The sequence below is a fragment of the Mytilus trossulus genome, chromosome 4 (genome assembly GCF_036588685.1).
Source record: "Mytilus trossulus isolate FHL-02 chromosome 4, PNRI_Mtr1.1.1.hap1, whole genome shotgun sequence".
NCBI classification, from domain to species: domain Eukaryota; kingdom Metazoa; phylum Mollusca; class Bivalvia; order Mytilida; family Mytilidae; genus Mytilus; species Mytilus trossulus.
The window spans coordinates 65,278,707-65,513,225 of NC_086376.1; the positions used below are offsets into that span (position 1 = coordinate 65,278,707).

A 234,519-nucleotide genomic window follows, 5' to 3' on the forward strand; every position below is an offset into this window, starting at 1 on the left:
ATAGACCGTGAAAATGGGGTCAAGGTCAAATAAAACATGCGTAACCGACATATAGATCATAAAATATTTCCATACACCAAATATAGTTGACCTAATGCATAAAGTATTAGAAAAATAGACCAAAACTAAAATACTTAACTTTGACCACTGAACCATGAAAATGAGGTCAAGGTCAGATGGCACCTGTCAGCTAGACATGTACACCTTACAATAATTCCATACACCAATTATAGAAGACCTATTGCATATAGTATAAGAAAAACAGACCAAAACACAAAAATTTAACTATAACCACTGAACCATGAAAATGAGGTCAAGGTAAGATGACACCTGCCAGTTGGACATGTACACCTTACAGTCCTTCCATACACTGAATATACTAGACCTATTGCTTATAGTATCTGAGATATGGACTTGACCACGAAAACTTAACCTTGTTCACTGATCCATGAAATGAGGTCGAGGTCAAATGAAAACTGTCTGACAGACATGAGGACCTTGCAAGGTACGCACATACCAAATATGGGTATCAAATTACTTATAATAAGAGAGAATTTAACATTACAACCAGATGCTCCCCAGGGCGTAGCTTTATACGACCGCAGAGGTTGAACCCTGAATGGTTGGGGCAAGTTCAAGCCGGATTCAGCTTTAAATTTGGATTGTGATTAAATAGTTGACACAGCATAGGTTTCTGAAACAGAATGAATGTGTTCTAATGAACTTACAATTTTGGTTTTCTCTTACAGCAATTCACTATGCTGTTGAATATTAATCCTCTCAAAAAAATGTTTGAAGAAATTTTCTTTTTATTTATGAAATTTCAAATGAGAAAATTGAACCCAATTTTTTTTAATCACATCCCCCTTTCCCTTATTCCAAAACTAATCTCAATTAAAATTTCTAATGGAGTTTGCAACAATAACTACTCATTTAAATACATCATAAAATATTAAGATTACTTACTTACTTATAGTTACTTATAGTTGATTTCCAGTACAGGATCCCTCAAGGTTCCTCTTCACCAGACTCATAGTTTAATGTGTTTCTTATACTATTTTGACCGTGACTTCCGGATATTTCTGCTCTGTAGTCATTATAGTATAATTCTTCGTCTGACCAATATTTGTCTAGTCGATTTTTTAATGCATTTATCGATGGTGACTTTGTTATTTTATCTGGTAGTTTGTTCCAGGTTTTAGCAATTCTAACAGAGAAAGAGTGTTTACGGATATTAGATTGGAATCTTTGATGAACTACTTTATTACTGTTGGTCCTACTACTACATCTTTGTTGAGAATCGTCTGCCTTTCTTAAAAATGAGTTAACTTCTTTGTCGTAGTATCCGTTCATTGTTTTAAAGGTTTCGATCATGTCTCCTCTTATTCTCCTATAGGATAATGTAGGTAAGCCTAGTTTTTTTAGTCTCTCTGGGTAGCTCATGTCTTTTAGCCCTGGTAGTTGTTTTGTTACCCTTCTTTGGACACCTTCTATTTTGTCTATATCTTTCTTTTTGTATGGGGACCATACTGAGCTGGCATAGTCTAGGTGTGTTCTAACCATGGTTTTGTATAGTGGCATGAATGTCTCTATTCCCAGGTATTTAAATGTTCTTCTAAGAACTGCGAATATGGAGTTTGCTTTGTTCACTTTTTCACTAATGTGGTTTTCGAATGTGAGTTCTGCATCAATGAGAACTCCAATATCTTTTTCCTCTTTAACTTGTGCTATAGGATGATTTAGTAGGCTATATATATAGATTGGTGGATGGTCAGTGCTATTAGATTTCTTACTTATTTTCATATATTTGCATTTTTCTGGGTGAAATTTTAGTAGCCATTTGTCACTCCAGGATTCCATCTTATTTAGATCTTCTTGTAAAATATGTCTGTCATTTTGTGATTTGATTATTCTGAAGATCTTAGTGTCATCTGCAAATAGGTATGCATCAGAATCTACTTGGTCTGGGAGATCATTTATATATAAAACAAATAGGAGTGGTCCTAATACTGATCTTTGGGGTATCCCAGATGTAACGTTAGCCCAGTCTGACTCTTCACCATTCACTGCGACCTTTTGTTTCCTATCTTCTAAAAAGCTCGTTATCCACCCTACTATATCTTCATGAACACCTAGATTTTTGATTTTGGCTATTAATCTTTTATGTGGTACCTTATCAAAGGCCTTCATAAAGTCTGTATAAATGCAGTCTATGTCTAATCCTTGATCTAGTGCCTCTGTCCATTTATCAATCACTTCTAATAATTGGAGACCAGTTGACCTTCCTGCAATAAATCCATATTGCTTTTTAGAGAATAGGTTGTTCTTTTTCATATGCTCTATTATAAATTCACGTAATATTTTCTCCATTATTTTACATACTACTGATGTCAAACTGACTGGTCTATAGTTTTTGGCTAGTGACTTATTACCCTTTTTAAATATTGCACTTATCATAGCATTCTTCCAATCGTTAGGTACAGTCTTACTTTCAAGTGATTGATTATAAATGATACATAGAGGTTTTGCCAATGATTCAGCGATCTCTTTTAACAGTCTGGGGTGTAGTTTATCCATCCCTGGAGATTTGTCTATTTTTAATGCATTTAAATGCTTCAGCACTACTTCTTCCTTAATTTTTTGATATGGCATATCATTAATTACTAATACAGGCGTTGGTGATGGTACCTCGCCATCAGGTTCCTTTGTGAAGACACTGGAAAAGTATTCTACTAGTAATTTGGCCTTTTTGCTGTTATCTTCTGTTTTATCTGATTTTGTGTCTTCTGTATCCAAATGTAAGTCCCCAATTCCTTCTTTGGTTTTTATACGACCGCAAATTTTGAAAAAATTTTCGTCGTATATTGCTATCACGTTGGCGTCGTCGTCGTCGTCGTTGTCGTCGTCGTCGTCGTCGTCCGAATACTTTTAGTTTTCGCACTCTAACTTTAGTAAAAGTGAATAGAAATCTATGAAATTTTAACACAAGGTTTATGACCATAAAAGGAAGGCTGGTATTGATTTTGGGAGTTTTGGTCCCAACATTTTAGGAATTAGGGGCCAAAAAGGGCCCAAATAAGCATTTTCTTGGTTTTCGCACTATAACTTTAGTTTAAGTTAATAGAAATCTATGAAATTTTGACACAAGGTTTATGACCACAAAAGAAAGGTTGGGATTGATTTTGGGAGTTTTGGTTTCAACAGTTTAGGAATTAGGGGCCAAAAAAGGGCCCAAATAAGCATTATTCTTGGTTTTCGCACAATAACTTTAGTTAAAGTAAATAGAAATCAATGAAATTTAAACACAATGTTTATGACCACAAAAGGAAGGTTGGTATTGATTTTGGGAGTTTCGGTCCCAACAGTTTAGGAATTAGGGGCCAAAAAGGGACCCAAATAAGCATTTTTCTTGGTTTTCGCACCATAGGGTTAGTATAAGTAAATAGAAATCTATGAAATTTAAACACAAGGTTTATGACTATTAAAGGAAGGTTGGTATTGATTTTGGTAGTTTTGGTCCCAACAGTTAAGGAAAAAGGGGCCCAAAGGGTCCAAAATTAAATTTTATTTGATTTCATCAAAATTGAATAAATGGAGTTCTTTAATATGCCGAAACTAACTGTGTATGTAGATTCTTAATTTTTGGTCCCGTTTTCAAATTGGTCTACATTAAGGTCCAAAGGGTCCAAAATTAAACTTAGTTTGATTTTAACAAAAATTGAAACCTTTGGGTTCTTTGATATGCTGAATCTAAAAATGTACTTAGATTTTTGATTATTGGCCCAGTTTTCAAGTTGGCCCAAATCGGGGTCCAAAATTAAACATTGTTTGATTTTATCAAAAATTGAATAATTGGGGTTCTTTGATATGCCAAATCTAACTGTGTATGTAGATTCTTAATTTTTGGTCCAGTTTTAAAATTGGTCTAAATTAAAGTGCAAAGGGTCCAAAATTAAACTAAGTTTGATTTTAACAAAAATTAAATTCTTGGGCCTCTTTGATATGCTGAATCTAAACATGTACTTAGATTTTTGATTATGGGCCCAGTTTTCAAGTTGGTCCAAATCAGGATCTAAAATCATTATGTTAAGTATTGTGCAATAGCAAGTCTTTTCAATTGCACAGTATTGTGCAATGGCAAGAAATATCTAATTTCACAATATTGTGAAATAGCAATTTTTTTTTTAATTAAGAGTTATCTTTCTTTGTCCAGTATAGTAAGCAAGAAATATCTGCAAGAATTTTTTTTAATTGGAGTTATCTTTCTTTGTCCAGAATCAACTTAAATCTTTGTTATATACAATATACAATGTATATTCACTTTTTACTACCAACTGATAAATTTAAATAATCTTTACCATTCAGTGATAACAAGCAGTTTTTTTACATCTTAATATTTTATGATGTATTTAAAAGAGAAGTAATTGTTGCAAACTCCATTAGAATATTTTAATTGAAATTAGTTTTGGAATAAGGGAAAGGGGGATGTGATTAAAAAATTGGGTCCAATTTTTCTCATTTGAAATTTCATAAATAAAAAGAAAATTTCTTCAAACATTTTTTTGAGAGGATTAATATTCAACAGCATAGTGAATTGCTCTAAGAGAAAACAAAAATTTTAAGTTCATTTGAATACATTCATTCTGTGTCAGAAACCTATGCTGTGTCAACTATTTAATCACAATCCAAATTTAGAGCGGAATCCAGCTTGAATGTTGTGTCCATACTTGCCCCAACCGTTCAGGGTTCAACCTCTGCGGTCGTATAAAGCTACGCCCTGCGGAGCATCTGGTTGTTTTTGACTTGATATAGCTCCAGATAGCTTTAGGGTTTTCTTTAGCTTTTTGTGATAGATTTTTCTCATATTCCCTCTTTAACTTATTTACCCTACTTTTTACTTGATTCCTTATCTTATTGTATTCCTTCCTCACTTCTGGGTCGTTATTATGGGTAATCTTTTTTGACAGGATGTTTTTCCTTTTTATTTTATCTATGGTGTTCTTATCCATTGGGAAATTATTTTTCCCTCTACCGATTTGTTTCCTTTCTTTTGTTGGTATATACTTTTTGTCCATATCTTGAATTATACTTAAAACTGATTTCCAGTTTTCATTTATATCATTTTCTTTCTGTAGTAATTCTGGCCATTTAATTTTATTTAATTCTTCTTTTATTTTTATGTAGTTTCCTTTACTGAATAATTTAATTAATTTAGGTTTACTATTAATATTTGTATAGCAATTGAAGTCAAATTTCATGGTACAGTGATCACTTTTTCCTAGTGGACTTTGGTATTCTAAATTTGAGACCATATTCTCCTCATTGGTTAAAATCAGGTCCAGGGTATGTGGTGTATTGGTGCCTCTCCATCTTGTTGGTCTTGTAACATGTTGAAATAAGAAATTTTCCTATCTATAGAGACAATATTTCACTACGGTATCTGCAGAACAGAGCTTCCCTATTCTGTATTACCTCCCTTATATTAACTGTACCTAGACAAGGCTTCCCTGTCTAGTATTATTAATATATATCTGTATAATAACTGTTATCTTATGCAACTAAAAACAGGGCTTCCCTATTTTGTTGATACTTCTTTAACAGGTTTCAGACACTTCTAGGGACAGTTCCACCATTTTATAAACCCATAATTTAGCTATTGTTCTATTTGGATGTATGCCGTCTGACAGTAGTTTATAATTTTTCCTATATCTCACCCTGGTTTTGTTTTTGGGTTTATTAGATATTATCTGATCTTGTGAGAATCTAGGTGCTCTATACTTCTTATTTAGTAATATTAGCTGTCTATTGTAGTAATCTACTTGATAGCACAGTTCTTTATCCAGGCTACTTGCTTGCGTTACTGATCTATAAGCTTTTGTCTTGTCGATTACCAGTGCCGGATAGTGCCTTTTGTTTTTGTCCTTTTTTGTAACAATTCTGGTACCCTTATACTTTTTCACTGCTAGGGAGAAGTTTGTTGATTTTGTTTGGTTGTTATTTTGATCTAGTTTGTCTTTGTTTTTCTTCCCTTCTCTATCTCTGATTTTTTTTGTTAAAGATTGTTATCGAGTAGTAAGGGCAATCCAGAAAGATTATAGTGACATATTTGTATTTTGCCAATATTTTGTCTCTTAAATCTCTGTATCCTGTGAGTATTGTCTCTATATTTTGATAAGGGTAGTTCCTTAAGTATATGTATTTCCCCTTTGTTGTTATTTCACAAGTTCCGAACCAGATTAAAATGATTGGATCTTTAGTTTTCAACTCTTCTAGTTTTGCAAAAAGGGTTTTTAGATGTTCATCATTGGAAGCTGTAGCTCCACTCTTTGCTACTATGTGAAACTTGTCACTGATGCTGTCTGGAACTATTCTATCTAGACTGAACCCCTTGCTATCCGTAAATAGTACGGTATCTCGTGAAAGGCCCTGCCTTTTAAATAGGTTATAAACCCTTTTATATTCCTTTATAATCTTATTCACTGACATGAATTACAGTTAATTAATCAATGTCAATTACGGATATATATATATATTCAAGATTCAGTTTCAAATTTCCCGGAAAAAAAAAAGAAAAAAAAATCCAAAATGGCGGCAACGAGCCTAGTGTCAATGCACAATTTCAGAGGAGATTTTTCACTTTTCTTCGCTGATTAATCCATATTTACATTTATATACAGTTATTTATGACATATATACTGAAAATGTTTGACTTGTTTGACAACTAACTGACAAAAACACACAGAAAACTTATCTTTTCTTGACTTTTTGTAGCAGCAGAAAAAGCTTGACCATGCCGACTGGAAGTCACGTCATAGATTAAAAAAACCTGCTTGTTATCACTGAATGGTAAAGATTATTTTAATTTATCAGTTGGTAGTAAAAAGTGAATATACATTGTATATTGTATATAACAAAGATTTAAGTTGATTCTGGACAAAGAAAGATAACTCCAATTAAAAAAAATTCTTGCAATTAAATATTTCTTGCTTACTATTCTGGACAAAGAAAGATAACTCTAATTAAAAAAAAAATGCTATTTCACAATATTGTGTAATTAGATATTTCTTGCCATTGTGCAATACTGTGCAATTGAAAAGACTTGCTATTGCACAATACTTAATATAATAATTTTAGATCCTGATTTGGACCAACTTGAAAACTGGGCCCATAATCAAAAATCTAAGTACATGTTTGGATTCAGCATATTAAAGAACCCCAAGATTTCAATTTTTGTTAAAATCAAACTAAGTTTAATTTTGGACCCTTTGGACTTTAATGTGGACCAATTTGAAAACAAGACCAAAAATGAAGAATCTACATACAAAGTTAGATCTGGCATATCATAGAACCCCATTTATTTAATTTTTGATGAAACCAAACAAAGTTTAATTTTGGACCCAGAATTGGACCAACTTGAAAACTGGGCCAATAATCAAGAATCTAAGTACATTTTTAGATTCAGCATATCAAAGAACCCAACCAATTCATTTTTTGTCAAAATCAAAGTAAGTTTAATTTTGGACCCTTTGGACCTTAATGTAGACCAATTTGAAAACGGGGCCAAAAGTTAAGAATCTACATACACAGTTAGATTCGGCATATCAAAGAACCCTAATTATTCAATTTTGATGAAATCAAACAAAGTTTAATTTTGGACCCTTTGGGCCCCTTATTCCTAAACTGTTGGGACCAAAACTCCAAAAAATCAATACCAACCTTCCTTTTATGGTCATAAACCTTGTGTTTAAATTTCATAGATTTCTATTTACTTATACTAACGTTATGGTGCGAAAACAAAGAAAAATGCTTTTTTGGGTCCCTTTTTGGCCCCTAATTCCTAAACTGTTGGGACCTCAACTCCAAAAAATCAATACCAACCTTCCTTTTGTGGTCATAAACATTGTGTTTAAATTTCATTGATTTCTATTTACTTAAACTAAAGTTATTGTGCGAAAACCAAGAATAATGCTTATTTGGGCCCTTTTTTGGCCCCTAATTCCTAATATGATGAAACCACAACTCCCAAAATCAATCCCAACTTTTCTTTTGTCTTCATAAACCTTGTTTCAAAATTTCATAGATTTCTATTAACTTTAACTACAGTGATAGTGCGAAAACCAAGAAAATGCTAATTTGGGCCCTTTTTGGCCCCTAATTCCTAAAATGTTGGGACCAAAACTCCCAAAATCAATACCAACCTTTCTTTTGTGGTCATAAACCTTGTGTTAAAATTTCATAGATTTCTATTCACTTTTACTTAAGTTAGAGTGCGAAAACTAAAAGTATTCGGACACCGACGACGACGCCAACGTGATAGCAATATACAACGAAAATTTTTTCAAATTTTGCGGTCGTATAAAAAATCTTAACTTTTTTTTCAAGTAGTCACTGAACCATGAAAATGAGGTCAAGGACATTGGACATGTGACTGACGGAAAGTTCGTAACATGAGGCATCTATAAACAAAGTATCAAGCATCCAGGTCTTCTATCTTCTAAAAAATAAAGCTTTTAAGAAGTGAGCTAACACCGCCGCCGTAGCCGCTGCCGCCGAATCACTATCCCTATGTCGAGCTTTCTTCAACAAAAGTTGCAGACTCAACAAAAATGTGAATGTTCAAATTCGAACGCTAAAATCATCTCTTTTGTAGTAAAATTTTGTTCTCAACCAACAATCACTGCCAATTTCTACAAATAAGTAAAGATATGATGCATTCAACATGGTGGCCAAACTAAAATTATTAAGTGAGAGGACATCATTTATAAACTGAAAGTGAGGCTTAAGGAAAATTGTCATCATAGTGTGGGAATATTCCATTCTCTTATTTGTGTTGGAATAACAAATCTTGGTTTAGATACCAAAATAATGGGGCATCTGCATTGACATGTATTGCTTTAAAAGGTTTCATATTTTTTTTACCAATGCTCATAGTATTTTTCTACTTTTTATGTTTTTAAAAAGACTGATTCAATGACAAACAAAAATATGGGTAAAGATATTTATTTATCAACAAATTAAATGGTAACATGCATGTACAGAGACACTATAAAAGTGACAAATAGGAAAGACTTTGATTAATCTCTAAACCAATCAGAATAGACTTTGATTAATCGCTAAACCAATCATATTGCAATTATTTAAAATTCATGAGGGTATAGAGGTAATAGTGGTCTCAAAATTTAAAAGAAAAAAAATTAATTCAGTTATATGAAATTTACACTATATTGATATCATTTAACCTAGACATAATATAATCTAATTAAAAAACTAATTTAGAAATATTTCAGGAAGACCTAAGTCGGTGATACCAAAATTTTGATTAATTTTTGCCATTTCTAATCTGTGAAAATGTAAACATTGTGCATATGAAAAGAGACAAGTATTGCACATTTTTATGCTTATAAATAACAATTAAGAAACAGAAATAAAATATTGCCACGGAAATAAGATTATATACAAATACAAGACATTCAAATAAGAAAATTAGATGGCATTGATAAATTAATCAAATCTGAATGCAATATAATATGAATAATGTACAATATAAAAATGTAAATTTGGACGGTTCAAAGGTCAATAAAGTAATGGAATGTACATTTCAAAATATACAGCATAATAAAGAGTAATCTCAGATAGTAATGTAAAAAATATGATCAGTAAAATGCTAAAAAATTTATAATTTTCAAATTCATGCTTTGTTAGCATTTTTATCTGAAAATTGAACATGCCCTATCTATAATTTCTCATCAAAAAGAGACAAACAATAATAATTTAATTTAATTGAAAGCTTACATACAACTTACTTAAAAACCAAGGAATCTTGTCTATAGCCTATGTGAAATTTTTTTCTTATAACAATTCAAAATTATGCAAATGATTTCATATGACAACAAAAGCCACATCTTTATTCAGTGATAACTTGCATAATTAAAAGATATGTAAAGTAACTTTTAAATTGTTTAAGAATATATAACTAATCTTGACTAATTAACTTAACAAAATATACCTTAATACGACTGCATTACATTGGAATGCTGACAAAAAAATATTTGAAAGATAAGGCACTCTTTTTTATGATTGTCAGAATTCTGGACGGAAATCAAGATTACTCTTATATCATGCAAGACAACAGATATAAATATTAAAAAAATGGATGGAATTAACTACAATTTTATCACAGCTTTGCTTATTAGTATCTACTAAATTACGATAAATAACTCTAAATAAATATTTTTTAAAAATGTCATTTTCTTCTCATTATAAATAATGTCGTCACGATAATTGTTAATTAGAGCTTTCCAGATGATAAAACTACAAGCATATTATATAATAAATTTATAAAGGCTGAGAAATTGTTAAATCCATGATAAATTGATAAAAAATATGTAAATTAACGTCATGTCTCACTGCTGATTAATCATCAATTTTAATCGTTATATTCTGAATCATTCAATGTCATGATCTTGATTTTTAAATTACAAAACAGTGAAATGTTAAAGAAGTGAAATCTTTAAAAAAAATCACATCTCTGTTCCATGGATATACATTATAACAAAACTTGTATTTGTATCACAAACATAATGCATAGTTCGATGTCAATTCACATGATGAAGAGTTTATTTCTTGGACTTCTTCCCAGATTTTGGTATTTTATCTTCATATCTTTCTGGTTCTATAGTCGATACAGTTTTCTGTTCCATTTTCTTCAAACATTCATCAATTTTTTCAGCGGTTTGTTTCTTTTGGATTTCAAGTTTGGATATTCTTTCTTTGTAAGTAGCCATCTTTTCAGTGGAATCACTAGATTGTTTGCCTGACTTTCCATCAGAGCCAGCTGACAGTTCTTCTAGTGCTTTGGAACTATCCTGCAGTTCTACAAGTTCTTTGTTTATTGTGGTGAAATCTTCACACAGATTGTCATAGGCATCTTGTAATGATTCCTAAAAGGCAAATTTTTTTGTTTTTTTAATGATAGTTTTTTCGAATTTTATATCCTTACAGAAGTATAATTAAATTTTGTTGGAAATTATATTTACATGTATAAATAAACTAGAGGCATAATCTCATGATCACTGAGTATTTATTGAGACTTTTATTGAGTACTTTTAAATACATAAATGCCAAAAACATAAAATGATGTATATTATAACAAACATAAAACATCCTTCTCTCTTAACATGAATACAAAAGCAGAACATCTGCATACCCTTCATTTTTTAATCTCATGCTGGCACAAGGAGAGCTTCCATTCTTACAGCATTATTTTCAATCATAAAAAATACCTCTTTTTTCAAGAAATTTATAATAAATCCTGTTTTTAATACAGTGACTTCTCTAAAATACTTATAATATTGAAGTTCTCCAAGACCTAGATATCAGTACTAACCTGAGTATCTATTGGTTGTACTGGTGTTTCTGGTTCCTGGTCAGGGTCTTGTCTGTTGACAAATGTCTGCCACAAGGCATGTCCTGTCATATTAGCTGTTACAAAATTCATAGGTGGCTGTGGTACTGATGAAGCAGTATCTGAATAATAAATTTGTATCATAAAATAATTAAATTGAGAATGGAAATGGAGAACGTGTCAATTTAGAGACATCAACTTGACCATAGAGCAGACAACAGCCGAAAGCCACAAATGTGTCTTAAATGCACCGAGAAACTCCTGCACCTGTAGTCGTGTTAAACTTCAATTTGTTAAAGATGGAACTTTTCATTGGCATCTACTTATTTTACAAATCTTTAAAAAATTCATTTGGTAAAGACTATTGAGGCAATTAGAAGATATGGTAATACAACACAGACTTACTAGCGACAAAATGTTCTTAAAAGAATTTCTACTATCACAGAAAAAGTGTCTACAATCACAAATATACCATTTCCCTCAAAAACAGAAAATCAGCTGGTTATTCTTAGACAGTAATTGTTATACCAATGAGCAGGAATAGAGATTTTCATGCTTTCATGCTGTTAAAAATTTAAACTAAAGTTTTTGTCTGGAAACTAAATGCGTCTTCGGACGAAGCAGATGACAACATCATACGACGCAAATTTTTTTTTGTGGTCATATAAAAATCAAATTGTTCAATCGAAGTGGGGTGTGGGGCTGAATCTGCTACTGGCTTTGAAAACCTTGAACTAAGACACAAACAGCTAAATAACAAAAGGTTAACATGTCAAAAGTTAGTGTCTACCAACATGTTTGATCTATGCTATCATTGGCAGATCCAGAGGGAGGGTTGGGGTTGAACACATTTGAATGGCGATATATCATAAAGTTGGAAGCCCCTTCCTCCTGGGTTGGGAACCCTCCTTAAAACATTGCTGGCTAATATGACATACCTGTAGTAGAGTATTTGTGACTGAGTTCTCCAAGACTGGCGTCTACTGACGGTGCAACTCCTTGAGACTTAGACTGTTTTAATTTGTCTTCTTCTTCACCCAACATGGATACAAGCTTACTGGATGCTGAGAAACTTGAGAATTTGGCTAATCTATAAATAAAAGATATATCAGATTTAGAAAAAGTCAAGAATAAGCATATATATAACAAATACATTAAAAAATTTATAAAAAATTCAATATACAAATGAGCTTTAAGTCAGGTTTCTTCAAGAATCAAAATGGAAAAAAGGAACAAAAGTATGTCTATAAACTCTGCAGCAGAGTAATGCACAAGAAACAAAAAAATATGATGGAATCTGAATTTTTAATTGAATTAATACAGTTTTTTTTATCTTCCTAAAGAATGACTAAATATTTGTTCAGTCAATCTTAAAATGCCTATGAGCTATAGTAGTTTTCTGATTTTATTTGTAAAACAAACTTTATTTGTGTTTTTTTGTGATAATTTTCTTATCATTTCAAATAATTTTTTTTATTATCCTATGGTTATTTAACATTTATCTAAATGAATTAACTCATTCAAGATTATGCCCAATCCTTTCCAACAACAGCACAATATCATTATCAAACAGGACATGCAGAACTTTAACATTTTTTTTTATCAATGAAACATTGTTTTCTATTACTGTGGATTCATTATTATTCATTGGATACCAATTTTTCATGGATTTCATGGGTACTGGGAAACCATGGATTTAAGTGTACAACAAATTACAAATGTTCCATATAAATGTGTGCTGACTAATAGTAAACCACAAAATCTAATATCCTTGAAAATGGAAGTTTTACTAAATCCATGAAAATTGATACCCAAAATAAATGAATCCAAAGTTATAGGAATAAAGTCTATTTTAAAATATTTATGCTTTCTTGATGGCTGACTTTCCCGTCTGCTGGTAAGAACTATGTAGTTACCTCTGTTGCATTCTTTCCTTGTTGAAGTGGACTCCTTCTGTATCTGTACCAGGAAGTAATTTAACATCCAACAAGTCTTCCACTACTTTCATTTTCTCATCTTCTGTGCGACAGTCTCCAAACATTGCCTGCAACAATTGGAGAGCTGCATGCTCTACACTTACTCCTGGATTCTTTTTGGCGAGAGTCTTAGAGATTCCAGATGATTGACGATATCGGGCAAAGAACAAGTCATCACAGACAACGGCCAGCGCTCTGTGATACTCTCTTAAGAAATCTGGATTGCTATCATCCCTCAAATCACCTGCAAACAAAATTCATAAAAAAAGTTACATTGTATTTTGGCAGAGTATAAGATTTGTGATATAAGTTCTAAGCCTGAATAAAAGGTTTAATTTTCTATATTACTGCTGATCAACATTAATTATTCTTATTGCAAAAATTAATCAAACAGATAGGCACTTTATCAAAATGTCCAACCTTACAGTGTTTAATGATAATGTGAAGTAACCATGAATAGTACTCTTATTGATGTTCTTCATCTAGACAGTTGCACGAAAGTCTTCCTTGATAAATAAAGATGTATGTGCATATAAATTAAAAGATATCAAATTCACTCTACTTAAGATGTAGTTGTCATAGGCGGATCCAGGGAATGCCCTGGGGGGCACAGGCCCCCCCTTTCGTGGGAAAAATTTGGTTGATTACATAGGGAATCATTCAAGCATGACTGGAGCGGCCCCCCCCCTTAGGTCAGTCAGCGGGCCCCCCTTAGGAAAAGTTCTGGATCCGCCACTGGTTGTTCTAGTGACAATTTGATCAACAATTCATGGCTACTTAAGTGCATTCTCTGTAGTTTGTTCAATAGCCCTAATACTCCTCCAATTGAGGAAAACAAAAGTTGTGTGTGAACAAATAGTCTATGTGTTGTGATATTGGATATGTTTACATTTTAAACAAGTGACTGAGCTTAACCATTTGTGTTGATTTGGAAAGTAAAGGACCAAAGAATGAATGTGTAAAAACTATGGAGTTATCAAATAAATTTAACCACATATGTGAAAATGACTCAGCTTCGAAAACGGGCCATCACACATATCCAAGTTTACGATACGGACAGAGCTAAAGAAGAAAATGTTACCACTACCACCTATGGAGAAACAATTGCCATATTGCCCCAGTTCTTTTATAGATTCACTTACCTGCTTTAATGTGAGCCATAGTGTGGACCAGCACAACTATGAAATCACCAACAGTATCCAGTCTAGCTGTCCTGATGTACAGGATCCTGTTGTTGGCATCAAAATGGAAGGAGTTCCTATACTGGTTTCTAGCCAGTTCACTACTTGGTGGAATTTTATTGGCAAGTAAGATAGTAACTGGTGCATGTCGACATCTTGAAGCAACAAGATCGGCTACGAAAGAACCAAATTTATACACTACAAATGTTCGAGCATTAAGTTGATTCAAATCGACCGGCTGCAGCACATCATCGCTACCCCATTCTGCATCCTTATCTTCCTGGAAACCTTTACCTGCAAATATGCAAATATAATTTTTTCTTTAATTTAAAGTTAAAATTTAGAATAATGTACCACAAGAAAATAACAGAAATATTGATAAGCCCTTCAACAAAATAACTCATATTACAGTGTCTGATGAATGCAAAAAGGGACATTTATGATTAAAAAACCTGGCATATTACTAATTTGACAAAACTTCCCAGTAATATACCTGCTTCACTTTGCAGAACATTTAAAACATTTGATTGAATTGTTTTACATTTGTCTTTTCAGAGCCTTTTAAAGCTGGCTGTGTGGTATGGGTTTTGCTAATTTTGGCAGGCCATATAGTGACCTATAGTTGTTAACTTCTTTTTTTATTTGGCTTTTGTGGAGAGTTGTCTCATTGATAATCATACCACATCTTCTTATTTTTACATTTATCTATACGATATTGTCCATGGTATTTTTGCTTGTAGTAAACTACTGGTTGACCATCTAATTCCTATAGTTTTCGTATAATTTATAACCTTTTATGAAATTTCTAGCAATTTATATTATCTGTAGAAATTTCAAAAACTTTTAACCATTGATAGATAAATCTGGATCCTTTAAACATCGGATTTAACTATAAAAAGAAACTTTCATTTCTTGATACATTACACACGAAGTCACATGACTTACCTGGTTCCATTGGATGTTTACCAGATGGTTGTGTGTGAGCTCCATTTGCCATTGATTTTTTGATGTCTTCCAATTTCTGGTACATTGGTGAAGCCATCAGCAATGCCATCAGCTCAGCCTCATTCAATGGAGCTGCCATTGAGTAGGACTGGGGAAGGTCTGGTTGTCCTGATGATGAAGGGCCAGTAGTTTTGGTAGTGTCGTCTGCTGCTTGACCTTGAGGTGAAGGTCGTGTAGGCATAGGTACATAACCACTGTTTATCTTCTGTTGCAATGCAATTGCCTGGAAACAAATTACAATATATAAATTTTATAGAAAAGGGATTAAAGAAACATTAGTTTTGTATATGTTTGAAAAATTACACATTATCACTATGGTAAATTTTCAAAGAGTTTAAATTTGTTGATATCTAGGACAAAACTGGTTTAAGAGATATTATTTTAGTTTTTCTTGTGTCTATTCTAATGTGCTTACACCAGTATACATATTTACAAGAAGTTATATAATCAATTAATCAAAGAAGCTTATTGGAAAAATTCCCACATCTACAGAACTGTGGATTCATTAAATATTTGTTAGTTACTAATTTTTGTAGATTTCGTTAGCACAGGGGAACCACAAATTAAAATGTTCAACGAATTACAAATTTTCTGAAGGAATGCATGCAGACTTTGCCAAAACCACTAATGTAAATATCCACAAAAATGTAAGTTTTGGTCAATCCACGAAAATTGGTAACAAGGAAAATAAATGAATCCACAGTATGCTATTCAATTTGTAAAAATACTAATTTTTAATATAATTACCTCTTCATTTTTCAGTCTGTTAGATTCTGCCTTCTGTCTCATGTCCATCTCATGTTTCTGATCTTCACTATTCTCCTTCATTTCTACTTTCTTTGACCTCATTCTCTCCTCTCTTTTCTTCTTCAATCTCTCCTGTAGATTGCTCTGCATTCTGATCTTGTCAGCCTCCATTTTATTAAGTATGCTTTGTAGATCTTTTTCATACTGCTCAATCAGTCTCTTTTGATCATCTTCACTGGCTCCTGACTGCTTCAATTTGTCTAGTTCTTCCTATAAATTGTTTAATATTGTTATCTTAGTAAACATGATATTTAGTTTAAGAATTATATTGAACACAATGTTATGATTTCCATTTGTGCACTGATAACATACAGTTTCACAAAGTATAAATTTTAAATCTAATTAGTTATGTTATCATATAATACCTTTTAATGCTTTTTGATGTCTTTTTTTTTATTTTGACATCATCTTTCTTATCCCCAATAATACATGAAAGGTTACCTTTACAAAGATAAATGAATACACAGTATTTGTATTTTTACAAGAATTAAATACTTATTTACCTTCATCTTCAGTTTTCTTTCCTTTATGAGATCTTCTTTACGTTTGTTCAACGAGTCAACATTTTTATCATGTTTTTCTTTTTCTTTCTGTGTTTCTTGTTCAAGTTGCTTCTCATAGGCCTTCAATTCTTCATCTAGTCTCTTCTTTTCATTCTTCTCAAAATCTGTAATCATCAAATAAAATGTATCTTTTTGTCTTCTCACATTTAAAACAGAAATTCGCAAGTTTGAAATATTAAAAAAAAAATATCTTAGAAGTTTTCTGATTGGTCTCTTGCCATATATAATTATGATTTTTAATTAATTCATTTTCCAAGAAAAAAGCAAATGTCGTCACATCAGACTGTCCTATGTCAACCCAATGACCCTAGGTCAACCTATCGTAGAGTGTTGTATTGGACCCAAATTGAGGCTTAGAAATAAGAACGTCTGCTAGCAATGATACTTGTATTGGAACTCTGAATAGATAATATCACAACAACACTGACATCGTGTACATAGAGAGTGGTAGCGGGAACACCTCATGTGCAATCCTTAACACAACCATTCATTCATAAAAGAAAAAAATTAAAATCTCTTTTGTTAATTAAGGGAAACAATTAATCTTTTAATTAAAAATAATTGTCCCAAAATCTTATCATTTAGTACTCATCAGGCATGGTCTATCTTACCATCTTGTTCTTTCTTTAGTTTGGCTTCTTCTTCTTTGCGTTTCTTCTCCAGATCATGTTTTAATGAAGCCAGTTCTTCAGCATTATTCTCAGCCTCCTTTACTCCATCATGTCCTGGTGAGAATTCCTTCAGAGCAGCAGCAAACTCCTACACAACAAGAAAAAAAAAACATTCGATAAGCATTATTTATATCCATATAAAATCAGATCAAAATAGACTTTGTTGACATTCATAGTTTCCTTCCAAGTAGTGTTTACATTTAGCCATCCATATTGCACTGTGATAAAAAAAAATATGGGAATCAAAGAAACAAGATCATGGTGAGGACTTTGGTAAGATTTTGAAATTTCAAATCTCGAAAATAAAAATGTTTATGCTTCATTCAAGTAAAATACCAAAATACCAAAGTCCAAGGAAAACTTGAAACAGAAAGTCCTTTCACAAATGGCAAAGTTAAAAGCTCAACCACATCAAACGAATTAAAAAAAAATGTCAAATTCCTGACTTGGTACAGACATTTCATTACATAGAAAATGGAAGATTAAACCTGGTTTTATAGCTAGCCAAACCTCTCACTTGTATGACTTATATTTTTCACCTCCTATCTAACTGGTACCCATTATTTACCCTATAATGTTTTTCCTTGAGGTTCAGTTTAGCTTTGGCATATTCCACTTCCCAATCTGCCAAGGCTCCTTTCTCTATATCTTGTTCTTCAGAAGACAATTTCTTATCAAGGGAGGATAACTCTAATTGATGCTGGTTCAACAACTGGTTCCTCTGGTGTTGTAGTTCTTCTGGACTAAGACCTTTTTTCTATAATTTAAAGTTAGCCATATGTATATAAAAAGGAACGAAAAATGGAAACTACAGCAATCCAACAATTAAAAAAAAAAGTCATCTATTTGTAGTATAATTTTGTTGGTGTTAATTTGCATTCAAAAAAGGTTGAAGAAATATAGATGTTTTAAAATTCCAAAATTCAAATAGCTTTCTTTACATTTGTTACAATATGGTATAAATGTAACCTTTGCTTGAGTAACTAAGTCAATTCTCATTTTGTCTTTTGCCTTAGATATCTGATTTCTTTCAATTACCGTATAGCTAGTTATTTTCACAGATAGAACAGAATCGCCAAAATAAATGCTGCCAATTCAAAACGGCACTTGGAAAAGTATTGATAAAAATTTTGAATCCACCAAAGTAATGACCGCCAATATATTTCGTATACCATATTTAATGAAAATCCCCAAATTTTACACCGCGAAAATAACGATATCGTTTTCTCAAATAAAAATCATCAATGTCAAATTACAAAGGAGAAGATTAATTACTTGACATACATTTAATGCAGCTAATTCCTCCTGGTGCCTCTTCAGCGTCTGATCTCTTAGTTTATCATATTTATCGTGAAGTTTACTTAGAGCATCATCAACCATGATCTTTTTCTTGGCAGCAAACTCTTTGTCCAAATCACTCAACTCCTGTAATTATAGCATATTATATTAAAGCACCATTACAACCTTTAAATCAACAATTGGGACCTTGGCTTGGGTATTTCAAGCCTTATCAAAGGAAGAGATATGACACTATGTTGATTTTTTTCTCAAAATTTCAAGAAGATAATACTCAGTTTATAAAATGTATTGAAATGATTAAAAAAAATAGATTAGGAAACATTACCTTTCTTCTTTAAAAAATTAATAAGAAATCCCTACATTTAATATTTCTGAGTGTGTTTTTTTTGTAAATATTTGTTGACATTTAAAGATTATTAAAAAAAAATGTGCCATATGATCTTACTTGAGCTTGTCTGTTAGCTAGGACAGCTTTGATGACCTTGTCACTATCCTCTTCACCATTCTGTTTAATGCCTTCAGCTATAGCTTGTTTTTCTGCACCCTTTGCCTATAAATAAAAATTACTGTAAAATTATGTTGTACATGAAACTGTCACATTATGGAAATATAGAAAACCAACTGTGATAGATAGACACAGATTGACATACATAGTTTTACTATAAATTAAGAAGTTGTTGTGAGGACTTAATTGTAAAAATTATGAACAAGGAGATCACCATTATAATAACATGCATTCTTATATCTGATAAAAAAAAAATTGCAGTTGGAATTTTAATGAAATCAAAATTATCAAATTCATATTTTTGTCCATTCTTAAAAATCCTAATACTAAATGCATGCAATAAGTTTTGTATATATTTTCTCAAATAAATATGTTTTAAAAAAACACAATGTGACAGATTACTGATTTCACATAACACAATTTTCAACAAATTAAGACAATAAGTCTTAATATTACAGCCGATTTCAATGAGTGTGTAGGCGAAGGTAATTTCTTTGGTTAGCTTGCTGGCTAGCTGAACTGTGAAGTCATTATAGGGTAGGGTATACTATCCTCCTTCCAAAGAAGCGTAGTCCTACAGACAGATACATAGGTTATCTGTTGGACTAGTCTACTCTTACAGGAGGGTAGTTTACCTAAGATAATAATGACTTCACAGTTCGACTTCGGCTAACAAGCAAGCTAAACAAAGATATAACCTTTGCCTACACACTCAATGCAACCAGATACAAGATATACATACAGTAACATACTTGATCGATAACTTTATAAGCAGTTTACTCAATGAATTAAATTTTTTTACAACATACCTGTTTCATTCTGATTCCATCCATTTCTTTCTTCTGTTCTATCATTTCCTTGGTAAGATCAACATCTTGTTTACGTCTGAGTTCTTCCATCTTTTGTTTCCTCTTCTTGGCTAGTTTATCTCTCAGGTTAAGGTATTGACGGTCTCTATCTGATTCAAGACGTTCAGCTAAGTCATCCAGCTCCTGTTCATGACTGGCCATTAGCTAAAAAACATTTATACATATTAAAGGGGCGTAAAGTGGGGATATTTGCATGGAAGAACGCATAATAAAATTTGCCATTTCATGATGAATATTGAAACTATCTTACACATTAATCTTTTTACTGATTTCACGAAACACAGAGTATAACAAACATTTTTAGGCTGCACATAAAAAAAAATGACAAAGAAACATGTTGCACGAAAATAACCCTTTACCACCCTAATAATAGTATTCCAGCTGTGATAGAAGAGGGGCATTTTATTACCTGGCCTGTTCTTCCTTCCCATATCAGATTCAATGCAGTTTAATCATTCACTTACATAAATGTTCTAATCTTTTCAACATATAAAAGTTACAATTGTAATTATATTTCATGATGGCATTAACAATGTTAAAGTTGTAACATATGTTTTGATTAAGGTTAAACTAATAGCAAATCTTTATAATTAGTAACTGGAGTTGTCTCCCATGTTACTTCTTTCTTCCTTTTTTCATGGATTCAGCATCACCAAAAGATAACACAGCTTAATAAATATTATATATCTTGAATATGAAGTTTGACTTCTATACAGCTAGCTAACCCAATAAGATTTGTTGTGTTATTGAATTATAATGGCTTCATGATTATGGTTCAAAGCCTTTTTCCATTTATTTAACTTCTATTACAAAATGCATTTTTAAAAATCTTTTCAAGAAACTTACTGCTTTCAATTGGTCATCAGACAGGTCTTTTCTAGAAGCCATTTCAGCAGCTTGTCTATTTCTTTTTTCTCTCAGCTGTTTTTCTTTCTCTGACTCATGTTCTCTACGTAATTCTTGTTCTTGTTTTTGAGCCTCATTGTCCAACTTCTCTGCCATCTGATCTCTATTATGTTTGTGTTGTTTGCGTAATTCCTCTCGGGTACGTTCCTGCAAGTTAATGTCAATAACTACAGTAAAATCAAAAACCACTATGAAAGGTTCAACTAATACATAATAATGCTTCTAATTTCCCAAAAAGTATTATAACCAAAAGTCAACCTATTCTAAATATTTAAATAAGAAAAGAATTGTCGAATTTACAGCAAAACAGTCAACACCAACCTGAACTCCATTTGGTTATCAGTAACAACATAATAAACTTTGAAAAGCATTGGTTAAATAGTTCACAGTTATTGAAGGAAAAAAAAGATAAAGTGCCAATGGCAATCAATTAAAGAGTAAAAGTGAAAATTGTCAATATCAAATTTGACTACCATTTTATCATCCTTAACAACATATTAAAGTTAATTTGTAAAGCATTGGTCGAAAAGTTTAAAAATTGTTGCAAAAATATGTTCAGAAAAGATAACACCAAGGTATGAAATTGTTACTTTGCACTAGTTCATCAGGTCCAAACTCTGGCAACCTAAGACAGTATTTCTATACAAAATAAGTGGAAAAGATCTTATTAAAAGCGAACTGTCTCTCATATTTTTTAATACATTCTTGCTAACCAATAATATGCAGTGCAAAAAAAGTGACAAATCACTAAAAAGTTACAATATGATGTTCTCTGAAACTTACATGCTGGTTTTTCAAAGCTTTGCCTTCAGCAGACTCTACATATTTGACCTCTGGCACATGTGAAAGGTCAGAATCTGGTGGCACATCTGAGGAGGTCACACCACCTGATCTCAGTTGTTTATTTTGTTCAGCCATTAATCTCTGAGCCTCATTTTCATCTGTTCTTCTCTGATTTTCCTGTAATCTTCTTGCTCTTCTTGCTGCAAGTTTAGCCTAGAATAAAAGATAGATTCATATTTAGGTGATTTTGTCAAGCAATATCAATTTAGATCAGTGCAGATTAAAAGAACAAATAATTTTCAAGTTCCTTGCTTTCAAATTGTTTCATTTCTTTTTATTATGATGTATTAGAGTAGGCAAATCTCAAGGCTGCAAACACCATTGTCTACCACAAAATGGACGCAAACACTATAACCTACTGTTAAATCCCAATTTATTAGAGAATCAGGACATATCTTATAAACAAAAATGTCAAATATTTCAAACAAGATTTTATCTGTATTGCATGCTTAATCATGCTGCATAAAAATATGTTCAGCATTTGGTAAAGCCTTACTATTAACATATGAAAATACATTGTGATGGAAGACTAACACTAAGAGTTGGAATAACAAAATATTACAACACTGCAAGCTAATCCTTATATTTTATATAACACAAGCTGTAAATCATTCAACTCTTATTCAAATAGACCAATGGAATAAACTGTTGACTATTTTAAATGCTTACGTCTGTTTCACTAAGTTGTCTGTTCCTTTCAAGGCTGAGGTCTTGGTTGAGTACCTCCATATCTTTTCTATAATCGTCCATCAGTCTCTGCATAGTGACCTTTTGTACTTCAGGGCAGTTATCAACAAGCTATAAAACAAGGATGTTAGAGGTCAAAATATTTTGTACATTGTAAATTCTAACCAAACTACTTTTTTCGTTCTGTACATTTGTTGATTTTAAAATATTCCAGCCATCACATAAAAAAGGAAATTTGACACATTATTTTGTTATCGTATTTGTATAATGGTTCCCTATGTTATGTGAGATCTTTAAGTTTTTATCTTGTAAAAATCTGTCCTTATTCTAATGCATAAAACTGTGTTTATCCCTGTGTCTTTAAGATCAGATATTACTTATCTAATGTATTTCAAAATATCTGTTTTCATACATTTGTGAGATATTCCCTATCTTTCTGTAGAAAAAATGGCTTCTATTTAAAAGAAATATCATAGTATTACAGAAAAAACAACTTACATTTTTGAGAACATCCCTGTGTTTCTGTTTAAGAGCACCAGTGTGTTCATCATCAATAGATTTACTGATTGTTTTGAGATGTTCATTTTCTTCTGCATTCATGTCTGCCTCAGCAGCTTCCATCTCCTGTTGGTGTAGTTTCTTTAAGTATTCAAGTTCTTTTTCTAAATCATCTGTGTTTCCACTCTCAATCATCTTGGATGACAGCTGTAATGTACATTAAATATGGATTTAACTGTCTCAAGTGGAAACAAGAATGTGTCCTCAGTACACGAATGCCCCCCTCATACTTTCATATGTTCAGTGGACCGTGACAATGAGATAAAAACTCTAATTTGGCATTAAAATTAGAAAGATCATATCATAGGGAACATGTGTACTAAGTTTGAAGTTGATTGGACTTCAACTTCATCAAAAACTACCTTGACAAAAAACTTTAACCTGAAGCGGGACAGACAGACGGACGAATGGATGGACGAACGGACGCACAGACCAGAAAACATAATGCCCCTCTACTATCGTAGGTGGGGCATAAAAAGCGTATTGCAAGAGGTTTAGTGTGAACACGTGTTTCTTCCATGATTTTTAGATACTGCAATTTCAGAAATTATTGTGTGCATTTATTTTTGCAATAATATCATTTAATTAAGACTTAAATGCGATTTTAATTTTTTTATGATTTTGTGAAAAATCCTATTTAATTGCAATTTTCAATAAAAACCTCACAATAATTTCTGAATTTACAGTAATATGGAGACAGGCTTAATTCTTTTTGTATCAAGGATATGCAAAAAGAATTGTATGTGACTTCATAAGTAATGATCACCTTTTTTTCTGTGATGATACAATAGGCAATTCAGAGGAAAGAAAGAATAGTTGATGTCATAATTGGATTTTACTGAAACAAATACGTTTGACCTAAAAATCAGCTGAAGTTGTAATAATTCTTTTTTGTAGGCCAAAAAGATCTCTTCAATATTGTCCAATTTCAATATAAATATTATTTTATAAATATCAAAAAAGAACTTTGCAGCATAAATTACCTCACTCATCTCAGCATCATGTTGGTTTTGCAGTTTTCTTAGTTTTTTCTTCTTTCTTTCTGCCATCTTTTCTCTCATGTGAGCCAACTGTTGTTCACGTCTTTGTTTATGTAATTTGTCTAGATTCATCTCATGTTCCATGTGTTTCTGTAACACTTCTGTCTTCTGCTTGTCTGTGATAATTCCTTGTTGTTGAAGTCGATCCTATAAATAGGTTTGATAAAACTTATATAAATTTTTTTTATCATTTCAATTTGGTAAACTGTTATACCAATTTGTAAATTGTTAGAAACAGAATATGTAACAAAATGAAAAATTATTCTGCATCAATTTGTCAGGATGTTAAATTTTTTTCTACCTTTCGTTTAATTTTTTCCCCTTGTTATGCAAGAATAAAAATTAGGATTACTTAGAAATGAGAATGTTTGAATTGTCTTTTTTTAAAAGATACATAAAAAGTATGTTAAACAAGCAAACCTCAAACAGAAATAAAGTATCCGCTAATATTAGATTCAACTTAAATCAAAACATTTCCAGAAACTAACCAGATGATCTTTGAGTTTTTCTGACATTTGTTTCCTTTCTTCATCGGAGAGATTGTGCTCCATGTCCATTTCTCCTTTAGCCGTTCCAGCGGTATTCTCTGCCTGCAGAGTGTCGAATGTGGATTGAGTCATTCTGATCTTAACATCAGCATGGTTGTCTCCTTCTCCTTCAGGTAATGGCGGAAGTCCATTGTCTTCAGCCTATAATGGAAAAAAATTAATTGAAAAGTAGTTATAATATGTATAACACAGATGTGATATGTAATATTTCGATGCTTTTGTAAACGTTTAATTCAATCATCTATTAGTCAACAGAAAATCGAAAGTCTCGAAAAACTAGTTATTCTGTCAGTCACAATCACCAAAAATAGTGATAGTCCTAATGACCACCAGGTTAACAAATATTTTGAGAACTCTGGAATATTATATGCTTCACCAAGTAAAGATCTAGATGGAATAACATAGGTATATATGATTATTATTAGATCTGCTGTTATTTCTAAAAAATAAATAAATATAAAAGTTAAAAGTTTTTTAGCTTGCTATAAAACTTTCAAAATTTTACCTCTCTATTATGCTTCTCTCTGAGTTGAGCTTCTCTTCTCTTCCTCTTCTCAGCAAGTTTACGTCTCAGCTCAGCACCTTGACGATCTTTTTCAGATTCAAATTTAGACATGTTGGACTCGAAATTCTTCTCATAATTTGACATGATGTCTTTGACTTTAGCGTCATTAAGATCACCTGAAAAATGAGGTCAGATTATACTTTATTTTTCTAAAAATGGATATTTCAACAAAATCCATTTGAGTCACATTAATAAATTTCGCATATAAGTTTTGATGGTATGCAATATCAATTGGATTTATTTATTCTGATTGAGAAATTATTGCTTTTAACTTTCTAATTCAGCTGAAATAGTTCCTTACCATTTGAAATCTTTTTTCAGTATTTTATCTAAATATTATAAAGCTAAACTGATAATTTAAAAACAAAGACCTGATATTCATGTCAAATCCTTCACAACTCCATTGAATCTATTTGTTTTTTTTTAATATCAGCAATTTTTGTCAATTAGTTGCAATTCTCCATTATTTTATGGAAAATACATTTAACCATGTCTTACCCTGAAGCTTGCCAGCAAGTTCAGTTGTCATTGGTCCCATTTTTTCAAGTTTCTTTCCCTCTTCAGTCTGTATAAATCTTTCCATTGCTTCACGTTCTTCTCTGTCTAGTTCCTTCTCTAATTGCATCTTCTCATTATTCTGTTTTCTCAAAAGATCACCCTGAAATAAAAAATCTTGATTGTCAAAATATCTGAAACTGCAAATAACCGTTTAATATATAAAATCAGGATATGTAGCATATACAAGTGAGACATAATTTATACTCCTAAACACAAAACCAAATATTGTGAATTTGTCAAAAATGATTAAAATTCTTGTCAAACAGAAAAAAATAATCAGTCTGTACTCCTATTTCAGGTGGTTTTATTAATTTATTTGCCTGTCTTGAGTCAATACCTTTATTCCATTAGTGTCAGCCTTAAATTCATTTGTCAGACTGGTCTCCTGTTCCAACCTACTTGTTTTCCACAAGAATCAGTAAATAGGTAAGTTTTATCTATGTATATGCTGCCTAACTCCCTATTTTTCTACCATTTTACTAGCCTTATAATATCTTATTCAATAAGACTTTTTCACATTTCTTACACTAACCTGTTTCCCCCCAGTACCAGCTGGTAGGTTAGTTATATTAGTTGTATAGGTATCAGGATGTTTGATATCTCCACCTTTCTGAAGTTGGTCTATTACAGATTGATTGACAGGAATATTTCCAGTGTTTAGTCTTTCTAGTAGGAGTTGTAAGGCAGACATCAATTCTCCCTCTCTATTACTGCCTCCTATAAATAGATTTAAAGATTAGATTTAGACATGTATTTTGGAGAAAAAAACAAGTGAACCAACATCTTGTGGTGGTACAAGCTGGTTGAGTAATCATGATGGATACTTAAGTATGCTGTGGTTGTCTTTTGATAGTTTGGCATCAATTTGTTAGTCAAATTCAATGTTTACTTTCCCTATTATTCTAAATTGACAGTTTTTTTATTAGAAATTGTGAGCCTCCTCAATATTAAATGAACTACTATTATACATAACTGCATGTAACAGTTACAAAGACATGTGCAAATTACATACAAATTTAATTGTAGCAAATATCAAAACAGCAGAAAATTATGTGTGAACTGATACAAAATTATTATAATTCTTTGTCAAACAAAAAGAAATCTTTTCACAGAAATTCAGTCCCTACCAGCAAATTTCAATTTTCCAGCAGCTCCCATATTTAGGTTGGCATTGACAGATGTTGGTCCAGAGGCACCCTGTAATCCGTCTCTCTGTCTCTCTCTATCCTCCATTCTCTTCTGAAGCTCGTCCAGTTTGGCGGGGTCTAAGCTCTGCAGAAGTTTCTTCAGTTCATCGTTCTGTTCACAGATCTTCTTATAGAACTGGCTTAGATCTTCTTGTTGACGAGCCAGTTGTGATGCCATATGTAAGTTCTGGTCTTCAAGTTTATCGTAGAATACACGGACATTGAAATTTTCCAAGTCATCTTCACCCTTGACAGCTGTTAACAAAAAGAAAGGTTATTAGTAAGAGTGGAAAATAAAACAAAATGTGTTGTATAATCAAGCTATAGGAATCAGTGAAATAAAAATATAGATGCTGAATGATAATTTCCATTCTAAAATAGCATGGTTTGACAAGAACCTCAGTGTGAAATCTGTTATAAGCATTGTCTAATGCATAAGCATTGTCTAATGCATAAGCATTGTCTAATGCAACACATACTTTTACTTCCTTTTTGCTGTTAAGGTAATTAAAATTCTGTCTCCAGGGATGTCAATTATGAAATAAACAAGATAATTAGATAAATAACGATTTAATATGTACTCATACCTGAAATGATGATTTATCCACATACAAAAAGCTTTGATAAAATATTTAGGATATTTCAGCACTAATTGGTGTTTCTGAGGTGAAGTGCATTTATTACACAATTATGATATACATTAACTTACCCATTGATGCCAGTACATCAGATTCAGCTCCGTCACCTTTATCTCTTACTCCTAGATCTCCATACAGTCTGAAAAAGTAGCAAATGTCTTTTATAGATCAGAATTATTCTTAACAAAATACAAACTGAAGATTAATACAATTCATTCTATATTCATCAGACTTAATGTGTCTGAGTAGATTTATATTTCAATAATATTAACATGCTACAGAACTGCACAGACTCATGTGTTCATCACAATATCTAAGTTTTTTAGTAAGCCCCAGGTGGTGGTGCTCCTAATCATCATGTACTTACCCTTCTGAATGTTCAGGCCAGTGTTGATCATCATATCGGAGATATTTGGGTACAGGTGGTGGTGCTCCCAGACTGCGATATTGTGGTTTCCAGTGTTTCATTGGATAGATACCAGCATTTCTTGGTCTCCAAACAATTACTGCTACTACTAACAGTAATACCAAGGCCCCAAAGAATGCAATCATTCCTATAAAGCAGAAAAAGGAAGTTATCACAGAAACTATTCACAGAAGAGTCTGATATCAACAATTATCTATCTTTTTGTAATGAAAATTTTTCTTAACTAATATTTAAATGTGAATATTACTACATATTTTTTTCAATGTGTTTCATAAATTCATAAACTTGCAAGTGTTAAATTCAAAACAATTTAAAATTGGAGCCTTAATTATAACTGTAAAATTTAAGAATCTAGAAGTTTATTGGTATAAGTATATAATATACATGTACCTATAATAAGTCCCCAGTCTGGTTCTACGTTAGATGGATCTGACTTGTAGAATCCTAGATTGTTAAGATTAGCTGAGGTTGCTGGTTGTACTGTAGATGACCCAGGTGGACAGACAGTACCAGATGGCTGAACGCTGACATATACTACCCTGTAAAACATTATAATGTAAATACATTGTAGTTTTAAAATATAATATTGATTTTTAAAACATGAATAAGTATACAGCCTGCATAACTTAAAACATTAAAGTATACTTAAGAAGGACAGGGGCAAATTTCTTTTTTTGAAATGCCTTTTCATAACTGTAATTTTTATCGTTTTATAATACATCAAGTGATTGGCCTTTAAAAAATTATATCTATTTCAAAGATAATGTGTATCAAATTGATATCAACTGAACTAATCAAAGATAGTCATAAACCTATAACTTTTCAACAATATTAGATTAAATTATCATTACAAAAGTGCAGTTTGAGTATAAAAATCTATAACTTTTCAAATAAATAACGATAACTTACAAGCTACTGTCAGCATTATCGTAGAACACAAAGTTTCCTGATTCTGAGAAGACAAATGCAAAGGTGGAGATATTGGCATTAGTATTCTCAATCTGTGATCCCAGATCTGTAAATGGTCCAAAATCAAATGATGGATTGGTACTGAAAAGATGGTCTTTGTCATATACAGGGTAATTACTCTGGGTTCTATCTGTTGTATTAATCCTAATCTTGAAAAAGATCATATCATTCAGTTCTAGACACAATACTACATTAGAGATCTGATTGTCTGGGACAGTTGTGGCTGCTAAGAGACGACGTCTGCCAAATCCTCCTTGACTGTTTGTGATTCCATTTTGTATCATCTCCTCAATGGACACTTAAAAAAAATAATATAAAATATAGTTTTGATAACAGATATGATTTTTTCAAACAGTTCAAGAATTTTTTTTCAAAATTCATTTACTTTGATCAAGTTTTTTGGAAACATTTTCACACGAGCCTATAGAGAATTACTACTTCACCGAACACATAAAATTGTGGTTCACCTACCCCAATGAAATCCATAAAAATTGGTATTTAAATGTAATGAATCCACAGAAATATCATTACTCGTGTTAAAAGCACTAATAAAACCATTGACATTGAGAAAGCTTTGAAATATTATTTTTTATAATTTGAAGATGTACTTTAAGTAAATGACAAACAGCTGTGTTACATATAGTATTACTTACAAAAGATATCTTGTGCCTCATCTTCATCTCTGTATAAACTTCCAGTAATTCTGTCTCCCCAGAAGCTAACAACAACTACATCTAACTCTCCAACAGTAGCTTCAATAGGTCCATATACATTTGGTATTGTCTACAAAATAAAATTGTATATCTAAACTTATGATATTACGATTAAAATTTGAATATTATGATTCTTAATTTTTTTTATTATTTAACAGATTTTAATAGTTTCTGTATGGTTAATTCATCAGAGCTATATAATATCTGAATTATATAAACAGACTTATCTCCCTTTTACATTTAAAATAACGGAATGACAAAATATACAAATATTAATGAAAGGCAGGAACTTTCAGTTCAATAGACAACCTTCGAGTTCGATTCATTTCCCTCAAAAACTTTGGTTTTAGTGAACATCATTTGTGAGTTTAGGGGCATCGTTACTCACGGTCCAATGTTGAGTGATTTGTTGGAAAACTATGATGCTATATTGCACAAATTATTCAACCAGCACTGCTGTAATTAGAGAATTGTGATTAATTACCTACAGAACAAACACTCTATCAAGTTTATCCTGCACAATTAAGATTACTAAGACACTTGATGAATGTTTACAGTGAAGGGATACAGACGATCCCCTCTATCTGGTTAATGAAGTCATAAAGGCATGCATAAATGATTATTTTTTTTACGGTGGAGGAAAAACTCAAATGTGGTCTTTTATGATTTAACACAAAGAAATTATTGTCAAAGTGTACACTGAACAAATCTCTTTAAAGTTTTTAATGGCAAAATAGACATAACACATCACAAAGGACAGTAGTATCATAAAGACTCTACAAATCGTAGACTGGACTGAAAATTTTGCTCAGTTTTACTTACATTAACAGTAACATTTCCAGAGACTGGATCAGTGGTTGTCACTGCAACAGTTCCATCTGCCTGAAGAGATGATGTCACAGTAGGTGATGTGGTTGCTAGACATGTGGAATCACAGATGGTATCTGGGTCAGTATAAGTAGAACACATACATCTACAATTAAATATTAAAAATTATGACATTTATTTTGTAATTTTTGTTTTTATAGATCTTTCTGTCTTATAGATAATGGTTGCATCAATGAAATGCCAAAATCGCATAATCACAATTACTTACAGTGTAACTACCTAATCTGAATATTTTAAAAGATTCAGTTGTGAAATTGGACCATTTCAAACATTTTTTTGGTCTAATGAAAAACTTATGAGATAGTTTTGACTGCTATTGAATATTTCTCAGTTCTTCAGACAAGTGTGAATATTCATATAACCATTCACACCTCAAAATACAGTATTTTTACTTCTTCATCTGAATTCATTGGTCAATAAATAAAAAACGTGTACTTACACTCCTAATTCAGTGTCCAGATATCCTGAAGAATCTGGACAGGCTGGGTCACAATTAACAGTCTCTGATAAGACACAGGTTCTACTTGATGCCAATCTGACTTCATATTCTGAACATCTCACATCAACGATTTGTTGACAATCCATGTCGCTATTATCCACACTCTTTTGTGTATCAACCTCGTCGTAATAAATATATCCTGACAAACAAATACAGGCGCCATTTGATTCCTGGAAACTTCTATACTGACCAAGACATGTGCAGACTGATGCATTTCCATTAGAGTATGATGAACTACCACACGGTCGACACTTTGTCGCACCTTCCAAGTCATTGAAAGTATTTGTTGGACATGGATAACATTCTCCAAAACCTTCAGCTCGTACTTTTTGGCCAAACATACCGGCAGGGCATGGTGTGGCGTGATCAGAACCTACTGGGCAATAATATCCAATTGGGCAAGGATTTGAATCTCCATGGCCTGTTCCTTCAGGGCAATAGTACCCAGCTGGGCAAGTTTCACACACTGTACGATTTGTATGGTTACCATAGGTACCTGGAGGACATATATCACACGAGACATTAACATTATATCGAATACCAGCATGATCTAATGCTCTATAACCAAGGTCACATTTTAAAGTCATATTACTGCCTTCAGGACAATAGTCAGGATATTCACAAGGAATGGGCGTATCTGTAGCATTCGGGCAATAATATCCTGCCCAACATATTGGAGGTGAACCAGTTGTTCCATTACAGAAAAAACCTGGTGTACAATCTATTTCAATTGAGGCTCCTTCAGGGCATTCAAATGTTTCTCTACATGGGATACCATATGTGTTGATAGTATCATTTGGACAGTAGTATCCAGGTCGACAGTCTGGACAATCTTCTGGTTTAGCTGCTCCTGTCTCGTTCCTCATGGTTCCAGCTGGACATAATGCTGGTTCACTTCTTTCCAAACAGTAGTGACCAATTGGACATGGATAAAGAGTAGGATCAACAATGGCTGAAATCAAAACAACAGAAGTCAGAAAATAAATCAATCAAAATTTCTTATAAATTTTAAAAGTTAAAAAATCTAAAATACATGTTTGTACCTTTTAAAACATTGTTTCCATTTCACACTTGTTCAGGAGTAAAAGTGCAGCAGCATTATCAAGGTAGAGTCATAGCAATTTACTGTCATCCTATATTTTTTTGTTAATTAATTAAGTTTCATTGTATGCTATAGTTATGTTTATGACAACATTTTTAAAATCATGAAATCAAGGTAAGACTTCAGTGAACCCTTTTCACAATTCAAGGATAATTGTTTATACTTTTTGAAAAGAATTCCATCATCATCCTTGTTGAATAGTCCTGTTGTTTGTTACATTAGCCATTACCTTTGTATTCACAGTAGTATCCTGCAGTACAACCATGACAATCATCTAACAAGGCTGCTCCTGGAGTGTCACGGTATGTCAGGATGGGACAATCGGTTGTACCGTTACCCTCCAAACAATAGTAACCAGCAGGGCAAGCAATACCATTCTCTACACCTATTCAATTAAAAGATTTCTCAACATCAAAAAATTCTTTCAGATAAAATGTTTTTTTCCCAGCTGTTATGTTAGTTTCGAAACTATTTTCAACTTAAGTTCAGAGATACGTGAAATATACAAGATCTATATACTGTCATATGAAAGTGTAACATAATTTATTCAAACTTTAAATAATTTCATTTTTTTCATTAACAACAAAATTCATATTATTTCAGAAACCTAGCAATATACCCACTCTAAATGATGAAGAAAATTTCAAACATCAGACACCTTTAGGCTTTTTCACCTTTTTTTCTACTATAATTACCTAAAGCACAATACAATCCAGCAGGACAAGGGTCACAATCTATTTCCTGTGTTGCTCCAACTGTAGCCCTGTATGTATGTTCTGGACAGTCTATTGGAAGTTCTGTTCCCTGTGGACAATAATGACCAACAGGACATTGCCCAGCACACTCATCATTGGCTACACAAGTTGTAAAGTTAGTTGTTACTGTTGGTATATCATCCCGTGCACCAGATTTACAATAGTAGCCTGCCTGGCAATCATCTGCTATCTCACCCGACCTAAAATAAAGAAAACAAAAACTGTTTTCATTGGGAATAAAAAGTTGTAGTATTGCAAAGTAACTACAAACATCATGTAATCTCACAAACCTAGCTATAGAACTACTAGTGTAGTTGTTAAAACATACCCTCAAGTTTGCATTAGATAGAGTATCTTGTATTTATATATCAACTAAACAACAAAATTGCAAAAATACTCTTATAACCCTTACAAATTTTAAAGTACCCAAGAAAGTTTGCAATTTTTTCAATGTGAAAATTGTGATTGGATCAGAAAACAAAAACATGAATTCAAATTTGTTTTTATTAATGCATTGCAGTGGGCATTTTAGAAATTGCAATAATCAATTTTGCCTTTATACCCTTTCTGCAACAATCCATCAATAAATCAATGCAGAAAAAAAATATATATTATCTTCAACTCTCTACATTGAATGAATCCAATAAATATTCGTATAATGTCTATTAGTTCTAAGGTAAACAAAGCTGACAAGCATGTTTTATAATAGCCTGTAAAGCATATAAATAGAAAGAAGTTATAAGAAAATAAGTGTTCACTTACCTACAATACTTTCCAGGTAGACATGACAGACATTCATTTGCTTGTTCTAGTCTTGACATGTTGGCATAAGTAAATGTACCATTGGAACACATAATTGGATTGATGGTTCCTGTAAATATATACAAGATTTTTTTTTATATACATGTATAGAATTTAATGATAACAGATAACTACAACAATTACAAAGAACATAGTACACTTAAAATGATGTTAACTCATAACCAAACCAAAAACATATTTTTGTCGCTCTGAGATATGGTAATTGTTCAACGGTACATGGTACAAACAAACAGACAAAATAGACAATTAACAGTTTGTCAAAGGCCTAACTTATAAACTATCAGAATGAGAATTCAGATATCAAAACAAGCACTGCTTTCTGTAAAAAATATCAAATGAACAGGCATTGATTAACTTTTTCATCTACTACAAATACATTTTAATTATATATCATAGTCATATGATCCTCTTTTTAACAGTAATAAACCCATTTCCAAATATAACTGGTCCCCTGGTAGTACAAACCTGAAGGACAGTAGTGATAAGCTGGACAGTCAATCAGTGATGGTACTGATGTCACTGGGTTAACAGTACAGTAAGATCCTGCTGGACAAGGGATACATGATGACTGTCCGACATTGCTCTGATATTCCCCTGGTGGACAAGGGATAGCCTCAGCTGATCCTTGAGGACAATAATATCCTACTGGACACATCAATCCACTGGGTGTTGGTGAGATGGTGGTGTCATTAGCAGGACAGTAGTATCCAGCATCACAAAGTCCAGTAGGTCCCGTCTGTGCTTCTTGGTCACAATAATATCCTCCAGGACAGGGGAGACAATCTTCTACTGCCCCTGCACCTAAAAATTTAAATAATTTTTCAAAGTAACTGATGATTAAACGTACTACCAAAAAATGTAATTGAATATCATTTAAATTACCATAAGTTGTTCCCCTTAACCTCATCTTATCATAAACTTAACAATTTATTGACTGTGAACCCCGTAACAGCAAGTTGTATTACCTCTGCTTTGTCCTAGAGGCAAAATAAAACTTAAAAGACAAATGCATTTTACATATACATATCTGTGACTAAAAGAAAATGTGATAAAAATAACAACTTCAAAGTCAGTGCAAGAATATTGATTTCGCTTTTGAGCCATTCTGAAACACTTCTTTACAGTTGTAAACGATTCCATTCAATAATCACAAGTTTTAACAAAAGTTTCACTTATGAAATGACAATCTTTACCTGTAGAGTTCCTGAATGTTCCGGCAGGACATTTGACCTGAATTGTTGTTCCAGCCGGACAATAGTGTCCAGGTGGACAGAGGCCATTGTTTGGATATGTTCCTGTAGGTGAGGGGGCAGCACTGGCCGCACCACCTTCACAGAAATAGCCTGCATCACAGCCACCTGAAAATGAATAAAAAAAATCCTGTAAAGGACACCATTTTAACAGATCAATATAGGAATAAAGTGGAGTTGTGAAAAAGGGTTGAAACATATGCTTGAAATATTTTTGATTCATGTTCTTATGACTTGAAACCTGCGAAATCCTGAAACAAAATTTATTCACCTTCTAATATCCAAAATGTATCTTTCTAATGAGGTAAATACTATTCTTTTTTAACAATGACTGCTCTCAAATTTTCACATTATCATTGAGCCTTCTTGAGTGATAGCTCTTCCAAACACTAAATCACATTTTGAATAGCCGTTGCTTTCTTCTTTACAATATTTGTGAATACAAACAACCAGTTATTTGAAATATTTGCTTACAAAACCATTATATATTACCTGTAGGATAGCTGTTGCCTAATCCTTCACAATATTTGCCTACAGAACAATCAACACAATGAGATTCCATACTCATTCCGGTAAGGTTGTTGTATGTACCATTTGGACAAGGAATAACATCACCAGTTGGACAATAATATCCTGCAAAATATCAATTTTATAAACTTTTTATTAACATTCATAGATACAGATATCATTGCCACCACTTTTAAAAACTGTGCTCTATTAATTTGGTTTGGTTATCGCTTCTTTATGTATAGGAAATAATCCAACAATACAATACAATAAAATATTTATGTAAACATATAAAACAAGAAAACCAGCTTCCAACTGGTCAACTAACATGCCAATTGTCTTCCAAGGTTTGAATTCGCAAGTTCTCTTCTTTTATACATTCAGTGCAAGCTACAAGACACTGCATCATGATAATTTTTTTCAATCATAAGTTCTGGTATAATTGTCATTATTTTATTACTGTTGGATATATTCATACAGTTGTCAATTTACTTATTACATGTAGTAATGAATGTTACATATCCAAATATAAGTCAAAATTATCAAAATATATTTTCAATTCAGGGCCTTTTACAGCTGACTATGTGGTATGGGCTTTGCTCATTATTGAAGGCCATACAGTGACTTATAATTGTTAATATCTGTGTCAATTTGGACTATTGTGGAGAGTTGTCTCATTGGCAATCATACCACATCTTCTTTTTTGTGTTTGAAAAAGTGTGGACATAACCTACCAGACTGGCAGTCCACTGGATTGGTCATGTTAGATTCTGGACACATTTTTCCTGCTGGACAGATTTTACAGCTAGCTTGTCCCTGGCTGTCTTGGTAGTATCCTATGTCACATCCTAACTCAAACAATGATCCTTCTATACAGTAATGTCCAGTGGGACAGATGTAACCTTCTGCAGGCATGATGGGAACAGCCTGTGTGGCTCCTCCAGTACATACATATCTGTAACAAAATAATGACCTCTGATTCACTGATATTTCTAAAACAACTCAAATAAAGGAATCTATATCTTCTTCATCAGAACAAAATTTTAATGTGAATAATACAGTGCAATGAGGAATTTTATTCATCATGCATTTTCAGGTCAGAGAGTTGGATTTATCATGTTTTCAGAAGAAAATATGCTCACAAAAAATTAAATTTGTTAACATGTGAAAATTAGTAGTGTAATATCATGTTATTTACAATAGAAAAACAATACTACTTTTTAATTTATTTTATTATTTTACAATTCATTTTATTATTTCATTTTTTATTAGTTTTATTTCTTTTAATTATTACTTTCTTTTGGGGGGAGGGGACAAAACTTACCCCTCTGTACAATTTGGAGGAGATGGGTTTTTGGTGTAAGCATCCACATTACAGTATTTGCCTCTTGGACATGGTTGACAGTCACTTTCTTGTGAGACTTGTAGATTGATTGAGAATGTTCCGATTGGACAAGGTGTTGGGTAGGCTGTTCCATTGGTACAGTAATATCCCATTGGACAGAAATCATTCCCACTGTATGTACTGTTGTTGGAATGATCCACCTGAAATAGGTAGTAAAAAGTGTATGTCTTAGCAAGACATGTCTTTAATTGGATAAAACTGAACATTTAGCAACCAAGAATTAATCAATTGCTTAAAACTCCAGTGTTAAATTTAATAGAAGACTATACATAATTTCAACCAGAAGAAGCATGTAAGATATACTTATCCAATAAATATTTTAATATTTTTTTCGAAAGACTTATTTTTGTAAACAAAAAGTAAAACAATTTCAAATTAGTCCGAACACTGTGCAATATAACTAAATCATGTAATTTCCAGCAAAGATAATATATTTATTTATAAATACAAGAGCACAGAACATAAGAGTATCAATCAATCTTTGACAGGATGAAAAATAGATTAGTACAACTTTTCATAGGAACAAAAAATGTTTTGAAATAACAAAGATTTATAATTTTAGCTTACAAGGTGATTAACAGGTGTTGGTAATTCAGCGCCACCTGTACAATAATATCCTCCATAACACTCTCCAGCAGGGGTTGATAATCCTGCCACATCACAATAATATCCAGCTGTACATAGGGTACAGTTGTCCATGGATGGATAGTAAAGATCTGGTCCAAATGTTCCTACTGGACATGGGTTGCTCTGTCCAGAGATAGTACCTTCAGGGCACCAGTATCCAGCTGGACATGGAGTTGGGTTCACAATAGGCACACCTGTATAAGTAAATGGTTATAAATTGTAATTTTTTTATATGTGAATCTTTAGATAATATATCTGAGACACTGTTACATGGTTTGATTAAGTTTTTAAGACGCAACTACCTGTGAAAAGTAAACAATCATTCCTTAGAAGAAATAATGTAAAAATGTAAAACCAATTTATTGGAAAATAAAGTTATTTAATAGATTTTTATTTCGGTAGTGTAAACTAGAAATAGCTCGGTTCATTTGTTGAACATTAAAATGTAATAACCATTCTCTTAATTGTGGCCCGTTGTATATTTAAAAAAATAATTTTCTTATCACAGACTTCAGAGTGGGAAACGAAAATATGTGTTACTTTGATAAGGTAATGAACCAATATTGCCACATTTTGATTTGCTATTTGTCAGGTCATTGATAACTTTCAGAGGTCTAATCGATGTATATTTTCTTCATGGCAAAGGAGATATGTGATTTCTTTAAAACAATCACAATTTTGACCTGAAATTCATAATTTTGTCAAATTTGAATACATTTTAGAATGTACAAAACAGTTTTTAAATATCTGATGCTAAATGTTTGATGCTGGAATAAAAATATGATGTCAGTCGGTGCAAAAGACTAGATAAAGGAGTCAGACTTTTCAATTTAACGTACAGAAAATGTTCACCATGAGAGAAATAAGTTAAACAATTCATAAGAAACTCATAGTAAGTATTTATATCAGATTCTCATTTTATGTGAAAAATGTTATCATCCTACTAGATCACTAGAATCAGCCTACTTGCTACAAATTTATTATATTCCTTCATTTTTTTTTTCAAATATACCACACTGATGTGTGTCCACACTTATCTAAATATAAGCTATTTGTTAAAGTAGATTCATAACTTAATAATTAAACCTTAAATAGGTGAACAATGAACAAGATATTGAAGCATTAATGATGCAACACAATAAATAAGATACATTGTACTACATTAGAATAAACATCTATTAAAACACACAAGTTAAAACAAAACATGGAGAATATACAACCCTTTTGAACTTGAATAAAAGGAGATTTGGGGTATATATTGATGGGAGAGTAACCAAATAACAGGTGCAATACAACATTAGTCAGATCTCCATGCAACATGCCATGCTCTGGTGGGATACAACATACAGTAATTTACTAAAGACAGGTTTCCTTGCAACATGCCATGCTCTGGTGGGATACAACATACAGTAATTTACTAAAGACAGGTTTCCATGCAACATTTCGTGCCCTAAATCATCCCTGGTTTAGAAAGCTAGTGAACAAATTCAACTTATCAGTAAAAATTCAAAATCTGCCAAAATATCCAATTCTCTTTTAAAAGGTTTGTTTATTAATGAAAAAATAATACATTTCTCTTTCAACTTTTTAAACTGCAACAAATTACTATTGAAATCTGAGTGATTATTTTTAATACCAAATATAGGTCAGTTGAATATAAACAGTGAAGATTATCTTTATTCAATAAAAATATAAGAGTATATAAATAAATATTCATAGCCCAAAATGTACACAGGACAAGTTTGTATGCTAAGAATGGGCAAGGGGTCTACAAATCATAAGATTTCAGATAAAAGAAAAGTTGTTTGGTTTATATAAAAGATACAAGTTTTGTTAGTGGAAAAGTAAGTTCAGGTCACATAATATTGAGAAACAGTGAGATGTTAAAATGTGCTATCATTAATTAAAACAATTCATATCATATTATACATTTTTCTACAAAAAACATGCAATTTACCGTTTACATAGGACACATTTCCTGAAAATCAAATAATGTATTAACATAATGCAACAAAATTTTAGGAAATAGAATTAATGTATTTGCCACTAATACCATTACAATGAAAATAGTTCATGAAAGAAAGTAAGTGCACCAGAAAGTAATGTCTTTTTCTGATAGAATTTAAATATTGTGGATTCATTTAATTTTGTGGGTACCAATTTTTGTGTATTAAGGAAAGCTTACATGCACATGGATATTCAACTTCTTTGTTTTGCTGAAGTCTGTATACAAACCTAAAGGTAATTTGCCATTCATTGAATATTCAATTTCATTGCTCATCTATCACCCACAAAATTTGGTATCCAATAAACAATAATGAATCCACAGTAATACAAAATCACTAGCAACATTTTTCAACTTTTAACCTTTCAAAAAGAGTTCACTTTAAACTTTGACCTCTCACCTGATATTGCATCACAATAGTACCCAGCAGGACATATGTCACAGTAGTCTTTTCCATCGTTGAATTGGTAGGTTCCATTAGGACATATGGTTGAGGAGACTGAGCCTTGGAGACAATAATGACCTTTCCAGCATAGTAGGTCAGATGGTGTGGTAGTATCTTGACCTCCTGGACAGTAGTAACCAGCTGTGCATTGTCCAGTTGGGGCATCATTTCCTAATCCTGTAAAGACATTTATAACAATATTATTAATGATGTATATCAGTTACAGCATGTATCACTACTTGCACCAATATGAAATCAAAAACATGTCGTAGGATTGCCATTAAAAATTATGTGATTAATTAAAGGCTGCTATACAGCATTTAACAATGAACAAAAACGGTATTATTTAGTAAGCCATTTTATAAAAGTCTACAGGATGACAAATTGTAAAACAATTAATAAAAGAAAAGACATCACTGCAGACAGCAACCAATGATCAAAATGGATTCAATATTTACTATTACTTATTACTACTTCATATTTACAAACATATCATTTCAGGGGCAGATAAGTGAATATATAAAATTCTAGACAAAAATATATCAAACAAAATACATCGAATAACCTTACCTTGACAGTAATGGCCAGCAGTACAGTTCAAGCAGTCAGACTCAGCAGCATTGTTCTCGAAAGCAGCAAAGGTACCAGCAGGACAGGGAACAGGTATAGCTGTTCCTGTGGGACAATAGTGTCCAGTAGGACATATATACTGGATTGATGTTGCACTGGTTCCATTACAGTACCACCCAGCAGTACAATCACCTAAAAGCATAGAATTTATGTGTTGGTTTAAAAAAAAATAAAAAATTATCATATGACAAGAACGAACTGTTGTTATGCTTATCTTATATGATAGATGGTTGGCATGAACTAAAACCATAGGTTTAATGGTTAACATATTTGTGACTTTTAAAACAGAGTAAATTGGAAATTTATAATTTGACAGTGTTTTTTTTATTTGTTTTATTCTTACAGTTGGTAATACACAGAAGAATACACAATATGTCTAGATAACAATAGCTTGCTACATACATGTACCATTCAGTAATTCACATTTAACCTATGCACCAACAGATATACTATTTGGATTTAAGAAGCTTTAAAATTATTCAATTATGTCAACTGAATCCAATACATCTATAAAATTCTGATAAAACAAAACTATAAAAGTTTTTTCATTCAAGTTTCTACTTTCATATGACAGTATTAGCATCTTTTCTCTATATTTTTTTGACACATGTTCAAAACTCTGAAAGAATAAATTATTATTATGATTCCTACCTGTGGGAGTTTGTAATCCTGGTGTTTCACAATATTTTCCTCCATCACATGACACTGGTTTAAATGATCCCTGGGGACAGTAATATCCCATGGGACAGATTCCTCCTGATGTCAAGGCATATGATGGACACACACAGTCCCAAAGAGGAGCACATGTGTCATTTCCATAAAGACTACTGTAACAAAAAAAAACATACAACTTTAGAAATATGGTTATTAAGAAAAAACCTAATTTCAAAAGCACATTTACTTTAGCATAATTGAGGGTTTCAATGGAGGATCCATCTTTTCTTTCTTTCTTTATATATTTTTAGATCATTTTTCTTTGTATTCTTTATTTATTTCAGCAAGTATTCTCTATTCTGTATAATTTACCACCCCATTAATTCTTTTTTCACCTTTTTCTCTCTATTTTAATTTTTAGTCCTTTATTCAACACTTTTTGCTAATTGTTTTCCATTATGTAAACCTGACCGAGACCTTCATAACTGTCAGTCTGCTGACCATTACATTGCTTTTTTAAATATCCTCTTCAAAGCTTATAATAAAATTAACGGTACCAATTTTCCTGCACCAGATGCGCATTTCGACAATACATGTCTCATCAGTGATGATCCTGGCCAAAATATTTGAAATCCAAAGCTTATATAAAAGATGAAGAGCTATAATCCAAAAAAAACATGCATCAAAATAGAACTATTATAGTATATTTAAAATAAACATTTATATATAACAGTTAATATGAAATTGAGAATGGAAATGGGGAATGTGTCAAAGAGACAACAACCTGACCATAGAAAAAAACAACAGCAGAAGGTCACCAACAGGTCTTCAATGTAGTGAGAAATTCCCGCACCCAGAATGGTCTTTAATGTAATGTTCTCAAGAGTTTTGGGGAAAGGAGTTGTTGACTTTTAAAGGAAAGCCAATCTACAAATGTAAAAACCAACCTATTAGTTCCGTTGACACTGACAAGATTTCCCGTATCAAATGGTCGTATTTGGTATGATTTACCACCACAGTAAAATCCTGGGTCACAAAGGCCATCTGTGAGTGTATTTCCTAAGCCTTCACAATATTCTCCTGGGGGACAGTCCATACAGTCAGTCATAGATTCACCACCTACAAATATAGAAATTTGTCACTATTAAAGCATAATTAGGTATCTGTGTTATTGTGGCACTTTTATGTTTGAAGTTTGAACAATTTGACAAAATATATTTCTATTTTCTTGTTTTAAATATTGATATTTTTAAATTAAATTTTTCCAAATTTATCAAATTATCTACCCTTTATTTGCACAGACCTTAAATTAAACTGGAAATTTATTTAATACTGTTAACTAAATGCACATAAAAAGTATTACCTGTATTGTTGTAGTATGTTCCAGCTGGGCACGGGTACTGCATATCAAATTCTGTTCCTATTGGGCAGTAGTGACCAGTTGGACAATCTATAGGTGTTATTGTTGCATTCACACAATATTTTCCTGCAAGGTCAAAAATTAAACATACTTTGAAAACTACCCTTTTTCAACATCATAAGTATTCAAATTTTGTTCTCCCCTCACTTTTTTAAAAAGAGAAGAAAACACTTGAAAACGATATGAATATTACAATGATATAACGTCTGCAAGTAAGATTATTAAAAAACATATCTACATATCTACATCAAATCATGCAATATTATGGCTATATAAATTCACAGAATCAAGTATTTATTTCTCTTCCAAGTTAAATTTTGACCTCAGTTCAGGTATGCTTAACATAATTTAAAAATATATTGCATTGCTAAAAATATCTCTTACCTGCTGGACAATCCAGACATTGGTCTTCTCCGTCTGTGGGAGCATACTTTCCAGGTGAGCAAGCTGCTGGGTAAGTGGAGTTGGAAGGACATTCATAACCTGCTGGACATATGTCACCTGTGCCCAGGTATGCCACCATGGAATTTGGTGTGGCAATGTTGACACCTGAAATTGTTGCATAATAATTTCTTAGTTTCTTTAATTTTCCATGCTTGGTCTGTCAGTTATGCAGTAAATATTCATAAAAACAGCCAGATGACCCTTATTTAGAGGTAAGGATTAGGGGGGAAATAAATTGATTTCAACAGTTGTTTTGCTTAGACAGGTTAAACTAATTATATATAGAATATAAACTTTCACCAGGTCCAATAATTTCCTTTAAAAAAATGAAATAGCAAATATTTTTTATATACCCAAAGAAAAACATGTAATATGAATCTGAACCACAATCTTAATAGAAAATAGTCTCTAATATTTAAATGACTGTTCAATCTGGTAAGGATACATTATAGAAGGAGATCTAATGCATTTAAATTTACCTGATACACAATAATATCCTGCATGACAGACATCAGCCGGCTGAGATAATCCTGGAACATCACAGTAATGGCCGCCAGAACATTGTGTACACTCTGTTTCATTGGTAAGTCTGTCACTTGCTCCAAATGTTCCTAAAAAGTAAAATATATTTTCTATAAAATGCATTACAAAAAGTAACTTATAATTTATTTGACAAATAAATAATCAAAAGTGTTTATCACATATTCATACAAATCATTATTTTAAATCTTCTGAATAAAACTTGCATTGTCCAGATCCAAATTTGAGTGGACAAAACGGACTTTAAAAGACTTACCTATAGGACATGGAAGGTATCCCGATCCAGTTCCTGGTGGGCAGTAGTTTCCTTGTGGACAAGGGTCAGCATGTGATCCTGCTGTACAATAGTAACCCTGTGGACAGCTCAGACAAGCTGCGGCTCCTTCATTCTCCATGTATGTAGAATCTGGACAAGCTGTAGGGGAGCTTGATCCATTGGGACAGAAATTACCAATTGGACATATGTCTCCTGTTGTACTGTCTGTAAGTGAAAAATAAAAAGATAAAAACAGGAACAATAAAAAAAAAAGACAAATATGATAATTCTTAATAAAAATTTTAATAATCAGAATAAGAGTAATCCAATATTTGCTAATATACTAAGCATTTCTGTAATACATTCTTTCTTATGCTATCAAATAATATACTAAAAACAAACTTTGGAAAAGAAAATCTATACAAATTGGTTTTATATAAAAATACATTTGATTTCTTTCTTTTCTTAAACAATTTAAGTGTCTCCACCCCCAAAAAAAAATTAAATAATATATGAACTGTACATACTTGTTGGATTTGGAACACTGGCTCCACCTATACAGTAATATCCCTCCATACATTCTCCTGTTACAGTGTCGTTTCCTGCCTGCTCACAATAGAAGCCTGGTGTACAGGACAAACATTGGGCTAAAGAAGATGTTCCTAAAATAAATATGAAAATTTGCTTAAATAAAATTACGGTTCAGTAAATTTAGTAACCAAATTTTTTTTTTATAAAAATTATTCAAAAAACAATTTTCTCTATTAGTCCTTCAGAAAAATGCTTATCAACATCAACATTCAGTACCGGTATATACAAACAGGGATAACCTGCAACAATAATGTCCAGTTTTTTTACAAAAAACTAAAATCCAAATCACTGTAAAAAAAAATAAATGCTTTTCTCTAATTCTCGTTTGCCATAAAGCCCTACCTTCAGATGGTTGGTATGTTCCTTTTGGACATTCAATAGGAGTTGGTGTTCCTTGTGGACAATAGTGCCCAACAGGGCATCTGTAACCATAGGACTGTGCCACTGGACTGGCCTCAGTAGATGCAAGCTCACAGTAATGACCAGCATTACATTCTCCAATAGGTTCCACCAGTCCAGCGGATGGGCAATAATAACCAGGGGTGCAAGGGATACATTCATTTGCATACCGTAAACCAGTTCCATTGTTGAATGTTCCAAGTGGACAGGAATTTCCTAAATTTAACAGAACATAAAATTACGATTGAAACAAAAATGAAATGTCTATACAAAAACATTTTTTTCTTTTGAAAATAATATTGAAAGCAGTCTAAAATTTCAATTAGTTCCTGTAGTATACTTTAAATCAGAAGTCTATCAACACTTTTTTGAATTTGAACCCTGATAGTGGAATGGTGCGTTTTACTTCAATCTTAAATAAATAGAATTGCCTGTTCTTTTGCTGAAGATTGGTTGTTGTTTAATTTCCATGGGTTCTTTGGTTTCATAGGTACTCTATTTGAACAGGCTGTCATGAAATAGCCAAGAGAGCTGAAAGTACTGTCAAAACATCAACAGTCAATCATCCTGTGTACTGTCAAACAGAGTATTTTCATTTTTTTTTTTTTTTTTTTTTTTTACAGAAGATGAAAAAGTCCATATCTTTTATAAAACGTATATTTTTTTCGGAGTTAAAAGTTCAGTCTTACCAACAGATAATCCGCCATCACAATACATGCCCTTGAGGCAAGGTTCACCAGTGACTCCATCTGTAGGTTGTGAAGTATTGGCTCCATTGTAACACAGGTATCCAGGATCACAATCACCTTGTACAGCAGATAGTCCTGGGTCTTCACAATATTTACCTGCGTCACAAGATCGGCATTCACCTGTTAATGAGAATCAATTTTTTGTTTAAGGAACACAGAGTAAGGGACATTTTTATAATAAAATGGAATATTTATTGGATTTTTCAAAGACTATTTCTATAAATAAAATTTAGAAAATAGTGCATTTTTTTCATTTAAGTTCCCACCAAATCAACTTTTTTTTCTTCTTGAAAGTATCTTTGTAAAAAATAAAGCATAGGCAATGGTATCTAAAAAAAACATGTATAAACAAGTGAAACTGCGAGCTACTGCTCACTGATGATACCCCCGCCGCAAGTGGATAATATTAATAGTGTAAAAATATGCAAGTGTTCGGTAAACAGGAAGTTGTCGAGTGATGAATCTGAAAACGCATCACACGGTATAGCTGACTTATATAAATCCTGAAACCAAATTTCAGAAATCCTTGTATTGTAGTTCCTGAGAAAAATGTGACGAAATTTTTCAACTTGGCTATCATGTGTAAAATCATACAAGTGTTCGGTAAACAGGAAGTTGTCAAGTGATCAATCTGAAAACGCATCACACGGTATAGCTGACTTAGATAAACACTGAAACCAAATTTCAGAAATCCTTGTATTGTAGTTCCTGAGAAAAATGCGACGAAAAATATTCATTGGACGGACGGACTGACTGACTGAAGGACAGACAGAGGTAAAACAGTATACCCTCCCTTTTTTAAAGCGGGGGGTATTATTACATAAACAAACAACAACTACTGTACATCAGATTCCTGACAAAGGACAGGTGCAAATAGTTTGTTTCAGTTTGTATTACTATGTTGATCTTACAAATCTTCCGACAAGATAGTTTTAAATTTCATGAATGAAAAATTCTTACTAGCAGAAGCCAACATCTGGATATCTCCATATCTTCCTGAAGGACAAGGATTCTGATTGGCATATTCTGTTCCTGCAGGACAATAATGTCCAACCGGACATAACTGTGTAAGGCTGGTGATGCCAGTGATATTTCCTGTCTCCCATGGATCACAGTAGAACCTTACGTCACATGTTAAACAAGTAGGTCGTGTTGTAGCCCAGTTGTAGAATCCTAAAAAATAATATTCAAATGATAATCTTCTTGATCATTACAGGTAAACATAAATTACAACTAAATCTGGATGCATCATCTTAATCTGTCTATTATACTTTCAATCAAGTTATATTTATTAATAAATTTTCAATTGCTTTTCTTTTACAGATTTAGTTTTCTCTGCAAAAATAAAATTAGTACAGATAAAAAAGTACTGTTTACCTCTCCCACAAATAATCGGTTGCGGACTTCCTTGAGGACAATATGATCCAGCTGGACATTCATATGATGTTGGACTGGCTGTAGTTTGTCCCTCTGGACAGTAGTAGCCACCACTACATTCTCCTTGTTCTTTTGTCATACTCAGGGCATCACAGTAGTAACCTATAATGTTAAGTATGGCAAATAAAAAAATCTTTGAAAGGAGGTACATCTTTGTTTAAAATTAAATTCTGAAAAAGTCTTTCATTTACTAAAGTAGATCTTTTTATCATTTTTTCAAAAAGTCAAAAGTGAATATCATTTGAAAATTTGCATTTCAAGAAAGAATGAAATAAAACTCATTTATATAAATATTTTATATATAGCCATACTATTGTTTACATATTAAACCTTAGATTTCCAAATAACAAGTAAAGGTTTTAATTTCTATTAATTCAGAACTGGCCTTGTGATCATAAAATTTCAAGCACAACTTTTGTCCTCAGACCCACAAATCAACCAACAAAATCACTGAATTTGGTGATTCAAGCATAAATTTTGTACTGCCATTACTGAGTCAAGGTTTCTGACAGATAGTTCAGATAATTTTAATTCTGGCAGTTCATACCTGGTGTACATGGTTTACAATCTGTTACATTTGTATTTCCTGTAGAGTTGGAGAAAGTTCCGATTGGACAGGCCGTAAATGTTGCTGATCCTTCTGGACAGTAATAACCTGCCGGACACTCGAAAGCTGAAGGATTGGCCTCAGTCTGACCAGGTGGACAATAGTAGCCAGCATCACATAAACCTGTTAAATCATAAAAATATTTGTTATTATTCATTTCAACTCTTTTATGATATGGAAAATATACTGATGAATCAAACAGACCTTTTTCTTTTTCCAAATTTTATTGTTTATCACATTCTAGTAAAAAATAAATTCTATCCTTGTTTTTTTCAATCAAATTTGAGTACTGGCCAATTTAATGTAATTAATTTTAGCTATTGGAAAATAAAAACTCTCTAAGGAAAACAATTAAAACAAAAATAGAAAACAAATCAATAAGAATTTAGAATGAATAATTTACCTTTAGGTGTAGAAAGTTCATAATCATCACAATACCATCCTGATGTACAATCAATGGGTGCAGCTGATCCTTCTGGGCAGAAGCTTCCTGGTTGACATTTGCCTCCAGTGTAATTAAAGGCTGGACAGGTACAAACATCTATATGTGTATAATTACCTGAAAATAAAATCACAAATAATTTACATCACAATATTCAGCTATAAACATCTATAGATTGATTAAGTAACATAATGAATGTGTGGCACTTTAAGGAACTCCTTTTCATATAAAAAGAAGTTTAAGAGACTCAAAAATTTTCAAAAAATTTCTTAACGTCAACAAGAGAAATATTATTGACTTACCAAGAACAATGGGTTGAGCTTGTGAAGCGCCACCTGTACAGAACCATCCTGCACTACAATTAGCAGTTGGTTGACTGTTACCCTGATTCTCACAATACATTCCTGGTGTACACAGCAGACATGAGGATACAGACTGTTGGGTAGTCAATGGGTTGTATGTTCCTGCCAGACATGGGTACTCAGTACTGTACTGGGTCCCTGCTGGACAATAGTAACCAACAGGGCAAGGGTAGCTGTAGGCATCTGTTGTATTTTCTACACAATAATAACCACTTGGACATTGGTCACATGAAGCTTTACCTAAAATAAAAGGTTTTAAATGGCTATATTTATAAACTTATCATAGGCACAAGGCTTAATCCTCTTCTTTTTTTAAGACCGATGCACCTTCAGTGTACTAAAGACTCATCAGTGAATCCAAAATAATAATTTCTGTGTAAATATTTAAAGTTAACAAACACATATAAAATAAACATTTTATCTCAAATTAAAACTAGCTTGAATCACAATAAAGTAAGATAGTGGGGGGAAAATGTCATTTTGTTGATTTCTGAGTGTCGTGTAATATTTTAAAAACTCTTTTAAAAAAATAAAAAAGCAACACTAATAGGTCATCAATAAAATACTTGGGGATTGGCTGATTGCAAATACAAAAATATTTAAAAATTGAATATCTTACTAGTAGTAAGTGCATATGTTCCAGCAGTACATGGCAGTGGTATGGCAGATCCTTTGGGACAGTAATGGCCTGTTGGACACTCCGCTCCTGTTCCTTTGTTGGGTGAACTATCAGTGGGTGTCGATGTATCCACACCTGATGTACAATAGTGTCCGGCCAAACATTCACCATCCACATTTGGTGAGCCAGGGGTTCCACAGAAATTACCACCTATACAAGGTAAAATATATTATAGAAAATGTATCTTATTTTTCAAATCTATTTTTAGAAAGGTTGGTATTTGTTTACTTACATTAACTTTTATATTGTATGCATAACTTACACTTGATATGACTGTCTTCTAACTGATTACTATCTTATATATTTGAAGCAAAGACAAATTTCTGATATTTTAACAATTTATTCATATAAAAATTTATGATTCCTTTACATTCTACAGAGAGTCCTTTATTATGTAACCTTTATAATAATCCCTGCCCATTGCCATGCAAAACTTTCTGGCAGAAATTGCAACTTATCAAGTCATATACAATTTTATTTGAATATATAATTTTTACCTGTACAAGGTGTACATTCACTCTCCTGTATCAATCCAGTCGTGTTACCAAAAGATCCAGTAGGACAGGGTTGTAGGTCCGCTCCTGTTCCTGTAGGACAATAATAGCCCTGGGTACAGATATCAGCCCTATCACGATTCACACAATAATACCCAGCAGGGCAGGTATAACATGCTGACGCTCCTGTATGGTTCATGTATGTTCCGTTACCACATGGGGTTGGCATGGAGGAACCTACTTCACAGTAGTAACCTTCTGGACATATATCTCCTACAATATACATCAAAAGAGGTAAACATTATAATTATTGAGCATGGAAGTTTTTTTAAAGTTGTTATATTTTTGCTGTCTCTGAAAATGTCAATCAAAATTATTCAAAGAGACGTATTGAAGAATTAAACAATATGAACCAATAATTTTATACCTGGTTTCAAATTTAACATTAATAATCATGATTTTGTGAAAATCAAAGTTCTGTTCAGAGTTTTTATAATATATTTTATTCAGTCACATACCAGTTGTACCATCAGTTGGTGCTGAGATGTTGGCTCTGAGTGTACAATAATATCCAGCATCACACATATTTGTAACAACAGTCTTCCCAGTTGTCTCACAATAATACCCAGGACTGCAATGGATACAGTCATCTTCCATCCCCATACCAGTCTCGTTGAGGAAGGTACCAGAAGGACAGGGAACAGGAGTGGATGTTCCCTCTGGACAGTAGTTTCCAGCTGGACAATAATCTCCAAAGGTCTTATTCACTGGTGCTATTTCCTCTGATCCTAATGTGCAGTAATGTCCTGAAAAAAACAAAATAAATTTGCAGTGTGTTAGAATAAAATGGAAGGTATGATCTGCACAATTTTATGTAACTAGGCCATGTAATTTTCACTATGTTCTTACTATCATTTTAGTAACATGCTATTGATAAAATGTTCAACTTTGTACATATGGATAGATATTTTGACTCAACTTATTGTTTACGGATGGTCCTTTCTTTTAAAATGAATGTGTACATTACAATTTACCTTTTTGTCTGAAATAAAAGACATGTGTCATGAAAAAACACTACATCAAAACACTTGCAGCTGGTCTTGAAAGAATAAATTACACTCAAGGATGTTTTGAAGTTTAAATTCATCTATCCAGGAAATTGTAAACATCTGCCATTAACATTTTTATTATGTCCCATGGACCAGCAATTTGAATTTTCATTAATTGATTCTTTGGGAGTATGGATGATTTGGTAAAGCAAAAATTTAAATGATTTATATACATTGATAAATAAATTTTATTGCAACTGGTTACCTGCTGAGCAAAGTCCACTTTCTGCTGTAAGTCCTGTTGTTCCACAATAATAGGCTGGTGTACAGTCAGTACATGTAGTGCTGTTTGTCAGTCCTTGTGTGTTACTGAACGTTCCCCTTGGACATCCCACACCTGTGATACTACCTGCCTCGCAGTACCGGCCTGCAGGACAGATATTACCTGTAGTACCATCAGTGGGCGTGGCCAACTCTGCTGACAAGGTACAGAAATAGCCTGGGGCACAGACATCAGTTGGTTGGGTGTTACCTGAAAGTAGAATGGAATAAAATCATGTTTAACTTTCTTCAAAGATGAAAATTTATTTAAAAATAATCAGTTATAAAATTTAAAATCAGTGTCCAAATATCTCCTTTCCAGTACAACTGACTTAAATAAACGATTACTTTTAAAACTGATTTTCATTTTTTTTAGTTTTTTATGCACTATAATTGTTTAAAACTTTACTCTAGAACTTGAATTACTTTTTAGAAAACATTTTAATACATGAACTAAATTGTTCCTACTTCAAAATATATCTCCATATGATCAACATGTTAATCAATGACTTTAAAATAATCTATATTTTTTGCATCACCCTTCAACCCAAGAGTATCGCATGATAACCACATGATAACAACTGTACCTTCTCCACTGCAGTAATATCCAGGGTCACAAGGAGTACACTGTGTGTAGTTGTTTAGACTGGTCTTGTTACTGTAGGTACCAGCTGGACACAAGAACTCCTTCTCTTCCTTGGTACCCTCAGGACAATATGATCCTCCTGGACAGGGGGTGGGGACAGACACACCTCTATAACTCCTATGTCTGTTTGTGTAGTTTCCACTTGTTGTTACATTGGCAGCATCTAACACTTCATAATCACCTGTAAAAATCAATTATACATTACACCCAGATCTCCAGAAGTGTCATAACATAAAACTGCAAACTCACAAACAACAAAAAATACACAGCTACTGTTTAGCTTTGAATATCATCTTGTCTGCATGTTAGTCTACTGCTTGGGATTTCCAAGAAAAAATACTGGTGGGTAGGTTTGGTGGAAGTCAAATGGTACTTTCACTACCCTTATCATATATTATTTTAACTGGAAACCAAAATGAGTTGTTATTTATTGCATTGTGAAGTCCTAACCCTATCACTCATGTATCATTATCAAACTATAAATGGTATACAATCCCCCTACTACTCTTCCTGAAAAGTCTTAATTTCTAAATAAAATGAATTTTTTGATATCCTGTTTTAAAAGGTAAACTGTTTACATTCAACAAGTACAAATTGTTATCATAGATGTGTTCATACTAACCGAATGCTTTACAGTAAGATCCAGCTGGACAAATATCACATGTACTCTGTTTCCAATGTGGCTGATAATATCCAGATGGACAGCCAGTTTCGTTGTGGCTTCCTATTTCACAGAAATGACCTGGACTACATCCATATGTGGTAGGCTGAGGAGATTCTTGACCCTCTGGACAGTAATATCCAGCATGACAATCACCTGTGGGAGTGGGTAGTCCATATTGTTGACAGTATTGACCAGCTGTGCATGGTAAACAGTCCGAAATATTCACATTTCCTAAGCGATCTGAAAAATATCAAGCAAAATATTTTGGTAAAAACTTAAATTTGTAATAGAATATATTTTTAACATATTTACCAAATTTTAAGTTGATGTGATCACATGTTCACTGTAAACTACATTGTACTTTGAACCAGAAGTTTAACATACTATGTGAACGAAAGATAGACCAAAGGATGAATATAGACAGGAAAACATATTGACCATAACATTGTAGATTGGTTATAAAAATATGCTTTATTTTTATTCATTGAATACATGTATAATTATAACATCCAAGCATTTTTCAAACCATAAAAGCTATTGGTAAATTTTTCAATACTCTTTACACCTTCAAAATCATTGTTTTCTAAACTCTCTTCTGGGTAAAATTACCTGAATATGTTCCTGGAGCACATGCTTCCTGTACAGTGGTGCCCTCTGGACAATAATATCCCATGTCACATTGTGCTGGGTTAGGTATACTAGCAGTACCATTACAGAAATATCCAGCTGTACATAAACCTGTGGGTGTGTCTAATCCTGATGTCTCACAATACTGTCCTAATGTACAGGTCAGTGGCTTGTCTGTTCCAGCTGGACAATAATATCCTGAGAAAAAACATTTCAAATTTTTTTTGACAGTTGATTCTTTAGAAGAGGAATGATGGCCAATGAAGAGAACAGTACCATAAATTTATCCTTTTCTCAATAATGGTTTAATAATCATCTCTTTCAAACTTGCTATTATTAGTAAGTCCAAACATTTAACAAAATAAAATATTCAAATTGTGTAATCTAAAATGAAGCAGGACATTTTTTTTCTTTTAAGTAATATAACTGTAGCTAAGAAGTTTTTTCTCTTGCTTCATTTCAGCAATCAAAAGTTTTTGAAGCTACCTTTTTTAGGCATCACATTATTTTGTTTTAAAGAACATCCACTAGACATAGTATTTTAAAACAGCTTGATATTAAAAGCCTTTCAAGCTGTTCTGTTTAAATTGGCAAAAGAGAATGGTTATAAATAATACTGTTCTAACCTGGATCACAGACACCTCCTGTTTCATTCAATGAGTAGATAGGACATGACAGGGCACTAGTAGAGTTGACATATGTTGTGGGTTTGTCACTGTAAGCTCCTCCAGAACAGTACCAACCAGCGGCACATGTTCCTGTTGGTACAGCCAAAGCATCTCCAGCACAGTACATACCAGCTAAAAATAAACACAATCAGGATTATGAGCAATACCTTTCAAAAATTTAAGTGCATACATTTTGGAACTGATTTTCAATTTAATGCTATCAAAAAGAAATTGTTACTAAATCAGCATGATTGGTGAAAAAAAATGAAAATCAAATAAAAAAAATGTTTTAAACTAAAATGAAACATTTTTCTTTATATCATAATCTATATTATACAAAAACCTTGCATTGTGTTTTCAAGATATATACCATACCATTTATAATTTAGATTTCTGATTTTTATTTTTTTACAGTCTGCTATAAATTGACTAAATGCAATGTTTATACATACCTGTACAGGGGAGACAATCAAACTGGTCATCTGCTCCAGTCCTGTTATTGTAAGTTCCTGCTGGACACTCATATTGTAGTGACCATTCTGTGCCAGATGGACAATAGGCACCTAAAGAAAGAATATTTGTATAATTTAATATACAATCCTTATGTGAAAATCTTTCAACTTCATAGTTGCATTCAATACATATAACTGAATCTGATATCCTTAAAAATCCTTTTTCTATTCTTTTTTTTAAGTTCTTCACTTACTTCTTTAAATCACAACATGCCTTTCTAAAAGATTACTTCAAATAAAAATGCCCCTGAAAGATCAGCAATTTGTGTGCATATTGATAATAATTTTTTTATAAGAAATTATATTTCACCTTTTGGTAATTATACTTTGAAGTTGAAAAATGTAGTGTAATTTAACTGATATTGAAACAATTATTTGTATTTTCCTCATTTCCACATTTGAAACAATTTGTAAGATCTCACATGCCAAAAAATCTGACCATAACAAGATTATCTCCCTTACCTGTAGGGCATGGTGTTGACAGATAGGTTGTTGAATTAGCTAGACAATAGTATCCTTGTACACATGTCTTACAAGAGGACTGATGAGTCAGATCTTGGTAAGTTCCAGCAGCACAACCAATGGGATCAGTTGTATTCTGTGGGCAGTAATGACCTTCAGGACAACCTCCTGTAAACATTACAAGAACGAACAATTACTATCTAATATTTCTATGTATGAAGATGCTTAAACATTTTTATAAAAAACAATTCCATGCTGAATAAATGACTGAATTTCTATATTTTTGAACTGGCATATAGTTATCATTGGACAAGAACATTATAAAGCACGAAATCTTTACTTTTTTAATGAAGTTAGCTATAACAAGATTTGTTCTAACAATTTTTTAGTTAAGAGACCTTAAAACAACCTTTTTGGTGATTCTCTCTGATTTTTTTGCTCGAATCACATCAAGAAAAGATCTCAAATTTCCAAATTATTATCTTTCACTATGCAGGAAGAAAAAAAATTGACAATCCATTCACTGTTTTTCAAATTAGTACATTACCTCCAAATCCAGTATTGTTATTATTAGGAGCAGCTGTGTTTACTCCATTTTGACAGTAGTAACCTGGTGCACATGGACCCGCCACTGCATATAGTCCAGGTATATCACAGTAATATCCACCATCACATTGTGTACATTCAGAATCGGCTAACAACATTTCTGTCGGATTGTATGTTCCTGATGGACACAGCTGCTGATTAAATCCAGTACCACCAGGGCAGTATCGACCAACTGGACATGGGTCAGCTCTCACTTTGTTGACACAGTAATATCTTGCAGGACAAGTGTCACAAACACTAGCCTGTGTATGGTTCATGTAGGTTCCTAAAATCAAATAACAATTTTAACCTTTTTTCACAGCTGAAGTAAAGCAGCAAATAAGAAAGTACAACTATCTAAAATAATATTTTTTAAACCTTAGATACTGCAATATCCCATCACAATTTCATTGTATTTGAATCATATCATTAAACTTAATCCTAAAGTCAAATGCTAAACAGAAAACAAGCAAATAAGAGTTCTGGTTTGACCAAGCAAGAGATCAAACCTACAACTTCCAACACTAAAAGAGGCTCTCGATGAAAATTAAATTCAAAACTTGAAATTTGTATATTATTTAAGTATTATCTAATTCAATTTAACTTACTTTTAATTGGGATAAATATCCGAACATCAAAACATAAGTTATGAATAATTTCAGGATAAATTTCTGATAGTTCTTCTTATCATGCAAAAATTACAGGTTTCAAATAAAAAACCAATCAATTGTAGAAAATGCTATTGATATTAAATTCTAGAGAAGTCTTACCATCTGGACAATCTTTAGGATAATCTGTTCCTACTGGACAGTATGTTCCAGACGGACATACATCTCCTGTAATTCCATCAGTGGGAGCACTTGTGTTGGCAGCTCCAGAACAATAAAATCCTTGGTCACAATCAGCTATAAAATAATAAAAAAAAAATTAGCTAGTTATTAGATCTTAGATGATTAATGATAATTTAATGCATGTTTTCAAAATTCCATTAGGGATCATACTTTATATAATTGTATCAATAAACCAATTTTTTGAGACGTTTCGGCCATTGGCCTTCTTCAGTTCTTTATTTTTCCTCACAACTACATGGCTGACATTACATTTGTATTTCCCTTTTCAATCAATGAAAAGCTGTTAATTTGATAATTTAATAATTAACAAATCAAATTAAAATGCAATAATTCATTACAATATCAAGCTAAATTAGTTTTAAACCTTTCACAACCTCTACTTTAAATTTTCATAATTTCCTTGTTTTTCTTTCTATTTTTCAAATAGCAAAGTAATTCCATGTCTTTCAATTTGTCTATAGATATAAACTTTTAAACTTGAGGTTTTCATAGAAACTTTATAGAGAAACACATGCATATCTTTCTATTTTCAGCTTTTGCGTCTGAAAAAATATTTAGTATGCTGTTTTAATAATGAAATAAAATTGATAAATACCTGTAACATTTGTTAATCCTTCTGTTTCACAATATTTCCCTGGAGAGCAGTCAATACAATCACCCACTGCTGATCTGCCTGTGTCTGCAAGGAATGTTCCTCTGGGGCAGGGGACGGGATCCCCTGTGCCTGTTGGACAGTAGTGACCAGCAGTACAATAATCTCCATAAGTCTGACTGATAGGGCTCTGGTCAATCGTTCCCTCAAGACAATAATGACCAGCATTACAATCTCCAGCAGGGGAAGTCAAACCTACAAGACAAAAATATACATTTTGATTTCTAAGTCTTAAAATGGGAAAATTTTCAAACTCTTATCAAAAATGGTTAATATGAATATAGTCATTAGAGGCAGTGGCCCCCATCATCCAATAATATAAATTACAGGAGTTTTACTAGGGCTGTTCCCTCTTATTGACCAATATAAAACTTATATATGTATGTATCTCATCAAATCAGTAAGAATTTTTTCTTGTTTTCATTTTCATTCTACAGCTATTGTAAAACTAAAACATTACCTTCAACATTGCAATATTTCCCTGGGGTACATTTCTCACATGAGGAGCTGTTGTGTAGACCCTCTGTGTGGCTGAATGTTCCTAATGGACATTTGGTGCCTTGTCCTGAACCTGCAGGACAGTAATGACCAACTGGACATATAAAACCAGTCACACCATCTACTGGTGATGAGCTGTTAGACCTGCTAACACATACATAACCAGCATCACATACATCAGTTGGCTCGGTCAATCCTGGAAGATATAAAATGATTATTTTAGTTTTACAGTATTAAATAATTTCTTTCATCATACTAATGTATGACAAATTAGGTTCAGATAACACAAGAATTAATGCTAATTTTGAAACAAGTAGTGCAAGATTAGATTGAAATGTGGTAGATTGTTTGCTTGCTACCAACAGAGTACAGAAAAAATGGTTCAGTCATTGTATTATATTCAAGACAATCTCTGATTTTATGATACACCGGAACTACAAATTACAAATTTGCTAAACCATGATTATATATAGATTCCATAACTGCAACAAGTGTGTTACGATATTTCTCCTCTCGAGACAGTAAAATTTTAATATTTAAAGCGCGAGGCATTGCTGAGCTTTTTCAATAGTTAAAATTTATCTGTTGAGAGTGGAGAAATATCATAATACACGAGTTATAGTGTATGGAATCTGTTTCTCTAATGATTTTTATCCTTCTTTTTTCAAAGATTTGAAGAAAGCTGTGTACTTTTTATGTGACGTCATCAGACATGGTCGCCTTTTTTCATGACATCATAATAGGAAAATTCAGAAGAAACAAAGAAAATTTAATGTCACAATAAAATTTCGACCAATCATTTGCTGAGAACAAAATTTTCACTAGAGATTAGAAATATTTTTCTCACACCAGTCAGGAAATGTGAAAATAGCATGAAAATTAGATAAATCATAATCAACTATGGAATCCTTTATATTCATTGTCACCAATTGTTCGTGAATTGAGGAAAAACTCTTTTTTGATAGAGATTTGGTTTTGTGGTTTTGTTAAAAGTTTGTATACCAGCCTATAGAAAATTTGTATTTTGTTGAGTATTTAAATTCCTGATTAACCTACACATAAGAAATCAACAAAATCGGTAACATAAAACCTACCATAACTAGCACAATAATACCCTGCAGTACAGGCCAAACATTGGTTTTCCTTTTCAAGATTTGTGATATTGTTAAATGTTCCAGGTGGGCATGAGTAGCTATATTGACTGGTAGTGTTGACTGGGCAATAGTATCCCTTGGGGCAGTCTGTTGGTGTTATTACCCCTGTACTGTTCACACCTAGGTCAGCAGCTGCTTCAACAGGGTCACAGTATCTAAAAATAAAATATTAACAAATCATAAACAAAATTCAAATAAATTATTCAAAAGACAGTTACATATTTCATATCTTCTCCCCTATTCAAATGCAAAGAAAGAAAGAAAAAATAAACTGATGATAATTTGCATGCATGTCCATTGGTCTTCGTGAATATATAGTTGTCTCATTGGCAATCAAACTAAATCTCTTTTTTTTTTAATATTTTCTATATTTTACAGTTCAAATAAGTCTCCAGTGAAATATTATCCAAGTTATAAAAAGCTTAGTAAAGAATTTCCATCAGGACCATACACAATACTGTCCAACATTTCAGATTCTCATTATTCTTTATAGAAATAAAAAGTATTTGAAAAAGTGAATATCAATTACATGAATAACTAACCTTCCAGCAGGACATCCTTTACAATCTGACATGGTCTGTTCATCTTGATATGATCCAGCATTACAAGGAACAGGTTGACCAGTACCTCCAGGACAATAATGACCCATGGTGCAGTTATATGTTGCTGGCGTTGCTGTCTGTTGACCAGCTGGACAGTAGAATCCTGCAGCACATGGTCCTGTATAAATAATGTTTCCTGTTCCTTCACAGTAAAATCCTGGTGGACAGTCATTACAATCACTCAATAAAGTATTCTTCACAGCATTAGAACTGGTTCCAGATGGACAAGGTGTGGGAGTGGGGGAACCAGATTGACAGTAATGGCCGACTGGACATTCTTTATCTGAAGGATCCCGTTGGATGTCACTTCCATTACAGTAGTAACCTGGATCACAATCACCTTCTGGTTGTGTCAGTCCGTACAGACTACAGTACTTTCCTCCGTCACAGGGTACTGGGTAGTTAGATCCTGATGGACAGTAGGTTCCTGGCCAACATCTTCCTCCAGTATAATTCATAGCAGGACAGGTACAGTCAGACAGGTTAGTACCATTACTGATGACAGATGGTGCAGCCATATCAGAGCCACTGGTACAGTACCATCCAGCAGTACAATTACCAGTAGGTTCAGCAAGGCCATCAGCTACAAAATAGAAATAAAGGTTATAATCAATATTATAAATATGAAAGATTTAAAGGTTTGCAAATGGTTGCACTTACAACAGCTGAAATAAGTTCTGGATTTTTGAGAGAATACCTTTAACTTCAATATATTTATTTTATAATTTTATTATGTTTTATATCTTGAGATTCAATGCCTCCTTTACACAGAATCTTAAACAAACAAAAATTTGTAAGGGTTCCGCGGAACCCAGTGTCTCGCCTACTTTTGCTGTAAATCGCAGGCTCAACAAAAATGAGGAAAAAATCAATAAAAATATTCTTCTTGATACTATCTTATGATTGTAAGAAGCTTCTGTCCAAGTTTGGTAAAAATCTATGATAGTTTAATGAATATAATAAATGTTTTAAAAACTATAACTGCAGACTGTATGTAATGTTACCCCGCAGAAAAACTAAGTCCATTTAAAAGTAAAATACGGAAAATATGGATTTATTTTTTGACAAAATTTACCTCTTGATACTATCTAATGATCATAACCAAGCCTCTGTCCAAGTTTGGTACAAACCAAGCATAGTTTAAGAAAGTTATTAAAATTCTAAAAACTTTAATCACAGAGTGAATGTAATGTTACCCCGCAGAAAAACTAAGTTCATTTAAAAGTAAAATACAGAAAAAACAGATTTATTTTTTTACTAAATTTACCTCTTGATACTATCTTAAGATCATAACCAAGCTTCTGTCCAAGTTTGGTACAAACCAAGCATAGTTTAAGAAAGTTATTAAAATTCTAAAAACTTTAACCACAGAGTGAATGTTATGTTTCCCCGCAGAAAAAACTAAGTAAAATACAGAAAAAACGGATTTATTTTTTTACTAAATTTACCTCTGGATACTATCTTAAGATCATAACCAAGCTTCTGTCCAAGTTTGGTACAAACCAAGCATAGTTTAAGAAAGTTATTAAAATTCTAAAAACTTTAACCACAGAGTGAATGTTATGTTTCCCCGCAGAAAAAACTAAGTCCATTTATGAGTAAAATACGGAAAAAATGGAATTTTATTTTTACAAAATTTACTTCTGGATACTATCTTATGATCATAAACAAGCTTCTGTCCAAGTTTGGTAGAAATACAGTACAGTATAAGAAAGTTATTAAAATTTCAAAAACTTTAACCACAGAGTGAATATTTGTGGACGCCGCCAACGACGACGACGACGGAATGTAGGATCGCTTAGTCTCGCTTTTTCGACTAAAGTCGAAGGCTCGACAAAAATCTTGCTTTATATTGAAATAAATATGTTACTGTACAAAAGAGAAAACAGAGTTATCGCAAAGTTGTAGTGAGAAGGTTTTGACCATAAGAATTTTGCATAGGACTGGCACAATTTTAGTATTTTGAATAGAAATAATAGTGAGGACAAGCAGATTTTCAGCAAGGATTACTTGGAGGGAAAAAAATTTGAGAACTCTGTAACATTATGTAAGCAGACTTACTTTGGCAGTATTGTCCTGGTGGACAGTCCAGACAATCTTCTGCTCCATCACTCTGGTTAACTGGGTTGTATGTTCCTTTTGGACATGGGTTTTCATATGGGTCAGTGGTTCCAGCTGGACAGTAGTATCCCATTGGACAAACTTGTTGTGAAAAGTCTGTGGAATTCTCTACACAATAGTAGCCTGCTGGACATGGTGTACATGTAAATTGACCTGGGCTGTCACTGTAAACAAATAAAATATGTTTCTTGTATTTTTTTTTATATACTGGTAGCTTGTTAGAAAAGAAAAAAAATTGTTATTTTCATAAACAAGAAAATGAGGTTAAGGTCAGTTGACTCCTGTTGAACAGGCATATATGATATACCTGTATATGATACAACAAAACTAGGATTATCTAGCTCTTGAACCACCTAGACTCATACCTGTCAACCTGTGATGATGAAAATGCAGGTCATGACCTGCATTGAAGAATCAAATCTCAGGTCATAACGCGTACGAACTTTTTCGAGCAGAATTTCAGTATTAATGGTATATTTTCTTAAAATGTAAATCAAAGATACCAAAACATCAATGCATGTTCACTTGGTTAAGTCATTTTAAATTCTATTAATTATTATTTTATTGCACTTTTAAAGATTTTTTTTTAAATTTGAGTAACACAGTCTTATGTTGTTTGCTTTGTGATGAAACACTATGTAAGTGTAAGAGGATAGACACTACTGGCTATGTAGCTTTTATCCTTAGAAAGTTAGTGTTTACAAGGAAATTAGACTATGATAAAATATAGTAATACAGTCAAAGGAAGTATAAATGTAAAATATAATTTGCAACTATTTTTTAAAAATTGTATAAAGGTATAAAAATAATGAAAAGTTATTTTTCAATATGTATTTGAATTTTATATTTTGATTATTAAATCTTTTTTACCCATAAAACGTAAATATAAGGAATAATTTTGAATGGTGACAAATAAGGGGAAGTAAATCTTGGTTGAAATATTTTTTTAAACCGATAGTGCAATTTATTTACGACCTAAAGCCAGGGTAATTGGTGTTAATTAACAGTGTGTTTGACACCAAAGCTGTCAAGTGAAGCCATGCACTTAATGGGTCACTTAATTTGACAGTTTACATAGCTAGATGAACTTTCTGTTCACGGAAGAATTACGAATTTGCCGGTATTTCAATTGAATATAACTTATGAAATCAATCTCAAGGCTAAGAAATACGGGTGAAATCGGGTCATTTTCGGAATTCCCGGGTTATTTCAATGACCCGGCGGGTGATCCGGGTGATCCCTCAGAATTGTGAAAATCTCGGGTCACACCTGCAGAATACGGGTCAGTTGACAGCTATGTAGACTGTTAAATTTTACCATTACTAATTAATGGTGTCGCATTAGGTTAAAACATTGTTTCTGCCTAACTGCACTTTTATATTTTTCATATAAAGCTTAATTTTAAGAGTGAAAACAGTCCTCAAAGAATTTATCAACAGGAGAATTTGACTTCTTCATGAAATCCCTTGTTGTTCGAACAATTTTAAGAAACAAACCAATCATATAAAACTTACCTGTATGTGCCTGGTGAACATTTAGTAGGTAGTGTAGATCCAGCTACACAGAAATGTCCAACAGGACAAATGCCACCAATACCAGTATGTGTACCTGTTGGTGTGGACATATCAACACCTGAAAAACAAATAGGGATATGAAATGTACAGATTTACAACTAAAGTTAATATAATTATGAATAACAAACAGCTTCCTTAAACAAAAATTATAGGTTTTATTTTAGTATAGTGTACACATCAATCTTGAGTAATCATAATAATGAGTCAATTTTTATAACCCCAAATAACTTTGTATTGACAAAAGTTAAATTATTGAAAAATGTGATGGGGATTTATATGTCGAACTAAAGTTTGTATAAAATTTGGGAAAGATTAGTCAGAATTTCAATCTGCAAAAAAGATAAAACTGAAAAAGTTAAGTGGCTGTCATACTGTAAGATGGTCTTTACATTGTAATAATGCATAGGAAGTTTTTTTCCAAGGTTTTTTTCTTTTTCAAGTATTGAACATAAAGATAAGTAAAATTGTTGAGGGGAAATGATGTTTTTTCCAGTTTAGAACTTAATTCATACCTGATGTACAGTAATATCCTTGATCACATTGTCCACTGACAGTAGAAAGTCCTGGTGTTTGGCAGTATCTTCCACCATCACATTGTGTACAATCGGTAACATTTCCTAGTCCTGTCGTAGCACTGTATGTTCCTGCTGGACATGGCTGAATGTCAATACCCGTACCAGCCGGGCAATAATTTCCAGCAGGACACAATTCAGCACGATCACGGAAGTTACAATAGTATCCTTCTGGGCACTCATAACATTGTGATGCTCCAGTGTGATTGGTGTATGTTCCATTTGGACAGAAGATATGAGTATGGGAACCTTCAGGACAGTATGAACCAGCTGGACAAATGTTTCCAGTTATTCCATCTACTGGTGCCTTGTTACTAGCCCCTAGCTCACAGTAAAAACCAGCAGTACAATCTCCAGTCACGGCAGATAATCCAGTATCATTACAATAACTTCCTGGCTCACATTGCAAGCAGGCTGATTCATTGGTCATTCTAGTGTTTGGTTGGTACGTTCCAGCTGAGCATGCTGTTGGTTGGTAACTATGTTGTGGACAATAGTGACCTGCTGGACACTCGTCTCCGTAAGTCTGTCCGACAGGATTGGAAGCCTCTGATCCATTACTGCAATAGTATCCAGCAAGACAAAACCCATCTGGTGCTGATAGACTTGATGATGCACAATATTCACCTGGTGGACAAATGGTGCAGTCTGCTAATGATGGTAACAAATTCCTGTCTCCATAGGTACCTTTAGGACAAGGTATTGGGACTGAGGCTCCAGCCTCACAATAAGTTCCTTGGTGACATGGTCCACCTGTGACAGTCACACTTCCTGGAGAGGGTGTTGTGGACTTCAGTACACAGTAATATCCAGGGGTACATTCTCCTGTTGGTGTTGTAATGTTCTCAGCCTCACAGTAAAATCCAGCAGGACAATCCCTACATTCAGCTAGACTTTCTAGACCAGTTGTGTTACTGTATGTTCCAATTGGACATGGATTCTCTCTTGCAGTCATGGTCCCATTTGGACAATAGAAACCAGCAGGGCACACTAAAATCACATAAGAATACTAGTTTTTGAATGACTATAATAATATACCTGATACAATACAACATGATTTAATAACAACAAAAGACAGCATATTACAAAGTTCTCAGTTCATTCCAAGTTTTGTCAATCAGTGGATATACCATTTGTTTAGCTTGTTTACCTCGCTTTAACTTTTTTCTAAAATAATTTATCAGTCATTCTGATCATTCATCTACCAATCCTTTTTTTTTTCTGAGGTCAATATATCAGGTAAAATGCAAGTTATGTTAAGTAAATTTTGTTTACATTTTAAATTACAAATCTAACAACATACAGTGTACATGTTTATAAAACACTTTAGAGCTTCAATTTTATTTATTTCTGATACAGAATAATATTTAAATTGACTTACCTTTAGGAGTAACAACTCCATGAGAAGGTGCACCTACTCCACTTTGTTGTTCACTTATAGCCTCATTCTGATCACAGTACATTCCTCCAGAACACATGGTACATTGACCTTGACCTGCCAATGGTTGGTAGTAGCCTGAAGAGCAGGGTGTCTGGTCAGGACTTCCTTTGGGACATTCATGACCAGCAAGACATTCATTTCCTGGTGGTTGAGGAACAATGCTGCCCTCTGGACAGAACCATCCAACATCACATTGATCATTAGGAAGGGCTCTTCCTGGTCCCTGGCAGTACATTCCTGCTGTACAAGGTAGACAACTCGAAATATTGTGTTGAGCAAACACATCGCTGTATTCTCCTTCAGCACATGGTATGGCATAAGAACTTGCTACAGGACAGTAGTGTCCCTTTGGACAAATATCACCGAAAGTTTCATTGACAGGGTTTTGAAGAGTGGAGCTTCCATTACAGTAGTATCCAGCCAGACATTGTCCAGTCTCAGCACTTAGTCCATCTAAATCACAATAGTATCCACCCGTACATGGTGTTGGAGAATCTGACCCTGGTGGACAGAAGGTTCCAGCTTTACATTTATCTCCAATCGTCTGGTTGGGACAAGAACAGTCTGTCATAGTATCATTACCAAGTGGTGAAGGTTGATTTGACCATGATCCTAGAATACAATAGTAACCACCATCACACTGTCCAGCTGGTTCTGCTAGCCCAGGGGTGGGACAGTAATACCCTGGTGTACAGAGCTCACATAAACTATCATCATGAGCTCCTGTAATGTTGTTAAATGTTCCATTGTTGCATGGATATTGGTTGGAAAATTCTGTGGCAGCCAAACAATAGTGACCTAAAATAATATGAATGCATAATAATATTTTTTTTATAATAAATTTGTCAAAATATTACTTCCTATTTGATTTTCATTCATATAAAAACTGATGCTTTTGTTATTTGTATTATTATATTATCAGTGTATAAATTTATATTACTGGACGCAGCCTGCCAAGTCTATAGTATCTTATTTTGATATCTAATTCAAATGATTGAACATAGTTTTAAAAAAAATCCATTTTCATTAAATAAAAGAATCTCTTTACATTTTCATACTAGCCAGCCTTAATTATCATCATTCTTAAGATTTCTGTATATTATCAAAAAACTCAACTCATATTTTCTATGAGAATATGAATTCTCTTCATTTTTAAAACCTACTTTCCCTGTTTAAATTTACAGGCAAATAAAAAAATAATAACAAACTGAGAATATTTTTTTCCAATCCTTACCTTTTGGACAGATGACTGGTGAGGAACTGCCTTGTGTACAGTAATACCCAGTTGGACATGTTGTACAATTAGATTGTTGTTCAATATTAGTATAAGTTCCTGCTACACATTGCATTGGTAAACTGGATCCTACTGGACAATAGGAACCAGCAGGACAGGGACCACCTGTAGCATCAGTAGCTGGAGGGTTGGAAGAGTTACTTCCACCTGAACAATAAAATCCTGCCTCACACATTCCTGTTGGATACTCTAAACCTATGAAAAAAATGTATTCATTAATTGCAAAGTTTAAGTTTGTCAAAGTGAACTCATGCTTCAAATTGAAATAACCACCAATAAGTTACCATAATTTATATCAACCATAAAAATCATCTGAAATTTCCATAGTGCATCAAAATGTGTATACAAATTTGCTTTGAACACAAAAATTATTTCAATTTCTATCCTAAACTACTGGTGAATTTAACTATAGATATAAAGATTAATTATGCTAATTTGAAACATTATGGTGGAATAATTTCATGCTTTTTGTAAATGTATGTGACAGAGTAAGTAAGTAATCAATCATCATACCTGGTATGTCGCAATAATATCCTGGTAAACATTGCTGGCATGATGATTCTGCAGTCAGCATGGTCTCATTGTTAAATGTTCCTGCTGGACACTGAATAGGATCTTGTGTCTGTTGTGGACAGTAGTGACCTACTGGACAAGGACCAGCATCACCTGCAGTCAAACCACTTGGCTGTTGGTCATCAGATCCACTACGACAGAAATAGCCTGCATCACATGGACCACTTTCTGCAGTCAGATTTTTTACATCACAGTAGAAACCGCCTGTACACTGTGTACATTGTGTTTCATTGGCTAACACAGTGGATGGGTTGAAGGTACCTGCTGGGCAAGATTGCCATACATGTCCAGTACTTTCTGGACAATAATAACCTGATGGACAAGGCTGTGGGTTGCTTCCTTGGGTGCAATAGTAACCTGAAAATACAATTTATCATCAATGTTATTTTTGGTTTAGTCTTTTGCCCATAAATCAAACTAATTCATTTAAGATTCAAGGCAATGCAGAGTTCAATATTATGTTTAAATAGGGTTTGCTGACCGTTAAATGTCATTTATTCCTTCAATTTTCATGTGGTTGATATTTAATTGATATTTGATACATCCATATCTCTTTTTATTAATTTTCAGCAAAATTTGCACATTACAAATAATCATAATTTGAATTTTCACTACCTTTTAGTTTGTGTTAAAGAAAAAGGTAAATGGTGTGGAAAGATACTATACCTTATATTATGACATATTTTGTGCATCTTGTTTTTCTTAAGACATTTTGGCAAAATAAACCATATTGAACATTTCACCTTTTTTTTTTAAACGCATTGTACATGGCCATCAAAAATGAATAATGAACACAGAAAAGATTTAATTACCCCAATTTATAAATATGGTCAGAAAGTTTTAATGTTGATGCTTCTATTATCTGTAGGCTAAATAACATGTAATCTGATCAGAAAAAAATAATTAATTTATAAATTCAACCGACCTGGTGTACATTGTAGACATTCATAGTTCTGTTTGGTATCTGTGTATGTTCCTGGATCACACTGTTTGGGTGTGGCTGTTCCCTCTGGACAGTAGCTTCCTATGGGGCATTCATCACCTGTAGTACCATCAGTGGGTGTGGCTGTGGAGGCTGCAGAGGAGCAGTAATATCCAGCAGTACAGTTCCCAGCAGGAGCCGTCATACCACTGTTTGGACAATACTTGCCACCATCACAATCTGTACACTGTGTTTCTGCGGTCAAACCTGTGAAATTAAGTATTATATAAATTAGTTAGAGTGAAAATATAATAATTTATAAAAAAACATCTAAAAAAAATGAATATCCCATATCAAAGTTCTGTCTAACAAATACAGTAGTTGCTTCCACCATTGGGTATAACATTAACATAATAAAAACAAGGGTAAAACTATATGGCACCGACAACTTTGTTGCGGGATATTTTACCTCTAGTTGGATTGTAGGTTCCTGGTGGACACAGAGTTGTAGCATTTGATCCTTGAGGACAATAACCTCCCATCTGGCACTGGTCTCCAGTAACACCATCAATAGGTGTAGACACTGATGCTCCCTGTGTACAATAATACCCAGCTGTACATTCAGCGGTGGGAGTGGATAATCCCATGGATTCACAGTACATTCCTCCACTACAAGGAGTACACTCTGAGGCAGCCTTAAGGTAGTACTGGTCACTGAATGTACCATTTGGACAGCCAAATTCAGTAGAAAATTTGGTACCAGTTGGGCAATAGTTACCAGGTTGACAGGGAACTGGATTCTGGGATCCATGAGAACAGAAGGTATTATTTTGTATAGTTCCATCACAGTAGTATCCCTCCAAACAAGTCTTACATGTTGCCTGAAAAGTAACCATGTGATATCAATAGCCAATCAAATCCTCTCGCCATAAAAGAAGCTTTTCACATAATTTCATAACAAAGAGTTCAATTATGCACATACCTGCCAACTTTTGAAAATGCCCATGGGGGTTTTAGTGCGCGACAACAATTTCAAAGGTTACAATTCTTTGCGACGACTATTTTGCGCGTGCTGATTTGTAGTCTAGAAAAAGTGTCATATTTGTAAGATGAGCTTACATGCCTTTTTCTTAAGTTTATTTGCATGATTCTAGTTATTATATCAGCAGAAAATATGCCGGGACATGTAGCTGTAAGACCAGGAATTATTTTCATGTGTAAGGATACTAAATAGTTGTTGACTTTTCCAATTTAAAATTATACACAAAGAAGGACCTTTATCAGGTTAGGAACATCACCTAGGGATCCCCCCTCAATGTTAGGACATTCAAAACCACTTTTTAAGTACAAATGAGCACACATTCATATTATTTGAAGAAACTTTTCCCAAAGAACTATACATCTTATGATCTATCTGGTATTATATGATCAACACATGTCCAATAATTTTGATATGTTCTTGGCCTTATATTTTCTTTATTATTCAAAATAATATACTCTTCATTTAGAAAAGCTGTTCAAAATATAATGTCAGAATTTCCCATTTTTAAGTTAATAAATCAACATTTTTTTATTTTATTTTTTACAAGAGTGACCCCTTGACTAGGGGTAGTCCCTCATTTAAGGGATTCCTCATGTTGATGGGGGTGGGGGGGAGGGTCCATGTGAACAATAATGAATAGTACATTATACTTTAAATGATTGAATACATAAATAAAATTATGTTACAGCAAGTGTACATGTTATGTCAATAAATTAGTGAATAAACTACTATTTATTATCTTCATAGTAGTACTGCATCATTGAAGTTTATCAATCAGCAATGCTTTTATTCTTATTCTGTGTAAGAACCTCCTTGCAGTTGTAAAATCATTTGCCATGTTCACGTTTTTACAATTTTGACCAACAAACAGCGAACAAACAGAGGAATACAACACCAACAAGTTCAATATCTAGCATGTTAAAATAATCTTGAGAGAAAACGTTTTTGATTGGCTGATTAATTTGATCATGAGAAACACACAATTTGATTGGCTGAACACGATTTTCCTCCATTGGACACAGTTCAAAATCGGGAACAACAATATTTTTCGTGTAGATTTTCACCAAATCGTGTTTTAGAGGGTTTTTCAGGAACACGATCGTGCAATCGTGACAAAGGGTCAAAATCGTGTAGTACACGCCTAAATCGTGAAAGTTGGCAGGTATGTATGCATAATTACGATTGTTTCTATTTTCAGTTTGCTACAATTATTTACAATATACAAACTGACAAATTTATTAAAACAAAAACACTGCCAAGATGTTATCAAGTCATGTAATATAGAGGAATATAACTTTTTTTGTTACTATAGAAAGTAGGCATTGGTTCTGTTTGAATTTGTTGCCTATTATGAACCCATTTAATGGAAATCAATTCACTTCTTCAACCAAATTATTGATCCTTTAGATTCAATACCCAGCCATGAAAAAGTTAAATGCAGTTATAGTGTCTTTTTATTTGTTTTATTGTTTTCTATGTGTTTTCATTTTATTTCAACTTTTATCTAAAGGTTGATCTAAAAAGGTGCCATTTTGCCTAATAAATTATCTTTCTTTGTGAGCAAATTCTATTTATTAAAGATTATTACTTTTTTTTTTTCAATTTTTATTCCATAAATAAGTAAAAAAACATTTTCGCAGCCATACCTGTCCATATTGATCTTGATAAGTTCCTGATGAACAGGAAGTTTGTGTGGGACTTCCTATTGGACAGTTATGTCCTGGTGTACAGACATAAGCAGCTGGTGCACTAACATTCTGTCCTTCTGGGCAATAATAACCTCCATCACAGGGTCCTGTTGGTGTACTAAGACCTGCACTGTCACAGTAGGAGCCTGTGAAAATAGTTTGTGAAAATAAATGATTGAAAGTCCAACTGGCTATTTACTCTAATTTGCTAATTATTTTTTTGAAAGTTAATTAGTAAATAAGTTTGAATTAGACATGAACTAACAATGTATGTATGAATTCATAGCTTGGTCTATCACATAACATTTATTGTTGACTCTTTACTTTAGCTATAGCAGCAAAGTACAAATCACATCCTTTCCTCAAAACTTTTTCAATAAGAATGCAGACCTTTTAAATTTTCTCTTTTATAATAAATCCGTCTTTAATGTGGTATCAAATAGGTTTATATCTTTAGATGAAGAAATAAAGAACTAATTTTGGAATTAATGTCAAAAGATGAACTGTATATTTTTATTACAAGCTATATTTACTAACCTTCAGTACAAAGTTTACAACCAGTAAAGTCAGTGTTTCCTGTGGCATTTGTAAAGTAACCTGGTGGACAAGCCTCAGGGACATCAGTGCCCTGTGGACAATAGTGGCCTACAGTACAATCACCACCAGTGGCATCATTCTGTGGGTCTGGACGTGTTGCACCAAGTGTACAATAGAACCCAGCATCACATGGTCCAGTGACCGTCGCAAGGCCAACAATACCACAATAACTTCCTGTAATATGAAATCATACTATTTATTAGATTAAAAAATGTAACAACAAATTGTTTGCATCTTTACTTTGATATAAATTCATTCACTCATTAGTGCCTATCAACCATCAAGATCTCTTAGATCGGAAAATGCCATGCAGCTTATACAACCTCGTGTACGCACCAAAATCTATGGGGAAAGACGTTTCGACAAAGCTACTGCGAGCCTCTGGAACAATCTTCCTAGCCATCTAAGACATGAACACTCAATCGAACTTTTTAAGAAAAATTTGAAAACCCATTATTTTAGACTCGCATTCAGTGATTATATGTAACTTTTTATACTGACTTTTTTTTAACTTTGTTCTTTTAGTTGTAGTATAAATGCCTTTTAATTTTGATAATTTATTTTTTTTAATTTTCTGTTCCTTTTGTTTTTATTTTTTATATGTGTTTCAAAATTTTATTTCATTCTTATTGCATTGATTGTTTTAATGTTTAACACCTTATTTTTTTAACTGCATTGATTGTTTTATGTTAAGCGCTTAGAGTAATTTTAAATTAGATAATGCGCTATATAAATATTGTAAATAATAATAAATATTAGATATGAAGTTCTGCTTTCACCAATAAGCTATATTGTAGAGTCACTATTGTAAATCAATTATTCTTGCACAACTAGTTTGGTGGCTTTGTTAATTTATCAATTGTTGTCTGCTTAACATTCAGCGGCAAAGTCACATGCTTGTTCAGGATGAGATGTGGCTTTGTTGAAAGAGGTGCCCAAAAATGTGGATTTGTTGAAAGAAGCGCCCTAAAATGTGGATTTGTTGAAAGAAGTGCCCCAAATTGTGGATTTGTTGAAAGAAGTGCCCAAAATGTGGATTTGTTGAAAGAAGTGTAAAAAAAAATGTGGATTTGTTGAAAATAATGACCCAAAAAGTACAAAAGTCAAGTCAATTTTTTTCTTTAACCCAAAAAAAGTGTTATCACAATATTGAGTTTTTGAATTGTTTTAACCACACTATTGTGTAATTGAACTGACCTGGTGTACAGTCTATTGGAGCATTAGATCCCAAGGGACAATAGTATCCTATCTGACATTGACCACCAGTCTGGTTAACTGGACAGAAACAGTCTGGTGCTGTGTAGTTTCCTATCTCTGTTGGTTGTGCTGACCATGCACCTCTAGTACAATACCAACCAGCATCACAATCATTGGTGGGAGTAGAAAGTCCTGGAGTTGCACAGTATTTACCAGCGTCACATGGTAAACAATCAGACACACTTTGTTTAGTGGTGTATGGATTGTAATAGCCTTTGTCACATGGGTACTCTGTTGAGAATGCAGTGCCCTCTGGACAGTAATGACCTGTTGGACAATCATTTCCAGTGACTGAGGTAGAATTTTCTGGACAGTAGTAGCCTGCATCACAAGGTTGACAGGTAGATTGTCCAGTCAGTGGGTTGTATGTTCCTGCAGGACATCCCAGAGGATATGATGTTCCATTTGGACAAAAGTTTCCCATGGGACATGGTCCACCTGTAGAATCTAGAGTTGGATTATTTGGTGACTGAGCTCCAAGTAAGCAATAGAATCCAGCCCAGCAGTCTCCTGTCGGTTCTGTCAATCCAGTGCTTCCACAATATTTACCATAGGAACAGTCCTCACATTGAGCTTGAGCTGTTAACTTTGTCTGGTTACTAAATGTTCCAACCGGACATGGAGAAGCAGTCACAGTCTTCTGTAGACAGAAATGACCAGCAGGACATGGACCAGCCACACCTGTATTTCCTGTATCAGGTGACTGCATGTCAGATCCAGATGTACAGTAGTATCCAGCATTACATTCTCCTGTCTCAACAGTAGCATTAGTAACATCACAATAGTAACCTCCCGTACATTGTGTACACTCTCCCACAGCTGATAAACCTGTTGATGCACTAAACGTACCACCTGGGCATGGCTTCCATACCTGACCTGTGCTTTCAGGACAATAAAACCCTGCAGGACAATCTTCTGGTGTGAGTCCTGTGATACAATAATGTCCTGCAGTACAATTCCAACATTCAGCAGCTTGTGTGTTTGTCATGTAGGAACCATCAGCACAAGATATTGGGACAGCAGTGCCTGATGGACAGTAGTGGCCTATGGTACAGGGATCTCCAGTGGCACCACCATCAGTAGGAGTAGGAGTTGAAGCTTTTCCAGAACAGTAGTATCTGAAATAAATACCCAGCAAATTAACATTTAGCTTCAATTTACAAAATTAACCATAAGATCTCAATGCTTTTGGTAATTTACAAATGTTTTGATAATATTATATGCATTGTTTATGAATATATTCTATATAAAAGCAGGTGCAGTGTTATATACAGTAATTTCAGAAATTATTGCATGATTTAATATTTTTTTAACAATTTGAAAAGTGCCCTTTGATAAACTAAAAGACCAAGCTTCTTGCATTATCACTGTAAGAACACTTTTTACACCAAAGTTGACGGCAGATCTTTCAAAGTATTTATCTAATTCACTCACTTTTTAGACCAAAGGCAAATTAGAATTTTATTGCTGGAAATAGTGCATTTATCCTGGAAGGTTTTTTTGTTTAATGTATTGTTTTATTGTTGTCTCATTGACATAAACTTCAGATCTTTTAATTTTTATAGATTCTAAATGCATAAATTTTACAACACATATAACTAAAAAAATTTACCCTGCGTCACAAGGACCAGACGGTTCGGTGATTCCTTGAACATTACAATAATATCCTCCTAAACATTCCTGACATTCTGATTGGATAGTGAGACCAGTACTGTTGGACCAGGTCCCTAGACCACATGGTGTTGGGTCGGTAGTTCCTGTTGTACAATAATGACCTTCAGGACATCTTTGACCTGTGACCCCATCGTTTGGAGTGGCTGATGATGAACCATTCATACAGAAATAGCCTGCTGTACAATCGCCTGAAGTAAAATGAGGATCATTTTAAAATAAATTTTAAGGTTAAAGAAGTTTAGAGTAGTAAAGTAGCATGAAACACTTTCACACATTGTATATCCCTTACCTATTGTGAAGTTAGATAAATTAATAAACACAACAAGTCAAAATGTCTTTATATGGAATGCCCTGTACTCTTTATAATGAGTACAATGAATTCTGACATTTTCTAGACATCTTAATTATTTCAAAATTTATAAAAAATCAAAACAGCTCTTAATTTAAAGTGAAACTGATCATATAGAGAAAATTGGTTTACACATACACATTTTCAGTAATAAAAACAAGAGGCTCTCAAGAGCCTGAATCGCTCACCTAAATTTTTTTGGTTAAATCTCTCATCAATGATTATTTTGGCTTTCCAATTTATTTAAATGTTCTTTGAATCGTCCTATTTTCTTCAAAAGCAAAAAAAAAATCATTTTCTCCTATGTTCTATTTTATAGGAGCTATGTTTCTCGACATACAAGGAAATAAAATATAAAATTTATACTAGATACTCTGAAACTCATTTAGCCTAAGTTTGGCTGAAATTGATACAGCAGTTTCAAAGGAGAAGATTTTTTAAAGTAAGTCAACATGATGAACAAATTGTGAAAAAAAGTCTTTAAAGGGCAATAACTCCTTAAGGTCAAGTTACAGTAAATGGGCTATGTCTTCGATTTCAGTAAAATTTGGCATACAGCTCTGGCTCGATTAACTTCAACTGAAAATCGAAATAATAATGCATTTATCTCAATTATCATTTGAAATATTACTGATTGAATTCTTACAAAATGGGTGAACATTTGTATAGAAAGCACATAAAATCGAAGAAAACCCTTCTAAAATTTGTCTTAAAATCGCCAAATCTCCAATTCTACTCCATAGATTTTTCTTAATCAAAGAGCTGATAGCTCTGAAGTGGAAGAAGGTGAATAAAAAGTAACTTGAATTACCATAAAAGCAGCCCCACTTACCCAGGCTGCTTTGTTCCATTATTGTTAAAATGTATTTTTTTCTTCAAACAAGAACCAGATGCTCCGCAGGGCGTAGCTTTATACGACCGCAGAGGTTGAACCCTGAACGGTTGGGGCAAGTATGGACACAACATTCAAGCTGGATTCCGCTCTAAATTTGGATTGTGATTAAATAGTTGACACAGCATAGGTTTCTGACACAGAATGAATGTATTCAAATGAACTTAAAATTTTTGTTTTCTCTTAGAGCAATTCACTATGCTGTTGAATATTAATCCTCTCAAAAAAATGTTTGAAGAAATTTTCTTTTTATTTATGAAATTTCAAATGAGAAAAATTGAACCCAATTTTTTAATCACATCCCCCTTTCCCTTATTCCAAAACTAATTTCAATTAAAATATTCTAATGGAGTTTGCAACAATTACTACTCATTTAAATACATCATAAAATATTAAGATGTAAAAAAACTGCTTGTTATCACTGAATGGTAAAGATTATTTAAATTTATCAGTTGGTAGTAAAAAGTGAATATACATTGTATATTGTATATAACAAAGATTTAAGTTGATTCTGGACAAAGAAAGATATCTCCAATTTAAAAAAATTCTTGCAGATATTTCTTGCTTACTATACTGGACAAAGAAAGATAACTCTTAATTAAAAAAAAATTTGCTATTTCACAATATTGTGAAATTGGATATTTCTTGCCATTGCACAATACTGTGCAATTGAAAAGACTTGCTATTGCACAATACTTAATATAATAATTTTAGATCCTGATTTGGACCAACTTGAAAACTGGGCCCATAATCAAAAATCTCAGTACATGTTTAGATTCAGCATATCAAAGAGGCCCAAGAATTTAATTTTTGTTAAAATCAAACTTAGTTTAATTTTGGACCCTTTGCACTTTAATTTAGACCAATTTTAAAACTGGACCAAAAATTAAGAATCTACATACACAGTTAGATTTGGCATATCAAAGAACCCCAATTATTCAATTTTTGATGAAATCAAACAATGTTTAATTTTGGACCTCGATTTGGGCCAACTTGAAAACTGGGCCAATAATCAAAAATCTAAGTACATTTTTAGATTCAGCATATCAAAGAACCCCAAGGTTTCAATTTTTGTTAAAATCAAACTAAGTTTAATTTTGGACCCTTTGGACCTTAATGTAGACCAATTTGTAAACGGGACCAAAAATTAAGAATCTACATACACAGTTAGATTCGGCATATTAAAGAACCCCATTTATTCAATTTTGATGAAATCAAACAAAGTTTAATTTTGGACCCTTTGGGCCCCTTTTTCCTTAACTGTTGGGACCAAAACTCCCAAAATCAATACCAACCTTCCTTTTATAGTCATAAACCTTGTGTTTAAATTTCATAGATTTCTATTTACTTTAACTAAAGTTATTGTGCGAAAACCAAGAATAATGCTTATTTGGGCCCTTTTTTGGCCCCTAATTCCTAAACTGTTGAAACCACAACTCCCAAAATCAATCCCAACCTTTCTTTTGTGGTCATAAACCTTGTGTCAAAATTTCATAGATTTCTATTAACTTAAACTAAAGTTGTAGTGCGAAAACCAAGAAAATGCTTATTTGGGCCCTTTTTGGCCCCTAATTCCTAAAATAATGGGACCAAAACTCCCAAAATCAATACCAACCTTCCTTTTGTGGTCATAAACATTGTGTTTAAATTTCATTGATTTCTATTTACTTTAACTAAAGTTATTGTGCGAAAACCAAGAATAATGCTTATTTGGGCCCTTTTTTGGCCCCTAATTCCTAAACTGTTGGGATCAAAACTCCCAAAATCAATACCAACCTTCCTTTTGTGGTCATAAACATTGTGTTTAAATTTCATTGATTTCTATTTACTTTTACTAAAGTTATTGTGCGAAAACCAAGAATAATGCTTATTTGGGCCCTTTTTTGGCCCCTAATTCCTTAACTGTTGAAACCAAAACTCCCAAAATCAATCCCAACCTTTCTTATGTGGTCATAAACCTTGTGTCAAAATTTCATAGATTTCTATTAACTTAAACTAAAGTTATAGTGCGAAAACCAAGAAAATGCTTATTTGGGCCCTTTTTGGCCCCTAATTCCTAAAATGTTGGGACAAAAACTCCCAAAATCAATACCAGCCTTCCTTTTATGGTCATAAACCTTGTGTTGAAATTTCATAGATTTCTATTCAATTTTACTAAAGTTAGAGTGCGAAAACTAAAAGTATTCGGACGACGACGACGACGACGCCAACGTGATAGCAATATACGACGAAAATTTTTTCAAAATTTGCAGTCGTATAAAAAGTACATGGATTTCCCATCCGTACAATCATTTTCTATGTTCAGTTGACTATGAAAATTAGGTAAAATCTTTAATTTGGCAGTAAAATTAAGAAGATCATATCAAGAGGAACACATGTGTACTAAGTTTCAAGTTGATTGGATTTCAACTTCATCAAAAACTACCTCGACCATAAACTTTATAACCAGAAGCAGGACGGACAGACAGACTAGAAAACATATTGCCCATAAATGGAGCATAAAAATAGTAAGACTTGTTACATACCCGCCAACTTTTGAAAGTTCCCATATGGGTTTTTACTGCACAACAACAATTTTAAAGGTTACAATTTTTAGCGACGTATTTTGCAAGATCTGGATTGTCTAGAAAAAGTGTCATATTTGTATGATGAACTTACATGCCTTTTCCTTAAGTCTGTTTGCATGATTCTAGTTATATATTAAATCGGTAGAAAAAATATACATGAAGTTAGCAGACCAGGGTTTATTTTCCAGATTAAGAATATTAGATGCTTGTTGAAATTTCCAATTTTGAATAATGCACAAAGATGGACCTTTAACAGGTTGGGAACAACACTCCAAATGAGGGTAACCTAACTGGAAGATCATCACAACCCACTGTAAAAAATGAGCACAAAAAAGTCATTTATATTCATATTATTTGATAAAACTTTTCCCCAAGAACTATGCATCTATTAACCCTTGTCGAGCGGGGGCCGTAATATTACCCAGAATACCGTTATTTTGGCATCAATGGCGCTCCATACATTTATAGGTCATCGTAATACCATTTAAATCTTAGTGTATGCACGTTTCCTCAATCTGAAACTATTGATGTCATGTTTCTCACTTTAAATATTCATTTTGAGCTCAAATAATAACTTCAAAATTTGATAACGGACAAAATTGGATTTTTGGAGGGGTGGGCTTACCTTTAAGGTCTGAATCATGGAATTCAGAGGACTGAAACCTTGACAAATACCGTTAACCTAAAGGCACATAACGACTGGTCGTGTTTATTATCAAAATACGCCGAGGAAACGACTTCTTCCGGTTGCAAGTCCAGTTAAAGTTCAAAATTGGAAAAATTCCGAAATTTGGTGAATTTTGGTGCAAATGACCTTCTTTACACTGATGAACCCAGATCAGTTTCACTCCGTCCTAACAACTGTTGTGATAAAAGTGTTCACTGGTGTCCACGCTACATGTAAACTACAGATGGATGCATCTATTAGCATCTCTCGGACTTACAGGTCGAGAAAAAGAACGAAAAAACGTCAAAATTGAGGCTTTTTGTACCTGAGGACCAACTTTGGGGCAAATTCCCCCCACCCTTCCCCGCCTCCTCACCCCGACCACCCCACACCGTGATCACCTATTTTAGATTTATTGCAATCAGTATGCATCAGCATCAGGGTACAGCTCATTTGCATATCATTTACATATTTTTGCAAATACTCAAATTTTAGACAATTTCTGAAAACAACTCAGCATGGTAAGGGTTAAGTACTGAATGGTCAAAACATCATGTTTTTTTATCGACATAAATTTTGTCGTAAATGTAACCAAAGATGTAGAAATTGTGTTTTTTCTTCAAATTTCAATCAAATTGTAATGTTTATTGTTCCCTTATTGCCTCTCTATTTGAATAAAATAAAATAATAAGAAGAATCTGTTTCTTGTTTTGTTTTGTTTTTGACAAATGATTGTTCACTGCTTGCAAATGAATCATTATATTTATATATCTTATCTGTATATATTTTTGTTCATGTCTCCATCTCCTTATCATTTGTAAATGTTTAGACAAATAAGAAAGAAATAAGCTCCACATGTATATTTGTAACATCGTAAATTAATTAAAAAAATAACATACACTAACACTAGTACTGCATGGATTTTAAGCATTATGCATATGAAAGTCATATTTGTAGAAAGCTTATAAAGACTTAAAAAACAGTGTATAATGTCTTGCTATTTCTTAGCATACACAATAAAATCTAATATATACTAACATTCACATATTTAAATTTCAAAATTTTACTAGGAATTAATCTAGCTACTAGACCTTTTATTAGTCTTTTTTTTTTATCTTTATTCAATTCTTCAACATATATATACAACAGATATATTACATATTACACAAAATATCACAAGGCAATGTTTTAAAGTATAATCATATATAATCAGCACTATATTTAGAAATTAAATGTTATTACACCTTCGGTTTCTTGTACCAGAATATTATTCTGTCTAGTAGCACATATTGTAAGTTGACTTCTAATCAGTAAGAAACAAATTTATCATATAAACTTCAATGTAATTCTTGAAAGGAGGTCTAGATTGCTAAAATAATTTATAAATTTTAATTTTTTTATTTGTCCAAAATCATTTAAATTCATTTAATCAACATCATTTTATGATTATTTGATTAAAATATTAATCATTTATAGTCTTTTTACAATTTAATTTTTTAAAAGCAAAATAACTGAAAACAGGCTAAAACAAAGGGAAGTAACAAACAAGTATTTCAATATTCCCAATACACATCGTTTTGATAACACAACAGCAGTTAGCCGGTGTTTGACACCCAAGCTGTCAAGTGAAGCCATATAATTATACATCTTCTTTGATGTTCAGGTAATGTTTAACACAGGTGTCAATTACACCCGTGCAGTAGTAAGAAATGATCAAATATGGCGTCTGAAAATTTTCATTCATGAAATATTTCATACACGGGAGTTTTTTCTCCTAAACGGGAGGAGACCTCTGAAAACGGGAGTTTTGTACTCCCGTCGGGAGGTTCACATACATGTATGTAATACGAAGGGCATCTAATTCACATGACAAAGGAAAACCATGAATAAAGACAACACTTTATACATCCTTTTTATTTATATAAAAACAAAAATGCGTAATACAAATATCTACAATTAAAACATCCTGTTACAAGTAAACAAATAACATTCATGTGGATGAGATGAAATCTAATAATTTACATAAATAAAAGGGTCATATTTACGATAGTGATTGTTTTACAATCATAATTTACAAATTAAATGATTCAGATGCCTAATCATGTGTAAAAATCGGTGTCAGGAATCTTAAGTTGTTTTGAAATTGTAATATAGAAATGAATGTGGCATACGGAGACTCAATGCCAAGGGTCGGCCCCTTAAGTCTTCAGAAGACTTGACGTCTTCTTCCACTAAAAAACTATATGTTGTTGATACATAAATTTCCGTTATAATGATGCAAAATAAAGATAGGGTCACCGACTTCGTTTTTACAGTATACATCATTCAAAGTTGCGTTCTTTGTGAAAAAATCCAACAAAACGTCGAAATAATCGTAACGTAATCGCGTTGCAGGCCGTAAAACGTTGATTTTTGATGTTTTTCACTACCAATAAGGTAACAAATTGATTATTAGATAAAAAACGAAGTCGGTGACCCTATGATTATTTAATATCATTAAAACAGAAATTTATGTGTCAACAATATATAGTTTTTTAAGAAAAATCTATGGGGTAAAATATAGAGATTTGGCGATTTTAAGACAAATTTTAGAAGGTTTTTCGCCGATTTTATGTGCTTTCTATACAAATGTTCACCCATATTAAGAGAAATCAATCTGCAACTTTTCAGCAAATAAAAGAGATAAATCTATTATTTTTTCGATTTTCAGTTGTAGTTTAACGAGCCAAGGTTGTATGCAATTTTGTAGCAAAATCTGCGACATAGCCCATTTACTGTTCCTTTACCTTAAGGGGTCAATTGACAATTTTAGTCAAATTGACTTATTTGTAGATCTTACATTGCTTAACATTTTTGCTATTAACAGTTTATCTGTATCTATAATAATATTCAAGATAATAACCAAAAACTGCAAAATTTCTTTAAAATCATCAATTCAGGGGCATTATACCTGAAAAATCAGTTACCCAATTCGGCTGAAAATTTCAGGACAGGTAGACCTTGACCTATTAAATACTTTAACTTCTTGTCTTATTTGCTCTAAATGCTGGAGTTTTTGAGATATAAGCCAAAAACTGCATTTTAACCTGTGTTCTATTTTTAGCCATGACGGCCATGTTTTTTGACGAAATAGAAAATAAAACACAAACTTATTTTATACACCCTACTGATCATTCAGTTGAAGTTTGGTTGAATTTCGTTGAGTAGTTTTAGAGGAGAAGATTTTTTAAAGTTAGCAAATATGATGAACAAATTGTGAAAAATTGTCATTAAAGGACAATAACCCCTTAAGGGGTCAATTGACAATTTTGGTCATATTAATTTATTTGTAGATCTTACTTTGCTGATCATTTTTGCTGTTACAGTTTATCTTTATCTATAATAATATTGAAGATAATGACCAAAAACTGCAAAATTTCCTTAAAATTACCAATTAAGTGGCAGCAACCCAACAATGGGTTGTTTGATTCATCTGAAAATTTCAGGGCTGATAGATCTTAACCTAATGAACATTTTTACCCCCATGTCAGATTTGCTCTAAATGCTTTCTTTTTTGAGATATAAGCCAAAAACTGCATTTTACTCCCATGTTCTATTTTTAGCCATGGCGGCCATGTTTTTCACCAGATGGAAAATAAAACACAATCTTTATTCTAGATACCCTTAGGATCATTCAGCAAGTTTGGTTGAAATTGGTTCAGTAGTTTCAGAGGAGAAGATCTTTAAATAGTTTACGACGACGACGACGGACGCCAAGTGATGGCAAAAGCTCACATTTCCTTAAGGAAAGGTGAGCTAAAAAATACAGGGATTTTTTTCATACCTGTGACTGCTTGAAGTCCTGTGGTATCACAAAACTTGCCAGTATCACACTGCGTACACTGGTCAAGTGATTCTCTCTGTAGTGTAGGATTGTATGTTCCAGCAGGACATGGATACTGGGTACTGAATTCAGTTCCATTTGGACAGTAATGACCTTTAGGACAATTATAACTTACATATCCTGTCACAGGTGTGTTGGCAATGTCACAGTAGTATCCTAGAACAGACATTAAATATGTTATAAGCACCATATTTCAATATAAATCGTACCGTTATATGCTTTGTTATCATAAGAAGATGGTTTTTTTAGTTAAAGCTAAGGGCTGTTCAAACATTTATTGGGTGTGGGGATTGGGGGGACTACAATTTATTAAATATGAGTGGATGCATTTTTCGCAGCATATTTGAAGAATTGTAGGTTACACAAAAAAACTTATTTTATAGATGGTCTGTGTCTTATAAAGTTATTCCCATGCACCCATTTATTCAATTTTGGAACACCCCTAAAGTATAATATCCTATTTGATATGGTTGTGGTATTATTCAAAATTATTTTTATTTTCATCCTTAAATGTAGCATGAAAATATGTCTTGTCCATTGGAAATTCATTTCATAAAATGGTTGTACCACTCAATAGATTTCCAAATCAGATTTGTTCAATCCTCTGCTCTACTTACATGCTTTATCATTAAATTTCTATTTAGAGATATGGTTGGATAACTTTGGGTGAAAATATAAAACAAAAAAATAATGTGAAAGACTAAAGACTACTTCGTAACTTTTTATGTTGCTCTTGCTAAATAATACATCTTAGGTACACATTTGGTCTCAAGCATACCTTCATGTAAGTCATAGAATTAATCATTCTTTGAACATTCCCCCTTTAAATTCAATATTGTAAGAGTTGACAAGACCGAGTGAGCATACCTGCTACACATTCTTTACATAGTCCTTGACCTGTCTGGTCTTGGTATGTACCAGATGGACAGTCAATCTCTGTATGGCTACCCTCAGGACAGTAGTGTCCAGCAGGACAAATTGTTGCTGGTGGATTTTGTATGCTTTGTCCAGTTGGGCAATAATAACCTGAAACAGTCATAAAGTAAGAATACATTTCTCTTGCACAGAGATGAATAGAAATTAAAACTCATTAAGTTTATAAATGGATCAAGAATGTATTCCAAAAGTTCCTTGCACTTAAATAATAAAACTCAATGCAAAATCAGTTTCTAGGAAACAAATCCAATTGAAAATAATTGACTACCAAAAATCTACCAATTAAAAGCTGTTCACTCTTTCATTCATGTGTACCCTTAACCCTTTAAAAAAATTATCATGAATCATGAGAAAAAAAATAGTATTCAACATGTTTTCCATAATATAAACATCCTAACAGTTTCAATTTGATTGTCCCTGGTTTCTATTGAAGAAAAAAATGCTTTTTTATAAAAAGCAAGAACTAATAAATTATGTTGGTCCTCTAGAATAATACCATTGGGTACAGTGTGTAATCTTACCTTCTCCACAAGGACCAGTTGGTGCTGTTAGTCCCTCAGTCTCACAATAGAACCCTTGGGTACAGTCTGTACAATCATTCACCTGGGTATTCCCCGTTTTATTGGAAAATGTTGCTATTGGGCATTTGGATGGATTACTTGTAGATCCAATTGCTGAAAAGTTAACAATGAACATTAATTGAACATGAAGGTTATAACATCACCTGAAATAAGAGACCAGTTTAGACTCTTACTCCGAAATTCTGAGTGTTTAGCTTAGAAGCAGCAAGTACCAATTGTCATGTCTTCAAATATAAAGGACCTTTAGTTTTTATTGAAGCTGTAATTTTCCTAATTAAAGGTAAACAAACAAATTGGTTTGAGTTCTTATAACTACAAATCAAGGTATTAAAAATTATTTTCATATATAGATGTTTTTAGTATAAATAAGTGGCCTGGTGAAATTGTTTGGCATTGGTTGTGAGGGATTATATACTCTAGATGTTCTTGTTGAATATGTCTTTCATTATGAGGTTATGGTGGACACATACACATGTCTTAACAGACACTTGCTCCAATGTACTTACTGCAGTATCTGCCAGCAGGACAAATGTTACCAGTAACGCCATCTGTTGGATCTTCTCTCTCACTTCCTCTTCCACAGTAATAACCAATCCTACAATCACCAGTCACTGCTCCAAGTGCTGCAAACATAGTTTTAAAATATGTCACATTATAATATTTCTGTTGCTTCACTTTTGAAATTAATAACAATAAAATTGTTCAGTTCATAATTGCAAGGGATTTCAAAATTGTTGATGAACATGTACTTTTGCCATTTTGAAGAAGAGGATGATGGAAAACACAAAATTCCTGTTTTGGAATTGGTATAATAATTTGCCTTTAAGGTGTAAACAAACATAAAAAAAAACACAAAAGATTGTACCATAAAGAAAGGCAGCTGATACAAATATAAATGTTAATTAACTTCATAACTACTTATTTAAAGTTAGTCTTTATAACTTTTACACAATTTCTCATATTTCATTATCTACATGTAGTTCTTTCTGTGACAAAGTCCTTACCAGGTGTGGCACAGTATTTTCCCTCCTCACAAAGTGTAGGTTCTAGTGATCCCTGGGGGCAATAATACCCTGGTTGACACATTCCTCCTGTAGAATTACTTGGACACAGACAATCTCCATGGGTAAAGTTGTTATAATCAGTGGGTGTTGCTGACCAAGCTCCAATTACACAGAAATATCCTGAAAAATTATTAAATTAAGAAATAATGATTTTTGCTTCAATCATGTTGAAACAAACTGGCAATGCCATGGCATGTCTATTCTTAAATTTGTTTAAAATTATCAACCTATGGTTAAAACATATTGTATTATGTGACTGTGAGAAATCAAAGTTCTGTTTGGAATTCAGACCAACAGATAGGTCAGTCATATCAAAGAAAGTTTTTCTCTCATCTGAACATCCAGTTAAGGTGGTACCTACCACTACAGGGAGATAACTCTGTAAAATTAGCTAAACGTTTTAATTACGTTGTGTTGTTAAGGTAATATTAAGTTTTCAATGATCAAAATAGGTGTTTGTCAAACTGCTATGTAAACAGTGTAATTTTTCTGGTAAAACGGTTGGTTCAAATTTTTTAAAACTTTTATATTTTTGTCAAAGGATCAAAGTAAATACTTTGTCAAAATTTTATCAAAATTAAACGAGCCAAATTAATTTTAGTGAAAGTGTTGGGTACCACCTTAAAGAATAAAATTAAACTACAAATATATTTCAACAGTTACAATATATTACCCACCAGCATCACATTGTGCAGTAGGGGCAGATAATCCTTGTGTTCCACAGTAAGACCCACCAGTACACTGGGTACAGTCGCTCACACTTTGTCCTTGTTGAGAATCTCTGAATGTTCCAGCTGGACATGGGTACTGGTCATGGTATTCTGTACCGTCTGGACAATAATGTCCGACAGGACATGGGAAGTCTTCATAGGTGGTGGTGTTCTCATTACAGAAGTAACCTGCTTGACATGTTGTACAATTCCACTGACCAGTTATGTTGTTATATGTTCCTGCCGGACAAGCTAATGGTGTAGATGTACCTTCTGGACAATAATGACTTACTGGACATGGTCCACCTATCAGAGGTTCATCTCCTGCAACACAACCAAATAATAGAATAAAAATATAAGAAGGACTTTTTCATTGTAAACAATAAGTACTTTATTAAAAGTAACAAATTATTACCAACATTTATTTTAAAATGTACTTGTTCAACAAAAAAATGAAACTGATTGATGCAATTTTAGGGATTACTACCAACAAATGAAACAATAAAACTTTGATCTTAGAGTATATATTATCTGTATATAAAATGACTGGAGAATTTGTCAATGGGACAAAGATGATGCCCCCGCTTGCAAATGAAGCTGTAAAGAGGCATAGCTGCAGAACGGTTGAAGTGATGCAACACAAAATTGATTGATTTGTGGTAATAAGCATTGTGTGTATGTTTCATAACATTTGGTAGAGGTAAACTAAAGTTCGGAAAAGGAAGCATTTTTTAGATGAACATGTTGATGTAAGGACGGACAAGAGTAAATCTTCAAAATACCTCAGCAGAGCAATATAAAGGAATTTTAAAGGAAAAATCAAATTGCAGACAAATTCTTATGTGTTGCAAAATCAATATAGAAATATGACCCACCTGTAGGATCAGGTACATTATTTCCTCTGTAACAGTAAAATCCTTGAGCACATGGTGCAGTGGCATCAGTCAGGTTCTCACTACCACAGTATTGTCCAAGCTTACAGGGTATACAGTCAGCTAATTTCTCTGCCCCTTCTGTATCTCTATAGGTAGTATTAGGACAAGCTGTAGGGTCCTGGGTACCAGCCAAACAGTAAGAACCTGCAGGACAGGGACCACCAAGACCACTTGTAGTGCCATCTGTTGGATTACTCACATTAACACCTAGATAAAAAGATCAAAGAACATTAATGAGAAATTGTTTTATCTCTGTTTCTTTTAAATATTGCTTTGAACTTTTTATATTATTACCATTAGCGGTAATACTCTATAAATATACATGTACACATTTTGCTTAGAGGCCCAGCTCACTTTGTTGAAGACCTATTGGTGTCCTTTGGCTGCTCTTTGTTCGGGTTGTTGTCTCTTTATCACATTCTCCATTTCCATTCTCAATTTTTTGTATCAAAATTTCAAGTAATGGTGATTTATTCAATATTTTAAGAGCAATCTTAGTAATAATATTCTATTTTGAACTCTTTTATAAGTATATCTCATATTACTTACCAGATTTACAGTAAAATCCAGCAGCACATAAACCAACTCCTGTATTATTCAAACTGGGGTCAAAGTCCACTGCAGCTAATTTATCACAGTAATAACCACCAGCACATGGTTTACAATCACTTTCTATTCTTGCTCCTAAAATACATATATAAACATTGTTTTAATTCTAAATTTAGGCACATTAAAGTCTGAATCTTACATTACAGGTTCATGTACAAGCAAACAAAATAAGTCAGTTTGAAAAGTACCCTTACTCACAAAGCTTGAAAGTCAAAGGAAATTAAATTTGAAATTTAAATCGTAAAAGCCATCCATATGAGGGTAATAAGTCACAAAATTATGGATGGCCGAAATTGACAGATTTACAAACAGGTGGACAAACAAACGATTGCAGTATTTCTAACTCACTCCTGAAATTTTCAATGCATACATCCCTATAGCAGCTAACATTTTTACATTCTATACTTGAAACAACTGTAAAAACTAGCTGAATTTTCCTCCCATCACCAGTAGTTGTACATTGAAAGTTTTAGACCTAGTCAATTGCCCTCTTATTTTTCAATCCTCTGCTTAGTAACATTTATTGATACAATATAATGTCTTGTGATGACAGATTTATCAATGACATATTCTACAGAACTACATGTAACAATAGATACCTACCTAATATAGGGTTGTATGTTCCTCTTGGACATGGTGACAGGTCAGCTGTTGTATTACCAGGACAGTAGTAGCCCTTAGAACAGAGTAATGGTTCCATGGCATTGGTACAATAATAGCCAGCTGGACAATCGAAACATTGATCATATCCTGTACGATTCATGAACTGACCATTTGGACATGGTATTGGAGTGCCTGGGAAATATCAAATTTGGAAACTCTTATAATTTTCAAACAATAAACATATTCAACTGACAACTTCTGTGCAAAAATTTTATGAATGAAACAACTATGAATTTAGTCAGTTGCAGAATTATTCAATATAACAATAAACTAGAATATAAATAATAGACATCATGACTGATTGATGAAATGATATTTCTGACATTTTCAAGAAAAAGATATGAAACGAATTCTTTTTTTCTATATAATCCTGTGATAAAATGCTTTTTAAATATTGAAAGACAAGACAAAATGTAAATAATAATATTTGATTTGATACTTAAAATTCCTATCTATTATGCAGATTTCCTAAAATATAAATAGAAAATACATTGTTTTCAATCATGTAAAAAATGAAGAAATGATTGCTGTCTGCTTAATGTCTAGTAGTAAATATTTCATGCATATTCTGGACAAGAAAATTGAACATTAAAAATACTGACCTGTTCCATTTGGACAATATGCTCCTTCTGTACAAGGATCCCCAGTAAGTCCACCATCATTTGGTTTGTCTGTGGATGCCCCACCATTACAGTAGTAACCAGGAGAACACCATCCATTCGGTTCCGTCAGCGCTAATCCATTACATACTCTACCAGGGTCACAACTTGAACAGTTATATTCACTCTGTAGTCCAGTGTATCCACTATAGGTACCGTTGGGACATGGATGGTGTTGGTACTGGTCAGTATTCTCAGGACAGAAGTACCCAGGTGGACATAAGTCACCAAATGATTCCCCAACTGGGATTGTGGTGTTGGATCCACTGGTACAATAATGTCCAGCTACACAGAATATGGTAGGTACGTCTATACCATATATTTCACAAGCATAACCACCTGTACATGGTGTACAGTGTTCTAAAGCATATCGTCCAATATCATTCAAGTAAGTTCCTGGTATACAGGGTGTTGGATTTTCACTTCCTAAAGGACAATAGGAACCTCTTGGACAGATCACTTCATCAATTGTTGCTGTTCCATTACAATAATACCCTTGTGGACATATTAAACATTCACTTGATCTGACAGATGGTTGGTATTGGCCTCGTGGACAAGGCTCTGGTTTGAAGGCTCCATCTTGGGTGTAATATCCAGCTGGTGTTTCATGCTGTGTTGGTGTTCCAGAGCCTCCTGTACAATAATAACCTGCCGAACATTGCTGTGAAGCGTCTGTACTACTAGAACCTGCACAGAAAAACCCTGGATCACAAGGAATACAGTCAAATTCTGTTTTGGCACCAGGACTCTTGCTGTATTTACCAACTGCACAAGATGAAGCTGTGGCAGATCCAGGTGGACAATATCCTCCGGCAGGACAAAGTCCACCAGTTAATCCATCAGGTGGCGCTGAAGTATACGCTTTCTCTCGACAATAAAATCCTGCGTCACAAACATCTGTCGGTTCTGTCCTTCCTATACCATCACAATAATAACCTCCAGGACATGGTGTACAGTCTGTAGCCCTACGTAACTTAGTGGAGTTACTGTAAGTACCTAATGGACAAGGTTGTGGGAAAGTACTACCACTGACACAGAAATATCCAGCGGGACAATCAATTGGTAAAGCCAGTCCCTCTCTATCACAATAATATCCTGATATACATTCAGCACAGTCTTGGAAAGATTCTTTAGCTGATCCATTACGATAGAATCCTATTGGACAGGGATATGTTTCTGGTGGTCCAGTTCCTAACGGACAATAGTAGCCACCTGGACAATCTCCTGCTGGTGTAGAAAGACCCTCTGGTATACAGTACATTCCAGCAGTACACTGCTGACATTCTGAAACTTGTGTCAATCCATACAAGGCATTAAATGTTCCATTCGGACAAGGTACAGGATAGGGATTAACATCACCTCTGGGACAGTAGTGACCTAATCTACATTTATCAGAAACTAAATCTGGTGCTTTATACATTCCAGGTGGACATTCGACTCCGGCTGGACATACTCTGTCACTAAGCATGTATGACAGACTTGTTGTATTCAGATCACAGTAATAGCCAGCTTCACATGTAGTACACACAGTAGCACCTGAATCAGAGTAATTTCCCTTTTCACAAGGTAATGGATCAATGTTAGCTGTCCCAGGACAATAGCTTCCAGCTGAACATGACCAACACATGGTCAGATTTTCTGCTTTGAACTCCGCATTATAAGTCCCCCTGAAACAAAAACAGACATTTAAATAACAAATATTTTATATCTGCTTTTGCTGCAAAGTTCATTTATGTTCTACTGTTGTAGTGCAAATATCAACCTGTAAAAATATTGCAGTCTTTTCTGTACATTGGTCAAAATAGTCATTGGTAATGTCCTTTTGACAAATGACAAAATGAACAACAAAAAAGACCTCTTTGCATCAGAAATAAACACATTTATTCTTAAACTAGTTGTTGGCATGATACGGGTAACTTATGTTCTTCTCATATATTTTTAGTAAGCTTTTGTTAATTTATGTATCATTGTCATTTTGCTTAGTTTCTTTTGTTATCCATTCTGACATTAGACCCAGACTTCTTTAAACTGAGTTTTACTGTGTGTATTGCTATGTGTTTCTTTATTATACATTGGCTAGAGGTAATGGGGAGGGTTCAGATCTCACAAAACATGATTAACCCTGTCAAATTTTTTTTTGCCTGTCCTAAGTCAGGAGCCTTTGGCCTTTGTTACTCTTGTATGTTTTGGGGTTTAGTGTGACATCCATTTTTACTGAACTAGTGCACAATTTTGTTTCAAGGCCAGATAAGGGCCTCCTCCAGTTGTTGGATTTTCTTGCTGCTTTGAAGACCCATTGGTGGCCTTCTGTTGTTGTTTGTTCTATGGTCAAGTTGTTGTCTCTTTGACACATACCCCATTTCCATACTCAATTTTATCCCTTTTTATTTCATTCAGTATATTTTTTAAATATACATTGTAATAAAGAATCAGGTGATTAAAGATTAAATGTAGAAGTAGAAACAAAATCAATGATTTGAAATATTGCATCATATTGCATTCATATATTATTCATTAAAATACCAGTCTACTTATTCAACTTAACAATTAATATTTATAGTCTGAAAAACCTTGAAACAATTAGGAAAAGCTTTTATACAAATGTTACTAATTTTAAAATACATTTTCTTTTTTAGAAAATGCAATAATACAAGAAATTCAGATTCATATTTAAACATTCTAATAAAAATATACATATAAATGGAGAATGAATCACATATATCATTTTAAAAAGACAATCATTAACAGTAAAAGTAAAAAAATTAGAAATTTGTTAAAGTCATAAGAAACGAGTGACCGGTGAAAAATTATGTTCTTCCAATTCTAGAACCAATGCATACACACATCATAAACTTAGTCTTCTGTGCACGAATTTATCATTTTTTTCGTGTAAATTTGGTATAATCGTCAATTTTTTTTTCAATCGGTCAATGTTGTTGTGTAAATATGGCAGGTAATTAAAGTTCGTGTTTTGAAGTCGAAGTTTAACGATGGTCACCTGTTTGTCAACAATCGACAAAAAATAAACAAAAAAGCATGGAAAGAGAGCACGTGTTTAACATGTGAATTCAGATAATAGTTTATTTTAAGGACATCCATGCGTATTGTGATTATCGGATTTTTACGAGATGGGTCACACTGAGGTCACTTTGCATACGGAAAATATGTCGGGGGAATTGGTTGCTGGAAGCAAGCAATTAAAATAAAGTAAACTTCTTCTAAATATGAATAAATTAAAGAATTTTCTTCAGAAAAAAGTATATGTACATAAGTTTTATAATGAAAACTATCCATTGAGTTATAAAAAACATATGCATTAATTTTTTTGATTTGAGGTTTCTTATGACTTTAAGTAGTATAAAGCATTCTATATAAGTTTCATATCAAAGAATAGTACAATAATAATACCAAATTTGACCAGGAGAACCAGTTAAGCAAAGCAATGTTATATTTTTTTATTTCTTCATCCAGGTTTTTTAGCTGTCACATTTTCATGGAACATGAGATGATGACACGAGGGTGTTCATTTCCATTTCATTTACACCTATATCTCACATCTGAAAGTGTCATCCTCCTTTCAATTTTTTGAAAACATTTTTTTTGTGTAATAATTTCATATATATATTATCTAAATGACCAGTACTTACGCAGGACAGACCGTAGGTAGCACAGAAGCTTCCGGACAGTAATTGCCCTTCCAACAATCCTTACACTGTTCCCAAGCAGTGATTCCTGTTAAATTATTGTATGATCCAGCATGGCAAGGGAAACTATCTCCTTGTGGAGTTCCTTTGAAAAAATAAATACAAAGTTTTTAATGGCAATGTACGGAAACATTCTTTTGATGGCTTGTTATGTAAATACCAAGTGATACAATTTTTCTTTTCTAGAATAAATTAAAATGTTAAAACACTCATTCAGATTCATTTAACAAAGTAACATAAATTAAAATTATTGTTGTTCGAAGGCTTTAAAATAAACAATACATGATGTTCAATTTATTGTTGTGTTGTTTCCAAGTTGGTTGCTGTCTAACAGATGATATCATAACTCCTAAATTCTTTTTATTTTGGATGAATAATACATTTATCTATTGTTAATGTTGTGTTTTTTTACTTGTTTACCTATTATGTTTATGAAAATAATGTTATTTTATGAGACTGCCATACAAGTGAGAAGTTTAGCTAGCTATAACAACAGGTTTAATCCACAGTTTTCTACCTTTGAAAATGTCTGTAAGAAGTCAGGAATATGATAATTGTTGTCCATTCATTTGATGTGTTTGTCTCAGCTTTTGATTTTGCCATTTGCTTACAGACATTCCAATTAATATTTTGATTAGAGTTTGGAATTTTTGTTATTTTACTTAATATAAGCCTTGGCTTTTCTAATTATGACTTTTTGCAATGTGAGTTTCCATCTGCACTTTCGGGAGAACTACTTATAAAATAATGAAAACTTTGTATCGAGTCATAATTATAATATCTTACCATCAGGACACCAATGACCTTGGAAACAATAACCTGTTGGTGCCTCCGAGCCCTCTAAACAGTACCATCCCCTTGGACATACATAACATTCTTCTACCATTTTCAGATTGGTCAAGTTGGTGTAAGATCCAGCTGGACATGGCCATTGTGTCTGTGAAGCTGTTCCTGCTGGACAATAGTGACCTTTTCCACAGGAAACTGGTGGTTTCTGGATACCTCCAGTTCCAATCAAGCAAGCAAATGTTTCAGGACATGTGTCACACTGAGCCACATCGGTTAAATTCTGGAAGTTAGTAAAGGTTCCTGCAGGACAAGCATACTCTGTTTGATTTACTGCATAATTTCCTCCAGGGCAGTAATATCCAGGACTACATGGATAATTAGGTTCAGTTAGACCATATTTTGTACAAGCTTTACCAGATGTACAGGGAGAGCAGTCACCAACAGCTTGTTTCTCTGTGTAAGGGTTAAAAAACCCAGGATCACATGGAGTTGGGGTGTGGGTTCCTGACTCACAGTAATGACCGGCTGGGCAGCCCTTACAGAATTCTAAACCAGTAGAACCTTCTTCTTCAGTGTATTTTCCTGCAGGACAAGCTATGGGTGCAACAGCAGATCCTTGTGGACAGTAATGACCTCTTGGACAAATATAACCATCTAGGAAAGGATCATCTGTACCTCCTGAGCAATATCTTCCTGCTGGACACAGAATACATTCAGTTTCTAACACTGCTCCAAGATTGTTGTAGTAATCTCCGGCTGGACATGGATTCTTTTTGTAATCACCTGTTGCTGTTGGACAGTAGTGACCCTTAGGACATATCAGGCTGTTAGTCGGTTGACCAGCTGTACCTTCAGGGCAATAATAACCTTGAAGACAATCTTTGCAGTTTGATGCATCAGTGTAACCACGAGCATCACCATATTTACCAGCTGCACAGGGTGTTTCTATTTTGCCATCTGCACAATAATAACCAAGAGAGCACTTGGCTGTAGGAGGATCTTTCTGAGTGGCACCTTCAGGACATGCATAGCCAAGATCACAAGTAGTACATGCTAATGCCAATCCACTGCTGTACTCCCCTTCAGGACAAATAATTGGAGCAATAGCCTTATCATTACACTGGTATCCTGCTGGACATGGTGAACATGAGGCTTGGGCTCCTAAACTGTAGTATCCATCTGCACATGCTGTACCAGGTGAAATGATAACTGCACACTCCTCCCCTGCTGGGCATGGTGTACATACAATGGCTTTAGCTTCTGCATAATACCCTGGCTCACATAAAATTTTGTAGTCGTCATATATATTTGGACATGCATAGCCAGCTGGACAGTCTTCACAAGTTTGAAGTCCACCTGGACTGAATTCACCTGGATCACAGGCTCTCTCTGTGGCTGCACTTTGAGATGGACATTCATTTCCTGCTGGACATATAGTACAAACGGTCTGACCTGCAATAGCATAGGTTCCTGCAGTACAAGTAATGGCTGTTGCAGAGTCTGTGAACGGACATGCTGTGCCGGCAGTACACTCTGTACAAGCTACTTGATTTCCTACTGAATAAAATCCTGGTAAACATGGATTGTTTTGAGAACCATCTGTATTTGGACATTCCCATCCTGCTGGACACACAGTACAACTGGATGATCCTTCAAATGCATATTCACCAGTAGCACATGTAGCTGCAGAATTTGTTGTTGTAACAGGACATTCACTTCCTGCTGGACATGGGGTACAGTCTGTCTGAGATCCAGTGGAATAAGTTCCTAAAATATAACACAATAGAATAAATGATAATTGACTACCATATCAGTCTGTCTGATATATTCAGTAAAAAGTTCCAAAACTTAAATCCCATGAAATTGTTTCATTTAGTTTTATTTTCGTGGTATGAGGAAAACTGAGCTTTTCGTGGATATTTAATTTCGTGGTTTTGGCAAAGTCCACAATCATTCCTTTAGAAAATTTGTAATTCGTTGAACATTTAAATTCATGGTTCGCCAGTACCCACGAAATCCATGAAAATTGGTATCCAACGAATATTAATGAATCCACAGTAATCCTTCATTTCTAGCTTATTTTAATTGTAAAACAACTAACAGTTTTATTTCTATTTCGTATATCTAATAAAATTCATGTAAGATACAGTTAACTCTCGTTGTCTCGAACTCGGTTGACTCAAAATTTCGGATGAGTCGAAGTTTTCACGTGGTCCCGAACTTTATTCCATACAAAAGTATGTAATTCGACTCCTGATGAGTCGAAATTGGATGAGTCGAAATTTTGGTTGAGTCGAACTAAATTTACAGTCAATGACAGTCCCAAGGTTAAAAAAGCATTCAAAATTCATTTTTTTATCTCGAACTAATACGCATATGTCAAAACATGACCTCGGGGATTTAAATGGATCGAAGAGTTAATCTGACAATACACGTGTAATTAAATTTCCGGTCACTGACCACTGTATTGATTTATGACATGCTATTTCCATGAGTGTTTACCTAAGATTATCTTTTATAGAATAATGATAAATAATTAGTGATACATTGTTTAACTTAATGTTCACTCAAACGGCGTCTTTATTCTTGTTATATTTTCTTTTGAAAAGAAAGAGTGAGATAAAACAAAATGAATAGAAATCAAAATTTTCTTAAATCTCTTGTATCCAAGAATAAACAATTTTGTCAGCTATAAACGACCTGAATAACGAAAGTATCGATTGGATTTACTCTCTTGGAAAAGCCATAGGATTTGTTTTAATTGAAACAATTGAATAAGTAAAAATAATGTCATTATAATAATAAAAGACTGTGACATACAAATACATCGATCTGATACTAGAATATCGATCCCCTTGCCATATTCACCAGGATTTATTTTAGCTTTACCAAGCTAGGCAAGAGTTGTGTCCCTTAGATTGTCGAACTTCCGGTGCTCGTTTGAGTCGAACTACGTGTATCTCGAAATATTTCTCTGGTCCGGCTGACTTCGACATAACGAGAGTCGACTGTATTTCAAATCGTTTCTTTTCTAGATTTTTTTTGCCTAACTTTTGCAAATTTACCTCATACCCATCACAAATTTTTACTACCATAGATGTAAAAAAAATATAAAATAATTACCTAATGGGCAATCATATTTGCCACTATCTGATGTTGTTGATGGGCAAGCTTTGCCTGTATCACAAGTTGTACATGATGTTGCCAGTCCGTTAGAGAATGTTCCTGAAGCACAGACCACTGGAGCAGCATTATTGGTAGCACAGGAGTAGCCTGCTGGACAAGGTTTACACGCTGTAGCTTTGGCCAAACTGTAGTATCCTGTTCCACATGTTCCAGTTACAGCACTAAAACAAACGAAAATTATTTTAATTGATATTTCATCGTCATTTGACACAATTATTAGTCAGATAAATCCTTTAAAAAAATATATGTTTCTTGTGTACAATTTGGAAATTAGTTTGGCGTTCATTATCACTGAACTAGTATATATTTGTTTAGGGGCCAGCTGACGGACGTATCCGGTGTGCGGGAATTTCTCGCTGCATTGAAGACCTGTTGGTGACCTTCTGCTGTTGTTTTTTCTATGGTCGGGTTGTTGTCTCTTTAACACATTCCCCATTTCCATTCTCAATTTTATTCTATCCTGTTAAATGCAGCAAACAGATTATCACGGTTTCTTAACTTTTTGGTTATGAAAATGTAATTAGTTTGATCAGTAAAGATTATTCTGTTCCAATGACAAGAGGGTGGGTAGTAAAGGGTTATTCTTGTCCAACATGTTTTAACATTTTTATTTCACGTGCAATCAGTGAAAAAGGTTCATTATTCACAGTGTATCATGAAATCAGTAAAAAAACAACGTGCTGGAAATTTTTAATTTTGCATTCATCGTGAAATGGCAATTTTATTTCGCGTATTTCTGTGCAGATACCCCCCTTTACGCCCTAAAAGTATAATAAGTTCTCATTGGTAGCTGATGGGTATTAGTAGTAGATCATCTACAGTATTCCTAGCCTGTCATTACTGAGGTTGTGAGTTCAAACCCAAGACGTGACAAATGCTATTGACTCATTATTGACTAGTTTTGTCAGTTTTCCTCTAGAATGTCTGTTGTTCTCTCTGCGATGCCTGATTTCTGTCAACAATGAAAGCTGCCCCCCCCCCCCCCCCCCCCTCACGACAGAGCTAATTAGTGCTGATAAAACACCATTAATTAAAACACCATTAATCAATCCATCATCAATCAATCAATTTCACTTGCAAGGATGTCCTACCAATTTTATCTTTCATTTCAGTCATAAGGAATTGACATGGTTTCATGATCTTGCAGGTAAAAGAAATTACATAAGAAATATGCAAAGTACTATAAATTCAAAAATTATTGAAATGTTTTTATTATTGTGCAGAATGGGACAGGGATAAAAAATAAAATTACATTTAAGTCTAAAATGACAAAATCACATTAATAAATGCTCACAATAATATCTGAATTTACAGTATATAGGTTTTATATTCAGATCTATTTCCTTAATAACACATGTGACTGTTACTTACAATGTACTTGTACAGTATGATCCAGCAGTACAATCGGTACATGATGTTTGACTGCCTACTCCGCCTGTGTGTGTTCCAGACGGACATTTGATTGGACCAACAGATGGGAATGGACAAAACGATCCAATAGGACAGGTGGTACAATCGTCATTCCCTGCCAAACTGTAGGAACCAGTAGCACAGGCAGCCAGTGTATCTAAAGTTCTATCACATTCCTTACCAGATGGACACTGAATACACGTAGCTTGACCCTGAAAAATATATCAAATCATTTATTACCATGGAAATATTGGTTGTGTCAAAATGATATTATTTGATTGATATTTTATTTGAGGTCATACCAACAAATCTTTCAAGTCTGGATAAAAAAATAGTAAAAAAGGATTCTAATTCATTTCAATTTCATTTTTGACAAAGTATATAACATTACATTAGATTTCAACAAAACATATTTAATTTCAGGTATAATTTTGGGGTCTGTTAAAATTTTAAAGTTTTACTCTGTAATTAACTAATAACAGTAATTTTTCAAGCTTTTATATTTTAACCCTTTAATGACTTACAGAAGGACTATAATATCCTGTTCCACAATTGACTGGTGCTTCAGCAGGATCATTGCAAGACTGACCAGTAGGACAAGGTAAACAAGCAGCCAGACCTACTGTTGAATAAGTACCAGTAGCACAGGGAACTGGTAGGGCATTAGCAGCACAATAAAAACCAGCTGAACATGCTTGACATGATTTTGTCTAAAATGAGAAGTTGTATGACTATAAGTAAAGAAGTGGTAGAGAGGAAAATGAGATAACTTTATAAACATTTCTCTAAATTTCTATTATTTTCTTTTCAACCAATAAAATATTAAGATTCTACCCTTTAAACCAAAATATGGTTAAAATATTTCATTCAGTCTTTTTTTTTGTCATCAAATATGCAACTGGTAGAAGAGAAATATTTGGAATTCTATTTTAGTTATAAAAAAACCAATGGTCACAGTTTTTCCATCACTAAAAATTATATTTACATCTTAAGAGTTAAATTTTCCAATTATAAAAAAAAAATATTTAGGAAATGAATAAGATAATTTTTTATTTTGATTCAGTTGTCTTACTCTTTACTTTGATTTATAAATTCAGTATTAGCACAAGTATGATAACAGTAGAATCATGACAACTTACAATTCCTTCTGCACTGTATTGTCCTGTAGAACATGCTTGTGGGGAAGAAGCTGGATTGTTACAGTAATTTCCTTGTGTACATAGAGAACAGGCTGCTGCCTTGGTTCCACTGTATAGTCCTGTAAAATTTAATGGTTATTTATCCATAAGCAATTCAATATTCCTACTTAAATAGATTCAAAAAGATGTGATATGAGTGCCAATGAGATAACTCTCCATCCAAGTCACAATTCATAAAATTAAACCATTATAGATTAAAGTATGACTTTCAACACAGAGTATTGCCTCACACTGAACAGCATGCATTCTACTAAAAGTCAGTTGGGGCGTGTTCTAAAAAAATGATCTGGGTTTCATTATTTTTTTACTATATAACTATTGACTTGGCTATTCAGTTAAAAAATCATTTTGGAATCTGTGTGCCAATTTATGATGAATAATAATTGAACATATCTATGTTTATATATAATACATATAATGTTTTTTTGTCCTGAGAACTTATAATATGCTAAACTGTGGAGTTGATTTTCAAAAACTGTACTTTGCCGAAACTTAAATCAATAATTATAATGAAATCTCACCTATAACATCTTGAAATGTAATATGCAATAGATATTCTCCTTATATATTTGTATGAATTTTCTTTTATATTTTACTTTGTGCTTACCTGTTGTACAAGTAAGGCAGGTTGAGGTTCCCAGTGGACTGTAGGTACCAGCAGAACAGTCACCAGGTGTTGACAGGTAGCTTGATCCATCGAAACATTTCTGACCAGCAGGACATTGAGAACAGGAAGCAGAAGCTGATCCACTGTAGTAACCATCTGGACAAAGCTATAAAATTAAATAACTTCTTTTACATCAATGAGTCATAATGGTTTAACTGACTGGTTAAAAAGCATGCAGAAGTAAATCTCTGGTCGTCATTGTTGAGGCAATTCCAACCTTGTCTAAACTCAGGGTATTTGAAGTTACAATACAGTAGTGACGCATGTCTCTCACTGAAGACTATAAGGTAATTATTAGTTGCTTACTTTTAAAAAATTATTTTGTTGGGTTGATGTCTAAATGATGATCATCCCAAATCCCCTTTAAACAGTCAGGGACAAATTACTAATGTGAATAGTATATAAAATACATATCTCCTAAAAGTATGTAATTTCCAATAGTTTAGTGTTGTATATAAACATAATATAATTCTACAGGAAAACATGTAACAACAACTTAGGAAGACCAACTGATTATACTTACAGTACATGCGACCTCTCCTAACAAGCTGTAATAACCAGCATTACAGTTGGTAGGACTTGTTGGTGGACTGTCTGTACATTGCTGTCCTGAGGGGCAGTCTTTACATGATGTCTGTCCTGTCTGGTCTTGGTATGAGCCACTAGGACACATAATTCTTCCCGATGAAGGTGAAGGACAATAGTATCCAGCTGTACATGTTGTACAAGTGCTGCCACTAACATATTCACCAGTCTGTGAAGAAGAAAAATAAGATTTTCAAGTGTCAGCACATTGACAGTTTTGCCAACATCAGACAGATTTTCTATAATATACTAACACAACTTATTTATAATATTTCAGCTTCAGTTAAATATCTCATTCAAATTAAAATGACCTTATTGTTATTTCACCATAGATTTGCAAAAGTTTACCAATTTTTTTTTTGCATTGATGTGTCAGACATATACTCTGATGAATTTAAAAAAATAAATAAGATTTTCTGCCAAGTAGTATAAATGATAATTGAATCTTAAAGATATTGATAACATTTTAACTTTTATTTTTGATATATTTCTTAATGTTATGACTAAATTTTAAAATTCAGGATAGTTTTGCTGGATATCATCATAAACATAACAAGGTTGATACCAAGAAAAGGCTTCAAAATACAGAAGAACATGTATGTGTTTACTTACATTACAAGTAGTCAATGCTCCTCCAGTACATACACTACCAGCAGGACAAGACTGACAGGCTGTAGATCCCGCTGATGAATACTACAATATAAAATTAAAATCTTTTCAATTCTCTAGGAAACTGGTCTTTTTTAAACTGATATATTGGCAGAATTTCATATTAAGTACATAATGATTCCTGAATGTTATAATTTGTAAAGTTGATTTGTTGAACTCAAGTCAATCAAAAAACAAACTAGTTGTTTCGTATTAATTAATGGTTAGTTGTATCTATGCATATATAGTAACATGTATTAGTATAGACTAAACGAAAACGTATAAGTTACCTTCTGGGGTAATTTATTTAAGAAAAAGACAAAGCATTAACAGATTTCACAACTAATTTGCATGAAAATTTTCATCTTTTAAAGGATGTAATTCAAGATTAAATGTTATTACTATTCTCTCCTGATGGGCAAGCCACAGGCCAAACAGAACCTGCTGTACATATGGTACAAGTTATAGCTCCCGGCGAAGCTGAGTAAACGGATATAAAATGTTATTACCGGTTCTAACCTCTCCTGATGCACAAGCCACTAGTGAAATGGCTGGTTCAGAACATTGTAAACCTGCCGTACATATGGTACAAAAGAGGGATGAAAGATACCTAAGGGACAGTCAAACTCATAAATCTAAACAAACTGACAACGCTATGTACAAGTTAAAGCTCCTGGCGAGTCAGAGTAAACGGATATAAAATGTTATAACTAACCTCTCCTGATGCACAGGCCACTGGTGAAACGGCTGGGTCAGAACATTGTGAACCTGCTGTACATATGGTACAAGTTATAGCTCCTGGGGAGGCTGAGTAATATCCTGATGGACACTGAAACATATCAAATATAACAAATAAAGTGTCAAAACTAAAAAAAAATACAAATATTCAATATAAAAAAGTACAGAGTTAGGCTGTCATAATCTTGTTACTAATTATTTGTTTGTGTGTATATCTGTTAATTGTTTTGGATGAGTCAGTGGTTCATGTGGTCTGAGATGAACTTTAAATCCAGTACAAATGTACATACATTTAAAAGAAATTTAATATTCATAAAGTACTTTGGTTCTTGTTCTTGTCATTAGTTTTAAATTTTTACAATCTCACATCATGATTTCAATAAGTTATAAGATATCTCATCTCTAGATTATCTCAAGATTCTCAATATTAATAATTCATATGATACATATAGGTTTTATTGATGATAAATAAATGAACATACATTTTTACAGGTATCCATTCCTCGCACATTTTGGTATGTTCCTGCACTACATGGTGTGTGAGTTATTGTTGCATCATTACACATACTTCCTGTGGAGAAATAAGTCGGTAAGTGAAGGTTTATTGCACAATAACTTTCATATTGGAAAAATCCACTATGGCCAAATTGTAAAACTGCATTCCTTACAGGGCTCACACTACTTTAGAATTATAGGGAGAAGTGACTTCTCTTTTTGAAACTGATAGGGAGAAGTGGTGAGATTTAAAAGAGAAGTGCTTATTCGTGCGGTGCGCTACAATGTTTGGATTTAATTGTAGTATAAACGGAAAAATAATGTTCTTTTTATATTGTTCAATTCATATCTGAGTATTCAATTAAAGTAACATTTCAAATTAAAAGTTGTTTATAAATTTTACTAAGGTCCTTGTGAGAAACTACAAACTAAATATCCAGGGCTCGACATTACCGTTTGTCCGATTGTCCGGGACAAGTGGACACAGGCGTCGGACAAGTAGATTCGCCTTACTACTTGTCCGACGGGACAAGTGAAAAAAACGATGTCAGATGTAAAATATATCAGATTTCAAGACTTATGAATTTCCCAAAAATTGAATGATTCTTTTATTGATGCTGCGAAATGAAATAAATATTCTTTATTGATCATGCTGGCAGCCGCTGACAGAAGCTTGCATATCACAAAGGATAATTTCCGAGAGATCCTGGTTGACAGAATCGCGATCTTTAATGTGTTTTTATCAGTTGTAATTCGCAAGCTGGCCAGGTGATTTTACATAATCATTGAATGTTCCTGCAAGAAGAAACAAAGTTAAATGGATCTCAGAAAGTTTGGGTTCACTGTAGCTTCAGCGACGGGAAAAAAGAAAAAAGAAGAAGTTGAGAAAAAAGAAAAGAAGAAAGAATACGAGAAAAAGCGAGAAAGAAATTTCCAGTCGTCATGGCTTGAAGAATTCCAAGGTCTTATGTACGCCATCCCTGTTTCAGAAACGGGAGAAGAGTCTGGGAGTGGCAGTAATGTAATGTTTTGTAAAACATGTCTAGATATACCAGAATGCTCGGACAAAACAAGTTCCTTGGTGATTGGCACCTCTATTTTCCGGAAGGACACGTTGGTGGCTCATTGGAAGAGTAGAGCGCACATTAGTTGTGATGAGAGGACCAAGCTCAAAGAAAAGGCAAAACAGTTTGCTACCAAAGCAACTACAAGTAAGGAAGATCAGTCGTATATAACGGCAGTTGGGCCAATCGTAGATTGTGCACGTAAAATTGACAAGGAGAATGAAGAAAAGATAAAGAAACTGATTAACACAGCCTACCATGTATGTAAATCGGAGTGTCCATTTACAGATTATTCAAAACTGATAGTGTTGCAAGAAAAGAATGGACTGGACATGGGAAACTTTTACAGAAGTGATAATGCTTGTAGAAGGTAAAAAAAAATGAAAAAAAATTTGACAAGTCGATGATATAGATTTATGAAGTGGACATGAAGAACTCCTAATGACATTTCAATAAAGAATATGTTTGATTGCTTTACAGAGTTAGAGCTGAATTAAAACCTAATCTGGATATTAATAACATTGAATGTACTATAACATTGAGATAAGGTTTTAATCTGGCATTTAACACATGTGAAACAATCAGACATGAATGAGTCATAATGAGTTTTTTGTCTCGCTCTGCTTGATCGTTTTATATATGGTAACTAATATCATTAACAATTATACCAATTATTTACATGATACGTCACAGGTGCTTCATGAGGAGCAGGACGTGTTGACCCTAAGGCCTTTCGTGTGCTCCTTAATCACACACAGGCAGCGTTGTGTTGGTTCCAGTCTTAAGTTTTTATTTTATGTTTCGTATATATATTGTTGTTTGTCTTTTGGCCTATTTTTCGATTTTTGACATGACCATGTCATTTTATTTCCCACTGTTAATCTTAAAAGTCCCTTTCAATATTGTATCTTTCGACTCTCTTCACCTTTCTGCTGTAGATGCCTAAGTCAACAGTTAATAAAGTCTCATCAGACAGTCAGTGATGTTGGAGTAGATATATTGAAATGTCCAACACCTTTATACATTTTGAGGAGCTGTCTGACAAAATTAAAAAGAAACAAAAAGTGAAACCAATGTGAAACTTGGATATCACAACTCAAGGAATCATAGAATTGATTGATTGATTGATTGTTGGTTGCTTAACCTCGGTGCGCAGTGCCACTGTGGCATAATATTCCAAGCATGTTCATGATGAATCATAGAAATGCATTGTATAAACGGATCATTTTAGACAAACCAATTTGCATTTTCAGATTTGTGAAGACAGTTTATGATGATCTTGTATCAACACCACTTGAAAAGCTGAGAACTGATGTGAATTTCTTCACTATACTAATAGATGGCGCCACTGATGTATCTGTTACCGAAAATGAGTTGATTTATGTCAGATTACTACAAGATGGTATTCCTGCAAACAAATACTTTAGTATTGAAGATGTTGAAAGTGCTGATGCTGCAGGTGTTTTGAACAGTATAAATGAGGCATTTGATCGACATGGGTTGCCAGACTGGAAAGAAAAGCTTATTGGATTTGGATCAGATGGCGCATCAGTTAACTTGGGTAACCGTTCAGGAGTTGCAAAGCAGATCAAAGATGAAGTTCCGCATCTCATCATAACTCACTGTGTTGCCCATCGTCTAGAACTTGCAGCCAATAATGCTATAAAACACCATAAGATCATGCGGGAGATACAAGACATTCTGCAACATATGTACAAACATTACCATTACTCGCCAAAAGCCCTTCGAGAATTGAGAAAACTGGCTGAAGCACTTGAAGAAAAGATTTTGAAACCTACAAATCTGTCTGGCACACGTTGGCTTCCATTTATTGAGAGTGCTCTGCATGTCTTGGTTGTTGACTTTCGTGTAATTTTGGCTTATTTTGAACATGTTGTTGAGTCTCGAACTGGTTCAGCTGAAGTACAAGGGCGAGCTCATTTCATCAGCAAGAAGTTGAAAGATTATAAGTTTTTATACCTGACCTTTTTTGTCTTAGACGTTTTAAAGGTGTTAAGTATTCTTAGTAAAACCATGCAGAGAGACGATTTGACATTGTCACAACTGTTTGATGCCCTTACAACAGCCCATCTTGCTCTTGCGGAGTTACGGAGTACCAATGGAAATCAGCTGTCAAATTTCCTGTCTGAAGTTGTTGGCGAAACTTTTCGGGACATAAGTCTGAAAAATGTTCATCATGAAGAAAATTATGCAACGATAAAACAAGAGATGCTGGACCTAATCTGCAAAGCTTTAGATGATAGATTTGGACCATCTGAAAAAGATCCATTATTGCTTGCAGCTGCAAAAATAACTGACTTTAACGACTGGCCGAGAGAAATTCAAAACTTGGCATCTTTTGGGCAAGATCAACTCAACCTGCTCCTTCAACATTTTCAGGACATTCTCAACAGAAGTGGTTGTGACCTGGAAATTATCAAAAATGAATGGACTGATTTTAAAGCCTACATATACAGACACAAACAAACAGATATCAGTATATTTTTTATTAATGACAATCTTAAAACTAGATTCAAGAATCTGTTATTCTTGCTGGAGATCATACAGGTATTTCCACTATCTTCTGCAGCCTGTGAGCGTGGATTTTCGGCAATGAAGCGTATAAAATCAGACTGGAGGAGTTCTCTAAAACCAGACATGTTGCAGCGACTTTTGTTCATTGCCATCGAAGGTCCATCAGTCCCAGATTTCAATGTGGATTCAGTATTCATAAGGTGGTGGTCTACAGGAAGACCAAAGCATCCTGGGTTTAACCCATATAACTACAGAATGGATAGATCCATAAGAGAACCCAGTGCCTGTGATTTTGGAAGTGATGACGATTAAATGATTGATAGTGAAATTGAGTCAGACACTCAGTCTGAAATAATAAAGCATTTTGTTTATATTAGTATTCTTTATTTAGTTACAAACAAATTCATATAGCATAACACATTTCTCCCTTCATAAGGTACGCTCAAAGCTCAAGTGTTTTTGATGCATATCATCAACTTTTTTTTTTAAATTCGGACAAGTGAGTTAAGAGTTCGGACAAGTTGATTTTTTTGCAACTTGTCCGAAGGGACAAGTGAGAAAAAATGATAATGTAGAGGCCTGATATCTAGCACTAAAAAAATATATTTAAAAAAAAAAAAAAAAAATTATAATATATTAATTACAATTTAATTAAAAACTATCTTGTGTATGAAATTCAGTGTTTCTCATCAGAAGATATATAAAGGTAAGCTGGGCCATTATATATTGATATTAGTGTAATAGTCTAAGAGTTAAGCAAATTTACAATAGTTTACAACAATCCATATAAATTATAGGGAATTATATACATCAATCAATGATGAGTTTATTTAGATGTAACCAAAATTCTTTTAATGCATGTGGAATGCGTAATTTTTCCTTTTGGGATCAATTTTCTTCTGTCAGCTGTTCCATCCAAGCGTCCGTAGTAATTTTTTGTAAAAATAAGGATTTCGGTCATAGCTGGTCTGTTTCCGATCTGTAGTATAGAAATCGTTCAATGGCGAAATATTGCAAGAAAATTTACAAAAATAAACGATGTTTGACAAGTTATTTGGAAAGGATCATGACGTTTTTGATGCAATAAATGGATTGTACATTTACTGGAGGCATCTGTTATCATGTTTAAACTTATTTTGCAGCCGAAAGTTAGGTTGATGTATGTTTTCGAGTAACAAGCACCGGAGCTTTCGGATTAGTGCACGAAGTGATAAAAAGTTGTATTTTTATTAAATAACTTGCTACACACTGCAAAAACAATGCTTCAACCTCTTTTCATAAGATAATGAATCGTTTATGTCTGAATTTCTTTAACTATCAATAAAAAGTTGATGTTTCATCAACTTGGTAAAAATTGGAAAATGTCCGATGACGGAAGCGACTGAAAGCGAGTATAGTAAACAACAGGGCGACTTGTCTTCGCTTTTAGGGGTCGGGGAAAGCGAAGTGACGGTCGGGAAAGCCACTTCTTCGCCCAAGTCGCCTGGTAGCGTGAGCCCTGCCTTACTGTGTATTTCAACAACAGCACATGTAATTTAAAATGAAAAGAGATCTACCGGTATTGCAAGGATCGTGAAAATATTCCATTTTTTATAAAAGTAGTTTATATAATTATTTGAAACAATCTTTTCCCTTTTTAAGCATTAAATCAATCTCAGTATCAAAACTATTAGGTTTTTTTGGGTTTTTTCATCATGTAGAATTAATAATGTGAATTCCTTATTACTCATGGAATAATAATAGTCTAGCATTTGTAAAATTCATGGGCATAGGTGAACAACAAATTTACGACTTGATTGGTATAAAATACAAAATTTCTCAAGGCTACTGAGCAGAATCTATTCAAAACACAACATCAAGCATCCAAGAAAATACAGTTTACTCAATCCACTAACATGGGTACGTTAATATGAACATAAATTAATCCACAGTAATAAAATTCATACTATAGATAAATCATAAATATAATATTACACTAAATTGCTCTTCAATGTACGGTACAACATTTGAAAACCTTTAAAACCATCATTCGTGAATTTCTAAAAAAAATAATATTGATAGTCAATGTAGTTTCAAATCATAAATATACCTTGAGGACATTGAGTACATATTTCCTGTCCAGTAGCAGTCTGGTAATATCCTGTTGGACATGCTGTGGCTACTATCATTCCGTCTGTGGGACATTTATGTCCAGCCTCACATGATGTACAACCTGTGGATCCAGCTGGAGCATAACTTCCTTTCGTACACTGCACAGGTGTCGTGGCTGTTGTGGCACATTTACTTCCGGCAGGACATATTGTACAGCTAGCCGATCCAGCGGTGCTGTACTCTCCTGAGTTACAATTGGAACAGGAAGAAGCCTGTGCAGCAGCATACTGCCCTGCTGTACATTGGGTAGGTGTACTTGTGGTCGCTGATGTACAAGCAAATCCGGCTGGACAATCCCGACAGGTGGTTTCCCCTGCAACACTGTATTTTCCGGTGCCACATGGTGTCTCTGCTGTAGCCGAACATGAATTTCCTGCTGTACATTGGGTACAGGAACTACTCCCAGGTGAAGAACTGTAATATCCTGTAATGAGACAATATAAACACTTAAATTCACAACAAATAACAGTTTCACCATTTACAAGACCAAGGGTCATTTGAAGTCAGAAATATGACAGTTGTTATCCATTTGTTTAATGTGTTGGAGCTTTTGATTTTGCCATTTGCTTAGGGACTTTTCGTATTAGGCTTTTTTGTTTGTTATTTTACTTTTCATTGTATGCAAAAATGAGAATGTAATTGGTTAAACCTCTTTTGTTCATAACATTAGTTTACTTTTAATAAATTTTTATCAAAATGCTTTAATTTTATTCTAAAAAAGCTGACTATTCTGCCTATTTGTAATTAATGATAAATATAACTTTCATATTTTTAATTTACATGATCATTACGGTTATGATTTTTTTCCCCAGTTCAAATGAATATTTCAAACTTCAAACTATGATCCAAAACCGAGAGTCTAAAACAGAAACTATTTTTATAGTTACATGCTATTAACTAGTGAGTTAGAATAGAATAACCTGATAATCCATGATGTCAGGGATTGTTTAACTCTTGCATATAAATAAAACCTTATAATGTCATTAATTCAAGATTTGCTTTACCAACAAATTCAAAATTTTCAATCAACAACAAACAAGTTTTTGTTGTACTTGTAAAATGTTAACCATATGGTGACCTATGATTGTTAATTTCTGTGTCATTTTTGTGAAAAGTTTTCTCATTGACAATCCTACCACATCTTCTTTTTTTAATATCATACAGGACAACACAAGTCAATTATACACAATGCATTAAATCTTTACTTTTTCATCCTCTACCTAAATCAACAATTATTATTAGTTTAACTAGTCATGCAATGCAATGATCAATCCATATTCATAATGACATGATTTTTTTTTACTAAAAATAAATTTAACATCATTCGTAATTTCAAAATATTTAGCCCATTCATCTTCCCTATCACAAGTCATATCATATGGATTGATTTTTCAACAATTTGTTTGTTACATATCAATAACATGCTTTGAACAATATGAACCTTGACACCAACATATACATGCAGTTATGACAGCACATAATGCTATCTAAATACAAGAACTTCAAATGCTCAAAAACAAATCCAAAAAAAAATGGCAGATTTAAATTCATTCCAAATAGTATACACTGATTAAAATATTTCAATAGGATTGTGAATTATGTAATTTATGAATTAATGTGGATTCATTAATTTTAGTGGATTTAGGAAAAATTGGGATTTTGTAAATATTTGTTTTTTGTCAAATTTGGCATGCAAGCTTATAGAAAATTGTTGTGGCCACCCCAGAGTTTCTAATATGGAAAAACTTTCCTGCAATTCAAATTTGAGCAGTTGATGTTCATATGTATTTGTAATAGTTATATTTCTGAAAAAAAAGAACAATGTTATAAACATTATTTTATCAGCAATTAATAAGCATAATATCACAACAATGCACATAAATAAACAACCATAACCAACATAACAAGTGCTTCCATTAAAACCTGCAAAGAAATACAAAGACATTTTAGACATAACAAGTTTGAGGATGAGGAACAATAAAAATCATGCAACAAGGTAGATAACATCAACCATCATCCATTCACAGGCCAATTTCTACCTGACTGACAATTTCTACATTCATTATCGCCATAATGGCTGTAAAAGCCTGCAGGACAATCGATAGGTTCTGTTCCATTTATTGTAGAGTTGCAATCTTTTCCTGCCGGACACTGGGTACACGAATCCGACCCATCAGAGCTGAAATATCCTAAAGAATAGAATGTTATCAACAATTTAATAATCATTGAATAGTCTTAAAGTTTGGTAACTATGCTGAATTTGAAATAAAGGATGCGAAAAATAATTATTTAAATTCCTAATTGTGAACTTTCAATTTCTATGTAGAAACATTCCAGTTCTCCTGCATATGGAGTATATATCTCCCAAATAAAACCATTTACAAAAGCTTACATTTTACATCATGATTTATCTACAGGAAAAATATCTTGCCTAATAATGGATTGTATTTTTACAGGTCATCACATTATTTGTTGGGGTTTTCAAAAAATCTTATAAACATTTCTTGTTGATCATTAGTATTAGTATACTATTAAATTAAGTCGTTAAAACATATAATTTTAATATATTATGCCATAACAAATCCATGCAATATTAAATGAGCACATGTATTACATTATAAAAAGCCCATTGATATTAATCCAAAGTGATCAAAATAGCACCGAAGCTATACCTGTTGCACAATTAGTACACCCATCATCTCCTGGGTTACTAAAGGTACCAGCAAGACATTGAGTGGGGGTCACTGCAGGGTCTGAGCAGTCATAACCGGCTGTACATATTGTACACGAACTTGTACCAGCTGAATCACTGTAATAACCTAAAATGAGAAATATATATTATGTATTGTCAAACCTGCTATACCCATTAGATCTTTAATGTAAACCTGTCTTGCTGGGACACATTCTTTCCATGTCCCACTGTAGAAATTTCTATACATTTGGTACCTCTATCTATATGTAACCTCTCTTACTCTGGTCCAAAAGATGACATTTTTAAGGTTTCACTCTCCTTGAAAATACATTTTCAGAAACAATTTAGAATAATTAGAAAATAATATTTCTATTTAAAACAATTGGCACATTTTGGTTTCATTTGAATTTTTTTTTATCATAGTTTACCTTATAACCATCAACCAAATAAAACTGACTTCAGAAAGTAGTAGCAAGGCATACCTGTTGCGCAATTAGTACATCCAGGTTCTCCTTCATTACTAAAGGTACCAGCAAGACATTGAGTGGGGGTCACTGCAGGGTTTGAACAGTCATCTCCTGCTAAACATTTTGTACATGAACTTGAACCAGCTGAACCACTGTAATAACCTGAAATAGATAAAATTCATACACAAAAACACACATAACTTTTTTAGAAAGCTACTTTGAATAATCAGACTCCAAAAAAATTGATTAATTTCTATTATTATATTTTACGAGGTAATTTCCTAGTTTACTTTGTTTAAGGAATGTCTGTAATATTTATTCTGTCTATGAAGAAATGACATAAAAAATGTGGTGCACACTTAATAACATGTGTAGTAGGTTATTGTAAAGTGTGCACCATATTTTTTATGTTAAGTTATTTCCAATAGAAAGATAAAATATTAGTTATTTCTTATAATTTAATTCTAAATTTCATTTAAAACCTGAATAAACCATGAAAAAACATTGATGACTCCACGTTCACATGACTAAATTATCTCTATGAGCTGATAAACAAAATGACGTCTGCCAATCAGAAGATGTGTAACATCCAAAATTAAATTATTATAAAGATAAATGAAATCAAAACTGAAGAGTTAAATTTCCACCAAGCCATACCTGTTGCACAATTTGTACACCCAGCTTCTCCCTCATTACTAAAGGTACCAGCAAGACATTGAGTGGGGGTCACTGCAGGGTTTGAACAGTCCTCTCCTGCTGTACATTTTGAACATGAACTTGAACCAGCTGAATCACTGTAATAACCTGAAATAAACAAAATTCATGCATAAAAACACAACCATTTTTTTTTAAAAGGCCACTTAGAATAATCAGGAATGTATATTTTCCATTCAAAAATATTTGAATAATTTCTATTATTATATTTTCCTAGGTAATTAATAGGTTACTTATTATAATGATAAATGAAATCCAAACTAGTGCTCTGCAGCAACCATACCTGTAGCACAATTAGTACATCCAGCTTCTCCCTGGTTACTAAAGGTACCAGCAAGACATTGAGTTGGGGTCACTGCAGGGTTTGAACAGTCATATCCTGCTGTGCAATTTGTACATGAACTTGAACCAGCTGAATCACTGTAATAACCTGAAATAAATAAAATTCATACATGAAAACACAACAAACTTTTTAAGAAGGCCACTTGAAATAATCAGGAATTAATATTTTTCATTAAAAAAAATTTGAATAATTTCTATTATTATATTTTCTTAGGTGGTTTAAAATAGTTTACTTAATCATGATGATAAATGAAATCAACATCATACCTGTTGCACAATTAGTACATCCAGCTTCTCCCTCATTACTAAAGGTACCAGCAAGACATTGAGTGGGGGTCACTGCAGGGTTTGAACAGTCAAATCCTGCTGTACATTTTGTACATGAACCTGAACCAGCTGAATCACTGTAATAACCTGAAATGAATAATATTAAAATATAAAAGCTTTATATTTTAAAGGAAATACATTTAATGTTAAACAATTGAAATTCATATAATGAACATACATATACATGTTTTGAAACTGAAAGATTAAAAAATAAATGTCCAAAGACATTTATTTGTGTTGTTGGGAAACAAAATTAATCCTTTTTTATGAATTCAGCATTGTTCAAGAATTTTCCTCTTTAAATTGGATAACAATATTGACTTAGTTGACAGTATCAATAATCAGTTTTCTAAAGTTTCTTTCTAATTGAACAAATAGGTTTGATCATACAAACTGTACTTTGGTCAGATTTAATATAGACTGCCAACACCTACAGTCAAGTGTAAAAACGAATAATAAATACTAAAATTCTGAGAAAAAAACCAAACATGGGGATCAAATAACATAAAAGCAATACCTGTTGCACAACTGGTACATCCAGCATCTCCTTCGTTACTGTAGGTACCAGCAGAACATGGAGTGGGGTTCAATGCAGGGTCTGAGCAGTCATCACCAGCAGAACAAATAGAACATGATGTTGAATTAGCTGCACTGTAGTAACCTAAATGTCAGATAAGAAAAATTCTTTATCATGTAAAAAAATGTCTTCCTGTTTTCATTTTAAAAAAGTGGTTGAAAAGTGCAATATGCTTGTTTTAAATGGTAAACTTTTCAGTGTCAGTCAGTGAAAATCAATGATCAGACAAGCAGTCATTACTATTATATGACTTATTTTGTATACTATGGATTGATCTATTTTTTTCGCTAGCTATTTCTGTCAATTAAGAGACCTTGTATTTATATGTGTACATGAGTGTACTATGAACTCCATGAAAATTGGTATACCACCAATATTGATGAATACCTAGTAATAACATGAAGATTTATATAGATTTGTTATTAGCATTATTGAGATTTTATGGACACATTTCTTGGCTTAATAACCAACCTGAAGCACAAGTGGTACAAGTTGTCTCCCCTGCAGCAGTGTATGTTCCTGCAGGACAATCTGTGACTGTTCCATTAATTGTACATGCCTGACCGGCAGGACATGTGGTACAACTGCTAGCTCCGTCTGAACTGTAGGTTCCTTCACAGCAAAGGTTAAAAGGTAACACATTTATACATGTATTTGACAATAATCAACCTTGTTAGATTCTGATAGAGACCTGTACCAGTAATCTGACAAGATTAAAACTAGTTGGTGATGAAATGGTCAAGAAAGGAAGAAAATCATAATGAGAAACAAAATGTATTTATTAAATGACATGGTAAAAGTGCATAAAAAAATGAAGGCAACTAGATGGTGTAATAGAATGAACACTGTCTTTCTTTTACACAGAAAAGTAACACAACAAAGGCTATATTAATTCAACCAAAATGAAATGAAAAACTAATATGTAAATTGTCATTGTACAACTACATGCCAAACCCCAACAAAATCCTCAATATTTGTGGGTAAAGTAGAAAAATTTGCACACAAGTAAAAATTTCTATTAAATAAAAGTGATCCATTTACTGTTATTCAATCAATAGGAGGTCATCTACAAGAAATGTACACTTAATGAGAATGGTAAACTTCATCAAAATGCAAACTTTATCTGTAACTCAACATAAGGCAAGATTTCGAAGAAAATTTGGTTTGATTAAAAACAAAGAAAGTAAAAAAAATCAAGATTTATTTTAAAGTCCTAAGAATTTGACCAAAAAAAACCATACAATCAAAATCTTACAAAATAAAAATATCAGCTCAATATTTGCAGCTACATGTACCATAACAATATCCAAACAACTGTTGAATTTTAGAAACAAAAAAGGCCAAGGGCACGACTAAATACTTTTACCACATAGAATCTGAAATATATAACATAAATTGATTGCTGATTGCTTTACCAAAAAACAATAATGAGTAAATTATAAATGTGATGAATAATGTTAAGCAGTGATGAGAAAGACTTGTATAAGCAAGGACAGAATCTTCCTATGATCACCAGTAAGAAACCAATGGTATGAAATAAAAGAGTAAAGACAATCTTCATACAAATTATTATTGTTCAAACTGCTGAAAAATACAAAAAATACATTGGTTATGGAAGTATAATATAATCATTTAAATAAGATGTCCAATATAAATACATGTATTTTGTAATCTTTTTATCTTCTAGCACACTTCCTAAGAAAAAATGTTATTAAATAAGTACAACAAATCTGAAAAGAAAGAAATCTCAATTAAACAATTAGAACTATCTTACCATCTGAAATTAAAACAGTTTATAATTCCCACATTACATAAAACAAGATTTATAATATCCTCATTATTACCTGAAGCACATGGTGTACAAGATGTGGCTAAGGCAGCTGAGTAAGTTCCAGCTAGACATTGGTTTGGACTAGCTGTTTTGTCTAAGCACTGTGAACCAGCTGTACACGGTGAACATGATGACTGTCCTGTAGATGCTTGGTAATATCCTGTGTCACATGCTGTACATGTGGTGGCTTTAGCACCTGAGTATTCTCCTGCATTACATGCGACTGGATTTGTGGCAGGATTTAAACACTGAGAACCAGCTGTACATGGTGAACACGATGACTGTCCTGAAGATGCTTGGTAATATCCTGTGTCACATGCTGTACATGTTGTCGCTTTAGCACCTGAGTATTCTCCTGCATTACATGCAACTGGACTTATGGCAGGATTTGAACACTGAGAACCAGCAGTACAATCTGAGCATGATGAAGCCCCTGCACTAGCTGCATACGTGCCTGTTGCACATGCCATACATGATATTGATGATTCAGCATAGGTACCAGCTAAACACTGAACAGGAGCAACAGTAGCATCAGCACACTGGTGTCCTGTTGTGCATGCAGAACATGATGTTTGTCCAGTGCTGGCTTGATATTCTCCTGAAGCACAAGCTGTACATGACATTGCTGAACCTGATGAATATGTTCCCTTGGCACATAGTGCAGCTACAGTTGGATCTGAGCATTGGGAGCCACCAGGACAACTAGAACATGTTGCCTGACCAGTCGCTGTTTGGTATTCACCTGATGGACATGTTATAGGTGCTGTCATTTGACTGCTTGGACATTTAGAACCTGAAATAAAAAAATGTCTAAATCAATTTGAAGCTACATCAATCTTCCTATAACTGTAAGATTTTTAATGTGACGGAAAATAAAAGTTCGAAATTTTTATTATTTATATGAGAATTCTTAAAAGTCTCCAATCTCTACTGGTATATTTTAGTAGTTTATACAAAGCACCAATAATAAATACGGACAAGAATGAAATATAAGCCAACTTAAAGGACTTTTTTTGTACCATAACATTTTTCAATTTCAGTAAAAATTTCTCAAATATTAAAAAATTACAAAACAGCTCAAGCTAAATCCCAACCCATCAAAAAAAGGTCTTTAATAAAGTGCTTTTTACACTTTCTAGTCCTGAGTATGCATTTAGTTTGCCAATGGAAGTTAAACAGCCCTCCAAATATTACAAGTATTTCCTATGATGATCAAATAAACAACGTCCATGTATAGCACTCACTATTTAACAGATATTTGTTGTAATATTAAATTCATTTTATTTTCTTGTTTAAGCTAAAACTGTTACAAAGATGATATTACCAAAGTTGTATTTTGGGTTAAATAAAATATAATAGGATTTTATACTTTATATTAAACTGTGACTTAATACTGTGCGAATACTAATACTAATATTAAGTGTATTATGTTCTTAGGAGCAGAGATATTAACTACGTTGTACTCCTTTATTGTCTTATGTAAACTGACCTGCCGGACATGTCTGACATGATGTCTGTCCACTGGACTTGTAATCCCCTGAAGTACAATCACTACAAGCTGTTTTCGCTCCATTAGACTCCTGACCAGCAGGACATGCTGTACAAACATCTGCACCAGCAGCACTGTACTCTCCTGTATTACAAGCCACACATGCTCCTGATGTACTTTGTCCAGTATTTGGATTAGCAGTGCCAGCACTGCATGCTACTTTCGATGCAACACCTCCTGCACAACTGAAAAATAAATAATGTTTGTTAAATTAAAATAACAATACTTTTTTATGTCTTAAAAAGATGATAAACATATATCTCTTATTCTCATCCAATTTATATTTATATTTTCCCTGACCGGTTGATTATCTTTTGATCTCGGTTCTTTATTGGTCAAGTTTCAATTATGATGTTTAATTATGTGATTTTCCCTGAATCTTTTATTGTGAATTCATAAAAAAAGGGTGAAAATGCTCAATGACATCAAATATGTTGATTGCATGTTTTTTTAGGCTCATTGAAAAAAAAAGACGCAGTTTAGGCGCAAGTCATAAGAGAAACAGACAAGCACTGAACTACATGCTTCTGACTTGGGACAGGCACATATTAAAGAATGTAACAGGGTTAAACATTGGGTAAACAGTCAATCCTCCCCTAACCTGGAACTGTGGTGTAACAGCACAACATTTGTACAAGCTATACAATCAGTTGAATAAGCCTTAACTCATCAGATTGATACAAACCAGAAAAAACATCAAACAACAATAACTTTAACCTGAAGCAGGATGGACAGACGAACAGATGGATGGACGAACGAACAAACAGACAAACAAACGAACAAACACACAGACTAGAAAGCATACTTTCGTAGGTTAATTGGGCATAAAAAACGCAGGCAAGATGTGGCAGTGAGTTCTTCTTAGTCAAAGGTAATCTATTATTGTTTAAGGTCCTTCAGGGTCAATGACAATTTTCAAGAATTTTTTTTTCTAAATGGAGACTATACATCCTAATATATTATATTGGCAGAATGCAAATGATTATTTTTTCATAAACTTCACATAGCACAGGTATATACAGCATGCCATTACATTTAACATTTCAATATGAATGAAAGGAGATGTGAGGTATGTGAATTAGCAATGACAGTCACCCAACAACAAAAATAGCTAAACATCTGGTTCTTTAATGTAAAATTAAGTCTGCAACAATTCATGGATTTCTTCACAATATGTCTACTTTGAATAATCTATCCACTCCAGTATATAAAACAGTGCATAGCCGAAAACAATCAAAGACCTGCAATTTATATCCAATTCTCTAAGCAACAAAAAGCGCAAAGGACAATGGCAAATATTTGTGTTGTTCATACAAACTTGAACGAAAATCTTACATTAGACAATTTTAAATCAATTTTAACAATTTTGGGAATAATAAATGATTTGAAAAAAGTTAAAATGCATACAAATTGCCATGCTCATTTATGTCAATGTAGGCATACCTATGTTGGCAATACATCTCTAGGAAGTACTTATAGCCAATAAGTAAATGAATTTACAATCCATTCAATCTTTTCTATATATATATATTATAATCCCTTTTATAGAGAGTTGTGCATTTAGCACAAGTGAAATTAACTTAGTATCTTTTAAGATGCTAAAAGGTTTGTGAAGTGACCTACGTGCCTGCAAAAATGTGGTAAACAAACTTGGAGACTTTCTCAAGTGTTGTTATCCGTTGATTTGATGACATTAAACTTCAAATGAAGACCTAAATCTGACACATATCTCAACTTGAAAACGAAAAACAGGTAAAACAATCTATACACCAGAAAAAAACTTGACGAAAATCTAGATTTAGATAACATACAAAGAAGAAGATTTGTTATCCAACATTAAACAAATATAGTCCATATGTATATAAAATGTATATTGTGTGCCATAAATCAAATATCTGCACTAAAAGATATATGTCGAAGTAGAGCCGTTTGACCTAGATTTGGAGAGTTTTATGAATTGTTAACACTATTATAATCTTCGGTTCTCTCTGATCAAATTTAATGTGGTCTTTGGTCTAATCTGAAATTCAACATGGTCTTGTTCCTATAATCTTCCTGCTAAAAGTTACGTCAGTAATCTTGAAAGAGTTTGTTTATTATCAATTGTCTAAGATACTAAAAGAGTCTAAAAATTTAAAAGATTATCCCAATTTTTAACTTTAAAATTTTCACCAAATTACCTGACCCTTCAGAAAAACTACACACTTCTAACTGTAAATAAATATTTGTTTAAATGTAAAATTGAGTATAAGTCACCTTTCCTTCCCTATTCTCTCTGATATATGATTTCAGACTAATTGATAATTGGTTGCTTGACATCCAATGAAAAACTAACGTGCAGGCTTCTAAAATACAAGCCTTGTTTTCAGAGTCAATAACCCCCCAATACTTCGATCAGCCATGAAAAAAGTAAAATACATATCCATACACTCAAAAATAATAAATACTGAGAAAAAGTCATATTTGGGTTTATTTTTTTAAGTTTATTGGACAACAAAATGTCTGTGCAAATACTAACAAATAAAGCAACATTTTTATTTCATACCAAAGGTAACTGAATGTTTTATATAGAATAGAAGACAACCTATCATCAAACAAAACCAAACTTGTTCCATAACAATTTAATTAAAATATCTTGCTATAAAATTTCAAGTTTATGACTCAATTAAATCTGAAAACAAATTTTCCAAAGCTCTTCAACACTCAATATTGAAACTGATCGATTTGTACCTCTCGGCTAAGCTACATCAAAGGGGAAATAGGGACAAATCGTCTTTAGAATTGCAGAACTCACAAACATCGTCATATTGGATGTTTATGGCTTGTTTACACTTTGACAAACCAAAGAACGGATATTAAATCGTACAAAGTTTAATATGAGCATGTCCTGTAGTGAACATACTGGTCAATAAATGAATTTTTGAGAATAAAACATTTAACAAAACAGTTTTGAAGAAGAAAAATATTTTAACATACAAGAAAACATACAAGTATACTGTAATACATGTTTAATAGACAATTAAAAATGCAAAAACCCAAACATATTTAAGTCTGATGCAATTTCAAGTTTAAACTTTTAAATTTTTCAAACTCAAAATCCTTAAACTTTAAAGCTAATAATTTCCACAGGTTATCTGAATGTGAGAAACATGCATTTAAACTGTATTAATTATGCAAATTACATAAGCTATATGAGAAAAATTTTAGGTCTACAATATCGAATGTTAACTTTGTCACACTGACAGCTTTTTAGGCCTACCTATGGCCAGCCAAGCTGAAGTTATAATACAATTAACCAATGCAACAAAGTCAGGCATTGCTAGGCTATTGGTTACAGAGTACATTCCTATAAAACTGCAAGACTTTAATATGTGTTTCTAAAGTAGAATAACATCAGAGAATTAGTATATTTTCCCAATCATTTTAGAAATTGACATTTTTAATTTATATTCAAACAAAAAATTTCTTAGTCTGCTTGTCCTTAAATTTAAATGAAATTCAAATTGAATTACAAACTTTTCAATACATGTAAATATAATCATATATTTAAGATGATTCATTAGAATATACATTAATCCACGAAAATCCATAATGTAAAAATTAAATGTTCTGAATACAAATAACTACGGGTTGATGTCAATTTAATATCTTACAAATGTGTTAAAGTTTGTCTACCATCCTGAACAAAACATAACATTTTTAAATAATGATATATAATGCTCCATATTAATAAAAATTGATGAATAAATGAAGTTGTTGGATGTACATGCATTGCGTTTAAATTCATGCATTGGTAATAATGAGAAATTTAATAGCAGGTTCCTTAATAATAGTGGCTTAAGGTTGGTTTTGAAAAAGGCATTTCTGAAAACATAGTTCTTCAGGGGCAATTTAATATTATTCAATTTCCAGAACATCAATGTATTATTAGCAGTAGAACAACGCATGCATTGTGCCTAAAATATAATTATATTTCTTAAAACTTTCTGCTTGGGATGTAAATCTTGGCATTTTGAGGAACACAGAGGACATTTCAGTTTTTTTTTTTATTCAATGATCAGCCTTTTTTAAATCATTTCTCGCATCCATGAATATTTTTTTTATGATTCGACTGACTTATTACATTTGCTTAAGAGTCAGTATAACGTGACACTACAAGTCAAATGTGCACTTCTCTTTGACACATTCCCCATTTCCATTTTCAATTTTACTTCCAACTTCAGAAAAAAAATACAAAAAAAATAAATTGTACTGGAGACAACCTTTCTGCATAAACAAACAAATAACCCCTAGTTCCAAATGTCAACGAACATATTTAGATAAATTTTAGCTTATCATAAAGCTCAGCTTTAAATTTCTACCATAAATCAAGCTTCTTTATTTGAATACACTGTTAAACTATCCATTTTCATAGTACCAAGGATTTAAACAGAACATCATTTCTGCTTGATAACACAGCTGTTAGGTTTACATTCGATTTTATTTTGTCGGGCATGCATTATGTCTTGTCATGCGTTTAACAAATCACTTTCAAATTTGAATTTATTGAACAGCCGATTTCACAATTTGAATTTAAACGTTTGAAAAGATATTAGTCGGATGATGCAGGCTTAATATCATACAGCTACATTTGAATAGAGGGTGTATTTTATATATAGTCTCAAATTGCTGAAGATTTATTACACTATTGTGTTGAATATAGAAGCAATTTTATTTAGATATCAACTTTCAATTGATAAATTTCCTGACTAGGTATATTTGATGAGAAAAACTTAGTCTCTAAATCTGTCTCTTTAAAAATAGAATTCAAAGATATCCAACATATCTATTCTGTCAGAATCATGTAAAGATGTCTTTTTTTAACATATTGAACCACAGCCAAATCATTTGTAAATACGATTAACTTGAAATATTTGAAAACTATTTTTAAACATGACAGTAGAAAAAAACACATTTTAATAAACATGAAAGGTCGACTGTATTTGTTTAAGGGATCAAGCTTTACTGAATAAAGTTGTTGAATTTGTAGTAAATTTACTATATATACTTTACAAGATGCATAAAGAAGTTTCTTCTTTTACGTTTGCTGCCTCAAGATAAGGCCAAGGATACTATTTCACTCAGTACAGAAATTTTCTTTGAAAATGGTATAAATTGAGAATAAGTTCTTCAAAACTGGTAAAACCAACCACTAAAATAACTGAGGAAAATAACATACCTATTGTTTCACAACTTATTTAAAATAGGTAAAATAAATGTATAGGTAAAATAAATGTCTATGTTAAAAAACTGTCATTTACTGGAATTCAATTTCAATAGGAGACCGATCCTAATTAAAAATACCCAATACGAAATTCATGACCAAATGAAAATGGACATTTAACTTCTACTTAGCTACCCATGTAAACAAGTAAATAAATAATTCAAAATGGACATCTGCCAGGAAAAAAAACGTTGACTAAAGATTTCATTTGAACTAATTTCATAGCAGAATGGCCTTCTCGCCTTTTACAAAGCTCGACAAATAATTATGTTAAAACGATGTTGACTGATTCTAATCAACACTCACTACTGTTTTGGCCCTACGTCAAATGACATTCTATTTGTTAAAAGGCCATGCTAATTTTCTCAATACAAAAAGATTTTTTATGGATAAATTGAATGTTTTACAATTATCCTTATAATTTAAATGTAAAGTGAATCAAATATACTTAATTCTGACATTAAGGACCTTTGGAGTGAAATAAGACGTAATTTTAATCAAATTTTGTCGTTCTTCAGACTTTCTCATAGTACATTTACACTAAACTTTAATAAAGAGTACTGTGGATTCCTATAATATTTATTTATGCTCCTTTGAAAAAGATTGGGAAGATTGAGGCAGATAAATCCAGATAAAAAACCTTAAGAAAACAGATACACTAAACTTTACTTTATAATTATCTTATAAATATCTTGAGGTCTGTCATGCCTAGAAGAGGGTCTATTTATCTATAAGAAACATAAAGGTGCAGGTTGCATCTCACTGGTTTAATCTTGAAAACCAATGTTAGACAATTTTTTAGGGTTATATATTATCGTATTAAAATCATTCAGCCACAAGTATGTTGTAAAATATAAATTGTTTTTTAATTGTAAGTATTTTATACCCTATTAACATAAATCATCTTACATAATCATTGATAACGTATATCTGAAGTATTATTATCATATATGAATTGTCTATATAATTGCAACTCTTCCACAAAAAATATCATGAAAAATGTATTTATCAGTTTTAAACAATTCAGGTCTTATTAGTATGCACTTTTCGTTCATTTTTTTTTTTTTAAGAGCCCCTGTACTACATGTAATTTTGACCTTTTACAAAATATTTTGAATCAACAATCATGTGAATAGAATAAATACCAGTTTCCCTTCCCATGTTTAAGATCTGTCGTAATCATTTAGATGGACCAACCTTCATATTTCATCAACAATAATATCAAAATAAGGAGATGTGGTAGCATGGCCACTGACACAACTATCAATAAACCCAAACAAAGATGTTACACACAGCCTTGAACAATGAGCAAAACCTATTGTTTTGCTCATTGTTCAATTTGCTGTGTATAATGTACATGATAGAAAACGGTAATTGAAGTCTGTATCATTTGCACATATAAATAAAGAAATGTTCATTGCATACACACTAAATATTAACATTTTAAAAAAATTTGAATTAATTAACTTTTTTTCATAGAAATAAAATAAAGTCCTTTTAAATAACAGGTTGCAAGTTTCTATTATTTATACTGTTCATGATTACGCCACACCTGCCATGCAGTATTTGCATTACAATTTATACAATAATAAAGGTAAACAGTTTAACTACTAAGTAAATATCCCACCATATACTTTATTTACATAGTCCTTTTACTGTGTCTCTACAATGTATTGTCTGTGTGGTGCAAACCAGTCTTTAAATGAACCAAAAATAGATTTTTTCTTTGATATATTTCAAGAGCAGTACATGTGTACTTTAAAGATATTTTCAACTAATCACTGAGTACATGCATTGAAACTTATTTTCTACTCAACTGCATCCTAATTTTTACTTACATATGAATCTAAGATAAATACTTAAATATTCACTAAAACTATATGAGATTTGGAAATTAGAATCTTTTGAGCTCCATCCATAGATATGTCATAACTTATTCAATCTACATTTTAGATGCTCTAGCTATAGGAATAAGCAGAACATATATAACAAGTGAAACTGTGAGCTACTGCTCACTGATGATACCCCCGCAAGTGGATAATATAAAAAGTGTAAAAATATGCAAGTGTTTGGTAAACAGGAAGTTGTCGAGTGATGAATCTGAAAACGCATCACACTGTATAGCTAACTTATATAAATCCTGAAACCAAATTTCAGAAATCCTTGTAATGTAGTTCCTGAGAAAAATGTGACGAAAATTTTCAACTTGGCTATCATGTGTAAAATCATACAAGTGTTCGGTAAACAGGAAGTTGTCAAGTGATGAATCTGAAAAGGCATCACACGGTATGGCTGACATATATAAATGTTGATACCAAATTACAGAAAGGGTGGATGTGTAGTTCCTGAGAAAAATGTGACGAAAGTTTCATGGGACGGACTGACGGACTGACTGACAGACAGAGGTAAAACAGTATACCCCCCCTTTTTTAAAGCGGGGGTATAATTAAAGCGGGGATATAATAATAATACTTAGTTCAGAAGCTTACAGCTTACAGGATATACATTTGTACATTAATTTTTAAGATATATATAATGGAAAAGAAATTGATTTCAAAACCCAAATGTAACTGCTTCTAATACTAATTATAATCAATGTATTGTATTACAAAATATTTGCATTCAAGATCTGAATCGTTCCACACAACGAATCCTATTATCATGATGGATGTAGTAAAAATATATCCATATGATATTAAACATTTATGAATAATTAATAAATGCAATTAAGGAAAAATTGTTATGCTTCATCTTATTCTACACCTAATTCAATAATTCTTTCTAATAGTAAACAATTTCAAAGTTATAGATGATTATAACCTTTTAGTAGAAATTTCTGTGAAGAATGTGGGTGTTCATTGTCAAATTGCAATCCAGATTCAAATACAAAAAGTTCAAAGTTTTTCTATAAGAATCAAAATGTTCTTCTTTTACTTTATGCATCTATGTGCACATCTACATGCATTGTAACCTATTCAATCATAGAACTCTTTCACTATATCATTTTGATGCCTTGTTAAAAAAAAACTTGTATGTTTGTTTTATATAAAATCATTTCATTCCATGGTCTTGTTTACTATAGGTCCTCCAAAAGGATTTTAATTGAAGGTCTTTCTTCATAGGAGTCGGTAGATAATTTTTTATAAACACGTTTGAATTGCAAAACAGACATTTGATCTTCAAAAACGCTAAGTATTATTTTTAACAAACTGAACAATTTGAGACTTTTGCCATGTTTGAGTATGTGAATTTTTCATTATACACTTCAAAATTGATATGCTTTGACAAAGTCACGATTGTCAAAAATTTTCCACAATGATGCAAAAATCATAATTGAAGAATTCCTAGTGAACAGCTTCAAAACTGCTTGGAAATCTATTGATTGAACTATCATACATTGATTTAATACAATGATTTACAGGAGTTATGCATGTTAAGAAATTTGCCACGGCATGTAATCTAGATAAGATATTTCCTGATTAACCATATTAAGGTAATCGATTATCTCCAGCATCGATGATTACAACCTTTTACACGGACTAAAAGTGGTAATTAATTTCCTCCGTCTTTTATTCACGATTTCATTCAGAAAGAATAAAATATATTTCTTTACCTTAGGTCAAAAGGTGAAATACTTGATTGATTGAGCAACGATACCAATACACTGATGTTGATGGAACCCAAAGTTGTCTGAAACCTGTCTAATTGTAGGTACAGCACCTAATTTACTGCCTTTTCTTATCTGGACAAATAACAAGTAACCAGTGGTTAATTACCTGTGCAGGTGAATCAAGGTAACTTCGTTTTGATGATATCATTCCCTAGGATTATCCTTATAAAGTAACACTCAGTTGCTTTGTCTGCTATTATAGGGGGAATCATTTATCTATACTGATAGTATCAATGCATATACTCAAATAATGAAGGACCCACTGACAAACCTACTCTCTAACACAATATATGATTTTGGGAAAACTAACATATAATTTGTTATATTAAAATCTATCATCATAAAAATACAGATTGATCTTCCTTCAAATTCTTAATTGTTGTCTTGCTCACTTAAGGACATGTTACAGGCCTTACAAATATATTCATTTCTGTAAAACCTTTTAAGTGCTCAATCCTGATCTGACCCAACATGTGCTAAACTAACATAAGAACTAAGGAAGAATACTCATTCATAAAAAAGAGCTCAAAATTGGTCTAAAAACTTATGTTTCATGTGTAAAGGGACCAGTTCTTTGTTATGAATGAGTTACGCAGGATGATGAAAGATCAATGGATGTAAATGATGTCATTAAACAATAAACTATTATCGCCACAAAAAACCTTTTAAAGCATATAATTTGTTGTATCAGAAATCTATGGGAAATGCAAGAACGGCAGAGTAAGGAAGTCTATACATGGAACAGTTATTCAAATTCTGAGCACTTACATAAGAAGGTGTTTGCTTGCTTGTAGTAATAACCTGTTATTAATTGGTGAAAATACCTAATTTATATGTCAAATATTAATCACATACAAATTAATTGTGATCAAATTACACATTAGATTTCATCAATATTTAACACTTAGCTGATAACACTGTTAGAGAATCTTATTCAATTCTATTTAGGAATGATAAAATATCAATTTGTTTAAATAAGTCTGAATGGGGTATAGATCTTCGTAGCTTTAACTTCCTTCAACTGCACCGGCACATGTAATTACATGTATAGGACATAGAACGAATCTGATGACATGTCTTTTAGTCTGCATGGATTTCATTGAAATTTTAATGGTTTTTCTTTGTCATGTATAAGTGCATGTTAAATATATATTTTTTTATTTCAAGGCAATTGAAAATTAATCCTGTTTATTGCATAATATACCATTTTAAATTTGATATAGTATGCAATCATATCTGAAGGAAAACCTTTTATCCACAACATGTTTGAATTATATGTTACTCATTTCTGATCTTGCTTTATTTGTTCAATTTCACTACAGCGAATTTCTGATTGTGCAATGATGACAAGAGATACAATTCTTTGAAAGTTTCATAAGGAGAAATAACTCAACAAATTGAAGTTTTTAACAGATTATATGTTTTGCAGAAAGAAATCCTGTACAGTTATTCTATTTTCACTATTAATTTTTTGAAAAGTTTTTAATATGTGTTATTTTCTCTTGTTTAGTTTCCTATCTAGAAGCTATATCTAATTGGGAATTCTCCATGTTTTCATCCTGGAAAATTTGGAAATTCTGCCTTCCTTTACGCTGTAACATTGTTCTATCGAATTTTAATCTTTAAAATAGCCCTTCATAAAATGCATTCTGGGTAAACATAAAATGAAAGCTATTTTATTTTGTTATACTACCATACATCTTAAGCAGATACAAATAAAACTTCATCTGATGGAGATTCTATGAAAAATCAAGTAACACGCTTACATTTGTTTGAAAGTTATTACATTTGTTTGAAGGTTTTCGAGTGGTGTTTGCTTTAATTAGGTTTAGAAAGATATCATGTACCGGTATTTAAGAAAATTTCTAGTGCTAAAGCTCCCTAACTTCATACCAAATATTTATCCTTTCACCTAAGGTCATTTTCTTTTGTAATGTAAAATCATGTTTTCTACATACAAAACATAAAATATTGACATGGACAATTAAAGTCATTTCACAACTACAGTAAATCTTTAGAATTTTGTTCAGGTACAATTTTCTTCTGGACTTTTAAATATTGATCCTCAGTTTTACAACTGTTAGCATAGAAAGTCAACTCTGATGACATTCCATAAATCTAGCTGTTTGATAGGTTATTTACATAAGCAAATTTACTGACCATTTAAGCTTTTATCCACAAATAAAATATTGATTATTTCAAATTTATATAAAATATTAAGAGATGTCCAGTGTACTTTACAACATACAAGTACACAATTAGAATATAAATTAACAAATTAAATTTCTTGACCTTATTATTTAACCTGTCTTCTCTTTTCTACCTCGCTTCTTAAGCTATATATTTAATTTTTTACTTCATGGAACTGTCTGACTGTGTAATTTTAAATGTGTACTACTTACATTAGGTAGCAAATAATTTTTATAAACTAGAGGCTCTAAAGAGCCTGTGTCGCTCACCTTGGTATATGTGAATATTCAACAAAGGACACAGATGGATTCGTGACAAAATTGTGTTTTGGTGATGGTGATGTGCTTGTAGATCTAATCATCTAACTTTACTGAACATTCTTGCTGCGTACATATATCACCATCTATAATGATTGGCCCAGTAGTTTCAGTTGAAAGTGTTAGTAAAAATTTACAAATTTTATGAAAATTGTTAAAAAATTGACTATCGATTTGTCTGAAATTTTCAGGGCAGATAGATCTACATGATAAACAATTTAACCCCATGCCAGTTTTGCTCTTAATGCTTTTGTTTTTGAGTTATAAGCCAAAAACTGCATTTTACCCCATGTTCTATTTTTAGCCATGGTCGCCATCTTGGTTGGTTTGACGGGTCAACGGACACAATTTTTAAACTAGATACCCCAATGATGATTGTGGCCAAGTTTGGTTAAATTTGGCCCAGTAGTTTCAGAGGAGAAGATTTTTATAAAAGATTAATAAGATTTACGAAAAATGGTTAAAAATTGACTATAAAGGGCAATAACTCCTAAAGGGGTCATTTGACCATTTCGGTCATGTTGACTTATTTGTAAATCTTATTTTGCTGAACATTATTGCTGTTTACAGTTTATCTCTATCTATAATATTATTCAAGATAATAACCAAAAACAGCAAAATTTCCTTAAAATTACCAATTGAGGGGTAGCAACCCAACAACAGGTTGTTCTATTCATCTGAAATTTTCAGAGCAGATAGATCTTGACCTTATAACCAATTTTACCCCATGTCAGAATTGCTCTAAATGGTTTGGTTTTTGAGTTATAAGCCAAAAACTGCATTTTACCCCTATGTTCTATTTTTAGCCATGGCGGCCATCTTGGTTGGTTGACCGGGTCACCGGACACAATTTTTAAACTAGATACCCCAATGATGATTGTGGCCAAGTTTGGTTTAATTTGGCCCAGTAGTTTCAGAGGAGAAGATTTTTATAAAAGATTAATAAGATTTACGAAAAATGGTTAAAAATTGACTATAAAGGGCAATAACTCCTAAAGGGGTCATTTGACCATTTCGGTCATGTTGACTTATTTGTAAATCTTATTTTGCTGAACATTATTGCTGTTTACAGTTTATCTCTATCTATAATATTATTCAAGATAATAACCAAAAACAGCAATATTTTCTTAAAATTACCAATTTAGGGGTAGCAACCCAACAACAGGTTGTTCGATTCATCTGAAATTTTCAGAGCAGATAGATCTTGACCTTATAAACAATTTTACCCCATGTCAGAATTGCTCTAAATGCTTTGGTTTTTGAGTTATAAGCCAAAAACTGCATTTTACCCCTATGTTCTATTTTTAGCCATGGCGGCCATCTTGGTTGGTTGACCGGGTCACCGGACACAATTTTTAAACTAGATACCCCAATGATGATTGTGGCCAAGTTTGGTTTAATTTGGCCCAGTAGTTTCAGAGGAGAAGATTTTTGTAAAAGTTAACGCCGGACGACGACGGACGACGACGACGGACGCCGGACGCAAAGTGATGAGAAAAGCTCACTTGGCCCTTTGGGCCAGGTGAGCTAAAAACACACAAGGGCACATGCAGGCTAATGAAAAATTGAGAACTAGAGAACTAGGTTGGAATTTAAATCCCTTTTTTTAATGTTTCTATAAATTATATCGCCCTTTGAAAATATTAGTACTGGGCAGAGATACAAATTACTTATCTATTATCCTCAAACCTACCTCATTCATAACTGACCTTTACCAGAAAGCTTTGATACAGATTTAAGGTTGCTCTTCATATCAGTATGTCTTTTATCAAACAGAAGGCAGGTTTAACACACCCTTTTCTTAGGAAAATGCTTGTACTAAGTCAAGAAGAAGACAGTCATTTTCAATTAGTTCTGTTGGTTTGAAAAGTCTGAAGTACATACAAGTGAGAGGTTTAGCTAGCTATAAAGTCATACAAGTGAGAGGTTTAGCTAGCTATAAAGTCATACAAGTGAGAGGTTTAGCTAGCTATAAAGTCATACAAGTGAGAGGTTTAGCTAGCTATAAAACCAGGTTCAATCCACCATTTTCTACATTAGAAAATGCCTGTACCAAGTCAGGAATATGACAGTTGTTATCCATTCGTTTGATGTGTTTGGACTTTTGATTTTTAATTTTCCTTTTTGAATTTTCCTCGGAGTTCAGTATTTTTGTGTTTTTACTTTGTACATTTGATTTTCTCTGTTTTTATGAAATTCCCCTTTTGAAATTTTACTTCAGTATTTTTGTTATACTATTTTTCTATATTTTATACACTGGTCAACTGAGCCATTTATAATTTTTCTGATCAATAATTAATTAATAATACAGGAATAAATAGCTGCATAAGTCAAATACAACTAAACCCTAATTTTGTTTATATAAATTTAAATAGAAAGGTTATGTCACCTTTCTTTAACACTAAAGTGATTAGTTTACCCAATTACCTTCAAATTGGTAATATGGTCCACTAGACTAAAGATTCTTTATCTATTTAAAAAGAAAGCCAGAGACATTGCCTTAGTTAAAATGTTTATACAAAGTGGATAATCCAAAAATATTACAAAATGGGTTAATTTCAATGTCAATGCAATTACTAAATGGAGACATGCCAGAACTGTTTGTATAAAAAATCTTAATTACCACCTTTAGGGGAGTCGTCTAAAGTTTAAAATCTTCAAAATTAACATTTCTTTTTCAATCATCCAAATCATTTAACTCAAAAAAGTTTAAATCAAGTATATTTGCCACCAATAACATAAAAACACTGTCACACTGACATTCCAAAAAAATCATGTACAAGCAACGTATAAAAAACACTCTGACATTGACATTCCAAAAACATTGAGTACAAATAATATACAAAAAAGGTACATTCTTGTTTTGACATAATTTGAAATTCAAATATCGATTTTAAAATAAAAGAAATACATAAAAATTGAACTTGAATGATTTACAAAAGTTACACCAGGAAGTAAGAAGTACAAAGAGTTATGATAAATTATTTAATATTAAATACCATTGTATTCTTAAGGGGGCTATGTTTAATGTAGTATGGAATGCTCACTGAAACATTCACACATAAAAATCATTATTCCTTGAATTTTTCAATGTCAAAACATTCGATTGTAAATTACTCAAAAACAAATTTATGGAAAATTTGTAAAGGTTTCTGATTCCTGAGGAACACTTTGTCTCACCTGCAATTTGAGGCTTTAAGTGTAACAGAGTAAATCATAAAAAAATAGGTTCAGACCAAATAGCAAATAATTTCTGAACATCATAGCTGAAAAATATGTCATGAAAAAAATCTGAATCCATAATTTTATTCTATTCATCGTAAGCATCATCAAAGTGGCACACATATAACCAAAAATAACTTCAACAATAAAACTTGATAATGTTGCAGACCTTATATCAAATAATCTCTTGCTGGGAATTTATTAATATTTGTTGGATATAAATTTTCGTTGATTTCTTTGGTACAGGGGAACAAAGAAATCTAAATGTTCAAGAATTGCAAATATTCTTAAGGAATGTATGCTGACATTGCCAAAACCACAAAAATAAATATCCCTGAAAAATGCAAGTTTTCCACAATCCACGAAAAATAAATGAATCCACAGTAATACTTATCCAATTAAAAGAATTTCTAGTCAGAAGATCAAACAGATTCATACACAAATGAACAGAAGAACATTATGTGAATGAAGTACAATGTATTTCATCTTCTCCATTAGTCTGAGTATGATACTTCATAATACATTTAATTTTAGATAATTTAGTCATGTGACTGTGACGTCATCAACGTTTTTTCATGGTTTTCTACGGTTTAAAATGGAATTAGAATTAAATTATAAGAAAAGACTAATATTTTTTCTGTCTATTCAAAATAACATAAAAAATGTGGTGCACACTGTTAAATAACCCGCTACACGCGTTATTCAGTGTGCACCACATTTTTTATGTTATTTCTTCATAGACAGAAAAAATATTACAGTTATTCCTTAAATATATTTGTTCTAAAATAGAGTAGCAACTTCATTGTATCAGTACAAAAGATGACGTCAGTGGCGTCAGTTGTTTAAAAGTATTTTTTTTTAAAATATGCTGATTGGTTGACGTTATTTTGTTATCAGCCCATAGACATAATTTAGTCATGTGACCGTGACGTCATCAACTTTTTTATATGGTTTTCTACGGTTTAAAATGGAATTTAGAATTAAAATTATAAGAAAAGACTAATATTTTTTTCTGTCTATTCGAAATAACATAAAAAATGTGGTGCACACTGTTAAATAACCCGCTACGCGTGTTATTCAGTGTGCACCACATTTTTTATGTTATTTCTTCATAGACTGAAAAAATATATTACAGTCATTCCTTAAATATATTTGTTCTAAAATAGCGTAGCAACTTCATTGTATCAGTACAAAAGATGAGGTCGGTGGCGTCCGTTGTTTAAAAGTACTTTTTATATATGCTTGAGTAAGTCTGAATATTTTAACTAATTTACAAGGATACCACTTTTATAAAGATCTAACTAAACAAGAAAAGGAAATTAATTAAAATAAAGGCTTATGAAACAGTAAATATATTTTGTTTGTATAACCATGATTTAATAATCAGTTGTATAAACAACAAGCCTGTGACGTATTTACCTATAAAATTATACCAGTAACTATTTCATTTTTAAGGACGGCTTGTATGTAAAAAGAAAATGATCCGATCTCACACAAAGTTCTATTTAAAAAAAAGTAAAGAAAAGAATAAATAAATATTGACCATGCCTTTGAAAAATTTAAATTGCACAACAATTATTGAAATAAAATTGTGAGAATTCTTAATAAGAACTAAGGTGTAGAATAAATTTTACAAAATTAAGCAATTTAAAATTTTAACTGCTCCAATTTAAATTCAAGCTAGCTATAGTCAACTAATAAGAAATACAACAAATTCAATTGCAATGTTAAAGTATATAATGAAAAAAACCGGCAGCAATAAGTACCCAATAATAAATAAGCTGTGAAATATAATTGAATACTGTAAGTAACAAAATCCTTTGATATATGTACAATTCACTTTTATCAATCAATTTTGTAGGTGCGAGTCAAATTTATGAAAATTACCCATACCCATAATTGATTCCATATTTAGACTACAAATACTGTTAGTCAAGTGTTAAAAACAAGATATAGTTACAATGATCAAAAAGATATAGTACTTAAAGTAAAAAAGACTTTTTTGTATATTTAAATTACATTACTCTCACTTATGATCAAGGGGCTGCTTGTATTTCATCTAATTATATAATGAGGACAATTCATCAAAATTAGCATTTATATCTATTTTTCTACAAAATATACTCCAATCAGTTCTATTCTCTGATATTCACATGTTTGAATTAAAGATTAGTTAGACACTTCAGAAATATAATTCCATTTTTATTTAATTTCTATCAAATATTTATAATCTGTTAAACATATGATATAACAGTATTACATAATATTCAAATATGTTAAAAAATGAACTTGTATAATAAAGGTGCTGCCTTCCTAAACTCTACAAATTAGCTGAAATAAAACACTTCATGTACAAAGTTCTCACCAGTATTTTTATATGGTGCCATGGGATATGAAAATAGCACTTCATTGATAATACATTCTTTTATAAAATCTATTCAAATACCATCACCATAAAAAATATAGGGGCATGCTACCATGGTGCTATAATAAGCCCTTGGAAGATCACGCATATTATTTAATTATAACTATGTATTTAACTTTCAAAAAGTTGAGCATTAATTGGAGACATGTATGATGTAAACTTGAAACCTATTGACATATGACGTAGGTACAGTTATGTGCAGAAATTTAACCCAAGAATTTATTCTTGCAGTTTGAAAAGTGATATCCATGGAAGAACTTTCATTTTGTTATTTTTAAAGAAATATATTAGCAGCCCTTTATAGCTTGAAATTAGGGTGGTGGTGGGTAATATGTTCAACCATTAACATTTCACAAGGACAAAGTATGATATATATGGACTCTTTGATTTATATATTACACTAAGTACAAACGTATAATAAAACTATACATCAATATCCTAAAATCCAATTTTTCTGGCAAAACATCAAATTTATACAGCAATGCAAAAATGAACTCATAAGGAAATGAAGCTTTATATAAATTTTAGATATTAATCAGGCTCCTTATTGTATGCTTTCCATTTCAATAAATTGTCATTTACAGTTTATCCATTTCCCTCCCCTCTTTTATGGTCCTTTATGACCCATTTGCTCTTATGCTGATGGATCTTTTCCATGACAAATGTGAACTATCAACCTTATTACATAATCAGAACTGGTGGCAAATTTTTTTAAAAGACAGGAAGCAGATTAAAGTTGTCGATGTAAACAATACATGTTGATTTTTCTATTATTTTGATTCACGTCATAACAAATAACTAAATGTACATGTATTTAAGGGTTGAGAAACAAGGGTCACTACACATGAATATTTTATAGATAATCCATATTGTTAAAGTCTATGGAATAAAAGTCTGTCTTATACATAAATAAACATGTGGATCAGATTAACCTTAATTTTATATCAAGATTACATGTAAATGACATGTTTTATACCACATGTATTATTTATAAACAAATAATTCATTTATTTTCATGGGCACCAATTCTGTGGATTAAGGAAAAATAATACTTTCTTTGATATTCTATTTCTGGTTTTGCCAAATTATACATACAAACCTACAAGCCTGTAGAAAAATTGTATTTTGTTGAACATTCAAATTCATGGTTCACCTTTTCATACAAATCTATGAAAATTGATATTCCATGTAAATTAATGAATCCACAGTATAACTATTAAACTGATATACCTGTTCTTGTTTGCAAATTGCATTTTATTAATTGCTTGGTAAATTTAGACACTTCTTTTAAAAATTTCCACCTTTTGATTAAATCATGGTTTGTGTTTTGAGTCGAGAGGTTGTCATACACATGCATATACATGTATGTATCAGGAGAGAGAGCATAACAGCGATTGGAAACCTTGTTCAAAAATTAAATTAAATGAGCATTAATTGCAAAGTCTGTATAAATTTAGTATACTTTTGTCATGGCCATTTTGTCACTGGTTACTTTAAGTGGATGGATGGATTGTTAATCACAATCCAGTGGCAAATATTACATGTTTATTAAAACCATAAATTATGTTAGTTGTATCATTCCTACCTAACTGGTAACTTTTAATGCACTTATCATCTTTTACTCCAGCTTAAAATACTCTTTATGATGGATTACCTTTCAATTTTCTAGTTAGGGATAACTACTAGTTACTAAAGGACAAAGAGACTTATAAAGCAATTACTATAGCTAGCTAAAGTAAATGAAGCTTTATAGGAATAAATGAGAATGATGCCTTTATATACATTAATTTTCTCATGGGTGCCACATATTGATTTTTCCCATAGTTGTACTAGGGTCATCAGTATCATAACATATGATCTTTTGCTGATTATTCTTAATAGTTAATCTTGATTCAATAAACAGACTAAAACAGTACACACAAAAATTTAAAATGTGGTATGATTGCAATTTGCAAATATTACAACTCTCCACCAGAGACCAAATGACATAGAATTTAGCAACTATAGGTCACTGTATCTTCAACAATGACAAAAAACCCATACAGCTTAGCAAGCTACATGTATAAAAGGCAACAAAATAATGATAAATGTAAAACAGTTTAAACAAGAAAACTTACAACCTAATTTAGTTTCCCTTTGAAATTGCACTAGCAGCTATTATGCAAGTGAACCACTGCAGAACAGACATCAATTATGATATAAGATATGGGTAGGTGGCACAGCGTATGATTGCCAATAAGACAACTATCAGACATAGTATCGATGATATGGATTAAAGCAACATATGTTTTTTGTACCTAAAGTATGACCCTAGCCTACAGAAACTGAAAAAATCATTATTCATATTACAGCAATGAAGATCAGTGGTGTCAATTCATATGTATGGTATATACATAACTGGATATACATGGAAAGAACTTACAAATGTTAACATAATTGTAAACAAAATTCCACAATTACAAATTAATTGATCATTATCCATGCTGTAGTGATTCTCACTATTGAACTGAAACATATATAAAGGAATAGAATTGCTTCCAATAATGATTTAACTGAAGAAAGATGTAAACATTGAAGCAAAGCTAAAACCTTGGTCTACTTTACAATTAAAACTCTCTTTGACTTAGTCAACTGTAAAGGATGCAACATAAAATATTTCCTGAAAGAACTGATCAAATTTCAACCAATCTGATCACAGCACATATTCTTAAAGAGAGGCAATAGATAGTGATGGGATATTCAAACTCATAATTATAAGTCCACATATATATGCATGGAAATGACAATGACATGGCAAAAAAAATAATAATGTATGCTGAAGAGCATCATATGATCAATATACCCACTCTGACATGTGCAAGAATATTGTGGAACATGACAAAGAAACAAGCTTCAAATACAGGTACATTGTAATACATCCAGGAGAGAACAACAAGTTATATCTAATAACAAATCATTACACAGCTACATGTAAAAGTACCAATAAAAAAAATTGTTGCAGGTCACATACAAAAACCAGGACATGTAATTCAACCCCTAAAAAAAGACACGAAAAGAAAAAGCCTACTAAACTCCAAATTCTAAGCAAATCAAAACAAAGGCTGGTGAATCCTGATGGCAGGTCCAGTCTTCTATATATGGCCATTAAATTTTGGATTTACATTGTGTAGTGCAATTTTCTGGTCAATTAACTGTTCCTGTTGCAACCCCATTTTTTAAGTCCTCTATATAGACAACTGCCAATTTTGATTATCCTTTCCACATTTCTATAAAAGACACTACAAGGAAACTTGATGACAGTGTGCACAATACTCCTGTTCCCTCCCCAAATTACTTCACCAATTTACAGTTTTTATACAACAACAGAATTCTTTTCAGCGCTGCATTTTCCCCATAACGGATCCTTTTCAGAAAATTTATGTTTGAATGCTTCAATAAGGATTGGGAAGAATGCATTACCGTAACTATATATTACAGTTCGTTCTTCAAAAATTGAAGAACTAGATAATTGTTTGCGTAACATGTTAAAATTATGTCATATTCATGAATGTCAAGAAAGGTTAAGTTCTTCAAAAATATAGACGATTGTTAAAAAAATTTCAATAGGGAGATTTGAGATATTGATGATTGTTTACATATATGCTAAAAGCATGTCATAAACTGAATGATGAAAAGTCATCTACCTGTATGCTAATGTCAACAAAAGTAATTGATGCATTCTAAATAATAGCTCAGGTAAAGACCACTGCAGTGATTAATTAAAACTTTATAGGTTTTCATATCAATATATCCTCACATTGTTTTATAATGGGATATCAATAAAATAAAGCTCAAATAGCTAAAATTACAATGAAAGCCATTCAGGAAACAGTTCCATAATTGGTAACAATAATTGATTTTGATTTCTCAAATTTGGTTTATAAACAAATGTTCAGGTGTGTTAAATTTCATTTAAATGTAAAAATTGTTTTATCAAGCATTTGAATTTTTTGAGAACGTGATTTGAATCAGGAAGTAATATATTACTATTGGTGTTATGACATGTATATAAATTTAAATAAATACAAACAAACAGCTATTTGTTACTGATGAAATCTTAAAGAAAAAAACATTGTAATATTATAGAAAGTAATAAAGCACGATAAAGATACAAAATATCTTAAACAAGCTACATGTAGGACCACACATAAGTATCACCTTCTGTACATTATCAGGGTCTTTTTAGAACCATGCTATTGTATATGTACATTGTACTAGTGCTACATGTACAATGTACAACAGCAGCTGGGTCCTTTAAAGTCGAATGACCAACAAAATGTACATCCCAAAAGACCTCCAGTGCTACATGTACATAATATATACGTTCATTTTGAACACAGTGGATGTACTAAAATATCAAAAAGCACTGGATACAGAGAACAAATATTTTGTAGAGCAATTACAAGCTTTAATTTGGCTTCACATGGTTCACTTTATAAAGCAGAATTCTGTCTTTCACAAAAAAAAATAATATCACTTTCCAGCTGCAATATTCTTATTATGTATATGTTGTGTACAAGTTATCATTTTGTACAAATTATAATTTGTACACAAATATTGTACAAATTATAATTTGTATTTTGACGTTGTACAAATTGTAATTTGTACAAAAAGTGCTTGTACAAATTACAATTTGTACAAAATTGGACAAAAAATCACTTATAACTTGTACAATAATTTATCATATGGATTTTGGAGAAACAGCATTGATACACATTATTGAATTGCTATCAAATGACAACACATTACAACTAGGTTTAAAAATTCAAAAGTCAGTACTTTATCATTTGTTTGAACAGGTGATCTAGTGATTTATGGAATCTTATTTTGCAAACCATCATTTCACTCTCAATTCGATGACGACCTGTTTTCCCTTTAGCTGCTTCACATATATAAAGCAAACGTTGAAGCTCAGGAACCGTTGCTGTGAATGAACATGTGTATTTGTTTATTGAAAAAATAATATTTTATGAAAATAAACCATTGCAAAGAGTGACACCTGCTGGAACCTCTGGCTCCAAATAATAGACTGATTTTATAAGTTAACTTTCACGTAATGATTTAAAATAACTACCCAATCCATGCACCTCAGATTGAGATTTTCTGCTCTTTTTTAAAATTGTTATTTTATATATTATACGTTTATGAAGGATTTAAAATATCAACTTTATGTGCTTGTCTCGATTTTGCTGATGTACTATGAACTTACTTACTTACTATTATTATTATATATGTAGTTTTGAATAAAAAAAAAAACCTCAAAAATAACGATAAGTTCTATTCAAGCACTACTTTCAAATGATATTTTTTTAAGGATAAAGTAGTAGGTATAAACAATTTGAAAAAAATCCTTTTTGTTTACTTTTGTTTCTCTCAAAAATTTTGAAGATCTAACTGCCTTTTATATTTGTGTAAAAACGGTGTATTTTGTTAATAAGGTTTGGTGTGTAGTCAGTTAACTACAATTATATTGTGTGAATCAGTGCATTTTTTCACCAAAATTCATATTTGAAACTGTTGTACAAGTTATAAGTGAATTTTGGTCAAATTTTGTACAAATTACAATTTGAACAAGCATGTTTTGTACAAATTATAATTTGTACAAAGTCAAAATACAAATTATAATTTGTACAGTATTTTTGTACAAATTATAATTTGTAAAATGATAAATTGTACACAACATATATATACATTATAAAACAAATGTATGTCTATAAATGCAGATATGTAAAAGAGAGAAAGTTCAATATACAAATGTATATAAAGTTTTAAAACACATGACAACTTGAAATAGAAATTACACAAAGGAGGTTATTGTGATTCTCTCCTGGGTTCCTCTGCCATTAAAATTGACCGCAACCAAATAACACAATCAATAGTAGTGAAAGTGGCATTAAACACCAATCAATCAATCTATATAAATTACTTAAAGAATACTTACAAATATCCTTGGGGACATGTTTCACAATTGCCATCTGTAGAAAAGTAAGACCCAGCTGAACATGATGATGCTATTCCTGGGCAGTTTGTATCACACTCAGTGCAGTTACATGATTGTGCTGTAACTATATCTACAATGAATAATCAGAACATATTATAAAATCTTGCTTTTCTTCATTCTTTTCAAATCTATGTTTTTTAATAATACAGGCCTAGGACTACCTAGAACTATAGATCAATTGTAAAAAGGAGGCTGATACTCAATGGTTGTTGTTTGTTGCTCCATATCGTTCACTACAATGTACATACATGTAAATCAGGCTATTATTTTTGTTGATTAATTGTTTTACGTTTGACATTTCATGGCCATTTATAGCTGAATTTGCCTTATGGATTTTACTCTTTGCTGAAGGAGGTACAGTGACCTATAGTTGTTAATTTCTGTGTTATTTGGCCATTTGAGGATAGTTGTCCCATTGGTACATGTACAAAAATGTATGTAACCATATCCATCTTAAATGTTATCTATATCATAAAACCTTCATTCTTTTCAGATTTATGTTGTATCATAATACAGTAAAACTGAGATCATGTGTTTAAAAAAGAAAGAAATAGAAGGAGCAACACTCATAGAGAGTCAATTAATGGTCACTTTCAAATTGCAATATAGTTAATTCATTAAGGAAGATAATTTTCCATTACATGTAGTCTCCAAATAATCGATTTAGTTGTACATTGTAGTTCACTTAACATTTTAAGTCTATAAACTAGTGTTTGTTTACTAGAATGTAAAGCTTCTGAATGTTGCATTGTCTTATAACCATTCACGTTGAACACAAAAGTGGAATTTAGTTTTTTTAAAAGAGACTTGTTAACGGGTAAAGAAAAAGCTGCATTAGTTATATAATTAAATTTTATGTATTTTACTCTGTATTTTATAATATATTTTATTATATGATTTCTAAATAATGCAATCACAGGGGCTTGTTCAGTGGGTCAGACGAGGTTTGACTGTCAATGGCGATCACTATCCTATTTTTTTTTTTATATATGATAGCGATCGCCGTTGACAGTAAAACCTCATCTGAACCACTAAACAAGCCCCTGTGATGCAATGGTGATTTTCAGTACATGTAAATTGGTAACAACAAGTCTTGAAAACCTGTTAAGTGTTACTGTAAAAATTAAAAAGGATTTACCATACAAAAACTATAACATAGAAGCATTATTGTCATTTTTCTAAACAAATACAATTTGCAATGTATATATAAAAGAAATTAAAATTACATTTACTTGAGGTACAACTTTGCAAATAAAAATGAAAATAACATTTAACTTGCCATTTTGTAAAACAAGGACATAAATATTAATGCACAATATGTATCTAGCTTTTACGGTGACCTATAGTTGTTAATGTCTGTGTCATTTTGGTCTTTTGTGGATAGTTGTCTCATTGGCAATCATACCATATCTTTTTTTTATACTTAAAATGTTTTCTAAAGTGAAGAAAAACCACAACAAGAACTATTGCAGCATTAAATATAAGTGAAAACTATTTTTTGCTAAGACATGTAAGGCTGTTACATGTAGCTACTTTCAAATCAGACATATACATACAATGTACATGTATGTAGACAAAACAAATCACATACATGTACAGCTTGTTGGCTCTTTGACACATTCCCAATTTCCTCTTTCTATTTTATCTATATTTCATATATACATTAAAGAGGGGGGATAGGAGGGGTCCTGATCCCGAAATCCTGGACTTAAAATCATGAAATACGAAATCATGAGGTCCTGTAATCCAAAAAAAGAATTCCCGGATCCCAAAAGGGTCAATCCCGAAATCCCAAGCTTAAAAACACCCAATCCCGGAGTCCCGATAAGGGTCCTTTCCCCCTCATTACATGTATTACACTCTTTACAGCATTATTCATTGACATAGGAGGAGAGAGGGAGCCCGGACTGGTGAAGAAGGGATAAGCTCTTCCCTCATTTTGATTGAAAAACAAATAGAATAAATTGCAGGAAAAGTAAAGCTTGTTTACCTTTACCTACATGTGTATCAGCTGATGTATATTGAAAAAGTGTTTTTGCATTTCTATTGTGATTCACAATATATCGCAACTTTTGCAGCTATAAAATCCTTTCATGTGGTGACACACAGAAAATTATCAGAAACAGCAGTTTATGTGACGATGATACTATGAAGATCATAAAACCAAATTTGTGGTTTGTTGGCCTTTGAAATCAAAACGGACAGCAGAGGTTGTAGAATGTTCATTCTTGACCATGAAATATTTCTTCTTAATATATTTTTGGTGGAGGATAACCATATTATTACTCCCAATAAGTGGAGGTAAACCTTTATTGGCAGAAGTTAGACAGATACAGATACAGGTGCCCCAAACATTTTTACAGGGTGACAATGAAGCTGAATGTACCGATAGTATTATTTCTCAATTAAAGGATTTTAAGCCAGAGTGTAAAATCATTCTTGGGAAACCAAGACACTCTCAAAGTCAAGGAAGTGTTGAATGTGCAAATGCTGATACATGTATAAAAGATATGGAAATTTCACATGCTACATTTTTTTTTTGTACATGGTTGCAGGATAATGGTTGTAAAACAATCAAAGCTATATTGTACCTCTCTGGCATTAAATGGGACACTGTACGACGGTATGATGAGGCATCATAGATTTGAATCAAATAGATGTGCTTGTAGAAAAGCAGGACAACTGTGCAATGGTCAATGCCATTCAAATTAAGAATATAAAAAAATATATTTTAAAAGTTGACCTGACCATTTTAAATAATTTTGTAACATTTTAATATAATATATGCTTATCATTTTGATATACATGTACAATGTATTGTGCCTAACATTTCAATACACAAAGGTTATCATTTTGATATATATTGTGCTTACTTTAAAAAAAATTATAGATTGCGCCTAAAACATTTTAAAAACTCATCTTTTAATTAATTTTTATACTGATGTTTCAATAATATGATTTTATAAAATAAAAAAATATATTTCATTAATTTTCATTTATAATTATATCATGTACAATGTATATTAAAACAAAACTGTTTCTTCATTTCAGTTATTGTGTACAATACATGTACCTGATGTTTTTTCTATGCAATCTGTGATGTACACAAATGTATAATGCAAATTTTCTACTACAGATATTGAAACAGGGAAAGCAAAAGATGGATTGGATTGGGGTTATGTGTACATGTACAAACAATGTATTCACATTATTTGTATAACACCCCTTACTCTTGGGGATTTTGCAACCCAAATGCATCACCAAAATTCATATTTTTTTATATACATGTAGTATGCATCATGAACATATATTATTCAGATAGAATACAATGTTTGTACATGTACAAAAACAATGTATATTTAAGGCATGTCATACATAATATTTTACCCGTAAAAATAAAGAGAAGAAAAATAACAAGATATAGTATTGGAATAATTTCTGTTTTCATATAAAGCATAATAGTAGATGAATTGTAAATTCTTCTTGCATGCTGTTATACAAAAATATCTATTTTAGAATAATATTGTAAAGCATAAATCAGTAAAGCACCTATACCCCCTCCCAAGCATGAAATTTCAGTGGCATAGATATTATTTTATGTCTCCTTAAACCAAAGTTTTAATTTTCAAATGCACTTTGTATTTTACTTGATAATTGATAACTTACCAATTAATAATAAACATAAAACGACTGAAAATATTTCTCTTTTGACACTTATCGAAAACACCATTGTATGGTGTAAAAATCCAATTTGAAGGCACAACACACAAATATACAAGTAGTTCTACATATACAAAACTACATCTCAAAACGAAATTCCTTCTGTAAGTTTACATGTTTTCGAAAACGATTGACACTCCAAAATAATATTTAACGTAGTCCCCATGTAACGGACAGCTTTTCTCTTCCTTCTACCCCGTGTATCTGTTTTGCTTGGGTGATTCGCATGCTTATATAAAACCGACTATTAAATGTAAACAATCGTTCGATTGGTTGATTTAGCGGAAAAGGTGTTCACTCTAAGCGAAAAGCGTTATGTTTCCAAGCAACATTAAACAAATGTATATACGATTTTTTATGATGAAAATGTTTAACTACATATAAAAGTAATTTATCAACTATTTTTTCGTCATTAAATTATCATTGATGACATGATAAAGAATGTCTGAAACAGAGGAACCTGACCGTTAACTTAATTTCTAGGTGTAAGTGTAGATTCGGGAATTTGATTAATACACAAATTAATTGACAGACATATGCAGTTAATACAAATCCTTAGAACTTTTTGGTAAAAAGGTTTAAGAGAATTGCTTTTTATTTTTTGCATCATTTTCGTTTTTTTGTCATTTTATTAAAACAAAACAAGTTTTACAAAAGATTAGAAAATTAGTATGTGTATATTTTTAGTTAACGCAGACATATAATATTTATATGGTAAAGTAAAACGTGAAAAAAAACATTTAGCTTACTTGTGTGTGTTTCCGACCGTGTGTACCGTGACACGTCCACTTTTTTTAACAAGAAGTTCATTTCTCAGACTCTAGTAAAGGACTTCTGATTTAACCTAACAAAATCAAAGCGAATATGGGTGTTTACGATGACGTCCGCGTTTTTTTGTAATCCTTCAAAAAAAAGTGAAATCACAAAAATACTGAACTTAGAAGTATTATAAATGTACTATTAGATTACATTTATTTTCTGTATTTTGGATCTAATTATGATTTCTTTATAAAATTGGCAGCTGTTTTAAAAAGGTTTAGATATTTGCTCATGCCATTTTACCCGAACTTAAAATTTAATGATCTTGGTGCTTCATAAATTTTACTGAGATACCAACTTGCAAGCACATTATTCAAAATAGAGATGACAACTAGCATGCCTGAAAGAATTATGCTTTGACTTGTTAAGCGGTCTTACCTGAAGAGCTACAGTTTATTACAGATGTGACGAGTACTGGTAGTGTTGTTCCTAGTTCAGCGTAGGTTGTGTTCAAGTAGTGATCTGGATATATATGGTATTCTGCCAAATCCTTTAAAACTAGGTGCCCATTAGATGTACCGCCTATTCCCACAGTAATTATGGTAATCCCATCGGTTCGGCACGAACTACCAGATGTTTTAGCTTCGGTGGCATCTGTTATACCGTCAGACAAGAGAACAAGATAATTCTGAGCAGATGACCTTTCACCCTTGCTTGGCACAAACATCGTCTGGCAGGTAAAATCTAACGCACTGGCAATATCTGTATCATTCCCTGCAGCATAGCTAGTACTAAAGAGTGCGCTCTTGATCACATTTTTATCGAAACTGGTGTTCAAATCTAAGATGCTCCGAGAAGATGAAGTTGCGTGAAACAGAACAAATCCTACTCTGATGTCATTTTCACCTATTGCTAAATTGTCAACTGTAGTTGAAAGGGCATCTATTGTGTCAGTAAAGTGCGTCTGCCCAACGCTACTTGATTCATCTATCACAAAAATAACATCAGCTGGGGTAACAGAAGAACATTCTGAAAAATATAGATAGGCATACATTAAGGGGGTGAGAGAAATATAAAAAAAAGTCCTATAGAGAGACGCAACTGATCACTCTTCAGATGAGAATAAACGAACAAACACAGACAAACAATACTTGAATGAACAAACAATTACAAACAACAACACGTTGTCGAGTTAGATTGATAGGAAACTGGACCAATGTGCGACAGAGACAATTCGATTTCCAGTCTATTTTCTCTATAATTTAGGACCCAATACATGATATATATTTGACCCTGGTGTAATCTATTACGTGTGGTATAAGAATAGCATATAGACAGATGGAGTATTCAGTTATTCACCAAACATAACAAGCTATCGCTTTTGGAGCGATTCCTCTCTTGACTATAGCACTGACTTCGTTAACTGGAAATTTCTTTACAACAAATATATTCATAGTTGTAAGTGACAACAGAAGGGCCATCAGACTTCAGAGTAGTCAAATATATAAGTATGTCAAGACAGTTACACAGGTAAACCGAACAACGAACGATTCTTTCTATATTTTACTTTCCAAGGTATTCATATAAGAACCCTTTAGCTTGAAATGGACATCTGATATATTATACTATACCTTGTGCTATGGCGGAGTTTAAAGAAGCAATACTAATAAAAAGACATATCAGTTTATCCATATGTATATTTCGTTATATCTACATGTATATACACACTCTCCGTCTAGTCGCCATATTTTCTAAAATATATGAACCCTATACTGCGAGTACAAAACATTACAAAAGTGTCTATCACGGTTTATAGTGTAAAACAATGCAACGGTATACCATATATATGTATACGCGTCAATAGAAATTAAACATTTGATCTGAGACTATAACAGTTATAGTAGTCACTTATTTGATTTAACAATTTAGCAGTTTTCTGTCGAGGCTTAGGATGCCTGAATTTCAAACAAAGATGCAATGATCATTGGTCCAATGTTGTTAAAGTAAAGCCATTCAAATCTAGAAACAAACGTTTGCTGATGATATCAGTTTAGTTAAGCGCATTGAGTTCAAAAGGTTAAAATTAAAGACCATAATAGATATTAAAGAACAAACATGATTGTGCACGTTCAGTGACCTTTAACAGTAATAACTAGCTTTGTCATTTTTTTAATCATATTTATTCAAGGTTCCAGGAAGTGTTTCGCTTTCAGACAAATCACAAAGCCGCCACATTTCACAGAAAGACACTATTTTGATGTCATTTTTTATAAAAATATATGCATCTAAGAAACTGTAAATATAAGAAGGTAAACTATTATAAATAAACTTTAAAAATTCCTCCATCTTTTATTAAATACAGCCGAAATTGTATGTTGCATTTGTACGTACAATTAATTTATAAACACAGCTCCTAGGGGACGACCATTTGATATTCTGGGGGGAGGGAGATTTTAAAAATAAATAACTCAGCCTTGATAATCACAAAAATGAATGGTTTGTGTTTTGTGTTTTTACTTTTTGTTCTGTGGTAGTTTGAAAATAAATTACCTGACTTGCAATTTATTGAAAATAAATAACTCAGTAGGTCTAATCGAAAGTATGAGATGGCACCATGCAGATTCTTCATAAATGCATCTTTTTCCAGAAAAAAAATCGGAAGATACTTTTTAATAATAAAAGTATTAATATTATCTAAATATACTTGAAATGTCTGAAAATTGGTTTTATTTAACTGGGGATATATTTTCTCAGGAACACTCACCTCACTTTTATTGTAATAAAACATTATTAAAATTATTTGTTTTAAAAAAAACAACATGTATAGTTTTGCATTATGTAACATTTAATCAGAATTAATTATTATCCTCTGCAGAAATGAATCTCATGTAGGAAATTTAAAAACCAAACGCTTGTCTCCATATCAAATTGTGTTCATGGCGAGTGCCCTTCTGTAAAACAGTAATCTGTTAGTGTTGCATTCCTTTTGTAATTTAGTAATTTTGTTATTAACTTGATCATGAGTTTAAAAAAAAAGAAGCCACAGACTTACCGGTGACTATGTGAATTACATTTTTGCTTTATCATGCTTATTTGTCCTTTGGTGTTGTCCCTAGAAACTTGAGTCTTACACTGAATTTATACAAGTTTTGCTTTGAGACCAAAATATTGTCAAAAAATTATTAAAAACAGAACTTGCATTCTCAGATAAAGAATGGGTCTTGGGGAATCACCAGAAAGCATGATTTTGCATCTATAGCTTCTTGGGCCTTCAGTGGCTCCAAAACCTTTCAAAATTTTTTTTGCATCGCTCCGCTCGGCAATACATGTTTGCCAATACTATTAAAACAGGCTAGAAACAACCAAACTGAATGCAATACATGTATACGCAGTTCGGAATATAGAAGATTCATTTCTGCAGAGGATAATAATTAATTCTGATTAAATGTTACATAATGCGTAACTATACATGTATTTAAAAAAAAAAAAAAAAAATTAAAATTGTATGTTTATGAATATTATAAATATAGTTGTAAAAATAAATAATCAGTCCCTTGCTTTGATGGAACATAAAATAGATAACTTGTCCTCTTAGTTTACAAAAATAAATAACCGATCAAAAACAAATCCTCCTGCCCTCCTCCCCCCAGAATACCAAAGGATCGTTCCCTTAACTGTGGGGAATATGAAAAAAAAAGTATTTTGTTAAGAATATATACTGTAGACTTCTTAGACATGTATAGTACTGTACCGAGTTGTCTCTGGATTCCGTTATGGTTTTGGGAAGATGGATGCAGTGGGATAACGCTCTCCTGTTGATCAAATTTATCCTGTTTCTGGAACTTCTAGTGATTTACCCGATGAATTAGCAACTTTCGTCAGCAGTTTAGTATTCATCTGCACGAAATCTACATATTTTATGTTTGATCTTTTGAAAGGGTGGAAAAGCAGCGTGGAGGCCTTATGCGACTTCTGGCGCGGAGAGAATTAAGGTTAAGGTAAGGATCTTTTGTTCGAATATATCAAATGTATTTTACGTTGGAATTCTGACAAACTATTGTCATCTGTCCATGTATTGTCTCTCACATCTATCCTTTTTCCTCACTACTCCTATCTCCTGTCTTTTTGTGCACCAGTTGCATGATGTAACAAGAAGAAAAGATTTCACAGCCATGTTTACATTGCTACCATTGACTTAAAGAACTATATAAAGAGTTTTACTTTTACTTATCCTATACCTCTCCTACAACGTTTGCAATGTGACAATGAGGGATTTCTAAAGGTGCAACCAAAATCCATTCGAAGACAGACATGGTAAGAAGAAAGGGACAACCAAATTAGAACTGAAAAAGTCTACAATAAACACAAAACCAACCCTAAACTATTACCATATTTATTAATCATTGGTGTATACAAATTCTTCAAACGCAATAAATGACCAAATAAGAAAGTATTAGATAAAAACGTTGTTTTTTTTTGACAGACCATTACAAAATATGATGCACGCAGGTGCTCCGGAATAGGAGGCAATTCCTGTTCCACTAGTAGCACACCTCGTGCTGCTCATTAACAGAACTGGTGATGATTCGCATTCAGTGAGGAAGAGAGAATGTAATTGTAACGAAGACAAGAGTAACATGTTCGTAGTCATCTTTTTCACAGATTTCATAATGATCATATCGGGGCCTTTTATAGCTGTCTATGCGGTATTGGCTTTGCTCATTGTTGAAGCCGTACGGTGACCTTTAATTGTTAATGTCTGTGTCATTTTATTCTGTTGTGGACAGTTGTCTCATTTGCAATCATACCATTTTTGGATATCTTCTTTGTTATCAGCAATTCCATATCTAGGAAGTGAGGAAAGAAAAAAAAACGCAAACCATGGAATATCGTATCAACTGAGATACCATACCTGCCAACTGTCACTATTTGCGGGGGATTTCCCCCATGGAGGCTCCCAAATTGAAATTTTTAAAGAGCAATTGTGTCCACAATTTTTACAAAACAATTAATTTTACAATGAATTGAGACATATAAAAGTATGAAGAAGCCAAGAAACAACAGGACACTGAATTTGAAGTTTTTTTTAGGTGTATGGCAGCCATCTTGCAAGCATTTTGAAAACTTGGCAGGTATGAGATACATATACTGAGTTCTCAATATGTAGGTGTTGCTGGAATATCGCCATATAGAAATACAAAATACACAGTTGGACACTTAAAATCATGTCTTTTTGTCAAGTTCAGTTTCTTAAATAAACGCACCAAAGAAGCTAGGCAGATAATTTTGAACGCCAAACGAGTGTTTTGTCTATATGTTGTGTACATTTTTTCATTTTGTACAGGTTATTACTTTTACAAAAACTTTATACAAATTACTTGTATAATGCAATCATGGGGGGTGCAGTTATAACTGATACAAAAATAATTGTACAAGTAAAGGAGAAAAAGATAATAACGTGTACAACTCACTATCTTTAAGTTATATTTGTTTCTTATTATTTAAAAACTCTTCTCTTTTGGGTTTGTTAGTCTCGATTTTTGGGGCATTTTGTTGTATTTTTGAAATTTATAATGTGTTTGTTTTATCCTTTCTTATTTTCCAGTGTTTATGAGTATTGATTTTGAAATGTTAAAAGTTTACAGACGAGCGAATTGAAGGACGCAAAGTAATAACATCAGTTAACATGACACCTTATGCAAATTTAGCTAAACAACTTGATGACACGTAAATTCTGGCTTCTGGTGCAAAGTAACAAAGTCGTAAAAAGCAAAAATAAATTGTTACCCTTCAACCATTTATTTTCAAACATACATCATTACAAAAAGTTGGAAACACAAGTCAAGCCTAAATAACATATTTGTTTCCACGAGACAAGGAAGCATACTATTTGGAATTACACAATAAGTTCAATTATGGTCTAGCAACATTGAAATAATAAGCAATGATGCTATCCATCAGATTTCGTTTGGTAAGCCACTTCAGCTGCTCTTTTTGACTTTAGAGGTGCAATACACTGAATTTGGTGGTCCTTGTAGTGCATGATCCACTTTTTTTCTCCATCTGGACACAACAAGGTTTACTTGACAACGGGAATTAAAGTCTGTAGATAAATTCATCATAGATACCAGGATTAAAATTTTATATTTACGCCAGACACTCGTTTCTTCAACAAAAGACTCATCAGTGACGCTCGAATCAAAAAAAATTTAAAATGCCAAATTAAGTACGAAGTTGAAGAGCATTGAATACCAAAATTTCCTAAAATTTGTGCCAAATACAGCTTAAGTAATATATTCCTGAGGTAGAAAAGCCTTATTACTAAAAAATCAAAGTTTTTTTAACAGTAAATTTATTATGAACAACATATCAATGATAACTCAGGTCAACACAGAAGTCTTTTTGGAACTTAATTTTGCTTTTTTTTTTACCGTATCAATAGCTTCTCTGTATCTTTCACGTGAAAATATTGAATTATTGGAAGATTTATTATCATCACGCAATTTAATTATTTCATCGCGAAATTTCTTTTCTATACTGTTTCCCAATGAATTATTTGTTAAAAGGAAAACGATTTGTTGTGAAATTCATATAGTCCAATGTAAAAAAAAATATATTTGTACAAGTAATATTATCTTTTTCTCAGTAAAATTTGTACTAGTAATTACTTGTACAAGTGTGTTTGTACAAGTAATAACCTGTATGATGGTAATTACTTGTTTTAAATTTTTGTACAGGTGATGACATTTGCGCCGATTTTGAAAATTTTCATTCTTTCATTTGCGCCGATTTTATATTTCCTCCTAATTAGGTTTACAGGTAAGTTAAAACTTGTACATGTACTGTGTTATATACCATTGGTTAAATCTGGTTATAATTGTTTTTCATCCATGTTTAAGTTAATTTTGAGTCATATTGTTCTGGAACTTCGTTGTATCTTGATGGGCATATTGACTCGGACTTCTCTTGAACTGAATTTTAATGTGCGTATTGTTATGCTTTTACTTTTCTACACTGGTTAGAGGTATAGGGGGAGGGTTGAGATCTCACAAACATGTTTAACCCCGCCGCATTTTTGCGCCTGTCCCAAGTCAGGAGCCTCTGGCCTTTGTTAGTCTTGTATTATTTAAATTTTAGTTTCTTGTGTACAATTTGGAAATTAGTATGGCGTTCATTATCACTGAACTAGTATATATTTGTTTAGGGGCCAGCTGAAGGACGCCTCCGGGTGCGGGAATTTCTCGCTACATTGAAGACCTGTTGGTGACCTTCTGCTGTTGTGTTTTTTTATTTTGGTCGGGTTGTTGTCTCTTTGACACATTCCCCATTTCCATTCTCAATTTTATATTGCACACTGAAACGACCGAGGAGTCAATTCGTTAATCATCGAAGGCCATACATATCGGAAGTTCAGTGTTCTGAAACATAACTATACATATCTTACTAATGTACCATACAATCGTGTAAAGCCAGAGTTACCACGGATTCTATTGTCAAAACACAGATCGAGCATAACCATGTGGCAGAGGTCCGAAAGACAGATGATAAAGAACTACGGAAACAGTCAACAAGGAAAAAAGTCTGGCGATGTATCTTGAATGCCTTTTTCCACCTCCCAGTGGTGAGCAGGGGACAACAGTTATATACATGTTGTGATTGACAATTCATTACATTTGTACAAGTGGCAAACGGAAGAGGTCTATAATGATAAATGAAAAATAACATGACTTGGATGGAGAGTTCTCTCATTGACACTCATATCACATCTTCTTATATCTATTCACCTGTAATAAAATCGGCGCAAATGAAAGAAAAAATCGGCGCAAATGCAAAACGCCGAAAATAATAGTACACGACATATGGCAAACACGACAAACAGTAACAGATACAAACGACTCATTAGGACACTCGGATTAAACTAAAGTTAAAACGCAGAATAAAGTACGAATTAAAGAACATTGAGGACACAACTCCCGAAACGTTTTACTAAAAATAGCTTGTTATCAGTTTATACCTAACCGACCATCACTGTCAATTGCTACATTAACAAGCTAGATAATGTAGCAATTGGCAGTGATGGTCGGTTAGGTATAAACTGATAACAAAACTTAAGGTTGTTCGACACACGATTGATCTTATATCCTAGAAATGAAGGACCATAGCCATATTTGGTATCTATTCGTAGAGTAATGAGTATATTTAAGTCAACTTAAAGACCAGAAGACTCGAGTAGACCTAGCTATATCTGATGTACCATAACTACTAAGGTTAAATGCATTTGGTGTGACCAAATCACTCTACATAATTTTTTACTGTTCAGGGAGATAAAATCTGATTTATCCTGACTTCACACTAAAAAAGGATGATTTCATCTTCTAAATTATCAATTTCCTATTTCTCTACAGTAACATGCGCTCTGCTTCGTTGTATGGTATGTACATATCTCTCTTTTTTTCTTTTTTTTTAATTACTAATAATCAAGTTTTATTGCAGTTTTGCTTTTAACAATTCACTCAATTTACAGCTTTAATAAAGTATTCCTTAAATTAGTTATTGAATATTTAGGGGAAAATATTTTAAAAGTATTTCTATAAAGTTAATTGTATTTATTACATATGTAACAGGAGGGTCGGTTGGCTATGCGTCACCGTTCCCTCCTGTCTATTACGGGTTCTTTCTTCTGCGACTGAGCTCTGCCAATGAGAACAAAACCACCCAAAGTTTTTGGTAGGGTTCGTGTTGTAAATGTTGAAAACAATCTTTGTATAGTGAGAGCTTTTGTCATTTTTTTTCTTCATAAAAATAAAGTATATACAAGTTTCTATTGTAGTTTCCATATTGGATTTTGTCCATACACCATTGTCCTATTATATATATTATATAAAAAAGAAGATGTGGTATTATTGCCAATGAGACAACTATCCACAAAAGACCAATGTGACACAAACATTAACAACTATAGGTAACCGTACGGCCTTCAACAATGAGCAAAGCCCATACCGCATAGTCAGCCATAAAAGGCCCGATAAGACAATGTTAAACAATTCAAACGAGAAAACTAACGGCCTTATGTATGTAAAAAATGAACGAAAAACAAATATGTAAGACATAAACAAACTACAACCACTGAATTACAGGTTCCTGACTTAGGACAGGCACATACATAAATACTGTGGCGGGGTTAAACATGTTAGCGGGATCCCAACCCTCCGGCCTAACCTGGGACAGTGGTATAACAGTACAACATAAGAACGAACTATAAAAATCAGTTGAATAAGACTTAACTCATCAGATAGACAAAAAAAATACAAGTGGACGTGGCCGGGTACTTATACATCCCGACACAAAAAGACACCATGAACAGATCTGAGAGTCCTCGCAGTTATCTGACAGCTAGTTCAAAGCCACTAACAATTAATCAAAAAAATGCATCTAAGACTAAACAATCAATCCGTACACATCCAACATCCAATGGATTTAGTGTAAAGACGTTATAAACAACCAGAGAAAAACATGACCTTGTGCAATGCGAAGTTACAGGTATCGACAGATTGTAGATCTAGGAATATGTATATAACATACTAGTTATATTTAGTAAGCTTTTAATCTACTGATAATCTTTTAGAATAAGTTTATTTAAAGGAGCGGCAAGTTTACATGGATCATTTCTAAATTTCCGGGCACGGTTAACAACATTTCCGTAAAAATGAGGATGTGCTATCCCGTTTGAAATAAGTTTTCTACAGGTACAACCAAATTTCAAAACCTAATCTTTATATCTATGGAAAAATTTAGTTAAGGTTTTAAGGAATATATGGTAACGATATCCCTGGTTTAATAGTTTACCAGTAATAAATAGGTTGCGTTCGTTAAAATCAAAAACGTCTCAACAGACACGGGCATAACGAACAAGTTGTGAAATATAAACACCGTAAGATGGTGCCAAAGGAACATCACCATCTAAAAATGGAAAATTAACAATAGGGAACGAAAAATCGTCTCTTTTGTCGTAAAATTTAGTATGTAGTTTCCCGTTTAAAACCGAAATATTTAAATCCAGGAAAGGACAGTTTATGTTTCTTTTAGGTTTTCTTTCCATTGTACAAAATCACCAATGCAGAACAAAGCAACAAGATACACCACCTTACTATTTTTTTTCAAGGCAATTAAAACAGAAACAAAGAAGAAAACTGATGCAAAGGATTTTTTTCCCCCAAAGTTGATTACTTCACAACCGATTTATAGAATCGATGCCGATGTCAATCTTTTATATCCCCATAGAGATTTGTTTTGTGTAAGTTGGGTTGCTATCTTATTGACATTGATCAAAATTTAAAAAAGAAAGGAAAAGCCGAACAGAATGTCCTCAATCGCACGAACGACGTACACATGACCTTATCTAATATTTCCAAAACATAGTCTCATCATCTCCTGGTAATTATTTCAATACATTATGCTTTGAAATCTTTTATTTTAAATTCATTCCTCTGGTTTTTTTCCCTTGTGAACATGTGTAATACTATATAAAACATGCCTATGTAGATATAAAAATTACCAAAAAGAAAAGATGTTTAATTTAATTCTTTCTGTTTCCGTTTTTCCGTATTCCGTTCCGTTTTCCGTTTCCGCCGTTTAGCAATACCCGTTTCGAAGCCCAGTTACAATTCTATATCATTCTAGCAGCAGCTTGTTGTACTGACGAAATTAGATAGGATTCTTCTTTTGTGCCGCTATACCAATTATGTTCCCATATTTCAAAATAGGCCTTTTAAATGCAATATAAAGTTTTTCCAGAGACTGTCTATCATCTTATGTTTTAAATATCTCATAGTATTTAAAAGACGTCTACAAGCTTTTGAATAAATTACTGTATGTGACTTGTCCATCTGGCAATAGATGATAGGGTTATACAAAGATGTTTATGTTTTGTCACTTCTGAGACATTTTCTAGTATCATCTGCAAACAGTTTTATTTTGTTTGTAACTCCATCTGCCATGTCATTCACAAACAATAAAAGCAGAAAAGGGCCCAAGATGGACCCTTGAGGGACACCTGCCTTGCCAGTATTCCAATAAGATTTTTTTTTTATTCCAACTGTTGTCTTTCAGAAAGATAACTTTTGGACCAGTTAAGCAAATTACCCTTTATTCCATATTTTCTTAATTTATACATAAGTCCCATATGCCAAAGGCGACCAATGCCTTTTACACATCAAAAATAAATCTGACATATTTCCCTTTGTCCAGATTTTTAACAATCTCATCATAAAATTAAAGTAACTGATTTATAGTAGAATCCTTGAAACGGAACCCTAAACAGTAAGTATTGCATTATTATGCATGTAGTTATGGAAAGACTTAATATTAAAGTAACAGAGATAGGCCTGTAGTTTGAGACACTGTCATGATCTCCTACATACCCTAGTAGATATGTGATACGTTTGCAAGTTTCGAATCACTGGGAACTTTTCCAGTTTGTAAGCTTTTATTAATTATGAATGTTAGAGGTGTAACCAGTGATGGGAATATTGCCTTAAGAAATTTTGGAGGTAGCTTTTCAGGTCCAGCTGGTTTGTTAATATTTAAAATTGGGGAATGTTCAATCACATCCTGCTCGGTTATCACTATGTCAGACAGCCCAGTTTGGGTGCCAAAGGTGGGACATTAGGCAATTGCAGTTCTGTACGATAAAATATAGTTGTTATAAATCAATTAGGCCAGATAGGCCTTATAATTTTTTTAAACATAATTGAAGGACCATTTACACTCAGGACCAAGTCATCAGTAGGCAGTACAGATATATTAAAACAACCTAGCATCATATTGCTAGTAGCGGGAGTAGCATTGTCAGGTATTTTTTTTTTTTTTTTTTAAATTTGGTCAATGAACAATCGAAATAGAATGCTTTTGTCTCCCTATTACTTACATTGTACATATAGGTGATACTTCTATGACAAATCCTTGTACATGAGAGGTGTCTGTCAAATCTTTATTTCACAAAGAATGAATTGCATAACAATGAACTGAGCTCAAAGCAAAGTACTTTAATAATACACTTAGACAAAGAGCTAAATCCAGTGATATACTTTGTACTACAGGTCCTTCACGAACAACCATCGACCAAAACCATATCTCAATAACATGCCATACTACATGGTTGGATCAGAAATCCTGAAAAAGATCATGGATAACATCGTTATTTGTTAAAAGATATATCAAAACATATATCACAAACACAAAGGACGTCATTAAGTTTCAGGAATACCTACTTACGACACTTGTACATGTTCGACCAAAACTAGAGTATGCGGCTTGCTTTGTTTGGAACCCTCATACTGCCGAACCGAATACAATAAACTTGAGAAGACCCGGAGTGCGACTAGGTATGACTGTAATCATTATCATACAGGCATGCTAAATACTCTTAAATGGCCTTCCTTTATTACAACGACGCAGACATAAAAAAAAAACCAACTAAACTCATGAAGTACTTAATAAACTGAGACTACAATAATGTGTTATAGTAGTCTCAGACACAGGCACTTTAAATCAATACGTTGATAGTGGTTCTTCCAAATTGGGCAATGGATAGAAACAAGTGCCTGTGGTCTCAGACATAAATAAGGCCTTTAGTTTTCTGTTTGAATTGTTCACGTGACCAATGTCCATATTGTAGCAGTGCCATAAAATTTACTATTAGAATTATTCCTTTTTTCCTTTAACTCAAATGGAATTAACTGCATCCAAATGTGACCTCCTCCTCCCCCTCCCACGTTAATTTCCGATACACTAAATATTTTAGAGAAAAGTTGACACCTACAATTATCTACAATATAGGAAAGTAAACCTTAGTAGGTATATGAATAGTTTTAACCACATGTCATGTTAGGATTTTTTTTTTGCTGGTACTATTCTTTTATTAATATTTTTTTATTCTATTTTTTTTATCCCAGTACGCATGCGCAGTAGTTAGTAACACCAAACAATCTGATGGATAACTGGATACCAAAAAAAAGAAGAAGAACGAAGTTTAAGTATATTTAGGGACTTTAACCTGTATTTTGCTAAGCAGACTTGTCATATCCCTTCTTTTTATGGCTAGATTAATGTCTTTTATTGTTCCCTACGATCCACCATATTCATTTCAAGTCCAAATTTCTCATGCCAACAAAAGTTGACAAATTCAAATGAGTCGAGTAGACCGGTAAATGCTATGATTAAAGTTAACCGATTAATATATTTAAAAAAACAATACCCCCAGTCCACTCTGTTGTCAATTTTTGTTTAATCATTAAAATTATTAAGAGATAGTTTAAGATGTTGCACAATTTTATATATTAAGACTTAATATAAAGAATTGAATGAAATGAATGAAAAGATCCGAAATGTATGAGGCATGTATGTATGTATCATATGACAAAGCAGAATTAAATTTCATTTGTTTTTGGGGGGAGAGTGGTGGTCTAATATGCACACCAAACCATGGTAGTATAATCAGTTGGTTGATTATGGCTATTATCTGACAGAAGCAGAAGAAGCAATAGGAAAGAAGGTTGATCTTTCATCAATTATAAGATGACAAAAAGATAATTAATCACTTGGGCATTTAAATTCAACCAATAGATTTTTTTTCAATAGAAGTGAACATAATTCAGTTCTGGTCAGTTACACCTGGAGCATGTAGCTTGATCAATTGATTTCTAAATAAAAGATTTGCATTTTTTTAGTTCTAGAAAAAAACAATGCTTCAGTTAATCATGCATTGTTGTTCCTGAAATGCTAGTTGAAAATGCTCATAGGTAAATTTCATACCATAAGTTTTAATAGGAAAAGGAAGTCCCTGTATACCCTTTCTAAACACTGGTACACTCTTAAACAGGGAATACCCCACTTCTTATGCACACATCAACATTTTGATAAGACATGTAATGGTATACAAATGAAAGGGGGGGCAAGGGGGTCCCCATAACAGCAAAACAGTGAATTGATATGGTGAAAAACAGATAACAAGGAATTGAAAAGGGATAATAACAGATAACAGTAAATGAAATATGAAAATTAATCTGTCCAGGACCAATCCAGTAGATGACTCGTAGATCTTAGTATATAACTTGTGGTATGGACCTACAGGCCGTTGAGGCAGTTCTGCCTTGGTTGATTTTTTTATAGGGATGTTTTTAATCTAGGGCATTTGAGAGATCAATTTTTAATGATTTAGGTTTTTTATTTAATTTTTGAAAATAGTGCAGCCAGTGACACTTTATTATCAATTTGATTTTTAGAAGTTTTTACAAGTAATAAAAAAAACCATTGATGCACAATATATTTTTTTGTATTTAATCTCATGATAAAACTAACTTATAAAATACAAAAATACCCAGATCAGTGGAGACAGGACATGTAACTTAAACACGCATGCCAGTTATGGTTATTCTGATAATAGAAATTGACTCAAGTGACAGTTCTGATAGTATTATAGAAATTGGACCTAGTGAAAATTTGGATGACACCAAGTGTAACACCAATCATGTATCTTTTATGAAATTATAGAATATGGAAAATTTGGGTACAGCATTGGAAAAGCTGTAGGATTTAAAAAAAGGATATATGTCGAAAATTAAACTGAAGACACATCTGTATTTGCATCGATGGTTTCTGAGCTTCAATTTGTGAAGCACTTAGTAAGCTTTTAAAAATATGGTGGTCAGGGTTCTCTTTCATGTAAATGAAAAGAAAGGGAGTAGCACTTATAATATAAATGCTAAAAGAAAAGGATGTTGTATAATTCCCAAAGCCACAATTCAAACCCACATCACTTAGTATAATGTAATACAATTCAAAAGAGAAAACTATCTACCTAATTTGTCCACAAAATAGTGAACGAGAAACTGAGTAACACAGTAACAAACTACAACCACTGAATCCAGGCTCCTGACTTGGAAATAGGCACTTACAGAATGTGACTGCATCAACTTTAGCATGCTAGTTGGTGTCCAATCCTCCCCTAATCAGTGACAGTGGTGTAATAGTGTAACATAAAGATAACTATGTGGTCATTGAATAGAAAAATCTATAGGATGTACCAATGCTTTTTTTATAACAAAATCCATACTATAAGTTATTGTACAAGTAATAAGTGAATGATAATTTGTACAAAATGCTACATGTTCACAGACAATGGAATTTATTACAAAAGATAATAATAATATATACTGGAATGGTCCTGGGTCCAATTGATTTTATATGTTTATGTGATGTATGTTACTGAAATTCTTCTGCAAATACAGGACCACCCGATATTACCAGTAGAAAGACCCCAATAGATATACATTGTAAGAAGATGTGGTAAGCGTGCCAATGAGACTATTATCCATTCAAATCACAATTTCCAATTGTCTTCAATTTCTACAGAAGATTGGCTGTCAAAATGCGAACATTCCATTTTTCAATAACAGTTAACAGCAAATAGATTCTCACAATAACAGATAACAAAATAGATAATAGTCCCATAACAGCTACAAAGAATAAGACAATAACTGCTAACAGTAAATATATTTTCAGAATAACAGATAACAAAGAATTAAAATGCCCCATAACAGCATAACAGTTAAACCCCTTGCCCGCCCTCACAAATGTCTGGCTTCCCTCTGTCTGTTACCGTATGACTTTTTTGTCTGTCCGGCATCCACATGTCGCACTGTAACTTGAGAATCACATGTCCAAATTTCATGGAACTGAAGATAGTTGTTTCTTATGATGGTCAAACAATCTGTATACTTTTTGGTGAAAATAGGATTTAAATTGTTTGTGTAGCCGGACTCTATATAACTAAAACAGGGATGTGTTTTTTCACATGTTGCGCTGTATCTCAAAAATGATTTCTGATTATTGCTTTAAACCTCAACCACTTCTTAATTATTCTAATCCAAAGAGTTGTATATTTTTTGGTGATGATTCAAAATTCAATTTTAGAGTAATTGAGTTTTTTGTATAAAAGGGGGGATGGGTGGTTTTACCATGTCACTTTCTATCTCATAAATGATTTATGATTATTGGTTAAAACTTAACACACTTCTTAGTTATATTAATCTAAAGATCTTAATACTTTTTAGTGATTAAAATTTTACTTTAGAGTTATTGAGTTTTTTGTAAAAAAAAAGGGGGGGACTTTTACATGTTTCATCATATCTTAAAAACATTAATGACTATTGCTTAAAACTTTACACACTTCTTAGTTATATTAATCTAAAGATCTGAACAGTTTTTTGGTGATGATTCAAAATTTGTCATGCTGTATCTCAGAAACTATTTCTGCTTATTGCTGACCCGTGTTAAGAGAGAGCCACATCTCTTGCACGTTAAAGACACCCTTGTAGATTTCGAAAAAGAGTAGGCTAATGCCGCTACAAGGCAGCACTCGCACCCGCAAAGTGGAAAGGGATTAATATAAGTTGCAAAACTTGTTTCCCAATCCACTATAAATAAATATGTTTAAACTAAAAGCATAAAACTTCTTACACAAGACGAAGGGCATATCATGCACTCATGGCACAGCTATTTATTCTGACTTGAACCCAACTTGTTACATCTAAACAAAAGGTAGGGTACATTGTAGATAGGTATAGTTTTTTTTTTTTTAATTTTACATTGAGTCTATGGGAGCAAATTATTCTGACTTAATGAAAAATTCCCAAATAAATCCTTAGGGTAGGCTCTTATTAAGACTAAAATGTAAAATAGGTAGGATGACTGGAACCATACAGATATTATTTTGGCCTCAGTAATATGTTTCATTCTTAAACATCATTCTAACTTAATTTTCAACATGATAATTTTCATCTCACTTCAGTTTTTGAATTTTATGTAGTTTATGAGACTTGCTGTTCCCTTATATAAGGGGGTAGAAATGTTCTTTAACTCAGTTGTCAGGCATTCATTTTCTGCTACTACATACTATTGAATAAGTGTCAATTTGGTAAAATTTTATCGTGATTTGTCAAAATATCCTTATCACATACAGGTCCGTAGCCAGGAATTTCCAAAGGGGGGTTCGTTTGACTCACAAACTCGACTTTAACAGTCACAATTCGAACAGAACATCGACTTTAACAGTGCTTATTAGTTTTCAATGAGGGGTTCGTCTGAACCCCCCGAACCCCCCTGGCTACGGGTATGACATATCATCAGAGATCTCAAATAACTAGGGTTACTGTCAATCAACTTATTTGAAAAGAGCTAAACCCCTTGAATTTTTTTTTTTTTTAAATGGCTGCGTTAGCACTCTTACAGCAATTTTTTTTGACAGATGGTTATATATGACAGCAAACAAATTTTGCTATAACATTGTAGCCATCTGTGTTTTCCAAAGACACTTTGTTTCCAGACAATAACTTAAGTTTAAGTGAATGATTTTATGGGTTATGGTCACAACAATTTAGGAATTCAGGGCCTAAAAAGGGGTCCAAATAAGCATTCTTCCAGTTCCATTTAATAACTTGTGTGTAAGCGTACAGATCTTTCTGAAATTGAACCACAAGGTTCCATACCAAAATTGGAAGGTTGGGATTAATTTTTGGTGTTACTGCCCAAACTGTTTAGGAATTATAGGGGCAAAAAACAATACTTTTCTAAGATTTTCATAGGCGGATCCAGGGGGCCCTGAGCCCCCCTTTGTTGGAATTTTTTTTTGCTTTTATAGGGAATCACTGAAGCATGACAGGAGTGGGCCCCCTAAAAGGTCAGTCAGCAGGCCCCCCTTATGAAAAGTTCTGGATCCGCCACTGATTTTGTATAAATTGCTTGGTTCTTGACTAATTTCAATGTGGTTTTATTCTTGAATTCATGGGGTTCTTTAATATGCTGAATCTAATCATATATTAAGTTTTTGGAATTTGGGCCCCGTTTCAAATTGGTCCACATGAGAATCAAAGGGTCTAAAATTAATTTGAGTCAAAGCTTTTACTTAAGATTTTTAATTTTGAGTCCCAATTTCAATTTGGTCTTCATTAAGGTCTTAAGGGTCCAAAACTAAACTTAGTTTGATTTCATTAAAAGTTGAATTCTAGAGGCTCTTTGATATGCTGAATATAAACATTTTTTATATTTTTTATTATGGACCCAGTTTTCAAGTTGGTCCAAATTGGGGTCCAAAATTAAACTTTGTTTGATTTCATAAAAAAATTGAATTAAACTTGTATTGGGGTTCTTTGATATGCCAAATCTAACCATGTACATGTAAATGGTTCTTAATTTTTAGTACCATTTTAAAATTGATCTACAGTAAGGTCCAAAGGATCTAGAATAAAACTTTAGTTTGATTTTAACTAAAATGGATTTCTTGGGGTTCTTTGATATGCTGAATCTAAACATGTACTTATATTTTTGACTATTTGCCCAGTTTTCAAGTTGGTCCAAATCGGGATCCAAAAGTAAACTTTTTTTTATTTCAACAAAAAACTAAATATAGGCAGAGTCTAACAATGTATTTAGATTTTTGATATTTGGGCCCCTTTATTGAATTGGTCCCCATTGAGGTCAACAGGGTCCAAAATGTTTGATTTATTAAAATTATATTATTGGTGTTATTTGATATGCTGAATCTAACTGTATTTAGATTTAAAAAAAAAAATCTTCACTTTTCTTGAGAAAACTAAAATGGCGTCCGCTAGCATTCAGTGCAATTGCGAGAATGCTGGCTAATCTAAACACATGTTAAGAGATAACATGCGCCTAATCCTCATTGGTCAATTAAATATCATTAAACAATCATATTACATGTAGTAATTAATCTTGACTCTGATTGTGAGATGACCCACTGATCTTAAATTGCCTGTAATCAAAAACTTACAGACGACCCCAGCAAATTTACAGTTTCATATTACTCTTGATAAGAATAATTTCCTGACAATTTTTTTTTTATGTTCCATAAAATGATTTATTGGTGTTATTTGATATGCTGAATCTAACTGTATTTAGATTTTTAATCTGGGGCCCATGGTCCTTTTTCAAGTTGATCTGCTTTAAGGTCACAAGGAGGGTCCACAATTTAAAGTAGTTTGATTTAATAAAAAAAAGAGAATTTTTGGGGTTTTTTGATATGCTAAATCTCGCCAAGATTTTTAATTTTAGATTTTTGATTTTTGGGCCCCATTATCAAACTGGTACACCATGAGATCAAAAGGGTTCACAACATTAAACCTTGTTGGAGCCAAGAATTTTAATTTTAGATTTTTGTTTTTTGGGCCCCATTATCAAACTGGTACACATTGAGATCAATAGGGTCCACAACATTCAACCTTGTTGGATTTCATAAAAAAAATAATTCTTGGGATTCTTTGATATACTTAAACTTACCATATATTTAGTTTTGGGTATTGGACCATAAAAGGTTAATTGATTTTTTTTTAAGTTCACTTGGAACACATTCATTTTGTGTCAAAAACCTTTGTTGTGTCAAATATTTAATCACAATCCAAATTCAGAGCTGAATCAAGCTTGACTGTTGTCCATACTTGTCCCAACTGTTCAGAGTTAGACTTCTGCAGTCATATCAAGCTCTGCCCTGTGTAGCATTTTATAATAAAACTTATATCATATAGATAAATATCAGTTATATCAAAGACGAGTTCTAAAATTGTGAACAATTGACTTTTTAGCTCACCATTGTCTGTTGTAGTATATCATTTGTCATGGTTGTCGTCTGTCATTGTAAACTATTTAAAAAATCCTCTGTAATAAAATTGAGAATGGAAATGGGGAATGTGTCAAAGAGACAACAACCGGACCATAGAGCAGACAACAGCAGAAGGTCACCAACAGGTCTTCAATGCAGCGAGAAATTCCAGCACCTGGAGGCCACTTTGCAAAATACTTTCAAACTTTAATATTCCTTAGGGTATCTAGGTTATGAGTTTTGAACAGCGGTATACTAACTGTTGCCTTTATTTATAAATTGTATCTGATCAAACGATAACAGGTCAGCGATTCAGGCTCATGAGAGCCTCTTGTTTAAAAGAATTGTGCCCCTTTGAAATACTGAATTTATGGTACATGCCCTCATCAGTGCTCTCTTGGGTACAAATCATGCCAGATTTTGATAAAACTTATACTATATAGGTTAATATCAGCAAATTCTTTTTTTATCACTGTTCTGGTGAGCTTCAGCCATTACTTGGCGTCCGTAGTCGTCCGTCTGGTGTAAACTATTTCAAACATCTTCTCTTCGAAACTACTGAACCAATTCTAACCAAACTTAATCTGATGATCCTTAGGGTATCAAGAATAAAGTTTGTGTTTTATTTCTGTTATATCAAAAAACATGGCCACCATGGCTAAAAATATAACATGGGGTAGAATGCAGTTGGCTGATATCTCAAAAACTAAAGCAGTGAGAGCAAATTTTAAGGAAAGTTTGCAGTTTTTGGTTATTATCTTGAATAGTATTAATGATAAAGATAAACTGTAAACAGCAAATTTGTTCAGCAAAGTAAGATCTACAAATAAGTTAAGTGACCAAAATTGTCAACTGACCCCTTGAAGAGTTTTTGGCCTTTTTAGGACAATTTTACACAATCTGTTTTCTAACTTTAAAAAATTTTCTTTTCTGAAACCACTGAACCAATTCCATCCAAATCTAAGATGAATGATACTTAGGGTGTCAAAAATAAAGTTTGTGTTTTATTTTCTGTTTTGTCAAAAAACATGGCCACCATGGCTAAAAATAGAACTACGGGGTAAAATGCAGTTTTTTGCTTATATTTCAAAAACCAAAGCAGTTAGAGCAAATCTGATATGGGGTTAATAGTGTTCACAAAGTAAAGTTCGTTCAGCCCTGAAATTTTCAGATGAACCTAATAACCCAATGTTGGGTTGCTGCCACTAAATTGGTAGTTTTAAGGAAATATTGCAGTTTTTGGTTATTATCTTGAATAGTAATTATGATTAAGATAAGCTGTAAACAGCAAATATGTTCAGCAAAGTAAGATCTACAAACAAGTTCATAAAACCAAAATTGTCAATTGACCTCTTAAAGAGTTATTGTCCTTTAAGGACAATTTTTACACAATTTGTTTATCATGTTTTCTAACTTTAAAAAATCCTTCCCTCTAAAACTACTGAACCAATTCCAACCAAATTGAAGAAAGTATGACAAAAAACTACATTTTCAAACACTTATTAATGTATATTAAAAAAACCAACAAAAAACAATGAAATTGGACACTTACACTCTTAAACTAAAGGTGGGCAATTCAGGTTCTTGAGAGCCTCTTGTTTTTTTTGACAAGCTTTATAATTGGGGCCGATAAACAATTTTTAAAAGTGTTATGTCCCTTGGAAACATTGAATTTGTGGAAAATGGCATCATTAGTGCTCTCATGGATACAATATTTGCCAGATTTTTTATAAAATTTACACTTTGTTATTATCAGCAATATGAAACTATTTCTAAAATGGTGGTTGATCAACATTTTTAAGAGTTATGTCCCTTAGAAATATAAAATTCAAGGAAAATATCCTCTTTGTTCGTCAACTTCTTTCTTTTTTTAGCTCAGCTGGCCCAAAGGGCCAAGTTAGTTTTTCTCATCACTTTCTATCCAGCGTCGTCCGGCATGGTCTTTTTTCGACGTAAGCTTTTACAAAAATCTTCTCCTCTGAAACTACTGGGCCAAATTAAACCAAACTTGCCAACAATCATCACTGGGGTATCTAGTTTAAAGAATGTGTGGTGTGACCCGGCCAACCAACTGAGATGGCCACCACGACTAAAAATAGAACATAGGGGTAAAATGTAGATTTTGGCTTACAAAGCATTAAGAGCATATTTGACAGGGGTGAAATAGTTTATTAGGTAAAGATCTATCTGCCCTGACATTTTCAGATGAATCACACAACCTCTTGTTGGGTTGCTGTCCTTGAATTGGCAATTTTTAGGAAATTATACTGTTTTTGGCTATTATCTTGAGTATTATTATAGATAGAGATAAACTGAAAACAGCAATAATGTTCAGCAAAGTAAGATCTACAAATTTACTAGACGGGAGGGGTCCAGACCGCCACTGTGCAGACTCCACAGCTCACCAGTTAAGTAGACCTTAATGTTAGTGGACCCTTTTTCCAAAATTGTCGTATTAATGTGGAACTAATGTGCACTTTGGTTTTTTCGTGCAGATACAGACCTACAGACAAGACGGACAAGACAGGAGGGGTCCAGACCGCCACTGCGCAGACTCCACAGCTCACCAGTTAAGTAGACCTTAATGTTAGTGGACCCTTTTTCCAAAATTGTCGTATTAATGTGGAACTAATGTGCACTTTGGTTTTTTCTTGCAGATACAGACCTACAGACAAGAAGGACAAGATGGGAGGGGTCCAGACCGCCACTGCACAGACTCCACAGCTCACCAGTTAAGTAGACCTTAATGTTAGTGGATCTTTTTCCAAAATTGTCGTATTAATGTGGAACTAATGTGCACTTTGGTTTTTTCTTGCAGATACAGACCTAGACAAGACGGACAAGATGGGAGGGGTCCAGACCGCCACTGCGCAGACTCCACAGCTCACCAGTTAAGTAGACCTTAATGTTAGTGGACCCTTTTTCCAAAATTGTCGTATTAATGTGGAACTAATGTGCACTTTGGTTTTTTCTTGCAGATACAGACCTAGACAAGACGGACAAGATGGGAGGGGTCCAGACCGCCACTGCGCAGACTCCACAGCTCACCAGTTAAGTAGACCTTAATGTTAGTGGACCCTTTTTCCAAAATTGTCGTATTAATGTGGAACTAATGTGCACTTTGGTTTTTTCTTGCAGATACAAACCTACAGACAAGACGGACAAGATGGGAGGGGTCCAGAATGCCACTGCACAGACTCCACAGCTCACCAGTTAAGTAGACCTTAATGTTAGTGGACCCTTTTTCCAAAATTGTCGTATTAATGTGGAATTAATGTGCACTTTGGTTTTTTCTTGCAGATACAGACCTACAGACAAGACGGACAAGAAGGGAGGGGTCCAGACCGCCACTGCGCAGACTCCACAGCTCATAAGTTAAGTAGACCTTAATGTTAGTGGACCCTTTTTCCAAAATTGTCATATTAATGTGGAACTAATGTGCACTTTGGTTTTTTCTTGCAGATACAGACCTACAGACAAGACGGACAAGATGGGAGGGGTCCAGAATGCCACTGCACAGACTCCACAGCTCACCAGTTAAGTGGACCTTAATGTTAGTGGACCCTTTTTCCAAAATTGTCGTATTAATGTGGAACTAATGTGCACTTTGGTTTTTTCTTGCAGATACAGACCTACAGACAAGACGGACAATATGGGAGGGGTCCAGAATGCCACTGCACAGACTCCACAGCTCACCAGTTAAGTAGACCTTAATGTTAGTGGACCCTTTTTCCAAAATTGTCGTATTAATGTGGAACTAATGTGCACTTTGGTTTTTTCTTGCAGATACAGACCTACAGACAAGACGGACAAGATGGGAGGGGTCCAGAATGCCACTGCACAGACTCCACAGCTCACCAGTTAAGTAGACCTTAATGTTAGTGGACCCTTTTTCCAAAATTGTCGTATTAATGTGGAACTAATGTGCACTTTGGTTTTTTCTTGCAGATACAGACCTACAGACAAGACGGACAAGATGGGAGGGGTCCAGAATGCCACTGCACAGACTCCACAGCTCACCAGTTAAGTAGACCTTAATGTCAGTGGACCCTTTTTCCAAAATTGTCGTATTAATGTGGAATTAATGTGCACTTTGGTTTTTTCTTGCAGATACAGACCTACAGACAAGACGGACAAGATGGGAGGGGTCCAGAATGCCACTGCGCAGACTCCACAGCCCATAAGTTAAGTAGACCTTAATGTTAGTGGACCCTTTTTCCAAAATTGTCGTATTAATGTGGAACTAATGTGCACTTTGGTTTTTTCTTGCAGATACAGACCTACAGACAAGACGGACAATATGGGAGGGGTCCAGAATGCCACTGCACAGACTCCACAGCTCACCAGTTAAGTAGACCTTAATGTTAGTGGACCCTTTTTCCAAAATTGTCGTATTAATGTGGAACTAATGTGCACTTTGGTTTTTTCTTGCAGATACAGACCTACAGACAAGACGGACAAGATGGGAGGGGTCCAGAATGCCACTGCACAGACTCCACAGCTCACCAGTTAAGTAGACCTTAATGTTAGTGGACCCTTTTTCCAAAATTGTCGTATTAATGTGGAACTAATGTGCACTTTGGTTTTTTCTTGCAGATACAGACCTACAGACAAGACGGACAAGATGGGAGGGGTCCAGAATGCCACTGGGCAGACTCCACAGCTCACCAGTTAAGTAGACCTTAATGTTAGTGGACCCTTTTTCCAAAATTGTCGTATTAATGTGGAACTAATGTGCACTTTGGTTTTTTCTTGCAGATACAGACCTACAGACAAGACGGACAATATGGGAGGGGTCCAGAATGCCACTGCACAGACTCCACAGCTCACCAGTTAAGTAGACCTTAATGTTAGTGGACCCTTTTTCCAAAATTGTCGTATTAATGTGGAACTAATGTGCACTTTGGTTTTTTCTTGCAGATACAGACCTACAGACAAGACGGACAATATGGGAGGGGTCCAGAATGCCACTGCACAGACTCCACAGCTCACCAGTTAAGTAGACCTTAATGTTAGTGGACCCTTTTTCCAAAATTGTCGTATTAATGTGGAACTAATGTGCACTTTGGTTTTTTCTTGCAGATACAGACCTACAGACAAGACGGGAGGGGTCCAGAACGCCACTGCGCAGACTCCACAGCTCACCAGTTAAGTAGACCTTAATGTTAGTGGACCCTTTTTCCAAAATTGTCGTATTAATGTGGAACTAATGTGCACTTTGGTTTTTTCTTGCAGATACACACCTACAGACAAGACGGACAATATGGGAGGGGTCCAGAATGCCACTGCACAGACTCCACAGCTCACCAGTTAAGTAGACCTTAATGTTAGTGGACCCTTTTTCCAAAATTGTCGTATTAATGTGGAACTAATGTGCACTTTGGTTTTTTCTTGCAGATACAGACCTACAGACAAGACGGACAATATGGGAGGGGTCCAGAATGCCACTGCACAGACTCCACAGCTCACCAGTTAAGTAGACCTTAATGTTAGTGGACCCTTTTTCCAAAATTGTCGTATTAATGTGGAACTAATGTGCACTTTGGTTTTTTCTTGCAGATACAGACCTACAGACAAGACGGGAGGGGTCCAGAACGCCACTGCGCAGACTCCACAGCTCATAAGTTAAGTAGACCTTAATGTTAGTGGACCCTTTTTCCAAAATTGTCGTATTAATGTGGAACTAATGTGCACTTTGGTTTTTTCTTGCAGATACAGACCTACAGACAAGACGGACAATATGGGAGGGGTCCAGAATGCCACTGCACAGACTCCACAGCTCACCAGTTAAGTAGACCTTAATGTTAGTGGACCCTTTTTCCAAAATTGTCGTATTAATGTGGAACTAATGTGCACTTTGGTTTTTTCTTGCAGATACAGACCTACAGACAAGACGGACAAGATGGGAGGGGTCCAGAATGCCACTGCACAGACTCCACAGCTCACCAGTTAAGTAGACCTTAATGTTAGTGGACCCTTTTTCCAAAATTGTCGTATTAATGTGGAACTAATGTGCACTTTGGTTTTTTCTTGCAGATACAGACCTACAGACAAGACGGACAAGATGGGAGGGGTCCAGAATGCCACTGGGCAGACTCCACAGCTCACCAGTTAAGTAAACCTTAATGTTAGTGGACCCTTTTTCCAAAATTGTCGTATTAATGTGGAATTAATGTGCACTTTGGTTTTTTCTTGCAGATACAGACCTACAGACAAGACGGACAAGATGGGAGGGGTCCAGAATGCCACTGCACAGACTCCACAGCTCACCAGTTAAGTAGACCTTAATGTTAGTGGACCCTTTTTCCAAAATTGTCGTATTAATGTGGAATTAATGTGCACTTTGGTTTTTTCTTGCAGATACAGACCTACAGACAAGACGGACAAGACGGGAGGGGTCCAGACCGCCACTGCGCAGACTCCACAGCCCATAAGTTAAGTAGACCTTAATGTTAGTGGACCCTTTTTCCAAAATTGTCGTATTAATGTGGAACTAATGTGCACTTTGGTTTTTTCTTGCAGATACAGACCTACAGACAAGACGGACAATATGGGAGGGGTCTAGAATGCCACTGCACAGACTCCACAGCTCACCAGTTAAGTAGACCTTAATGTTAGTGGACCCTTTTTCCAAAATTGTCGTATTAATGTGGAACTAATGTGCACTTTGGTTTTTTCTTGCAGATACAGACCTACAGACAAGACGGACAAGATGGGAGGGGTCCAGAATGCCACTGCACAGACTCCACAGCTCACCAGTTAAGTAGACCTTAATGTTAGTGGACCCTTTTTCCAAAATTGTCGTATTAATGTGGAACTAATGTGCACTTTGGTTTTTTCTTGCAGATACAGACCTACAGACAAGACGGACAAGATGGGAGGGGTCCAGAATGCCACTGGGCAGACTCCACAGCTCACCAGTTAAGTAGACCTTAATGTTAGTGGACCCTTTTTCCAAAATTGTCGTATTAATGTGGAACTAATGTGCACTTTGGTTTTTTCTTGCAGATACAGACCTACAGACAAGACGGACAATATGGGAGGGGTCCAGAATGCCACTGCACAGACTCCACAGCTCACCAGTTAAGTAGACCTTAATGTTAGTGGACCCTTTTTCCAAAATTGTCGTATTAATGTGGAACTAATGTGCACTTTGGTTTTTTCTTGCAGATACAGACCTACAGACAAGACGGACAATATGGGAGGGGTCCAGAATGCCACTGCACAGACTCCACAGCTCACCAGTTAAGTAGACCTTAATGTTAGTGGACCCTTTTTCCAAAATTGACGTATTAATGTGGAACTAATGTGCACTTTGGTTTTTTCTTGCAGATACAGACCTACAGACAAGACGGGAGGGGTCCAGAACGCCACTGCGCAGACTCCACAGCTCACCAGTTAAGTAGACCTTAATGTTAGTGGACCCTTTTTCCAAAATTGTCGTATTAATGTGGAACTAATGTGCACTTTGGTTTTTTCTTGCAGATACAGACCTACAGACAAGACGGACAATATGGGAGGGGTCCAGAATGCCACTGCACAGACTCCACAGCTCACCAGTTAAGTAGACCTTAATGTTAGTGGACCCTTTTTCCAAAATTGTCATATTAATGTGGAACTAATGTGCACTTTGGTTTTTTCTTGCAGATACAGACCTACAGACAAGACGGACAAGATGGGAGGGGTCCAGAATGCCACTGCACAGACTCCACAGCTCACCAGTTAAGTAGACCTTAATGTTAGTGGACCCTTTTTCCAAAATTGTCGTATTAATGTGGAACTAATGTGCACTTTGGTTTTTTCTTGCAGATACAGACCTACAGACAAGACGGACAAGATGGGAGGGGTCCAGAATGCCACTGGGCAGACTCCACAGCTCACCAGTTAAGTAGACCTTAATGTTAGTGGACCCTTTTTCCAAAATTGTCGTATTAATGTGGAACTAATGTGCACTTTGGTTTTTTCTTGCAGATACAGACCTACAGACAAGACGGACAATATGGGAGGGGTCCAGAATGCCACTGCACAGACTCCACAGCTCACCAGTTAAGTAGACCTTAATGTTAGTGGACCCTTTTTCCAAAATTGTCGTATTAATGTGGAACTAATGTGCACTTTGGTTTTTTCTTGCAGATACAGACCTACAGACAAGACGGACAAGATGGGAGGGGTCCAGAATGCCACTGCACAGACTCCACAGCTCACCAGTTAAGTAGACCTTAATGTTAGTGGACCCTTTTTCCAAAATTGTCGTATTAATGTGGAACTAATGTGCACTTTGGTTTTTTCTTGCAGATACAGACCTACAGACAAGACGGACAAGATGGGAGGGGTCCAGAATGCCACTGGGCAGACTCCACAGCTCACCAGTTAAGTAGACCTTAATGTTAGTGGACCCTTTTTCCAAAATTGTCGTATTAATGTGGAACTAATGTGCACTTTGGTTTTTTCTTGCAGATACAGACCTACAGACAAGACGGACAATATGGGAGGGGTCCAGAATGCCACTGCACAGACTCCACAGCTCACCAGTTAAGTAGACCTTAATGTTAGTGGACCCTTTTTCCAAAATTGTCGTATTAATGTGGAACTAATGTGCACTTTGGTTTTTTCTTGCAGATACAGACCTACAGACAAGACGGACAATATGGGAGGGGTCCAGAATGCCACTGCACAGACTCCACAGCTCACCAGTTAAGTAGACCTTAATGTTAGTGGACCCTTTTTCCAAAATTGACGTATTAATGTGGAACTAATGTGCACTTTGGTTTTTTCTTGCAGATACAGACCTACAGACAAGACGGGAGGGGTCCAGAACGCCACTGCGCAGACTCCACAGCTCACCAGTTAAGTAGACCTTAATGTTAGTGGACCCTTTTTCCAAAATTGTCGTATTAATGTGGAACTAATGTGCACTTTGGTTTTTTCTTGCAGATACAGACCTACAGACAAGACGGACAAGATGAGAGGGGTCCAGAATGCCACTGGGCAGACTCCACAGCTCACCAGTTAAGTAGACCTTAATGTTAGTGGACCCTTTTTCCAAAATTGTCGTATTAATGTGGAACTAATGTGCACTTTGGTTTTTTCTTGCAGATACAGACCTACAGACAAGACAGACAATATGGGAGGGGTCCAGAATGCCACTGCACAGACTCCACAGCTCACCAGTTAAGTAGACCTTAATGTTAGTGGACCCTTTTTCCAAAATTGTCGTATTAATGTGGAACTAATGTGCACTTTGGTTTTTTCTTGCAGATACAGACCTACAGACAAGACGGACAATATGGGAGGGGTCCAGAATGCCACTGCACAGACTCCACAGCTCACCAGTTAAGTAGACCTTAATGTTAGTGGACCCTTTTTCCAAAATTGTCGTATTAATGTGGAACTAATGTGCACTTTGGTTTTTTCTTGCAGATACAGACCTACAGACAAGACGGACAAGATGGGAGGGGTCCAGAATGCCACTGCACAGACTCCACAGCTCACCAGTTAAGTAGACCTTAATGTTAGTGGACCCTTTTTCCAAAATTGTCGTATTAATGTGGAACTAATGTGCACTTTGGTTTTTTCTTGCAGATACAGACCTACAGACAAGACGGACAAGATGGGAGGGGTCCAGAATGCCACTGGGCAGACTCCACAGCTCACCAGTTAAGTAGACCTTAATGTTAGTGGACCCTTTTTCCAAAATTGTCGTATTAATGTGGAACTAATGTGCACTTTGGTTTTTTCTTGCAGATACAGACCTACAGACAAGACGGACAATATGGGAGGGGTCCAGAATGCCACTGCACAGACTCCACAGCTCACCAGTTAAGTAGACCTTAATGTTAGTGGACCCTTTTTCCAAAATTGTCGTATTAATGTGGAACTAATGTGCACTTTGGTTTTTTCTTGCAGATACAGACCTACAGACAAGACGGACAATATGGGAGGGGTCCAGAATGCCACTGCACAGACTCCACAGCTCACCAGTTAAGTAGACCTTAATGTTAGTGGACCCTTTTTCCAAAATTGTCGTATTAATGTGGAACTAATGTGCACTTTGGTTTTTTCTTGCAGATACAGACCTACAGACAAGACGGGAGGGGTCCAGAACGCCACTGCGCAGACTCCACAGCTCATAAGTTAAGTAGACCTTAATGTTAGTGGACCCTTTTTCCAAAATTGTCGTATTAATGTGGAACTAATGTGCACTTTGGTTTTTTCTTGCAGATACAGACCTACAGACAAGACGGACAATATGGGAGGGGTCCAGAATGCCACTGCACAGACTCCACAGCTCACCAGTTAAGTAGACCTTAATGTTAGTGGACCCTTTTTCCAAAATTGTCGTATTAATGTGGAACTAATGTGCACTTTGGTTTTTTCTTGCAGATACAGACCTACAGACAAGACAGACAAGATGGGAGGGGTCCAGAATGCCACTGCACAGACTCCACAGCTCACCAGTTAAGTAGACCTTAATGTTAGTGGACCCTTTTTCCAAAATTGTCGTATTAATGTGGAACTAATGTGCACTTTGGTTTTTTCTTGCAGATACAGACCTACAGACAAGACGGACAAGATGGGAGGGGTCCAGAATGCCACTGGGCAGACTCCACAGCTCACCAGTTAAGTAAACCTTAATGTTAGTGGACCCTTTTTCCAAAATTGTCGTATTAATGTGGAATTAATGTGCACTTTGGTTTTTTCTTGCAGATACAGACCTACAGACAAGACGGACAAGATGGGAGGGGTCCAGAATGCCACTGCACAGACTCCACAGCTCACCAGTTAAGTAGACCTTAATGTTAGTGGACCCTTTTTCCAAAATTGTCGTATTAATGTGGAATTAATGTGCACTTTGGTTTTTTCTTGCAGATACAGACCTACAGACAAGACGGACAAGACGGGAGGGGTCCAGACCGCCACTGCGCAGACTCCACAGCCCATAAGTTAAGTAGACCTTAATGTTAGTGGACCCTTTTTCCAAAATTGTCGTATTAATGTGGAACTAATGTGCACTTTGGTTTTTTCTTGCAGATACAGACCTACAGACAAGACGGACAATATGGGAGGGGTCCAGAATGCCACTGCACAGACTCCACAGCTCACCAGTTAAGTAGACCTTAATGTTAGTGGACCCTTTTTCCAAAATTGTCGTATTAATGTGGAACTAATGTGCACTTTGGTTTTTTCTTGCAGATACAGACCTACAGACAAGACGGACAAGATGGGAGGGGTCCAGAATGCCACTGCACAGACTCCACAGCTCACCAGTTAAGTAGACCTTAATGTTAGTGGACCCTTTTTCCAAAATTGTCGTATTAATGTGGAACTAATGTGCACTTTGGTTTTTTCTTGCAGATACAGACCTACAGACAAGACGGACAAGATGGGAGGGGTCCAGAATGCCACTGGGCAGACTCCACAGCTCACCAGTTAAGTAGACCTTAATGTTAGTGGACCCTTTTTCCAAAATTGTCGTATTAATGTGGAACTAATGTGCACTTTGGTTTTTTCTTGCAGATACAGACCTACAGACAAGACGGACAATATGGGAGGGGTCCAGAATGCCACTGCATAGACTCCACAGCTCACCAGTTAAGTAGACCTTAATGTTAGTGGACCCTTTTTCCAAAATTGTCGTATTAATGTGGAACTAATGTGCACTTTGGTTTTTTCTTGCAGATACAGACCTACAGACAAGACGGACAATATGGGAGGGGTCCAGAATGCCACTGCACAGACTCCACAGCTCACCAGTTAAGTAGACCTTAATGTTAGTGGACCCTTTTTCCAAAATTGACGTATTAATGTGGAACTAATGTGCACTTTGGTTTTTTCTTGCAGATACAGACCTACAGACAAGACGGGAGGGGTCCAGAACGCCACTGCGCAGACTCCACAGCTCACCAGTTAAGTAGACCTTAATGTTAGTGGACCCTTTTTCCAAAATTGTCGTATTAATGTGGAACTAATGTGCACTTTGGTTTTTTCTTGCAGATACAGACCTACAGACAAGACGGACAATATGGGAGGGGTCCAGAATGCCACTGCACAGACTCCACAGCTCACCAGTTAAGTAGACCTTAATGTTAGTGGACCCTTTTTCCAAAATTGTCGTATTAATGTGGAACTAATGTGCACTTTGGTTTTTTCTTGCAGATACAGACCTACAGACAAGACGGACAAGATGGGAGGGGTCCAGAATGCCACTGCACAGACTCCACAGCTCACCAGTTAAGTAGACCTTAATGTTAGTGGACCCTTTTTCCAAAATTGTCGTATTAATGTGGAACTAATGTGCACTTTGGTTTTTTCTTGCAGATACAGACCTACAGACAAGACGGACAAGATGGGAGGGGTCCAGAATGCCACTGGGCAGACTCCACAGCTCACCAGTTAAGTAGACCTTAATGTTAGTGGACCCTTTTTCCAAAATTGTCGTATTAATGTGGAATTAATGTGCACTTTGGTTTTTTCTTGCAGATACAGACCTACAGACAAGACGGACAAGACGGGAGGGGTCCAGACCGCCACTGCGCAGACTCCACAGCCCATAAGTTAAGTAGACCTTAATGTTAGTGGACCCTTTTTCCAAAATTGTCGTATTAATGTGGAACTAATGTGCACTTTGGTTTTTTCTTGCAGATACAGACCTACAGACAAGACGGACAATATGGGAGGGGTCCAGAATGCCACTGCACAGACTCCACAGCTCACCAGTTAAGTAGACCTTAATGTTAGTGGACCCTTTTTCCAAAATTGTCGTATTAATGTGGAACTAATGTGCACTTTGGTTTTTTCTTGCAGATACAGACCTACAGACAAGACGGACAAGATGGGAGGGGTCCAGAATGCCACTGCACAGACTCCACAGCTCACCAGTTAAGTAGACCTTAATGTTAGTGGACCCTTTTTCCAAAATTGTCGTATTAATGTGGAACTAATGTGCACTTTGGTTTTTTCTTGCAGATACAGACCTACAGACAAGACGGACAAGATGGGAGGGGTCCAGAATGCCACTGGGCAGACTCCACAGCTCACCAGTTAAGTAGACCTTAATGTTAGTGGACCCTTTTTCCAAAATTGTCGTATTAATGTGGAACTAATGTGCACTTTGGTTTTTTCTTGCAGATACAGACCTACAGACAAGACGGACAATATGGGAGGGGTCCAGAATGCCACTGCACAGACTCCACAGCTCACCAGTTAAGTAGACCTTAATGTTAGTGGACCCTTTTTCCAAAATTGTCGTATTAATGTGGAACTAATGTGCACTTTGGTTTTTTCTTGCAGATACAGACCTACAGACAAGACGGACAATATGGGAGGGGTCCAGAATGCCACTGCACAGACTCCACAGCTCACCAGTTAAGTAGACCTTAATGTTAGTGGACCCTTTTTCCAAAATTGTCGTATTAATGTGGAACTAATGTGCACTTTGGTTTTTTCTTGCAGATACAGACCTACAGACAAGACGGACAAGATGGGAGGGGTCCAGAATGCCACTGGGCAGACTCCACAGCTCACCAGTTAAGTAGACCTTAATGTTAGTGGACCCTTTTTCCAAAATTGTCGTATTAATGTGGAACTAATGTGCACTTTGGTTTTTTCTTGCAGATACAGACCTACAGACAAGACGGACAAGATGGGAGGGGTCCAGAATGCCACTGGGCAGACTCCACAGCTCACCAGTTAAGTAGACCTTAATGTTAGTGGACCCTTTTTCCAAAATTGTCGTATTAATGTGGAACTAATGTGCACTTTGGTTTTTTCTTGCAGATACAGACCTACAGACAAGACGGACAATATGGGAGGGGTCCAGAATGCCACTGGGCAGACTCCACAGCTCACCAGTTAAGTAGACCTTAATGTTAGTGGACCCTTTTTCCAAAATTGTCGTATTAATGTGGAACTAATGTGCACTTTGGTTTTTTCTTGCAGATACAGACCTACAGACAAGACGGACAATATGGGAGGGGTCCAGAATGCCACTGCACAGACTCCACAGCTCACCAGTTAAGTAGACCTTAATGTTAGTGGACCCTTTTTCCAAAATTGTCGTATTAATGTGGAACTAATGTGCACTTTGGTTTTTTCTTGCAGATACAGACCTACAGACAAGACGGACAATATGGGAGGGGTCCAGAATGCCACTGCACAGACTCCACAGCTCACAAGTTAAGTAGACCTTAATGTTAGTGGACCCTTTTTCCAAAATTGACGTATTAATGTGGAACTAATGTGCACTTTGGTTTTTTCTTGCAGATACAGACCTACAGACAAGACGGGAGGGGTCCAGAACGCCACTGCGCAGACTCCTCAGCTCACCAGTTAAGTAGACCTTAATGTTAGTGGACCCTTTTTCCAAAATTGTCGTATTAATGTGGAATTAATGTGCACTTTGGTTTTTTCTTGCAGATACAGACCTACAGACAAGACGAACAATATGGGAGGGGTCCAGAATGCCACTGCACAGACTCCACAGCTCACCAGTTAAGTAGACCTTAATGTTAGTGGACCCTTTTTCCAAAATTGTCGTATTAATGTGGAATTAATGTGCACTTTGGTTTTTTCTTGCAGATACAGACCTACAGACAAGACGGACAAGACGGGAGGGGTCCAGACCGCCACTGCGCAGACTCCACAGCCCATAAGTTAAGTAGACCTTAATGTTAGTGGACCCTTTTTCCAAAATTGTCGTATTAATGTGGAACTAATGTGCACTTTGGTTTTTTCTTGCAGATACAGACCTACAGACAAGACGGACAATATGGGAGGGGTCCAGAATGCCACTGCACAGACTCCACAGCTCACCAGTTAAGTAGACCTTAATGTTAGTGGACCCTTTTTCCAAAATTGTCGTATTAATGTGGAACTAATGTGCACTTTGGTTTTTTCTTGCAGATACAGACCTACAGACAAGACGGACAAGATGGGAGGGGTCCAGAATGCCACTGCACAGACTCCACAGCTCACCAGTTAAGTAGACGTTAATGTTAGTGGACCCCTTTTCCAAAATTGTCGTATTAATGTGGAACTAATGTGCACTTTGGTTTTTTCTTGCAGATACAGACCTACAGACAAGACGGACAAGATGGGAGGGGTCCAGAATGCCACTGCACAAACTCCACAGCTCACCAGTTAAGTAGACCTTAATGTTAGTGGACCCTTTTTCCAAAATTGTCGTATTAATGTGGAATTAATGTGCACTTTGGTTTTTTCTTGCAGATACAGACCTACAGACAAGACGGACAAGACGGGAGGGGTCCAGAATGCCACTGCGCAGACTCCACAGCCCATAAGTTAAGTAGACCTTAATGTTAGTGGACCCTTTTTCCAAAATTGTCGTATTAATGTGGAACTAATGTGCACTTTGGTTTTTTCTTGCAGATACAGACCTACAGACAAGACGGACAATATGGGAGGGGTCCAGAATGCCACTGCACAGACTCCACAGCTCACCAGTTAAGTAGACCTTAATGTTAGTGGACCCTTTTTCCAAAATTGTCGTATTAATGTGGAACTAATGTGCACTTTGGTTTTTTCTTGCAGATACAGACCTACAGACAAGACGGACAATATGGGAGGGGTCCAGAATGCCACTGCACAGACTCCACAGCTCACCAGTTAAGTAGACCTTAATGTTAGTGGACCCTTTTTCCAAAATTGTCGTATTAATGTGGAACTAATGTGCACTTTGGTTTTTTCTTGCAGATACAGACCTACAGACAAGACGGACAAGATGGGAGGGGTCCAGAATGCCACTGCACAGACTCCACAGCTCACCAGTTAAGTAGACCTTAATGTTAGTGGACCCTTTTTCCAAAATTGTCGTATTAATGTGGAACTAATGTGCACTTTGGTTTTTTCTTGCAGATACAGACCTACAGACAAGACGGACAAGATGGGAGGGGTCCAGAATGCCACTGGGCAGACTCCACAGCTCACCAGTTAAGTAGACCTTAATGTTAGTGGACCCTTTTTCCAAAATTGTCGTATTAATGTGGAACTAATGTGCACTTTGGTTTTTTCTTGCAGATACAGACCTACAGACAAGACGGACAATATGGGAGGGGTCCAGAATGCCACTGCACAGACTCCACAGCTCACCAGTTAAGTAGACCTTAATGTTAGTGGACCCTTTTTCCAAAATTGTCGTATTAATGTGGAACTAATGTGCACTTTGGTTTTTTCTTGCAGATACAGACCTACAGACAAGACGGACAATATGGGAGGGGTCCAGAATGCCACTGCACAGACTCCACAGCTCACAAGTTAAGTAGACCTTAATGTTAGTGGACCCTTTTTCCAAAATTGACGTATTAATGTGGAACTAATGTGCACTTTGGTTTTTTCTTGCAGATACAGACCTACAGACAAGACGGGAGGGGTCCAGAACGCCACTGCGCAGACTCCTCAGCTCACCAGTTAAGTAGACCTTAATGTTAGTGGACCCTTTTTCCAAAATTGTCGTATTAATGTGGAATTAATGTGCACTTTGGTTTTTTCTTGCAGATACAGACCTACAGACAAGACGAACAATATGGGAGGGGTCCAGAATGCCACTGCACAGACTCCACAGCTCACCAGTTAAGTAGACCTTAATGTTAGTGGACCCTTTTTCCAAAATTGTCGTATTAATGTGGAATTAATGTGCACTTTGGTTTTTTCTTGCAGATACAGACCTACAGACAAGACGGACAAGACGGGAGGGGTCCAGACCGCCACTGCGCAGACTCCACAGCCCATAAGTTAAGTAGACCTTAATGTTAGTGGACCCTTTTTCCAAAATTGTCGTATTAATGTGGAACTAATGTGCACTTTGGTTTTTTCTTGCAGATACAGACCTACAGACAAGACGGACAATATGGGAGGGGTCCAGAATGCCACTGCACAGACTCCACAGCTCACCAGTTAAGTAGACCTTAATGTTAGTGGACCCTTTTTCCAAAATTGTCGTATTAATGTGGAACTAATGTGCACTTTGGTTTTTTCTTGCAGATACAGACCTACAGACAAGATGGACAAGATGGGAGGGGTCCAGAATGCCACTGCACAGACTCCACAGCTCACCAGTTAAGTAGACGTTAATGTTAGTGGACCCCTTTTCCAAAATTGTCGTATTAATGTGGAACTAATGTGCACTTTGGTTTTTTCTTGCAGATACAGACCTACAGACAAGACGGACAAGATGGGAGGGGTCCAGAATGCCACTGCACAAACTCCACAGCTCACCAGTTAAGTAGACCTTAATGTTAGTGGACCCTTTTTCCAAAATTGTCGTATTAATGTGGAATTAATGTGCACTTTGGTTTTTTCTTGCAGATACAGACCTACAGACAAGACGGACAAGACGGGAGGGGTCCAGAATGCCACTGCGCAGACTCCACAGCCCATAAGTTAAGTAGACCTTAATGTTAGTGGACCCTTTTTCCAAAATTGTCGTATTAATGTGGAACTAATGTGCACTTTGGTTTTTTCTTGCAGATACAGACCTACAGACAAGACGGACAATATGGGAGGGGTCCAGAATGCCACTGCACAGACTCCACAGCTCACCAGTTAAGTAGACCTTAATGTTAGTGGACCCTTTTTCCAAAATTGTCGTATTAATGTGGAACTAATGTGCACTTTGGTTTTTTCTTGCAGATACAGACCTACAGACAAGACGGACAAGATGGGAGGGGTCCAGAATGCCACTGCACAGACTCCACAGCTCACCAGTTAAGTAGACCTTAATGTTAGTGGACCCTTTTTCCAAAATTGTCGTATTAATGTGGAACTAATGTGCACTTTGGTTTTTTCTTGCAGATACAGACCTACAGACAAGACGGGAGGGGTCCAGAACGCCACTGCGCAGACTCCACAGCTCATAAGTTAAGTAGACCTTAATGTTAGTGGACCCTTTTTCCAAAATTGTCGTATTAATGTGGAACTAATGTGCACTTTGGTTTTTTCTTGCAGATACAGACCTACAGACAAGACGGACAATATGGGAGGGGTCCAGAATGCCACTGCACAGACTCCACAGCTCACCAGTTAAGTAGACCTTAATGTTAGTGGACCCTTTTTCCAAAATTGTCGTATTAATGTGGAACTAATGTGCACTTTGGTTTTTTCTTGCAGATACAGACCTACAGACAAGACGGACAAGATGGGAGGGGTCCAGAATGCCACTGCACAGACTCCACAGCTCACCAGTTAAGTAGACCTTAATGTTAGTGGACCCTTTTTCCAAAATTGTCGTATTAATGTGGAACTAATGTGCACTTTGGTTTTTTCTTGCAGATACAGACCTACAGACAAGACAGACAAGATGGGAGGGGTCCAGAATGCCACTGGGCAGACTCCACAGCTCACCAGTTAAGTAAACCTTAATGTTAGTGGACCCTTTTTCCAAAATTGTCGTATTAATGTGGAATTAATGTGCACTTTGGTTTTTTCTTGCAGATACAGACCTACAGACAAGACGGACAAGATGGGAGGGGTCCAGAATGCCACTGCACAGACTCCACAGCTCACCAGTTAAGTAGACCTTAATGTTAGTGGACCCTTTTTCCAAAATTGTCGTATTAATGTGGAATTAATGTGCACTTTGGTTTTTTCTTGCAGATACAGACCTACAGACAAGACGGACAAGACGGGAGGGGTCCAGACCGCCACTGCGCAGACTCCACAGCCCATAAGTTAAGTAGACCTTAATGTTAGTGGACCCTTTTTCCAAAATTGTCGTATTAATGTGGAACTAATGTGCACTTTGGTTTTTTCTTGCAGATACAGACCTACAGACAAGACGGACAAGATGGGAGGGGTCCAGAATGCCACTGCACAGACTCCACAGCTCACCAGTTAAGTAGACCTTAATGTTAGTGGACCCTTTTTCCAAAATTGTCGTATTAATGTGGAATTAATGTGCACTTTGGTTTTTTCTTGCAGATACAGACCTACAGACAAGACGGACAAGACGGGAGGGGTCCAGACCGCCACTGCGCAGACTCCACAGCCCATAAGTTAAGTAGACCTTAATGTTAGTGGACCCTTTTTCCAAAATTGTCGTATTAATGTGGAACTAATGTGCACTTTGGTTTTTTCTTGCAGATACAGACCTACAGACAAGACGGACAATATGGGAGGGGTCCAGAATGCCACTGCACAGACTCCACAGCTCACCAGTTAAGTAGACCTTAATGTTAGTGGACCCTTTTTCCAAAATTGTCGTATTAATGTGGAACTAATGTGCACTTTGGTTTTTTCTTGCAGATACAGACCTACAGACAAGACGGACAAGATGGGAGGGGTCCAGAATGCCACTGCACAGACTCCACAGCTCACCAGTTAAGTAGACCTTAATGTTAGTGGACCCTTTTTCCAAAATTGTCGTATTAATGTGGAACTAATGTGCACTTTGGTTTTTTCTTGCAGATACAGACCTACAGACAAGACGGACAAGATGGGAGGGGTCCAGAATGCCACTGCACAAACTCCACAGCTCACCAGTTAAGTAGACCTTAATGTTAGTGGACCCTTTTTCCAAAATTGTCGTATTAATGTGGAATTAATGTGCACTTTGGTTTTTTCTTGCAGATACAGACCTACAGACAAGACGGACAAGACGGGAGGGGTCCAGAACGCCACTGCGCAGACTCCACAGCTCACCAGTTAAGTAGACCTTAATGTTAGTGGACCCTTTTTCCAAAATTGTCGTATTAATGTGGAACTAATGTGCACTTTGGTTTTTTCTTGCAGATACAGACCTACAGACAAGACGGACAATATGGGAGGGGTCCAGAATGCCACTGCACAGACTCCACAGCTCACCAGTTAAGTAGACCTTAATGTTAGTGGACCCTTTTTCCAAAATTGTCGTATTAATGTGGAACTAATGTGCACTTTGGTTTTTTCTTGCAGATACAGACCTACAGACAAGACGGAGAAGATGGGAGGGGTCCAGAATGCCACTGCACAGACTCCAAAGCTCACCAGTTAAGTAGACCTTAATGTTAGTGGACCCTTTTTCCAAAATTGTCGTATTAATGTGGAACTAATGTGCACTTTGGTTTTTTCTTGCAGATACAGACCTACAGACAAGACGGACAAGATGGGAGGGGTCCAGAATGCCACTGGGCAGACTCCACAGCTCACCAGTTAAGTAGACCTTAATGTTAGTGGACCCTTTTTCCAAAATTGTCGTATTAATGTGGAATTAATGTGCACTTTGGTTTTTTCTTGCAGATACAGACCTACAGACAAGACGGACAAGATGGGAGGGGTCCAGAATGCCACTGCACAGACTCCACAGCTCACCAGTTAAGTAGACCTTAATGTTAGTGGACCCTTTTTCCAAAATTGTCGTATTAATGTGGAATTAATGTGCACTTTGGTTTTTTCTTGCAGATACAGACCTACAGACAAGACGGACAAGACGGGAGGGGTCCAGACTGCCACTGCGCAGACTCCACAGCCCATAAGTTAAGTAGACCTTAATGTTAGTGGACCCTTTTTCAAAAATTGTCGTATTAATGTGGAACTAATGTGCACTTTGGTTTTTTCTTGCAGATACAGACCTACAGACAAGACGGACAATATGGGAGGGGTCCAGAATGCCACTGCACAGACTCCACAGCTCACCAGTTAAGTAGACCTTAATGTTAGTGGACCCTTTTTCCAAAATTGTCGTATTAATGTGGAACTAATGTGCACTTTGGTTTTTTCTTGCAGATACAGACCTACAGACAAGACGGACAAGATGGGAGGGGTCCAGAATGCCACTGGGCAGACTCCACAGCTCACCAGTTAAGTAGACCTTAATGTTAGTGGACCCTTTTTCCAAAATTGTCGTATTAATGTGGAACTAATGTGCACTTTGGTTTTTTCTTGCAGATACAGACCTACAGACAAGACGGACAATATGGGAGGGGTCCAGAATGCCACTGCACAGACTCCACAGCTCACCAGTTAAGTAGACCTTAATGTTAGTGGACCCTTTTTCCAAAATTGTCGTATTAATGTGGAACTAATGTGCACTTTGGTTTTTTCTTGCAGATACAGACCTACAGACAAGACGGACAATATGGGAGGGGTCCAGAATGCCACTGCACAGACTCCACAGCTCACCAGTTAAGTAGACCTTAATGTTAGTGGACCCTTTTTCCAAAATTGACGTATTAATGTGGAACTAATGTGCACTTTGGTTTTTTCTTGCAGATACAGACCTACAGACAAGACGGGAGGGGTCCAGAACGCCACTGCGCAGACTCCACAGCTCACCAGTTAAGTAGACCTTAATGTTAGTGGACCCTTTTTCCAAAATTGTCGTATTAATGTGGAACTAATGTGCACTTTGGTTTTTTCTTGCAGATACAGACCTACAGACAAGACGGACAATATGGGAGGGGTCCAGAATGCCACTGCACAGACTCCACAGCTCACCAGTTAAGTAGACCTTAATGTTAGTGGACCCTTTTTCCAAAATTGTCGTATTAATGTGGAACTAATGTGCACTTTGGTTTTTTCTTGCAGATACAGACCTACAGACAAGACGGACAAGATGGGAGGGGTCCAGAATGCCACTGCACAGACTCCACAGCTCACCAGTTAAGTAGACCTTAATGTTAGTGGACCCTTTTTCCAAAATTGTCGTATTAATGTGGAACTAATGTGCACTTTGGTTTTTTCTTGCAGATACAGACCTACAGACAAGACGGACAAGATGGGAGGGGTCCAGAATGCCACTGGGCAGACTCCACAGCTCACCAGTTAAGTAGACCTTAATGTTAGTGGACCCTTTTTCCAAAATTGTCGTATTAATGTGGAATTAATGTGCACTTTGGTTTTTTCTTGCAGATACAGACCTACAGACAAGACGGACAAGATGGGAGGGGTCCAGAATGCCACTGCACAGACTCCACAGCTCACCAGTTAAGTAGACCTTAATGTTAGTGGACCCTTTTTCCAAAATTGTCGTATTAATGTGGAATTAATGTGCACTTTGGTTTTTTCTTGCAGATACAGACCTACAGACAAGACGGACAAGACGGGAGGGGTCCAGACCGCCACTGCGCAGACTCCACAGCCCATAAGTTAAGTAGACCTTAATGTTAGTGGACCCTTTTTCCAAAATTGTCGTATTAATGTGGAACTAATGTGCACTTTGGTTTTTTCTTGCAGGTACAGACCTACAGACAAGACGGACAATATGGGAGGGGTCCAGAATGCCACTGCACAGACTCCACAGCTCACCAGTTAAGTAGACCTTAATGTTAGTGGACCCTTTTTCCAAAATTGTCGTATTAATGTGGAACTAATGTGCACTTTGGTTTTTTCTTGCAGATACAGACCTACAGACAAGACGGACAAGATGGGAGGGGTCCAGAATGCCACTGCACAGACTCCACAGCTCACCAGTTAAGTAGACCTTAATGTTAGTGGACCCTTTTTCCAAAATTGTCGTATTAATGTGGAACTAATGTGCACTTTGGTTTTTTCTTGCAGATACAGACCTACAGACAAGACGGACAAGATGGGAGGGGTCCAGAATGCCACTGGGCAGACTCCACAGCTCACCAGTTAAGTAGACCTTAATGTTAGTGGACCCTTTTTCCAAAATTGTCGTATTAATGTGGAACTAATGTGCACTTTGGTTTTTTCTTGCAGATACAGACCTACAGACAAGACGGACAATATGGGAGGGGTCCAGAATGCCACTGCACAGACTCCACAGCTCACCAGTTAAGTAGACCTTAATGTTAGTGGACCCTTTTTCCAAAATTGTCGTATTAATGTGGAACTAATGTGCACTTTGGTTTTTTCTTGCAGATACAGACCTACAGACAAGACGGACAATATGGGAGGGGTCCAGAATGCCACTGCACAGACTCCACAGCTCACCAGTTAAGTAGACCTTAATGTTAGTGGACCCTTTTTCCAAAATTGTCGTATTAATGTGGAACTAATGTGCACTTTGGTTTTTTCTTGCAGATACAGACCTACAGACAAGACGGACAATATGGGAGGGGTCCAGAATGCCACTGCACAGACTCCACAGCTCACCAGTTAAGTAGACCTTAATGTTAGTGGACCCTTTTTCCAAAATTGTCGTATTAATGTGGAACTAATGTGCACTTTGGTTTTTTCTTGCAGATACAGACCTACAGACAAGACGGACAATATGGGAGGGGTCCAGAATGCCACTGGGCAGACTCCACAGCTCACCAGTTAAGTAGACCTTAATGTTAGTGGACCCTTTTTCCAAAATTGTCGTATTAATGTGGAACTAATGTGCACTTTGGTTTTTTCTTGCAGATACAGACCTACAGACAAGACGGACAATATGGGAGGGGTCCAGAATGCCACTGCACAGACTCCACAGCTCACCAGTTAAGTAGACCTTAATGTTAGTGGACCCTTTTTCCAAAATTGTCGTATTAATGTGGAACTAATGTGCACTTTGGTTTTTTCTTGCAGATACAGACCTACAGACAAGACGGACAATATGGGAGGGGTCCAGAATGCCACTGCACAGACTCCACAGCTCACCAGTTAAGTAGACCTTAATGTTAGTGGACCCTTTTTCCAAAATTGACGTATTAATGTGGAACTAATGTGCACTTTGGTTTTTTCTTGCAGATACAGACCTACAGACAAGACGGGAGGGGTCCAGAACGCCACTGCGCAGACTCCACAGCTCACCAGTTAAGTAGACCTTAATGTTAGTGGACCCTTTTTCCAAAATTGTCGTATTAATGTGGAACTAATGTGCACTTTGGTTTTTTCTTGCAGATACAGACCTACAGACAAGACGGACAATATGGGAGGGGTCCAGAATGCCACTGCACAGACTCCACAGCTCACCAGTTAAGTAGACCTTAATGTTAGTGGACCCTTTTTCCAAAATTGTCGTATTAATGTGGAACTAATGTGCACTTTGGTTTTTTCTTGCAGATACAGACCTACAGACAAGACGGACAAGATGGGAGGGGTCCAGAATGCCACTGCACAGACTCCACAGCTCACCAGTTAAGTAGACCTTAATGTTAGTGGACCCTTTTTCCAAAATTGTCGTATTAATGTGGAACTAATGTGCACTTTGGTTTTTTCTTGCAGATACAGACCTACAGACAAGACGGACAAGATGGGAGGGGTCCAGAATGCCACTGGGCAGACTCCACAGCTCACCAGTTAAGTAGACCTTAATGTTAGTGGACCCTTTTTCCAAAATTGTCGTATTAATGTGGAATTAATGTGCACTTTGGTTTTTTCTTGCAGATACAGACCTACAGACAAGACGGACAAGATGGGAGGGGTCCAGAATGCCACTGCACAGACTCCACAGCTCACCAGTTAAGTAGACCTTAATGTTAGTGGACCCTTTTTCCAAAATTGTCGTATTAATGTGGAATTAATGTGCACTTTGGTTTTTTCTTGCAGATACAGACCTACAGACAAGACGGACAAGACGGGAGGGGTCCAGACCGCCACTGCGCAGACTCCACAGCCCATAAGTTAAGTAGACCTTAATGTTAGTGGACCCTTTTTCCAAAATTGTCGTATTAATGTGGAACTAATGTGCACTTTGGTTTTTTCTTGCAGGTACAGACCTACAGACAAGACGGACAATATGGGAGGGGTCCAGAATGCCACTGCACAGACTCCACAGCTCACCAGTTAAGTAGACCTTAATGTTAGTGGACCCTTTTTCCAAAATTGTCGTATTAATGTGGAACTAATGTGCACTTTGGTTTTTTCTTGCAGATACAGACCTACAGACAAGACGGACAAGATGGGAGGGGTCCAGAATGCCACTGCACAGACTCCACAGCTCACCAGTTAAGTAGACCTTAATGTTAGTGGACCCTTTTTCCAAAATTGTCGTATTAATGTGGAACTAATGTGCACTTTGGTTTTTTCTTGCAGATACAGACCTACAGACAAGACGGACAAGATGGGAGGGGTCCAGAATGCCACTGGGCAGACTCCACAGCTCACCAGTTAAGTAGACCTTAATGTTAGTGGACCCTTTTTCCAAAATTGTCGTATTAATGTGGAACTAATGTGCACTTTGGTTTTTTCTTGCAGATACAGACCTACAGACAAGACGGACAATATGGGAGGGGTCCAGAATGCCACTGCACAGACTCCACAGCTCACCAGTTAAGTAGACCTTAATGTTAGTGGACCCTTTTTCCAAAATTGTCGTATTAATGTGGAACTAATGTGCACTTTGGTTTTTTCTTGCAGATACAGACCTACAGACAAGACGGACAATATGGGAGGGGTCCAGAATGCCACTGCACAGACTCCACAGCTCACCAGTTAAGTAGACCTTAATGTTAGTGGACCCTTTTTCCAAAATTGTCGTATTAATGTGGAACTAATGTGCACTTTGGTTTTTTCTTGCAGATACAGACCTACAGACAAGACGGACAATATGGGAGGGGTCCAGAATGCCACTGCACAGACTCCACAGCTCACCAGTTAAGTAGACCTTAATGTTAGTGGACCCTTTTTCCAAAATTGTCGTATTAATGTGGAACTAATGTGCACTTTGGTTTTTTCTTGCAGATACAGACCTACAGACAAGACGGACAAGATGGGAGGGGTCCAGAATGCCACTGGGCAGACTCCACAGCTCACCAGTTAAGTAGACCTTAATGTTAGTGGACCCTTTTTCCAAAATTGTCGTATTAATGTGGAACTAATGTGCACTTTGGTTTTTTCTTGCAGATACAGACCTACAGACAAGACGGACAATATGGGAGGGGTCCAGAATGCCACTGCACAGACTCCACAGCTCACCAGTTAAGTAGACCTTAATGTTAGTGGACCCTTTTTCCAAAATTGTCGTATTAATGTGGAACTAATGTGCACTTTGGTTTTTTCTTGCAGATACAGACCTACAGACAAGACGGACAATATGGGAGGGGTCCAGAATGCCACTGCACAGACTCCACAGCTCACCAGTTAAGTAGACCTTAATGTTAGTGGACCCTTTTTCCAAAATTGTCGTATTAATGTGGAACTAATGTGCACTTTGGTTTTTTCTTGCAGATACAGACCTACAGACAAGACGGACAATATGGGAGGGGTCCAGAATGCCACTGCACAGACTCCACAGCTCACCAGTTAAGTAGACCTTAATGTTAGTGGACCCTTTTTCCAAAATTGTCGTATTAATGTGGAACTAATGTGCACTTTGGTTTTTTCTTGCAGATACAGACCTACAGACAAGACGGACAATATGGGAGGGGTCCAGAATGCCACTGCACAGACTCCACAGCTCACCAGTTAAGTAGACCTTAATGTTAGTGGACCCTTTTTCCAAAATTGTCGTATTAATGTGGAACTAATGTGCACTTTGGTTTTTTCTTGCAGATACAGACCTACAGACAAGACGGACAATATGGGAGGGGTCCAGAATGCCACTGCACAGACTCCACAGCTCACCAGTTAAGTAGACCTTAATGTTAGTGGACCCTTTTTCCAAAATTGTCGTATTAATGTGGAACTAATGTGCACTTTGGTTTTTTCTTGCAGATACAGACCTACAGACAAGACGGACAATATGGGAGGGGTCCAGAATGCCACTGCACAGACTCCACAGCTCACCAGTTAAGTAGACCTTAATGTTAGTGGACCCTTTTTCCAAAATTGTCGTATTAATGTGGAACTAATGTGCACTTTGGTTTTTTCTTGCAGATACAGACCTACAGACAAGACGGACAAGATGGGAGGGGTCCAGAATGCCACTGGGCAGACTCCACAGCTCACCAGTTAAGTAGACCTTAATGTTAGTGGACCCTTTTTCCAAAATTGTCGTATTAATGTGGAACTAATGTGCACTTTGGTTTTTTCTTGCAGATACAGACCTACAGACAAGACGGACAATATGGGAGGGGTCCAGAATGCCACTGCACAGACTCCACAGCTCACCAGTTAAGTAGACCTTAATGTTAGTGGACCCTTTTTCCAAAATTGTCGTATTAATGTGGAACTAATGTGCACTTTGGTTTTTTCTTGCAGATACAGACCTACAGACAAGACGGACAAGATGGGAGGGGTCCAGAATGCCACTGCACAGACTCCACAGCTCACCAGTTAAGTAGACCTTAATGTTAGTGGACCCTTTTTCCAAAATTGTCGTATTAATGTGGAACTAATGTGCACTTTGGTTTTTTCTTGCAGATACAGACCTACAGACAAGACGGACAAGATGGGAGGGGTCCAGAATGCCACTGGGCAGACTCCACAGCTCACCAGTTAAGTAGACCTTAATGTTAGTGGACCCTTTTTCCAAAATTGTCGTATTAATGTGGAACTAATGTGCACTTTGGTTTTTTCTTGCAGATACAGACCTACAGACAAGACGGACAATATGGGAGGGGTCCAGAATGCCACTGCACAGACTCCACAGCTCACCAGTTAAGTAGACCTTAATGTTAGTGGACCCTTTTTCCAAAATTGTCGTATTAATGTGGAACTAATGTGCACTTTGGTTTTTTCTTGCAGATACAGACCTACAGACAAGACGGACAATATGGGAGGGGTCCAGAATGCCACTGCACAGACTCCACAGCTCACCAGTTAAGTAGACCTTAATGTTAGTGGACCCTTTTTCCAAAATTGACGTATTAATGTGGAACTAATGTGCACTTTGGTTTTTTCTTGCAGATACAGACCTACAGACAAGACGGGAGGGGTCCAGAACGCCACTGCGCAGACTCCACAGCTCACCAGTTAAGTAGACCTTAATGTTAGTGGACCCTTTTTCCAAAATTGTCGTATTAATGTGGAATTAATGTGCACTTTGGTTTTTTCTTGCAGATACAGACCTACAGACAAGACGGACAAGATGGGAGGGGTCCAGAATGCCACTGCACAGACTCCACAGCTCACCAGTTAAGTAGACCTTAATGTTAGTGGACCCTTTTTCCAAAATTGTCGTATTAATGTGGAATTAATGTGCACTTTGGTTTTTTCTTGCAGATACAGACCTACAGACAAGACGGACAAGACGGGAGGGGTCCAGACTGCCACTGCGCAGACTCCACAGCCCATAAGTTAAGTAGACCTTAATGTTAGTGGACCCTTTTTCCAAAATTGTCGTATTAATGTGGAACTAATGTGCACTTTGGTTTTTTCTTGCAGATACAGACCTACAGACAAGACGGACAATATGGGAGGGGTCCAGAATGCCACTGCACAGACTCCACAGCTCACCAGTTAAGTAGACCTTAATGTTAGTGGACCCTTTTTCCAAAATTGTCGTATTAATGTGGAACTAATGTGCACTTTGGTTTTTTCTTGCAGATACAGACCTACAGACAAGACGGACAAGATGGGAGGGGTCCAGAATGCCACTGGGCAGACTCCACAGCTCACCAGTTAAGTAGACCTTAATGTTAGTGGACCCTTTTTCCAAAATTGTCGTATTAATGTGGAACTAATGTGCACTTTGGTTTTTTCTTGCAGATACAGACCTACAGACAAGACGGACAATATGGGAGGGGTCCAGAATGCCACTGCACAGACTCCACAGCTCACCAGTTAAGTATACCTTAATGTTAGTGGACCCTTTTTCCAAAATTGTCGTATTAATGTGGAACTAATGTGCACTTTGGTTTTTTCTTGCAGATACAGACCTACAGACAAGACGGACAATATGGGAGGGGTCCAGAATGCCACTGCACAGACTCCACAGCTCACCAGTTAAGTAGACCTTAATGTTAGTGGACCCTTTTTCCAAAATTGTCGTATTAATGTGGAACTAATGTGCACTTTGGTTTTTTCTTGCAGATACAGACCTACAGACAAGACGGACAAGATGGGAGGGGTCCAGAATGCCACTGCACAGACTCCACAGCTCACCAGTTAAGTAGACCTTAATGTTAGTGGACCCTTTTTCCAAAATTGTCGTATTAATGTGGAACTAATGTGCACTTTGGTTTTTTCTTGCAGATACAGACCTACAGACAAGACGGACAAGATGGGAGGGGTCCAGAATGCCACTGGGCAGACTCCACAGCTCACCAGTTAAGTAGACCTTAATGTTAGTGGACCCTTTTTCCAAAATTGTCGTATTAATGTGGAATTAATGTGCACTTTGGTTTTTTCTTGCAGATACAGACCTACAGACAAGACGGACAAGACGGGAGGGGTCCAGAATGCCACTGCACAGACTCCACAGCTCACCAGTTAAGTAGACCTTAATGTTAGTGGACCCTTTTTCCAAAATTGTCGTATTAATGTGGAATTAATGTGCACTTTGGTTTTTTCTTGCAGATACAGACCTACAGACAAGACGGACAAGACGGGAGGGGTCCAGACCGCCACTGCGCAGACTCCACAGCCCATAAGTTAAGTAGACCTTAATGTTAGTGGACCCTTTTTCCAAAATTGTCGTATTAATGTGGAACTAATGTGCACTTTGGTTTTTTCTTGCAGGTACAGACCTACAGACAAGACGGACAATATGGGAGGGGTCCAGAATGCCACTGCACAGACTCCACAGCTCACCAGTTAAGTAGACCTTAATGTTAGTGGACCCTTTTTCCAAAATTGTCGTATTAATGTGGAACTAATGTGCACTTTGGTTTTTTCTTGCAGATACAGACCTACAGACAAGACGGACAAGATGGGAGGGGTCCAGAATGCCACTGCACAGACTCCACAGCTCACCAGTTAAGTAGACCTTAATGTTAGTGGACCCTTTTTCCAAAATTGTCGTATTAATGTGGAACTAATGTGCACTTTGGTTTTTTCTTGCAGATACAGACCTACAGACAAGACGGACAAGATGGGAGGGGTCCAGAATGCCACTGGGCAGACTCCACAGCTCACCAGTTAAGTAGACCTTAATGTTAGTGGACCCTTTTTCCAAAATTGTCGTATTAATGTGGAACTAATGTGCACTTTGGTTTTTTCTTGCAGATACAGACCTACAGACAAGACGGACAATATGGGAGGGGTCCAGAATGCCACTGCACAGACTCCACAGCTCACCAGTTAAGTAGACCTTAATGTTAGTGGACCCTTTTTCCAAAATTGTCGTATTAATGTGGAACTAATGTGCACTTTGGTTTTTTCTTGCAGATACAGACCTACAGACAAGACGGACAATATGGGAGGGGTCCAGAATGCCACTGCACAGACTCCACAGCTCACCAGTTAAGTAGACCTTAATGTTAGTGGACCCTTTTTCCAAAATTGACGTATTAATGTGGAACTAATGTGCACTTTGGTTTTTTCTTGCAGATACAGACCTACAGACAAGACGGGAGGGGTCCAGAACGCCACTGCGCAGACTCCACAGCTCACCAGTTAAGTAGACCTTAATGTTAGTGGACCCTTTTTCCAAAATTGTCGTATTAATGTGGAACTAATGTGCACTTTGGTTTTTTCTTGCAGATACAGACCTACAGACAAGACGGACAATATGGGAGGGGTCCAGAATGCCACTGCACAGACTCCACAGCTCACCAGTTAAGTAGACCTTAATGTTAGTGGACCCTTTTTCCAAAATTGTCGTATTAATGTGGAACTAATGTGCACTTTGGTTTTTTCTTGCAGATACAGACCTACAGACAAGACGGACAAGATGGGAGGGGTCCAGAATGCCACTGCACAGACTCCACAGCTCACCAGTTAAGTAGACCTTAATGTTAGTGGACCCTTTTTCCAAAATTGTCGTATTAATGTGGAACTAATGTGCACTTTGGTTTTTTCTTGCAGATACAGACCTACAGACAAGACGGACAAGATGGGAGGGGTCCAGAATGCCACTGGGCAGACTCCACAGCTCACCAGTTAAGTAGACCTTAATGTTAGTGGACCCTTTTTCCAAAATTGTCGTATTAATGTGGAATTAATGTGCACTTTGGTTTTTTCTTGCAGATACAGACCTACAGACAAGACGGACAAGACGGGAGGGGTCCAGAATGCCACTGCACAGACTCCACAGCTCACCAGTTAAGTAGACCTTAATGTTAGTGGACCCTTTTTCCAAAATTGTCGTATTAATGTGGAATTAATGTGCACTTTGGTTTTTTCTTGCAGATACAGACCTACAGACAAGACGGACAAGACGGGAGGGGTCCAGACCGCCACTGCGCAGACTCCACAGCCCATAAGTTAAGTAGACCTTAATGTTAGTGGACCCTTTTTCCAAAATTGTCGTATTAATGTGGAACTAATGTGCACTTTGGTTTTTTCTTGCAGGTACAGACCTACAGACAAGACGGACAATATGGGAGGGGTCCAGAATGCCACTGCACAGACTCCACAGCTCACCAGTTAAGTAGACCTTAATGTTAGTGGACCCTTTTTCCAAAATTGTCGTATTAATGTGGAACTAATGTGCACTTTGGTTTTTTCTTGCAGATACAGACCTACAGACAAGACGGACAAGATGGGAGGGGTCCAGAATGCCACTGCACAGACTCCACAGCTCACCAGTTAAGTAGACCTTAATGTTAGTGGACCCTTTTTCCAAAATTGTCGTATTAATGTGGAACTAATGTGCACTTTGGTTTTTTCTTGCAGATACAGACCTACAGACAAGACGGACAAGATGGGAGGGGTCCAGAATGCCACTGGGCAGACTCCACAGCTCACCAGTTAAGTAGACCTTAATGTTAGTGGACCCTTTTTCCAAAATTGTCGTATTAATGTGGAACTAATGTGCACTTTGGTTTTTTCTTGCAGATACAGACCTACAGACAAGACGGACAATATGGGAGGGGTCCAGAATGCCACTGCACAGACTCCACAGCTCACCAGTTAAGTAGACCTTAATGTTAGTGGACCCTTTTTCCAAAATTGTCGTATTAATGTGGAACTAATGTGCACTTTGGTTTTTTCTTGCAGATACAGACCTACAGACAAGACGGACAATATGGGAGGGGTCCAGAATGCCACTGCACAGACTCCACAGCTCACCAGTTAAGTAGACCTTAATGTTAGTGGACCCTTTTTCCAAAATTGTCGTATTAATGTGGAACTAATGTGCACTTTGGTTTTTTCTTGCAGATACAGACCTACAGACAAGACGGACAATATGGGAGGGGTCCAGAATGCCACTGCACAGACTCCACAGCTCACCAGTTAAGTAGACCTTAATGTTAGTGGACCCTTTTTCCAAAATTGTCGTATTAATGTGGAACTAATGTGCACTTTGGTTTTTTCTTGCAGATACAGACCTACAGACAAGACGGACAAGATGGGAGGGGTCCAGAATGCCACTGCACAGACTCCACAGCTCACCAGTTAAGTAGACCTTAATGTTAGTGGACCCTTTTTCCAAAATTGTCGTATTAATGTGGAACTAATGTGCACTTTGGTTTTTTCTTGCAGATACAGACCTACAGACAAGACGGACAAGATGGGAGGGGTCCAGAATGCCACTGGGCAGACTCCACAGCTCACCAGTTAAGTAGACCTTAATGTTAGTGGACCCTTTTTCCAAAATTGTCGTATTAATGTGGAACTAATGTGCACTTTGGTTTTTTCTTGCAGATACAGACCTACAGACAAGACGGACAATATGGGAGGGGTCCAGAATGCCACTGCACAGACTCCACAGCTCACCAGTTAAGTAGACCTTAATGTTAGTGGACCCTTTTTCCAAAATTGTCGTATTAATGTGGAACTAATGTGCACTTTGGTTTTTTCTTGCAGATACAGACCTACAGACAAGACGGACAATATGGGAGGGGTCCAGAATGCCACTGCACAGACTCCACAGCTCACCAGTTAAGTAGACCTTAATGTTAGTGGACCCTTTTTCCAAAATTGTCGTATTAATGTGGAACTAATGTGCACTTTGGTTTTTTCTTGCAGATACAGACCTACAGACAAGACGGACAATATGGGAGGGGTCCAGAATGCCACTGCACAGACTCCACAGCTCACCAGTTAAGTAGACCTTAATGTTAGTGGACCCTTTTTCCAAAATTGTCGTATTAATGTGGAACTAATGTGCACTTTGGTTTTTTCTTGCAGATACAGACCTACAGACAAGACGGACAAGATGGGAGGGGTCCAGAATGCCACTGCACAGACTCCACAGCTCACCAGTTAAGTAGACCTTAATGTTAGTGGACCCTTTTTCCAAAATTGTCGTATTAATGTGGAACTAATGTGCACTTTGGTTTTTTCTTGCAGATACAGACCTACAGACAAGACGGACAAGATGGGAGGGGTCCAGAATGCCACTGGGCAGACTCCACAGCTCACCAGTTAAGTAGACCTTAATGTTAGTGGACCCTTTTTCCAAAATTGTCGTATTAATGTGGAACTAATGTGCACTTTGGTTTTTTCTTGCAGATACAGACCTACAGACAAGACGGACAATATGGGAGGGGTCCAGAATGCCACTGCACAGACTCCACAGCTCACCAGTTAAGTAGACCTTAATGTTAGTGGACCCTTTTTCCAAAATTGTCGTATTAATGTGGAACTAATGTGCACTTTGGTTTTTTCTTGCAGATACAGACCTACAGACAAGACGGACAATATGGGAGGGGTCCAGAATGCCACTGCACAGACTCCACAGCTCACCAGTTAAGTAGACCTTAATGTTAGTGGACCCTTTTTCCAAAATTGTCGTATTAATGTGGAACTAATGTGCACTTTGGTTTTTTCTTGCAGATACAGACCTACAGACAAGACGGACAAGATGGGAGGGGTCCAGAATGCCACTGGGCAGACTCCACAGCTCACCAGTTAAGTAGACCTTAATGTTAGTGGACCCTTTTTCCAAAATTGTCGTATTAATGTGGAACTAATGTGCACTTTGGTTTTTTCTTGCAGATACAGACCTACAGACAAGACGGACAATATGGGAGGGGTCCAGAATGCCACTGCACAGACTCCACAGCTCACCAGTTAAGTAGACCTTAATGTTAGTGGACCCTTTTTCCAAAATTGTCGTATTAATGTGGAACTAATGTGCACTTTGGTTTTTTCTTGCAGATACAGACCTACAGACAAGACGGACAATATGGGAGGGGTCCAGAATGCCACTGCACAGACTCCACAGCTCACCAGTTAAGTAGACCTTAATGTTAGTGGACCCTTTTTCCAAAATTGACGTATTAATGTGGAACTAATGTGCACTTTGGTTTTTTCTTGCAGATACAGACCTACAGACAAGACGGGAGGGGTCCAGAATGCCACTGGGCAGACTCCACAGCTCACCAGTTAAGTAGACCTTAATGTTAGTGGACCCTTTTTCCAAAATTGTCGTATTAATGTGGAACTAATGTGCACTTTGGTTTTTTCTTGCAGATACAGACCTACAGACAAGACGGACAATATGGGAGGGGTCCAGAATGCCACTGCACAGACTCCACAGCTCACCAGTTAAGTAGACCTTAATGTTAGTGGACCCTTTTTCCAAAATTGTCGTATTAATGTGGAACTAATGTGCACTTTGGTTTTTTCTTGCAGATACAGACCTACAGACAAGACGGACAATATGGGAGGGGTCCAGAATGCCACTGCACAGACTCCACAGCTCACCAGTTAAGTAGACCTTAATGTTAGTGGACCCTTTTTCCAAAATTGTCGTATTAATGTGGAACTAATGTGCACTTTGGTTTTTTCTTGCAGATACAGACCTACAGACAAGACGGACAAAATGGGAGGGGTCCAGAATGCCACTGCACAGACTCCACAGCTCACCAGTTAAGTAGACCTTAATGTTAGTGGACCCTTTTTCCAAAATTGTCGTATTAATGTGGAACTAATGTGCACTTTGGTTTTTTCTTGCAGATACAGACCTACAGACAAGACGGACAAGATGGGAGGGGTCCAGAATGCCACTGCACAGACTCCACAGCTCACCAGTTAAGTAGACCTTAATGTTAGTGGACCCTTTTTCCAAAATTGTCGTATTAATGTGGAACTAATGTGCACTTTGGTTTTTTCTTGCAGATACAGACCTACAGACAAGACGGACAAGATGGGAGGGGTCCAGAATGCCACTGGGCAGACTCCACAGCTCACCAGTTAAGTAGACCTTAATGTTAGTGGACCCTTTTTCCAAAATTGTCGTATTAATGTGGAACTAATGTGCACTTTGGTTTTTTCTTGCAGATACAGACCTACAGACAAGACGGACAATATGGGAGGGGTCCAGAATGCCACTGCACAGACTCCACAGCTCACCAGTTAAGTAGACCTTAATGTTAGTGGACCCTTTTTCCAAAATTGTCGTATTAATGTGGAACTAATGTGCACTTTGGTTTTTTCTTGCAGATACAGACCTACAGACAAGACGGACAATATGGGAGGGGTCCAGAATGCCACTGCACAGACTCCACAGCTCACCAGTTAAGTAGACCTTAATGTTAGTGGACCCTTTTTCCAAAATTGTCGTATTAATGTGGAACTAATGTGCACTTTGGTTTTTTCTTGCAGATACAGACCTACAGACAAGACGGACAATATGGGAGGGGTCCAGAATGCCACTGCACAGACTCCACAGCTCACCAGTTAAGTAGACCTTAATGTTAGTGGACCCTTTTTCCAAAATTGTCGTATTAATGTGGAACTAATGTGCACTTTGGTTTTTTCTTGCAGATACAGACCTACAGACAAGACGGACAAGATGGGAGGGGTCCAGAATGCCACTGCACAGACTCCACAGCTCACCAGTTAAGTAGACCTTAATGTTAGTGGACCCTTTTTCCAAAATTGTCGTATTAATGTGGAACTAATGTGCACTTTGGTTTTTTCTTGCAGATACAGACCTACAGACAAGACGGACAAGATGGGAGGGGTCCAGAATGCCACTGGGCAGACTCCACAGCTCACCAGTTAAGTAGACCTTAATGTTAGTGGACCCTTTTTCCAAAATTGTCGTATTAATGTGGAACTAATGTGCACTTTGGTTTTTTCTTGCAGATACAGACCTACAGACAAGACGGACAATATGGGAGGGGTCCAGAATGCCACTGCACAGACTCCACAGCTCACCAGTTAAGTAGACCTTAATGTTAGTGGACCCTTTTTCCAAAATTGTCGTATTAATGTGGAACTAATGTGCACTTTGGTTTTTTCTTGCAGATACAGACCTACAGACAAGACGGACAATATGGGAGGGGTCCAGAATGCCACTGCACAGACTCCACAGCTCACCAGTTAAGTAGACCTTAATGTTAGTGGACCCTTTTTCCAAAATTGTCGTATTAATGTGGAACTAATGTGCACTTTGGTTTTTTCTTGCAGATACAGACCTACAGACAAGACGGACAAGATGGGAGGGGTCCAGAATGCCACTGCACAGACTCCACAGCTCACCAGTTAAGTAGACCTTAATGTTAGTGGACCCTTTTTCCAAAATTGTCGTATTAATGTGGAACTAATGTGCACTTTGGTTTTTTCTTGCAGATACAGACCTACAGACAAGACGGACAAGATGGGAGGGGTCCAGAATGCCACTGGGCAGACTCCACAGCTCACCAGTTAAGTAGACCTTAATGTTAGTGGACCCTTTTTCCAAAATTGTCGTATTAATGTGGAACTAATGTGCACTTTGGTTTTTTCTTGCAGATACAGACCTACAGACAAGACGGACAATATGGGAGGGGTCCAGAATGCCACTGCACAGACTCCACAGCTCACCAGTTAAGTAGACCTTAATGTTAGTGGACCCTTTTTCCAAAATTGTCGTATTAATGTGGAACTAATGTGCACTTTGGTTTTTTCTTGCAGATACAGACCTACAGACAAGACGGACAATATGGGAGGGGTCCAGAATGCCACTGCACAGACTCCACAGCTCACCAGTTAAGTAGACCTTAATGTTAGTGGACCCTTTTTCCAAAATTGACGTATTAATGTGGAACTAATGTGCACTTTGGTTTTTTCTTGCAGATACAGACCTACAGACAAGACGGGAGGGGTCCAGAACGCCACTGCGCAGACTCCACAGCTCACCAGTTAAGTAGACCTTAATGTTAGTGGACCCTTTTTCCAAAATTGTCGTATTAATGTGGAATTAATGTGCACTTTGGTTTTTTCTTGCAGATACAGACCTACAGACAAGACGGACAAGATGGGAGGGGTCCAGAATGCCACTGCACAGACTCCACAGCTCACCAGTTAAGTAGACCTTAATGTTAGTGGACCCTTTTTCCAAAATTGTCGTATTAATGTGGAATTAATGTGCACTTTGGTTTTTTCTTGCAGATACAGACCTACAGACAAGACGGACAAGACGGGAGGGGTCCAGACTGCCACTGCGCAGACTCCACAGCCCATAAGTTAAGTAGACCTTAATGTTAGTGGACCCTTTTTCCAAAATTGTCGTATTAATGTGGAACTAATGTGCACTTTGGTTTTTTCTTGCAGATACAGACCTACAGACAAGACGGACAATATGGGAGGGGTCCAGAATGCCACTGCACAGACTCCACAGCTCACCAGTTAAGTAGACCTTAATGTTAGTGGACCCTTTTTCCAAAATTGTCGTATTAATGTGGAACTAATGTGCACTTTGGTTTTTTCTTGCAGATACAGACCTACAGACAAGACGGACAAGATGGGAGGGGTCCAGAATGCCACTGGGCAGACTCCACAGCTCACCAGTTAAGTAGACCTTAATGTTAGTGGACCCTTTTTCCAAAATTGTCGTATTAATGTGGAACTAATGTGCACTTTGGTTTTTTCTTGCAGATACAGACCTACAGACAAGACCAACAATATGGGAGGGGTCCAGAATGCCACTGCACAGACTCCACAGCTCACCAGTTAAGTAGACCTTAATGTTAGTGGACCCTTTTTCCAAAATTGTCGTATTAATGTGGAACTAATGTGCACTTTGGTTTTTTCTTGCAGATACAGACCTACAGACAAGACGGACAATATGGGAGGGGTCCAGAATGCCACTGCACAGACTCCACAGCTCACCAGTTAAGTAGACCTTAATGTTAGTGGACCCTTTTTCCAAAATTGACGTATTAATGTGGAACTAATGTGCACTTTGGTTTTTTCTTGCAGATACAGACCTACAGACAAGACGGGAGGGGTCCAGAACGCCACTGCGCAGACTCCACAGCTCACCAGTTAAGTAGACCTTAATGTTAGTGGACCCTTTTTCCAAAATTGTCGTATTAATGTGGAACTAATGTGCACTTTGGTTTTTTCTTGCAGATACAGACCTACAGACAAGACGGACAATATGGGAGGGGTCCAGAATGCCACTGCACAGACTCCACAGCTCACCAGTTAAGTAGACCTTAATGTTAGTGGACCCTTTTTCCAAAATTGTCGTATTAATGTGGAACTAATGTGCACTTTGGTTTTTTCTTGCAGATACAGACCTACAGACAAGACGGACAAGATGGGAGGGGTCCAGAATGCCACTGCACAGACTCCACAGCTCACCAGTTAAGTAGACCTTAATGTTAGTGGACCCTTTTTCCAAAATTGTCGTATTAATGTGGAACTAATGTGCACTTTGGTTTTTTCTTGCAGATACAGACCTACAGACAAGACGGACAAGATGGGAGGGGTCCAGAATGCCACTGGGCAGACTCCACAGCTCACCAGTTAAGTAGACCTTAATGTTAGTGGACCCTTTTTCCAAAATTGTCGTATTAATGTGGAATTAATGTGCACTTTGGTTTTTTCTTGCAGATACAGACCTACAGACAAGACGGACAAGACGGGAGGGGTCCAGAATGCCACTGCACAGACTCCACAGCTCACCAGTTAAGTAGACCTTAATGTTAGTGGACCCTTTTTCCAAAATTGTCGTATTAATGTGGAATTAATGTGCACTTTGGTTTTTTCTTGCAGATACAGACCTACAGACAAGACGGACAAGACGGGAGGGGTCCAGACCGCCACTGCGCAGACTCCACAGCCCATAAGTTAAGTAGACCTTAATGTTAGTGGACCCTTTTTCCAAAATTGTCGTATTAATGTGGAACTAATGTGCACTTTGGTTTTTTCTTGCAGGTACAGACCTACAGACAAGACGGACAATATGGGAGGGGTCCAGAATGCCACTGCACAGACTCCACAGCTCACCAGTTAAGTAGACCTTAATGTTAGTGGACCCTTTTTCCAAAATTGTCGTATTAATGTGGAACTAATGTGCACTTTGGTTTTTTCTTGCAGATACAGACCTACAGACAAGACGGACAAGATGGGAGGGGTCCAGAATGCCACTGCACAGACTCCACAGCTCACCAGTTAAGTAGACCTTAATGTTAGTGGACCCTTTTTCCAAAATTGTCGTATTAATGTGGAACTAATGTGCACTTTGGTTTTTTCTTGCAGATACAGACCTACAGACAAGACGGACAAGATGGGAGGGGTCCAGAATGCCACTGCACAGACTCCACAGCTCACCAGTTAAGTAGACCTTAATGTTAGTGGACCCTTTTTCCAAAATTGTCGTATTAATGTGGAACTAATGTGCACTTTGGTTTTTTCTTGCAGATACAGACCTACAGACAAGACGGACAAGATGGGAGGGGTCCAGAATGCCACTGGGCAGACTCCACAGCTCACCAGTTAAGTAGACCTTAATGTTAGTGGACCCTTTTTCCAAAATTGTCGTATTAATGTGGAACTAATGTGCACTTTGGTTTTTTCTTGCAGATACAGACCTACAGACAAGACGGACAATATGGGAGGGGTCCAGAATGCCACTGCACAGACTCCACAGCTCACCAGTTAAGTAGACCTTAATGTTAGTGGACCCTTTTTCCAAAATTGTCGTATTAATGTGGAACTAATGTGCACTTTGGTTTTTTCTTGCAGATACAGACCTACAGACAAGACGGACAATATGGGAGGGGTCCAGAATGCCACTGCACAGACTCCACAGCTCACCAGTTAAGTAGACCTTAATGTTAGTGGACCCTTTTTCCAAAATTGTCGTATTAATGTGGAACTAATGTGCACTTTGGTTTTTTCTTGCAGATACAGACCTACAGACAAGACGGACAAGATGGGAGGGGTCCAGAATGCCACTGCACAGACTCCACAGCTCACCAGTTAAGTAGACCTTAATGTTAGTGGACCCTTTTTCCAAAATTGTCGTATTAATGTGGAACTAATGTGCACTTTGGTTTTTTCTTGCAGATACAGACCTACAGACAAGACGGACAAGATGGGAGGGGTCCAGAATGCCACTGGGCAGACTCCACAGCTCACCAGTTAAGTAGACCTTAATGTTAGTGGACCCTTTTTCCAAAATTGTCGTATTAATGTGGAACTAATGTGCACTTTGGTTTTTTCTTGCAGATACAGACCTACAGACAAGACGGACAATATGGGAGGGGTCCAGAATGCCACTGCACAGACTCCACAGCTCACCAGTTAAGTAGACCTTAATGTTAGTGGACCCTTTTTCCAAAATTGTCGTATTAATGTGGAACTAATGTGCACTTTGGTTTTTTCTTGCAGATACAGACCTACAGACAAGACGGACAATATGGGAGGGGTCCAGAATGCCACTGCACAGACTCCACAGCTCACCAGTTAAGTAGACCTTAATGTTAGTGGACCCTTTTTCCAAAATTGACGTATTAATGTGGAACTAATGTGCACTTTGGTTTTTTCTTGCAGATACAGACCTACAGACAAGACGGGAGGGGTCCAGAACGCCACTGCGCAGACTCCACAGCTCACCAGTTAAGTAGACCTTAATGTTAGTGGACCCTTTTTCCAAAATTGTCGTATTAATGTGGAATTAATGTGCACTTTGGTTTTTTCTTGCAGATACAGACCTACAGACAAGACGGACAAGATGGGAGGGGTCCAGAATGCCACTGCACAGACTCCACAGCTCACCAGTTAAGTAGACCTTAATGTTAGTGGACCCTTTTTCCAAAATTGTCGTATTAATGTGGAATTAATGTGCACTTTGGTTTTTTCTTGCAGATACAGACCTACAGACAAGACGGACAAGACGGGAGGGGTCCAGACTGCCACTGCGCAGACTCCACAGCCCATAAGTTAAGTAGACCTTAATGTTAGTGGACCCTTTTTCCAAAATTGTCGTATTAATGTGGAACTAATGTGCACTTTGGTTTTTTCTTGCAGATACAGACCTACAGACAAGACGGACAATATGGGAGGGGTCCAGAATGCCACTGCACAGACTCCACAGCTCACCAGTTAAGTAGACCTTAATGTTAGTGGACCCTTTTTCCAAAATTGTCGTATTAATGTGGAACTAATGTGCACTTTGGTTTTTTCTTGCAGATACAGACCTACAGACAAGACGGACAAGATGGGAGGGGTCCAGAATGCCACTGGGCAGACTCCACAGCTCACCAGTTAAGTAGACCTTAATGTTAGTGGACCCTTTTTCCAAAATTGTCGTATTAATGTGGAACTAATGTGCACTTTGGTTTTTTCTTGCAGATACAGACCTACAGACAAGACGGACAATATGGGAGGGGTCCAGAATGCCACTGCACAGACTCCACAGCTCACCAGTTAAGTAGACCTTAATGTTAGTGGACCCTTTTTCCAAAATTGTCGTATTAATGTGGAACTAATGTGCACTTTGGTTTTTTCTTGCAGATACAGACCTACAGACAAGACGGACAATATGGGAGGGGTCCAGAATGCCACTGCACAGACTCCACAGCTCACCAGTTAAGTAGACCTTAATGTTAGTGGACCCTTTTTCCAAAATTGACGTATTAATGTGGAACTAATGTGCACTTTGGTTTTTTCTTGCAGATACAGACCTACAGACAAGATGGGAGGGGTCCAGAACGCCACTGCGCAGACTCCACAGCTCACCAGTTAAGTAGACCTTAATGTTAGTGGACCCTTTTTCCAAAATTGTCGTATTAATGTGGAACTAATGTGCACTTTGGTTTTTTCTTGCAGATACAGACCTACAGACAAGACGGACAATATGGGAGGGGTCCAGAATGCCACTGCACAGACTCCACAGCTCACCAGTTAAGTAGACCTTAATGTTAGTGGACCCTTTTTCCAAAATTGTCGTATTAATGTGGAACTAATGTGCACTTTGGTTTTTTCTTGCAGATACAGACCTACAGACAAGACGGACAAGATGGGAGGGGTCCAGAATGCCACTGCACAGACTCCACAGCTCACCAGTTAAGTAGACCTTAATGTTAGTGGACTCTTTTTCCAAAATTGTCGTATTAATGTGGAACTAATGTGCACTTTGGTTTTTTCTTGCAGATACAGACCTACAGACAAGACGGACAAGATGGGAGGGGTCCAGAATGCCACTGGGCAGACTCCACAGCTCACCAGTTAAGTAGACCTTAATGTTAGTGGACCCTTTTTCCAAAATTGTCGTATTAATGTGGAATTAATGTGCACTTTGGTTTTTTCTTGCAGATACAGACCTACAGACAAGACGGACAAGACGGGAGGGGTCCAGAATGCCACTGCACAGACTCCACAGCTCACCAGTTAAGTAGACCTTAATGTTAGTGGACCCTTTTTCCAAAATTGTCGTATTAATGTGGAATTAATGTGCACTTTGGTTTTTTCTTGCAGATACAGACCTACAGACAAGACGGACAAGACGGGAGGGGTCCAGACCGCCACTGCGCAGACTCCACAGCCCATAAGTTAAGTAGACCTTAATGTTAGTGGACCCTTTTTCCAAAATTGTCGTATTAATGTGGAACTAATGTGCACTTTGGTTTTTTCTTGCAGGTACAGACCTACAGACAAGACGGACAATATGGGAGGGGTCCAGAATGCCACTGCACAGACTCCACAGCTCACCAGTTAAGTAGACCTTAATGTTAGTGGACCCTTTTTCCAAAATTGTCGTATTAATGTGGAACTAATGTGCACTTTGGTTTTTTCTTGCAGATACAGACCTACAGACAAGACGGACAAGATGGGAGGGGTCCAGAATGCCACTGCACAGACTCCACAGCTCACCAGTTAAGTAGACCTTAATGTTAGTGGACCCTTTTTCCAAAATTGTCGTATTAATGTGGAACTAATGTGCACTTTGGTTTTTTCTTGCAGATACAGACCTACAGACAAGACGGACAAGATGGGAGGGGTCCAGAATGCCACTGGGCAGACTCCACAGCTCACCAGTTAAGTAGACCTTAATGTTAGTGGACCCTTTTTCCAAAATTGTCGTATTAATGTGGAACTAATGTGCACTTTGGTTTTTTCTTGCAGATACAGACCTACAGACAAGACGGACAATATGGGAGGGGTCCAGAATGCCACTGCACAGACTCCACAGCTCACCAGTTAAGTAGACCTTAATGTTAGTGGACCCTTTTTCCAAAATTGTCGTATTAATGTGGAACTAATGTGCACTTTGGTTTTTTCTTGCAGATACAGACCTACAGACAAGACGGACAATATGGGAGGGGTCCAGAATGCCACTGCACAGACTCCACAGCTCACCAGTTAAGTAGACCTTAATGTTAGTGGACCCTTTTTCCAAAATTGTCGTATTAATGTGGAACTAATGTGCACTTTGGTTTTTTCTTGCAGATACAGACCTACAGACAAGACGGACAATATGGGAGGGGTCCAGAATGCCACTGCACAGACTCCACAGCTCACCAGTTAAGTAGACCTTAATGTTAGTGGACCCTTTTTCCAAAATTGTCGTATTAATGTGGAACTAATGTGCACTTTGGTTTTTTCTTGCAGATACAGACCTACAGACAAGACGGACAAGATGGGAGGGGTCCAGAATGCCACTACACAGACTCCACAGCTCACCAGTTAAGTAGACCTTAATGTTAGTGGACCCTTTTTCCAAAATTGTCGTATTAATGTGGAACTAATGTGCACTTTGGTTTTTTCTTGCAGATACAGACCTACAGACAAGACGGACAAGATGGGAGGGGTCCAGAATGCCACTGGGCAGACTCCACAGCTCACCAGTTAAGTAGACCTTAATGTTAGTGGACCCTTTTTCCAAAATTGTCGTATTAATGTGGAACTAATGTGCACTTTGGTTTTTTCTTGCAGATACAGACCTACAGACAAGACGGACAATATGGGAGGGGTCCAGAATGCCACTGCACAGACTCCACAGCTCACCAGTTAAGTAGACCTTAATGTTAGTGGACCCTTTTTCCAAAATTGTCGTATTAATGTGGAACTAATGTGCACTTTGGTTTTTTCTTGCAGATACAGACCTACAGACAAGACGGACAATATGGGAGGGGTCCAGAATGCCACTGCACAGACTCCACAGCTCACCAGTTAAGTAGACCTTAATGTTAGTGGACCCTTTTTCCAAAATTGTCGTATTAATGTGGAACTAATGTGCACTTTGGTTTTTTCTTGCAGATACAGACCTACAGACAAGACGGACAATATGGGAGGGGTCCAGAATGCCACTGCACAGACTCCACAGCTCACCAGTTAAGTAGACCTTAATGTTAGTGGACCCTTTTTCCAAAATTGTCGTATTAATGTGGAACTAATGTGCACTTTGGTTTTTTCTTGCAGATACAGACCTACAGACAAGATGGACAAGATGGGAGGGGTCCAGAATGCCACTGCACAGACTCCACAGCTCACCAGTTAAGTAGACCTTAATGTTAGTGGACCCTTTTTCCAAAATTGTCGTATTAATGTGGAACTAATGTGCACTTTGGTTTTTTCTTGCAGATACAGACCTACAGACAAGACGGACAAGATGGGAGGGGTCCAGAATGCCACTGGGCAGACTCCACAGCTCACCAGTTAAGTAGACCTTAATGTTAGTGGACCCTTTTTCCAAAATTGTCGTATTAATGTGGAACTAATGTGCACTTTGGTTTTTTCTTGCAGATACAGACCTACAGACAAGACGGACAATATGGGAGGGGTCCAGAATGCCACTGCACAGACTCCACAGCTCACCAGTTAAGTAGACCTTAATGTTAGTGGACCCTTTTTCCAAAATTGTCGTATTAATGTGGAACTAATGTGCACTTTGGTTTTTTCTTGCAGATACAGACCTACAGACAAGACGGACAATATGGGAGGGGTCCAGAATGCCACTGCACAGACTCCACAGCTCACCAGTTAAGTAGACCTTAATGTTAGTGGACCCTTTTTCCAAAATTGTCGTATTAATGTGGAACTAATGTGCACTTTGGTTTTTTCTTGCAGATACAGACCTACAGACAAGACGGACAAGATGGGAGGGGTCCAGAATGCCACTGCACAGACTCCACAGCTCACCAGTTAAGTAGACCTTAATGTTAGTGGACCCTTTTTCCAAAATTGTCGTATTAATGTGGAACTAATGTGCACTTTGGTTTTTTCTTGCAGATACAGACCTACAGACAAGACGGACAAGATGGGAGGGGTCCAGAATGCCACTGGGCAGACTCCACAGCTCACCAGTTAAGTAGACCTTAATGTTAGTGGACCCTTTTTCCAAAATTGTCGTATTAATGTGGAACTAATGTGCACTTTGGTTTTTTCTTGCAGATACAGACCTACAGACAAGACGGACAATATGGGAGGGGTCCAGAATGCCACTGCACAGACTCCACAGCTCACCAGTTAAGTAGACCTTAATGTTAGTGGACCCTTTTTCCAAAATTGTCGTATTAATGTGGAACTAATGTGCACTTTGGTTTTTTCTTGCAGATACAGACCTACAGACAAGACGGACAATATGGGAGGGGTCCAGAATGCCACTGCACAGACTCCACAGCTCACCAGTTAAGTAGACCTTAATGTTAGTGGACCCTTTTTCCAAAATTGACGTATTAATGTGGAACTAATGTGCACTTTGGTTTTTTCTTGCAGATACAGACCTACAGACAAGACGGGAGGGGTCCAGAACGCCACTGCGCAGACTCCACAGCTCACCAGTTAAGTAGACCTTAATGTTAGTGGACCCTTTTTCCAAAATTGTCGTATTAATGTGGAATTAATGTGCACTTTGGTTTTTTCTTGCAGATACAGACCTACAGACAAGACGGACAAGATGGGAGGGGTCCAGAATGCCACTGCACAGACTCCACAGCTCACCAGTTAAGTAGACCTTAATGTTAGTGGACCCTTTTTCCAAAATTGTCGTATTAATGTGGAATTAATGTGCACTTTGGTTTTTTCTTGCAGATACAGACCTACAGACAAGACGGACAAGACGGGAGGGGTCCAGACCGCCACTGCGCAGACTCCACAGCCCATAAGTTAAGTAGACCTTAATGTTAGTGGACCCTTTTTCCAAAATTGTCGTATTAATGTGGAACTAATGTGCACTTTGGTTTTTTCTTGCAGATACAGACCTACAGACAAGACGGACAATATGGGAGGGGTCCAGAATGCCACTGCACAGACTCCACAGCTCACCAGTTAAGTAGACCTTAATGTTAGTGGACCCTTTTTCCAAAATTGTCGTATTAATGTGGAACTAATGTGCACTTTGGTTTTTTCTTGCAGATACAGACCTACAGACAAGACGGACAAGATGGGAGGGGTCCAGAATGCCACTGCACAGACTCCACAGCTCACCAGTTAAGTAGACCTTAATGTTAGTGGACCCTTTTTCCAAAATTGTCGTATTAATGTGGAACTAATGTGCACTTTGGTTTTTTCTTGCAGATACAGACCTACAGACAAGACGGACAAGATGGGAGGGGTCCAGAATGCCTCTGCACAAACTCCACAGCTCACCAGTTAAGTAGACCTTAATGTTAGTGGACCCTTTTTCCAAAATTGTCGTATTAATGTGGAATTAATGTGCACTTTGGTTTTTTCTTGCAGATACAGACCTACAGACAAGACGGACAAGACGGGAGGGGTCCAGAATGCCACTGCGCAGACTCCACAGCCCATAAGTTAAGTAGACCTTAATGTTAGTGGACCCTTTTTCCAAAATTGTCGTATTAATGTGGAACTAATGTGCACTTTGGTTTTTTCTTGCAGATACAGACCTACAGACAAGACGGACAATATGGGAGGGGTCCAGAATGCCACTGCACAGACTCCACAGCTCACCAGTTAAGTAGACCTTAATGTTAGTGGACCCTTTTTCCAAAATTGTCGTATTAATGTGGAACTAATGTGCACTTTGGTTTTTTCTTGCAGATACAGACCTACAGACAAGACGGACAAGATGGGAGGGGTCCAGAATGCCACTGCACAGACTCCACAGCTCACCAGTTAAGTAGACCTTAATGTTAGTGGACCCTTTTTCCAAAATTGTCGTATTAATGTGGAACTAATGTGCACTTTGGTTTTTTCTTGCAGATACAGACCTACAGACAAGACGGGAGGGGTCCAGAACGCCACTGCGCAGACTCCACAGCTCATAAGTTAAGTAGACCTTAATGTTAGTGGACCCTTTTTCCAAAATTGTCGTATTAATGTGGAACTAATGTGCACTTTGGTTTTTTCTTGCAGATACAGACCTACAGACAAGACGGACAATATGGGAGGGGTCCAGAATGCCACTGCACAGACTCCACAGCTCACCAGTTAAGTAGACCTTAATGTTAGTGGACCCTTTTTCCAAAATTGTCGTATTAATGTGGAACTAATGTGCACTTTGGTTTTTTCTTGCAGATACAGACCTACAGACAAGACGGACAAGATGGGAGGGGTCCAGAATGCCACTGCACAGACTCCACAGCTCACCAGTTAAGTAGACCTTAATGTTAGTGGACCCTTTTTCCAAAATTGTCGTATTAATGTGGAACTAATGTGCACTTTGGTTTTTTCTTGCAGATACAGACCTACAGACAAGACAGACAAGATGGGAGGGGTCCAGAATGCCACTGGGCAGACTCCACAGCTCACCAGTTAAGTAAACCTTAATGTTAGTGGACCCTTTTTCCAAAATTGTCGTATTAATGTGGAATTAATGTGCACTTTGGTTTTTTCTTGCAGATACAGACCTACAGACAAGACGGACAAGATGGGAGGGGTCCAGAATGCCACTGCACAGACTCCACAGCTCACCAGTTAAGTAGACCTTAATGTTAGTGGACCCTTTTTCCAAAATTGTCGTATTAATGTGGAATTAATGTGCACTTTGGTTTTTTCTTGCAGATACAGACCTACAGACAAGACGGACAAGACGGGAGGGGTCCAGACCGCCACTGCGCAGACTCCACAGCCCATAAGTTAAGTAGACCTTAATGTTAGTGGACCCTTTTTCCAAAATTGTCGTATTAATGTGGAACTAATGTGCACTTTGGTTTTTTCTTGCAGATACAGACCTATAGACAAGACGGACAATATGGGAGGGGTCCAGACCGCCACTGCACAGACTCCACAGCTCACCAGTTAAGTAGACCTTAATGTTAGTGAACCCTTTTTCCAAAATTGTCGTATTAATGTGGAACTAATGTGCACTTTGGTTTTTTCTTGCAGATACAGACCTACAGACAAGACGGACAAGATGGGAGGGGTCCAGAATGCCACTGCACAGACTCCACAGCTCACCAGTTAAGTAGACCTTAATGTTAGTGGACCCTTTTTCCAAAATTGTCGTATTAATGTGGAACTAATGTGCACTTTGGTTTTTTCTTGCAGATACAGACCTACAGACAAGACGGACAAGATGGGAGGGGTCCAGAATGCCACTGGGCAGACTCCACAGCTCACCAGTTAAGTAGACCTTAATGTTAGTGGACCCTTTTTCCAAAATTGTCGTATTAATGTGGAACTAATGTGCACTTTGGTTTTTTCTTGCAGATACAGACCTACAGACAAGACGGACAATATGGGAGGGGTCCAGAATGCCACTGCACAGACTCCACAGCTCACCAGTTAAGTAGACCTTAATGTTAGTGGACCCTTTTTCCAAAATTGACGTATTAATGTGGAACTAATGTGCACTTTGGTTTTTTCTTGCAGATACAGACCTACAGACAAGACGGGAGGGGTCCAGAACGCCACTGCGCAGACTCCACAGCTCACCAGTTAAGTAGACCTTAATGTTAGTGGACCCTTTTTCCAAAATTGTCGTATTAATGTGGAACTAATGTGCACTTTGGTTTTTTCTTGCAGATACAGACCTACAGACAAGACGGACAATATGGGAGGGGTCCAGAATGCCACTGCACAGACTCCACAGCTCACCAGTTAAGTAGACCTTAATGTTAGTGGACCCTTTTTCCAAAATTGTCGTATTAATGTGGAATTAATGTGCACTTTGGTTTTTTCTTGCAGATACAGACCTACAGACAAGACGGACAAGACGGGAGGGGTCCAGACCGCCACTGCGCAGACTCCACAGCCCATAAGTTAAGTAGACCTTAATGTTAGTGGACCCTTTTTCCAAAATTGTCGTATTAATGTGGAACTAATGTGCACTTTGGTTTTTTCTTGCAGATACAGACCTACAGACAAGACGGACAATATGGGAGGGGTCCAGAATGCCACTGCACAGACTCCACAGCTCACCAGTTAAGTAGACCTTAATGTTAGTGGACCCTTTTTCCAAAATTGTCGTATTAATGTGGAACTAATGTGCACTTTGGTTTTTTCTTGCAGATACAGACCTACAGACAAGACGGACAAGATGGGAGGGGTCCAGAATGCCACTGCACAGACTCCACAGCTCACCAGTTAAGTAGACCTTAATGTTAGTGGACCCTTTTTCCAAAATTGTCGTATTAATGTGGAACTAATGTGCACTTTGGTTTTTTCTTGCAGATACAGACCTACAGACAAGACGGACAATATGGGAGGGGTCCAGAATGCCACTGCACAGACTCCACAGCTCACCAGTTAAGTAGACCTTAATGTTAGTGGACCCTTTTTCCAAAATTGTCGTATTAATGTGGAACTAATGTGCACTTTGGTTTTTTCTTGCAGATACAGACCTACAGACAAGACGGACAAGATGGGAGGGGTCCAGAATGCCACTGCACAGACTCCACAGCTCACCAGTTAAGTAGACCTTAATGTTAGTGGACCCTTTTTCCAAAATTGTCGTATTAATGTGGAACTAATGTGCACTTTGGTTTTTTCTTGCAGATACAGACCTACAGACAAGACGGGAGGGGTCCAGAACGCCACTGCGCAGACTCCACAGCTCACCAGTTAAGTAGACCTTAATGTTAGTGGACCCTTTTTCCAAAATTGTCGTATTAATGTGGAACTAATGTGCACTTTGGTTTTTTCTTGCAGATACACACCTACAGACAAGACGGACAATATGGGAGGGGTCCAGAATGCCACTGCACAGACTCCACAGCTCACCAGTTAAGTAGACCTTAATGTTAGTGGACCCTTTTTCCAAAATTGTCGTATTAATGTGGAACTAATGTGCACTTTGGTTTTTTCTTGCAGATACAGACCTACAGACAAGACGGACAAGATGGGAGGGGTCCAAACCGCCACTGCGCAGACTCCACAGCTCACCAGTTAAGTAGACCTTAATGTTAGTGGACCCTTTTTCCAAAATTGTCGTATTAATGTGGAACTAATGTGCACTTTGGTTTTTTCTTGCAGATACAGACCTACAGACAAGACGGACAAGATGGGAGGGGTCCAGAATGCCACTGCACAGACTCCACAGCTCACCAGTTAAGTAGACCTTAATGTTAGTGGACCCTTTTTCCAAAATTGTCGTATTAATGTGGAACTAATGTGCACTTTGGTTTTTTCTTGCAGATACAGACCTACAGACAAGACGGACAAGATGGGAGGGGTCCAGAATGCCACTGGGCAGACTCCACAGCTCACCAGTTAAGTAGACCTTAATGTTAGTGGACCCTTTTTCCAAAATTGTCGTATTAATGTGGAACTAATGTGCACTTTGGTTTTTTCTTGCAGATACAGACCTACAGACAAGACGGACAATATGGGAGGGGTCCAGAATGCCACTGCACAGACTCCACAGCTCACCAGTTAAGTAGACCTTAATGTTAGTGGACCCTTTTTCCAAAATTGTCGTATTAATGTGAAACTAATGTGCACTTTGGTTTTTTCTTGCAGATACAGACCTACAGACAAGACGGACAATATGGGAGGGGTCCAGAATGCCACTGCACAGACTCCACAGCTCACCAGTTAAGTAGACCTTAATGTTAGTGGACCCTTTTTCCAAAATTGTCGTATTAATGTGGAACTAATGTGCACTTTGGTTTTTTCTTGCAGATACAGACCTACAGACAAGACGGACAATATGGGAGGGGTCCAGAATGCCACTGCACAGACTCCACAGCTCACCAGTTAAGTAGACCTTAATGTTAGTGGACCCTTTTTCCAAAATTGTCGTATTAATGTGGAACTAATGTGCACTTTGGTTTTTTCTTGCAGATACAGACCTACAGACAAGACGGACAAGATGGGAGGGGTCCAGAATGCCACTGCACAGACTCCACAGCTCACCAGTTAAGTAGACCTTAATGTTAGTGGACCCTTTTTCCAAAATTGTCGTATTAATGTGGAACTAATGTGCACTTTGGTTTTTTCTTGCAGATACAGACCTACAGACAAGACGGACAAGATGGGAGGGGTCCAGAATGCCACTGGGCAGACTCCACAGCTCACCAGTTAAGTAGACCTTAATGTTAGTGGACCCTTTTTCCAAAATTGTCGTATTAATGTGGAACTAATGTGCACTTTGGTTTTTTCTTGCAGATACAGACCTACAGACAAGACGGACAATATGGGAGGGGTCCAGAATGCCACTGCACAGACTCCACAGCTCACCAGTTAAGTAGACCTTAATGTTAGTGGACCCTTTTTCCAAAATTGTCGTATTAATGTGGAACTAATGTGCACTTTGGTTTTTTCTTGCAGATACAGACCTACAGACAAGACGGACAATATGGGAGGGGTCCAGAATGCCACTGCACAGACTCCACAGCTCACCAGTTAAGTAGACCTTAATGTTAGTGGACCCTTTTTCCAAAATTGTCGTATTAATGTGGAACTAATGTGCACTTTGGTTTTTTCTTGCAGATACAGACCTACAGACAAGACGGACAAGATGGGAGGGGTCCAGAATGCCACTGCACAGACTCCACAGCTCACCAGTTAAGTAGACCTTAATGTTAGTGGACCCTTTTTCCAAAATTGTCGTATTAATGTGGAACTAATGTGCACTTTGGTTTTTTCTTGCAGATACAGACCTACAGACAAGACGGACAAGATGGGAGGGGTCCAGAATGCCACTGGGCAGACTCCACAGCTCACCAGTTAAGTAGACCTTAATGTTAGTGGACCCTTTTTCCAAAATTGTCGTATTAATGTGGAACTAATGTGCACTTTGGTTTTTTCTTGCAGATACAGACCTACAGACAAGACGGACAATATGGGAGGGGTCCAGAATGCCACTGCACAGACTCCACAGCTCACCAGTTAAGTAGACCTTAATGTTAGTGGACCCTTTTTCCAAAATTGTCGTATTAATGTGGAACTAATGTGCACTTTGGTTTTTTCTTGCAGATACAGACCTACAGACAAGACGGACAATATGGGAGGGGTCCAGAATGCCACTGCACAGACTCCACAGCTCACCAGTTAAGTAGACCTTAATGTTAGTGGACCCTTTTTCCAAAATTGACGTATTAATGTGGAACTAATGTGCACTTTGGTTTTTTCTTGCAGATACAGACCTACAGACAAGACGGGAGGGGTCCAGAACGCCACTGCGCAGACTCCACAGCTCACCAGTTAAGTAGACCTTAATGTTAGTGGACCCTTTTTCCAAAATTGTCGTATTAATGTGGAATTAATGTGCACTTTGGTTTTTTCTTGCAGATACAGACCTACAGACAAGACGGACAAGATGGGAGGGGTCCAGAATGCCACTGCACAGACTCCACAGCTCACCAGTTAAGTAGACCTTAATGTTAGTGGACCCTTTTTCCAAAATTGTCGTATTAATGTGGAATTAATGTGCACTTTGGTTTTTTCTTGCAGATACAGACCTACAGACAAGACGGACAAGACGGGAGGGGTCCAGACCGCCACTGCGCAGACTCCACAGCCCATAAGTTAAGTAGACCTTAATGTTAGTGGACCCTTTTTCCAAAATTGTCGTATTAATGTGGAACTAATGTGCACTTTGGTTTTTTCTTGCAGATACAGACCTACAGACAAGACGGACAATATGGGAGGGGTCCAGAATGCCACTGCACAGACTCCACAGCTCACCAGTTAAGTAGACCTTAATGTTAGTGGACCCTTTTTCCAAAATTGTCGTATTAATGTGGAACTAATGTGCACTTTGGTTTTTTCTTGCAGATACAGACCTACAGACAAGACGGACAAGATGGGAGGGGTCCAGAATGCCACTGCACAGACTCCACAGCTCACCAGTTAAGTAGACCTTAATGTTAGTGGACCCTTTTTCCAAAATTGTCGTATTAATGTGGAACTAATGTGCACTTTGGTTTTTTCTTGCAGATACAGACCTACAGACAAGAGGAACAAGATGGGAGGGGTCCAGAATGCCACTGCACAAACTCCACAGCTCACCAGTTAAGTAGACCTTAATGTTAGTGGACCCTTTTTCCAAAATTGTCGTATTAATGTGGAATTAATGTGCACTTTGGTTTTTTCTTGCTGATACAGACCTACAGACAAGACGGACAAGACGGGAGGGGTCCAGAATGCCACTGCGCAGACTCCACAGCCCATAAGTTAAGTAGACCTTAATGTTAGTGGACCCTTTTTCCAAAATTGTCGTATTAATGTGGAACTAATGTGCACTTTGGTTTTTTCTTGCAGATACAGACCTACAGACAAGACGGACAATATGGGAGGGGTCCAGAATGCCACTGCACAGACTCCACAGCTCACCAGTTAAGTAGACCTTAATGTTAGTGGACCCTTTTTCCAAAATTGTCGTATTAATGTGGAACTAATGTGCACTTTGGTTTTTTCTTGCAGATACAGACCTACAGACAAGACGGACAAGATGGGAGGGGTCCAGAATGCCACTGCACAGACTCCACAGCTCACCAGTTAAGTAGACCTTAATGTTAGTGGACCCTTTTTCCAAAATTGTCGTATTAATGTGGAACTAATGTGCACTTTGGTTTTTTCTTGCAGATACAGACCTACAGACAAGACGGGAGGGGTCCAGAACGCCACTGCGCAGACTCCACAGCTCATAAGTTAAGTAGACCTTAATGTTAGTGGACCCTTTTTCCAAAATTGTCGTATTAATGTGGAACTAATGTGCACTTTGGTTTTTTCTTGCAGATACAGACCTACAGACAAGACGGACAATATGGGAGGGGTCCAGAATGCCACTGCACAGACTCCACAGCTCACCAGTTAAGTAGACCTTAATGTTAGTGGACCCTTTTTCCAAAATTGTCGTATTAATGTGGAACTAATGTGCACTTTGGTTTTTTCTTGCAGATACAGACCTACAGACAAGACGGACAAGATGGGAGGGGTCCAGAATGCCACTGCACAGACTCCACAGCTCACCAGTTAAGTAGACCTTAATGTTAGTGGACCCTTTTTCCAAAATTGTCGTATTAATGTGGAACTAATGTGCACTTTGGTTTTTTCTTGCAGATACAGACCTACAGACAAGACGGACAAGATGGGAGGGGTCCAGAATGCCACTGCACAGACTCCACAGCTCACCAGTTAAGTAGACCTTAATGTTAGTGGACCCTTTTTCCAAAATTGTCGTATTAATGTGGAATTAATGTGCACTTTGGTTTTTTCTTGCAGATACAGACCTACAGACAAGACGGACAAGACGGGAGGGGTCCAGACCGCCACTGCGCAGACTCCACAGCCCATAAGTTAAGTAGACCTTAATGTTAGTGGACCCTTTTTCCAAAATTGTCGTATTAATGTGGAACTAATGTGCACTTTGGTTTTTTCTTGCAGATACAGACCTACAGACAAGACGGACAATATGGGAGGGGTCCAGACCGCCACTGCACAGACTCCACAGCTCACCAGTTAAGTAGACCTTAATGTTAGTGGACCCTTTTTCCAAAATTGTCGTATTAATGTGGAACTAATGTGCACTTTGGTTTTTTCTTGCAGATACAGACCTACAGACAAGACGGACAAGATGGGAGGGGTCCAGAATGCCACTGCACAGACTCCACAGCTCACCAGTTAAGTAGACCTTAATGTTAGTGGACCCTTTTTCCAAAATTGTCGTATTAATGTGGAACTAATGTGCACTTTGGTTTTTTCTTGCAGATACAGACCTACAGACAAGACGGACAAGATGGGAGGGGTCCAGAATGCCACTGGGCAGACTCCACAGCTCACCAGTTAAGTAGACCTTAATGTTAGTGGACCCTTTTTCCAAAATTGTCGTATTAATGTGGAACTAATGTGCACTTTGGTTTTTTCTTGCAGATACAGACCTACAGACAAGACGGACAATATGGGAGGGGTCCAGAATGCCACTGCACAGACTCCACAGCTCACCAGTTAAGTAGACCTTAATGTTAGTGGACCCTTTTTCCAAAATTGACGTATTAATGTGGAACTAATGTGCACTTTGGTTTTTTCTTGCAGATACAGACCTACAGACAAGACGGGAGGGGTCCAGAACGCCACTGCGCAGACTCCACAGCTCACCAGTTAAGTAGACCTTAATGTTAGTGGACCCTTTTTCCAAAATTGTCGTATTAATGTGGAACTAATGTGCACTTTGGTTTTTTCTTGCAGATACAGACCTACAGACAAGACGGACAATATGGGAGGGGTCCAGAATGCCACTGCACAGACTCCACAGCTCACCAGTTAAGTAGACCTTAATGTTAGTGGACCCTTTTTCCAAAATTGTCGTATTAATGTGGAATTAATGTGCACTTTGGTTTTTTCTTGCAGATACAGACCTACAGACAAGACGGACAAGACGGGAGGGGTCCAGACCGCCACTGCGCAGACTCCACAGCCCATAAGTTAAGTAGACCTTAATGTTAGTGGACCCTTTTTCCAAAATTGTCGTATTAATGTGGAACTAATGTGCACTTTGGTTTTTTCTTGCAGATACAGACCTACAGACAAGACGGACAAGATGGGAGGGGTCCAGAATGCCACTGCACAGACTCCACAGCTCACCAGTTAAGTAGACCTTAATGTTAGTGGACCCTTTTTCCAAAATTGTCGTATTAATGTGGAACTAATGTGCACTTTGGTTTTTTCTTGCAGATACAGACCTACAGACAAGACGGGAGGGGTCCAGAACGCCACTGCGCAGACTCCACAGCTCACCAGTTAAGTAGACCTTAATGTTAGTGGACCCTTTTTCCAAAATTGTCGTATTAATGTGGAACTAATGTGCACTTTGGTTTTTTCTTGCAGATACAGACCTACAGACAAGACGGACAATATGGGAGGGGTCCAGAATGCCACTGCACAGACTCCACAGCTCACCAGTTAAGTAGACCTTAATGTTAGTGGACCCTTTTTCCAAAATTGTCGTATTAATGTGGAACTAATGTGCACTTTGGTTTTTTCTTGCAGATACAGACCTACAGACAAGACGGACAAGATGGGAGGGGTCCAGAATGCCACTGCGCAGACTCCACAGCTCACCAGTTAAGTAGACCTTAATGTTAGTGGACCCTTTTTCCAAAATTGTCTTATTAATGTGGAACTAATGTGCACTTTGGTTTTTTCTTGCAGATACAGACCTACAGACAAGACTGACAAGATGGGAGGGGTCCAGAATGCCACTGAGCAGACTCCACAGCTCACCAGTTAAGTAGACCTTAATGTTAGTGGACCCTTTTTCCAAAATTGTCGTATTAATGTGGAACTAATGTGCAGTTTGGTTTTTTCTTGCAGATACAGACCTAGACAAGACGGACAAGATGGGAGGGGTCCAGAATGCCACTGCACAGACTCCACAGCTCACCAGTTAAGTAGACCTTAATGTTAGTGGACCCTTTTTCCAAAATTGTCGTATTAATGTAGAACTAATGTGCACTTTGGTTTTTTCTTGCAGATACAGACCTACAGACAAGACGGACAAGATGGGAGGGGTCCAGAATGCCACTGGGCAGACTCCACAGCTCACCAGTTAAGTAGACCTTAATGTTAGTGGACCCTTTTTCCAAAATTGTCGTATTAATGTGGAACTAATGTGCACTTTGGTTTTTTCTTGCAGATACAGACCTACAGACAAGACGGACAATATGGGAGGGGTCCAGAATGCCACTGCACAGACTCCACAGCTCACCAGTTAAGTAGACCTTAATGTTAGTGGACCCTTTTTCCAAAATTGTCGTATTAATGTGGAACTAATGTGCACTTTGGTTTTTTCTTGCAGATACAGACCTACAGACAAGACGAGAGGGGTCCAGAACGCCACTGCGCAGACTCCACAGCTCACCAGTTAAGTAGACCTTAATGTTAGTGGACCCTTTTTCCAAAATTGTCGTATTAATGTGGAACTAATGTGCACTTTGGTTTTTTCTTGCAGATACACACCTACAGACAAGACGGACAATATGGGAGGGGTCCAGAATGCCACTGCACAGACTCCACAGCTCACCAGTTAAGTAGACCTTAATGTTAGTGGACCCTTTTTCCAAAATTGTCGTATTAATGTGGAACTAATGTGCACTTTGGTTTTTTCTTGCAGATACAGACCTACAGACAAGACGGACAAGATGGGAGGGGTCCAGAATGCCACTGCGCAGACTCCACAGCTCACCAGTTAAGTAGACCTTAATGTTAGTGGACCCTTTTTCAAAAATTGTCGTATTAATGTGGAACTAATGTGCACTTTGGTTTTTTCTTGCAGATACAGACCTACAGACAAGACGGACAAGATGGGAGGGGTCCAAACCGCCACTGCGCAGACTCCACAGCTCACCAGTTAAGTAGACCTTAATGTTAGTGGACCCCTTTTCCAAAATTGTCGTATTAATGTGGAACTAATGTGCACTTTGGTTTTTTCTTGCAGATACAGACCTACAGACAAGACGGACAATATGGGAGGGGTCCAGAATGCCACTGCACAGACTCCACAGCTCACCAGTTAAGTAGACCTTAATGTTAGTGGACCCTTTTTCCAAAATTGTCGTATTAATGTGGAACTAATGTGCACTTTGGTTTTTTCTTGCAGATACAGACCTACAGACAAGACGGACAAGATGGGAGGGGTCCAGAATGCCACTGTGCAGACTCCACAGCTCATAAGTTAAGTAGACCTTAATGTTAGTGGACCCTTTTTCCAAAATTGTCGTATTAATGTGGAACTAATGTGCACTTTGGTTTTTTCTTGCAGATACAGACCTACAGACAAGACGGACAAGATGGGAGGGGTCCAGAATGCCACTGCGCAGACTCCACAGCTCACCAGTTAAGTAGACCTTAATGTTAGTGGACCCTTTTTCCAAAATTGTCGTATTAATGTGGAACTAATGTGCACTTTGGTTTTTTCTTGCAGATACAGACCTACAGACAAGACGGGAGGGGTCCAGAACGCCACTGCGCAGACTCCACAGCTCACCAGTTAAGTAGACCTTAATGTTAGTGGACCCTTTTTCCAAAATTGTCGTATTAATGTGGAATTAATGTGCACTTTGGTTTTTTCTTGCAGATACAGACCTACAGACAAGACGGACAAGACGGGAGGTGTCCAGACCGCCACTGCGCAGACTCCACAGCTCATAAGTTAAGTAGACCTTAATGTTAGTGGACCCTTTTTCCAAAATTGTCGTATTAATGTGGAACTTATTTGCACTTTGGTTTTTTCTTGCAGATACAGACCTACAGACAAGACGGACAAGATGGGAGGGGTCCAAACCGCCACTGCGCAGACTCCACAGCTCACTTGTTAAGTAGACCTTAATGTTAGTGGACCCTTTTTCCAAAATTGTCGTATTAATGTGGAACTAATGTGCACTTTGGTTTTTTCTTGCAGATACAGACCTACAGACAAGACGGACAAGACTGGAGGGGTCCAAACCGCCACTGCGCAGACTCCACAGCTCACCAGTTAAGTAGACCTTAATGTTAGTGGACCCTTTTTCCAAAATTGTCGTATTAATGTGGAACTAATGTGCACTTTGGTTTTTTCTTGCAGATACAGACCTACAGACAAGACGGACAAGATGGGAGGGGTCCAGAATGCCACTGCGCAGACTCCACAGCTCACCAGTTAAGTAGACCTTAATGTTAGTGGACCCTTTTTCCAAAATTGTCGTATTAATGTGGAACTAATGTGCACTTTGGTTTTTTCTTGTAGATACAGACCTACAGACAAGACGGACAAGACGGGAGGGGTCCAAACTGCCACTGCGCAGACTCCACAGCTCACCAGTTAAGTAGACCTTAATGTTAGTGGACCCTTTTTCCAAAATCTGTATTGGTGTTTAATTCCCCTCGGTCACGTTACAATATGATCAAAATGAAACAGTTAATTGACCCCTTCAGGAGTTATTGCCCTTTATAGTCAATTTTAACAATTTTCATAAATTTTGTATACTACTCAGTCTTCTGGGCCAAGTTTATTATAGAAAGATATAATTGTAAGAAGCAAGAATGTTCAGTGAAGTAAAGATCTACATGCAAACACATCACCATCATTAAAACACACAATATTGTCATGGGTCCATCTGTGTCCAATTCACTTATGATATGCACATAGACCAAGGTGAGCAACACAGGCACTTTAGACAGCAACTATTTGGTTTTCGAGGGGGGGAGGCTATGAGTTTTTTTTGCACCTTCAGCGAAAAACAACCTATTTTGTTTTTGACAAGTGGAAAACAATTTTTTCTTTCAATTTTAGCTTTACATATAGTGGCAGCTGAAGCTGAAACAAGCAATTACTTTTTCTCAGGGTCAAAAACGATTAATTTTTTTCTCCAAAAACTGAAAAAAACAGCTCCCAATCCCCCCCAAAAAAAATCAAAATGATTACTGCCTTAAAGCTTAGAGCCTCTACTTTTATTTGTAAAAAAATAATCAGGTTCGGGGTTTATATTTATAATAATTAATTGAATTTAAATTTTCAGAATTACACACTTGTAGTTCCCGAGATGTAAGTGGAAGTGAAGTTATACAATGAATTGAATGAATTGATTGGATATACATGTAGATGAGACCCTATACCTACAGTTCATGTAATTGGTATGTATTTGTTACAGTATTTGTAATGGTATGACAAAAATTCTGAATCATGTGCAAAGTTAAAAAAGAGTTCACGCAAACTGACGAAATAAAAAAAAACCACTATCAATCAACAGATCAAAAGAAAAGTTAATCTGCTATATACATGTATGGAATAGGCATGTAGTTACATTTATTTATATAAATTACCTCTAATTTCCAGTCCATGTAAATTTATGAGATTAAAATTTTATATTCTGGATATCCTAAGATTTCAATTCTTATTTCATATTAATATTATTCCCATGTGCTAATTTAATTATGCTTGTAGTTTGAGGAAAATTATCAAAATGGCTTGACTAAATTTAAACAATTACTGATAATCATGAACTAGGTAATTTTTGCCTTGTCTGATTTTTGATGTACAATACTGTCTAGGCAGGGTTCATTGGTCACTATAAAGTGACATATTTTGGTCTGTTCATGTAAACATGTACTACACAAGCTGTAATCAATTAAGAAATCAGCTGTTTTTGGTGTAAGCTATGATTGTAAGGGACTAAGACATGCAAGAAGAGGGTATGAAAATGATGAGTTGTGTTTTTATAGGCACTTAAAGTATACATTTTGTACTTGTATATATATATTACAGGTTATATGTAGTTCACATACCATGTACATGAAGACAGTTGCTTTCATAAGTTATTTATTAAAAATTATAAAAGATGCAACGTTGTACCATTTCCAATGAGACAAATAAAGTCCAAATGACTGAATACTGCCAACTATAAATCATCATATGTACAGCTTTCAACAATGAGCAAAACTGATACAGCATAGTAAGCTATAAAATGTCTTGAAACAGGATTGGCAATTCAAAACCTGGGTTTTATGAGTATTGCAATGCCCAGCCCAGTGGGAAATACTAGTAATTAACCTAGGTCTGGGTTTTACTAGAAATCACCATAAAGTCACCAATTGATCATGTCAGAGCTCGATCTTAAAATACAATATAGTTTTTTCCTAATTATAAGTTTGGTAAATCATTAGAGATTAAATTGATGTAATCTTTTTTGCTTGAACCTTGACTACAGAAACAAACATTGCCCAACATTACATGTGGATTTTATTATATTACAGGAACTGTAGGAAGTTTTCCAAGAGTCTGATTGCTAAGTATGAATTACAGGATTTTATCATTGGAGCAACATCTTAGGAGGATAAAATTGTGCAAATGTATGAAGGAATCCTCGAGTACAAATAGCAATTATATGCAGAAGAGGACTCTTAAACATTATAAACAGACAAGGAGTAATATTAGTGGTGTATTCAAGAAGTGTAAACCACCTGGAATAAACTATTGTGTATATTTTTTCAACCACAAGTACTTTCAGAATATAATACAATTCAAATTCAAATTATTGTGTCAACAGACAAGTTATGTTTAAAATTATGAAAATGCATGTTGTTTTAAAATGAAATTTGTAAATAAAAAAAAACGAAATGACATTTTTTTTTAGCTTATTGTGCAGCCAAAATTTGCAATCCTTTAATGGTAATATGCTTGTTGTTTTGTCAACATTTTCCCTGAATCTTAAGATCAGTGTTGAAATGAGAAAAACTATTTCTGCATACACGAAGCAAGAAGTAAATGGTTGTAAATTACAAAGAGACTTTCAATTTGGTACATTTGCATATCATCTTTACTTCCAAACTTTCTATTTTGGTGTATTAGTACAATGTGATATGAGGTATACACCAATCAGACAGCAATAAAATAACAAAAACACCTGCAAGGCATTTAGGTGCTAACATACAGTCCAATAGAAGACAGGTGTATAAAAGATATGCCATGATATATTTAATTGATCAAAGGCTATAAACAACTACAATATAAATCAAGAATAGCCATCAACTGTAATGTAGGTGTATAAGACAAGGAGAAAATTTATCTCCCATACTTTTTATGCCCCACCTACGATAGTAGAGGGGCATTATGTTTTCTGGTCTGTGCCTCTGTTCAACCGTTCATTCGTCCGTTCGTTCGTCCTGCTTCAGGTTAAAGTTTTTGGTCGAGATAGTTTTTGATGAAGTTGAAGTCCAATCAATTTGAAACTAAGTATACATGTTCCCATGGAAATTAAAAGTCAATATCCCTAAAAGCAAAATAGTAATTTTTTCTAAAGGTAGACCACTACAAAATGTTATTTTTTAATATGCTAATATTGAGTTAGATATTGTTGAAGAATTCACATATCTTGGTGTATTATTTTCTAGAACAGGAAGTTTCTCAAAAGCAAACTATAGGCTCTAAAGAGCCTGTGTCGCTCACCTTGTCTATGTGAATATTAAACAAAGGAAGCAGATGGATTCATGACAAAAATGTGTTTTGGTGATGGTGATGTGTTTGTACATCTTACTTTACTGAACATTCTTGCTGCTTACAATTATCTCTATCTATAATGAACTTCGCCTAGTAGTTTCAGTGGAAAATGTTGGTAAAAATTTACAAATTTTATGAAAATTGGTAAAAATTGATTATAAAGGACAATAACTCCTTAGGGGTCGATTGACCATTTCGTTCATGCTGACTTATTTGTAAATCTTACTATGCTGAACATTATTGCTGTTTACAGTTTATCTTTATCTATAATAATATTCAAGATAATAAGAAAATACAGCAAAATTTCCTTAAAACTACCAATCCAGGGGCAGTAACCTAACAAAGGGTTGTCCGATTCATCTGAAAATTTCAGGGCAGATAAATCTTGACCTGACAAACAATTTTACCCCTTGTCAGATTTGCTCTAAATGCTTTGGTTTTTTGAGTAATAAGCCAAAAACAGCATTTTACCCCTATGTTCTATTTTTAGCCATGGCAGCCATCTTGGTTAGATGGCTGGGTCACTAGACACATTTTTTAAACAAGTTACCCCAAAGATAATTGTGGTCTAGTTTGGATGAATTTGGCCTAGTAGTTTCAGAGGACAAGATTTTTGTAAAAGATTACTAAGATTTACGAAAAATGGTTCAAAATTGACTATAAAAGGCAATAACTGCTAAAGGGGTCAACTGACCATTTCGGGTTTGTCGACTTATTTGTACATCTTACTTTGCTGAACATTATTGCTGTTTACAGTTTATCTCTATCTATAATAGTATTCAAGATAATAACCAAAAACAGCAAAATTTCCTTAAAATTACCAATTTAGGGGCAGCAACCCAACAACGGGTTGTCCGATTCATCTGAAAATTTCAGGGCAGATAGATCTTGGTCTGATTAACAAATTTACCACATGTTAGATTTGATCTAAATGCTTTGGTTTTTGAGTTATAAGCCAAAAACTGCATTTTACCCCTATGTTCTATTTTTAAGCAAGGCGTTCATCTTGGTTAGATGGCCAGGTCACTGGACATTTTTTTTAAACCCGATACCCCAAAGATGGTTGTGGCCAAGTTTGGATTTATTTGGCCCAGTAGTTTCAGATGAGAAGATTTTTGTAAAAGATTACTAAAATTTACGAAAAATGGTTAAAAATTGACTATAAAGGGCAATAACTCCTAAAGGAGTCAATTGACTATTTTGGGCATGTAGATTTATTTGTAAATCTTACTTTGTTGTTGACAGTTTATCTCTATCTATTATAATATTCAAGATATTAACATAAAACAGCAAAATTTCCTTAAAATTACCGATTCAGGGGCAGCAACCCAACAATGGGGGGTCCGATTCATCTGAAAATTTCAGGGCAGATAGATCATGACCTGATAAACAATCTTACCCCCATGTCAGATTTGCTCTAAATGCTTTGGTTTTCTAGTTATAAGCCAAAAACTGTATTTTACCCCTATGTTCTTTTTTCAACCATGGCGGCCATCTTTGATTGTTGGCCACATTTTTAAATTTAGATACCCCAATGATGATTGTGGCCAAGTTTGGTACAATTTGGCCCCGTAGTTTCAGAGGAGAAGATTTTTGTAAAAGCTAACGACGGACGACGGACGCCAAGTGATGAGAAAATGCACAAGCTGATAAAGCAACAAGGGCTATGTACAATATTCTAAAAAAAGGGGAGATTACATAATTTAGATATTAAAAGTCAGCTAGAATTATTTGATAAAGTAGCCTATATTATTATAGGGTGTTAAGTCTGGGGAATGGGTAACACCTGTGTTATAGAATGTGATCATCAAAAATTTTGTAAATTACTGCTTAATCTTAAAAAGTCCACGCCTGATTTAGGATATATGGGGAATTTGGCCGATTCCCACTGGATATTTTTATTAAATTACGTACTATTAATTATTGGGAAAAGCTTGTTACTGAATAAGATAAGAAACTTCCTGTTATTCTATACAATCTTGTTACTGGTAGTTATAATGGAAATTCAGCATGGTTCAAGAATGTAAAATTTGTGCTTGATAATTGTGGACTATCAAATATATATATATATGAAACACTAAATATTTTATAAGTAAAAACTGGTTGCATGATACTGTTAATATTAACTGACCAGTTCAGATAGACATGGTATGCTACTGTACATAATTCTCCAAAAGCTCTAAATTATAAGTTATTCAAAGATAGTAGAAATTTCAAAACTTTCTTTGATATTTAAGATGACATAAACATTTCTTCTTTTTGTGATTTAGAACTTCGAACACAAAAATTCCTATCTAAATTGGTAAATGGCAAAACATTCAGAGAGAAAATCGCTAAAAAGGCTACATTTTCTTTTTTCCATTTTTACAACAGCAAATTAAGGGATATCCCTCATTTAGGTGGTGAGGTCTCAAGCTGTTATTTAGTTGTACATCAGGCCATTACCTTTCTCGATTGAATTGTTACATACTTTTCATGTCAGGGGGCTGTTTACAGCCAAGTAGGCTTTTCCTCATTTTTGAAGTCTGTATGGTTTCCTAAAATTGCTTACATCCATGTACTTAATTTGATCTTTGTTGAATATTTATTATTTATATAAATAAATCCCATGTCAATGTTACATGTAAAACATTGAATAAACAATACTGCTATTGCTTAATGTTTGGTTCAGGTTAGCTGTTAATAAAAACACAATTTACTATAGAACCCTACAGAGAAAAACGGAACTCCTTTTGTCAGAAAACACTGCCATCAACACTTGTATTGAGAAAAACGGAACTCCTTTTGTCAGAAAACACTGCCATCAACACTTGTATTGAAAAAAACAAAATTCATACAGAAATAAACCTTATGTATTCCTCCCCATGCTATTAAGAATCAAATATGTGGAACATAATTTATCATTATCAAATAAAAGCAATTAATGTCTCCTCCATGGCAGTCTTTAAAGATACTTAATATTGAATAAACAATACTGCTATTGCTTATTGTTTGGCTCAGGTTAGCTGTCAACCAAAATAGTCTACTATAGAACCCTATGGAGAAAAACAGAACTCCCTTTGTCAGAAAACACGGCCAAACATACTATCCACTTTGATCTGTGTTCACACTTATATTTAAAAAAAATCATGCAGAAATGAACTTTTTTATATAGATTAGACCGTTGGTTTTCCAGTTTGAATGGTTTTACATAAGTAGTTTTTTTGTCCCTTTATAGTGTGCTTCTCGGTGTGAGCCTAAGCTCCTTGTTTGCTGTACCTTGACTTTTAATGGTTTACTTTTATTACTGAGTGTGACTTGAATGGAGAGTTGTCTCATTGGCACTCTTACCACATCTTCCTATATCTTATGTTTTCCTCTCCATGCTATTCAAAATCAAAGATGTGGTACATAGTTTATCATAATCAATTGATTGATTGATGGTTGCTTAATGTTCAGTGGCAAATATTTCATGCATGTTCAGGACGAGAACAAATTAACAATACATACAACAGGTAGGTCTTGTCATAATAAAGGCCATTTAGGATTATGGTCGGGGAAATTTGGACTGCCACTGGAAAATGAGGGTATACTGGATAGGGACAGAAATTTTGCCTTGCAACAGGCCGCCTACGGACCCCTCAAAGAGTTTTTGCAAGGGTTCTTTACGTGCAAAGAGCGTGACACTCTCTTAACACGAGGCATTAGATTTAACGTCCCCCTTCTGACCGGATGTGATTGCGAACTTGATACATCCCACATAGCCAAACAGACGCCCCACTTCGGCAAGCGTTTTACTGTCGGTCGGGAGAAGACCAAGTGACCATATTTCGTTTCCCCAGTCGCCCTTAGGTGTTATATTAATCAAATAAATGCAATTAATTTCTCCTCCATGACACTCTTGAAAAGAAACTAAATATTGAATAAACAATACTGCTTAAATAGTTAATGTTTGGCTCAGGTTAGCTGTCAAGCAACACAGTTTTATATTGAACCATATGGGGAAATCAGAACTCCTTTTGTCATTAAACACTGTCAAACACCCAAACATACTATCCACACTGATCTGTGTCCACACTTGTATTGAAAAAACGGACGTAGATTCTTATATTTTCTCGAGGTAGACCTTCAGAAAAATAATAATTTTGTAATAGAGAAATAGAAATTGAAAAACATTGTAGAAACATATTACACTTTTTTATTTTCGTTTTTTTTTTATTTGAAAGAGGTACAGCAGTGATGAGAAACTTGCATAAATTAAAACATGGCCCATATGTGTCCCTCCGGTAGCAAGAGGGTTTAAAATACTGATCTTCAAAAAAACTTTTTTTGTGTGTTTTCTAGATTTTATTTGTCTGCAACCTAATTTTTTTTTAATATTCCACGAAATACTTAATTAGAGTTCATTTAAATGATTTTTGAACTTTCGAAAAGTCCACCTGACAACCGGTCAGGCAATAGTTTTAATTGTAAAACACAAAGTTAGGAAAAAACGAATACAATCGAAAAGGCAGCAGTCCTTTTGCGCCAATTACTGTTTTTCAGGGGTATCATTTGCGCCAAATTTTGTTTTCCAAAATGTTCCAATTGCGCCAATATTCGGAACTCATTTGCGCCAATTTACCTGTACAGATATCTACCATAAATAATATTTTGTTTTACTAAAACAAAGTTACACAATCAATTAAACCTAACAATTTTTTAATATTTTATAAATAACTACGCATTTTTTAAATTTATCTAAAACTAGGATATTTTTCATGCGGTGACCCTGCAAATAGGGTGGACTTCCGAAGTAGAAGATTAATATTAATTTTTATTTTTGGCTTAAAAAGTGTCATATGTTCGGAGGTATGAAGATGAGCATCTGGGGAGAAATGCAATGACTTGAAATGAATTAAACAGTCCATGTACAGACAGCGAATAAAACTTATTGCTATGCTGAATATTTATTACAAGATATGCCATAAGAGAAGGAAAAAGAAGCTTTTGCTGATTATATTTTATCCACATATGTTGACACAGTGCTTTGTTTCCACCATCTGTATGGGCTGAAACTCTATCTACCACAAGACGTAGCAGTAGTGGAGCAAAATCGTTCTACTGGAATTACTATGAACTGATTTATGCATTTCGTCCTTCAATGTTTGTACAAATGTATGTTTCAGAAAAAGAATTCTGTAAATACATATACAAAAGTCAATGCTAGTTACAAATAGTATAAATGTACCGTTGATGAATAGTAATCATTGAATTGAGGCAGTTATCAAAGGGACACAACAAGGGCGGATCCAGCCGTTTTATGATGGGGGTCCCAACCCAGGACAAACGGGGGGGATTCAACTCATTCAAATGCATTGATCGGCACAAAAAAGGGGATTCCAACCGGACACACCCCACAACCCCTTGGAATCCGCCAATGCACAAGCCATTAAATTTGTGTTAACCGATTTGACTCAAATATTCGTATTTGATTTATTACAAAGTAAAACATTTATCCAAATTATAAAAAGTCTAAAGCAAACAATTTACAAGGCCTTGGTTCAATAATATGAAGCTTCGTTTTGTGTGTAATTTAGCCTAGCCGAAATCGTGCAATTAGACCAAGATCTGTTAAATTTCATTTTATAGATTGAAAATATATGGCCGTGTTCACATTGACCTAAATTCGGTGTTGTGTTAGTGTAACTCACACGTAAACTAAACACAATTGCGTTCCCATTGATAAAACTCAATGTTTACATGTAGTTTAAATCATGTTTTACCTACACACAGTCGATAGTCAATGTAGGCCTTATGTAGGTTAAGTGTACACAAAACTAGGCATTTAGGACATAAGTTTTATCGTTTATATATTTAAGGAAGAAACTATTTTTGAGTAAAATTGATATTTTTGAAAATTATTAGTTGTCTAAATTTTACAGATTTTTTTTTTAAATTAACGTACTTTATTAACCCCTAATCAAGACTCAAAGCAGCATCATTGCCGAACCCATAAGGCAGCAACCAATTGATTTTCGGGGTGAGGGGCTATTATAGTCGAGTATAAAACATAAAGGCAAGGGGGTGGGATGGTGAGCTATGGATTTTGTTTTGGAAACAAAAAATGTTTCCAGTTTTTGGCCCTGAAAAAAAATTTGTTTAATTCACCCTCAGCTGCCACTATATATAATGCTAAAATAGATTTCGACTTGTCACCAAAATTTTCCTGAAAAAAATCAATAGCTTTCGCCCCCCTTCCCCTCCACAACAAAATGAAGTAAATAGTTGCTGCTCAATTCATTTGAAAAGGTCTTCCCGAATCGACTTGACGTACACAGAAATATTCGCCACTGGTCTTTACTCAAAAAACGATTCACGCATAAATGTATGACTAAAAAAAGTGTGAGGTAAATTATATGTTTGTCTAGTATCTCAGTTCCGTTAAATAACACGTAAAATAATAAAAAAAAAACGTTACCCTATTCCTTTACCAAATACTCCTTGGAGAAGAAATACCATTTGAAAAGAACAGAAAAGATAAAAATGTAGTGATCCCTAATATCTCAATCCTTTTTTCGGCTGTAAGCACGCTGTTGCAGCTAACGTTTTCTAATGCGTTATCGAGACATCTCTAGTATATTCAAACTACAAAATGTACTGCAAATTATAAAAATGGCTGTCATAAAGTAGCACCAACTTATCTTAAAAAAAGGGGGAGGGTTATTTTTTTTATCTGAGTCAGATTTTTTTTCACGCCTTCGTTTTTATTCCTTTTTTCGATGCTGGTGATCAAATACTTTTTTTTCAATATTTAATACTATAATGTATGGGGAAACTCTTGATTCAGAATATTTTATTTTTTTTTATCAAATTGAGGAACGGAATATTTCCATTCCCATCCCTACACCCCTCTTTTGAAGTCAAATGGTTGTTCCTTTACCGCTAGAAAATTTTTCCAAAAAATTTGAATTCGGTTCTACGTTATGAACATTTAAATGACATATAGTTTACAAGTGGGAACAAATCTTATGTACAGGTAGCTAAACAAGGTGTATAGATGTGAACAAATGCAATGTGAACCCAGTGTACACTACACTAAACTAATTGTAAACATGTTTACTCTACACGGCGTTTGGTGTAAACACGGCCTATGTTAATCATCGTTTTTCCCTGTATACGAATGATATTTTGTGGATCGGTCATTCAAATAATTTACTTTTTTTTTTTTTTTAACTTTTAATGTTGACATTTTTTCTTTAAATAACTTTACACGTACAATTCCTGTGTTATGCATCTTTAGCTAAGGGTTAATTGAAGTTCACATGAATACGGATTCAATGAGGTCAAATTATTCATCATCAATGTTTATAACCTTATTTTGACAAAATTGAAGCAGACTTGCGGCTTTATGCGAAATACCATTTCCCAATATTACTTTCATTAATGATTGAACAAAAAAAAAATCATATTTTAGATTTTTTATATACCTTGTATAGCTTGTGTCCCTTTAACGAAAATATCACAAACGGACATAAAAACTAAGAACTAGAAGAAGAAAAAAAAACACGATAAATGTCAAACGTCAATTAGACAGCGAACTAATGAACAGATCATCATCATAATATATGATAGCCAATTCAACAACTCTCTAATCACGACCTAATGTCATTGATGTATACAACTGATGATTTTTAACACAGAGCGCTGTTTTACAACTCATGCTATTTTATAAAGATCAATGGTAAGGTTTATGACGACAGGCATCTCAGACCCCTCTCCTTTTATATACCTTTATATAACATACAAAAAATAATCCTAGGATATTTTTTTTCTGAGACGAGAGCCAGTGTTTATGACACCTTCTGTAGCTAGTCAAGTACGAAATTTTCTTACTGAAATAGTATTAAAACATCAAATATAATGAATAATAGTGTTAGGCATATTTTGTACATATACAAAGGATAAACTTCGTGTGAAGCATGAATAGTTCTGTTTTATTGCATTCAATAGAAAAGGGGGACTTTGTTGCAAATAAACCAATATTTTTTTTTATAGAAAATCCAAAGCCTTTAACACAAAGTTATAAAATTTCAAACATGGATAACTCACTTGGTTTTCTATGATGTGTTGGTGTTTATTTTTTACAAAACGATCTAAACAACCTTTGAATAGAAAAAAAAATCCTGCGTCACTAAAGTTGAGCCCACCCTGAAAGGTGTACTTGATTTGGTATTTATGTATATTTGTTTTAACCAGTAAATTAATTTATAAACTTGTTTTAAGGAAATAGCACTGCATGCAATAATTCTCTATCAGTCACCGAATCGCAAAATATGAGAGTACAAGGGGAAAGGCTGTGGATTTTCTATAAAATTTCCATATTTTTATCATTGAATCAACACAAGGGTACATAATTCTAAAAAAAAGTGTAAAACAATTCAAACAAGAAAAAATAGAAACCTGATTTAAATTTTTTAAAAAGAATCCAACGGCAAAAAATAAACTATACTATCTAACCGCAAATCACTTGCATGTATGTCACTAATTATCACACGGTCGTCAACGTTAAGCCATGGTCCATTCGGTTACACGTCATTATTTCTACAGCCCATTAGTCCGACAGCCCATTTGTCCGACAACCCATTTGTCCGTCAACCCAATAGTCCGACAACCCATTAGTCCGACGACCCATTAGTCCGACACTCATCTAGTCAGGTATCAGGGTATCACGGTAAAATAAAATTTGTCTGTCTGAATCATTACGTTTATGTAAT

The 234,519-nt window shown here is 35.4% G+C and overlaps 1 protein-coding gene across 1 annotated transcript; it reads right to left on the reverse strand.

The window, feature by feature from the left end:
* Positions 1–8,984: 8,984 nt before the first annotated feature.
* On the reverse strand, positions 8,985–143,213 carry LOC134715768 (uncharacterized). The gene is made up of 110 exons (XM_063578195.1): positions 142,953–143,213; positions 139,227–139,356; positions 116,100–116,344; positions 114,624–115,403; positions 107,599–108,084; positions 101,898–101,986; positions 101,393–101,506; positions 100,642–100,722; positions 99,968–100,198; positions 99,385–99,550; positions 98,718–98,836; positions 98,103–98,288; positions 97,540–97,790; positions 96,106–96,329; positions 92,980–94,749; positions 92,137–92,278; positions 88,433–90,156; positions 87,771–87,962; positions 87,108–87,242; positions 86,499–86,765; positions 85,591–85,947; positions 84,854–85,033; positions 84,356–84,472; positions 83,790–83,942; positions 83,200–83,358; positions 82,273–82,488; positions 73,913–74,162; positions 72,241–73,418; positions 70,984–71,217; positions 70,405–70,592; positions 68,186–68,597; positions 67,720–67,983; positions 66,735–67,151; positions 66,162–66,416; positions 64,868–65,725; positions 63,427–64,476; positions 62,855–62,972; positions 61,281–61,504; positions 59,160–59,802; positions 58,558–58,772; positions 57,426–57,659; positions 56,909–57,160; positions 56,233–56,367; positions 55,425–55,748; positions 54,878–55,045; positions 54,356–54,466; positions 53,862–54,035; positions 53,218–53,433; positions 52,567–52,848; positions 51,886–52,125; positions 51,243–51,509; positions 50,447–50,734; positions 49,932–50,201; positions 49,375–49,584; positions 48,696–48,995; positions 48,355–48,510; positions 47,892–48,074; positions 47,285–47,446; positions 46,868–47,080; positions 45,848–46,027; positions 45,102–45,374; positions 44,696–44,830; positions 44,169–44,393; positions 43,852–43,983; positions 43,313–43,477; positions 42,872–42,994; positions 42,456–42,627; positions 41,506–41,681; positions 40,795–40,986; positions 40,180–40,401; positions 39,732–39,752; positions 37,715–37,968; positions 37,067–37,287; positions 36,477–36,697; positions 35,728–35,868; positions 35,179–35,343; positions 34,451–34,786; positions 33,926–34,034; positions 33,104–33,363; positions 32,638–32,793; positions 31,247–32,258; positions 30,742–30,892; positions 29,860–29,989; positions 29,147–29,504; positions 28,628–28,776; positions 28,178–28,364; positions 27,882–27,949; positions 27,113–27,427; positions 26,518–26,702; positions 25,926–26,085; positions 25,368–25,543; positions 24,803–25,003; positions 24,258–24,461; positions 23,215–23,421; positions 22,699–22,827; positions 21,970–22,182; positions 21,127–21,333; positions 20,221–20,424; positions 19,352–19,456; positions 18,892–19,032; positions 18,176–18,364; positions 17,548–17,695; positions 16,877–17,040; positions 16,314–16,583; positions 15,507–15,789; positions 14,523–14,855; positions 13,321–13,624; positions 12,343–12,494; positions 11,387–11,526; positions 8,985–10,940 (listed from the first exon to the last, which is right to left on the reverse strand). The coding sequence occupies exons 1-110, from the start codon at positions 143,014–143,016 to the stop codon at positions 10,617–10,619; spliced, it is 29,757 nt and encodes a 9,918-aa protein (XP_063434265.1). The 5' UTR covers positions 143,017–143,213; the 3' UTR covers positions 8,985–10,616.
* Between the last annotated feature and the right edge of the window lie 91,306 nt (positions 143,214–234,519).

Excerpts from the sequence above, each read along its gene's own strand:
- LOC134715768 (XM_063578195.1), bottom strand. The coding sequence starts at position 143,016 with ATGGTGTTTTCGATAAGTGTCAAAAGAGAAATATTTTCAGTCGTTTTA. Across the intron at positions 74,163-82,272 it reads AGGACTTCAAGCAGTCACAG|GCGATTGTACAGCAGGCTAT; the intron begins GTATGAAAAAAA and ends ATTTTACTTCAG. Across the intron at positions 51,510-51,885 it reads ATATTACTGCAGTGGAGAAG|GTAACACCCAACCAACTGAT; the intron begins GTACAGTTGTTA and ends TTCTACTTTCAG.